Source organism: Tiliqua scincoides, chromosome 1 (assembly GCF_035046505.1).
Source record: "Tiliqua scincoides isolate rTilSci1 chromosome 1, rTilSci1.hap2, whole genome shotgun sequence".
In the NCBI taxonomy this organism is placed as follows: domain Eukaryota; kingdom Metazoa; phylum Chordata; class Lepidosauria; order Squamata; family Scincidae; genus Tiliqua; species Tiliqua scincoides.
Window position 1 is genome coordinate 74,746,138 of NC_089821.1, and position 288,358 is coordinate 75,034,495.

The following is a 288,358-nucleotide window of genomic DNA, read 5'->3' on the forward strand; positions in this document are numbered from 1 at the left end:
ACTGGGAAAGGCCATGCTACACAGCCTGCCTCCAAGCAGGCTGCTCAGAGGCCAGGGTTTCCCACTTGTTGAGGTCCATTCCTAAGGCCTTCAGATCCCTCTTGCAGATGTCCTTGTATCGCAGCTGTGGTCTACCTGTAGGGCGCTTTCCTTACACGAGTTCTCAAATAAGTACCCTTAATAGGTACTTTAATAATAAAAATAATACCATTAATAGTACCTTAATAGGGCCATTAAGGGATGTGAACCTGCCACCAGCAGCATGGTGTGCCTTGTCAATTGTCAAAAGACTGATGGTGTGCCTTGGCAACTTTAGTGCCTTGTCAGTGTGCCGTGAGACGAGAAAGGTTGAAAATTGCTGCTTGGAGATGATTTTCCTGCCACAGGCAGGGGGTTGGACTAGATGACCTTTGAGGTCCCTTCCAGCCAGTGTGACCAGATGCCATGACTGGTATAGGTCAGCCGGTGTTGCTGGGGTTGCTTTTCCTTGGCTGGCATTCCCAGCCACACACATCCCATTTCACAGATGGGAAACCTCCCAGGCTGCAGGGAAGCGGAGCTGTGCCTTTAAGACGCGGCGGTGCGTGCCTGGCTCGTCCTGTCTCTTTAAAAGGCTGTATCCTCCCGGCGCCTGGCTCTTGAAGAGGGCTATGGCCATTGTTTCGCTGCTGCTCTCCCTCCCCTTCCGATTCATTTAACCCCCAGCGCACGGTTCCCCCCCAGGACTGCAAGATGGCTGAGATGGGCAAGGGGGTCTCTGCAGGGAAGATCGCCAGCAACGTGCAGAAGAAGCTCACCAGGGCCCAGGAGAAGGTAGAGACCAGGGGGGAGGAAATGGGGCATTGCATTGGGTGGAACCCCTGCCAGGCGATGGGGGTTGCGAGGTCTCTGCGCTGTGCAGCGGGGGTGCGGGCACGTCTGGGGCCCCCGAGTGGTGCAGCCCAGGGGCATCTGCTGTCCAGGTCTCCCTCCACCCTCCTGGGGGGCTCCTCCACAGGCCCTGACAGCTCAGCCACATCGTCTCCTTTGGGTGCCATGTAGGGAGGACGGAGGGAGAGAAACAGCTGCGGGCAGGGGAAGAGGGACAGCGGCCCCAATCCTGGGCATGTTGGGTGGGGAGTCAGGCTGCAAGCCTAGCCGCACTTCCCGGGAGCAAGCCCCATGGATGTAACGGGGCTTACTTCTGAGTAGACATGCATAGGCTTGGGCTGTCAGTGCGCACGCACGCACGATTGCAGGCGCGCAACTGGGCTTGACCCACACGACGCCGGGATGGTTCTGTTCCGATCCTGGTTCGATCCCAGTGTAAAAGGGCAGAATGGGAGTGGGGACGGTTCAGGGGGGCGGGGGGGCTGCTGTGCTTTCTGGTGTGCGGATCCAAAGAGAAGCTGGAACTCCTCAGCCCATTTCTCCCCATCCCTATTTTTAGCCTGCGGGGGGGGGGGGGGTTGGAGGGAAGGCTGCGAAGAGATGCGCCCCCCCTTGCATTGAGACCCCCTTGCAGGGATCCCGGAGAGGGAAACCGGAGCGTCCTGGGCGTGCGGAGGGCGGCTATTTATAGCAGGAAAGGTCAGCCTGAGCGAGCCCCCCTCTTCAGACCGGTTTTGGTCTGAAGCTCCAGCCGGGAGGCAGGCCTGGGGATGGGATTAGGCGAGATCAGCCCTAGAGGGAGGGAGGCTGAGTATGCTTGGCTATGGCCCCCTGGCCTGCTGGGTGCCTGCAGCTGCCTGGGCTTGGAAGCCTGGATTGATGGGGGGGGGGGGGCTTGATTGATTGATGCCTGGGGCCGGATGCCTGCAAGAAGAGAGGCGCGCGCAGGGCTAGCTGTGGACACAGACCAGGAGCAGAAGGAGGGGTGGGTGGGTTGGTGGAGAGTGACACCAATCCGCTTGGCCTCCGCCAACGCAGCTCCAGCTGAGATGTGGGCCAGATTTCCCCTCCCCCCGCCTTCCCCCCCCCGTCCATGCCCTGCAACGCGTGAGGCTCCCCCAGCCCCAAGGCCAGAGGTGGCAAGCCCGTTACCCGGGGAGCTCCACCTGCGACTGGGAACACCGCTAGGACCGATCTGCGAGCAAAACATGGAGCTTGGCGCCCCGATTCCTCAAACCCCCGGGAGGCTCTGCCTAGCTCTCGGCTCCGCAGCCAACCACGGGGCGCTCCATTGCAGCGCATGCGGGAGAAGCCCGGCAGACATTCGCCCTGTGGCAGTCCCTGGATCTGGCTGGTGTGCTGCCCCTCGCCTCCCCCCCCCCCATCGCTGCCACTTCTTCTTCCCCGGCCTGCAGGACGTGCAGAGGTCAGCAAGCTCCACAAGGGTGGTGGAAAGCGGCTTTCTGGAGCGCCTCTGCTGCTGGGGATTAGGCTTGTCTGTCTGCAGTTGCAGCCAGGCCCTGGTGGTGCCGCTGTCACCAGCTGCCCTTGGTCGTGGCTCTTTGGCCTTGCCACATGACAACTGGCTGCATACCATTTAGAGGGCACAGGGAGGCTGCTGGCAAAGCCCCTTTTAATCTCTCCCGACCCAGAGCGCCTGCTTGGCCTTGAGACCCAAATTGACCAGTTTTTCCCATCTCAGATCTGATGTTACGCAGCCCAAGGATCACAGGCAGGCCAGCCTCTCTGCTCACTGCCTCACACATTCCCACATGGGGAAAAAATGAGTTCCCACATAGGGAAAAAATGTTTAAAATGCCCCACGCAAGGTCAACCAGCCACCACCTGCCATATTCACCATTGAAACCTGGTCCCACCTCATTAGGATTAGGTAATGCAGTTGACGACCTGGTTCTCTTGGGCAAGCTTGAGACCCTTTTTGAAACCAACTTCTGCATCTTCCTCTGTTGCAGTCCAACCTGTTGGATGCAGCATTACATCTGTAAGGCCCAAATGCTTCCACCCTTACTGAAACAGTTCTTTGCGTTATTGCATTAACATATTTGAATGGGGACAGGGAGGGGGGATGAAACATTGTGGCCCAGTGCGTTTACCACAGCCATGCTGTCCTGTCTTGCTTCCCTCCTCATGGAGACAAATGTCATCCTTATTAGAATGTAATGTCAATTCTGAGAACTAGTCTCCAAGTCCAGTCCTGTGCAAGTATGCTTGTTGTTGTTGGTAACCTTCAGTCTTGAAAGACTATGGTATCGCGCTCTGCTTAAGACTTAAAAAAACAACACTATAATTATGCTTCCATTCCCCTCTTCTTCTAAGGCTGATGTACATGGGTCTTTCACCCACTCTTCATTTTATCTTCTCAACAACAAGGTGAGGTAGGTTAGACGGAGAGATCATGTGTCAAGGTCACCAAGTGAACTTCATAGCTGAGCTGAACAGGCATTTGAATTTCTTCCCAGGCCTAGTCCAATGCCTGAATAACTATTCTTTTAGTGCATGGTGGTGTACATTCCTTCTTTTGTCCTCACTACAACCATATGAGGTTGGTGAGGCTGAGAGATAGTGATTGGCCTAAGGTCACCCAGGAAGCTTGATAGCTGAGCAAGGATCTGAACCTAGATCTTCCAGCTCTAAGTTCAACTCCAGAACCACTATACCATCCTGGCTGCAAATATGTGGGGTCTGATCTGTTGTGAGTGAGGTTTCTTAATTTTTTTTTATTTGGGGATCTCTTCTAAACCTAGCCTGCCTTTTGATGTGTCTTCCCACCCCCACCCCCAAGCATCTGTTGTCTGTTTGATATGTGACCATGCAGGGATTCCCATGCACAAAAGCAGCCTTCAAGTACAGACCCATGTAGAGCACATGACAGTAATTTTGATGTAACCAATGCATGGGTAACCATAACCAAGTCTGATAAAACAGGAAAGTATGCAGTTGGTGCACTGCCTTAAGCTGTAGCTGCCACCTGAGCATCCAGGAGCAATGTGTGTCCAGTAGAACTACTAAACTGTGAACCTGTTGTTTAAGGAGTATGCAACCTCTTCCAGAACAGTTGATAACCTGGATTACACATTTCCTGACTATTAGCATCTTTGTTTTTGATGGATTTAGTTTCAGTTTATTAGCCCTCATCCATCCATTACCTGTCCTCAGGCAATGATTCAGAACTTCCCCAGTCTCCCCAGTATCAGAGTGCGATTGGCAAACTGGTGGCACACAACCCCAAACCCTCAACAACCTCTCCCAGTGGTATTATGTATGTTTAACCAGTATGGGGGTGAAACTGAACACTGTGAGACTGAAAGCCAGAGGGCATGGCATCAAGCAGGAGCATGACTACCTTACCGAGTCTGTACTCCAGGAAAGCCCACCATTACACAGTGCTCCTGAACTCCAACATGGTTATGTGCTCCAGGAGAATACCCATGATCAGTGGTGAGGAAGGCAGCAGAACCAATAGGGTTGCATTCTCAGTATCTTGTTCCTAGCGTAGGACATTCACGACTGTCTCTGCTCAAACTCTGACTGAAAGCTAGATTGAAAAGGATTTAGATAATCAGTGTCATCCAGGTATCGCTATGGCTGAACTGCCTCTGCATGCTCAAAGACTGGTCAGTAATTGTTTGATGCCCTGGGATTCGTGTTTCTTCAGGAAAGGGTGAACCTCTGCCCCTAGTTCCATGATGGAACTACACCTTCTTCTGATGTATTAATCAACCTCCCGGTACATGTAGCCAGTTTCCCAGGCAGCTTTTATTGGCCAAGAATGACAAGAGTCAAATTTACATGTAGTTGACTGCATACTCCCAAGAATTCCATCTTATTCTTCAGCTTGTACAACATGAAAAGAACCCATAATAAAAGAATCTGCTTTGAAACTGCCATTAATGCAGAATGCAGTGTTTTGCATGGTCACTGGGGCTCTGTGGTTCAACTCCTATCAGACCACTGCTCCAGCAGCTGTAGTGGCTGCTGATTTGTTTCCGGGCCTAGTTCAAGGTGCTTTAATTTTTAAAACCCTTTATGGCTCGGGACCAGGGTATCTCTATGACTGTTTATTTCTGCATAGTCTGGCCTGTTCCCTAAGGTTGTTGGATAGGGCCCAATGCTGCTGAATTCGGCTGCCAACAGAAATCAGAGCAGTGTTGGACCTCCCCAGCCCTGTACTGCAGGGCAAAGGTCCGCCCCCCCGTGCAATTCCGCCCCCCCCCTTACTTGAAGCACATGGTACCTCGCACAACTCCAGGACGCGTTGGAGAAGCCTCCTGTAGCTTCCCCAGTGCTTTAAACTCTGCTTCCGGAAAAGCGGAAGCACAGTTTCCGACCCCATCAGGAGCCTCAGAGAGGCTTCCGTGGGGTCCTAAAGGCGTGGGAGGCTCCAAGCCCGGGCATTTGCCCCATCAACTGAATGGGAGGTCCGTCACTGAGTCCGAGGGATGATGGCAAGCAGTATCACAGTTGTGAACTCTCTCCTTTATGATTTAAGAACAGTCCCACTTTTAGTGATATTCCAATTGGGATTTTTTATTTGGATTGGCATTTTGAGCGTTGAAAGGTACTGGGAGATAGAATCTTACCCCCTCTCCAACTCTTATTTGTTGCTCATGTTATTGATTACTTTCTGTGCTGTTAGGCTGCTATTATTTGTATTAATGAAGTTATTTTATGCTGCTTCTTATGAGAAAGGGAATATTTTCTGCAATGAGTTTCTGGCTGGGCTATATGTTTGTGTTATGGCATTTTTAGATAAATGTTATTTATTTATTGCTGCTTTATTGCTGTATTTGTAGTATTCGTGCAACCACCTTGAGTTGTTTATGAAAAGGCAGGTAGATAAACTTGTCATAAAATAAATAATTGGATAAGCTGATTCACACAGTGTCTTTGGACATTGGAAACAACATGGAGTCTGAAGTCATGATGAATGTGAGCACTTTTGTCTGCAAAATAACTTGCAGACTGGTAAAAGTGGACCACCAAGATCCTCTGAAGCTCTATGCGGACCTTCAGGATCGAAAAATTCATGGTGGCCATGAATGCCTGAGGGCCCAATCCTATCCAATTTTGAAGTGCTTGTGCAGTTGGGCAACTGGGGTGTGCGCTGCACCCTGTCATGGAGGGGCAGTCACTGGGGCCTTCTCAAGGTATGGGAACATACAAGGGGATGCATTGTGGCTACACCGGAGCTGGGACGTTGGATAGGATTTGGCCCTGAGTTGCCACCAGAGCTACCATGGTTGGAGGAAAGGCTAGAAAGGGGAATACAAGTCAAATTATCAATTCTCTTTTTCCTGTAATGGCCTTTTTTTACCCCATACATCCCAGGCAGTGTAAGGTACTGTCTCTTTTTTCCTCTATCCTAGACAAACATATTCTTCTATGGAAGCTAACATAGTCAAAGTTATTTTGAGCAATAACTGAAAAAAGAACAAAGGAACAATATGTAAGAACCAAAAGCAGCCCATGCCCCAGTCCCACCACAACCAAACCCAGCAGAACCAATACAAAAGTGAGGGAAATAGGAAGCTTTTCTCACACTAAGCAACCACCCTCCCTAGGAGACACACCTTAACCTATCCTGCAGGGGGAAGTAGGCAAGTCTGCTCCAGGTCCTGGGGAGATAAAAATGATTTTATGATTGAAGAGAGAGCATGTGAGAACTCTCGGGAAGACACATTCTCTTCCATAAGTTGCCTCACTTCTGGGCTGGAGGGCTGGGCACTCCCACTGGCCACAAGGGAGCCTGGCCCAGCGCATGATAATCCAGGCATTAGGAAAAGGCCTGGATTTACCTCTCCCAGTCTACATTGGTTAGGGTAGAGTTTCTTTCTTAATGAGGCAGGTCTATTTACAGCAGAACCCTTTGCCTCCAGCAAGCCATTCTATGTACTGCAAAGTGTCGCCTTACTCTTGGGAAGAAAGGCATGACTGCACTGCTCCTTAGCAGTTTGGAGCAAACCCTTCTTGAGTTTGCTCTGGAGGAATTTTACCTGCTTGAGGCTAGGGAGTGGCATCCTCTCTCTGTTATTTGCCCCCTTTTTGCCCTCCCGCACCCCATCCGGCCTCCCCTCTTTCCTTACCTGTTGTCAGAGTACTTTTTGTAACCGCAATAAGGCAGTTGCTGCTGCTGGAATGCTAGTCAATTCCAGTGCTAAGAGCTCAGAGGATTGGGCTATGAGATACTTATGTCACTATCAATCGTAGGACAGAAACAAACCTGGAGACCATTTAACCCAGTCCTTTGTACTAAGGCTCCATCCTCTATCTATACTCCAACAAAGTGGTTCTCAAACTTTTTAGCACTGGGACCCACTTTTTAGAATGACAGTCTGTTGGAACCCACTGGAAGTGATGTCGTTAACCTTGATGTGATGTCATGGCTGGAAGTGACATCGTCAATTTAGGCTTCAAACCTAAGCCATGATCAGCCAAAGGTCCCCTTATAAAGCACGCTCATACTGTTATTTTGCATAGCTTGGAATTGAAACATTCTGGCTCAGAAGTTAAAACAAAGCCCAGACTTGGATCCTTCTCCATCCACACAACCCTCACCCCTTTAAAGAGTTCCATCTTCCCACCCATTCAGGGCAAAGCACCAGTCCTTTCTCCCACCGGAAGCTCACCCTGCCCAGCAGCTCTGCACCTTATATTTTCAGCTCTGTATTTTCAACAGTGGTTGAGCTAGGTGCTATGCGACCCACCTGAAACTGGCTTGCAACCCGCAGTTTAAGAAATGCTGCTGTAACTAGATTGTGCTGTATATTGGAAGAATACAACCTGTCATAGTTTTCCAGAAGACTAATCTTTCAGAATCAGTATGACTATTACAGCAAAATTATATTTTTTATTAATGATTCCACTTTCTTCTGCGAAGTATCCTAGTGGGGGAGAAAAAGAGGGGGAGGGCTATGGATCAGTGGCTCATCTGGCAGCCTTAATTCAAAGAGGAAGCACTGTTGTGATCTGTTTTGTAACTTGCTGCCTTCTTATTGATTCAGCATCTGTTTCCGTGGAATCTGTGGCTTAGATGGTCAAGTGACAAGCTGAAGTGTTCCAAGGGCTGACAGCAGTAGCGAGCAAACCTCCCAGTCAGGAAAATCACAAAATGTGGTAGACTGTTTTAGGCTTGATAGTCCTGAATTTGAACAGTTCATGCTGATGCACAGCCTTGTTTTCCAGTATTCTGTATGCATGCGGAACTGTCCTGATTTTACAGTAGTGATGGTGCAAGGATGCAAGGGAGGGCACTAGGATGCAGGTCTCTTGTTACCTGGTGTGCTCCCTGGGGCATTTGGTGGGCCACTGTGAGATACAGGAAGCTGGACCAGATGGGCCTATGGCCTGATCCAGTGGGGCTGTTCTTATGTTCTTATGTAAGGATACAGTCTTCATGCGAGAGCTTGCAGGACATGATAAATACCTACTACATACTATTATGTATGGCCAGGATGGAGGCCAGATCAGAACGAAACATCTGAATTGTTGTAGTTCTTGAAAGATAGAGCCTTCTTTCAATTGTAAAAATCCCTACGGGGATTTAAATTAGCCTGCCTATGTAAACCGCCTTGAATAAAGTCTGAGGAGAAATCTGAGGACCTAGAAAGGCGGTATATAAATACCTGTATTATTATTATTATTATTATTATTATTATTATTATTATTATTATTATTATTATTATTAATGCTGAGCTTATGTGGAAGCTGTAAAATAGTATTGGAAGCAATTCCAGGCCTTGGCCATCATAAACCATGGCTCAGTTAGTGACCCTTGGGTGCAGCTCTGGGCATCTGAGTAAAGATTGTGAGTAAGGATCATTGACAGGTGGTAGCATGCTTCCTTAGTGATCTATGTAACACATGTTGGATATCTCTGCTATATTTATCCTGTGGACAGGTGTCAACTTCAGCAATTCACAGATAGTAGGTTGGGAGACTTGTGGGAACCCAAGGCTGCCTGCAGTGGATTTGTGTGTGCGGGGGTGGGGGAAGCAATGTGATACAAGGAATGATGGGAGATGAAACCATGACATGTGGCATAGCAAGGATATAGTCCTGCTATTGGTTTCAGTGCATGATGCCTTCTCTCTTCCTTCAAATCCCTTCTTACAACCTACCTTTTCCATGAAGCTTTTGTCACACTGCTTTAGTCCCATTCCTCTACAGTAATTAAGCTTAAAATGCATGTAATTGAACCAATGACATATTTTCCCCTTCCATTTCCCTCCCTTCTTCAGTTGTCTCCCTTGTGTCGACAGCTAACTTGTAATCTCCTTGCGGCAGGGACCTGTCCCATTATGCTTTGTAAAGTGCTATGTACAGGGATGATGGCATGCTTGTTGTTAATAATAATAATAATAATAATAAAATATCTGGTTCCAGTGGTCCACTTGATAAAACTAGGTCTTGAAATTGTACTGGTTTGGTGCAGAGCTGTGGTTCTTTTGAAGCTACTGTCTCAGATCCCATTAATGGCAGATCCATTTTTCTGAAAGACAGCTCCTCCGCCAGATCTTTCTCTGCAATATGCAGTTGAAGGGAGTGTTGAGTGTGTGGAAAACATGCTCTGATCATGTGGGCTGATGGGGTGATCCTGCATGTACAGAATATGTGGCCTAGGATGTTTCCAGAATCTGTGCAATGTGTAGGAAGCACTTTAGCAAACATGCTGATGAAAATATTCCCTGGAACAATCTGTGTAGCAGGAGACAAGCTATGTAGAATAGTGGAGTAGGTCAGGGAGGCCTTGCTTTTGACTTTGACACAGAGCTGGCTTTCCTATGTCCACCAGTCATGGGGCGTGATGTCTAGAAACTATACGTTGCTAGTGTCCAGCTAGTTCTGGAGACCAGAGACTTATTGGAGACTCAATAATCTTTCACTCTATGACAGGGGTCTCCAAACCCTGACCTGGGGGCCAGATGCAGCCTGCAGCGAGCCTCTAGCTGACCTGCAGTCAGCCTCTTGTCCCCTGAAAGCCTCTGACCCACCCAACTGAAAGTGACCAGAGCCGTGCTCTGGTTGTATCTGGAGGGTGTTCTGTGGGCCGTAGAGGCTGAGTGAATGAGCCCACTCTTTCATTTATTAATTCATCTACGTTCCATCTCTAATTTATTTATTTAAATTTTATATTTAAATTTTTTCCAGCGCTCAGCACTGCGCCAGATATTTCATGCAGCCCTCTGGCCAAAAAGTTTGGAGACCCCTGCTCTATGAGATCATTTACTACTTCCCAATGAAGTTCTATATTCATCTTGATTATTTGAGGGAATTATTTCATTATGTTAGAATGAGATGGTGAATTTAATATGTGTTTGTTCAGGCTGATCATATTTGTTCAGGGTAGCTGTTTGTGTCCTTAAATAAACCTTTGGTAATCCCCATGCTTTCTTTGTTTTAAAGCTGTAATACCTTTTGTGTGCTGTTGTGAACTGAAATATCTCTGACCCTTGCACTTGTAGGGCCAAACGCCTTGACATTTTTGTTTTGTTTGTTAGATCAGTGTCCTTCTACAGCTGCCATGTCATTGCAGCTGATGTCTTATTGCTCCCCAGTGCCTTACTTAGTCCAAATGTCTAGTAGCAGCAAAAACGTATTCCCTGATGATGGGGGGAATGTTACTGAGATAGCGTGGTGTGTGTGTGTGTGTGTGTGTGTGTGAATCCTTTTGGCTAATTAGGGTGGTGTCACATCTTATGCAGCAGATGCAATGGCTGCAGCCCACAGACATTGCATTGGTATGTTCCCACATCATACACAACCAGTGTGCAACATAACTACATCTTTAAACAATCCATCAGGGTTCCTGGTGCATCTATACAGGTATTGAAAGATACAGGAAATTCCCCCATATCCACAACTGTTACTTTGACATCTCCCCCAAAGGTGGGCATAGTCTTCTAAATCACCATCAAAAGTATAGATGAATATAATGTTGCGAACAGGTGCATGTGCTCTGACTACATGTAACTCAGCTCTTTTTAAAATTGGGGATTCCCCCACCTGTGTGGAAGAATCAATCTCTTGTATTTAAATATCTCTTTTGAAACAAGAATAAGCTATGCTGGTTGTCAGTCAAATGATTCAGTGGAAGCAATGCACAGGGCAATCCTATGCACACTTACCTGTGAGTATGGTCCACTGAACAAAATTGGCCTTACTTCTGAGCAAATATGCTTAGGATTGCACTGGAAGGCAAGTAAAAGAAATCGGTTGTTATATGGAAATTGCAAAAAATCATGGGAATGATTTGGCCAAAGTACTTTTAAAGGCCTATTTCAGTTCAGTAGGAAAGAGCAGGGCCTAGGAGAGGGAGGTAAAGGGGGTAATTTGTACCTGGGCCCAGGGTCAGAAAGGGGGCCCAGGAGTCAAAGGACGGGGCCCAGAAAGTTCCTGGGATCTTACATTTTCCTATCTCACCCAGACTCACTGCCTGCGCATGATGCTGGGGCTAAACTGTGGGCATGCAGTGGTAACTGCTGCTGCAAGCCATGCACACTGGGCTCAGGAATGCATCCGTGACCCTCCTTTACATCATATCACATCTGGGAGGAAACTGGCATGCTACAGTTGCTCTTTGCCTTGTTGATCCAATAACCATGAAGGACGGTATTGGAGCTCAGGGACACAGTTGCAGGGCTGCAGCTGCTGCAGAAGTTTGTTTTGGTGCACACAGGACACTGTCCATTCTCGTGTGACTCGAACTACAATGATGCTAATTTTCTGTAATGATTTGCTATACTTCAAAGATTTTAGAGAGACTAAGGAGTGTGTTTGGTTTTCCATTTTATTTTATCTAGCTGCCAATCCCGCATGGCTGGGAAGACCTGGGCTCCGCATCAAGAAGCCTGGTAGACCTGGGCTTCAAAGACTATTGTAGCTGTCAGCACCCTCCCCCCCGCCTTATTTTGTCTCCTATTCTACCTGCTCCCATTGCCTTCCTCCCCCTTTGGGAAGGGGCCCAAAAGAAACTTTGTACCTCCTGATAAAATTCCTCTCAGAGGCCCTGGGAAAGAGGAACATGTGCTTAAATCTTTCTAATGATACAAGCAGAATGTAACGATTAAGTTTTTGCTGGGACATATTCCCTGTTTTGTCCCTGAGTTTTCTTCCAGAGGTAAAAGAGAATGGAGAAAATAATAGGTTAGGCATTATTATGCGTCTGAATGTGCTTGTTCATGCTTGAGTGTGTTGGTAGTAATCAGTGTGTGGGCTTGAGTAATCAGTACTTTGGAAGAATCTGAATTCCTTCTGCTTCTGTGAAGTCGGTGGTTATACTAAGTTGGGACCAAATGCATAAGCTCCAGGTAATGACATCAAGCTGAAAAGGTCAATGCTGATTCCCTTGGAGTTTGCACCGTCTTGTTGTTTGACTCCACTCTACCTGTGTAACTGTAACAGTGACTTTTATTTTGCACTTCTTGTAGATGGAAAATGGCATTGCTTGACTTGGGCAATGAATGAGGAATTGCTTATATTGACCTTGCCCCTGCTTTGCTGACCCCTTATTTCTCACCTGTGTCATACTCTTTGTCAGACTTTCCTCTGCTGTGGAGGGCATCTTTAGAAACAACATTGTACCAGGGGATTTAGTGGCTTCTACCCTACATCCATAAAAAGCTTTGCTCTCTTGCAAGAAAACATTGGACAGGACTGAGGGTGGGTGAGTGGAATCCAGATCTGCTTCTCTGATGCAGGAAGATTAGAAGAAAAAGGAGGTCATCTACACTGGCAGGTGGAATTTTTGTAGAGGACCACAATGAATTCAGGTCTGCATCATTAATGAGATGCAAAGTGCCAAGAGTCGGGCATCGATTACCCATGAACATCTATATTCAGTTGTCAGTTGAGGCTTGGTGGTCAATCTGCAGGTTACCAATGGCACAAGTAGTGGTAGCTTTGCAAGTGGTGTTGCTAGGGAGTGTGGGCCACAACAGGTGACACTCGTGGGGGTGGGGGTGGGCTGAAATAACTATTGGCAAAAAATTTTTAAATCTTATTTTCAAATAATACCATCATGTTATATTTCATTCGATGCTTAATTTCATGCAGAATGCAAAGAAACAAACTGCGTTGAAATATCTCTATTCTATCAAAAATTATAGCCAAAAAACCAGCAGGGTTGGGGCAGTGGTGCATCACCATGCCCACCACCTGGGGCGTAGCCATACCCACTGCATGGAAGGAGATTCATCATGGGGATGATGTGCTAGGCTCCTGCACCAGTTGAAGCAAATCCTAGCGATACCACTGTTTGTTGCTTGTTCTCAATACTGTCTTCTTGTTTCTGGAACAATTACATCTTATGTGGCCATTTCATTGCAAATATTCCTTCCTGCTGGTTTTAGATGCTGTCTCACAAAGGGTGATATCTTTGGTTCAGCAAGTAGGAGGTGAGGCTAAAAAATTTTGAAAGTCTGGTCTAGGAACGGCTTTTTCCACTTGATGCTAGTTGTCCTTCTGCTTTAATAGGAGGTGGCAAGTTTTAAGAAGAATCTTTCCATACTCACACTGCACTCTGGTGATCTGAAAGGGAACATTCACGTGTGCCTTGCCTCAGTCCTGAAGGTACGCACACCTGAACGCCTGTCATTTTTAAATGATACAATATATTTTTTATCAAGGGTAGACAAAACCTCTTCTGGCTCCTACTTCTGTGGATTTTGCCAAGGATTGTGGAAAGGTAGACCTGCAGCTCTGATAGGCCTGGTTCTTGCCTCATGGGCAAGCATAGTGAATCTCCTCTCTGGAGCAAAATGAGGTGGTTCTGGGCACTATCAATTCAGTGACTGGAGATCACGGTGAGTTCCGTGCCTCATGTTGAAAGGGGAACCTGGGGAACCTGTCAGTGTATCAGCCCAAAGTCTGAGCAAACTGTGCACGTGTCTCATTCCTGATGTTGAGTTTGAACAGCATAGATTAACCCCCCCTGGGGTTTACAGACAGGGCTGGCCCATTCATATGGTGGTTGCATCAGGTAGCAGGTTGGTGGATTGGGGTGTTCATCTCCTCTGCCCACTTGCCTCCACTGCTGCTCCTCCTCCTCCCACTCCCTGGATTGAGAAGGAAGAATGGGACAGGGAGAAAGAAGAAATTTGGACAGGAGGAGTGTGAAGGGGGGATCAGAGGCTGACATATTACATTGTGTAAGAAGGCAGCATTTGGCATGCAACCTCAAGTGTCAGGATGTGGTCTGGATGGCCCTGTTTGCATACCTCTAGTCACCAGTGCCACCATAACAGGTATTCTCTGATGCAACGTTTGGATTTCCAGTGGCCAGGCATATTTTGTACTGGATGGCACTCTTTGATCATATAAAGGCACATAAAAGGCATAATCTTTGATTATGGAATTTTCATAAGTTTTAAAAACAGCGTGGGGGTGGAAGGGTAGTGTGGGGGAAGAGATTTTCTCTGGTCACACTTAAATACTTGGGACACTCTCATTGCCCCTTGGCATAATGTCTTAGGCCCAAATCCTAACCAACTTTCCAGCAGTGACGTAGCTGTGCCAATGGGGATGCGGTCCATCCTGCAGTTGGGTGGCAGTCATGGAGCCCTCCTCAGAGTAAAGGAAAGTTTGTTCCCTTACCTTGGAGCTACATCGCCCTTATGTTGGAGCTGGAAAGTAGGTTAGGATTGCGCCCTTAGTCATGTTCAGAGATGCATCTGGACAGGGAACAGAAAGAATCAATTAACTCAGTACCTGATGCCCTTTTATTTATATAGCAAAAGCAGGAACTAAAAAATAAGCAGCCCATCTGAGCCCTCAGTTCCCTCCGTTCCAGTGCCATCACAGAACATTTTGGCATACCTGGTTCTTTATGTGGGTGTCATCCAAAGTCACTGCATAATGTGGATACGCATAAAGTGGGTACACTTCATGCAGTGACTTTGGATGCCACCCACATAAAGAACTAGGTATGCTAAAATGTTCTGTGATAGCGCTGGAGCAGAAGGAACTGAGGGCACAGATGGGGCGCTTATTTTTTTATCAGCCTCTCTTGAGATTGAAAAACAACATATTTATTGTGAATTTACACAGTGAGGGGAAAATTTCTGCTTGTGCCAAGAAAGCTCTAATCTTGGTTCTGATCTTCAGTAAGCAAATGGACAACAAAGCCCATTGTAAATGGAAGAGCTGCCTGTTTCATAGGCAAGTGATTTTTTGTTTGAATTGTGCTGCATTACACATAGGTGGAAGGGGACCAACAGAGGCATTACGCATTTCCCAGCCACTCTTGTTTTGAAGAAATACAGGCATGGAATGAGTATTTGCAACAGAAATACATCCATAATGGGGGAACGATGGAACCTTTAGATCTCTCTTGCAAATTACTTGAGTTTGGGAGATATTCATGATCTGCCTGTTGTGGAGAGGAGAAACTTTCCATCTTTTATGGCTGGATCCCATATCCCCTGTGTGGGCCTTCTTATATCAGTAATATAGTGACCAAGACTCTGGGATAGGAATCTGGGCTTCCATGATTAAAATCTTGCTTCTGCCATAAATTCATAGTAATGTTAGACAAGTTGCTCCCCGTCAGCCTTTCAGCTGAAATGTGGGGATGATAATACTTATCTTACAGGGTTGTTGTAAGGATTCTGTCATGTGAAGCACTTTGTGCACTCAGCAAGAGCTAAACAAATGCTGATTGACAGCCCAATCCTATGCATGTCTACTCAGAAGTAAGTCCCATTAGTGTCAGTGGGGCTTACTGCCAGGAAAGTGTGGCTGGGATTGGGCTGTAAATTCTGAATGAGGTGACCATTGTTTCCAGCCTTTATACACACTTGCTATCCTCTAGTTGCCCACAGAATTGCTTTGGAAATGAAGGAACTTAATACAGTATCTGACTTCTGGATTAATTGGCAAGAAGGAGAGTTGAATAGTAACAGATGTGAATGGTAATCCTACAATATTGTATTCATATTTATAATCCTGTTTGAACTTTTGGTTTCATGGTTCCACAACTTTTAGTTGCCTGAGGATCTTGGGGTCTGGTTGACATCCTGCGTTGCACTGCTTCTGACACCTTGAACTCCTTCTCTAGGGCAGAAGATAATCCCCAAGAGTCCACAAATATCTTGGTCTACTAGCCAAGCACTAATCTGTCTAACACCTCCCCACACTCCAGTTTTTAGACTGTAAAACACTTTGAGATTTGCAGAACAGAAGCTTTTCTACTAGGCACAATTCAGTCTTTGTTTTTTCTAAGAAGCTAAATGAGTGTAGGAAGGACTGATACCATTTTAAGTACAGTACTTGTTTACTTTATCTAAAGACTTATCCAGAGCTCTGTCAAACAGTTTGAGAGAACTAGCCAGTCTGACCCTGCATGATTTTCTCTGTCCATCTCCTGCTCTATCTAATGTGCAAGCTTCTTCAACCCAGGACAAGCCCTTTGCCCCTCTTGTTTTAGCCTGCTTGGTTCTGATTGATTCTCCCTCCCCCCAAAACCTCTTCAGAGTGCTTCAGCAGCTTTCTGCCTCTTTAGCATTTGTGCTGAAGATCTGAGCAAATTAACACACTTCAAAGCCTGCCTGCTGAATCTCATTGTTCCCAGTTCAGGGACTGTGATAGAGATTTGTAAGTTGACCCTCTCTGGTAAACCATTTTACAATAATGGGAATAATTTCTTTGGCCATCCTTCTGAATGTTATGCCAGATTTGTTAGCTCATAGCATATAATGGTGCGTAAAATTAAAGCCATAGGAGATGCTGGCATTATTTCCATGCATACCATTAGCACTGTAAAGAGGTACTGATATAACAGTAGGCATTCATTGATGTAGGTAATATTTGAATGTATACTTGTTTCCATATCTGCAAATTACAGTCTAAAATGCTGCAACCAACAGGTGCTTGTGGCAACAATATATCTGTCATTGTGGTGTCCTCTGTCTTTGTGTTGTCTTCCGTCTTTGTTTTTTGGGAGAATTCAATAGGGAATTTGAGTAATCCTGGGGATGGAAGGTGTCAGACTTTCATCTTTGGAGACCTGGATCTCACTAACACTTTGGCTTTGTTTTTGTGTAGTTTCTATGGGCAAATCACCATCTGTAACTGATGGAAATAATAATGACCTGCTTCTGCTTTATAGTGTGAAAATCACATAAGGCAGTGGTTCTCAAACCTTTTAGCCCTGGACCCACTTTCTAGAGACAATCTAGAGACCCACCGGAAGTGATGTCATTAACCTGGAAGTGATGTCAAGGCTGGAAGTGTCATCAAACACAAATTTTTTTTAGCAACCCTAGGCTGCTATCCAGGCTTACCCAGGGGTAAGCCCTGTTGACTATCATTGTTAAAAGCATATACATTGTAGCCTATTAAAAGTAGAGGTCTCCCCAAATGCAGTAACATAATATGTTGGTATCAAGTCTAATATACTGAAAAAAAAAATATTGAAATGGAACCCACCTGAACTTGGCTTGCGACCCAGTTTGTGAGTCCCAACCTACAGTTTGAGTAACAGTGACATAAGGAATAGGTGCTCCAATAGCAATTTTTCATGCAAATCACTCACAGCACAATCCTATGAATAACTACTCAAAAGTAAGCCCCATTAATAATAACAATAACAACAACAACAACTAGGTATTTATATACCGCCTTTCTGGTCATTGGATTACTCCTCTGACTTTATTCAAGGCGGTTTACATAGGCAGGCGTTTCTAAATCTCTCAAGGGGATTTTTACAAACATAGAGGTTCTCTCTTTCAAGAACCAACAACATTTCAGATGGATCTTCCTGGTTTGGTCTCGCTTCTGGCTTCCAGTTCTCCCAGGCAGGCTGACAAGCAGCTCCATCTCTCACATGGAGGGCAGCCAGGACGCTTCTTGCTCACACCAAGAGCAGGTGGAATCACTCAGCTGGACTTGTCAGCTGCTTCAGGGTCTTGCCATTCTCAGCTGTTCAGGGAGCTGCTGTTGTCCTCGAACTGGTGACCTTCTGATGTTATCTTCATCAGATCTTAACATAAGAACAGCCCGACTGGATCAGGCCATAGGCCCATCTAGTCCAGCTTCCTGTATCTCACAGTGGCCCACCAAATGCCCCAAGGAGCACACCAGATAACAAGAGACCTGCATCCTGGTGCCCTCCCTTGCATTGGCATTCTGACATAGCCCATTTCTAAAATCAGGAGGTTGTATATACACATCATGGCTTGTAAACCGTAATGGATTTTTTCTCTAGAAACTTGTCCAATCCCCTTTTAAAGGCATGCAGGCCAGATGCCGTCACCACATCCTGTGGCAAGGAGTTCCACAGACCGACCACACGCTGAGTAAAGAAATATTTTCTTTTGTCTGTCCTAACTCTCCCAACACTCAATTTTAGTGGATGTCCCCTGGTGCTGGTGTTACGTTAGAGTGTAAAGAGCATCTCTCTATCCATTTTATCCTTCCCCTGCATAATTTTGTATGTCTCAATCCTGTCCCCCCTCAGGCATCTCTTTTCTAGGCTGAAGAGGCCCAAACACTGTAGCCTTTCCTCATAAGGAAGGTGCCCCAGCCCCGTAATAATCTTAGTCGCTCTCTTTTGCACCTTTTCCATTTCCACTATGTCCAATAGGGTTGACTCCCAGGATCGTGTGTGTTGGATTGCAGCCTAAGATTGTGGTGTCAAATTTGAGATTCTCTTTTCAGGAGGAGACTAGAAATGGATAATATCAATATTTCAATGCAGGACATTATTTAGAAGAAGCAAGGAGTAAAGGTTACTATTATTAGCTATTTGATGTGTTGGTAACACATTAAACACAGATATGATCTGCAAATGCTTTGCGGCTAAAGGAAATGGCTGACTTATTAACCAGTTCACGCTTCTCTTATACATTTTTATTGTTGCCAAGACCTGAATAGTTATTGAGGAATAACAACCAAGTCACTTGAAAGGACTGTTGATTTTTTCTGCAACAAGCATGGACCAATGGAACACAATGGCATCCATTAATGAGATCACTACTACTCCACTGTACAACACTATATTGACTGCAGTGCCTTCCAGTAATTCAGATAACAGAAAAAAGTTCTGGCTTTGCGTCTTCTGTCCCTGGTATGTTGCTGCTCTCGTTTTCCACCTTGGGAAAGCCTTTTGGAAAAGGTACAGTCACTTGCCAGAGTTGTCCTTTTTCAGGAGTCAGGCCCCTCCTTCGGCACTCTGAAAGTTAAATTCTTGTGCTTACCTTTGTATAGTACGTATGTGTGAACTCTAAAGCACAGGGTAGTGTAATCTGCTTTTTCTCATGCTGCAACACGTGAACTGTACTTTGAACTGATAGGTCTACAATTCTGTAAGAGGTTAGCAGTCAGATATGATGACTGACCAGTGATTTTGTTAAGCTAAGAAGCCAGGAGGCTAGTTAACAGTTCCCTGAAAATCTTGAATGGGTGTCTCTGCTGAGGACCCTGAAGTACATCTACCTGAAAGGATGAGCTAAGGCAGTGGTTCCCAAACTGTGTGCCGAAGCACTGAGAGCACTGTGGTGATCTCACAAAGGCACCACAGGATGTCTACAGCAACTTGTTCTTCCCAGCTCTTCCAGGCATTGCCATTTTGAATCTTGTGTGATCCAAGATGGCAACACCTGGAAGAGGCTGCTGCAAGAAAAGGGCTCCTTGGCCACCGTAAATTTGGGAACCTTGGCTTAAGGTGATTTCTTTGATTCTGAGTAAGACAGGGTGATCTGGCAGAGAGAGATAAGATTTGACTTGGGAAAGACTGCAGTGGAAGCTAAGAGAAAGAACTGGCAGCTTGCAAATGCATACATGTTTAGAATATTGCAAAGATATTGTAAGTCTGTAGTGATCTCTCCTCCAGAGGAAGCCTGACACCAGATAATGCTGTGCCTCTGGAATGTCTTACCAGTCAATGGAGCACAGCCATATAAAAGTACTTATAACACCCTGTGTGTGTTCAAATTAGTGCAAGATAGCCTTTTGAAAAGTAATACAGCAGAGCCCTTAGCAATGAATAAGACACAGGTATATTAAGTGCCTAAAGCATGATACAAAATAATACTAACAGTCACAAGAGCCTGTTCACAGGCTTACAGGTGAGGAAAAGGCAGAGATTGGGGCAAAGGAAAGAAAGTAGAGGGAGAGACACTAAATTACAATCTCAGCAAATTAGGGAAGTCTTGTAAAAACAGATCTGTCTGAAAGTGATTTTTAAAGCATGGGAGGAACTGAGCCATATGGCACCTGGAGCCAGTAAATACCAAAGATAAGATGCTCACGTAGGGGCAAAACTGTGATGGGGAACTACTCAAGTACTGACTTTTGCTGTGTTAACAAGTGTCCCTGTTTTCATTTGTGAACCTCTATGAAGCTTTCTGATACTGAACCGGACCACTGCTCCTAGATGGGAATGTTGTCCACTGGCAGCGACTGGGTTTTTAGATGGGGACTCTATTCCAGCCCTACCTGGAGATACCAGGGGTTGAACCCAAAACCTTCTGTATGCAAAGCATGTGCCTTACCACTGAGCTATGGCTCATTTCCAAATAGTGATGAAATTTTGGAATTCTGTTCACAGGGTGGTGTTCTTCCAGGAAGGCAGTCAGTGGCTGCCCGAAGAGCTACTGAGTGGATGAGGGCAGGTGTCTAGGCCTAGAAAACTGAACTGGGAAGGCAGGCATGGGACAATACCCAGAGTCTTAAGATTGTGTCTCTGTTCCCCAGTTCTACTCTGCTTTTCAAACTCGGCGTATTGTTTTTCCAACAAAGAGCACCCTTGCTTTTTCACATGCTTCTCTGTTTTCATCTCACCTGTTAATTTAACTCTGTGAATGCATGTCTTCCTCTAAAGAAAAAGTGCTGCACGTAGTGCAGCATTTTAAGATGACTATTTTAGAGGGGAATAGAAGGAGAAGAGTGGGCAGGGATATGGAGTCTGTGCAAGTGGCACTATTTTTTGCTCTCGGTGCCTCTTGCTAGGGTTACAGCTAGCTATAGATAGGGTTTAACTAAGCCATGTTAAATGCCTTCCTGAATGCCAAAGACTTACGATGATGTGAAGTTATAGGGCATGGAATGTGACATTGATGCAAGGTGCATTAAGTGATACTATTCTGGCCCTAGTGGCTACCCAGTTACTAGGCAGGGCATATTTTAATTTCTTTTGGGGTATCTGCAGAGCTTACATCTGACAGCATGCAGCATGAAAACCTTCTTTTGAAAGTTTGGACAGAATTTTTGTTAGAAATCATTTTGACACCTGCGACTATACATTCTTAATAACAAATAGATTTTTCACATACTGAGTCGCAGACATTATTTTGCCTGGGGTGTGTGTGTGTGTGTGTGTGTGTGTGTGAGAGAGAGAGAGAGAGAGAGAGAGAGCCCACATCTGCTAATACATTAACCACTTGACTGAGGGGAACCTGTGTTCATGCTTATATAATTATTAGCTCAAGGGTTTGTGATATGTGGAACATATCCCTTGAATGGCATTAAATCCATGCCTTTCTGATTTTTAGTTTCCTGGGAAAAAAATGGAACAAGTCAACGGTTAAATAAAAGCTACATTGTACTTAAAAATTCTCCACAAAGTAGCATCTGTCTGTGTCTCCGAACAAGCAGCAATTTTACATCATTCCCTTCCATTGGCTGATAACAGCCTTTAGGCTTTACACTGCTTTTTGATTCTTCGTTGGACTTACTGTTTTCTTTCCTGAGTGGGCTTTGCTGTGGCTGCTTTGTGGTAGTTATGGATGCCCTGCTTTCTGAAATGGCTGGAACGCGACTGGCATGTTTATCTTTAGCATGGCTTTGAATTACTGTCGCATTCAGTTAAAACATTTTAGCTTTTAAAAATCTCCCTTCACCCAGTGTTTTGAAGTTGTGGTATGGGCAGATAGTTCTAATCTAGTGGTTTTATTTTATCTATTTCTGTGAAGGACATGACCAAATCATTATAGAATTGGGGGTGATATTTTGCATAGTGTGGTCTTCTAATCTAATAGACTTTATCGCTGTAAATTCAATTGAAAAGCCAGTGTGGATAGAGTGTCAGAATGCCAGATGCAGGGGAGGGCACCAGGATGCAGGTTGTGTCTTGCTGTCTTGTGTGCTCCCTGAAGCATTTGATGGCCCACTGTGAGATACTGGAAGTTGGACTAGATGGGCCTTTAGCCTGATCCATGTGGGACTCATGTTATGTTCTTAGAGCGTGGGCTTTAGATCCACATTCAAATTCCTGCTTGGCACTCATGCTTTTTTGGCCATTCAACTCTCTTTTTAACCTAGCCACCTTACAAGGTGGCTGTAAGGAGGAAATAGGAAAATTCATACATCCTACCCTTCTTCCAAGGAGCTCAAGGAGGATACAAACACTGTAACTACTCAAACTTTAAGAGTGTTGTGGATGCTGAAATGCTTCTTGAACTGTTGGTAGGTAACAGTGGAGTGTGCCTCAGAAGAAATGCAATGAAAATGAAATCTACAGGTTTCTACTTGCCTCCAGCATGGGGGAAGTGGAAGGCACATTGAAGAAGCAACATAAGAGAGCAAAAAACTCATTGTTAACCTACATTTTAAATGGTTCCAAAAACAGACTGGTAACCAGTACAGTTGCTGCAGCAGTGGGGTTGGGGGAGGGAGAATTGCATGCTGTGGAAAGCTTGTCTCCATCAGCAGTTGGGCCACTGTATTCTGGACCAGCTGGATTTCCCAATCAGTTTTCAAAGGCAGCGCTGTCCATACAAGGCATATGGCCACATGTACAGATCCAGCCTATTCAAAAATAGCTGAAGCTGAGTATAGGCACCCCTGGCTACAGAGGAGACCTGGGCATCTAGTCTCAAAACTTGGTCTAGGTCAGGATCACTACAAGTCTGTGCTTTAAAGGGAAGTGCCACCCCATCTAACAGTCTGCATCCCCATCTCCGTGCAGTTGGTTCAATGAACTAGAAGCACTTCTAAGTTATCTGCATAGCATTTCAGTTTGTTTGCCCTTTTCAGTCCCTTCACCAACTTCATGATCTCAGTAGCATCTTTGGAATGTGATGGGGAGAGAGAACATGGTTTCATTGGCAGAGTCATGGCTCTCTTACCAATAAAATCTATAGCCAAGTTAATGACGTGCGTTGAGCAAGAAATGGTTTGAGGAGAAAGGAAATGACTTGTATAGACACTAAAATTAGTGGCTATTGCAATTTTTCTGCTGCTGTATCTTGGCTATTTGCAGAATGGCTGTCTTGCACTGTGTTAACGTTAGAAGTTCTGCTTTTAGTTTCTGTTCTCCTAACACTTTTTTTTTGTTCTCCTAGCTTTGTAACACTTTACACATGCAGAAAAAATAAATGCCAACTGAATTGGGAAATGAAAGTCATCAGTTTCTCCCTAGGTTTCAGACAAGTATTCTTTTCTTGTTAGCACTTACAAACATCTGCCCTAATTTTGTAATAAAGGTGCCCCCCCATATCCATGGGGGATACATTCCTTCCCAACCACAGTTACTGAAACTGTGGATAAAGGGGACCCAAACATTTATGTGTCTTCCTTTGCAGCCTGTTATAGAATGCTAGAGATGGGAGACGGCCAGAATGCCAACAGGAAGCTAACATTCTGATATTATTAATTTGCATTATTGCCTGCTGTATATGGTATTGGATGAATGATGGTGACCACTGTACAGTAAAATAATAGATGAGACAGAAACATTCGAACACTCTAAAAATTATTGTTATTGTTGGCAATTAAAAAATGTTTAAGAATTATTTCATTGATGGCCCAGACTTATTTGGGCCTTACACTGGTGGATCTCACAATCTGCCTGTGTAAAGCTGGCACTGCAGACCGTAGTTCTGCAGCCTGCTAACAATGATATAAGAGCCAATAAGCCCTGCACCAGCAGAGGCAGGCTGCAGAATCTCTGCTGGAGCAGATAGGTCTGTGTTGAGGGTGGTTCTGGGTGGGGAGCAGCTGGGTCAGGCATGTTTCAGGGGAGAACCTTGGTGTGTGTGGCTGCACTGAGAACTATCTCTCCCCTTCCCAGACTTGCCCCATGGTGTCTCCTTGGATTTGGTTGGCAACCTTCAGTCTCGAAAGACTATGGTATAAGCCTACAGCACCCGGTATTCCCAGGCAGTCTCCCATCCAAGTCCTAACCAGGCCTGACCCTGCTTAGCTTCCAAGATCAGACGAGATTGGGCATGTGCAGGGTAACAGTTGGATTTACGCCAGCGAAAGAGCTGATGTAGGTCCAAGGTGACCCATTGGAGACCAAGTAGCCTACAAAGAGTTATGAAAAAATGTTTTACTTATCTCTCTTGGGCTGTCTGGTTTCCCACCCCCTCACAGCAAGCAGCACATGCTCCATCGGTGGCACTGCGCTGGCAGGGGATAGGATTGGGCTGTAAGAAAACTTTGATCTTGCTCTTCAGTCAGTAATATTTCGAATGGGTCATCTTCAAAGACCTGCATTGTAGGAAATGACTTCTGCCTCAAGGATGTTGCAGTCCTGAATGATGAAAGAGGAGAGGATGTGAGGTGTGCTGGAATTCAAGCTATGATGAAATTAAGACTTGCAGTGGAGTTTGATGCTAGCATGAATGCAGCTGAGAATGTTGCAGTGAACCGGTTCTCAGTGATAAGAGCTTTGTTTGCCTTCCTGTTGTCAGAGGTTATTCGCATAAAGGGGCTTAGTATGTTTAGAAGGCTTTGGAACTGCATTACTTGCTGAGTCACTCTGCCTCTGTGTGTGTGTGTGTGTGTGTGTGGTTTGCTTTTACCATTTTTATGCTGAATCAATATGTGATTTCCCTGCTATGTATAGTGGGGAAGAGTATAAAAGTAGAAAGACAATTAAGAGAAAATTGGGGCTAGCAATGTTATTTTAAGGGCCACATCGGACAGTAAGTCACTCTGATCTGAACCATATGTAGGATTGGAAGTGATAATCTGCCTGTCAGTGTGTTGGCCTTTCCTTTCCTGGACATCTACATTAGGTCATATGCTAATGTTGTGGCCTGTGCATGCAAGACAATTTTGTATGAATGACTTTCCAGTTAAGAGCTAGAAAAGATAGATAGCGCAGTCTGGGCTTATGAGCATTGGATAGCATAAGTCATAGACATCAGGGACATTAGAGGTAGGACCAGTGCACCAAGTGATTAGGAAAGGAGCAGAAGAGCTGTTGCACTCTTCTGTACATATGGGCTTGATTGGGGTGCGATGTCTCTCCTGTTTGGTCCCATGATCTTCAAAACCAAAAAGCAAGCAGAAATTAAAATAGAAAGTTGATCAAAAAACACTAAGTCCCAAACTTTTTCGACTATGACTCCCTTGAACTACCGGGCCAAATGGCTGCAGCTCCCCATTAGGGCTACAATCTTATGCATTGTACAGGGCAGTGGGGTTTTCATGTGGATTCTGCAGCTGCCCTCACTGATTTCCACAGCACCCCATGGAGCCATGGCTCACAGTTGAGAACCACTGCACTCAGGGCCCAATCCTGTCCAACTTTCCAGAACCGATGCAGCCGCAATATAACCCCCTGAAGTAAGGGAACAAATGTTACCTTACCTTGAAAAGACCTCTGTGACTGCTCTCCACCATAGGATGCAGCTCATGCCTTGTTGGCATAGCTGCATCAGTGCTGGAAAGTTAGATAGGATTGGGCCCTAAGTGTCCTCTATTTGTAGAGAGAGAGAGAGAGAGAGAGAGAGAGAGAGAGAGAGAGAGAGAGAGAGAGAGAGTGTCTATTGGGGTCAGGGAGACTGTCTTCTTTTAGCCATTCCTAAGGCTGGAAGAAGTGTACTGCTTAGCCAATGGGTGGAAATTACACTTAGCCCCTATATTTTAACAGCATTTGCCACCGCTGTGGTTTTAGCTGTAGACAACTTAATTTAGAGATTTGATTGCTGAGAAAAAGCATAATAGAGCCAGGTGGTGTGAGAGTATTGTCGAAGAACCCATGCTCAGCAAATTGGTAACTTCTGCAAAAACTATGTCTAGAATTGCACAGCTAGGACAATCTTCACAAAATTGCTATCGCAATAAGCACAGAGTTGTGTAACTTTATCTTATGGGAGGAAACAGATCTCTTCTGTTGGGCAACATTTACTATTCTTCTGTGTCCTGCACATTCTTTCCTTATGGCTGCAATTCCAAGTCCTTTCCAAAACCTCCTCCCTTTAAAAAGCAACAAGAGAAGTTGTGCTGTCTTGCAGAAAATGGTTTCATGCTCTCTAGTCACCATTACAGGTGGCGCTTTGGTATCCGCAAGGGATCCGTTCTTGAACTCCCCACGGGTACCGAAAACTGCAGATAACCAAAACTGTGGATTTGGCGCCTTTAAACCCTCCAAAGGTGACTGAAGTTGCGCTCTGGTTGCCTCTGGAGAGCTTTCTGAAGTCCGGAGGCAAAAAAACACATCTTCTGGTTTCCTTTGGGAAACTGAAAATAAAGTTTTAATGCCTTTTAAGGCATTGGGAGGCCCAGAGAGTCACTTTTTTTTTGGTGCTTCCGGGGTTCATTCTGAAGCTCGCAGACATGGTGGATGAACACGTACAGCCTCTGTGTGGGCTTCAGAAAGTCCCTTGGAGGCAACTAAACCACAGCTCTGGTCGCCTTTGGAAGGTTCAGGTTTAACCAAGTCTGGCTCCATGCTGGTCTGGTTAACTCGCATTGAGCCAGATCCATGGATATAAAATCCATGGATAAACAGGCTCAACCTGTAGTTGCAGCCAGGGTATGGTATTGTATGCTGCTAATTGTCTGTTCTCAAATCTTTCCTATAGAAGCTTACCCCCGGCTTCCTGCAATGTGTATTTTCCACTTGTTTGCTTCTTGTCTTTTCCAATTTCTCTTTTCAAAATACTCCCCTCCTTTTTGGTTTACCCTGTCTTTCCACTCCTCAATGCCAAAGCCATCTCTCTATCCCAAAGCAGGCCATGACTGTGGCAGTCTACAGGGAAGACCATGCCAATCACTGGTCACAATAGACTCAGTTCAGTTAAATATTGTCTAGTTAAAGAAAGACTTTCCCATTGAATATCTCTTCATTTAATTTGTAGTCTTGCATGCAGGGCCAGCCTGTCCATGAGGTAAGTGAACTTGTTTGCACTGGGCGGTGAATTGGGGCCTGTGTGATCTGCTCCTCTGCAGGACGATTGGGGATGGAAGCAACAGGACTGTGGCCCACCTTTAAGCCTAGGAACTTCTCTTTTTCCTTGAAGGAGAGGTGTGCTGCAATGGGGCCAGGTACTTCACCAAGGCCTCAGAGTCACCAGAAGGGAGAAGGTTAATGCACCCTGTCTTCTCTTCAACTGTACCCTCTGGAGAGTTAGCTTGCCTTAGAAGGGTGGCAACACACACTAGACCTTCCCTCAGCCTCTCATCTGGCTGCCACATCACGGGCCTGTATCCATGTATTCTGGAGCCAGAAGTCTGTGGGAGCTCCTCCTCACCTCGCTTGTGTCTGGAACAGTCATTGGTGGGTTAGGGGCCCATCCCCCCAGAAGGGTTCATCTCCCTGGCAGGGCCAGGTCAATCTCTGCTGTTGCTCTGGGTGACATTTCTGGCTAGGAGTGTTAGCCAGCCCAGTTTGCAAGAGCCAAGACCTTGAGCCTTGGCTGGTCTGCAGCCAGTGCCAGCCTTGCTGCTGTGTGCTCCACTGGGTTTGAAGTCCGTCAGGCCCCTTCTGATGTGCCAAGGCATTTCCAGCTCTGGAGCAGTTCGGGAAGGAGCCAAGCACATCCCTGCTGACTACAGCACCCTCTCCCGTTCTTGCCAAGTCTGAGAACAGACAGTGCCTGAGCAGGGGGATGCCCACACCTTCTAGCCCACTCTGCCATTGCAAATGGAGCCAGCCTCCTCACCTGCCCCTTGTTCTGCACCTGTTCCCCTTGTTCTCTTTAATAATCAAAGCAGGAAATGTGGAACACACTGGGATCACTCCAGTGTGTTCCACATTCCCTTCCTCATGCGTAAGCCTGCACAGAGGGAGGAGTGAGATCTCTGCATTCCGATCTATGGAGTGTAGCAATCTGGCTCCCTTATCTTGCTCCATCCTGGATGAAGGAGCAATGGAAGGAGGTTGGGAACCAGATCGCTGCACTTTGAGGATTGGAACATGACAATCCTGCTCACTTTTATCATTCCTTCTTGTGGGAACTAAGCAAGAAATGCTGAGAGCACTGGGAATGACCCCAGTATATACCTCCTGCATTAATGGAAGGACATAAGGTGTGGGAGGGCTCGGGAACATCTGCACTGGTAACACTGCCAGGGTGGTAGTGGCTTCAGGCAGCCCAATAGCTTTAGCCAGCCCTGCTTGCAAGGCTTTTCAAAGTTTTAGCCTTAAGATAAATAAGCCATGAGCAGGCCAGAACTCAGATTCTGAAAAATGTGGAAGCACTATTGGTCAGGAGATGTCTTCTAACTTCTGACAGTGGGGTGAATAAGCCATGACTTACATGGGGCTTGAGTAAATTTGCAGTCCTTTTTGCTTAGATTGCATTCTATGTCGGAGGCCAGTGTTTGTGACACTTACCTGATGTATTAAAAAGTACTGGCAGTGACAGAGAATAATACTTAACCAAAAAATAAATAAATCAATAACTGTTCTGTGTGTGTGTGTATAGGCCAAAGTAGCATAATGAGTCCTGGGAATTCTTCCACACTCGTTGTTGTCATCTTTGTCCTTGTCTTGGTTTAACTGGCCCTGACCTCTCATGGTGTTCCCAATATCTTACAAAGTGATTCCTCCTGTGTTTTGGAAACATTCTGACAACTGCTCCTTCTTCCCCAGATCCATCTCTTCATTTTAATAATAGTCAGGAGTTGTTGCTCATATAGGGGTTTGGATCTTGAAGAGTATGGTGTGCATCTGCAGAGTTGGAGCGTGGAAGACGGTGTTGAATTAAACCATCATGATGATGGCTAAGGGCCCAATCCTTTCCAATTTTCCAGTGCCAGTGCAACCGTGCCAATGGGGTATGCACTTCCTCCTGTGGTGGGGAGACAGTCACAGAGGCCTGCTCAAGGTATAGGAACATTTGCTCCCTTACTTTAGAGCTGCATCGAGGCTACACTGGTGCTGGAAAGTTGGATAGGATTGAGCCCTAAAATGGCTAGAACAAGCAGGAGAGTGGAAAAATCCTGGCTATTATTAAAATATTGGGACAACAGAGTGGGGAGAATAGACAGGATTTTTCAAGACCAATGCAGAAAAGAGATGTTTAACATCCATTGGTTTTACAAAGCTTTCTCTTCTTAAACTAGTAGTTGGCAACATTCAGTCTCAAAAGACTATGGTATCGTGCTCTGAATAGTGGTTCTGGAATAGCGTCTAGTGTGGCTGAAAAGGCCAATTCGGGAGTGACAATCCCTTCCACACTGGGAGCAAGTGCAGTCTGTCCCTGGTGTGTCTCCCTGGCTATGGGCCTTCCTTCTTTGCCTCAGTCTGTTGGCCAAGTGTCTCTTCAAACTGGGAGAGGCCATGCTGCACAGCCTGCCTCCAAGCGGGCCGCTCAGTGGCCAGGGTTTCCCACTTGTTGAGGTCCACTCCTAAGGCCTTCAGATCCCTCTTGCAGATGTCCTTGTATCGCAGCTGTGGTCTACCTGTAAGGCGCTTTCCTTGCACGAGTTCTCCATAGAGGAGATCCTTTGGGATCTGGCCATCATCCATTCTCATGACATGACCGAGCCAATGCAGGTGTCTGTTTCAGCAGTGCACACATGCTAGGGATTCCAGCATGTTCCAGGACTGTGTTGTTTGGAACTTTGTCCTGCCAGGTGATGCCGAGGATGCGTCGGAGGCAGCGCATGTGGAAAGCGTTCAGTTTCCTCTCCTGTTGTGAGTGAAGAGTACATTTTTATATATGTTTTACTTTTGAATTTATAGGTTTTGTAAAACTGCTTCTGATATTGGGTTATGCTGTGTTTGATAATTTAATTGTACCTTCCTGTGTCTTATATTAGCATAGTGAGCCATTTTTGACTTATTAAGAAAAGTAGGATAAAACTTCCCTAGAAAAAAAATGAAGGAGCTTTGCAAACCAGAAGTAGGATGGAAGGAAAAATTTCTTGACAGATATAATAGTACAGTACTCTATTTTCATTCACATCGGTTCATGGCTCTCTTGCCCTTCTTTGGGAAGTTCTTGATACCATTTCTTTCCCACCTTGGATAACAGAGCATATATCCATTACCCTTGAGTTGGGTGTTTTATCCTAAACACAAATCCACAGGTTTATACCAGGTGTGCACTGCTGCAAAATGTAAATTGCAAGGTCTTCACTGGAGATGGTGGCACAGGAATATTGGGTTGTCTTGTCCCACACTGTGTGTACTTAACATACAGAGAATATCACCACAAGTTGTAGCCACTAGTGGAGATGTAGATATATAGCCTCATAGTGGCCTGTTATCCCTCTGCATTTCAGCATCCATTTCTGTCTCTAGCACAAGTGAGAGTGCTTAGAATTGCTATGTAATGCTGATATACAGAGACATAGTCCAGGTACTTAACTGTTTGTCTCCATTGTTTCTGTCTTATTTTGGTCTAGACAGGAAAGCACCTAATAGTGGACTCAAATGTTTGTGCAAAAGAAGCACATGCTTTTACAGCGGAACTTGGTGGGAAGACCTTACAATTCATTACGTACCTTGATCTTATTTCATGTGGTCTTTAAAGGAAATTCTTAATGAGTGCTAAGAAACGCATAGTGAATTGCCATTTTTATTCTGCATATGACTGGATTGTTTAAAAAAAATCCACATCTTGATTTCTGCAGCTTGGGTGCTTTACAGTATTGTAGAATTTTCTGGCATTTAATTGCGACATGACATACGAGCTGTGATGTCACGTCATACGACATGACATACCCAGCTCGTAAGCTGTGTAGATGGACATAGCTCTCAATGTATTTCTTGAATAATGGAGGTATTACTGATGTGAAGTGGAATTCACTTCCAGGAGTGTATTAAGCTGGGACATTTTATTTCTGTTTAGCTCTTGCACTGCTTCCTTCGAGCTCTTATGGTTTTGTTCAGGACAGTACTTTTGGTGCAGCAGATGGCCAAATGAGCATCCAAGGAGATATGAACTTGATCCTTAAAACTAGGAATGTCTTGGGATGGGATGGCTCTGTGTCAGCACAATTCTTGACCTACAGGTGCTTACGGTAACAACATAAGAACAGCCCCACTGGATCAGGCCATAGGCCCATCTAGTCCAGCTTCCTGTATCTCACAGCAGCCCACCAAATGCCCCAGGGAGCACACCAGATAACAAGAGACCTCATTCTGGTGCCCTCCCTTGCATCTGGCATTCTGACATAGCCCATTTCTAAAATCAGGAGGTTGTACATGCACATCATGGCTTGTAACCCGTAATGGATTTTTCCTCCAGAAACTTGTCCAATCCCCTTTGAAAGGCGTCCAGGCCAGGCACCATCACCACATCCTGTAGCAAGGAGTTCCACAGACCAACCACATGCTGAGTAAAGAAATATTTTCTTTTGTCTGTTCTAACTCTCCCCACACTCAATTTTAGCGGATGTCCCCTGGTTCTGGTGTTATGTGAGAGTGTAAAAAGCATCTCTCTATCCACTCTGTCCATCCCCTGCATAATTTTGTATGTCTCAATCATGTCCCCCCGAGGCGCCTCGTTTCTAGGCTGAAGAGGCCCAAACGCCGTAGCCTTTCCTCATAAGGAAGGTGCCCCATCCCCGTAATCATCTTAGTCGCTCTCTTTTGCACCTTTTCCATTTCCACTATATCCTTTTTGAGATGAACACAATACTCCAGGTGTGGCCTTACCATAGATTTGTACAATGGCATTACAATATTAACCATTTTGTTCTCAATACCTTTTCTAATGATCCCAAGCGTAGAATTGGCCTCCTTTACTGCTGCTGCACATTGAGTCGACACTTTCATCGACCTGTCCACCACCACCCCAAGATCTCTCTCCTGATCTGTCACAGACAGCTCAGAACCCATCAGCCTATATGTGAAGTTTTGATTTTTTGCCCCAATGTGCATGACTTTACACTTACTGACATTGAAGCGCATCTGTCATTTTGCTGCCCATTCTGCCAGTCTGGAGAGATCCTTCTGGAGCTCCTCACAATCACTTCTGGTCTTCACCACTCAGAAAAGTTTGGTGTTGTCTGCAAACTTTGCCACCTCACTGCTCACCCCTGTCTCCAGGTCATTTATGAAGAGATTGAAAAGCACCGGTCCAGGACAGATCCTTGGGGCACACCGCTTTTCACTTCTCTCCATTGTGAAAATTGCCCATTGACACCCACTCTCTGTTTCCTGGCCTACAACCAGTTCTCAATCCATGAGAGGACCTGTCCTCTAATTCCCTGACTGTGGAGTTTTTTCAGTAGCCTTTGATGAGGGACCGTGTCGAACGCCTTCTGAAAGTCCAGGACCAGATACATAATGTCTACAGGTTCTCCCGCATCCACATGCCTGTTGACCTTTTCAAAGAATTCTATAAGGTTCATGAGGCAAGACTTACCCTTACAGAAGCCATGCTGATTCTCCCTCAGCAAGGCCTGTTTGTCTATGTGTTTTGAGATCCTATCTTTGATGAGGCATTCCACCATCTTACCCGGTATAGATGTTAGGCTGACTGGCCTATAGTTTCCCGGGTCCCCCCTCTTTCCCTTTTTAAAGATAGGCGTGACATTTGCTATCCTTCAATCCTCTGGCACCATGGCCGTTTTGAGGGACAAGTTGCATATCTTAGTCAGGAGATCAGCAACTTCATTCTTCAATTCCTTAATAACTCTTGGGTGGATGCCATCAGGGCCCGGTGACTTATTGATCTTTAATTTATCAATGAGGTCTGAAACAACTTCTCTTTTAACCTCTATCTGACTTAATTCCTCAGTCAGGAGGGGCTGTTCAGGCAGCGGTATCTGCCCGAGGTCTTCTGCCGTGAAGGCAGGTGCAAAGAACTCATTTAATTTCTCTGCCATCTCTAAGTCTCCTTTTATCTCCCCTTTCCCTCCTTCACCATCCAGAGGGCCAACCGCTTCTCTGGCGGTTTTCCTGTTTCTAACATATTTGAAGAAGCTTTTATTATTCCCTTTAATGTTGCTGGCCATGCGTTCTTCATAGTCTTGCTTGGCCTCCCATATCACCTTCTTACATTTCTTTTGCCACAGTTTATGTTCCTTTTTATTCTCCTCATTAGGGCAAGACTTCCATTTATGGAAGGAAGCTTCCTTGCCCTTCACAGCCTCTCTAACTTGGCTGGTTAGCCATGCGGGCACTCTCCTGGATTTAATGGAACCCTTCTTTCTTTGTGGTATATAGAAGTGATTCTTCTACAGCTGTGTAGCTTGGTGATAACGATAAGTACAGTTCAAGTATATGTCAGTGTCCCACATATGTGAAACTAGTTTACCATACAACTCTGTCTGCTTATTCAGAAATAAGTTAAGTGAGACTTGCTTTCTAGTAAGTAGGCTTAGCATTGCAGCATGATTTACAGCCCAATCCTAAGCCGGCTCCCACCAGCAGGACGGGTATGTACACTGTTGAAAATGTGTCATAAAGCACACTTTGACTCCAAAAAGGCCAGCGTCACCAGTTGCAGAGGCCTGTACTGGCGTTGGAATGGTGCCTACTGATTGGGGTAAGTCCTGCATCATGGCAGTGGGGAGTTCAGAATGGGGGCATGGAGGGAGAGTTTCAGGGTGGGGGAAGGAGAGCAATTCAGGGCCAGGAGGGGGTGGGGATAGCAAAGGAGGTTGCTGCATCCAAATCACAGACCATGTAGGGTCTGAAAGCCCTACATGGGGCTACTTGGTTCTGCACCAGCAATTTAACTGGCTTGACTCTGAGTAGATCTATAAAGGTTGCTGGGGTTTGACACGGGGTAAGGGAACAAATGTTCTCTTACTCTAGCTGCCTCTTTGCCTGTGCAGGATACAGAGGCGGCTGTTTTGGCTCTACTGTAGCACGTGGGCAGGTCAATTAAAACCTGCCTGTTGGGCTGTTAGTTGAAACACTTGTCGTCAGGTGTGCTCAAAGTGCAGTGCAGATTTATTTTGTCCAAAGAGGGATGAGAGAAGCCAACAGTTCTGCTTTTGTGGGCTTATTTTGTATTGGATAGAATGGCTAAAGCTTCTGTTTCAAATGAACAGAAGTGGAGCATGCTGGGAGTGAAGCATATTTTGTATGAAACAGGAGCAATGCAGACAAGGAAGGCTGCTCACCAAGAGCAACTCCAGGTAAGCTAAAGAAAAGGGAGGCAGGGCTCCTTTCTTGCCTTGTTCATCTGGCAGGCATATGTCTGCTTGCTTGCTTGCTCGCCCTTATCCACTGTGACAGGCAAGCAGACCGAAAGTGCTGCTGCTTGCATTCAAGAGCAGTAAAATTGGGGGAACGACGGGTCATCCCCGAATACTTACAAAGTTCTTTTTTGTTAAATGATATGGTTGGGGAAGAGGAGACTAAATACAGAAGGTTCTCGTTATCTGCATCTTCACTAATTGTTTCTCTGCAGGCACAACTTTTAAGGAACAATGTATAAAACTTCCTTACACTTATGTGGATACTTGATGAGAGCCCAGAGTTTCAGCAGATTTTCAAAATCGCTGTGCTGTTCAGTCTCAATGTTGCAGACATTGTGCAGATGTCTCTCTCACTGCACAGGCCTACTGTGCATCCAGTTCCCGTGCTCACCCCTCCCCCCAGTCTTCCTCCCCTCCTTCCCTGCTTCCCTTCACCCATAGTCCACCAACATCCATCCAGTCAAGCCCAGGTTTACCATATCCTATATTGTGCATAACCTACCAAAGCCTTCTTAAAGGCTCTGGAATAAAAATAATTTGTATAGTATTGTTTTCTAAATGCTTTGATATTTCAAAACAAGCTTTTGGAGGGTTGTTTAAAACCTTTCTGTCTTGTTATTTCTTATGGAAAACAAATTTACACTAATTGCAGATTACTAACGTAGTCAATGATTTGGATGGGAAACCAGTGAATGTGTTTGCGGTTTATTTCTGTACGTGCCAGTGTGCAAATGGGGGAAGCAAGTATAGGTTGTTGCTCTGAGTGGCCTTCTCTGCTTTTCTGATGCTACGCTTCATGCTGCCTGCGTATTCTCCTCTTTTCTGTTTACAGAGAGGGCTCTTCTATGCACATGGAGTGTTGTGCACGGTCATCTTGTTCATCAGTTCTTTGTACAGCTAATACAGATGTAGGCAACAGAAGGACATTTGCTGGTCACCCATCGTGACTCACTTTTATTAAAACCCCACCAGGCCTAAATTAGTGTTTGTAGGAGCTGCCTGTGTGAGGCTAATGTGATGCTAGCTGTGTGGGGAAACACGTGCTCTGTCCACTAACGTTAGCTATGTATGTATGATGGGAAGTGGGGAGGGGAAGGAATGGTTGCAGTTGCTTAATGCTGCACCAATCTGCATGTTTCATGGATTGCTTGGTCTACCTGGGGAGAGGGTGGCTCTCATGTGGCAGATATGCAAAGAACCGATTTCAGTTGGTTTTTAAACAGCACTTTAAACAAAACAGAGTGTTTTTCCCCACTGCATTTTTGCTTGGATGATAACATGCAAACTAATGGCTTAATAATGAGTCATTGTTTGTTGCTGCTTAGAGCACTTGTTTGCTGTATAAGTGGGAGAAGGAAAACGTGTGTGCATTGGATCTTTCTACCACCCTTCCTCCAAGGAGCTCTACATGGTCTTTCCCTCTATCCTATTTGTATTGCATCAACCCTGTGAAATAGGCCAGGCTGAGAAAGAGAGAGAGAAAGAGTCAGTGACTGGCCTGAGTTGCACAGTGCACCTCATGTTTGAGTGTGAATGTGAACCTACATCTCCCTGCTTCAACACTCTGCTGTACTACACTGGCACTCATTGAAAAGTCACTGGTTGTAGATTGAGATGGATAAATAAAACCAGAAAAAACTAAACCAGAAAAGTTTAGGTGTTTGTGTGTACTTCACATGCACAAATATAAAACAGAAGTTTTGTTGGTGCATTTAGAAACTGTTTAATAATTTAGATCAGCGTTTCTCAAACTTTGATGGAGCTTTACTCCCTCAGTAAGTGTTTGCAGGGGCGGGGCTAGGGCAGTGTTGCTAAGGGGGTGGGTGGGAGGTGCATTGCACTTACTTGTAAGTAGGTAGGGCTGCTGGAAGATGCAGGAGGTGCAGGGAGCTCTGCGGAGAGTTGTGCAGGGCTCCCCGCACCTCCTACAGCCTCCAGCAGCCCTACCTACTTGAACTGGTGGGTCATGAGCAAGCAATTTGAGAACCACTGATTTAGATGGTTTTTGAGTCACTGTGATCAGTGACTCAAAGTGATGGTTGCATGTACAGGCGTCCCCCCTCATTCTCAAGGGATAGGTTCCTGCTGCTACTGCGGATATCCCAAAATCTACTCAAATCCGCCCCCCCCGCCCCGTCACACTCATGACTCGCATCTCTTCATTTGCAAAATGCTTTGCAAGAGGGAGGTTTTTCTTCTTTTCACTTTGGAAGAAGAAGTAGACAACAGAAACCTAGGCTCATAGCTGCTAGAAGAACGCTACAGGAGGTGACTGTGAGAAGGCTAACAGGAAGTGGATAGCAGAGGACTTCCGGTTAGCATTTTCACTATTGCCTCCTGTTGCATTCCTCTAGCACAGCGATTTTCAACCTTTTTTGATGCACGGCACACTGACATGGTGCTATAATTTTCAAGACACACCATCAGTCTTTTGACAAGTGGTAAGGCACGCCATGCTGTTGGTGGAGGGCTCACACCCCCCAATGGCCCTACTAATAAATTACCCTTCCTCAAACTCCCGCGGCACACCTGTAGACTATTCGCAGCACACCAGTGTGCCACAGCACAGTGGTTGAAAATGGACCAGATTCTTGCTTGTTGTATGAGTCTAGATGCTTGCTGTTAGCTTTATATTCCTTTCACTCTGGAACAGGAAGCAATCTTTTGCAAATGAAGTGAGTAATGAGTATGATGGGGGGAGGGGGTTTCCATAGATAAATGAAACTGTGAATAAGGGATCTGTGGATATGGGAGGATGTCTGTATACAGCTTATGGTTCTTTTCGTGATCCCAGACTTTCATGCTTTTATTCGCCAGAAAGAAATTTTTCTATTGTTCAAGCTTGAGGCTCAGCCTCTCTTCTTTCAGTTCCTACCAAATAGCTGCCCGTGACATCCAGAGGTGCTTATATCAGGTACAAGGCACCTTCTGCTAGATGCCAACAAGATCCATTCTGTCTAAACTGTCGATTATGGTCTTAAAAAAAGCAGGAACTTTTTGCTTTGCCTGCAAAATCCTTTAGCATTTTTCTCTTCCACTTTTTTGATACAGGATAGCAAGCTTTCTTGTGATAAGCATAGACTTGGCGGGGGCTGTAACTTAATTCTTGCTAGGTCTGCGGCAGAAGTTTGATGCTTTGAATGTTATCAGATTGTAAGCAGTAAGTCTGAATGGCTTCTCTAATGCACACTGTATAGGGTTACCCTATATTATGCATGGGTAACCGAACAGTGAAAGTTCAGTGTTTCTTTCTGTCCAGCCCCACTGTCTACTTGTTGGCTTTTCCTTCCTAATTTCAGCGTTTAACTGTCTTGGATCTGCATAGTTTGCTCCTCCTCCTTTTCAGATGATCACAATAATTCCTTGCTGTTTATCATATGCCAGGGAATGCGTCCAGCACAACTTTACATGACTTCCTTGAGTACATTCAGATGTTAAGTGAAAAGTAACTGTCTGGGTGTACAGTACTTATTATGATGCTTGTCACTGATTTCATTTTGGCCGCTGTTTACTCTTGTGTTGCATGGCTGTCTTGTGGTGTTACAGTTTCATTCTGGAACATTTGGTTTCGATAACATTTTTAGGGATACAGCCAGAAAATCCGCAGCTGTGTATCTTTGTAATTCAAAAGGGGCCAAATGCAAGCCTTGCCATATGTATGCCTCCGAACTTGCATCTTTGATATACCACCATTTCCTGGCTATGTACATTCAGGATGAGAGTAAGGAGCAGTACTGGAAATCGCCACTGGAGGAACATCTCATATAATCTGTGTGAACCACAAAGAGCATTCTTTGCACTGGGACAACGTGACCACCAAAGGGTCAAGACTACTTCATTTGTTGCATTTTTAAGGTGAGCCCATGACATGATCTACATATTTTCTTTCATATTTATGTGCGACCTTTCATTTAAAAAACACACAACATGTTAAGTGATACCTTTTCATACTGCGTTTCATGCTCTGGGAGAGATCTGCTCTCTTCTTTGACTTACTGAGGCTGCAATCCTAACCACACCTTCCTGAGAGTAAGCCCCATTGAACAAAATAGAACTTGCTTCTGAGTAGACCTGGTTAGGCTTGTTCCCTAAATCAATGGCAAGCTTGTTAGTGTTCTTACAAATAGAGGTAGATGTATACAGGATGTACTGTACCATACAAAATAAGATCTCTCTAGACCAAGATGGCCACATTTTGGGGCAAGTGGTGTATGTTTTGTAGCCTGTAATTTTGGGGCTGGTTCATTTGTGTCCATGAGGAAGACTGTTGTAGACTGCTAGAGTCACTTTTCTGCCTCAGGAGGTGATGGACAGTGCTGTCCAATGTCTAACAGGATGTGCAAACTACTTCCATTAACAATATTGTTTGAGGTACTGTGGAATGTCAGCCTCACTTGGGACAGTCACTTTCTGCATGCAATTCATCGCTTGAGTGCTTTGCTTTCCACATGTGCTGCCCCCGATGCATCCTCGGCAGGACAAAGTTCCAAACAACACAGTCCTGGAACGAGCTGGAATCCCTAGCATGTATGCATTGCTGAAACTGAAACGCCATTGTTGGCTTGGTCATGTTGTGAGAATGGGCAATGGTCGGATCCCAAAGGATCTCCTCTATGGAGAACTCGTGCAGAGAAAGCGCCCTACAGGTAGACCACAGCTGTGATACAAGGACATCTGCAAGAGGGATCTGAAGGCCTTTCAACAGATGGGAAACCTTGGTCTCTGAGCATCCCGCTTGGAGGTAGGCTGTGCAGCATGGCCTCTCCCAGTTTGAAGAGGCACTTGCCCAACGTACTGAGGCAAAGAAGGAAGGCCCACAGCCAGGGAGATACACCAGGGACAGACTACATTTGCTCCCAGTGTGGAAGGGATTGTCACTCCCGAATTGGCCTTTTCAGCCACACTAGACGCTGTTCTGGAACCACTTTTCAGAGTGCGATACCATAGTCTCTCAAGACTGAAGGATGCCAATGAAGGCAAGAGTCATCACTGGATGTTGCATCATGCAATTATCAACTTTTTGGTTCAATTTTACACCTGTGTTTTGATGATAGTCTTAACCTGTGTGACAGAAATGGAATTGTGATGCAAGGGTTAACCAGCACCTCATCCTATATTTACAAGTAGCATTGCTCCTCAAATCCTTCTTTCTCTTGTTCTCAGCTGAGAAATCCCCAGCGAGTCACACTGATGTTACATACCACAAATGCTTGACCTTCTGTGCCATACTGCTGAATCTTACTGGCTTTTTTTTTTTTAAATTTTGATTCATGCAGTTGTCATCAAGCAGATCTTCCTGAACTTTCCCAGGCTCCCTTTCATTTCTTGTCTTTCAGCAAACATAGCTTGTATGTTTTCAGTACTTCTGATCAGAAGCATAAAGAACATTAAAAAAAAAAAAAGCACCAACATTATTGGTGCAAACAATAAGCTGAAGTTCAATGGCAAAATAAGAATCCTTGCATTCTGAATGTATGTCTGTTTATTCAGAAGTAGATCCCATTGAGTAGCATGTGTCCCACTGATACTTCAACGGAATGCAGTAGAGCTTAATCCAGAGTAAGCGTATGCAGAATTGCAGTCTTGGGGCCAAAGTCAGTGTCATTTTAGGAGTACAGTATGTTGTAAGCTCCTGACCAAGTCTCCCCACATTTATTTCTTGTACAGAAAATTGCCATGAGGATCTGAAACAGGATCTTGGGATAGGGGTGTCACAGTCCAATCCTGAGCTTTCTGACAGCTGCTGGAGTAGCAGCACCAAAGTAGCAACCATTGTATCCAACGGGTGCCAGGAAGCATCTGGAGGTCTCCTTGGGGGAAGGGAACTTTCATCCCTTCCCCCTGGGGAAGGCCTGAGCCCTACAATGGGGTTTCTAAAGTCTGTGCTGGCTATTTTGCCGGTTCAGACTTGAGAGACTCCATGTTGTGCCTTCTGGCCCAACACAGAGTTCAGGATATGGCAGAGCAGAACTCCACCAGTCCCACTTCCTCCTGCTGGTTCCTCTCTCCACTGCACTCGCCCCCAATCCCCCAGAGGCTGCACTACCACCCGCCAGTCACACTTACCCCCAGCGGCAGCACATCCTCCTTCTGCCTGCTCTGGGCCTGGCACTTGACTGGTGCGGGCCCAGCACTGGCACTCCCTACTCTGAGGGTGCCCTAAATGTGCTTTATGGCACCCTGTGCCAGCGCTGGGCCACTTTAGGATTGGGCCCTAACTCTTCCCATTGTACCATTTTTCCTGTTGAAAATTGCAGCCCTGTGTCCTCATTGTTACTTGTCTATGTTTTGCCAATCTGGACACACAGCAGCTGCCAGGGAGGGAAGGGAGAAATTGTCAGGGGGAAAACTCTTCCCTCACACCCACTGTTGTGATTCGGAATCAGGTCGCTATGAGTGCTTTCTATAAAAGGAAAAAAAAAGTGCCAGTGATGGAATTCCAACAAACCTAAAATACCTAGTTTGGCCCTTCTTGTGCTAGGGGATGCCTTCTTGGCCCTTCAAGCACATATAGCTGCTTTCTGTAGACACTAGTTCACAATCCTCCACCCTGGCATATATTTTAAGCACCTCTAGGTTTGTAATATGAGTTGTGGTGAGAGCAGGAGCAGCATCTGAGAGCGGGCATGGCAATGGCTGCTAGCAGTCCTGTTATTAATGACAGCAGGAACCAGGACAGCTGAGAATAGACACTTGGCTTTAAAGGGGACAGCTGACAATGGTGTCTAACAGAGTGACACTTCTTCGTTGGGCATTTGAATGACAGCGACACATCTTCACTGTCCTAGTGGTTGCCTAGATCTCATGACATTTTCAGTCAGAGCTACTGTCTACAGCACAGTTTGACGTGCTGATGGTGTGTGTTTAATGGCGAAGAGAAATGTGTGACAGGAAATCCAGAAGTTCATTTGGAGCAGAACCAAATTTTAACATCCAGGATCCGTTTTGGAATACTCTGAAGTAGCTTAGGAACTTTGATTTCAATAGTTTTGTCACCTAGTTTTCCCAATGACATTCAAATTCCGGTTGGAATACATGGAGTTGTATCAATGTCGTGTCTCTTAGGCCAGTAAGTGAACATAAGGTAGCAATAATAATTTGGTCACATGATTTGGTTTTGGAGCAATGACCTAAACATGGAAGCCTTCTTGTTCCATTACTGAACTATTCAGATGCACTCAAATGTTTCACTTATGTTTTCATTTTATAATAGCTTCCTGTAGATAAACACAGTCAACAGAAAGCCAGTTTTATGTCACTTTCAGCAGTGTGCATCCTGACACTAGTAAAGCAAAGCCTACTTGTCCAAGAACAGATGATGCAATGTAAGACCTGCAAAACCACATGGAGAAAGAGAGAGATCAAACAAGTGAGGCTACAGTCTTATGCACACTTGCCTGGGAGTAAGCCCCATTGAACATAATGGGACTTACTTTTGAGTAGAACCGCTTAGGCTTGGGTTGTAAATCACTTGTAGGGTCAGTCCTAATGGAGGAAGTTTGTGAGCTATATTGGGGATAGATGGTAACATTTAAATAGCATTGTGTTCTTCGTCAGATTTTTCCATGTCATTGAGCCATTGGGAAATGTCTATTGCACGTCCTCTTCTGGATGCATAAAGGATTTACACCTGGTACTGGAAGGGAGCATATACCAGAGTGACTGCCAAAGAACATCAAATGTATATTTGCTTGATCTATGGCTTTTTGTCTGGGACTTTAAAAGGACATTCTGATGGAGCAGTATTTAGAGATGACTTTATGTGCCACCTGTTTCAAAATAACAGTAGGGTTTATAAAAAGTAGTTCCTGTACTAGATGATATTAAAGGAACCCTTCCATTTTCTTCCTCCGCAGAGGTCTATAGGTCTTTGGTGGGTTGCTTGTATTATTGGGGGGGGGGGGAGAGAGAGGTCTATTGTCCAGTTGTATTTATGCTTCCCCAGCACATATAGATGACTTGTTCTGATAAGACTATGAGCTGGACCTAACTTTGGAAGTAGAAAAGGTACATTTCTTTGTGGAAGACAGGGGAGGACTCATGGTTCAGTGACCAACAGTGGCCTAGCAAAGGGGGACAGGGGGGTAAATTTCCTCAGGTAGCACGCCTTGAGGGAGTGTCTTAGATGCTTTTGAAAGGAACTTCCGGTTTTTGGCAAAAAAATGGGAGGGCTTTTCAGAGACCTCTAAGACACCCTCTTAAGGCCTGGTACCCAGGGCCTCAGAAAGTACCTAGTTCCCCTTAAGTCTCAGAAGGCTTCCTGGAGGCCTCTGAAGGTGCTTCCAGTTTTAGGCAAAAACCAGATATGCCTTTTGGAGACCTTGAAGATGTTGTGTGGGGGGATGTTAAAATTGGGGGGGGGGTTATGAGGGTATGGGAGGTGTAAATTTTTTTGTGCCCCCAGATGCCTTAGCTTTGTCACTGGTGACCAAGGACATGCTTTGTATCTAAAGGTCCTGGGCTCAACTCACTGTATTTCCACCTAAAAATCTCTTATGGCAGGGTTGGAAGACCGTGAAGCACACCTGCTATCCAGAGTAGGCCTAGTCTATGTAAGGTTAGATGGACTTGTAGTCTGAGTCATGAGGCAGCGTCATATTTCAAGGGCATTTTAGCTTCATCCAAAAGGGTTCATAGCTGTATAGCAGTGAGAAAGTTGGAATGAACTGGTCACTTATGTGATGGAGCAAAATTTAATGAAGTGTTTCTCAAAGAGGTTGGTGAACAGCATATGGAGCAAATCCAAGAATGAGTTTGTTTGTTGCTGTATCAAGGAAAGACCGTTTCCTATCACACTTGCCTAGCTTTTTGACTGGAGGCAACCGTTTAGCTAACATCACGATAATGTGAAGAGAACTACAATATATCTTGCACGTAATCAGAACAAGTTGGAGATAAAGGGATAAATGGAAGTTATTCAAGTGTAGGTGCTGCTTGTATGTAATTAGGATGACAGTAAATGACAGCCAGAAGTAAACATTGATAAACTTGCCTTTCCAAAAATGCAATATCAGATCTTTTTCTGAAGCAGCAAAGATCATGAGTGCCTTTTGATCAAGGCCCCAAAAAACATTTTGGGCCCGATCCAGTCCAACTTTCCAGCGCTGATGCAGCTGCAATGCAGTCCCAAGATAAGGGAACAAATGCATCAGAGCAGGAAAGTTGGACAGGACTGGGCCTAAAATGTTCTCTTGGGCTTTGATCAAAAGGCATTCACAGCCTTGGGAAAAGATCCCCTATTTCACCCTAGGGAGTTACGTAAGCCTAACATTTTTATATTGTATTGTGGGTATTCCTTCCAAGTGATTTATCCTTCCTTTCCTATCACTTAAATTTCTTATGCAAGCACAGCTAAGGACATTCTGTGCTGTCAGATGATGTCCATCAAGATACTGTAGCATCTCTTGTTTATGAGATTATGCTAAGACTTGGAGGAAGATCCAGGTTCATTTCAGGGGAGCGCAATGCAACGTCACTGTGTAGTCATCTTGGCACATTCATGAGCTGAGATTCTTCAGCCAACATGCTTTTGATTATGCTAATTGGCTCTGATGCCAAGTTATGTGACTGCCCCATAGGGATAATGTATAATGTTCTTGTTACAGCGAGAAGTTGGAAAATTCTTGTTTTTCTTTCTCTGCTATTGGATCTGGGCATTTCCTAGAACTACACCAGGAAGTGCTATAATCTCTCCTAATCCAGAATAAGGCCAGGGTGCATTCCTGGTGGCTCTAAATCTAGCACAACATTTTTGGCATGCTATCAAAGAGGTATGTTTTCTTTCATTCGGATGAATGAGAGATGGGGGGGGGCATAAGGACTCAATGGCTGAATTATGAGGGTGAGCATGCATGAGTTTTGGGTTTGCATTCTTTAACCACAAACCAGGATCTCAGACTTTGCCATTAACTAGAAATGAAAACTCTTCCCTTTCAGGGAACAGTGAAGAAGTAGCACAGTGACTTTCAACCTTGTTCATCTCTTGGCACTCTGACAAGGCGCTAAAATTGTCACCATCAGTTTTTTTTTTTACAATTGACAAAGCATGCCACGCTGCTGGTGGAGGGGCTCACATCCCCCTTTAGCTCTACTAATAAATTACCCTCGCCCAAACTCTCGCACCACACCTGCAGACCATTCACAGTGCACCAATGAGCTGTAGCACACTGGTGGAAAATTGTTGAGATAACACGTTTGTCGTTCACATTTGATTTTAGGCATTAAGTTGCTGGTCAAATATTTGCTGTATCTCTCCTGTACAATGATGGGGTTCAGATGCAATTCTAAGACACAGTTCTGTGCTATGGGAATGACCTGCAGGCCTCCTTATACTGTATATGCTCAGAGGAGAGAATATACTGTTTATTCCTTATACTGTATATGCTCAGAGGAGCAGAGATGTGTTGAGGCTTGTGTGATTAACCCTTGTGTTATTGAAAGCTGATTGGAACACACTACTTAAAAACATTGGATTTACCTTAATAAATGCGAAATCTCTTTTATTTCTTAGATAGGGATGGGGGGGGATATCCCCTCTCTTTCAAAACCCCCCATGTGTTCAACATTCTTGTTAAGGAGAGATTGCAGGATGAGCATGAAGCTTCTCATAGTTTTTGTTGACACTTCTGTTGCGTGAATTTAAATAATCCTTTTTCTATTGTTTCCATGGCATGCCTTTAAAAAAAACACAACTCTAATGAATGTGCCTAATGAAGTGGCAGGGATAAAGAGAAGCTATACTGGGGATATCTCAACAGAGCTCCTATTGAGTTGCAGTGGCAAAAGCTGTCCATTGTGCCTCACTCCAGCCCATCCGGCAATGACAGTTCTTGTCCATTTCTGTGTAATATATTCAGCATCTGTCGCCACCCTTTGAACCCAGAACTGAGCAAACAAGGTTTCATATCCAAGCTTGGTAATCGAGCCCTTTCCCAGTGTTGTCAAAAATAAAACCTGCTGAGCTTTAAATCGAGCCTCTGTTATCTGAGAACTCGAAACATTTTCTGGAGAGCAGAAGAGAGGGAATTGGTAAGTGGGCCTGCTAAAGGATAGGAAAAATTGGCACGAGACTGGACTTCTCATATCTGCCTTCTGGGTTCTTAATAAGAAATGGGAATGAATGAAAATGAATGAATACAGTGCTACAGTGTGTGCTACGGTTCTTTCAGCAATTTTCTTGGAAATATTAGATTTGTTGTGGCAAGTTCTCAGCATCAAAAACAATGCAACATCCTCTACGTGAGCGCCATATCTATATGGGTGGGATGCAGCAAATTTTGACCACATCATGCTCTTAACAGGAAAAAAACAACACCATGGGTCATGTTTCTATTCCCTGCTTACTTTTGACATTTCAAACTGGGACAAGCCCTCCTACAGCACAGCCGTCAACAATGTATTCAGTTGGGTGTGTATCCAATGCCTTTGGGAGAAGGTGTATCTTAAAATGAAAAATTGTAATGAGAGGAGGGATTTTCAAAGTAATTAAACATTTTAAAATGTGGAAGTGTGGCATCCTTGCTGCCTCTTTTCATGGAGGCAGGTCTACCTCATATGGTTGAACATTTTTTTTATGTTATTCTTGGAATGCTTTCAAGGTGCTTTGCAGAGATTTATTTACATATTCCAGAAAAGGGGGGGGGAGTTACAGATACAGTCTCTGGATTTCCTCTTACCCTTGTGCTGCAGGTGGTATGCCAACCTGTTGTTGTTTCATGTAGGTGGGCTGTAGCCCCTTTAAATAGAATTCCTGTGCCATTCCCTAGCAAATTACTGCAAGGAAGCTCTTCTCCTACCAAGGGACCCATTGGATGTTGCTTAACTACACCCATGTAGCTGAGGTCTCCAGCCCTCTGGCTGAGCCCCTTTCCTTCCTCTTCTCCTTTCCCCAGCATTCTCCAGCCCAGTTGGACTCCCCCCGCAGCCTCCATCTCCATTTTTCTTACTGTCTTTCTCATCCTCTTTCCCCTTCCCTGGGCTCTAACTCTCTCCCTGTTGCCAGTCCATGTTACCCATCTCTGACTCTTCCTGTCTGAAGGTGCTTCTCCTTGTCTCTTCACCTCTGCCTTCTCTCCCACCTTGCTCCATCTTTATCTCCTTTCTGTCTGCTCCTTCCCAGTGTCTCCTTAATTCTCCAACCACCCTTGGCCCTACTTCTGCTCAAAGTATCCGCCAGTGTGCTGGTCTTGGCTTCTCAAGTAGCTGCAATCTCCAGTGACAGCGATATCGCTTGGCTTCAGAACCAGCCGCACGCCATGGCTCCAATCATTGGAGCTCCCATGAAGTTACACAGCTTCCATGTTTCAGGGATACTCAGGTGGTGCTTCAGGCTAGGGAGCTTGCTTTCTACACAAGCTTGAATCCTGGTCCATCTCTTTACAAATTGGGTCCTCAAAGCATGCAAGAAAACTGACTAGATAACAGCAAGCCAGCCTGTAATTTATTTCTGTCCAATCCCTCCATGGTTAAAAACTATAATTAGAGGCAGTGTGAACAACCCTAGTAACTGAGGCTTCCCTGAGGGACTGTTCAGGGAAATGTCAGTGCCTAATTTAGAAACCCAGTTTCACGCAAGACCACAGACTTGAGAACAATCTTTTGCTTGATGCCTTTCTGCACTCGAAAGTAGGGATTTAGACCCCATCTTCCACTTTTCCGCAATAAGGAACAGACTGATTTGAGAGGTTGTAGATAATAAAGGAACTCACTTGGATTCCAAATGAAATGTAGAGGTTTTTCTTAGAAATAATGACCCCTGGTCTATCAGATGGATCCTAAAGCAGAAAAAGCAGAAATTCTTTTTCTTACGAAGCCTAATTTCTGCTCCATTCATTGCTCCTCTATAAACATTCTCATATTAATTACATCCTAACTGTATTTACTCAGAAGTCCCACTGAGCTCACTGTGACTTTCTAGTACATTTATTAGGATTGCAGCTATGACCTTGTGTTCAGTATTCCATGTGAACCAAAGAGATCTCTGCATGTTTGCTGGCCCGTAAATACTCCACTGAAGAAAGCAATTCTGAAATACCACCACAATTGCTCTTTGTAATTTTCTCTATATTTTTGCAAGTTTCTTTACAAGTTTCTCTGTATTTTGCAAACTCTTAAAACCCATTACCTATGACAGTGGGTAAAGTAGCCTTCCACCTTTGACACTTACAGCCCAGTCCTAACTAGCTTTCCAATGCTGATGCAGCCATGCCAATGGGGCACACACTGCGTTCTGCAGTGGGAGAAGGGCAGTCAACAAAAAATTGTTTGTTCCCTTACCTTGGGGCTCCATTGCAGCTGCATTGGTGCTGGAAAGTTGGTTAGTATTTGGTTGGAAAGTTGGTTAGTAGAGAAGTATCAAACCCTTCTCTTCTTCTACTTGCAGTTATCTTTTTCCTTCCTTTCATCTCTCTCTCTTACCCCTGACCACCCATCAATCCACCCATGCTGTGAGCTGTTGCTGCTGTGGAGGGCAGGGAGGAGAATGTGCTTGAGGCATTTTCTCAGTGGTCTTGATCAATCATTCAAGGGGGGGGGGAAGTATGTGTATAAAAATGGTTTTTATTTCTCTGTTTTGAACAGTAGCTAAATGGATGTTGAAAATTACAGCTTGCCTATCCCTTGTAAATCTTTGATGGAGGCTGTGTTGGATTTTAATTAATAGCAATATAATGACTGAATAACACAAGTTGATGAATGTTTAATGCTCATCAGGTTCAGCCTTCTCCCTCTAGCAGTTCACTGGCTAGAAAATCAGTTATGTAACATTCTGTCCAGATAGATGCCTTTGAAATTCACTTCTGAAAATTAAGCCTTGTACTGTACTCAATTTAGAAGAATACAGAGCGTGAGGCTCACCTTCATCTGTAAAGAACAGAGTGTTAGCTGCACTTGGATAATCAAGAACCAGATTGGTGCCAGAGTCTGCAGGGGTTCACACGTGCCTGCTGCACCCCCACTTTGTTTGCCTCACCCGCACCTCACCCTTTCCCACACCATTTTCCTCTTACTCCCCCATTTCCTTTCCCACTGTGTCTTCCTTCCTACTCCTCTCTTCCTGCCCCATTTTCCTCTTTACTTCATCCTCCTTGCCTCTCTTCTGCTCATTTCAGCTTCTCCTTCTTCCCTGCCTTACCTGAGAGCTAGCTGGGCAGCAGGCACTCTGCAAGTGGGTGAGCAGAGGTAGTCTTCCCCCCCTTTCTATCCTTCAGTGCTCACAGATGGCAGAATTGTAACCTGGGAGCTTTTGCTTCTGTGGACGGGAGGGAGGAGAATGTGCTTGAGACATTTTCTCAGTGGTCTCAAGCCTGATTCATTCTAAAAATCAAAGGAGAGTAATTGCTTGCTGACTGCTCTGTGACATGCTAGTTAGTCCTAAACAAGGTATTGCCCTATCTACTGTAGATGGTACCTACCTCCAGACAGAATTCTGGAGAAAAGTACATATGAAAATTCAAAATATTTTTAAATGTGTTATACCTTTTGAACCAGAGATATTCCTATTGAATATTTTTCCTGAAAGTTGTAATAATGATACAAGACATACAGGTGGAGCCTATTTATCCACGTTAGTTCTGTTCCGTGACTCGGCGCGATTAACAAAAAACGCATTGTGCTAAATTCCATAGAGTTACGCAAATACACTGCTGCCTGACACTTCCGGATGGAAGGAAACTAAGTCAGCTGTTATCAATCCCCTCCCCTTTGCTCTGTACTCAGCCCTCCCCGTTGCCAGCTGCCCAGCTTCTTTCACAGTTAGGATGCTGATCTTTTAAGAGTCCAGTCCTATGTGTTTCTACTCAGAAGTAAGCCCCATTCTAGTCAATGGGGCTTACTCCCAGGAAAGTGTGGAGAGGATTGTAGGCTAAATCTCATGCTTTGCTTGGTGGGAAGGCTTGCTTGTGTCGGTGATTGCCTGCACCATCTCAATGGGGGGGGGGATTTGGCAAACACTCCCTGGGTTTTTTAAAGCAATCCCCTCTGTTACTACTATACCTGCCCCTGTGTGAGTAAGAGTGTGTGTGAGAGAGAGCTCTACCTTGCTGCATGTGTTCTGGCCACAGAGATTTTCGGCAACCCCTTCAGCCTCTTTGCTGGCTCAGGGGCGCCAGGAGTGTTACTGTTCCTTTGCAAGGGGAACCTCTTCCAGGGCTCCAGGGCTATTTCCCTGCCTGGGCAAGGCAGAGCCTTTTTGCCGTGTTTTGGGCTGCCTGGAAATGGATCGAGATGTCAGTGCAGGGCAAAAGAAGCAAAGGTGTGTGTGACTTTCAGTTTCCCCACCGCATTCATGGTGAGACAAATCTGCAGATAAAAAATCCATGGATAAATAGGCTGCACCTGTATTTTGTTGCATACAATTATTGCAGCAAGATTAATCTATGCTCAGATGTGGAAGAGCTCAGAAATTCCCATTATAGATATGTGGATTAAGAAATTATGAGATTATTGAAATAGATGTCTTAACTGAAGGATGGTAAGATAGAAACAATACAGCAGTTATAGAATCTGTTTTACAGATGAATAGATAAATGATTAAGAGTCAATTAAGTAAAATCGAAATCGACGAAAGTAAACGTATCAATGTTTATGACAATTATAGATAAGATTAGATGGAATTTTTGTTAAATTGGTATTGACATCGTGCTGGAATCCCTAGCATGTATGCACTACTGAAACAGAGATGCCTGCGTTGGCTCGGTCATGTCGTGAGAATGGATGATGGCCGGATCCCAAAGGATCTCCTCTATGGAGAACTCGTGCAAGGAAAGCGCCCTACAGGTAGACCACAGCTGCGATACAAGGACATCTGCAAGAGGGATCTGAAGGCCTTAGGAGTGGACCTCAACAAGTGGGAAACCCTGGCCTCTGAGCGGCCTGCTTGGAGGCAGGCTGTGCAGCATGGCCTTTCCCAGTTTGAAGAGACACTTGGCCAACAGTCTGAGGCTAAGAGGCAAAGAAGGAAGGCCCATAGCCAGGGAGACAGGCCAGGGACAGACTGCACTTGCTCCCAGTGTGGAAGGGATTGTCACTCCCGAATCGGCCTTTTCAGCCACACTAGACGCTGTTCCAGAACCACCTTTCAGAGCGCGATACCATAGTCTTTCGAGACTGAAGGTTGCCAACTATTATAGAATGGAGGAAAGCAGTAACTATTTTGATGGTGAGTTAAAATGGTAATAACTACAGTTCTGCGAATTCCTAATGTTTTTCCCTTTGTATTACCTTCAACCCATGTATATTAGGTTCCTTTACCCATATGTTTACTCAATAAAAAAAGAAAAGACAGATTTAAAAACCCACTTCCAGGTTTCTTGCCCCTCCATTGCTCCTAACCAGGTCATATCTTGACATTCACAGGGGTTTGATTTTGGGACTCTCTGCTGGTGCCATAAAATGTGTTAAATAAAAAGCAATTTTTAAAAAATTAAAAAGTGTCTCTCTTTACAATTGTGGTTTATAAACAGCTTTTCTTACGGTCTTTTTCTTACAGGCAGTCAGCAGTTAGAAATGCAAAGGACCCCTTGCCTTTGCCTAGGTCAGCTAAAGAATGGAACGATCACTTGCATGACTCTCTGTACAACAGTAAGAAAAGCAGTTTGTTAAACTGTGATTTTAAAGAGATGCATTTTCCCCTTCTCCAGGAAACAGCACATTCCTTCTCATTTGCAGAGGCCATTCGTGTTGAGTTAAATCTGTGTATAAAAAAACCTGTGTATAACAAGGTTGGACCTGTAGTGGCCCCTCAAGGGTTAAAAATGACCAGCAGTGATAGTTTAGCCTCTCTGATGGGGGTATACAGGGACTTTTCTGCCTACTTTCTTCTATGACTATTATAAACTACTATAACTTTCTTATATTCTCCATTCAGAGTAGCAGCACATGTTGCTGATTTTGCTCTTCTTTTAAGGGAGGGGAACCCTCACCTTGGTGCTGTCTTGAAGTAACTATGTTGAGATGCGAGAGGGTGAAAGCTTTGTTGCTAGCTGCAGCTGGCACATGCCACGTGATGGTGTGTTCAAATTGCTGGTCAGCTTTTACAAATAAAGCTCTTTTTGCCAAGGGGCAGGAATCCCATTGTCTGGTGCATTTAATATAGGTGCAGTGATGGAGAACAGTTATTTTTCCAATGTCACTGCTGTGTTAAATGCTCTTAAGAGGCAAAGCTACAACTTTTGCATTTATATAGGAAAGTAGCTGGCTTTCTGGGAGCAAGATTAAATTATATCTCTAGGCTTCCCCATTCCATACCATAAGCAGGATCTACTGAAATTCCACTCTTTTTCTTGATTCAGAGAGGATACGCTGCTATATTGCAGCTCACATTCAGAGTTCTGTGTTAAGCATGCTCATGCCGGCTGTGTCTGCCAGAAGAACAGCTGACCCTCTTCTGTGCTTTGGGAAAGATGTGCATAGCTTGTCATGGTTTGGGTATCTTAACAACTAAGAATGCGGAGCTGCCAAGATTTCCCATGAATTTTGTGTGTAAGGTATTTTATCCCTCCTTTCAACAGTTTCCAGTTTTACGTTCTGTCAATAAGAAACTAGAGACCAAAGAATAAGACCAAAGAAGAGACCTCTCTGGCAGAAAGAACATAAGAAGAACCTGCAGGATCAGGGTTCTTTCCCACAGGGATGCCCACAAGCAGGAGATAAAGGCTACCCTGTCCCTTTGCTCCCCTGCAAGAGTCCAGTTGAAGTGTGTAGCCATCATGCCTTGTAGCCATTGAGATACTTGTCCTCCATGAATGTGTCTAAACCCCCTTTAAAGCCATCTAAGCTAGTGGCCATAATTAATTATGCACTGTGTGAAGACATATTTGCTTTAGTCTATTCTGAATGTTTTGTCAACTGCTTTCATTGGATGCCCCCTGGTTCTAGTTTGTGGGAGAGAAAAGAAGACTCTCTCTTTTTATTTCATGTTGTTCGATTTTACGAGCCTCATTGCCCAATCCTATCCAAAGCTGGTGCAGCAAGGCCACTGGGCCCACTCCGTATCCAGTGATGGAATACAACCGGTGGGAGGTCTCCTTGGGGTAAGGGGACATTTGTTCCTTTCCCCATGTAGCACCCTAGCCTGCTCAATGGGGCTACTTGCATCTGGTTCAGAACTGAGTAGCCCCTTATAACGCTAGCAGGTCCAGGGTGTGGGATAGGATGCAGCAGAGGCCTCCTGGATCTGAACCACAGCGCTGGTCCTCTCATTCCATAGGATTGGGCTGCTAGTCATTTCTTCTCTGCAGCCACCTTTTTTTCTAAACTAAAAGATATTCTGGTGTTCCATTGGTAGTGACCTACAAGGTAGCTTTTTCTGTAATGGCCCCCCACTGTATGGAATTTTCTGTTCTCTGAGTTATAGCTGGTTCCTTCGCTCCTAGTTTTCCATCACCAGTTGAAAACTTCACTTTTTCATCAGACTTTAGCTGGTCTAATAGGAATACTTTGTTTTTGTCTCTGTTTCGAGTCTGTGTTTCCTTCTCTTTTAATTTCATTTTTAATTGCCTGAGTAATTTGAATGATGTTGGTTGTTTTTACATAGATTGTAAACCACCCTTGATCTGTAAGAAGGAAGGCATATAAATATATTAATAACAGCCCCTAATGTTGTAGCTAGTGCTTGTGGCAGGTTGCTGGGAGGCCCCCATGATGTCCCTCATAGCAAACCAGATGCTATCGCTACCTCTGCTACTGAGAGTTCAGCCTGGCCACATGGACCATTTGCTGGGTAGTGCCTGACTTCACTGACTCCTGTTGCAGTTTTTCCTTGTAAGGGATGCCCGTGGCTTCTAAGTTTACTCAAGAGCCTTTGGTGTTTACTCAAAAGTTTTTGGAAAGTGCAAGCACAGTGTCAGTTGGATTGCCCACTTGCCACATGGCTGTTGAGACTCTCAAAGATGAATGAGGCAGGACTTACCTTTGAGAAGCCAGGTTGATTCTCTTTCAGCAAGGCTTTTTCTTCTATATAATTCATAATTTTATCTTTAATTCTGCTGTCATCCAGTTTACCCAGAACAGACATCAAGCTAACTAGCCCGTAATTCCCCAGATCACCTGGATCATTTTAAGTATCTGTGTCACTCTGGTCTCAATGGCAGCTTTTCTGCTTTTGATGTATTTAATGAAGGTTTTATTGTTCATGATATTTTTAGTCTTGCTCTCCTCAGTCTTTTTATTTCCTGCACCCCTTATTTTCAACCTTATTTCTTTTGCTAGAAGTTTATGTTCCTTTTTGCGCTGTTCAATTGTGCAAGACTTCTGTTTTAGAATGAAACCCTATTTTCTTTGTATGGTTTCCGGGAATCCACTTGGCTATTCTGGCTTCCTCTTGGATTTGGTTGTACCTTTCCCACTTTGTAGTCTGCATTCTAGCTGAGCTTCTGTTGTAGTTTTAAAAAACTTTCATGCATTCTGGTTTGAAGCACCACTGGTTGGGTAGTTAGCTTGATGAAAACTTACACAGAACAAAGCTTTAGAGTCACTGTCCGCAAAACTCTTTATTGTGGTTGTTGCTGTTTGTTGTAGTAACAGATGAACATGATCATCCCTCTAGAACTTGAGACAGAGTGGTTATGCTCATAATATTTTCAGAAGTTTTTGATTTGCTCAAAACATAGCTAATGAAGAAGATCTCATAGAATAGGACAAGAGAAATATTTTCTGAAGTTTTTGATTTACTCAGAATGAAATGACTTACTCAGAATGATTTACTTTTTCAATGAAAAAGATCTCATAGGACAAGATAAATATTTTTTATTGTCAAGACAGCTAAAATGCTACCAGAAACTTTCTTGTACGCCAGTTATTCAAAAAATATAGGGTCTCTGGAAATATATATGGACTCTGGAAGTTGCAAGGATTTGCTTTCACTCTTACCTATGATGTAATAAGGCTCTTAAATGAAAGAGCAGGAACATAACGAGGAGTTTAAGAGCTTTCACCTGGCATTCATATACTTTGAGTTGCTCATTTAAACTCCATTTCAGAAAATGTGAATAAAAATCACAAGAGCAAAAATATTAGTGTGGTGTTACCTGTGACTCAGACAGGGAAAAATATCTAACAGTTCAATCGTAACTAAATTTAATTCTAATCTAATGGCAGTTGACCTTTCATAGTCTCTCTCTGCTACAATGGGTACTCACCACTGAAGACTTAGACTTCCAAAAGAAGTTTGCAATAAAACATGAGAACTAGTATTGAAAAAGGTTGGGGGGGGAGGGGAATTCAAACATTCACATGTGGGATGTTTTGGACACACCTAACAGAGCTCTCTGTGAAAGATGTACAAAGATTATCTTGCATAAAGTAGGCAGCCTCTTTTCTAGATTGCAGGAAGATCATGTTTAGTGCTGCATGTTTAGTGATGGGGGCAGAGAGCATGTTTTGTGGCTGACTGCACTCTTCTGTTTACCCATTCACTCTCTCCAGAATTAATGATATTTCCATAGGGCTCTTGACCAGTTTAGTATGAGGAGTGGTGGACAGAATCCCCTGTGCTATTGAAACTACTGTTTTTCTTTTGGTTTGCCAACTGCAGAAGTTGAATTCACATGTAACTGCACCTGAGGGGTGACTGTACTTGTGATCATCACAATCCCGAAGTGTTAAAATATATATACCTATGTCCTCTCTTGGCCCGTATGGCTGTCTTGAACTGTGCAGGTTTCCTCAGCTACAATGAAAGATCTTAAGAGCAGGTAGTACAGTGTGGTGCCTTTTTAAGGAGGAAGCACACCAAGATATTCTCTACAAAGTGGTGTATCCCCATATCGGTTGCTACCTTATCTAGACAACTTTGAAGGAGGGTCAGCTTTGCAGCCAGATAGTCCCATCATCCTACCCCAAATGCTCCAACTTACCAAGGCATAGCCTGATTATAGTCTCTGTCTTTGTAAACAATGGACGCAATCCTAGAAATGATTGGGCTGGCACAAGTCTCTTGTGCCGGCCCAGGAGGCTCGCAAACATACCATAAGGCACATTTGCGTCTCCTCAAGAGGAAGCCAGTCAGGCGCTTCAAGAAGCAGTGGAAGTCTGAGGAGACCCATAGGGGCCAGCAGCCCTTACCCAGAGGTAAAGGGAAAAGTTTCCCCTTGCCTCTGGCTAAGCCACTTCTGGCCACTATCCTGCACTGGATACAATGCAAGCCTCTTGGCTTGCCTGTTCCATCGCAGGATAGGATTGCACCCAATGTGTGGTGCTGCTTCAATGTAGAGGGTCTTCACTTTAAGACAGGTTGGCCTCCTGGAAATCCTTCACAACCTGTCTGACAGGTTGGCCTCCTGGAAATCCTTGGATGAATGTGAGGTGGATTTTCTACTTATTGGATTCAGGTTTTAATACTATGAGTGCTAGTTTTAGATGGAGAATCCTGCAAAGTCAGTCCCTTATCCAGAAGTCTGTTCCAAAATTCACATTTAAAAAATGTGATTCAGCATTTAGCGCATTGGACGTAGAACTGGGGAATAGAAATTCAAAGTCCACTTTAGCCACAAATGTGTACTTGGATATAACTGACTTGATTTTGTTTATTATGTGGCCGATATGGGAGCCATTCTCAGTTCATCTTATTCCTGATCTCTGAACTTAAAAAAAAAAAAAAGATATATTGAGTACTATCTGGCTAGATCTCTGGGAAAAGGAGCTTGGGGAGCAGTACAAGATTTCTGGTTATGGAATAGATTGAATGTTCCTAGTTTAGGCTGCTGTTGCTGCACGTATGATTTTTCTTTTTCCTTCCCTTTCTTTTACTTCCTAGAAAGTAAATCTTTTCCATCTTCTGTTTTCTGCTAGAACCAACCCTGGGAGTTACTTTGACTTGTGTTGGGTTCCTTCTAACAACCATCTTTGCATGGGCAAATCTGTTCCATTAATAGCTGTAAAGGGCCTGAAGTTTCCATCCTACCTAACTTTATCTGGCTTTGCAGTGATTCTGTGGATTAAGCCAGATGGTGTTATGCAGGGGAGAGAGCAAGATTGCAGTACGCCGGCCAATAGCCATCTGAGTACAGTCTAATCTGTCACCACTTGCACTTCTCTAGGGGATGGGTGTCCTCCTATGAGCTCACAGTTGTGAACCACTGAAAAGGACACATTGGGTTTTGCACACATCCATCTGCTGCTTCTGCAAATGTGTTTTGTGCTGAAGGATTCATACTAAGGATCTGTCTGGCTCTAATTTGGATGTACATATTTATGTGGCAAGGCTGGCTGAACTATTCTGCTGGGTCTTGGACTGACTCCCATTCAAACCCCTGAGGGATGGGAGCTGCCTCTTGTTAATGACCAACTTCCCCTTCCCATTTGTGATGGTGTCTGCACACATCTCCTCCCTCAGTCTGAATCAGAACCACAAGGCAAATCCTACTGTTGTGAAAGAGAGGGAATGACCGGCTTCACTGTATTGTATGATTCTTCCATAAGAACATAAGAAGAGCCCTGCTAGATCAGGCCAAAGGCCCATCTAGTCCAGCTTCCTGTATCTCACAGTGGCCCACCAAGTGCTTCAGGGAACACACAAGACAACAACCTGCATCCTGGTGCCTTCCTCTGCATCTGGCAATCAGAGGCAGCCTACCTCTAAAACCAAGAGCTTGCACATACATGCTGTGACTTGTAACCTGTAATGAACTTTCCTCCAGAAATTTGTCCAATTCCCTCTTAAAAGCATCTAGGCAAGTTGCCATCACTACTTCCTGTGGCGAGGAGTTCCACAGACTGGGTAAAGAAATATTTTCTTCTGTTTGTCCTAACTCTCCCAACACTTAACTTTAGTGGATGTCCCCTGCTTCTGGTGTAATGTGAGAGGGAAAAGAGTGTCTCTCTATCCACTCTGTCCATCCCCTGCATAATTTTGCATTTCTTAATCATTTCCCCCCTCAGGCGCTTGTTTTCTAGACTGAAAAGCCCCAAATGCTGTAGCCTTTCCTCATAAGGTAGTTACCCCAGCGCAGTAATAATTTTGGATGCTCTCTTTTGCACCTTTTCCATTTGCACTATATCCTTTTTGAGATGTGGTGACCAGAACTGGATGCAATACTTCAGGTGTTGCTTTACCATTGTCTTGTACAACAGCATTACAATATTAGCCGTCTTATTTTCAATGCCTTTTCTAATGATCCCAAGCATGGGATCCTTTTCAATCTGGTTTCAGGCCGGGTTTCAGAACGGAAACTGCCTTGGTCGCCTTGGTGGATGACCTACGCCGGGGACTGGACAGGGGGAGTGCATCCCTGTTGGTCCTGCTGGACCTCTCGGCGGCTTTCGATACCATCGACCATGGTATCCTTCTGGGCCGACTGGCCGAGTTGGGAGTTGGAGGCACTGTTTTGCGGTGGTTCCGCTCCTACTTGGAGGGTCGGTCCCAGATGGTGGTGCTGGGGGATGCCTGTTCGACACCCTGGCCTTTGAGGTGCGGGGTGCCGCAGGGTTCAATTCTGTCCCCCATGCTATTTAATATCTACGTGAAACCGCTGGGAGAGGTCATCCGGGGGTTTGGAGTGAGGTGCCATCAATATGCTGATGACACCCGGCTCTATCTCTCCTTTCCTCCAGATTCCAGGGTGGCGGTTGAGGGCCTGGAGCGCTGTCTGGAAGCAGTAAGGATTTGGATGGGGGCTAACAAGCTGAAATTAAATCCGGATAAGACAGAGGCTCTCCTGGTTCGGAAATCCTCGATGCAGGTGCTGGATTATCAGCTTGCTCTGAATGGGGTTGCACTCCCTCTGAAGGAGCAGGTTCGCAGCTTGGGGGTCCTCCTGGACTCGCAGCTGCTCCTGGATTCCCAGGTGGCGGCTGTGGCTAGGGGGGGCCTTCGCTCAGCTTCGGCTGGTGCGCCAGCTGTGGCCGTACTTGGATCGTGCAGACCTGGCCACGGTGACATCGAGGTTAGATTATTGTAACGCGCTCTATGTGGGGCTGCCCCTGAAGACAGTTCGGAAACTGCAATTAGTACAGAATGCGGCAGCCCGTGTGGTCACTGGAGCTAGGCGGTTTGACTCTGTCAGTCCGCTTCTCCAGGGGCTGCATCGGCTGCCCATTCGTTTCCGGGCCCAATTCAAGGTGCCGGTTTTGACCTTTAAAGCCCTATACTGCTCTGGGCCAGGATATCTTAGAGACCGCCTACTCCCGTGCAGTGCCTTTGGAACTGCAACAGAAGGCATCTATCTCCGGACCAGATCAGACGGAAAGCTCTTCAACCTCTCCAGACTGAGAGCAAAATCCAAAGTCCAGCTGAAATGTCTGCGTGACTTCCTCTTTGCCGACGATGCAGCTGTCACTACCCACTCTGCCAAAGATCTCCAGCAGCTCATGGATCGTTTTAGCAAGGCCTGCCAAGATTTTGGACTGACAATCAGCCTGAAGAAAACACAGGTCATGGTTCAGGATGTGGACTCACCTCCCTGCATTACAATCTCTGAGCATGAACTGGGGGTTGTCCATGACTTTGTGTACCTTGGCTCAACGATCTCCGACACTCATTCTCTCGATACCGAGCTAAACAAGCACATCGGTAAAGCAGCTACCACGTTTTCCAGACTCACAAAGAGAGTCTGGTCCAACAAGAAGCTGACGGAACATACCAAGATCCAGGTCTACAGAGCTTGCGTCCTGAGTACACTTCTGTACTGCAGCGAGTCATGGACTCCTCGCTCACAACAGGAGAGGAAACTGAGCGCTTTCCACATGCGCTGCCTCCGACGCATCCTCGGCATCACCTGGCAGGACAAAGTTCCAAACAACACAGTCCTGGAACGTGCTGGAATCCCTAGCATGTATTCACTGCTGAAACAGAAACGCCTGCGTTGGCTTGGTCATGTCGTGAGAATGGATGATGGCCGGATCCCAAAGGATCTCCTCTATGGAGAACTCGTGCAAGGAAAGCGCCCTACAGGTAGACCACAGCTGCGATACAAGGACATCTGCAAGAGGGATCTGAAGGCCTTAGGGATGGACCTCAACAAGTGGGAAACCCTGGCCTCTGAGCGGCCCGCTTGGAGGCAGGCTGTGCAGCATGGCCTTTCCCAGTTTGAAGAGACACTTTGCCAACAGTCTGAGGCTAAGAGGCAAAGAAGGAAGGCCCATAGCCAGGGAGACAGACCAGGGACAGACTGCACTTGCTCCCGGTGTGGAAGAGATTGTCACTCCCGGATTGGCCTTTTCAGCCACACTAGACGCTGTGCCAGAACCACCTTTCAGAGCGCGATACCATAGTCTTTCGAGACTGAAGGTTGCCAATACTCCCGTACAATCCGGCTCGTTCTCTCAGGTCATCAGAGAAGGCCTTTTTACAAGTGCCGCCACCCAAGGAGGTCCGGGGGGCGTCTGCAAGAAATAGGGCCTTCTCGGTAGTGGCACCAACATTATGGAACTCCCTTCCCCTTGACTTGAGAATGGCTCCCTCTCTTGAGAGTTTCCGGCGAGGCCTGAAGACATTGCTGTTTACACAAGCCTTCTGATTCTTTGGCCTTTTAAACATTTTTTTACACATTTTGTAGTTTTTACAGGCCTGATTCCTCTGTAACTTGCTCTTTTGTACTCTTTTTATTCTGTCTTTTAATCTGACTACTGTTTTTTAAGGTCGCTGTTAATGTGTTTTTAATGTTTTTATCTGCTATTTGTCTTAATGTTTTTAAATGTGTTTTTTACATGTTGTTAGCCGCCCTGGGTCCCTTTAGGGAGAAGGGCAGGGTATAAATAAAGTTTATTATTATTATTATTATGGAATTTAGCCTTCTTCACTGCCACCACACATTGGGTCAACACTTTCATTGAACTGTCCACAACCACCCCAAGATCTCTCTCCTGATCTGTCACAGACAGCTCAGAACCCATTAGCCTGTTTGTAAAGTTTTGATTCTTTGCCCCAATATGCATGACTTTACACTTACTTACATTGAAATGCAGTGAGTCATTTTTTTTAAGGGGTTTTGATTATTGTCTCTGTATTTTAGGTGCAGCTTCTGCCTAGGAAACCCTCCCTCATCTGAAATATAGCAGTAGTAATAATTAGGAGCTTCAGCATGCTATAGTGCAAAAATGTTTATAAAGGAAGATTTGACATGATCCTCCAGTAGTGAAATTTGAAATAGCAATTTTTGTATCACTGATGACTGCTAGCATATTGTAGGGATTAACTTTCCATTCTTAGAAATTGAGCAATTGTGGGCCATTTCATATGCTTCTGATCTATGCTTCTAATTAGTATGAAGCTCTTTAGTACATGTGCACAATGATTTCCAATACATGTGCATTATATAACTTTTTTTAATTTTAAATGAACCCAGTAGCGATGAAACTGCCTTGTAGGAATCTTGTAATGAGTAAAACATCCTGGATTCTGTCTTGCAGAAGAGCCCAGAGAACTCATATAAAACGTGCAGCTCAAACTGATACAAGATGTGCAAATTGGATTCAGACGTTAATTGTCTGGAAGAAAAGGAAGTGATACACATATTTTGGAGAAGCTCTGATTTTGAATTGATTAAAATCAAGTATGGATATACTGGGAATTTAAAGTATCTATTTCAAATATGTAATAAATTACTGTATTGGTTAGCTAGACAATATGTATTTCAAACAAATATTCCTTAAGTATTCAACCTTTTTCATGTCAGAGCACACTGACAAGGCACTAAAATGGTCAAGGCACAGCATCAGGTTTTTGACCATTGACAAGGCACACCAGGCTGCCAGTGAGGGGCTCACATCCCCCATTGGCCCTACTAGTACATGACCTTCTCCCAAATTCCTGTAGCACACCTGTGGACCACTCACGGCACACCAGTGTGCCATGGCACAGTGGTTGAAAATGGCTGGCTCAGAGTGTTTTGTTCTGAGACACAAAGTAAAGGTAGTTTAGTAGACTGTTCCATGACATGACCATTCCATGTCACTCTACATTAGCTACTTTTTCTGTGTCAAACATTGAATTCTTGATTAAATGGTTTTAAACTGAAAAAAGAGGTCAGTTATTTTATCTGATCAGCAAGTGAGCACAAACTGTCAGATGGCTTTGTATAATTATCAATTCCCCTTTTCTTGCTGAAAAGAGTAGCTGGGATCTAAAAAAGCATAAACTAGTTCACCCTCAAACTGGGTTTTAGGTTCTCAAACAGCAGCCTCCCTGTGATGCCCACCCCCTAGAACATGGCAATCTGCTTTGGAACTGAGAAGATTTTGAATTACAGACCTCCATTTCATTCACAAACTTCCTTTTCAAAGAAAAAAAGTGAAATAAAAAAAACCACTCTGTAGCTTTCTGATTCCAAAATATATATAGGGAGGGTTCTGAGCTGTCTGTGACAGATCAGGAGAGGGATCTTGGGGTGGTGGTGGACAGGTCGATGAAAGTGTCGACCCAATTTGCGGCGGCAGTGAAGAAGGCCAATTCTATGCTTGGGATCATTAGGAAAGGTATTGAGAACAAAACAGCTAATATTATAATGCCGTTGTACAAATCGATGGTAAGACTACACCTGAAGTATTGTGTCCTGGTCGCCACATGTCAAAAAAGACATCGTGGAAATGGAAAAAGTGCAAAAGAGAGCGACTAAGATGATTATGAGGCTGGGGCACCTTCCTTATGAGGAAAGGCTACGGCGTTTGGGCCTCTTCAGCCTAGAAAAGAGACGCCTGAGTGGGGACATGATTGAGACATACAGAATTATGCAGGGGATGGACCGAGTGGATAGGGAGATGCTCTTTACGCTCTCACATAACACCAGAACCAGGGGACATCCACTAAAATTGAGTGTTGGGAGAGTTAGAACAGACAAGAGAAAACATTTCTTTACTCAGCGTGTGGTTGGTCTGTGGAACTCCTTGCCGCAGGATGTGGTGACGGCATCTGGCCTGCATGCCTTTAAAAGGGGATTGGACACGTTTCTGGAGGAAAAATCCATTATGGGTTACAAGCCATGATGCGTATGTGCAACCTCCCGATTTTAGAAATGGGCTATGTCAGAAGGCCAGATGCAAGGGAGGGCACCAGGATGAGGTCTCTTGTTATCTGGTGTGCTCCCTGGGGCATTTGGTGGGCCGCTGTGAGATGCAGGAAGCTGGACTAGATGGGCGTATGGCCTGATCCAGTGGGGCTGTTCTTATGTTCTTATGATTAACATGGTTTCATGGGGTGCTAGATTGTTCTGTAAATTTCTCTGAGAGATCCAGTTCAGTCAAGGAGTTTCTTCAGACGGAGTACTGAAGAGTCAAGAAGCACAAAAATCCTCTACCCCCCCCCCCCTTTTACTAAATGTTGTGCCTATACTTGAATTGGCTATAATGGGCACTGTTGATATATCTCCATACTTTCCTCTTTAACAATGGGGGTTAACATGGAGGCTAAAATGTAACTATTTGTAACCATGATATGCAAACATTATATTTACAGGACTTTGGATGAAGCTACTAGAACTTGCTCCGGGAGTTAGATTTAGCTTTTTTATTCTGACAGCAGAGAACATGTAGATTTCTAGACTCCTAAGGGTGATCTCTGACTGAGGAGCAGACCAGTACCCTGCTTGGTTAGTATTATACATACCTTGCACATTAAAATTAGAGTGCTCCTCAGGTGACATAATCATGGTATTTGATCATGTATGTTTTCAGGGGAATCGTCCCTGAACACAAATTCTGTTGATTATTTACAGAGAGCCAACACATGATTCATTGTATTGTTCATAAAGTGCAAGCAGTGTGCATGGTGCTTTATGCAGAATGGAAAGACAGGTCCCTGCCCCAGGAGGCTTGCAGATGAGAAGATGTAATGAAAGTCAACAGTGGGAGAAAAAGAGATGGAGGCAGGGCAAATGGAGGAAGTATATGTGATTGGTTCAATTGCCTATACCAGTGGTTCTTTAAGTGTCTTTGTCTGGTGGCTCCCTTGACCTACTGGGCGTATCAGAGTTACAGTCTTATACATTGTATAGGGTGATGGGTGTTTTGCAAGGATTCTGTGGCTCCCCTGACTGGTTTCCACCATTTCCTGGGTTTCCATGGTTTCCTGGGGAGCCACAGCTCACAGTTTGGGAACCGCTGCCCTATAGCGCAATCCTATGCATGTTTCCTCAGAAGTGACCTCCATTGAGTTCCAAAGTAAGTTTGTATAGGATTGCAGCCTTAGGGCCCAATCCTAAGCCAGGGCAGCGCTGGTAGCTAGCATGCTGCCATGGCAACTGCTGTCATGCGAGTAAGGCATTTCACAGCTGGCAGTGAGGACGCTGCGCCAGTGGTGGGGCCAGCACCAGTGGGCCTCTTTACTGGGAAAGCACCTCTAAGAAGTGCTGGGCAGTAAGTGTCCCTGCCAAGCAGTGGGGAGGCTTTTGGGGCTGGGGAAAGGCTTAGAACTGGGTGGAGGGAGGGTGGCCTTGAGGGAGGGTTGGGCCTGGGAGAGGGTGGGTGGGAATGGCAGCAGAATCTGCCACTGAATCCAGTGTCCCCTCCAGAGCCACTCTGCCTGAGATGGGCCTCCTGTGCTCTGTGCCTGCTAAATAGCAGGCACAGATCCAAGGAGACCCATTCCTGCCAGCGGAACTTGACACGGGGTAAGGAAGACTGGTTCCCTTAAGCTGAGGAGGCTTTGGCAACTGGTCTGGACCCACAGGATAAAGCAGTGGCCATTTCAGTGCTGTTGTTCCTCGCGGTGGTGCCAGAGCATAGGATTGGGCTGCCCATTACAGTAGGAAGTGGGAACTAGAGTTTGCTGGCAAGAACTTCATGGAAAAAATGGTTTTAAGAAGGGATTTGAAGGAAGTGAGCAAGGAAGCTTCCTGCAGGTGTTCTGGGAGGCAGTTTCAGTTATTGGGGCAGCAAAGAGAATCAGCAGAGTCATTTGAGAGCTCTGGATGGAAGTAATGGGACTAAGAGGTGCCACTGGAAGACCAATGAAGAGGCAGTTGCAGCAGCCAAGGCAAGAAATGAAATAGCGTTGCGTTTTTGCTGAAGGGCCAGAAAGGAGTGTCCCAGTTCTTGCAATACTAAAGGGACAAGCAACATGATTTGCTGACTGACTGGATATATGGATTGATGAGGGAGACAAGTCCATGGTAAAGCCAAAATTGTGCACATGTTCTATGGAGGGATGATGACAATGTCAGTGGATAGAGAGGATTTGGTGTTGGAAATAAGCAGTTCAGTCTTGGACATCTTGAGCTTGGGATGAAGATGATGATGAAACATTTAGATTGAAGTGTCAGGTGGAGATGTGGGACTGGATGGAGAAAGTAAGTTCTGGAGTAGAGGCAGAGCTGAGGATTGTATGCATATAGACATGTATGTCTTTCTCCATGTGGCCTGGACCCCCCCCCTTCTGTTTTCATCTTTCAATCAAGCAAAAGTCACCAATATGTACAAAATGTGGTATTATTAAAGTAGACGCCAATACATTCCATGCAGGCATATATATGCTTTGTGTGTAAGTGTATAAAAACTTTAAAAGTCAGTATCCGACAAAATTCTCTTGTATATCCTGGTTTGATTGTTCATTCCAAAATCTTAATAATTTATTTCATTCTGAGTAGAAACTATTTAACTTTCCCCTTTCTTCTTGATACCTTACTAGATGGATAATTTTTATTAAATACAGTATCCCCCAGGTTCTTTGTAGCCAATGCTCTATACTAGGTCTAATTTTGCCCTTCTATTCCCAAGCCAGTTCAGTTTTTGCTGTAATGAAATTGGACCAGTTCTGAATTATGCTTGGGTATTATGGCTTCAATACAGGGGGATAGCAACTCTTCCTTTTCACCCCAGCATGGTGTCTTTTCCAGTGGCTGTTGCTGTTATCTCTCTGCATCTCTTTTAGACTCTGAGCCCTTTGGAAGACAGGGAACCATTTATTGATGTATTTGGTTGGTCAACTACTTTGTGAACTACTCTCTGCTGAAAAGTGGTATAACAACCACCACCACCAGAACAAAAAACCATGACAAACAACAACATACAGCTGCCAGTAGACATCTTAAGGGTACTAGGGCTGAGATCTTAATACACACATTCCTGGGAGAAAGACATACTGAACATAATGGGATTTGCCTTTGAATAGACAAGCATGGGATTGCTCTGTAAAGATATCTCCAAGAGGTTATCTCTTTTATAATCAGTACCATTTGTTTCGAAAAGGTTTGGAAAGCATCTACCACAGATGCTTTTCATTAGGACTTATCATATAACATTGCCAGCAGCCATTGTCTATTAAAGAATCAATTTTACCAAGCTTTACTGGCGTAAGGTACCAATTATACCAGATCTTGAAATGATTTTCTCTCAGGCCTTTAGAAATTGCTGGTGGTGTTGTTTTTGTGGATGAAAATTTTTTCCCATATTTCCTCTGATCTTAAGTCTCTGCAATATAGACTCCATGCTTCTCTCAGTTTACTATTCTTACTCTCCTTATCAGTTTGCTCTGTATCAATAAATACTTTTATGCTAATAAAAACCCTTGTTGAAGCTCAGTTAAAGTTCTGACAATTCTGTAATGCAGTGTTTCTCAGACTGTGGGTTGGGACCCACCAGATGGGTCGTGAGCCAATTTCAGGTGTGTCCCCATTCATTTCAATGTCTTATTTTTAATATATTAGACTTGATGCTCCCATGGCATGTGACTGCATTTGGGGAAATGCTACAGACTTGTACTTTTAACAAGCTACTATGTATATTCTTTGAATAATGAGAGTAAATAGGACTTACTCCTGGATAAGTGTGGGTAGGATTGCAGCCTAATATTCCTTAAAATTTTCCTGCCTGATGATGTCACTTCCGGTCATGACATCACTTCCTGTGGGTCCTCACAGATTCTCATTCTAAAAAGTGGGTCTCGATGCTAAAAGTGTGAGAACTTCTGCTCTACAATATAGACTCCATGCTTATCTCCGTTGTACTATTCTTAGCCCCCTTATCAATTTACTCGGTATCAATAAATATGTTTACGCTAATAAAAACCCTTGTTGAAGCGCAGTTAAAGTTCTGACAATTCTGAGTAATGTCTTTAAAAAAAATGAGCTGTCGATTAAAAGGCTTGCTTCAAGCAGTGAACTGGGGGATGGGGAGTGATGAAATGATGAGGGATGTCCTATTGCCTGCACCCACCACCCACCAAACTGCTTCAATCAGCCCTCTGATTCTCTTTCCACTTGCTAAGAGTTGAAAGAGAACTGGGGTAGTGGCAGTTCACCTCTTCCTCTGGACTACTGGAGGCAAAAGGGGGGGGGGAAGCAGACTTCTCTTCTTTGCTCACAGAATAACCAGGGTGGCCAAGGAGAGGTGAAGCTGTCAATCCCTCTCCTGCTCATGTGCAGCCCTGGCTCCAGAAATGGCTCCATTTGGAGAGGTGAAGCCCACCCCACCCTCTTACACTGAAGCTCTGGTGGTGCCTTCTTCCTCTGCTCCGTCCTGTTTGAAATAAGCAGGATGGCATGGATGGAGAAAGTGGCTGGTACCTAAGTTCAAGTTAAGAGGACTGCACTGTGTCCCCCTTTCCTGCCTACCCTGGCTATTTAGCAGGCAATGTGGAGGAGGCCTCGGTGGTGGCATTAGCACAAATTGGTGGAGGGGAGGGGTCAGCAGAATTTGTATGACTCTTCAGGTGGCAAGTTAGCTCAGACCAGGCCTGTATGCAGTCTTCATTCATAGGATTTGTTTGCTGCTTGAGTTTATATTCAAGCACAGTGAATTAACTGTGCAATCTTAAATTCAAGCCAAACTGCTGCTCCTCCCCCAATTGCCGTCTCTGCTTGAAGCTATTCCTGGAGATTTTTTTCATCCAATGTGATGTTACATCATTAACACGCTAGCCTATGCATGTATACTTGGTAGGAAGTTCCAATATGTATTATGCATAGATACATGTATAGGATTCCAGTTTCAGTTAGGGAGGCCCTGTTAAAATCTGCAGGATGACTTCAGGACTTGGAGAGTGGTGCTGATTCCTTCAGGCCAATCCTGAAAGTAGGCAACCCTATCTATCCCCATCCCCAGTTTTGTTTGGGAAAACCCCTGTTTCAGGCCTGCATTCAGACCCTTGCAAGAGGCTATACTGAATCTTGTTATTACTTAAGTCCCCATAAAGGTGCGGTGTCTGAATTCAGTAGTCAAAATTCAACAGACAACATATCCCCTTTCTGCTGTAAACAGCCGTAAAGGTGGCTAATAAGCTCCAGCTGAAGCAATAAAATAAACGATTAGTACAAATGTTAACAGTACTAGTAGGAGTAAGGCTCCCCCCAACCTATGGAGTGATTTGATGCCACAGCACGGACCTGTTAAACGTGCAGACATGCTGTGTATGTATAGTTCCTGGAATAATAATTGAAATCTTCTTATTTTTATCTCTCTACTTGCCAAAACCTGGATGTAGCTGGTAGGGAAAAACACTTCCTCTCTTTTTCTCTCTCTGCTTCTTTCCTTCCTTCCTTCCTCCAAAGGCTAGACTGGTTTATAACAGGCGTGGTGGAAACACAAGTTGATGGCCAAGTACATATCGCTTTCCCTGCTAACAGAGCCTCCTGTTTCTCCAAAGGGGCTGTGCTCTGAGAGCTCCAATTTCTACAGAGGATGGTGCTTAGCTAGCCACCCACGCAGTTATCAAATACTGTCCTTCAGTCGTGTGTCTGTGCACCACTTGGGCATAATGATTCTCTAAAATAGAGAACCTTATGCTGCATTTTGCTGTGTTTCCGAGAATCTGCTATTTGTGTAGGACTACGTTAGAAACTCTTGGATGAATTGAGCTAAAGGTTTGATCTGCCCTGAATTCCAGTGCTGTGAATCAAGGATTCTTAAAGCACAAGGCAGGCATCTCTATGCAAGACCTAGATAATGGATGATAGAGGAGGTATGAGTTATGCCTGGAGTTCTTTCATTCAGAAGTTGTGATCCCATCCTTTGTGAGTTCATTGTCAGTGTTGGGGGTGGTGGTGAATGAGTACATTGTTCTCTTCATATGCATAAAGTTTGCCTATCTCTTCCAGGGTCTTAAAATTTTTTTATTTAGTGTTTTTAATATCCCGTACTTTCAGTTCCAAGGAGTCCCTGTGTCAGCTTGCAAGAAATATGTTATAAACAAAGATGCTGAACAAAAAAAACCCATTGTTTTAATTGAAACACTCTGTTGGCCCATGTTGTCACTGCTCAGATCTCTGTCTCTGTCATCAGTCTCTGTCGCACTGTAGGAAGCATGGGGTTCTTTTATTGACTAGGGTGGCTTCCCATGAACAAGCTGGAGAACTTTTGCTTTGAACAGCAGGGGTGCTAAAGAACCTTAAAGAAGTATTTGAATTATGGGATGGGGCATGATGTGGCTAAAATCAGGAGGGGGTGCGTGGTTTTTACATAGGCCATAGCTACATAGGCCTTGCTATTTTTTCCTCCATTTTTGGGGCCCTGCTAAAGAGATCAACTTCATACATTTCTTGGTATAAAAACTGGGTTTGCTACTGAGTGTAAACTTAACATGCAGCTGCAGTCAATTCAAACTCCCTGATGAGTAGATTGCAGAAAGCATACTTTTGTGTGTGTTGCCGAATAGGCAACTTTTTTTTTTTTGGTGTACATGCAAAATGTCTTCTGTGGACAGCAAAATAACTCAAAGCATGTGTGTAATGGCGCTCTGTGAACTTGGCGGTAGTGAAAGCAATCAACACGCTTCCATTTAGTGTCCCTGCAGCTTCACTCATGCATTTGCGCAAGTCAGCGTGGCCCTGAGTTAGCTATGGCGGAAACGGGATTGTGTTATCGACATCCCCCTTGTTCACCCACTTGATTCAGTGCATGGTTGTTGAAAGAGAGTGGCTGATAAATGAAGTGTCTTGATTAGACCTTATTCTTCCTGAATGGCAGGTCAACGTCCTTTGAAGGACACAGTGCAGACAGGCCTGGCTGATTGGCATGGTTATTTTAGGCCTTCTTGGTGACACAATTTTGACAATATACTGTAATTGAAGCTACATAGGCTATTTCTCATCCTAGCTGAACCTCTATTCAGTTTTTGCTGAAGCTGAAGAGAATTTTTTGTTTGGAAATCAGTATGAGATTTCCCCCTTTTCCTAAAATATATTCTTGGGGGGGGGGGGAGTGCTTTCAGGATTTTGTTGTGGTACCTTTTGCTGCTTTTGATTTTTCAGTGTAATGCCTCACTGCTTTCATCCCAGCATCCAGTCAAGGGCTGGACTGATGAGTTTAATCTGAGAAATTAAAGTATGTTTGCTTTCTTGTTTGTTTTGATCCCAGCTTCTCAGACAGAGGTGCTCAAGGCAGCTTACAAGAAATTGAACATGAATAAGCAATAATCACATTAAACAAATCAGCAAAGGGACCAAATCAAAATAGGCAAATCAGAGCTAAATTGAGTAGACCAAGGAGAAGAAATACAGGTGGGGCTTGTATCACTATCAATGGATTTTCTTTCTATGGATCTGGCTCAATACCCCATGTTGGCCCAACCTGAACCACTGATGGGTTCAGACTTGGCCCAACTTGAACCTTCCAGAGGGCTTTCTGAAGCTCGCACATGTCTTCCCTTGGCCTTTGCGGGCTTCAGAATGGTTGTTGCAAGTCCAAAAACATTACTTCCATTTTCCCTCACCAATCTCTCTACCTAAGCCTCAGAATGCCTTAAGAGGCATAAAAATGTCACTTCCCAAGGGAAACTGGAAGTGATATTTTTTGACCTGAAACCGCCATTCTGAAGCCTGCAGAGGTCGCGGGCAGGCGCTCATGGCCTCTGAAGGTTTCATAAAGCCCCCTGGAGGCAGAAGGGACCGAAACCGTGAATTTGCTTATTCGTAGTTTTCTGTATCTGTGGGGTGTATGTGTCCAAGAACAGATCCCCCGTGGATACCAAGGTCCCACCTGTATATTTGGAGCTGCTGCTAAAATACTAGCAGAGAGGAGGCAAGCTTGATATTGATAGGCAGGGAGTTCTCAAAACCAGATGCCACCATAGAGAAGATCCTCTTCCACATTGTCTGCCTTGGTTTGGCTAGAGGCACCAGCTAGCTTTGAGGAAAGGACTATTTTATGCAGGGGGAGATGGTCTTTCAGATACCCTAACTTGTTTAGGGCTTGAAAGTTAATAATAAGTACTGATTATAATCAGTAACCTGAAATGAACAGCACAGTTGATTTAACGGCAGTGTGACAAGGTGCAGCAAAAGTCCCTCATGCTATTTAACATCTATATGAAACCGCTGAGAGCTCACCCGGGAATTTGGAGTTGGGTGCCACCAATATGCTAATAACCTCCAGCTCTATCTGTCCTTTCCACAATACTGAGGTGGCTGTTAAATTTCCAGAGCGCTGCCTGAAGCAATGAAGAACTGGGTATGTGTTAATAAACTGTAATTAAATTTGGATAAAACAGATATTCTTTTGGTCTAGATATATGTAGTGCAGATACTAGAGTACTGGTGTGTTCTGAATGGGATTGCACTGCCTCTACAGGAACAGGTGCACAGCTTGGGCATCCTCTTGGACACATAACTCCCAGATTGCCAGGTGGAGACTGTGGCAATCTGGCTGGTGCGCCAGCTGCAGCCATAACAGGGATAGTCGGACCCAGTGAATGTGGTCCATGCTTTGGTGACATCTCAGTTAGATTACTGCAATGTGCTATATGTAGGGTTGCCCTTGAAGACTGTATGGAAACTCTAGTTAGTGCAGAATAGGGCAGCCCATAACACTAAAATTTTAGAGGGTCTTCTTGTGAGTACCATCCCTGGAAGGCTGGGGGGGGGGAACGGGACGGGACGGCAGCAAGAAGAACCACAATTGTGGAAGAAGATTCCACAATTGTGGAACTTGCTCCTTGATTTATTATTATTATTATTATCCTTTATTTTTACTCCGCCTTTCTCCCTGTAGGAACTCAAGGCGGCTTGATTTATTTAAGAACTGTCTGCTCGTTAATGTTCTTGCACAAGCTAAAAACCTTTTTATTTATAATGGCTTTTGAGTTTTGGTGTGGATGGGATAAAGGCTGGGCATTTGGGGATTCAGCTTAATCCCCAGCTTTATCTCTGGTTTTGTTTTTGACTTTATTTTTTGTGTTAAATCTTTTGCACTGTGCAGGGACATTCTGCATTTTATAGGTTTTGGTATATTGACATATTTTAATAATGACGTTAGTCACCTTGAGTGTCATTTGGAGAAATGTGGAATAGCAAATTCTTAAGTGAAACGTCTGATGCTGATCAAAACTCATGCAGCCACATTCTGCACTAGTAAAGTTTTTGAGGTGTTTTCAACGGCAGTCCCATAGAAAATGTGCTAGAGCAGTGGTACTCAAACTGGTGAGTTGTGACCCAGTAGTTAGTGCAAAGGTTCCCTGTTCCTTTAAGAGGTGAGGGAGGGGGCAAGGGCAGCAACATGATCCCCAGAACTGCATCGCTAAGGGGGGGGTGAGGGGGATGCTTGTACTTGATGCAGTTAGGGCTGCAGCAGGCTCCAGGAAGTGCGGACAGCCCTGCGCAGCTCTCTGCAGGGCTCCCCAATGCTTGAAATGTTAAAAAAGTAAGCACAAACCACTTCCTGGTTGCAACACATAACTGGAAGTGATTTGCACTCATTTGTTTTTCACATTCCAAGCATCGGGGAGCCCTGCAGAGGCCTGTGCAGGGCTTCCCACACCTCCTGGAACCTGCTTCAGCCCTGAGTAAGTGCAAGCACCCCCCTCAGCGAAGCGATCCTGGGGATTGCGTCGCTGCCCTTGCCCCTCCCTCACAAAGATTTACTTTGAGAGTAAATCTTCCAAAAAGTTTGAGAACCACTGTGCTAGAGTGATCCAGTCTTGATGTAACCAACATGCAGATTACCATAGCCATCAAGGAAAGGATGCAGTTGGCACACCAACTACAGTGGACAAAAGCATTCTGCCACCTGGGTATCCAGGACCAATTCCCAACCTGCAAGCTTGATGCTTCAAGAAGAGTGCTTATTTCATCCATAATATAGGTCACAGGTCACCTAGCAGATAGGACTCCTGTCTGGGTTTAACTTAATAATAATAATAATAATAACTTTATTTCTACCCCGCCTTTCTCCCCGAAGGGACTCAAGGCGGCTTACAACATATTAAAAACAATTTAAAAACAAATAAAAACATATTAACACATACTAAAAACAGCAGTCAGAGTAAAAATAGGTAAAAAGAGCATAGAGCAGCAGCAAGTCATAAAAGAATCAGGCCTGTAAAAAAAAAATATTAAAAGATGTTAAAAAATGTTAAAAGGCCAAGAACTCAGAAGGCCTGTTTAAACAGAAGGGTCTTCAGGCCTTGCCGAAAGGTCTCAAGAGAGGGAGCCATTCTTAAGTCAAGGGGAAGGGAGTTCCATAGCGTTGGTGCCACTACTGAGAAGGCCCTATTTCTTGCAGCCGCCCCACGTACCTCCCTAGGTGGCGGCACTTGTAAAAAGGCCTTCTCTGATGACCTGAGAGGGCGAGCCGGATTGTACGGGAGCAGGTGATCTCTAAGATACCCTGGTCCAGAGCAGTATAGGGCTTTAAAGGTCAATACCAGCATCTTGAATTGGGCCCGGAAACGAATGGGCAGCCAGTGCAGCCGCTGGAGAAGCGGACTGACAGAGTCGAACCGCCTACCTCCAGTAACCACACGGGCCGCCGCATTCTGCACTAGTTGCAGTTTCCGAACCGTCTTCAAGGGCAGCCCCACATAGAGTGCGTTACAGTAATCTAATCTGGATGTCACCGAGGCATGGATCACCGTGGCCAGGTCTGCACGATCCAAGTACGGCCGCAGCTGGCGCACCAGCCGAAGCTGAGCGAAGGCCCCCCTAGCCACAGCCGCCACCTGGGAATCCAGGAGCAGCTGCGAGTCCAGGTGGACCCCCAAGCTGCGGACCTGCTCCTTCAGAGGGAGTGCAACCCCATTCAGGGCAAGCCGATAGTCCAGCACCTGCATCGAGGATTTCCTAACCAGGAGAGCCTCTGTCTTCAGTTTGTTAGCCCTCATCCAGCCTATTGCTGATTTCAGACAATAATTCCAGACAAGCACAGATGGAATCAGATCAGCTTCAGCATCAGATGGAATACTAGATAATATCTGCATGGTATCCATGCTCCTTCCCCTTTCCCCACAGTGTAGAATTAAGTGGATGAGGAGCAGCTGAAAAGTTCTCATTTAATATCACTTTCCTCAGAGATTTTTCAATTATTACTTTAATACATTCTCTTCATGGTGGCAAAAGAGAGAAAAACTTTCATTGTGTATTACTTGGAAAGAAGTCCCACTGTATTCAATAGGCCTACTCCTCACTAAATTGGATTGTAGGCTTAGGGCGCAATCCTAACCAACTTTCCAGCACTGACATAGCTATGCCAATGTGGTGTGTACTGCGTCCTGCAGTGGGGAGGTAGTCAAGGGGGCCTCCTCAAGCTAAGGGCATATTCATTAGCTTAACTTGGGGGCTGGATTGCGGCTAAGTCAGTGTTGGAAAGTTGGTTAGGATTGCGCCCCTGCTCTTGTACATTCCAGAGTGATGCAATGAACATGTCATGGTATGAAGCTGCCTTGGCTCACCTTGTGCAGTGTTGGCTGGCAGTCTCCAAAATCTGGGGCAGAGGTCTTTTCCAGCTGTGGTGCCTGAGAGCTTTGTAACAGGCGGTGTCTGAAACGGCACCTAGCGCCTCCTGCACGTGAACCTTGTTCTGCCACTGGGTGGTGCTTAAATGTCAGCTCTTTCTCCTCCTCGTCTTCTGTGTTCTTCTCATTTTAAAACCTGGCCATTCTGTAGTCTTAAAGACTGTTTGTTCTCTGTTTGCACAGGTCCTCCAGAAACTTGGCAAAGCCGATGAAACAAAAGATGAGCAATTTGAACAATGTGTGCAAAACTTCAGCAAACAGCTGGTAAGTGACTGAAGATACACAGTGAACAATTTCAGAAAGTCCTCGATGTTCTCTAGTGGTTGTTTCTTTGAAAGGGTGGTGGGAAAAAAGTATAGGCAGCCCCCCCCCCGTCTTTGTGGCTCCTTGGATTTGTGTATAATTGAATCCTTGGATACTGGATTTGTGGATATGGGGGCCCACCTGTAGTTTGGTGCAGAGACAGAGTTAGAGGACTGGAAGAAGACCTGGTAATGCAAGTTCTGTGTGAGAAAGTAGTTTTGTGAATACAAATCCCTCAAAATTGCAGCATCCAAAGGCAAGCTTTTATTTAGAAACATGTCTAGGCTTTGCTCCATGCGTTTGCATGTCGTGTGACATTTGCCCCACAAAGTTCTGGAGTGACAGGCAGTGTGGGAGGGAGTTCGCCTTGCTGCTGCTTAGATTTCTAATAGGGGAGCACTTTTTTTTTTTTTAAAGGCCCTTTGAGCTATGGATGTGACATGAGGAGAAATGCTGCCCCAGCTGGTATACTTGTATTAATACTTCAATATGGCACTTGCAATAGTGACAGAGATGCTCAATGAGATAAGAAATATCATTTCTCATGGAGGGGGAGAGACCATTAATACTAATTTTGAAGTAAACTGAGGACCCTGATCTGATAGGACCCTCTTTGGGAACCCAGTATGAGTAAAAATTTCTACTAGGGCTTGAGCAACACTTGGCGCAGAAATGGAACACAGTGCCACAGTCTGGGCATAACAGGAAGCTCTATCCACAGCCACCAACACAAAAAACTTCCCAGACCTGGTTTTAGTCAGAGGGCCAAGAATGTCAATGCACCATTCCTCAAATGGTGAAGCTACCAGGCAGAGGCAACAACCCTGAAACAGAAGCACTCCCATCTTGCTCTTTTGCAACAAATGAACAATAACTGTGACTGAATAGCTCTAAACAGATGGTCTGGAAAAGTTTTACATGAAAAGGCAAATAACCAACTTCTGTTAGAATGCCTTGTAGCTTCTCATAAAATTCACACACCCGATGTCGACCTACAGTAAATCTGTCAGCTGGTGAAAACTGAGATGCAGTTTTCCGAAAGGGTTTCCTCACCCACCCCCCAATCTTCTTGAATTCAGGGTGTAGTTAGGGAGCCAGGAATACTGCTTAGCAGGGCTTTTTTTTTTAATGGAATGCCTTCTGGCACCTTTTTTCCCCCTCCTCTCTGCCCCCTGCTGGAGGCTAAGCTCCTGGAGTGAGCCCCCTGCTGGAGGCTGTGGGTTAAGTCCTACCTGGGACTTAAAAAAAAAAAGGTAAAAAAAAAGCCTGCCTGGGACTGAACTTTGAGGAGTTTTGCAGCCTCAACTGGCCCCCCTTTTGGCAACTGGCAACCAACCTTTATATTTTTCAGCCATGGAGCACCTCCCCACCTAAAAAAAAAACAATTTCTTCCTCATAGGAGGTTTGAACCCCTAGCCTCTGGCTCCACAGACCAGCACTTTAGCAGTTGAGCCACAAGAGCTCTTAGGCTCACAGTGTTTGGAACTAATACTTGAGGCGCTGATGGCCACCATCTGGGCTCAAGACCTTATATATTAGTTCTGAACACTTTAACTATAGGCTTTCCTATAGCCCAATGGAGAGAGTTTCCTATAGCCCAATGGAGCACCTCCCCACCTAAAAAAAAGGGGGTGTTTCACTCCAGCTGTGGCAGGAGTGCTTTTGCTATCAGGGAGCTCACACGGGATAGGTGTGTGTGTGTGTGTGTGTGTGTGTAGTTATTGACTACGTCTAGTTGTATCTTATTACTTATTTCTCCAATAAAAAATGGTTTATAAATAAATAAATAAATAAATAAATAAAAGATTAACAAGTTGCGAGTTCCTGCACCTTTTTTTTTTTTTAAACAATAAAGCACTGCTGCTTAGTACTGGGATTGATGTACTGTACACCACTTGATGTGGTCCCTCTGCCCCAAATGCTCTGTAACTACAAAGGGCACAGTTCCTTCTTCACAAATTCAGGATGTGCATTTCTGCAAAGTTAAACTTTTTTGTTAACGTCTTTGAACTTTCTGAAGCCGGTATAAGAATTACACTGCCTAGTATATCCATTGACCTGGCAGCCTGATGCTAATTCCTAGTTGGGTCATCTCTGCCAAAGCAGGCCCATAGCAATTCATTCCTGGAATTACAGTGAGGAAACCCAAGCACCCAAAAAAGTTGGTCCTGTGCACCTGGAGATGTTCTGCATTCAAGCTGGGATCCAGGGAAGCCTGGAAACAACTTCTGGGCATGCAGAGGCCTTTTGAAAAATTGCCTGATTGTTTGCTGTTTTACTGGGAAGACAGGAAGCGGTTTTTGACTTACCCTGAACCGAGTCTCTTTTTGTAAAGTCACTCTGGGCACAAGGTCTGCTGTGAAAGTGGACGGGATATAAAATTATCTGTCTCTTTCATTGCATAGCACTGTCATCTTTTCTTATTCCTGAAGGAGGAGAGGGGGGATCTTGTTCTAAATACCTTGTATGTCCATTGAGAGAATTGTGAGCATGCTTCCTTTCACACTGTCAGTGGCACGAGATCTCTCTTCCACTTTGCCTGGAGACTAATTCTGCTACGTGACACACAAGCTGAGCATGGCTTGTTTCTTGGCAGAGGCTCTAGCGTTCCGCTAGTCCCAGGCGCCTGTGAGGTTTGATGAACAGCACAACTGGGGATGTGGGTGGATGGAAGAAGGATCCTGCCTTACTCCTGAGATGACCTGTATTAAGTTACTATCCTTTGAACTACTTATACTGTTGGACCAAAATTGCAAGTAGTTCTGATATCCACAAACTACAGCGGCAGAATAACTTTCTTGTAGGATCAGCTAAAACTACAAAGTCATGAGCAAGAACTCTGACTAGTTCTCAGAACTCTCACTAGGTGTTCAGTAAAAACCACAAAGTGGGAAGAAGAAAGATGTTTCAAGGCATGACAGAAAAGCCCTGCAGGCTACAGTTTGTAACACAAGGTGATATGCTGATGTAGCTCGGCTAGGCCATGCTAGGTGCTGCTACCAGTATTTGAATTGCACCGAAGAGTATTCTGCTACTGTTTGGAAGTTTATACCATGACAGTGGCACTTAGTAAACACAACAGGCTTCCTTTTAAAATCATAGGCAGAGAAACACGCCATGAAATTCTCGCCCTCATCTCTTTCCTTGGTTACATTGGTTGTTAACTGTTATTTCTTGGATGCAATGAGCTGTTTGTTTTCTGGATATCAGAAGCTCAGATCCGATTGCAGCTGCTTTATTTGTAATTAACTGTGGAAGGCTGATGTAACATAGTGGCCTATCCCAGAATGCATGGGTAATGTTTAGATATTCTTCCTACATGTCTGATAGTTATGCTGCGTGGAATGTTTCATATATGTTACCTTTGGTAATCCTTGCAATAACTTTGATGAAACAGAAGCAGTCCATCCAACCAGTCCATGGCCAACTTTTTTTTTTTTGGGGGGGGGGGGTCACCTCATACAGTAAATTAGCAGGGGGTACCTCTCTCCATTGCTCCTTCTGCCTAGACTTGAGAAAGAAGATTGAATAAAGTATGGAGGAGAATAATGGTAGGCTAGAGTATCTCCAACACTCTGTAATCCATTCCCAATCTCTTTTGGCTATAGCCTCTTAGGAACTCTTCTCGGGCTCTAGGGCCTGCTGCATATTCTACTCTGCTTACCCCATCACCAAATAAAGTTTCCAACACTTCATGGCTTGACAAGGATTTGAACTCAGGCCTTGGGCTATGTCCATTAAAACACAGAGATATTCTCACTTGAAGGGTCACCTTGAATATACTCAAAGTATATCCAGTGAAGTAACTTGGTCACTATATTCTTGGGACAAATAGAAACGCACTTGCCTGAGGGTGTGTATCAAGAATTAACCCTGGTATTGTACATAGCGCTTTTGCTAATGTATCTAGCAGTTGCTTCACCACCACAAGTATGCACTGGCATCTGGAGCTGCTTGAAAACCCAGCTTGTAGCGGGAGGCCTTCTGGGTCTGCAGCTCACAGAAAACAGGTGTGTTGCGTATGCAGACTTCTCCACTTGCACAAGGTGGTTGGGAGAAGTCTTGGTGCTAAAAATAATTCTGAGGGTATTCTTCTGACATCTGAGGAGATGTGATTGAGCACAGAGCCATCTGCACCAGTTAGGGTCTAAGGTGGAGGAGAAAATGAACAAAATGCTGCAGATGATTCTGGATGTAGCCTTCTGATGGTTAGAGAAGTTGGGATGTAACAGTTAAACTTGGATGGAACACAGGCTTTTCTGCTCTCCAAGATTTCACAAGAAGACTCTCTTCCTCCTCCTCCTCCTCCTTGCTTTCATTTGTGTCACTCATCAAATCCCAGAGATATTTGGGTGTGCAGTTTTGAGACTGATAGGTGGAAGATTTCCAGAAAGAATACATCTTCCTCGAAACAGCAAGAGCTGAGACTCCATTTTCATGTCCTCTCTAAAGAGCAAACTTCCCCCTTTATTCCTAAGAAAAAGAGGCATTGCTGGGTTTGATTAAACAACCTTCTCCTTCCTGCTCCTTTCCTGTCTTTGTAAATACTAGAGTACTAGCCAAGTGACTGAGGCAGCCGGCTTAATCTGCATCAGTCAGCCAGCTATGGGTGATGGCTGCCTAATGAGAAAATGATGGCAGTGGTTTTGCTGTCAGCCCTCCCTTCATTCTTATGTGCATGTGTGTGTCAACTTCCATCCCAAGCTGTTTATGGTCTGTCAGACTAAGATGTTATTATTTGGGTACTTCTCTGGCTTTCAGAGCAATGCAAACAGAACAGATCTGGTTATTTGTGTACTCCCAACAAAACTCTGGTTACAATTTCTTACCTGCCAAAATACAGTGATGAGGATGCAATCCTAATTTGTGCTGGAACAGGCAGGCTGAATTCAGGGCAAGGCAGCTGTGGGTTGGGGTGCAACTTGGAGTAAGGAGATTTTATTCTCCTTAAATTGTGTGCCAGTCAGCCCTATGGGGCTACTTGGATCTGCGCTCATGGATCTGTGTGGCCCATGTAATGCTGGTTAGGCTGGGGTCAGGGGTTAAGATCCAGAGCTGTGCTGCCACGACAGGTTCCACCCCATCCTGGGCCCAGTCCACCAAGCATTCCATCCTCCCCTGCCCAAATACACCCCCTCCCTGGCTCCATTACACCCTCTCGCCATCCTCTTCTATCCCCTGTGCAGGTCTCCCCAGGCCGTGTCCATGCCCTGTCCATGCTCAGGTCCAGTGCTGCTAGGCCAGCGTACATCCTCGTACTGGCCTAGCCTGCTCCTGAGTGGTTGCAAATATACTTCATGGCACATTTGTGACACTCGAGAGCCAGTGCAAGGGACTTGTGCTGGCTTGGAGGGTGGTTGGGATTGTGCTGCCCATGAGTTTGGACCCTGAAACCAGTTTCCACAGACCACTATTTCCAACTTAAAAAAAAATAAATTGGGTGGCCTCTGCCTGAAATGGTGAAACACAAGTGTCTGCAGTGACTTGGAAGGGAAGTCTGCATAGTAACATGATTATCTTGCGATTATATGGCGATAGCTGCAGTGACTTGATAAGCTTGAGTATATGTCTGCAATCCCAACGATTGCCCTGTTCCCGAGAATATGTCTCTTTCTTTGGGCCATTGCCCTTGGAAAGTAGGAGACTGACAGGGAAGGACCATGAGGATGTGTTGAGATTTGCCATGAAGTGACTGATGTGTCACAATTTGAACGTGTGAACTTACCCCGTTTGGTTTAAGACTGAAGGTGGGCAATAGTTCTTTTAAGAGACCTGAAAATGGTGTGAGAGCTCTATCGCCTCTTCACATGATGGAAGCACATTTTTTTGTGTTTGACTGTTGCCTGCAAAGCCTGTTTACCAGAGGCAAAACTGGAATGAGTGTACACTTACACTCATGGCCCCAATACCTCTTCCAATGGTTTGAACAGTCTGAAAAACTGAACATTCACTTTGCAAGTGCCTTGTTGCAATCGTCCAAAGATCCTTTTTGCTTCCTTCAGTGGCCTGCATGAGTAACCCTCTCCCACTGTTGCTCCAAGGCAGCTAGTATTGAGTGAGTGTACAGTACTGCCTCCATCTGGAAGTTCTACATACCCATCGTGGCTAATAGACATATCCTCCTCCATGAATTTGTCTACTCATCTTTTAAAGTTACTAGTAGAATGAAAAATGAAACATCCAGTCCAAGTGGTTTGTCTTAGAATTTATATAAATTTTTCCTTTGTGTGCTTGTATCTGTTCCTGCTGCAGCTACTCTGTCATGCAGCTCAATCCTCACGCAGGTTTCCTTGGAAGTAGGTCTCAGTATGGTTGATATCCCCTTAAGTGTGCATAGGAGTGCATCTCCAATTCCATAAGCAACACAGGTTAGGCTTTTGACTGACATTTGCTCCTTCCCAAGTTCATCTTTGATTCCATGAACTGTTACTTGACTGAAATATGACACAAATAATTCCTTAACCAACTTCCTTCTTGCTGAAGTTTTGCTACCTCAGCAACTAGGATGGGCGACCACATACCAGAGGAACTGTCTGTTTAGCACAAAGCACAGCTCCTGGAATGGAGCGTAACAGCAGCAGCTGTGAGGCTTCTGTTTAGTTTAGAAAATACAGTTAAGGATGGACACTTTTTGGATGAATGTATGCAATGAGAGGGAGACAATGATGGAAGCTTTCTGCTCTCAATTCAGCAGATGTCTTTTGGGTTCCCTCTCTTTAAAGCCATGAGAGGAAAAGAAAATGGAAATATGGTATCACATGTGAGTCTGCTCTCAGACATGATGAGCTCCCTTTTCAGCATCCTCCCTTTGAAGATTCACAGCTGTTTCTAGAATTTCAACCAGCCTTTGTGTATGTGAAGGGGGAACAGTATGTGTCCATGAGATAAAGTGATCGTTCCACCTTGATAATGTGCATCTCCAAAGAGAGTGCAAAAGAAAAGTTCTCTTTTATCAGAATGGTGTTGGAAATGTTGGCATTGGTCTTCAAAAGTATCTTGCAGCCAGAGCCCATGCTCCAGTTTCGAATGAGGGCTTGTCCTTGACTGCTCAGCACTTAATGATGGAACAGATATTGAAGCTCAAGTTGTACTCAGATGTCTTACTCTGAAGTGGTGCCATTGGATTTGAAGGAAGTATTCTGGTGTGGCGAGATCTGATCAGCGGTGTCACTCAGGGGGTGTGGGGAGTGCACGCTGCATTGGGTGACATGCTCAGGGGGGTGACACCACTACTGGCTTAAATTTTTTTTTTAATTTTGGTACTTTCAAATAATACTATCATGTTATATATCATTCGATGTTTAATTTTCATGCAGGATACAAAGAAACAAACAGCATTAAAATACCTCTATTCTATCAAATAGCCAAAAAACCAGTGGGGAGGAGCAATGATGCATCAAGCCCACCACCTGGGGCATTGCCCTGCCCACTATATGGAAGGAGGTCCATCATATGGGTGCTACATTGGCCTCCCACATTTGGTGGTGCAAAACCTAGGGATGCCACTGGGTCTGATAAAGTGTTCTTTACTGATTCTGGCTTCCTTTCTGCTGTAGGAAGAAATTCCACTAAAAGCTTTGGAAAATAATGGAGGTGCCTAAAAGAGAATAATGGAGGTGCCTCATGAATCTGCTTGGAGTGAGAGTTCCACAAGCAAGGCACCACCACCAAAAAGGGCCTCTCTCTGGTTGCTGGTGGTGGTACCTGGAGAAAAGCCTCAGAAGTTGGTTTCTATAACAGAAAGTGATCTCTTCAGCGGCCTGTCTCAAAGTCCTTTAGGGCTTTAAACATCCATGTCAGCATTTGAATTGTGCCTGGGGGAAAAATAATAAACTCCTGCCTTCTTGTCACAATTACCACAATTCAGCACTTTGAATTGTGCCGGGGGGGGGGGGGAGGAAGGGGAGAAATTCCTACCCTTTTTGTTGCTGTACACTCTAGTCACTAGTTCTGTTCACTTCCTTTTCAGTCAGAAGGCACCAAGCTGCAGAAGGATCTCCGGACATACCTGGCTTCAGTTAAAGGTAATGCCTGGAGAAATAGCTGTGGCAGCATTTTTAGAATCTTCTGCTGTAAGGTAAATGTCAGCAGGCACTAAGTGTTCCTCTTGTTTTGCCAATAAAGGGGAAGTGTCAATATGATCTTTAGGAAGCTGCAACTAAGTATTTAATAAATTGTAGGAGATTAGTGGAGGTCAGAGGAAGCCACCTTCTGAAGAGAGAGCCTACACAGTTTAATATGGTCAGCACTGACTGGCAGTGGCTCCCCAAGGCTACAGACAGAAATTGTTCCCCTGCCTACCTGGTGATACTGCTCGGGATTGGACCCAAGATGTCTGAATGCAAAGTTGGTGCCCTGCCACTGAGGTACAGCCCCTCCCTATCAAGTATTTAGCAAGAGCAACTTCTGTTTATTTGCAAGATAGCATGGAAATTGCTTTTCCCTTGGGCATATGTTACAGGAACACAATGTGCCCAACAGGGCTTCGAGCAATTGCTGTTACAGGTTTTGGGCACTGGGGCTTTCATGTGACCTGGTGATGGATCTATTTGATAACCCTGAATTCCTATGTCAAGAGAGAGAGTCTTGGTAATCAAAATGGGGACTCCGGATCTCTGGTACCCACTGTCCTGCTTTTGAATCACTTTGTTATTGTATTTAAATGAGTTCAGCTTAATTGTGTTGGTCAAAAGATTCTTTCAATGAGCTAAAAAAGAAGGAAATGTTCAATCTACTTCTAAGATTTCAGCCAGGCAACGTGTTTTGAAAATTACAACTTTGTAAAAAAATACCTTTTGTTAAAAACTGCAAATTGACCACATCCAAAAGATTCTGCTTGCTTGAACAATAATGACTAACAAAATAAACCACTATTTTGAAACAGAGATGTCCTATTTTCTATTATGCTTTCACAATGCTTAATTGCTGGCTGGTCAACAGCAATTGTTATATGAATGTGGATGTGTCCTTGTGCTTAACATCTGCTTTACATGCCTGCAAAATAACTCATATGTGCCACAATCTTTTACGTTTACTTAAAGAAATCCTACTGTGTTCAGTGGGACTTATTTCTGGGTAGTAGTGCATAGGATTAAAGACTTGTGATGCAATCCTAACCGTAGCTTGGGCCGGCGTGGCCATCCCAGCACCAGGGATGCAAAGGTGTCATAAGGCATGTTTGCAGCTACTTGAGAGCAGGCTGGGCCAGCACGGAGGCCTGCACTGGCTCAGCAGTGCCGGATCTGTCCTCTGAGCCAGCCGGCACAGGTACGTTCGCACCAGGTGGTGCGGTGGGTGGTGGGAGAGGTTGATGGTAGGGCTGTTTGGAGGCAGGGAGGGAGCATTTTTGGGCAGAGAGAGGGCGAAATGGGGAGGAAGATTGGACCTGAGAGGGGGATGAGATTGGCGGAGCAGGCCTCTGTTGTATCCTAATCTCCTTCCCTGCCAGCCTGTTATTAGGTCTATATAGCTGGTGCGGATCCAAGAAGCCCCGTGGGGTGTCTGGTGTGTTACTCGGGGTAAGGGAAAATATATCCCCTTACGTCCAGTTTCCTAAGCTGCTTTGCATTCAGCATAAGCCATGCAGCCTAGCTGCGCCAGCACAGTTTAGGAATGGGCTGTCTAAGTATTGTCTTGGGTTTGGGGTGAACCTTTGGTCAAGAAAATGGAGTAATTCCTCCCTTCTTTACTCTTTGGGAAAGGTTCTTGGTGAGACACTGCTGGGTCACTAAAATTCCTGGTCTGTCTTTTGTCTCCAAGCAATGCACGAGGCCTCCAAGAAACTGACAGAATGTTTGCAAGAAGTGTATGAACCGGAGTGGCCGGGCAGGGACGATACTAACAAAATAGCAGAGGTGAGATGCTATTTCATTACCAAGAATGATTATTGCTTATGTGTTATAAAGTTTCCCTCCTTTGTGGGAGTCATAATTGTTCAGGTGAAAAGAGTTGCACTGGTTGAAGCTTTATAATGCAGTGTGTTCTTTGTGGTCTGTCATTTGATTTTAATCCCCATTAGAACAACAAAAAACCTAACACAGCCAAGACAACAGTAATTGGTTTCAGTCCCCAGAAGGACGGTATAGATTGCATTAAAAAAAACACAACAAAAACTCTTCCATATCCTAATTTGCAACTATTCCTATTGTGTGGACAAAAGGCACTTGCTGATGACATGGCTACGTAGATCAGCATTGTAATGGAAGGCCAAATTCTACCAAAAGCTATAGCATTTGCTGAACTAAATCAGGTAGAGTCCAATCCTGAGCTTTGTTACTTCTGGCGCTGCTGCTCGGCTTTGGCTCTGGGTGTCATAAATGTGCTGTAAAGCACATTTACAGCACCCAGGGAGTAGGGAACACTGGACTAGTGCCAGTGGGCATTGTGCCTCAGCACCGAGAGGATGGCCAGCTGGTGCTCCAGCAGCAACAGCCAGCGGTGAGTGTTATTGAGGCAAGGGAGGAGGCACGGAATGGGCAGAATGGGGTGGAGGGAGGGAGGATTAGACCAGCGAGGAGAGTGGGAACAGTGGCAGCCTCTGCCATTGAATCCTAATCCCCCTCCCAAGCCAAACAACCCAACACGGGCTTCCTTGACTCTACACCTGTTCAAACATGAACACAAAGCCAAGGAGACCTATTGCTGCCTGTTGCTTTCTGCCCAGGGGAAGAGAGAGAACAGTCCCTTCCCCTGAGGAGACCCTGGCAGTAGCCACAGCACCCACAGGACCCGGCATTTGCCATTTTGGTGCTGCTTAAGCCTTGGTTGCCGCCAGATTCAGGATTGGGCTGTTAGTCCTTAAGGTGCCATAGGACTCTTTGTGGTCATCAGTGTTTGTGATGAAAAAGCCTCTAAAAATTCTGAACTATGTGAGATGCTATGGTGAAAATTACCAATTTCACACCATTCCATGATTGTTTTGAATCGTTCCATTTCTTGGGGTGGTTCCTGTTTGTAGCTTAGCATCCTGAAGTGACTGCTGAACCAGACCGAGATAGACCATTATTGTTCTATCATTGTTTGTTGACTTCTTCTTGTTCCCTCCCCCCCCCCAACTGACCAGTATGCAAAATCCTTGAGCCAGCTCATTGGTCTGTGAAGCCCACTTGATTCCCAAGAGTGGGATATTTAGGTATCTCAGGTGATCCCAAGTATCCAGTCCCACAGGTAAAGCCTAGTTAGCACCTAGAGGGTATAAGATGCGGAGTCATGCACTTGTCTTCATGCATTTGCTCTGGCTCTACATTGGGAGCACTTGCTGTTTTATGGGGGCCAACTTGCCTGCCCAGCTAGGTGTGAGTGCAAGGACTGACAAGAGTACTCAAAGAAATCAAGTTAATGGCTTGTTTTATTTTTAGGTTTTTTTTTTTATAACCTCCATGACATCCTTTGCTCAACTCCTCTCTAAACCTTGCTTTGCCTTTTCATGTTTCCTCAGATGCTTTGTTTTTGCCTTTTTATGTTACCCCTTGTTGCCTTGGTGCTTTTATTCCTTACTGTTACCATTTAATGCTGTTTGGTCTTGATGCACTTGAGTGGAAGCTGGTTTGCCCAGTCTTCCAATACTTCCTGCCTTCGCTACTATCTGGCTTTGAAAGCCAGACCTTTAGGAATTTGGGTACTAAGTTTCCCAAGGCAACATCCTCCTGCCTAGTTTTGCCTGAACTTGGGCAATGGTAGTAAGAACTTCAGATCCAATTTCAGGACAAGTTAGAAGTGAATGTTTGTTGATAGGCACTGTTCCCTGTTCATCTACTATAGAGGGAGAATGAGGCATAGTTAGGCCTGTTTTTAAGTGGAAGGTATTTTGTGCCTTTGACCACTGTTTGAGTGACAAAAATTTAACAAACACTGCTTCTCCTGCCTCTTAGAGGTGTAATGCAGGGTGAGAGGGTGGTGGTTGTGGAACCTTTCTGTATCAAATTTCTGTTAGCACTGCTGCTTTTAAAGGTGCAGGAACCCTAGGCATAGCTCCCAGCAGGAACCAGTAATGATATCACTGCGTTCCTCAGACTTGTCATGGCATAGATCATCTGAGGCTGGATTAGTTCCTGCTCCATATAGTTTTTCTTAGCTTTCAGTTTCGAGCTTTGTAACCCATTTTATCCTTTCAAAACTGCTGTGAGAAGCTGTGTGATGCTGACTAGTCCAGGACCACACATTCAATAACAATGTATAAGCAGAAATGTTTGAAGATCTGAACAGTCTGGCTAGTGAACTGTGTGCGCTACTCATTGTAAATGACATTCTCTAGTTCTACCACCTTCCATTGGTTTGTCCCATGCACTAGCCAAATATTTATCAGATGTTGGGAATCATACTTACTTTACTGTAATTCCTGTTTACTTTTTGAGATGTTTCATTTCATCTAAAGAACTTTAAGGACTTTCTTGAAAGGTAAGTGTCCATTGGTGCAAAGAAGGGCAATGAATAAATTGTACAGTGAGTCTAGACTTCACACATACTAGGCACGATCCAGTCTGGAAAAGTTCAGCATTTGTGAGTCATGTTGGTTTCAATGAGAACTTTTTCAGTAGGAGCTTGAACCTTTCCATTTTTAACCGAGAGGATTAAAAGTGCTGACCTTTGACTGGATCCTGTCTTATGTTTGTTAAGGTTAATTTTTGTATGGGATGGTTGGTGTTGGTCCCTGCTTTGTCCTAATGTAAGCAGGTTGCAAGAAAAACAGCAAATACAGCAGAGTACTTTCAGCAGATGTATTTGAGCAAGGGATATCACATAGAGTTGTCAGTAAACAGTCCAAGAGTCAACACAAAGAGCAGTCAGTCCAAGTATAACAAATCCAAATCAGTTTCCAACAATACACAGTCAAAGGTTCAGTCCATAAGTCAGTAATAACATATACATACAGTATCCAGCCTCCTCAGTCACTGGCAGCAGTTCCTCAGTTATCTCCATCAACTCCCCTACTGCTGCACTGGAAGCTCCAGCAGACTAACCTTATGTAGTCAGCTTAGCCAATCAGTGCTGGCTTGGTCACACCCAGGGTGTGTCAGTCCCAGGTGCCTGCTGATTCTGCTGACTCAGCAATCTACACCTGCTCCCTGAACCAACTTGTAAGCTGTGGTTCTGCTTCCCTCAGAACTCAAAGCTAACAATGTTTTCACATGTGCTCATCTAAAAGTATAAACTGTAAGGTTGTTTTTTTTCTCTTCTAGAACAATGACCTGCTGTGGACAGACTTCCATCAGAAGCTGGTAGACCAGGCACTGCTAACTATGGACACCTACCTCGGGCAGTTTCCAGACATAAAAGTATGGAGCTTTCTTTAGTGTCATCTTACTTCTTTTTGAAAAATGAGACCAAGCAGTCAGAGTGTCAAGGAAGAGTTTTTTTTTTTTGTAAGACTCTTGCATAAGTCCTATCCCTTGGAATCTTGCCTTGTCCTCTCACCATTGAAGACTTATTTCCCTACTGAAGCCCAAATAGACATTAGTCCTAGTGTCATTGTTGGGCAAAGTGGGTTTAATTGATGAGTGGTGAGGCAAAAGTCTTGGATCCACCCATAGTGCCCTTTGATCAAAGTTACCTTCTTGGATATAATGTGCCACTAACTTGTATGAGTGTTGAAAACTATTTGTGCAGGCCAGAAAACATGAGGTCTTAAACTCATCAATACTGGTATAGACTGGGCTAAAGATAATATATAATTTGCAATAGCATGCATTTCCCTGGTGTGTGCATTGGATGAGTGTTTCTTATAATACTTAACAACATGGGAATGCATTTAATGTCAGAAAGCTAATGTTCATTCAGTAGGATGAAAAAGCTTCTCTCTTGTCCAGTTTCCCTGCAAATGTCAATTGTTGTGTTTGCTGGCCATTGAGTTTCTCTCCTACTTTTTCTTTTACTGTACTTTTCCTTTTGCATTCTTATGAATTCATTTTTCAACATCAAATTCTGGCCTCTGGCTGTAGAACAAAACAGTGGAATCTTTGTTATCTGATGGCTTTAAGTTTATAAAAAATTAGTCTAGATAAAAGATTGATTCATGTCTTCACTCCCATTTCATATCCTGGAGCTCTCAAAGGAAGACATGAAGTGGTATTTTTTCTAATGCTCTTTAAAGACAAGTGGATTAGGAGGCCATGCAAAAACGCACATTCTCCCTCCAAAGAACTGAGCGTGCTGGCCAGTTTGTGCAAATAAAAATCAAGACAGATCTTAATCTCTGCAGTTTCTTTCCTTCTGAAAACTATCCTCGTTTTCTAAAGGAGGTGGGAATTCTTAAATTATTTCAAAAATTGAGTACAAGAACATTTTGTGAATTTGCTTTTGTGGCTGGATTATCATCTTTGTCACTGTATGAGGCTTTCCTTTGTCTTTAGGGTAAAAAGCTTTTTGTTTTTTCCCATCCTTCCCTCACCACTCCCTTTTTTCCCCAAGGAAGCGTAATAATCAAGGAGCTGTTGCTCGCAATGCACTGAGTTGGTTGGTTACATCTAGTAAAGTTCCTTGTTTAATATAGACATACCGTTGCTAGGGAGGACTGCAGTCCTATCCTGAGAACAATCTTCTCCCTAGTGTCAGATCCTGTCCTGTGTGATTTTTCTCTCCCAAGCAGCAAATGGCTTTGAGAAGTTGAAAAGGAAATGTACTTGCAATATGGCAGTCCTTGTAACTGTGTTTCCACATGGAAAAAGTTAGCTTGGCTCTGTACCAGTGAAATCAAATACCTCATTTAATCCTCGTGTACTGCATGCCAGAAGAGCGACAAAACCAAGTTTCCCTCCTTTTCTCTTCAGGGTGGGGGAAGGGCAGGGAGGGGCGGTTCAGGCTCAGGAGGGAGCAGGAATGGCAGAGGAGTCTTCTACCATATCTTAACCCCCTTCCTGGGCCTGAAAGCCCTTGGACTACTTGGACTTGTACAAATGATTTTGATTATGCAGATCCAAGTAGCCCCATTGGGCATACAGGGGCTGTACATGGGGTAAGGGAACAAATGTTCCCCTACCCCAAGGAGATCTCTGGCCTGCTCAGTTTCAGCACTGGATATGGTGTGGGCTGTGTAGCTGTACTGTGCCAGAGCTGAATAGGATTGGGCTGTTATGTACTGCATTTTGATTGGTAGTAAATCTTATTTTTCTTATTGAACAAGTTCATTGTTTTAAGTTTCTTTGAATGTCTGAATTATAAAAAGAGTGAATTGCTTGGATGCCCACATAGTGGAATTTAGCTTTCTAACTTCTATCTTTGAATTGTCAAGATTGGTTGAATAAAGGTGACTGAGAGGAGAGAGCTGTATTTTCAATCTCCCGATGAATATCTGCACTCAATTTTGAGTTCACTGGAAGTTGGCTTCAACAGTAAAGTTGGCTCTTACAATCCTTACAGCCCAGTCTTATCCTTCCTTGGCACTCAGTGGTACAGTGGTGCTGAAATAGCCACTGTGTTATCCTGTTGGACCAGGAAAACTGCCGGAGTTCTCCATGGGGCAAGGGAACATCTCTAGATAGGCCACGATGCCCTGCAATCTGGCATGTTGCCTTTTGCAACATCCAGGAAGTGCCCTCTGCTGCAGGAATGCTCATTCCAGTGACACTAGGTATTTTTAGGATTGTGCCCTTTGTCATTGTTTAGAGAAGCTCTGAGACGTTTCCTCCTCTACATTTCAAGACCCCTTTGGAGGGTCAAGAAATTAATGTCGCTTCTCTATTTCCTTAATTACCTTTATTTATTAGTAGGATTTAATTAAAGGATTTAATTTCACCTTACTAATTAATATCAAAGTGGTTTACAACACAAAAACACCATCATACCAAAACATCAATCAATTTTAAGATGCTAGAAGAATTCTCCATTTGCGTATCTGCTGAGTGAAACTTTAAAAAAACAAACCAAAACCGCAAAGAATATGTCTCAATAAGAGATTAAAAAGACACAATAAATTACAGGTAACTTTTTAAAACAGGGTTAGCTACACCCCATTTGTCCAATTTAAAAACAACTGACCCTGAAACTGACTGTGATAGATTTAAAAGTTCCCCAGGCCTCAGAATGCCTTAAAAGGCATAAAAATGAGAGGAACCAGGAGTAGTGTTTGTTTTGTTTTTGTTTTTTTGCCTTACTTTGCTTATTCTGAAGCCTGTAGAGGCCACAGCATTGAGTCTCTCCTGCTGGCGGGAAAGTGCCTTACAGAAAACCTTCAGGAGGCGACCAAAGCACAGCTCCAGTCGCTTTCACAGAGTTCAAGTTGGGCAACACAGGGAGACCCGTGTTGAGCCACATCCATGGATGTAAAATCTGCAGATAAACAAGCTCCACCTGTATACTTTATTCCCCACTGAAAATCACCCACCAAAGCTGCCACATGATTTATCTTTATCACATTTGCTCACATGGGTATATACTGGGTCATTTCATTGTTATCCTCACAACACCCCTGTGAAATAGGCTAGGCTGACTTTGGTCACTTTTTACGCCTCATGATCTAAGCAGGGATTTGAACCCAGGGCTCCTCAGTCCAAATCCAGCACTGTCTTTGGCATCATACTGGCTCCCTATTCATTGTACTTGGGTTTGAAAGGAATGCCTTCCTTCAGAGAGTAGAGATGAAGTAATCTCAGGTGTTTTGCAGGGGCCTTTCCCAAAGAAACCTTTACATGTGTACATGAGCCCTTTTGTTAGCTTTAATGGTCTTGGGCCAAAGTCTTAATAGGAAATGGCTTTCTTAGCATTAAAATCTGACTGGCTTTTAATGTAACTGAAATCTTGAAAAATGCCCAGCAGCTCCAATCAGAGCTGCATGGAAAACCTAAATGAACCAAAGTATAAAACAAATGCAGTTGGTCTGGCGGGGCAGGAAAGGAAGGGCAAGAGAGTACAATGTTCAGACTGGGGCACAGATGCAACAGAAGGCATGCATGTTTGAGAGGACACTGCATAATGTCACAAACTATTTATGTGCTGGGTTGTTGGACCTGGCAAATGCAGTTGTTCTGCTCCTGAAATGTCATCTGTGATTCCAAAAGAACGACAGTCGCTAACTATGCAATGTGATGTTTTGGTCTATTCCATCTTAACTGTGTTCAAGCAGTTCTTGGAATTAGCATGAGCCGCTTCATGCTATAGGGAAGGTTAGAAAATTTTGGAAAGGTGGCAGAAATTAGGGGAGGGAATTTCTTCTGTGTGGCATCTTGCAACTACTGTGGCCCTTTGGCCTCCTGTCTCTGGTCTCAAGGGTGTCTCTGCAACACAAGGGTGTATCCCTCACAGCCAATCCTAACTGGGCCCAGTGCCACTAGGTGCAAAGTAAAGGATCGAAGTAAAAATGACACATTATGTTCTTGTTAGTTTAAAACGGTTTTGTTAAGTAGAGAGCCATGATCTGAAAGTGTGCAATTTGATATTTTTTTCCGTCTCAGTGATCAGCAAAGCTGTTTGGTGAATTTTCTTTACCACATGGCCTGATGGCTGCTGATATTTTACCCAGCCACAACTCTGTCCCTCTTTCTGCACAGCTCTGGGAGTGTGCAGTGCACCAGGGATCTGAGCATGTGGTAAAGCAGGTCACATATGCACTTAACCATATTCACAGAAAAAAAGGAAATTTAAACTTCCTCAGTCCATTGTCTGCAGCCTTAAACATGTTTCTGTAAACTTGTTTGGAGTGAGTTGCAAAGCGTTGCAAACACTTTGAGTTGCAAACCCTTCAGAGATTATTTGTCCATTAAATTACATTACCCTAGAATTCAGTAATTCATGCAAGGAAAGTGCCCTACAGGTAGACCTCAGCTGCGATACAAGGACATCTGCAAGAGGGATCTGAAGGCCTTAGGAGTGGACCTCAACAAGTGGGAAACCCTGGCCTCTGAGCGGCCCGCTTGGAGGCAGGCTGTGCAGCATGGCCTTTCCCAGTTTGAAGAGACACTTGGCCAACAGTCTGAGGCAAAGAAGCAAAGAAGGAAGGCCCATAGCCAGGGAGACAGACCAGGGACACACTATACTTGCTCCCAGTGTGGAAGGGATTGTCACTCCCGAATCGGCCTTTTCAGCCACACTAGACGCTGAACCACCATTCAGAGCGCAATACCGTAGTCTTTCGAGACTGAAGGTTGCTTACAGTAGAATTCAGTAATAATTGTATTAATTTTTCTTTCTTTCCTCCCCCACCCCATCCCTTCAGTCTCGCATTGCTAAGCGGGGAAGGAAACTTGTGGATTATGATAGTGCCAGGCATCACTACGAATCTCTACAGACTGCGAAGAAGAAAGATGAAACCAAAATTGCCAAGGTAAGGAACCTTAGTTGAGTCGGGTATGGTAGGCCTCTCTCTCCTTTTAATGGGTGATTTAGCACATCTTTTTAAAATCAACTTATTCAACTTATTGCTAGTTCTTCTCAATTTAAAGAAAATACTGTAATTTTTCTAGTGTATCCTTTTATAGTATTCTGTAAACAAATGGAATGGAAAATGGCATAGAATCTCATATTTCCAGTTTTTGTGGCAAGACATCAGGTGACTGTAGTGATGTTAAGGAATCAAGGAAAGGAGGGAGGTCCGTGAAGGATACAGGCCTCTCCTCTTCTATCCTTGGTAGGGACAACTAATATGGGAGCCAGTCTTTTCCGATGTGCTCCTTTTCTTCTAAATTGCCAAAGCATTTGCACCTTTTATACTGTGACTAATCTCACTTCTGATAGGATAAGCTTTATTACCTGGAGTGGGAATGGCTTTGCAGCACCAACCTAAAGTAGTTTGTTTCCAAGCCCTGAGAAGCATTTTTGTGTTGTGCCTACTGAAAAATGTAGCTGCTCTTCCCCACATGCCCCAATCCACCTGAAGCTCTGCTAGGACTTTACCCTGGCTTGCTCCATCAGTGACTTCATAAGTATGAGATTCCAGGATTTTAATAGCTTCTGAATTAACCTTCTAATGTACTTAATTAGCAGTGCTCTTTTCCTCTGAAAGAAAAACAACAACACAAGAACTTTGAATTCTTGGCTGTCAGTTCTCCAGTATTCATGTCCATGACATTCCAGATTGTTAACTTGCTTTCATCTTTATTCTAAACATTTCCATTACAGATTTATGGGAAAGGCACAATACATATGGGAAAATGGAGAAAAGTATCTGTAGGACAAGCGTTTCTTCTCGGGGGAGGGTGACACAGGTTAAGCATGTCAAATGTGGTGGCTGTTAACCCTGCTTCTGAATATCATGAACCTAAGTAACTTTTCTGTCATACTGCCGTGACATACCATCATAACAATTCACCTTAGTGCACAACAGGGTGTAGATCCCCTTCCACTTTTTGCTAATTTACCAAAGGTTCCAGTTTTGCAGAGTCATAGCCTTCCCTCAAATGGTTTCTGGTAGAAGTTACAATAATTTTGTATTCTTGGGAGCTAGCTCATGATATAATCTGCCTTCTGAAGAACTGGAGCTTGATGGTGAGTTGATAGAACTTAATTTTAAGTACACTGGGAATGAAAGTCCAATAATTCTGGTTTGGAATTTCAAAATAGTTGGGTAATTATTTGAAATCAGAATGTAATATTTAATATTTTTTTTTTTTTGGTCCAGTGAGCCCTAGTAAAACGAAACAAAATGTAAAGTTAGAGTTTAGGGCTTTCTCTGTATAAATTGTATAATAGTTGCATGTTTATAAAACAAAACCCTCACATGATACAACTATTTCAATTAAAGTCAGATGCCTTAGTGCCAAAGTATTCCTCAGTGCCAGTTATTGAAAGAAACATTGTCAAGTGCAAAGAATAAAGTATAACTAAGAATGGATATGGGGAAATGATTCTTCTTCAGTCCTTTGAGACATGCGTCTCCCTCTTTCTGCAATAAGTGGGTCCCTTAAGAATGCATTATATACCTTATTTTACTGTTTATGTGGTTATGTTTTCAGTATCTGATCCCAAACGAATTCCAGCCTTCCCACTGCTGGTGTGGCAGGGAGAAGTATGGCTAGCGTGATTTCTTTTTTAATTCAGCAGCAGGAGAGCCAGCAGCTGATCTGTGTTGCTTCCCTCCAATTCAGCTGTTGAAAGCACAGGAACTGCTTGAAAGAGCAGTTGCATTATCATAGAATGTTTAAAGAAAGTGCTGAAAATTCTGAATAATCTGCATGCCTGCAATAATTATGTTCTCTCTTAATCCTGGCTTTTCTTAAACGTTGCTGGTGCCTCATGGAGTCGGACCTCTCCTCCTCTTCCTGGTGGAATTGGTTGTCTTCTAATGACTAATTTTCTTCTCTGTTGCTCTCTGCAGCTGGAGTCTTCATAAGCTCTGTTGGCCTTGGTACTCCCTGAGCACACTGTGGAGCCTTAATTACTGCTAGACTCGGCATGTTGCATAGGATTCACCCTTGACTTGTCTCTTAATGCTTCATGGTCTCCTGTTTGTCAGGGGTTGTTGCTCAGACCAGCCCTGTAACACACTTACTTACTTGTTTGTGTTTTGTTTCTTCTTTAAAGAAATTCTCAGAAGATGTCCATCTGTTTTCTTGTTTTTTGTTTTGAAAATGCTCTCACCAGCCTGTCTCATTGCTTGAGAAAGCTGCGCCTCAGTGGTGCCAAGGGAAGCTCCAAGCGCATCTCGTAGCTCAGACTAATCTGCTGCGGAACCAGGTGACAGCCAGCCTATCCTGCACTCTCTAACCCTGCATGCGCTATTTCTGTGTTGTGCTCTTAATCCCAAGGCAGCGTTCACTCTAACCACCCTCTGTAGGCACTATTTACTCTCTGAAGTAATGACTTTGGTTTTCTGCTTACTGGAATTTGTGGGAGACTCATGTAGGCCTCAGGCTGATGGACCTTCTTTTAACCTAACCAAGCCATGTATGAATTTCTTGTGGTCATCTGCTTGGAATTCAAAACATGTTTTTAAAAGCTGTCTGGTCTTCAACTTTTTTGTACTGATTTTGCTGTTAATAAATTTTGTCCCCAGCATTCCAGTGTAATGCTGGTCAGTAACTGGATTAAGGACAGTACCAATTGGCTGATCAGGATCTCTTGATAGATTGGTAGATGGTCGGCAAGAGTTCCTGACTCCTAAGAGTTTAACAGTAACAACAACAAAAAGGTTTTTAAAAAGTCAAAAGGCTGTTACAAACTGTGATATGTATTAATTCATGGGAGACGACTTCTATTGATGTAAGCTGGTCATTGTTGTGTCATAGGATGTAGTAGGTAAATGACTTTGCTCCCTCTGAGTCACTATTTTGCATTCAACACCACCATCCACTACTTTGCAGCTGGTTCTGCTTGGTGGTCTTTAGCTCCAGTAAAAGTTTGAAGAGATTCTGCAGGCTTGAAGTCTGTTCATGCCTGAATTGAATAATGAGAGCTCCACCCCTGTCCTTCCAATTAAATGTGTGAAATGGCTTAAGTGTGAAGCCAATTAAATTCCAAATTGTCTCCACTATTTCCTCAACTTGTCTCTGGGAAAAGGGAACTTGTGGTTCTTCTGGAGTGGCACCTACTGTGTCCTGCCTCAGTAGCTTAGGATAGCTTCTTCCCTGCCAGAGTTCTATGCTTGTTTTTAAACAATTTTGTTCTGTTCCAGATAACTTTTAAGTTTTATTCTCTATCAGCTCTCTTTCGAGGTTCTCTCCAAATGTTTTACAATTTTAGCTTTATGTTATATTGTTTTATGTTTTGCTAGCTGGGGCCCAATCCTATCCAACTTTTCAGCTTCGGTGCAGCCAAAATGTAGAACCAAGATAAGGGAACACACATTCCCATACCTTGAGGGGGCCTCTGTGACTGCCTTCCCCTCACAGAAAGCAGTGCATACCCCATTGGCACAGCAGCACTGGAACTGGACAATTGGATAGGATTGGGCCCTTAATCACTGAGAGGTTTGGGGTAAAAACACAGGGCACAGAGATTAATAATAATTGCTGGAGGTCATAGGAATTTGTCCTGGGGCCTTGGTTGCCAATCCCTGGAAGAGTAATTTCTGAGATACTTTGTGGGGGAAAGTGTTAGTATTAAGGTGACTGAGGATGCAAACATAATTAATTCCCACGGAATAAGCCAATGTGAATACAACGAGACTTGCGTATGCATGTAAAATCTTAACAGCAATATCTCCTTTGCCTGTTGGTTTTCCCATCCTCAGCAGCAGCACTCGCAAAGTGGCCGCCAACAGAGGACTGCACTCTCCATCGGCAGGCATTTTGTGACAGTAGAAGTGTCTTCTGCTACTGCAGTGGTTCTCAAACTGGGGCATCGCGACGCCCCAACCTGAGGGCCCCTTGGACTCTTTCCCCTTAAGGGGTGGGGGTCAGGCAGGAATGCAATCCCCAGGATCATGTCGCTAAGCGGGGTGCAGGGGCTGGCATGTACTTACTAGTACCTGGAGCAGATTCCCAGGGGTGTGGGGACCCCTGCGCGACTCTCTGCAGGGCTCCCTGAGCTTTAGAAATTGAAAATGGAGTGATCGTGCCCTACTTCTGGTTTGGGATCGCAGACCAGAGGGGGGGGGCGCAATTGCTCCACTTTTGTTTTCAGAAGGTTGGGAAACCCTGAGGAGGGTCTTGCAGGGCTCCCTGCACCCCCCTGGGAGGCTGCTGCAGGGACTGGTAAGTACATGACAGCTCCTGCGCCCCCCTTAGCCACCTGACCCTGGGGATCATGTCGCTGCCTTCCCCCCTCTGCCTTCCCTGCTCTCCCCCCCCCCCCACACACACACTTACAGTGGTTCTCAACTTCCCTGGGCATTTTAGAACCGCTGTGCTACTGAAAACCACTCTGCGCAGTGGCCCAATCCTGCACAGGATTGGGCTGTAGATGCACTTTCTGTGGATACTTTGTGGATGATGCACTTTATGTACATACACTGGACAAAGCAACTGTCAGATAATGAGGAACTAGTGGAGAAAGAGAAACAAATGCCTTTAATGACTGGAGGACAATCATTCACTGTCTTGGCTGGAAAGAACCACATTTCTTGTATGTTTCTGAGGAACTCATTGACTTTCCTGAATTAGTGAATGAATTGCTGCTTACAGGGTGAGAGTTTTGCTCATGTATGCCCTTGGATACTTTAGAGACTGATATTTGTCTATTAAGACCTTTATAGGGGATGCTGCAATGTCTGAGTTGATCCCAGCTTCTGTCCTTATGGCTTGAATCTTAAAAGTGTCTTTGAATAGCAAAGACTCTGTATACGTTTGTTAATTTGGGGATTTTACTTCATTTGGTGTACAAAAAAGGCATAAAATGTACCCTCTGACTTCAGGGGAAAGAAGGGAAGAAACAGGAAGGGAGATTATTGAATTTCTAATGGAGTTGCTAGCTTCTTTGAGTTCTAGAGAACTTGCTTTTTGTGAGAACCAATCCATTAAATCTGCTTCAAAATTTTCATTTTGCTTCTTTTGTCCTAGAGCATAGGTTCCCAAACTCTACAAGAGAATAGGGACCTCCCTAAGTACTTGAAGGGGAGAGCGTGATGGTGGGTTCAGGACCATGCTGCCGCAAAATAAAGGGGTTTTTGAACATACCTGAGGTGGTCCTCCTGCACCTCAGAGAGGCTCCAAAATGCAATCACAACCCTCTTCTGGTTTTCATTGTGAAACTAGAAGTGGGTTGCAGTCGCTTCAGAATGTGGCAAGCCCTCTGCGGGCCTCCCTGCACTTTGGAATGTAATTCTTGGGTCCCTTTTAGGGAGAAGGGTGGGATATAAATAAAGTTTATTATTATTATTATTATTATTGTTGTTGTTGTTGTTGTTGTTCTGAAGTGCAGGGAGGCCCGCAGAGGGCTTGCCACGCCTTCTTGAGGGCCATAGCGACCCCCAGGTATGTTGTGAAACACCTTTTCGCAGTGACAGCAAGATTCTGGAAGCAATGTAGTGACGTTGCCAACCCCCTTAAGGGAGTAGCAGCCTTTCTGCCCCATTGGGGCATTGCAACACCCCATTTTGGGAAAAGCTGCCCTAATGCACAGTATGGCTTGCTTCATCAACTCACCTTAAGATTTAGCATACTGTTGGCAGGATTCAAGATTGATGCCTCATGGGCAGATTTCCTCAGACTGTGCTGCTAACCCAAGGCCAATCCTATCCAATTTTCCAGTGCCGATATAGCCGAGCCAATGGGACATGTACTGCATCCTGTGGTGGAGAAGCAGTCACAGAGGCCCCCTCAAGATATGGGAATACTTGTTCCCTTACCTTGGGGCTGTGTTGTCGTTGCACCAATGCTGGAAAGTTGGATAGGATTGGACCCTCAGACTTCAATACTATGCACAGTTATCTGGCAGTAAGCATCGCTGAAAGTCAGTGGGACTTTTCTTGTAGACATGCATATGCTTGCGCTGTCATGGTCTGTTTCTTAGGCCTATTTCCTACCCTGTTCTTATGCCACAAGGGCTCTTCCATACTTAAAAAACATCACTTAGGGAAAGTCAGCAATGTTCCTTGTACTATCTCATGACTACCAAATGAACTAGTGTCTGTTCAGATTAATGTACCAAATTCAGAGACATGGTAAAATGGTTAGTCTGGTTGCATTGTAAAAGTCTGGACTAAAACCATGGCAAATACCATAGATTTGCTGCAGAGGATGACCCTCTAGAGATGGTTTAATAGCCATAAATTATTATGGCTTTGCTCAGAGAATTCTGGGGACTGTAATATCTCAAGGCCTGAGATTTTTTATCCTGTTGTTTGAAGGAATCCTTCCCAGGATTCCTTGCTTGCAAGCCATTACTTGAATGGACATGGAAGAGATTAAATGTGTAGGTTAGATATGACCCTTGAGAAGGTAGTAGCTCAGTACTTATGCCCAGCCCAAAGTCAGGCCCTGAGAGTCAGGATGGTGTAATGGTTCAGGAGTTGGACTTAGAGCTGGAAGATCCAGGTTCAAATCCTTGCTCAGCCCTGAAGCTTCCTGGGTGCCCTTGGGCCACTCACGTATCTCTCAGCCTCACAGGGTTATTGTGAGGACAAAAAGGAGGGAAGGAACCATGTGCATTACCCAAAGGAGGAAAGGTGGTATAAAAATGTTCAAAAATAAAGTGACCTGTTACCAAATGTCTTTCCCCCATTTCTCCATCTCCTGTGTCACAACAGCTGTTTCTCTTGTTCTTTCCATTCCTGGCTGGCAGATTAGAAGGGCAAGAAGGTCAAATCTGGGTAAAAATCTAACCTCTGAATTGGCGAATGGATCTATAAAAGACAACGTGGATGAGTGGGTAGTGTTCGTTCCTGGAATGTGAACTTGTATTTTCCTGTTTCAGCTGTGAAGTCTCCCACAATAGACTGTCTTTAGGCACAGAATTCAGGCAGCTTCTGGAAACATTCTTGTGGTGTAGAGAGTAGACTGAAGGCATGGGCATTGAGTAAACAATTTGTATATGAAGCCAAAGGGCCATTCCATTCAATCTGCTTCCATTCAGATTGTTCCTGTTTCTTTACCTTTCTACCTTTGTCCATTGCATTGTGAGTCTCTAGGAGAGTGTCTTGAATTTTTGTATAATGTCTGAGACCATTTTGTGCAGTTTGGAAGAAAAAGCATTATTGAAATGAAGTGGTGGCATGGTTGGGTAGTGTTATCTGGTTGGTTCAGCATTGACTGTGGAGTCTCCATTAAGAAAACTATAGAATCTTGTTTGGACCTAAGAGCCCCACCTTGCCTTGTACCTAAAGTGAACGTTGCCTTGGGTGCTTCTTTGTTATCATGTTGGGATGTCACGATACGCACACCCTCACATAGCTTGCTTTTGGGGTTCCTAAACTTCAGATTTATGAATAGTTATAAGAGCACAGAAACAGTTTAGTAATACAAGAAAAAGTGATTTGACAGGTAGATAATTTGCTCAAGCCATAACCTTACTTCTTATTTAATTGGCCATTGATTGTCAATTATCTCTCTAAATATAGTTTAATTTTGTTGTGTTTTTTTTTACATAAAGATATTTTTCTTTTAACTGTCCAGAACCGAAGTGAATTCAAAACATTTACTCATACTTCTAAAAAAAGCTATCAAGGTAGTATAATAATAAAATGCCTTCTTTATGGTGGCTTAAAAATGTATGCTGTGCCAACAAACCTGACTCTGTATTCAACAGTGTTGCTGATTTAGGCATCCTACTCTGACAGGTTGGAAATTCCAAAGAACATGAAACCTGGAACACAGGTCGCCTTTGACAATAGAGGCATTCAGAGGCCTAGTCTGAGACAGTGGAGCATTCTGTAAGCAGTGCAGAGAGGCTTGCGGCATTGTGACATTCTTGATGTTATTCATTGGTGGTGTTAAAGCAAGTTGCTTAAAGGTGTTTTTTGCCCATTACAACAAGCTACTGGATTTCCAAGCAGTTGTGGGCCTGTGGTAACCACCCCAGACTCTTTCATTTGTCTTCCCTGCCATCCTTATGCAATTGGGAGCCATAGGATCAAAGGGGCTGTTTGCTTATATGGCTCACACTGGGTGTTCCTAAGAATATGTGAACTAGAGTGAGGTGTGGATTAGTTGATTGTGTCATCTAGGAAGCCCAGAGTTTGCTTCTGAAGCAGCCAGTTCTTTTGATCTTATTATTGCATGCTGGAATTCTTACCAATTGGGGAAGAGGGACATGGAAGATGTGTGTCTGGGAAGAAAAGGCTGGTAAGTAATGAAGGGAACTATTGAGTGTAGTTGAAGACTGGAGTTACCTGAGATTTGGGATACTAATTAGAAAATTATTGGTTTATCACAGAAAATGGAGATTCATTTCCATTTTATATCTATAACTCCTAATTATAGGTTGCTCTTCAAGAGATGTGATTGTATTATCTCGGTCATTGTCCTCAAACTCTGAGGGAAGGAAAGCACCATAGGTCTCCCACTCTATCCTGGGACCTATATCACTCCCCACTTTGGTCTGGGTCGGTCCCCCACTTGGACTGCAATATACCCTATATTTTACAGGATGGATTGTTAAAACATGATGGATCTCATCTATGCCAGAAGATACCTTATAATTTTAAAATACTAAGCCTGGCAACTCACAGTTGCTGTGTGTGTGTGTGATGTTCTACAAAGTACGAAAGCAAGATTCTGGAATTCTGCAGTGGTAGCTTGTGGAAAATCCACTTCCTGCTGTGATGATTTAGATTATGCAGCTACAGTGTGCATTAGGCTTTCATCATCTTTAATATAACTGGGAATTTCTTCCACTGTGGTCGTAAGGGCTGTTCTACGTCAGCAGTAGGCCATCCACCATGACCACATTCCTCTACGTTAGAGAGGTAGCTCAGAGGTGGCTCAGGGGCAAGGTACCTAGAATAAGTGGTCAACAAGGTTTGAATGTCGACTCACTCATTGAACAGGCAATGAGCTCATGTGAGCCCTCTCAAATTGTTCAGCGGTACTGCAGCCTGCCAGGTGGCTTATGATTGTCCTATGTCTCTTCTGCAGGCTGAAGAAGAATTAGTAAAAGCCCAGAAAGTGTTTGAGGAGATGAACATTGATCTTCAGGAAGAACTGCCTTCACTATGGAATAGGTGAGCATAAAAGGCAGCTCTGTGACTTGCGGCTTTGGCCAATTTAAAGAGATCTTTGACTCAGGCCCTGAAAAAGCACAACTACAACATTTAATCCATAGGTCTTCTCCTAAGCAGAAGCATTATGGTTTAGTCTTGCCTACCACTATGGCTGGGCATGTGTACAGCTGAGGAAATGGGAGTCTGTTAGCAAATGCATACAGTGGTGGTGGTATCATCATGTGCCTCCATTAACTTGAATTGTTGTTTCATTTTCCAGTCGTGTTGGTTTCTACGTCAACACATTCCAGAGTATTGCAGGCTTAGAAGAGAACTTTCATAAGGAAATGAGCAAGGTAAAGAGAGATGATATGCTTGTTTCTACTGAGAACCATCAGTGTGGCACCTAGCTCTTCCCTCATATCTTTTCTCAGTCACTGTAATAAGAATAACTGTGTTGGTTGATGGTACACAAATATAATGGCACTATTTCAACTTATTTTAGAATCTTTCATTGCATCGATGTCCTCAGTTAGGGCACCTTTTTAAAAGCAAGTTCTAGGGTATTGTTAGAAGGCACATGATGCTTGAAGCTAAGCAGGTCTGCATCTGGTCAGTGCCAGAAAGGGAGACTTAAATGCTCTATTGAGTTTCATCATGGAAGAAAAATGAGATAAAATAATAGTAGACTCATTATTTCATGTACCACTCTTCTCTCCCTAAATTTCCCATAGATCTGATTTATCTTGCACCTGCTGGGTTCTGTCATCCAGTTCATATTTGTTGCACTTTGAAAGGTTCAAGTTGTTCTCATTTTACTTATGGAAGCTGAAATATGAATCCTTTGATACAGTGCACGGCTCACCCTAGCACACTCCTAATGGGTACCAGTCCATGAAAGATGTTTGCTCTAATGCACTGATTCCCAGACTTTTAGAGGCCCTAGAGGCTGCTACCTGATATATAAATGCCAAGGGGTGTGGCTATAATGGTGATTGGGCAACAGTGCTCCCCCCAAGTTGCAGCTTGTTTAACCCTTGATGCACATAGCCTCATCTGCTCTGTCAGTTTCGTGAACCACCAAAAATTGGGTCATGACCCACTGGTGGGTCCCAGACCCACAGTTTGGGAACTGCTGCTCTAATGTATTGAATACATTACATATATTTTGGTAGTAACAGAGTTGTATTAGAAAACTAAATGTCTGAATATGCAGGTTTTCAAATTGCCTCTACCCCAATTCTTTCCATTAGCATGGGGTGGGATGCAGCAGCGGAGGAGAATCATCTGCTTTATATCCTGAGTGTAGAATGAGTGACCTCTTTGTGTCTTCCTCTGAATTCTGCAGAAATTCCACATTTAGGGATCAAAATACTAGCTGCAGAATAAGGAAATTATGCACACCTATTTGAATAGCATAGATTTGCAAGGGTTTGTTTTTAGTGGTGCAAAGTAGTACTAAGATGCAGTAGGTAGTAGATCCGATGGTACAAGGATCGTAAATGATTTGGATCCTCCAGAGGGTGAGGAAGAATATGACTATGGAGCCTAGCAGTTATTAATTTTATATCAGACCTTTCCTCCATGAAGTTTTAGGCAGCATATATAGTGTTTTGAGGTGGTCTTCCATCCACTAGGCACTGACACTATCCAGAGATGCAGAGTTGTTGCACTATATGCCTTCAAAACATGTCCTCATTCTGAAGGCTTGATCTTCTGATGTGGCAGAGCCTCTTGGTTAGTCAGTCTTCTGCATTCAACAATGGCCACTAGATACAGTGCAAACTTGTGGAAAGGGAAAACCCCAAATCTGATGCAACTCTCACTGAACCCTGTAGTGCAAGAAACTATTGTCTCCACTCACAATAAGATTGGTGCACTGCTGTTCTGGAATAATTACTAGACAGAAATTCAGCGAATAGAAGCATTTTCTTTTCAGAACGAATCTATTGAATATTGGTCTGTTATGCAGCAATTAATGCTTCTGTCAGAAAGGAAAAAAATAGAATAATGTGGACTATGCACAGTTGTCATAGGAGTTACAAGGGGCAGAAAGAGCCTACTTTGGTCTTGGCAAAAGCCATGTATGGAAGCCTCTTCAAAATCCTTCACATAATTAATTGCAACTCTTTAATAAAAGACAACCATGTCCACAACACTCTGGCAACCATGTTACTACCAGACCACATATTAACGTTGTTTAGCATTTTTCCTACACTGTTGCATTTTGTGAGGTAAGAACTTAGACAGCCTGTTACATCCTGTAACAGGATTTTTGTATTACTAATTCTCCCTCTTTTTCCCTTGGCAAAAATTATATATGTGAAAGATCTTTTTTCCTTAGGGTAGATATGCATTTTATTATAGTTGGGAGTTGAGGAGGTCAACTAAACTGCTGTCGTAGCAGCAATGAAATCCCCTTCTCCTGCAGTGAAAATGCTAGGTTTGGCCTAAAATCTTGTTTTGTGACAAACCGTGGTTCCATGGCAACCAAGGCTGCAGTTGCAGGCAAGGTTTGTAGCTGCAGATGGGAAAAGAGAGCAGAAGGAAGGCATTAAATCCCAATGGGGAACAAAGACCCTGTGTTGACACAAGGGCCCACAGCAGTACAAGTCTTCATTTGTAGGGGCAAAAGGGGGGGGGGTGAAAGGCAGGGAACAGAAGAAGCATGACCAGAATTTGTTTTGTAAATGTGATACAGACTTTACTCATGTGGCACCTGTTTTCTAGAAATCAAATGATGTCCATAGCAGTTGGTGCTTTTAGATTATGTGTCCATGAAGGAGGGGCAATTTGAATGAATACAAATCATTTCCTTCAGTGGGGTGCCCCCATCCTGAGATTTGTGATGCTTTGGTGTGTTTCTGACAGAGACTGACTTCTCAGTATCTTTCAATGTATATTGACGTTTCAAGTGTCCCTCCTGTGGAGCTGATATACATTTTACAAACTGTGTTTCAGCTGAACCAAAACTTGAATGATGTCCTTGTGAGTCTAGAGAAAGAGCATGCAACTGGCACCTATCCTATTAAAGCTCAGCCAAGGTTAGTAATAACCGATTTCTGTTTCTCAAGGAATATGAGAGAATCTTATAGCATTATGGGAAGATGGGACAACTTTGCATTTATGTGAGAGTGTGTATATCATATTATCTTCACTAGAGCCTTATGTTTTGCACAGGTCATTACCGCACCTTCCGTTTCTCTGCTTCCACCTTGCCAACTCAAAAATGGACTTACCCAGTGCTTTTCTTCCTTTGACATATTGTAGACATGTCTTTCACTGTAAGGGTGCATCTCCCCTATGCCCCAAACAATATATATTTCTTAAAATGCACAGGGTATGGTGAAATATGAATCAATTTTGGAAAAAGTTGGTGGTTGTTTTTTTTTTTTTTAATAAACTATTAGGTTAGAAGTGGGATGGAGAGAAAAAGCTATTAAAGAAAAAAGAAGTGGGATGGAGAGAAACTATTAGGTTAGAAGTGGGATGGAGAGAGAAAGCAAATGGGGGGGAAGAGAATTGAGGTAGGAGGCAACATGTTTTATGGATGGAATTTTCAGTTACAAATGCCATTTCACTTTTTTCCTTTTCTGGCCCTGCCACTATGCCATTAATATCAGGTGGCCACCCAGAGGTATAGCAGCAGAAGCTTTTCTTGCCATTTATTAATTTTATTAAATGTTCTGTATACTTGCTTCCTGCCTTCCAAAAGGCAAGTAAAGCACTACACAATATAAAATACGCAGACATACTCCTAGGTAAAATCAATTTGCACGTGCCCGGTTGTTTTAAAGGCACTGGAGCAGGCCTTATTAAAAGAGGTGACAAGCTTGTTCTCGCTTTTGTGGGGCTGAAGGCTGGTTCTTTGAGCCTCTTGACTGTTGGTTATGACTCACATGATTCAGGGTTGGGGTCCATATCAGATACATTTAACACACTTGTAAATAGATGAGATTTAACTCATGCATTTAGGAACTGAGCCATGAGGGCTTAATATAGTTAAACAGGAATAGGTATATAAGGACAATCTTTATGAGAGCTGCTGTGTTAAACATTCCACACACACACACACATCTTCCTCCCTTGCCATTCCACCCAAGTCTCCATGCAGCTGTTCCATACAATTGCATGTTTTTTGGCACCCTCTACTCTTTTTTCAGAACTAGTCTTGAGCACCATCCATACCTAACACACCACAGCAGTAGGCAATTCTGTTCATGATTGTCCCACAGTGAAAGAGATATACAGGATGCATATTTTATAGATTCTTACATTATGGTCAATAATAGATCAAAATATCATGCATCTTGACCATGAAAATCCATCACAAAATTGCAAACTATAGTTTTTAGTTAGAATAAATAATATGAAGTAGTCCTCTTTTACCTGCCTCTAGTACAGGGCAGTTTGGGATGCCTAGACTGACCCCATATGATTAAAGATATACATACACATCCTGTTCCTCTTTGCATTCAAGAACTACAGCTGGGAGAGGAATGGTTCCCCTGAACTACCCATCTACAGATAGCTTAACCGTGAGTCTGTCATCCACGGATTTAACTTATCTGTGGATGTCATGGATGTTGGGGTCTGCTTTTTAAAGTGTTTTAAAAAGTTAAAATAAGTCAGAAAATAGCAGTTTCTACCCTAGCACTGCAAAACCATGCTATTTGCAGGCTGCAGGGCACTTTATGGTGCTCTGAAAGCCACTTCTGGGTCGTATGGGGTGAGCCAGGGTCGAGAGGGGGGGTTGCACGAACTGGTCGTACTGCATAGTTTTGCAGCGCTAGAGTAGAGAAGGCTATTTTCTCATTTATTTTGTCATTAAAAAACTTTTAAAAGCAGACCCCAGTATCCACAAATACTGGGGGAACAAAACTGAACTCCTGTGAATACGGAAGACTGACTCTGCTAGAGGGGCAATTTGGACAAACCACTGCTCCTTGTTACAAATAGACTGGAGCATTGACCATGAGGACAAAGGTCAGGACACATACACTTACATGGCACGCATGTCTTTAATTGTGTGCGGCTGATCCAAGCAATACAATATTGTCTGAACCAAGTCTAATATAGAATCAAATTATCAGTCTAATAAAAAAACAAAATTAAATTATATGAGTAACTTATTTACATTTATTTTTTTCAGGTTATAGGAACATCAGATTTGCTTCTCCACGGCCACAACTTTATCCATTTAACATAAGACATCCTTTCCCTTTCATAATTAGTCAACTTTTTCAGTTCCATTAAAATGAAATAAACCAGACCTTTAACATCACACTGTGTTTTCCTTTTTAATTTGTTTCCTTGGGTAGACCTATTAACACTAGTAAATTTAGCATTCTGGCTGTAGACCACAAATCACAATAATTTTCTCCTTTTTTCCCCCAGCTTTGAGCAATGGATTTTCCAAACACTTTTTGGAATTGCACCCAAAAATACTGACAGCCTTTAGGTATTTTTAATGGTTCCTTTGGGTTCCTTGCCAGAGAAAATGGTTTCCCAATTTTGTTTAGCTATATCAGGCCAGGAGAGTCCTTTACTTAACCTGTTCTATGCTTTCCTTGCTGCTGGACACTCCATTATAAAACGCTCTCTTTTCCTCACCGTCTCTTAGTGATTTTTGTTGACATGCCAGTCTAAGACAACACAATCTAGGAGCAAGAAGAGGGAAGAATCTTATATGAAGGGTGGTGGTGTAGATGTATACGTCCTCCCTCCTAAGCTCTCACTGTTAAGGGGAAGGTAGGCCTCACTCTTTGGATGAGATTGCCTCTGGCTCTCTCCCAAATGCATGAGTGATGAAGCAATTTGGGAACTTGGACTCCCAGCTGCTCCCAGTCCCACATGCTGTGTGAGCAGTAATGAGATGTATGTGCCAAAACAGCATTAGGGAAAGGATAACTGTGGCCTGACTGCACTGCTGTAGGAAAGAAAATGGAGGTTAGTGTGGTACGTTATCTGTGTTAACTTTGCTGCTTGACATCCACTCTCACTCTCTCTGTCTCTCAAATGTGAAGCCTAAGGAAAAAGATCAAACTGACAATGATCAAGCTTAGTGGTCTGGCAGTTATTCTATGCTTATTTGTGATTCTGGCACTGAGCTAAGCTATATCAAAGATACAGAGTGACTGTTAAAGAATAAAATGCAAGGAGAAGAGACCCAAGAGGCAAAACTAAGTGTGAGTTAAATAATCAAGAAGCCAAATCTGTTGTGCCACAATCAAAGAGGAATCTGGGACTGATCCATCCCAGGAGACAACAGTTTTGCCTGACCTTTTAATTTAAGCTTGGTTTGCTCATTTGGCTTTGATTCAATATAAATGTAGCTCAATGGTAATAGCACTACAGATTTCTCTTGAGCTCTGTCCTACTCGAAGCAACTCTTTATTCTGAAGAATAGGTTGTCCTGTCCTTGCTGTGAAGCCTGCCAGCATGACATTGGTTTACACCTAATAATAGGTGAGAAGCCAAAAGAGGGAATGTGTGGGGTGATGAAAAGGGCAGGATTAAAGGCATGGAGGCCTCTAGATGATATTGTGCCAGTTATATGTGCAGGAAGATGAAGGTGCATATAAAAAATGAGGGTAAAGAAGCTTCAGTAGTCATCAGGAAAAGGAAGTGAAAATTTCTCAAGTCTGTCATTTGACTGTATAGCAGTTAAAGTTCATCTTAAGAAAGATGTTACATGTTGGGGTGAGAAAGACTTGAGCACCCTAACAGAAAGTATGTTTCAGGAGGTTCCTAGTCAGGAGGTTCCTGACTTTGTCTGGCATGTAAGTCAATATCCACAGGTCATTCAGATCCCCTGTAAATATTTCATTAGATACATAGGAGCTCCTTTTCCGTGGTTCATCCTATGGTATTAATGCAACATTCAAAGGCCTCAATCCTGTGAGTCCTTAACACAAAACTCTTGCCCAGCTGTCAGAGGTGATTTCATGATTAGGACCTGTGTAGTTTGTCCTGCCCATGCAATTGTGGGGTTTTCAGTGTTACATCAATACTATGGGATGAATCCATAGGAATGTGGCTTTCTTCAAGGTGCTCTTATAATTATTATTAATTATTATTAACAGTATTTATATACCGCTTTTCAACGAAAAGTTCACAAAGCGGTTTACAGAGAAAATCAAACAAACAACTAATGGCTCCCTGTCCCAAAGGGGCTCACAATCTAAAAAGATACAAAAGAACACCAGCAGACAGCCACTAGAAGACAATGCTGGGGTGAGGAGGGCCAGTTACTCTCCCCCTGCTAAAAAGAGGACACCCACTTGAAAAAGTGCCTCTTACCCAATTAGCAGATTTCAGCAGTGAAAGTTTATTCTTTGTAAAGTTCACCCTCCTTACTGTATTGTGCTAGGAAACTGGTGCCCCTAGGCTACTTAGGCCTCGGAGGGCTACGTGGCTTCTTAGCATTCAACCATCTTCCATTACCATCTGTGTCTTTCTCCGTTACGCTTCCTGATATAACTTGGAGGGAACTGGAGGAATGAATAGTGAAAAGTAGCATGCAAATGAAAACAAGGATTTTTTTTTTTCCCCTCTTCCTCTTTCCACTGCCCATCCTCTGAGCATTTATACTGGACTTAGTGGATGTTTCTTTACTGGAAATACCCAATGTGCATTTTCTGGAATCAAGACCAAACTTATTTTGACATTGGGAGATGGTCCTATAGGTCCTCTTTGGATGAATCTCTTCATGGGAACTGTGATAGCTCGTGCACGAAATCTTCTTTTCTTTCTCATTGGTTGAGCCATGTTGCAATGGAGATCACTTACATGTGCCGTCCTCAACAGAAAGAAAACTAAACTGTTCTCCAGGCTGAGGAAAAAGCTGAGCAGGTATCAGTACAGCAAGATGCGTTCACTGTATCTGTATGTTCTGAACTGAATGCAGAATCCCAAAGCCAAGATGTATGCTAACACCATAGCACATTGCTAGCTTGGTGACGGGAACAGTGTTTTTTGCATGATTCATTCTGCTCTGCCTTTGGATTGTTTGGGTTTCTATCTGTGCGTGAATAATCCCAAAATCTTTTTTTCTTATTTTAATTACTTTTGTCAAGTTGCAAAAGTGGTACTAGTTTTTACTGGTATTGGTAGATCTCAAAATGCAAACTCTTTATGCTTCCCAAACTATGAATGGGGGATCCCTTTCTTCATTTGTGTACGTTCAAGAGATAGATGCTTAAAGTAGCAGTTATTTGCCATAAGGAGTCATGATTTAGGGCTCTCCCAGATAAGGGGGGGGGGTGAGAGAGAATTCTTGCTTTTTCTGTAATACTTGCATCTATGCTGGTCTCATCGAGAGCCAGTAGCAATATATTTTGAGGTTTGAACTGGGCTCTTCCTAGTTCATGTCCTTAACTACTCTGTTATGCAAGCTCTTGGGAATATAATTCCTTGTTGATTTTCTCTAGTAGTCCTAAGGCCTCTGCAATAGCTTGTTTGATGCAGCAATGGACAACCACGTTGTACTGAAGAATGCTGGTAGTCATTGGCAGCTGGTGAGAGTGACTAAGGGTGCAATCCTAACCCACTTTCCAGCACCGACGTAAGGGCAATGCAACTCCAAGGTAAGGGAACAAACATTCCCTTACTTTGAGGAAGCCTCCGTGAGTGCACCCCAAGTGCAGGATGCAGCACATGCCCCCCGGCACAGCTATGCCAGTGCTGGAAAGGTGGTTAGGATTGCGCTCTAAGGAGACCACTAAAGTTTGTTCAGTGTACAATTGCATCTCTCTCTCTCTCTCTCTCTCTCTCTCTCTCTCTCTCTCTCTCTCTGTGAAAACTATTTATGTAGCCAGACATTTTGCTGGACACTTTGCACTTTTTATTCTGTAAAAGGTTGATGAAAACCTCCTGCCACCATGTCTTTCTGAGACATTGAGCCAGGTTGAGAAATTAGGAAGACAAAACTGGCTGCCATATTTTTGCCTTATGATTTAATTTTCATTTCTGTGCCAGAAAATTCTGGGATGGTGATGCGTGAAGGGAAGTAAGAGCAAGGAGAAAACAGTGTCCTCTAGAAGATTATCTTTAGATTTCCTTTTTTTTGTTAATGAAAGCTGATGGGGAAGTAAATACCTTAATAAATTCTTAAATATCTTCCCCGCATCTTTCCTTCCTTTACACTATTCACATGCAATCTTATATCCATGTATCTGGAAGTAAATTCCATTGTAATAAGAAAAAATTCTTTCTGAGTAAGCATTCAAAGGATTGTGTATGTGTCTTTCTAAGCTTCATACTTTGTTTTCCAGTCTGAGCAAAGCTTCATTTGTGAGCAAATAATGTACCCCTCAAAGGGAGATTCACTGCTTGTGTTTTATTACATGTGTGTTTTTACTATGTGTAGATATACTAACTAGCTTGCTGAATAAAATACGCATGATGGCTGATATTCTTGAGTTTCTGAGAGCGTTTGATTGCTCCCTTCCCTTGGCGGCTTGTGTTTAGCCTTGGATTGCTTCTAGAATCTTAAAAGCCAAGGACCAGTTTATTGAATGAGGTCCCTGTTGGGCAAAATAAAAGTCAGGAGTGGATAATCTTGGTTGGGTTTTGTTGGTGGCCCAACTTGGCATCTTCACCTTTCATGCAATTAGCACCAGCCAATAGGTGCCCTTGGGCAGCCCAATCCTGAACTTCCCGTTGCCCACTGGAGTGGCAGTGCAAAAGCGGCTACCACTGTATTCCACAGTTGCTGGGAAGCAGCTGGAAGTCTCCTTGGGGGGAAAGTCCCAAGCCCTGCACTGGGGCTTCACAAGTCTGTGCTGGCTGTTTTGCTGGTGCAGACTTGAGAGACTCCATGTTGAGCCTTTCAGTCCAACTCGTAATTCAGGATCCGGCAGAGCAGACCTCTGCCAGTCCCTCCCCTTCCCGCCCTGGTTCCTGCTTCCTGCCTCTCGCTCAGAGGCTGCACCATCACCCAGCGGTTGCACTCGCCCCTCGATGTTGTCATGTCCTCTGTCTGCTGGTGCTGGGCTTTATGGCACATTTATGGTACCCAGTGCTGGTGCTGGCCCAGGTTAGGTTTGGACCCCAAGTGCTTATTTTTGCAGTCGTAGACTGGAACTTTGCTGCTGTATCTTCTTCTGATGCTGATGTGAGAAGGCTTCTGAAAATGTGCAAATCGTGAAATCACAAACCAGTGTGTGGGAAGTACACTCTGGTGATTGCTTCCCAAGAACAACATGGTTCTTGAGAACAGCTACATTCTTGAGTCCACTATTCTGTGTGCTTTGAATCTGTCACCCCATCACTTGGTATGTGCCTGTAAACATTGTGGCTAGCTCACCACTTTTGAGATTTGGAGATTTTGGTTATTTCTTGTGCAGTGTGAGAGGATTAAAGACCCCAAATCAGGAGGTCTAAAGTTTGGATCTCTGCTTGGAGGCATTGCTTAACTTCTTGCAGTACTGACTCAAAGGCAAATTGCCTATTGTCAAACTCCTACCATATTTCAATTCCCTGTATTTAAGATATCGTGATATAATTGTGACCAGGTAGTCATCTGCACACTTTGATTCCTGCAAAAAGGACACCTTGTCTGTATGCCTTGTGGTTTTGGAATTTGGATATTTATGATGGTTTATGCTATGTTTGTCCCTTTTGGGGGGCAAGTGCACATGCATATACACACACTGTAGCACCATAAAATATCTCAGGCAACACAGGAGGAAACAGCATTTCAGCAGCATGTCTACATTTCTGTCTCCAGGAATGAATGAATGAATGGACTCATTGAAGTTCTAATTCTGAATCTATTTTTCCCTTTCCTTTCTCTGCAGTGACAGTACCCCTGCAAAAGCAAACAAAACCCCCTCATCTCCACCTGATGGGACTCCAATCACCAGCCCAGAGATCAAGGTCATCAACCATGAGCCAGAGCCACCCACTTTGGAAGCACCTGGGGGAGGCATCCCTAAGTCTCCATCTCAGGTAGTGAGGGTTGCTGCTGTGACTCTGTCTTCCTTAGGGATATGCCAGAAAACCACCTTTCCTGATAGGGGTTCTCTGATTACTAATGTATGCAGATAAATGATGTTCTCTCTGCTCTTGTTCTTCACTGACTCTGGACACCTGTAGCATCCAACCTCTCTCCGTTCTTGCTTAATTTAATTTCTTCTTCATCTAGAAACAGACAACAATTATTCCTCTTAATCAGTTGTATGTATGTATCCTGGGAAATTAATTAGGTCTTACGAGGTAATGCGTCTGGCTCATGATTGTTTACAAAAGCAAGAAAGGGATGTGGCTAAGGTAAGAAGACTGGTCTTGTTATGCACAACCTCTAAATGATCCAGGCTAGTGACCAGGGCATTAATGCAGAAAGCCCTTTTCAGGCACTTTGCAGAATAAGGAAGAAAGGTGTAAAGGCTAATGGTGTTTAAAAAATGTAACCTTGTGAGTTCTGGGTGGACAAGAAACAGATAAATGCATTACACTAGGTATAAGGTAAGAATGAAAAAAATACAAAAGTTTTGAGTGTTTTCATCCTGATGGCATTTGAACTTGTTGCTGTTTGAATATGGTATGTGAGCTGCAGCCCTGAACTTAATAAGCAGCATAAAACTGTTTTTTGGGGGATGGTCAACTATGTGATCACAACTACAGCCAACCACAAAGCTATAGCAATCATGCAGAGCAGAGCTGTGAATGACAATTACTTGTCTATAATCATGTGAGTGTCTAACCCGAAAACAAGGTGAGTCCTCTGTATGGCTGTGCAAACTCTGTATGTCAATCTAGCAGCCAAAGGTTTTGGGAATGTCAAACTGCAGAGACAGTAGCACCTACTCTTTCATGATAGTTACTGCAGGAAAATTAGAGGTGTGTCAACTGGGTCATGGGTGCATTCCAGGAAAAAATTATTTTATTTCTGCTGGCCTGTTACCTTTTCTCAGATGTCTGGTGTGAATGGTTTTTTGTTGTTTTTTTTGTTATTTCCGTATTCATGCTGGCCAGGCAAAGGTAGGTTTGTTCTAGTATTTAAAGCACCAAATGATCTCTTTATTGGGCTTCACTGTTCATGAGATTTTGCCATTTATTCTTATGCTTTCAGCCCCTCCAGAGAGGTATCAGAGAGGTCTGATAATTATGTAGTGCTAGCCATGTGACTCTTGTATGTTCAGTGAAGGCTAGAAACTGACATTCCCTTCTGTGCTGGGAAGTTGGTCTTTATGTATAAGAAACTTCTGAGTGAGGGAGAATTGTTAGCTTGATTTTGCTATGTGTTCTTTCTCTCTAGTGGAGAGAGGTTACTTGTGCCTCTGTAGCTTTGCAAGGGCTTTTTCTCTTGCTTGTGAGCTGGTGCACCTGACTCTTTTTAGTTTAAGACAAATGATTGTTTTTAAGCAAACAAAAGTTGCTGTCCGGCAGCATCATGGCTTATCGTGTAAATTTCTTCTCTACATTATTATCTTGGTTCAAGCAGGTTTTTGAATCACTGAAAATCCATGTTATATCCATGAACAAAAGTTATAGGGAGGTGAATAAGGATGTCTAGATGAAACTACCTTCAGCTCTTTTTCCACTTGACTCCAGCCTTTTAAATAATAGAAGGGATAATAATGTAATCATATCTAAGCCACATCCTGCTATCATATCTGGAAGGACTGTACAGGGCATGGCAAATACAGAATACGTGGCAAACACTGCTACCTGCTGGTGATTCTCTTTCAATGCAAATTTAATCAAGCCACTGCAACAAATCTTGGTCACACAGGTTTCTTTAGACTTGCAATACACAGTCAGATTCAAAACACTAGATACTTAAAGCAGCACAAGGGAAGACAACTAAATCTTCTCCTAATAGTGTTGTATAGAATATAAAGAGACAATGACAAAGGCAGGAAGCCTAGGACTGTTTAGGACTACTTTTTAATGTACACTCTCTGGCAGAGTTCACTGGTTCATACGAGCAGGTAACTTACTAAACTGGGTGTGTTCAAGAAGGAACAAAACCTGGAAGACTTCAGTGTGGGCTTGTTTGAAAAGATTTAGCAATATTGACAGACTGGAGTTCAGCTAAGCCCTGCTTGCTGCAGTGATTGGTTGCTCTGACTTGCCCCTTTCTCTCCTCCCTGAAAAGCAGGATAAACAATTTGAACAAGGCAGACAACTTCCTGTTCTGCACCTAGGTGTATACTTTGGTATATTATTACGAAATGGGAGATGGGTTTATTTTTTTGTCTGTCCTGAAAACATTCTGCAGTCTCATCTGCCTCTGGTTCTGGAGGCATTAAATGACTAAATGACAGCCCATTTAAGCTGGATGTGAACAGCAAGGAGTTATGGTGTTTCCATGTGAATAAATGTTATAGCTCAGTCCTCTGCTCATTTGTAGGAAGAATTCATCATTAATTTATAAAGTAACACCAAATGTAAAAGAAAAAAAAACCTTGTAAAAAGGAAGCCAGATTAATTTCATCCTGAGAGTTTTATTTTCTACATAAGAAGAAAATATACTTAATGAAAGAATACAGTCTAACACTGACAACACAAGCCTATGTATATCTACTCAGTTGTAAGCCCCAGTGAGTTCAATAGGACTTACTCCAATGTAAGTATGTTTAGGATTGCCACCTTAACCCTTTTCTGCCTGGCCCACAGGTGTACACATTTGGTCCCTGTTGCCTGGGCTTAAATGGCTTAATCAATTTTCTAATTGCAACATTATAAACAAAAGTGTAGCAACACCAGGCAGAGGTCAGGGGAGTAAATATATGACATGCTCTGAGTTAGGAGAACATAGGAAAAGGTTCCTTCCCTTTTCCTTTCCCAGAATATTCAAGGTGCTTTCCTGCCATATTAGAACTCAGTTGGCAGCTATACTGTATGAATACTGCATAATCTGCCTGTAGTGACAACAATGTGTGGATCACCTACATGCGAAAATGCCTAAGGTGTGTTCTTGGCTTCCTCCCTAGAGTTCTAGAGTGGCTTTACAGTGAAAAGAGCATTGACTGACACTAAAATTGTTTATTTGCTTAACAGCCTGATCCTAATATGTGCTTGAACAGGCAGGCCACAGTGGCCTACTCTGAATCCAGGGCAGGTTAGGAGATGGCTGTAGGTCACCTCAGGGTAAGGAGATACTTCCTTCCTTACTCCGTGTCAAGCCCCAGCCACCTTTATGGGGCTACTCGAATCTGAGTAGCCAGTGTAAGGCTGCTTAGCCCGTGCCACCTGTGCTGCCGCAGCTGATCCCACCCCCAATCTGGTCCCAATCCGCCTCCCATTCCGCCTTCCCCTAATCAAAACACCCCCTCCCCACCTCTGTTCCACCCTCCTGCCACCCTCTCCCACCTTCTGTGCCAGCCGGCCTGGGCCAGCACAAACTCACCACGTCCAGGGCTTTGAGTTGGTCTGGGCCTTTGCTCTGGCCCAGCTGACTCCCGAGTCGGCACGAACATGCTTTACAGCACGTTCGCCACACTAGGGTGATGGTGCAGGGGACCTGCCCCGGCACAGTGCACCTTCAGAATTGCACTGTAAATCTCTAAACAAATGCAAAAGCATCTGAGGAGGTTGACAGTTGAGACGCAAGTTGTCAGTTGAATAGTGAGACACAACTATTTTAAATAAGTGAAAATGCTGATTTTTTTTTTTTTTTTTTGCCAGTAGTGCTGGCACGTTTAACAGCAGTAGTGCTTTTACCACACCATTAATAGGATATTAAATTTTGCTTAAGAAATTGCATTTGCATTTGCTTGAGGAGGAAGGGTTTTTAGGAAAGGTATTTTAACTAGAAAACTATTTTAACTATTAATATACATGGAAAATAGCAATGCCATTTTATGTGCTATGTAAAGGATTGTAGTCAAAGAGATTTTTAATCAGCTTGATATGTTTACAGAAAGTTTTAGCAAATTAGGTTCCTGTCCTTTCCAACTTTCCAGTGCTGGTGTAGCCACAGTGCAGTCTTGAGGAAAGGGAACAAATGTTCCCTTACCTGGAGAAGGCCTCCACGACTGCCCACCCACCACAGGATGCAGCGCATGCCCCATTGGCATGGCTGCACTGGTGCTGGAAAATCAGGTAGGATTTAGCCCTTAGTGTTCACCTGGAGTCATTCTCTGACATTTCTTTGACATCCCCAGTGTATTAGCTTGTCTTTACTCAGGACCTTTAAATGCTTTGGGAAACTTGGCCTGTTTTCCTAGGCAGGGTGAAGTATTGAGATGCTTAGTGTTTTGTATGTATATTGACTGGGAAATATATTTGGACTGGTCCAGCATTGTAGTACCATTGAAAATCCACTAGCTACTCTGAATACCTAAAAACAAGATTCACCCACCTAATTTTAAAATTCCTGGATGCGTTCAGTTGGAGGCATATTGTGAAGATCTTAGAAGATCTGAAGGAGCAGGTTCGCAGCTTGGGGGTCCTCCTGGACTCGCAGCTGCTCCTGGATTCCCAGGTGGCGGCTGTGGCTAGGGGGGCCTTTGCTCAGCTTCGGCTGGTGCTCCAGCTGCGACCGTACTTGGATCGTGCAGACCTGGCCACGGTGATCCATGCCACGGTGACATCGAGGTTAGATTACTGTAACGCGCTCTATGTGGGGCTGCCCCTGAAGATGGTTCGGAAACTACAATTAGTACAGAATGCGGCGGCCTGTGCGGTCACCGGAGCCAGGCGGTTTGACTCTGTCAGCCCGCTTCTCCGGGGGCTACATTGGCTGCCCATTCGTTTCCGGGCCCAATTCAAGGTGCTGGTTTTGACCTTTAAAGCCCTATACTGCTCTGGGCCAGGATATCTTAGAGACCGCCTACTCCCGTACAATCCGGCTCGCCATCTCAGGTCATCAGAGAAGGCCTTTTTGCAAGTGCCGCCACCCAAGGAGGTCCGGGGGGCGGCTGCAAGAAATAGGGCCTTCTCGGTAGTGGCACCAACATTATGGAACTCCCTTCCCCTTGACTTGAGAATGGCTCCCTCTCTTGAGAGCTTTCGGCGAGGCCTGAAAACACTGTTGTTTAAACAAGCCTTCTGATTTCTGGCCTTCTTAACTTTTTTATACATCTTTTAGTTTTACAGGCTTGATTCCTCGGTGATCTGCTCTTTTACTCTTTTAATCTGACTACTGTTTTTATGGCCCTGTAGTGTGTTTTTAAATGTTTTTATCTGCTTGTATTAATGTTTTTAAAATCTATTGTTTTTTTAATATGTTGTTAGCCGCCCTGGGTCCCGTTAGGGAGAAGGGCGGGATATAAATAAAGTTTTTTTTATTATTATTATTATTATTATTATTATTATTATTATTATTATTATAAGAAAAGAGGAGAAACAGACGTTTCTGAAGTGGTCAGTATGATTTCCCCACCCCCACCCTTCACTTGTCATATGATGTTAAATGAAAACCAGATTTTCAGTGTGTGGTAGGAGAATTGGGATGCCCAGATCAGCAAAATTTTTATTTGTGTAACACAGGAATACTGTGACCCTCAAAACTGGTGAACCCAATTTCTGTTTGTTCTTGTCCCAGCGTTGCTTAGGCTGCAGAAGCCCATTGCACATGGTGAAGCTGACCCAGTTTCACGTATCACGACTAGGCTTGGGATTGTTGGGAACATCCCTTTTGTAGGAATAGGCCAAGCCAGCTTGGGTATCTCCTTTCTCTACATGCAAATAGATACTGCTAGCAGGAGTAGCTCTGCTGCCTTCTGTGGCTCCTCAGCACTTTCTACTGTAGTACGTACGTTCCCTCCTTGTTCTCCAGAAGGTTGCATAGCCTCTAATTACGTATGCATGACATATTCTATGCATATTAATTGTGTTACGCTTCTCCTCTGCAGAAGGGAGACCTACCCACGACTGAAGTGTAACTAATGATGCGAAGCCTTCTTTTGGAAGTGTGCAATTGTTCCCCTTCCTCCTCCCATGCTTGTGTGTTTGTTTTTGACCTCCTTCTAGGTCCTCAACTTGTGTGTGTTTTTTTTTTTTAATTTTTTTAGTTTTTGCTAACCTGGTTCCTGTCTCTGGTTTTTTGGGTGTTGCTGTCTGTGCCGTCGCCATGTGCTCGCTTGCATGCAGTTGAGGAAAGGCCCTCCCGTGCCGCCACCTCCAAAACTCACTCCGTCCAAGGAGATGAAGCAGGAGAACATCATCAACCTGTTTGATGACAATTTTGTCCCAGAGATCAGTGTGACAACCCCCTCACAGGTTAGCTTCTCCTTCTCCCCTGCCCTTTCTTACCGTTTCCTTTATCCTCTTCACCTTCATTGTTTGTCCCTTCCTTATTAGAGGTGTCAAGCCATGAAAACTGTTCAGTGATGGGGGATGTGAATATAAGGAGTCAGCTGGATTTGAAGTAGGTAAAAGGGGCAGTGAATTTTAACCCCACATTGTTGGGCTGGAATCCATCTGTGACTGAGGTAGAATGAAGAGGGAGGCAGAGAGCTTCCTACCACAATCTGGCTATAGTACTACAATCTGGTCATACTACTTCTTGTCTCCATTAAAGCAACCAATTGGCATGGAGATGAAACCCGTTTCTCCCCCAGTTAAGAGAGTTATGGTTATGGAACATAACCTGTATCCTGTTCATATACCTAAACATTCCTTGCACAAAGTGGTTCTGTCACCATAGGCACTTGAGAGAAGTGATGCATAAGTTGGGGTATTTATGCTAATGCCCTTTCCTCTGGAAGTCTTGCTCACATGTTTTATCTTCCTCAGAAAGTGAGGGGAGAACCATGCGAGTGTGACCCAGTAATCCGGCACCAGAATGGATTGTCTGACTCATTCATTACTTCCTTCATAAGAACATAAGAACAGCCCCACTGGATCAGGCCATAGGCCCATCTAGTCCAGCTTCCTGTATCTCACAGCAGTAATGGGTGGAGGTGTGGGCCCCTTTTTTGTTTGGGGCTATGTCTTGAAGGCACTTGCAGTAGCTCTCTGAACCACCTGTGTGGTTTTAACAATTCCTACTGATTTATAACACTAGCCCTTTCCCCAAGACTGGGAAAGGACGGCTTACTCTTGTGGGTAATAAATCTGCAAGATAAATGGTTATTTTTGTTGGTGGTGGTGATTTTAGATCTTTTATCACCCTTTTGAGTGACAATCTCCAGATAGGTCATTCCTGATCCTGTGGTCTGCACTTAAAGTGTTTTTGAAAAGTAACTAGCACCCACCAGCTTTTCAGGATCCCATGATTTTTCAAGCTAGCCTTGTGCAGTTTAATAAGAAATTAAAGAAAACAAAATATTCTATTGTATCATATTGCCTGGGGAAGTAACTGGGCAATTGACTGGAATCCAAAACACTGACTTTTCTCAGGGCTGACTTAATTCTTATCCCTGGGGGAAAGACAACTGACCAGTTTTCTGGCTACATTCCTACAATTCATACCATCATCATCATAATTGTGATTTATGATTTGTAAAACATTTCATTATTCATAAAAGGCATTGAGTGACACCTCTAACAGTTCTATTGCCTGACTCCGCTCTTCCTTCCCTACCTCAGCACGGTGGCCTGCGGCTTTTGCCTCTTCCTCCTGTTCGACGGCTGAAACGTTGCACCAGGGGCCTGGAGTTGGGAGAAAAGGCAAGTTTAGGCCACAGGTTATAAGGGTTGTGGGACAGCCTAACAGAGTCATGTGGAGCGTTTGTAAAGACCTAAAGATTAGGATTGCCTATTGTGGGTGGGCACCAAGGAAGAGTTACAGCTGTTTTTTTAAAATTGGTTTTTTGAATCTATAGACCTTAATTAGTGCTAGTCACACAGCAGTTTCAAATTTGACTATACTGAAATAAATCAACATAGACAAATGAGCATCAAGCATGGCTTCTCATCCAGCTTGGCCCATAGAGACATGAGCCAGCACCAGCAGAGGAAAAAAAATATGGCGGAGCCCTGTTTTGTTAGATAAAGAAATTCACAAATGTACTTGTTCCTTAGCTGGTGACTGAAGAGAAGAGGCAGAAACAGATATGGCCCCCTGTGGATATGGCCCCCACACCCTGTGTACCGATCAGTACGATTGTCAGACTTATACCAGGTGAAAATTCTTCCTTAAACCAGATTGCCATAAGCTTAGAAGCAGAAGTTAACCACTTCCTGCTGAGATTGATCTAGCTATTTTCAAGCAACCAGACTGCTGGGAGGCAGCCTGAAGGTCACTATGAAATTCTAAGCATATAGTGACCTGGTTTAAGGAAGAATTTTCACCTTGGGTAAGTCTAACAATCAGACTAATGGGTGCAGGGGAGAGCATGGAGACAGGTGTGCCCCATAACTGTGGTTTCCGGTTTCCATGGGGGGGGAGGAGGAACCTATCCCCCATGGATACCAGGGCATGCCTTTATCCTGACTAGGCCTATAAGAAGGCATGCCCAGGTTTCTAGTCTTCTTGCAGTTCTTTGCTACAGAATCATCACTGGTTTGTGTTTAGACTTTCTGACATAAACTCTGCCTGAGGACTAGTTTTCACTGAGATGGTTAATCTACATCAGAACGGTACAATATTACAGATACGCAAATGCTAGTGGGTGTACACATAATGGAATTTAAGTCTATGGGGTGGGGAATCCCTCATCTTGGAAAACCACATCAAAGATAAAGATAATAGTAAGTCGTTATTTGAGTGCAGGGAATATTTTTGAATGGAGAATCATTTGCAGTTTGAATGTGGAACAGCCCATGTATGGGTTGCTCACCTCAGAAAGAACTAGGTCTTTGGACCAAACAAATGCATTATGTCAGAGATCTGTGATCAGGATCTCCGATGAAGCATCCCACATAGCTGCATTGAAGATGAGGAAAGTGGGAGGTCTAACCCTTTGTCTTTTCCTGATCTAAAGTATCACCTGAAGCAGCTGTAAAATATGGTTATTTTCCTCTCCTACAGATCTAATAATTTTAGGGTTGGTTTCAGTCAGGAAGGGGTTGCATTCTAGAGCACCATTTTCATGATCTTTAAAGTAGTTGTGTGGGGTGCTCATTAGTTTTAAACAACAACAACAAAAAATACCTGGGAGATTTCAAAGCAACTGAGGGCCCAATTCTATCCAACTTCCAGCACCGGTGCAGTCGCAATGCAGCCCCAAGGAAAGGGAACAAATGTGCCATACCTTGAGGAGGCGTCTGTGACTGACTCCCTACCACAGGATGCAGCGCACGCCCCATTGGCACTGCTGCACCGGCCCTGGAAAATTGGATAGGATTGAGTCCTGAGTGGGGTTGCTAACTAATACCTCCCCACGGGAAATCATAATTGTGGATCTCCTACATCATGTCTGTTTTTGGACCTTTGTGACAGGCAGACTTTATGGCTGTAAATTAAACGCCTTCAAAGCAGTGTTGCCTTCCTGTTCACACCCCACCCTGTGAAAAAGACATGGCAGCCCTAGACAAGAGTGCAGAGATACCAGGAAATATTTTTGAGAGCTGGAAAGCAACAGAGATAATACAAGAGCTACAGTATTTGCAGTAACAGGGAAGCAATGGAAGCAATAGAGCCTTTTTTACAAGAGAACCCAAGAGGTGCCTACAGTGCAGGAATTCTGACTGTATATCCTATGTGCACTTTGTTATCTCAGAAAGCCGTGGGCCACTGAGCAACCTTCCATCCTTGTCCACACCCATTCTTTACCTTGTAGCATGCTTCAACAACTCTGACACCATATTTCGTATTGTAAATTTCTGTGTAAAAAAATTTGTGTAAATGAAACGTTCAGCATGGAACCAGTTCAGAGCACAGGACGCCTGAATTGGGCAGCATCGTTCTAAAGGAGTCTGGGTTTCCAAAAGATATGAGTCTGGTTCCACTTCAAAACCACTGGAAAAAAATAAGTGGCCATTGGCCTGCATACTCCCTATTTCGGTTTGTTGCTGGGCTAATCATTTGGAAGGAGGGGAGGGAATACTAACTAAAAAGAGGACTCTTGGACCCTGGGACCCTGTGCAGGGGGCTCCCAGTACAGGGGACAGGTAAGAATCCAGCATGACTATACTGTTTAATCTCAATTTTTTTTAGACAAGCATGGATGATGCCTAGAAGTCTTCTTCCAATAGAAATGTATGTAAGAATTCTTTAGGTGGTAAATTGTGGTTATGAGTGAAGGGAATAGTAACGCATAGATCTCTCTCCAATGATAGATTATTCTTCTTTCCATGAAAGCAAATGAAAGACATGAGGAAAAGTGCGTTTAAAATGTGATGTTTATAGGAAAAGATAATTTTATGGAGAGTAACTGTGGATGAGATCTCTTGAAATAAAGAGTGTGTGCCTGATTTTTGTATTGAAAGACTGAAGGCTTTGGTTTGAAAGCACCAGTTGTCTAGTATTTCTCAGTTCATATTTTTATATTTTCATGGGATGTCATCATGCTTCAGGAATCTGTTCAGTGTTTTGCCCTAGTCTAGTGCAGAAGTGTTACATTTGGGCCAGAAGAGTAATGAAATGTTAGGGCCAAGGTACGGCTTGAATAGGAAAACCTTGGTGAAACCTCTGGATGGAGTGCCTTTCAGAAAGAACAAGCTGGGAGAAAAGGCGTATAAATCAGGGATGCTTTTCCAAGTCACTGTGGTGCTTCCATAAACTTTCATACTGTTGCTACCAAAGTTATATCTAGTGTATCTGACTCTAGATTACACCCCCTCCCTGACTGGTGTAGCTTTGATGAAAAGGCACATGTTGAATCCAGCGGGGCGATGGTGGAGGAGAAGCAGACCTCGATTTGTCTCTTGATTAGACTGGGAGAGTTGGAAGATGTACCCTGGAAGTTGCATTGTTCTTGCAATTGGAAATAGAATCTTGGTACTGCAAGTGTTTAAACTTGGAACGGACCAACATAGAAGTGGCAAGATCTAAGCTTTTCAGCATTATTCCTGACCACAGTAATACAGATGAGTGTGAGGCTAAAAGATGGAAGAGGCTAAAAGAAATGGAAGTGCACTCATATATATTTACAAACACACATACACAGCCCCCTTCAGGTTGCATGTGTTGAGATCAATAGCGTAGATGCCACAATTTTGCTGAATATTGCAGACTCAAATTTTTCTGTAGAAAGAGAAAGTGAATTCTACCCCATGTTTAGGAATGAGCTGATCCTAGTTTAGGAATGTAGGAGATGACTGGCCTGGGAGAGAACCTCTTATGTATTTATTCTTTGAGGCTGTAGCATGGCAGATATGATGGCTTATGACGTGGCAATTGCTCAGACTAGATAAATGTTGTGTGAAATGCAGGCGCTTTGTTTTCAATGGCTGCATTTTTGTAAAAAGATGTTAAATACACTGTGGTTAGGTAGGCATGTGTGACCACTCATTGTACCATATGATTTTTATGCATCACTTTTATACCTTCAGCTCCTGGATGACAACTTCCTCATATCCACACCATCCTATATGTGACTAATGCTCGTACTGCTTTTCTTCCTTAATGCTGCCAAGTTTGATGCCCCTGGGCCCTTCCAGGAGGGAGCCAGCCTGTTGGACCTGGATTTTGATCCCATTAAACCAGATAACAGTACTATAGGGAAGTCGCCCACACCTGTGGCCCAGGTTGGTTAACCATTGCCATTATTTCATTCCATGACATGCCAGGTGAAAGGGACCTTCTCAGCATTATTGGGAAGTGCTATGTGTATGTTCATAGTAACAGAGGGACTCCTGGAGGCTTAAAAATAAACCAACAGACATTTTCAAATGAATCTCCTAGATCTGCATACCCGAAAACTGTACTTAGTGCTTCACCTAACTTTATAGCACTTTAAGACTGTTTCATATACATCCAATCCAATTATGTACAGTGGTTTAGTATTCTCCTCAAGTTGCAGATGGGAAAGGAGTTGAGGTAGGGTAAGAGTGGGCTTTTTAAGGCCACTTAGGGAGTTTGCAGGGGAGTTGGGGTTTGTATTGGTCACTTCCAAGCCACTACATGATGAAAATTATGTACATCACTACATGATCAAATTATGCCACTCTCAATTGTGAAAGCATGTGGCAAATTTTGAAATGCTTCCCTTTTGACCTTTTCTGGCAACAGTAACAAAACATTAATCTCTGAATTTTTCTTGTATCACCATGTTGTCAAGAATGACTGTCACTTTTTTTTTTCTTTCCTTGACACCTTATTATTATTATTTTTTTGGTGCTACTTTGTAATGGAGGATATTTTCGTAGAACTGATGTGCCTAAATATGTGCTCTGCACAAGGTGCTCTGGAACCATCACTACATGGTGGGCTATCATGGTGTCCTCAAGATGCCACTTGTCCAGGTTCTTTTAGGTGGCCCAGCTGCACAGAAAATTGCCTCCCCTTCTTTATACAAAAGTTGCAGAAATGGCTACCTGATGAGATGAAAACTGGTTATCTGGTACTCTATTAAGCTATTTATCAGCAAACTAATATTTTAAAGAAGCTCAACACTTAAATGAAAACTTCAAAATAACCCATACCAAATCTACCTTAAGGTCCATTACAGTGCCAGCCTATGCTTGTTTCCTTGGAAGCGAGTCACACTGTGTTCATTGGGCTTTACTGCCTATCAGTGTGTTTAGAATTGTTGCCTTCATACCTTACCTTTGCCATGCATTCAGTAGGAAGCCTTGGGCAAAACACCCCTCTCAGTCTTAACTCTCCAGCTGCAACAAGAGGGCAACATGTTATAGTAATACCTCTCCTAACACCACTTCCTTTAGTGCTGTTTTGCTACAGCACTCTTCATCCCGTCTGACAGCTATTGTAGCCAATGGAAGCTGGTCATTCTGTGTAGTGCTGGGCCAAATCAATGCCAGTTTCCTGCCTCATAGTTATGTTTCCTATAGCGCTGTCTCACACAGCGCCTTTTGGAAATGTGCATCTGCACTGTTGGAGGTAATGCTGTAATACTTGTGAAGCACTTTGCACACTCAGAAAGTGGTATACAAATGTTAAGTATCAGTTTTATGGAAACTTGCACATTTGTTTATACTTTGCATGTTGGCTAAAATACTAAAATCTTAACATGTTTGTATTCCTCTTGCTCTTTACTATGCTTAGTCTTTGCCTTGGGATTTATGGGAGGTAAGATTTCTATTAATATCACTTTCAATGCAATAAACTCTACCATGTGGCATTTGGCATGGTGCAAGTACTGTCTTTTTGTGTTAGTGTCCTGTAAACCTTGTAATGCCTGCTTGACCTTTCAACCCTACCTTCTTCTGTGCATTGTGCTCTAAGGTGATACAAGAGTAGAAGCCTTCATACCCTCTGTCTTCACATTTGTATGTTATGACTGCATGTCCTTTCCTGCCACAGTGTAGCATCCATCTTGTTATCTGGTGTGCTCCCTGGGACATTTGGTGGGCCGCTGTGAGATACAGGAAGCTGGACTAGATGGGCCTATGGCCTGATCCAGTGGGGCTGTTCTTATGTTCTTATGTTCATATTTCTCAGCTGTCACTCAGTTTAATTCTTATGCAATATGCCAATTCTTTGTATAGATTTTTTTTAAACTGCTGTGGTTTACTAAAAAAAGAAATGGAAGTTTTCTTCATTACCGCTAGACAAAGGAAACTTGCATCCTTTTACTTTTATGTTCCCAGACGTTCAACTGGGGTGGATCAGTTACAAAAAATCTGTAAGAATAAGAGGCCTGCTGGATCAGACCAAAGGCTGATCTGGTCAAGCATCTTATTTCCGTCAGCGACCCGCCAGTTGCCTCTGGGTAACCTACAAGTAGGAGATGAAGAAAAACTGCTCTTCCATCCTTGCACTCCTAAAACTAGTTTTCAGTTGATACTGATATAGCATGCAGCCATCATGGATAGTAGCTATTGATAGATTTGTTACCCATGCATTTGTCTAATCCCCTTTTAAAGCCATCTAAGCTAGTGGGCAACACCACAGCTTGTGGTTGAATTCTATAATTCCACACTATGTGAAGAAGTACTTTTTTTTGCCTGCCCTAAACCTTCCACCAAATAATTTCTGTAGTTTTAGTGTTGTGAGCAGAAGAACTCTCTTTAGACATCATGTATCAGCATTAGTCATATTGTTCATTACACTTTTCCCTAAACTAAAAGCCGCACATATTGTAGCTGTTCCTCGTAACTAAGATACCCATGTTCATTTTGGCTTGCCATTTTGGTACCTTTCCCAGCCCTTCAATACCCTTTTTGAGCTGTGGCAGCCAGAACTGTACACAGTATTCAGGATGTGACCAGGCCATAGATTCTTATAAGGGCACTGTAATATTAGCAGTTTTATTTTCAATCCCTTTTCTAATGACTCTTGGCATGGAAATTGCTTTTTTCACACTTGCCGCATAGTGGGTCAATATTTTCAGTGAGCTATCCACCATGACTGCCAAGATGTTTTCCTCATTAAATGAGTCCATCCAATTGTGTGTACATAGGGTCACAGCTCTGTGATGGAACCACTACAAACTTGGTGTAGATAATGCTGAGTTAAATGGACGACAGGTCTTACTCCATATTGTGCAGCTTGAGCTTCTTTGGTGTAGCTGCCATGCTTTCTGCATAACATTTGAGTGTGCTAAGATGTGTGTTTTGCTTGTTGTGTTGCCTACTAACATTGTATTTGTGAATTCTCTGTGGTCTTTATTAATTCTATGTCTTCACAGGATGATAATCCATACCTTTTACATGCACACATCTGGGTTATTTATCTCAGGTGCCTGTGAGAATTGGGTCTGCTTTTGCCCTGTTCCTCCTTCAAAATGGCCTTGTCTCAAGCAGCTAAATGTGCCTTCCTCAACCTAGTTTTGCTGTTTGTCTTAGCACTGTCTTCATGATTTTTTTTTCTAGCCCCCTCCTCTTCCTCACTTGCAACATTTTAGTAAATGGATACTTCTGTTTGTGTCTTCACACAATGCATGGAATTGCACTTCATTCCTAATCACTAGGTATAGGTTGAGATATATAGGAATCTTCCTCCCTGGCTTTAGTTCACTCAGTTTCTTAAACACATTTTACGAGTTGAACAGTTGGTTTTTCATATGCAGAAGCAAGTTTAAAGTGTGCTGAAACCGAGGGCCTGCACCAGTGGAATGTGCATTCCGCCAATTTGCATTGTCACACAAGAACCATAAAAGCGGATTGTGATAGCACAAGGCTCTGGCAAGGTGGTAGGAAGGCAGGCGCCTTCCTGCACATGCCAATGGAGGCCCATCAGAGCAGGTGTGTCCAATACAGGGGCAGGGAGAGAGTGAGGGAGGACAGGAAGTGATTGAATTGAGTCAAGGTAGGGTGGAACGGGGCAATGCAGAGAGCAGGGGTGGGCGGATTGGGCCTGGAAGGGGGTGCATATCATATCCAAATCCCTTTCCCGGGCCTGATCCTCCTGCATGAATCAACATGGACTTGTGCCAGCAATATTGCTGGTACAGGTTTGAGCTGACCCACTGCAGTTGCTGTGGTTTACCCCACGGCAGTCCCCTTACCCTGGGGAGATTTCTAGCTGCCCCAAATCCCCCACGGGATATAGCAGAAGCTGCACCAGCACTGCTGTATTGCCTCATTGGGATTTAGGTAGGATTGGGCTGTGACACTGTCCACTGACTTAAAACACGTATTAATTGAACAGTCAGTGAAGCAGTGATTTAAATATATTGGGAGATTATAAAAACCACTATGGGTGCCTTTTTGAGATATTAAAGGGAGTGCAAAATTTAAGTTCGAGGCCATTTTTAATATTTTCATTCACTTTTTTCTAGTGACATACAGAAGCAAAACAGGGTTAAAAAGTAAATTCTTAAGCCCTATAAGATGTTTATCCCCCTGTGGTGATGGGCACACTTGGGTTTCCTGGGAGTGTGCTGGTGACATGCTTGCTTAGCCCTTCCTCTCTGGATTAGTAATTTCTGTAGTGAGAAAAGCTGATCATGGGGGTGAGATCGTCTCTGTGATTGCCTCCCTGGAATGTTCCACCTTGGAACATTTGTTGCTGCAGACAGGTCTCCCATGGCTTGCAGTAGAGTGTCTGTTTAAACAACAAAGAGGCTCTTAATGCAATCAGTGGTTGGCAACCTTCAGTCTCGAAAGACTATGGTATAAGCCTACAGCACCAGGTATTCCCAGGCGGTCTCCCATCCAGGTACTAACCAGGCCTGACCTGGCTTAGCTTCCGAGATCAACGAGACCGGGCATGTGCAAGGAGGCGATCTATCTCCAGTAGCCTGTCCAGCCAGCTAGTATCTGGCAGAGAGTGTCTGTTTACATAACAAAGGCACTAGATTGGGCTGAGTGTTTGCTTAACAACCTAATTGCATAACAACATGGATAGAAGAACATATTCCTGTCATTAAGTGATGCACACCTGTAGTGGAAAGGTTGCAGATCAGAGTACCCTTCTGTCCTCTGTGCAGATTGCAGCAGCCCTATCAGATGAGAAAGTGCCATGGACTGCTGTGAACTGAGGCAGGCCAATACCACAGTCTCAGCTACTGTGATACTGGTCTGCCTCATATCCTGCAATACACTGCATTACCATGCAGTAGTTGGAAAGTGTTTGTGTAACTACTACAGAAAAATAGTGCAGTGTGGAGATCAGCGCCCAGTATTTATTCACACATGTCATCAATTGTCCCAGTTTTAATCTTGGTCCGATGGTTTATTTCATATTTTTCTATTGTGCTATACAATACAGTAGGTGTTTTATAATGATATAAGCAACCAGTGTTTTACTTCTGTCTCATATCTAATTGTTTATCCAGTGTAACTTCTGACATTTATTACTCTCCTTTATAGTGTCCTACTTTGTTTTGCTTGTTTATTTAGGTCTTTGTGAAATGCTGAATGGAACACTAGCTTATATGGTTAAGGTTATAGTAATAGTATAACACTAATATTAAAATTGAAACCATTATTAGCCAAATGAATCATTAATTTCAGATGTTGAAAGTGGAGCCATTCTCAGCAAAAGGATGTTAAGTTAGATTGATGTTACTGTAGTTTGCTTAATTTTAGGTAGTACCTTTAAAACTGTTTCTAACCCATTTCTTGTTAAGAAGAATTTGCCTTTTTAAAATATCCCTGGCATTGAAATAATAGATATTGGATTCAATCAAAATCTAGTTATGTGCAACTCATTGCAGACAACTATTAGCAGACCTGAATGAGAATACAAACTCCATCTGTATCAAAAGACTTATACTTCCAAGTGGGAGCTCAGTAAACATTGTGGTGTGGGTGGTGGTGATGGGAAGTGCATTTGCATCCACTGTGAACAGAAAAATTTGACATTTCGTGTGATTCTTCCATGTTGGCTCAGAGTGGCCTCCTCCTCCTAGAGCAGCAATTTTCAACCTTTTTCATCTCCGGGCACACTGACAAGGTGCTAAAATTGCCAAGGCACACCATCAGTTGTGTGATCATTGTCAAGGCACACCATGCTGCTGGTAGGGGGCTCAAATCCCCCAATTGCCCTACTAATAAATGTCCCTCTCCCAAGTCCTGCGGCACACCTGCAGATCATCTGCAGCACACCAGTGTGCCATGGCACAGTGGTTGAAAATCACTGTCCTAGAGAGAGAGAAGTTGACATAATAAGTTGGTTAATGATGACATCAAGGATCTGGATATTTGGGGAAAAATAATATTTAGGGATATATTTAATATATTTATATTATATTATAAAATTATAATAAAATTATAATATAAAATATAATATTTAATATATCTAGTCATCTGTAAAAATACATGATGATCAAATAACAATGATACAGAGTGTTCCGGAACCCTGATCTCATGGAGAGTCTGACATGAATGAGGTTGACTTAATCCAAGATGAACCTTATCCAAAGATTCAAAGATATTGTGGCTTAGAATAATAGAATCATAGAGTTGGAAGTAACCTAATAGGTTATCTAGTCCAACTCCCTATATTCACCCCATATAAAATAGTATAGCCCAAAATAAGTAGGTAAGCTTGAAAGGCCAAATTCAAATCCTGTTGCAGTTTCAAGTTTAACCTTGTTCACTTTTGGTATATAGTCCATGCCTGGAAACCACAGCTCATATAATTTAGTAGCTATTTGGTAGTTATTTCCAAAGTTATACTAGTTACCACCTCTCACAACAGCACAATTTTGTCAACCTCATTTCCTTTTAATAATGATACTTTTAGAACGAAAAACCTAGATGTGAGCAAACATAATTCCTGTAGCTTGCAATGCTGCCAAGGCAGTGGGTCGTTTTGTGTTTAGGCAGTATGTAAAAGCTCTGCTGCAGAAAGCATAGCTATTTACCAGTGCAGGGAAGATATCTAGAAGCTTTCCCTTGATTAGGCTAAACCAGGATAGAGGTGCTAAGCCAGGGCAGGATCACTTATTCTGTCTGAAACCAGTGAAGTTCCATTTCTCACCCCAGCAATGCATCCTAAGTTGAACATCCCAGGTCAAAGAATGACTACCTGGATGCAAATAATGTTGTAGCAACCTTTTCTCCCGCTACCCATCAAGGAGTAATAAAACTTTTGACTCTTACTTGTCCTGCAAAACTATTCATCATGGAACTGTTTCATTGTCTCCTGTCTCACTTTTCACTGCACTCTTCTCATTTTTGTGTCTTCCTGTATCTTCCCACGCCCACCACTATCACCTCCCATCTCTGTTTTCTCTCCCTCTCTGAAATTTCATTTATCAGCCTGAAAAGACTCCCTCTAGCAGCATGCCATCTATGGATCAGTTTCCTGCTGATAATACTAGCAATAGTGCGTTTGCGGTGGACTGGCCCGACCAGCCCACAGAGACTGAGATCAGCCAAGTAAGTGCAAGTGTTTGAAATTTGTTACGTTTAGAATTATCCTACCAACCCTATGTGGCTATTGTGCTCTGGACACAGGGCTTTCTCAATTGCTGGTATATGGAATGTGCTGGCCAGGCCGAAATCTATTATCACCTGTCCCCTCTAGCCTTCTTTTCCAGTGGAATTAGAGCTTAGCTCCCATCTTTGGACAAGAGGATGCCTGTACTATTTCCCTGGAAAAAAGCTGGTGAGGCCTCCATAATTATTCATCGCTGGGCCTGGAACATCTAGCAGTCTTTGATCATTAGTTTTCTGTTGTCTCCCTCCCAAGGTTGCAAGGATTGATGGTGGCTGTATATTGTTGCTGTACTGTCTACTTCTCTACTTTCTATGGTGAAACTAGCTGTCTCAATATTAAAATTACCGATAGTACCATTTGCCTTCTACTATCCTGCTATAATTTGTTTTAGAGTGATTTTACCAATTGAAGTAAAGTAGAAGAGATACAATAAGGGGTGTTATGGTCCATTCCATAGGAGCTCAGGAGAATTTATTGAGTATCCTAATACTTTCCTGTGTTGCTTAGTTTTCCCCATTTCAAAAAGTGCATTGGGGTATCAGAGTACATGGTCTGAGGACATGTGATACAACCAGCTTGTGGAAATGAAGCAGATCTAGGTCTGATCAGTGCTTGCACCCTTGACATGCATGCCATCTCCAGGTCCATGAAGAATGGGAACAAATCAAATACAGTTGCCTTTGCCCCTCCTTTTTATAGAGGAGGCACAAAACTGTTGAATACGAGTATACTAATAAGAGATTTATTGTTTATTTAGCTACAGTTCTCCTCTATAGCAATGTTTATATATCATATTTTTGCTAGGTTACATTACTGACAAATGTGCCGTGTGACTCCACATATGTATATATTCACTGGATAGCATATAGCTTGTAAGCAATTGGTCCTCATTACTTTTTCCTGATGCCAGAATCCAAAACTTAGAAAGCTCTAATACATGGGAAAGAAAAGCAAAATATGATGGCTGGAGGACATACCAGCCTGCCAAATAAGCATCTGGAGCAACTCTCTTTTGTACCCCTAAACAAGAAAAGCAACAAGGATGTTTGAAGGAACCAGCTTGTGAGCCCGACTCAGATACATGAAAAGTAACTTACTGCACTGTTGTTCTGTCGTTAACCTGCTGTCACTCAAAAGAGAATGGTACCCTCCATCCAGGCCACAAGCAAATAGATGCAGGGAATAGTTTAATTGAACAGTGCATGTTTCAGTGCGTTTCAACATAATAGCTTCATACGGCAATATTTAAACATCTCTCTCTTATGCTTGCTTTAAAAGGAGCTGCTAGCCTAGTTCCTACAATGACTTTGCTATATTAAGCTGATGACATCTCACTTCCCCCTAAAGCTCTCTCTGTGTATTCGTCTATTTTATGTTCTCTGTTCTAATACGTCTATAAAATGAAGTTTTATAGAATACCTGGAATTCAATCAAGTTCCTGTATTCCATGCTACAATAACATGATTTGAAAGTATAAAGTGCTGTTCCGCTAAATAAATCACTGGATTTTGAAGTCAATGATAAGAAAAACCAAATTCAGTGATTGGAGAAATTATGTAACTTCCTCATAGCGTCCCAACTTGGGAGCTTTCCTAGAAATATACGTATTGAAAGTCAGGTTACATGTGTGCATGTACACAAATTACTTCCATTCGAGCAGCCATGTGGGGTTAGAGTGGAAGATGAGGAGGGCAAATAGGCTCCTGAGACCCAGGGAAATATGAGTGTAGACAAATGGGGACTGTAATCATCTGGATAGTAGGAAGGATAAAACTAAGGAATAAAGATTCAGTTCCTGGAGTTTCCACATTGACTCATATATTTATACTGTTATATATAGCTATTAAAATATAAACACTTTTTTTTAACTGGGCTATATAGTTAATGTGATTAATAGCAGTTTTTTAAGAAGTTTTGGAATGTCTTCTGAGACTCCAAGCTTTTCCTTTGGCAGCAGGCTCATTTACTTGCATTGTATACTCTCTCTCTCTCTCTCTCTCTCTCTCTCTCTCTCTCTCTCTCTCTCTCTCTCTCTCTCTCTCTCTCTTTTAATTGCTGGGTAAGGCAAGTAGTCCTACAATGAGGCTACTCGAGTCTAGGATGACCCAAATGTTGGCGTAGAATTGGGCTATTGGGCGGGTGGCCTGACACAGAGGTTCAGGATCCTGCCTCCCTCCCGCCCTGCTCCCTCCCCCCAGCATGCCTCCTTCCCTGCCCTACCGTCTCCTACCCCAGTCCCGGAACGCCCCCACCCCACCTCCCCTGCGTCCCACCTACATCTCCGCTTCCCGGCGGTCCATACGAACTCTGAGCAGTAGAGTTCCGGTGTAGCTAGCCCAGTGCTGGCCTCCTCTGTTTCAGTCAGTGCCATAATCAGTTTCTGCTTGTGTAAATCTTCTGTAGGCCTTACATTGCTTGAGAAGTGACCCCTGTAGAATAGATAAGAGAATACATGAGTCTTCCCCTCTCAGTGACCAGATAATGGCACTCTTTGGTAGCATAGATATTTTTTCTGGGGAGAGGTGAACTCTTTTTCTTTCTCTATTTGTAACTTTCTCCATTAGCTCTGGGACTCATCTGTGATGCAGTTATGAATCAGCTCAGGCTTCAGTGGTATGATTGATCAGTAGGTCTTGAACCATCTTAATTCTTTATTGCTGCAGAGGCTAGAGCAGTGAACTGCATACTTGCTCATCATTCGATTATCTCATATCCAAAAGAGGTTCTGTTGTAAGCAAGTTTAAGTTTAATAATGTGAGACTAGATGTTTATAGCTTTGTTTTCTTCCTTAATCCTACTGGCAGGAGTTTCATGTGTTAGTTACCCATGTTTGGAATACATCACTGACAGGGAAATGTACAGTACAATTGTACAGATACTGCAGATTTACTCAATGGTAAAGGAGATGGTAACAGTGCTCATTCACCTACAGTATTGTAGAAAACTGGTGTCTTCTGGGCCCTCTGATTTTTTTATGCAGGGCCAGAAGTGGAAAAAGTAGGGGTGAATGCTAGGAGTGGGTTTCATAGATGAAGTTTCCAAGCAGCTCTTGTTTTAAGTAGCTTGTGATGTGAATTCAAATCTTCATTGGTTAGAATATTTGCATTACTCTGCTTCTTTTCTGCATTGATAGAGAGTGGATCAAAGGTGGGCAGTCTTTAAGTGTTATACATGCAAGTGCTTCAAAACCGATGAGGTTGATCCATGCATGGCAACCATGAGGATATAATGAAGGACTAATTTAATGAACTTCTAGTTTTACTTTCTCTCTGGCATTGGCTGTTCAGCAAATCGATGCAATGTGAACTGTGCCAAAATAGGCACTGAGATTGCTTGGCACTGATACCCAAAAGGTTGCAGTGTAGATGTTGCATTTCAGCTGAGTGGTTAACTAGACCCTGCTCAGCAATGCCTGCAATAAATTCAATAGCTTGGACAAGCCCTGAAAACAGGGCAGGTCTGTCTAACAGACATATGATCTCTGTGGCCCATTGGGGTTCCCGGAGTTTAACTGGCTTTTGTGTTACAGTCCACAGAAGCTACTCCTGCTGGTGCTGAGGCAGCCGGCAAAGAAGCAGCAGCTGGAGCTGGAGCAGCTAAAACCGAAACTGACTCAGGATCTGCCTCAGTAAGAACACAGGCAAGGGATGGGGAGGGAGGGTCCTGTCCTCCCCTAAGTCTGGCACCAACCAAAAAGGGGCACACTATGCTGTCAGATGTAACTCAGTTTAAGCTGGACTGTATTAGTCTCTGCTCTTCAAGTAATGCCATGTGAATCTTAGAATCCCTGGTGAAGAAGGCAGCCTTGCTTGTGACTCTTCTGTGGGGACTGTTCAAGTCCCTTAATTATTGTCCATGCATCACCTTCCACAAAAGAACTTCTCCCTTGTCACAAACAACTGTATGCAGCAGTATGCAGCAGCAGCTGTAGAATGAATTAGAAAGGCTATCTGCACTGATCCCTCCAACCCCTGTTAATCACCTCAGCTTTTCATGTGGCCCAGAGACAGAAGGCAAGAGCCATGCTTGCTCTGACAGATTTCTCCACGCAAGGTATGAAGGCTGGGCTTTTTTCTTGACAAAACACACACAACTGAAGCTGACAGGACCTTTTCCCCCACTTCACTTCCTGACTGGCTTCCATTTTCTTACCATGTTTGGTTTTGCTAAGAAATCTGGCCAGAGGCAACAATTTTATTTCTCGCATGACGAAGGTCACTTCATGAGCTGTTAGTTGCTGTGAATTAGAATGATGCCGAGGACATGGAAATTTAGAGGAGTGAAAGAAGAATTCAAATACCAGTGTTAGATTGGGGGGGGGGGTGGAGTTGGGACAGGACGAAATGGGTCACAAAGAAGAGCTTCTGCCTGCCTTTGTGCACCTCTACTTGTTCAATCCCTTGTGGCAAATCCTGACATCTGCTCCACTAATCTTTAAAACACCCTAATTTCCCTCTAATATTTGCCACTTTCTGTTTTTCCCTTTTATCCCCATCTTGTCATGAATGGTTATCCTCACTTCCGTGGTTACCCTGGGCCATGAGCCATGACCTCCATGGCAGGGGCAAAGGAAAACACTGGCACCTAACTAATTTTTGAGTCAAGGACCCATGTCTGGCTGGGATTCTTAAAAATAACAGAGTCAGATTCTCAGTAGATCCTTGTTTTGTTTCTTTCCTTCAGCAGGGGCTCCTTTTTCAAATGTTCCTTTTTTAAAAAACCTTGGTCCTTTGTCTCCTTCCTTTGTACTCCCTAGAGCTCTCTGCCTGCTGTAGTTGTGGAGACTTTTTCAGCCACAGTCAATGGTACGGTTGAGGGTGCAGCCCCATCTGAGAGGGCTGACATGCCACCCGGCTTCCTGTTTAAGGTAAGTGTGTACGGCGAGTGTGCATCTGAACATTTTTATGAGCCAGGCTTGTATCCAACAGTGCATTCCATGAGAAATGAATTTGAGCTTGCTACCAGTAAAATGATAGCTGAAAGAGCAAGCAGTGGTATTTGCTATCAACAAATTGGGGCAAGCTCATCTGAGCAGGTTCAGGACAAGTTCCCTTCTGTGTAACTTCATGTAGTGCAGTAAAAAGGGGGGGGGGATTAGGTATAGATGTGGGAACCCAATCTCTGTATGCTGTAACAGTGGCTTCTGACAAATTAGTTCATCTATCAGCCTAACTGTATTTTAGATAATTTTACCCCTCTTTTCTACATTCATATGCACTCAGAGTGGTCACAAGCTTTGTTTACAAGACAAAATCTGTTAGAAGAAAATGACTGTTAAGAGATAGCCAGCCTAAATTCACACTAAATATATCCATGGGGGAAGGATCTTAAAATGGTTGAGTAAAAAAAAAGAAGATTCCTGCCCCCCCCCCCCAAAAAAAAAAAAAAAAACTTAAATAGCAGCATATCTCACTCAAGGTTGTCACTCTCTGAGCCCTCATCTGGGACTACCCAGAAAAAGTCCTCTGCTTTATGGAGAAGATAAGAATTGTAAAGTACTCCTTCACATGATCATACATCATTATGATATATGTCATCTAGTATTGTTTTTTTCTGACTGCAAGAAGTAACTTGGATGCATCACCTTGGTACTCAGCTCTGCTGGGTTGGGCACTGTTAGTTTCCCCATGTAATGGATGGAAGGTCTTCTTTTGATTACATTTTCTTAAAAGGATATCAGAGTGTTAACAGGGGATATAAAAATTATTTAAATAGCAAGTCTGCTTTGCAATACTATAATGAGGTCTTTCTTAATTTTTGCACTCTAGGCTAGTCTTCTATTTAACCTAGGTAAAGAACCAAAATAAAACACTACCTATCCCTCCTCTTTTATATCACTCAAAGGCGATCATCCTATTATAGAGCATCTCTGGTTCAAATATCTGGTTCCAAGGTAGGGAGAGATGGAATGGCTTGGTATTTAGCAGGACTGCAGCTCTATAAAGATGGAGAAGCACCTATATATGAGATAGGGCAAAGTCTGCCAGTATCTCCCTTAACCCCACCCAACTGAAGTCCTTGTGTTCTTTTACAGGTACAAGCAATGCATGACTATGCAGCCACTGACACTGATGAGCTACAGTTGAAGGCTGGGGATGTTGTCCTGGTAATTCCATTTGACAACCCTGAAGAACAGGTACGGGAAGGATATGAGATCTAGGGGGCTTTTCATATCCAGAGTAGCTTTATAGATCCCTGTGAAGCTTTATGGTGACCTTAGCCCAGTCTGCTGGCACCTGTGAAGATAAAATAACTCCATATGAGCTCCTTGGGGAATACAAATGTAGCACATTAGTAAGTCGTAATTTGTTGGAATGCTTGAGAAAGCCATGCTTTCCCTGTAGCATTAACTGGCCTTAGGTCAGAAGAAAATTACAGGGTCTGAACTGGTATTCTTTGGTCCTTCAGAAGAGAAGAGATGCCAACAGTATCTTTCCCAATTTTTTTACTACTTCCAAATTCTGTTAGATCCAGCTTCCTCTTAGCTTTCTTCTTATTAGTTTTGCCTCACCTCCTACAGGAAGCTTGAGGTTCCCCTCTTAGAACTATGCCCATTCTTTCACATACATGAATAGGAGGTAACTGAACGGTATTCCCCAGTTACCTCCTCCTCCTTATTTTAAAATATTTAAATAAACACATACAAACCCAGTAGATGGCATTGTGTTCCTTTGTCTAGAGAAAATCCTAATAGCATTTTTTCCTACGGCAAACTCTCTTCTCAGTGTGAGCAAGCTGAAGTTGCATCTCTTCTTAGAGGATACCACCATTGTTAAAATGTATCTCTGCACATTAAATTAGACTGCACTTTTGTTCTAAATGCATTTTGTCACTCTTCCATGTGATGGCAAACAATCATGGGTCTAAATGCAAAAGTAGTTCTGGCTGGTGATGGATGGATGTCTTGTCTTCTCTACAGCTCTCAAATGTCCACATAGTGATGATAGGGTCTGAACTGGCAAATCAACACCACTGAAAAATACACTTGTGAGAATCGGGGTTGAATCCATATGTGGGAGCCAACCACCTGTTGAATAAAGGACATTTTTGTTAGTAAGAACTGTAGGGAGTTCTTTTAAAATGCAAGCAAGGATTGGGGAATAATTTAGAGTGAAATCCTAAATTACGCTTAAGCCGCACATGTCCTTAGTGACGGCTTCCAGGTGTCACAAATGTGCTGTAAAGCATGTTTGTGCCACCGTAGGAGTTGGGGAGGATGGCTCAAGGACATGCACTAGCCTCTCCATGCCAGAGCAAGCCCTGGCAAAGGTAAGTTCGTGCTGCCAGTGGGTCTCTAGCTCGGGGGTTTGGGAGGGTGGAGGAGCGTGTTTTGGGGGTGTTCCATGGTGAGGAGAGGGCAAGAGGAATAGTGGGTGAGCCAGATCTGGGAGGGAGTGGGACCAGTTTCCGGCACTTAAGCCAGATCCTGACCTCCCACCTAAGCAACCCGGCCTAACACCAGTCTGTTCTGATCTGCACCAGTGATTTAGCTAGTACAGGTCCAAGTAGCCCCATTGCAGTGGCTGGGGCAATGCTCAGAGTAAGGGGAAAAATATCCCCCAACACTGAGTTGCCACCTTCAACCTTGCACTGGATACAGCTCAGACCAGTTGGCCTGCCTGTTCCAGTGTAGGTTTAGATTGAGCAGCCCTTTGCTTTCAGTAGACTTTCAGTAAAACATTTGAAACTGAATTGTGAATCATAAGCTTTATATGCATGTGTGCATTTATGTTGGTATGTTGTATCTATATGACCTAGCTGTGTTATGATGATGTCACACAGCAAACACAAACCGTCAGTTTGACTGAAGCCTACTATGGTCTATGAATTGCAGCTTTGGATACCCTACAGACTTTGGGTGCAATCCTAACCAATTTTCCAGCACCGAGGTAAGGGCAATACAACTCTAAGTTAAGGGAACAAACATCGACTTACCTTGAGGAGGCCTTTGTGATTGCCCCCAATGGCAGGATGCAGCAGATGCCCCACTGGCACAGCTATGCCAATGCTGGAAAGTTGGTTAGGATTGTGCCCTTTGCTGCCTTTCCATCTGCCAGTCACACTAGATACAAACTCTTGCCCTCTTTTTCTCTCTGGCAGGATGAAGGATGGCTCATGGGTGTGAAAGAGGCTGATTGGCTCCAGCACAAAGAACTTGACCAATGCCGAGGAGTTTTCCCAGAGAATTTTACAGAGCGGGTGCAGTGAGGTCTTGAGGCTACTAGGTGGGCTACTCTCCATCAAGAAAAACAAGAAGCTTTTTTTCCCCCTTCCTGGAAAAAAAAATCTATTAAAAAACAACAACAAAATGTTAAAGGAACAAAAGCGTAAAGGTTGGGTTCTTCACAGAAAACAAGGTTTTAGAAGTACATTGAATTCAAAGTGTTGTTATCAAATATATAGGTAATAAAGACAGGTTGAAAACATCCTTTTTTCCTTTTGATTTGAGCTTTGTTGGTGTTCAGGAGGTTGTCACCAAAATGGCTGAGCAGTCTTGTGTGAAGTGGAATTAAGGTGTACGCCATGAACGGTCCCATTGTTCTGAAGCTACACACTCAAGTTTCCCTTGTTGAAAAGGTACAGTCAACCTGTCTTGTGACTGAGGTTGCTTATGTGGCGTTCCCTGGATTTCAGCCCCTGCGACTATTCAAAACCTGCTGCCATAAGCCCGATGCCTGTCATGCTATTGAAAGAAAAATTAGTGTACAGTGTTCACAAATTATGATTATATATGTGTGTGCGTGCGTGCGTTTGTGTTCTTCCTTTGGCAAATGTATCAAAAAAAACCCAGTGATTTTTATACAGTTGAAACGCAAATGACGTTACCTGTGAGTGCGTATCTGAAAGAAAAATGAGGAAGCTCGACCTGTTCTGTAACAGCTTGAAACATGTGGTCTGAGACGGTACATTGGAATTGGCTTGTTTTGTCCTTTCAAAACACTAAAAGCAGAAAACATGCCTTTATTAGATTTTTTTTAAAAAGGGTCTTTCACTGTTATGCTAAGATGAACTTGGAGTGGGGAGGAACTAGCTCTGAATTCTGTTGCGCCTTAAAGATGAAAAGACATTTGCGGAGCAGTAGCATGGGAAAAAGAAAAACAGCTTCTAATTTCTACTTTGGTACCTTGCAAGTGGAACCTTATTCATCAGTTTCATCCCTTCCATGTGAACATGCTTGTAGGTTCTGAGCAGCTGCAACAGTTCACGGTGACTTGTACTGATGTAGCTATAGGGAAAACCATTCTGCTGGGATATTGGCTAGTTGATAAGAAGTTGGTGCCAAACTTCAAGTCCATAAGGTTGCACCAGTGTAGCATTGCTGTGAAAGAGATACTAGGAAGCGGTATAGGTGAATTGATCCTAGTGCATCCCCCTCCATTCTTCTTTTCTCTGTCCTGCGCAACAGCAGTCAGGAAGTGGTGGCTGTTCCCTGTGTAACAGGAACACCTTCCCATTCAGTCTCCTGGCTCTGCTCTTGGTGTTGCTATTTGTGGAAAAACTTGCTGGGTCAGCAGTCCTACTTACTACATCCTACATGCTTTTTTGCCGCTGTAAATGGCTGAAAGGATCAAAGGGAGAGAAAGGAATTGTATTAGTACCTTATTCAAAAACGACAGTTGATTGACATTGAAAGTTGTCCCTTTTGCATCACTGCAGTGAAAAATGTCACTCTGGATTGGTATTCCTTTAAGACCATGGGTTTCAAACTGTTTTTCAGGGAATCCTGGGATTACTCAGAAGATTATCAGGGATTTCTCAGTGTGAAGATCAGTAACAGAGGGCCAGCTTTCCCGGCAGACAGGTTGCTCACAATAGCACAGGTTGCTACATGTAGCTGGTTATATTCTAGGGTACCCTTATGCAGGGCAACAATAAAGCCTAACTGACCTGATATGAGCAGAATGTGCACCCTAGAACAGTGGTTCTCAAACTGTGGGTTGGGACCCACTTGGTGGGTCGCAATCCAATTTCTGGTGGGTTGCAAAAAGCTGGTGGCAGCCATCTTGGAAGATGGCAAAAGACCTAGGCAGTGCCATTTTGGAAGTGGGCAAATCCTGGGCGTCGCCATTGTAAGCTTCCTGGCATTGAGACGTAACTAAGAGTGGCTTGCACGTGTACAAAGAAAGCAGCGTGCCGCTTTTCCCCAGAAAGCGTGCTGCTGCCTTCCAACTGGACCTCCTTCTGCACTTGCAGGCTTCCCTCAGGGGGGCCAATCGCGGAGTGCGGGCTTGGATTGCAGGCAAAGGACTGGGAGTGACATGGACGAGGCAGCCAGGGTTCTCCCCACCAACCTTTGTCAGCTTGGCTGCCTTGACGGGATGGGCTGCCTCGGGGTTGCAAGACAGAGCAGCTCCCCCGCTCCCTGCAGCTGGACTGGGTTGGAGAGTGTAGGCAGAGACCTGAACACAGGGCTTGGGTGAGTAGAGGCAGACCCCCACAATCTCCCCTCTTGTGAGCCTGCCTTGAAAGTAGCATTGTTGCTGCTACCACCCCACTCCCGTTCTTGTCCTCTGCATCACAACCTCTCTCCCTCTCTGAAATTGCCTGGAAGCCACAATCCTTTCCTGCCCTGGTTAGCACGTCCTTTCTTTATATCTTTGCTGGGGTGAGGGGGGATCCCTGGTTGCCTGGCTGCCAAGAGAGCAGCCAGGAGGGGGTGGAGAGGGGAGGGCAAGCCTGGCATTTGGGAGGGGAAAGCACCCAGGGAGAGTGCTGCTCCCCCAGCCGCTTCTCTGATGTGCACCCTTCCCCTTCTTACTTCTCTCTAGGCTGCAATTCTGTCTACAATTACCTGGGAGCAAGTGCCATTGCCAATAATGGGAGTCAATTCTGAGTAGACGTGCTTGGGCTTGGGGGAGATGAGAGGAAGCGTCCCTGCTTATCTTCCTTCTGAGGGGGATACTACTGTTTTTATTTCCAAAAGCTCAAGCTACTTCTTGTATTGAGGTGCATGAGTAGGGTGCACTTGTTTCTGGCTAGTGCTGAGCACAGTATCAATAGCCACATCAATGTTTGTTAGTTTCAAGCACAATACAAGAAGTAGCTTAAGATTTTGTAAATAAAGACAGAAATAAAAACAGTAGTAAATAAATACACAAATATTTTGTTCCAGATGTAGTTTTATTTTTTGCTTGATAGCAATGGTAGCGAGGGCAGGAAGAATTGGAAGAAGCTTCTGAGCTGGAATACTGTCTCTTGTCATTTACAGTTCGAGTTTCTAGGCAAGAACTTCTTGCTTGATGACACCACTTCCGGCTCTGACACCACAGTGATGTCACTTCCTGTTTGATGATGTCATTTCTGGCAATGACATCACTTCCAGGTTGCTGACATCACTTCTGGTGGGCCCCAGACAGATTGTCATTCTCAGAAGTGGGTCCCGGGCTAAAAAGGGTGAGAACCACTGCCCTAGAATATGCCTTTGCCATATCCAGGACTTGCATAAGGGTTCCCTGTACAAAACTTGAGCCGGAAATAGTGAAACATTTGCAAAACAACTGATCAATTATATATTTGGATTAATATTGTCTCCATCCTTCCATTGCTCCTGTTCATATATTGTTTTTTATTTTTTGTACCACTATAAGCAAGCAAGTTGCTAGACAGTTTTCAGTACTCCTGTCAACAGCAACAGGTTAATTTTGTTCCAACATCACCAAAGCCCATAGTGCTTTCAGACTTGTTTACTGATGGAACCAGCATGTTCTTCAGTTCCTTTTATGGCTGGGTTTTATTTCTTTAAATTTCTCTTAAGCTTTTTTAATTGTATTTGTCTTGAAGGGATTCCTCTAGAACAGGCTACCTCCTGTAGCACCTGAACACATAGGATTGCTGTACTGAAATATTACATCTCATAAAACATTAACTGTGGTTAGCCAAAATATGGCTTATATCCTTAAAAGATATCCAGCTCAGCTCCTCTCTTAGAAAGGCTTGTATGATCTCTCTCTCTCTCTCTCTCTCTCTCTCTCTCTCTCTCTCTCTGTCTCTGTCTCTGTGAGTGAGTGATTGAGAGATTGCAACAGCCCTTTTGCATAGATCAGAAAGCAGGACAGTTGTTTTCTGATCCAGTTTTGTATTACAGATGCAAAGCACCACATGCAGTTGTTGGATGGCCAATAATGCACACATAGAAGGTGTTAAGGAAAAGTGTGTGTTGTAGATTGGTAATGAACTAATGACGAGATCATCTGCCTGTCATGAAATGACTCCTGTCTTTCTGACAATGTGATGAAGATAAGAATCCAATTCAGGGCAAAATCCTAACCCCTTAAGTCAGTGCTTTCCAGCACTGACATAAGAGCATTGCGGCTCTGAGGTAAGGGAACAAACACTCCCTTACTTTGAGAAGGCCTCCATGAGTGACACCCAACTGCAGGATGCAGTACATGTCCCACTGGCACCGCTATGCCAGTGCTGGAAAGCACTGACGTAAGGGGTTAGGATTGCGCCCTCAGTGTGTCTTTTCTTAGAATTGGAACACTAGATCTGTGATATTTCCTTCCTTTGCTTAATTTACTGTTGAAATTCCTTTGCGTTCTGGAGCTACCAACTCCCCAAACCTGCCTGGCACAAAATTGTAAATTACTACATTATTGATGTTGATGGTTGCAATGACATATCCTTAGCTGTGCTTCATTCACAGCCTATTGTAAAAACTCTCTTTTTATGTATTTGTAAACCCAGTTTGCCTTCCTCCTAAGGGTATTGTTGGGAGGCATCTATAGAGAAATATAAACTTACCCAATAAGGAAGGTCTCAGTGTAATTCTATTTTTATGGAAAAACCCTCTGGATTTTTTTAAAACAAAGATGATATAATTATCATTACCAGATTAATGGTGTGACATCTAACTGCTTCTTTAGCTCTTAGTGCATTAGGAAGTTGAGGCTTCTATCATCTTTTGGGGGACAGTGTCTGTTTTTTCAGGCAAGTGTTACAAAAATGTTTCTGATCAGTTTTTTGTGTTCTTGGATGTGGGAAATCAGCTATCCAGTACTGTATCCCAATGCTGTACTGTATTCAAAAACTAGTGTAGCTTTTAGCCTTTAAAAGAGCAGTAAGCTTGTCGTTTTCAGGTTTCTCATTAAGCTGTCTTCACTTGTTGCCACAGGGTAAAGTTGCCTTCCCATAAATAAATAAATAAATAAATAAATAAATAATCTCTGTGAAGGGAGAATTATTCCATTTGAAATAACTAGAAAAATGGAGCAAAACCCAATGGTCTGGATCTTCTACAAGATGTGAGGTGAAAGCTCAGGGAGGTTATTGAATGGGCATAACATGTAGGACTAAAACCATGATGGGACAGGAAGATCGCCATATCCAGTGCAAACAGGCAACCAGCCTTTGATCCATTTATTTTCAAGATTGGGAAAAACTTGGCACACTTATTCAAAAATACACATAGGTTACACAGGTTTTCTACCAGTTGAACAGTCAGCCCCCCCTCCCATCCCCAAGAATTAAATAATCCTGGGAACTGTAGTTTGGAAGGGTGCTACAAATTCTCTGTGAGGTCTGTAGTCTTCCCTTACAATAAGGTTCTGTTCCCTGGAGGAACAGAATTATTATTAAACGAGTTTGTTGCACAAATATTTGCCCTTGGCAGACAGAAACCAAGGGGTTGTTTTCAAACCTGGTGTAACTGTTGCTGGAGTTGAACATGCCTTATCAGAAACTCAAGGAGATGGAAGTAGAGGAATGTCTCTTGTATCTATTTTAATTCTTAAAATTAGCAGGTTGAATTCAAAAACCTTTCCTTCAGTACTTGTACAATGTACAGAAACCTTCGTGCTTCTCCAGTAATTAAACTGTTGTTCTTTCTCTGTCCATCAGTAGCTTTCAGTCTCCTTGGTTAAATTATACAGTCACATGCTGTTGTAGAAGCTTGGCCTTCTGTGTAAGGATTTCCCAAACTGATGTCTCTTCCAAGTAGGAAATTGTGCGTACACTGTTATGTCACTTGTGATAAACAGTACGTGCCTGTTTTGCTCTGTGTGTACTTTTTGGGCAGTCTCAGTTGGCATAAGTTTCCTGTGGAGAATGACACATGTTGGTGTATGTACGTTCTGCTGTGTGGTGTGAGACGTTTCATTTGTCCTGTATGAAGCAGGTTTTGGTTTCTGCTCAAGTTGGAGGCATCATTAGAAGATACCACAGTTCATAGGCAAACAGAAGACCTGAATCTCCATGATCTTTGCATGAAACCATAGCTGCAGTTTATTATGATCGAAGTAGTTGTTAGAGTGGCCATACCCTCAGTAGAATATGCTGCTAGCTAAATGCACTGGCTTTTGTCTTAGAAGCCAAATGCTTACTGACAGTTTGGTTGGTCTTTAAGCACTTAAGCAGGAATCATGTTGCTTTTCTTTCAAGCAGGATGAAATATACCAACCTACAGTAGGTACCCTGACTAGTGAGACTTCACTCTCTTCTGGTACTATTCTGCTTACCTCCTCTCCTATGATGTGCTGTGCAAGAGTTACTTCTTACAGAAGTAGGTGGTGAGTAGCTCCCTTTGTTGTATACTATACAACTGCATCCCAGAGGTGGTCACTTGCAGATACTGGCATTCTGCACATTGGAAGTGGTTATATTCCCACCATGTCCTGTTCAGATGTTATCAAGAAGACCAGAGGTAATATATCTCTGTTTTCCTGTGAACTAGGCAGATAATTCAGCTTGGCTTTCCAATACTGACTATGTGTTTCCGATTAGCCTCTTTAAAGTATTAATTAGCTTTCATATGCCATTGAACAAATGGGTACAAGAGGAATTCGATATCACACAGTGATAGGTATCAAGCTCAGTGTTATATATTTTGTACATCCTGATGGAAAAGAAAGTAAAGGTAGGAAGCTGTAGGTGCTCTTTTGACTCTTTAATGTTGTGGATCTGAGTGAAGACTACTTTCTGAAACAGTTTACCCTGCACATCCCATCTGATCTCGAAAGTTAAGCAGGGTCAGGCCTGGTTGGTACTTGGATGGGAGACCGCCTGGGAATACTGGGTGCTGTAGGCTTATACCATAGTCTTTCGAGACTGAAGGTTGCCAACCATTGTTAAAAGAAGGTAAATGACAAACTGCCCAATCCTCTGCTCAAGTTTGGGGAGTCCTTTCATGGAGGTCACGTGGTCTCCTGACTTGCAATGAAATTAGCATATTTTGGGTATGGTGACTTCATTTTGCTAACCTATTCAGGTATCCTCTGCAAAGTGTTAACTACCCTTGGTACTCCACTGAATTCTGAAGAACCTCAGACATCTTTGAGTTCTCAAAAAACAATAAATGTTTCCTTGAAAGAGTAGAGCCTACATTTGTTTTTGGTATGACTTTGTTCCATATAATTCAGTTGGCCCTCAGAGTTTTAAAAAATGAGAGCAGGGTTGTGAACGTCAAATGGAATTGTGAGAAGCGAATGTGGCAAGTGTCAGCAGTGACTACAAAGATATCCAACTGTGGGAGATGTCTCATAAAGGAATGAGTTTGTAGAAGTGAGGAAGGATGGTCTTTCGCTGACTTAAAAAAAATCAGACAACGCTAAAACTTAAAAGCCACACTAAAAAGATGATTGGAAGAGTCAGTGCTCAAATTACAGGGGAGTTGGAGTGGGTCTTTCCCTTTAACTTTTGTGGCAGCTTTCTTACTACTTTGTTAGCAGGCTCCCCGGGGAGTGGCATAATTTGGGTAAAATTGGAAAAAGTCAGGATGTGAGCTTGTGGGTTTAGTAAGGCCCTCCCCTTTCCTACCATAGTTCAAGCACTGGGAAAACCAGCACAGAAACTATCAGGAACTTCCTCACACTATTAAAGCTGGTTTACATGCTCAGCAGCCATCTAAATTGGCCTACGTCTTTATAGGGAACCGCTAAATTTTATTAAACGGTTGGTAGAAAAAACCAGCTGAAGAGCTACTGTTGTGTCTTCTTTTTTTTTTTAACTAACTTTCTGGGTGGATTCACTGCATTGGTCCAGTGCAGACTTTTGTTATCTCTAGGAAGAACTACCTTTCACTATTTCATTGTCTGAGGAGTTTGGGGTAACGAGGTTGTTAACTTGAACCACACTAACTACTGGCAATCAGCCACAAATTACACTAATAGCAGGTAACTAACGAACAACCATTGAGGTAGAACCTACAGGATAGTGGATCCCTACATTTAATAATAGCACAAGCTTTTAGGCATGGTTAGGTCCTACCAAACTGCTCCAGGTGAGCTGTTCAGTGATGAAAAACCCACTAATGCATTCCTCACTGTCCAAAAAACTCTGCTGGACAGAGTTCAGTCTCACACAGTTCTAGTCTGAGCAGTGTTCGGGGGATTGCAAAACTTCTTTAAATGCAGTACATCACAAAATGGGTTTTCATATTCCTCCATGATGTTCTGGAGTTGTTGCTTCCCAATTCCTTGGAAATGACTTTTTCCTCCAAGAGGCTTCCTAGTTGCCTTTAAAAAGGAGAAACTTATTCAGCGTAGTGGTACAATTTAGGGATGGGCAGTAAATTGGTTGGGCCTGCTCAACTGGACAAAAACAGAAAGATGGTGGGGAGCTACAGATGTGTCTTCACTAACTTGAAGCATATCTGCTGTGCTCCAACACATCTCTAGCATGGCTGCTGTAGCAAACTGGGCAGGAAGTGGGGGAAAGGAGAGCATTCCAATAGACTCATCATGTGTAAGCATTTTATGGGCTTCCTAGCACGTGGCTGGCTCACAACAAATGCATGGTTATATTCAGATAAGTTGTCCCCCCCCCCATCATGAGGGTTTGGAGTACACAAAGGCACTACATACCAGAAGTTCTTCCCATGAAAAGAATGAGATACTGAACTAAAAGAAGGATTCAGACTAAATGTGGGGTGACAGTGATTGGAGTGGTGATATAGGAAGTGTGTTACTAGGTAAAGCTAGTCAAGCTAGAGATTGGTTTGTGCCATAGACTAATCTAGGTATATTGCGACGTGGCTTGGGTGTTGGCATGGTCTGAATGTTGCTCTGCTCGACAAATTAGCCATTTATTCTTCCATGGGTATTCAAGTGTTTTTACCCAACACATTTGTGGTTAGGTTTTGATGACAATGTATACAAACTCTGCCCTGAAAAGGACATAGCCTTAGACCTCTAGCATATCCTATCTGAATCTTCCATGTCCCTCCTATTTCGCTGTTGGTGTGGAGGTCACCTCTATTCCACTGAGAAACCAAACTATTCTGCATTGTTAGAGGTATTGTCATGGAAGCCTGGGAAGAAGTAATACCTACAAAGCCTATTTTGACATCTTCTGCCTATTTAATTCTCTCTCACCTTGCTGATGCAGCTAACTTGTACTCTATTCCTAATTGACAATTGTCTTACCCAAGGCTTGACGAATGCTGTCTCTGCTTTCCAATACTCCTCTATAAACTCAATGACTTTTATTACCTGTACTTTCAAAAGTTATTTCTGTAATTTCAACCACTTAGTTTGACCCTGTAATTCACAAAATACTTGACATTTTGGGTGACTTTACTCTGTTTTGCAAAAAAGAAAATAAAAAGGATCCTGGTGTATCTGAGAGCTTTTGACTTCCACTTTGAGTGACATGTACCATGTGAATTTATTTATCCCAACTGTTTTTTCTCTTGGAAATGTTCAGAAATATAATTTGTGTCATCCTGTCTCCTTGTGTGCTGTTCTTTTCTCTTTCAGTCTTTTGAATATTCAGACATGCCTGTTCCTCCTTATACATAAGTACCCACACATATCTTCACATAATATGGAACACTGAAAAAGTAGGGTTCTTAATCATAGGGAGAATGCCCTCCATGTACAATTGTATGCATAGATGTACCGTGTACATCAGCGATTTCCAAATTTTTTATCTCATGGCACATTGACTAAAATTTCAAGGCACATCATCAGTTTTTTTACCATCGACAAGGCACACCGCACTGCCAACTGGGGGCTCACATCACCCAATGACCCTACTAATATCTGACCCTCCCCCAAACTCCCGCAGCACACTTTCAGACCATTCACAGCACACCAATGTGCTATGGCAAATGGTTGAAAATCACTGATGTAGATGTTCAATTCAGTGCATGTACCCCTCTTTGCATGTGATCACTCACCTCTGGAGATTCATGAGAACAGAGCTAGTGTTACAAAATGTCCTTTATTTTAAAAGATTTGTATCCTCTTTTTCTCACCAAGGAGAACCAATGCAGATTACAGTTGCCGAACAACAAAACAAAATTAGAAACTGTCATGTCCGTGGTGGACCCCACTTAGAGGACTGAGGGAGAGGAGTTACTGCTGGGGAGAGTTGGGGGTGCCTGGACTTACCCCATTCTAGATGCAGTTGCAGAGGCTTAGGAAGGGATCTGTACCAACTGTTTAGTCACATTAAGTTCTTGACACTTATCTGACCTCTGGCTTGCCACCTCCATCCGCCATGTTGTACCGGTCTTTGCTTCTCTCTCCAGTGTTCTAGGTCAGCATGCTCCTCCCCTCCACATTTCCTCTGCCCCCCTCTTCTGTTTCAATCCAGGGAGTGGAAGGAAAAGGAGGAGCTGTGGGGGCAAGTATGCAGCAGAGATGGGTGCCCACCACCAACCTGCTCCCAGAGGCAGCTGCTTCAGTTGACCTCCTGAAGGGGCTGCCCCTGATCACTGCAGCAGGCATGTAAACCTTCACAAATATGTTGGATGTGCTGTTTTGGCTCTTGTTGGAGTTGAAGCCTCCTATCGCTCACCATACCTTGAACCATATTTGATTTGCACACTATAAAGTTATACCGGAAGGACCAAAACTCAGTGGTAGAGGACCACTGGTGCATGCCTGAACCACCACCTGCGTCACACACAGCTCTTGCTTTCAAGTTCCCAGAGTTCTCTGCAGCAAGTCTGCCAAGTGGCTAGGGGAAAAGCCTGCCCTCGTGTCCTTAATAGCAGCTTGATGTGGAGGAATAAACAGATGAAAATAAAGATTATCACTTGCTAATTGTGGAAGGCAAAATCCAATTCATGTACAAGTTCAAATTGGGCAGCCTTACCTGCATCACCATTGGGGTCGATTGGAACTAGGGCCAACGAAAACATGTTTATTGTAGTTATGTTAATATTTAAATAAAACGTCCCCACAAAAACATTCTCAAAGCAATTGACATGGCAAAATAAATGAATACACAGGTACTGACTCTGGAAAGGACAAGATGCTGGGATGACTAGGGACATTTGCTCTCCTTTTGCTGTGTGCAAGAGAATCACGTTTAAAAGATGCCTTCCCCCCCGCCCCCCGTTTCTGGGTCAATTCACAAAGATGTACAGCAATTTTATTGCAGGTCTCAGTTCATATGTCACCTGCTCAGCATGTTCACAGCCTTAAATCCAATACTGTACATAGTTTTCATTTACACAGGCTAGGTAAAACTCAGAGAAATGGGGAACGTTCTTATTTCAATGAATGAAGGTAAGAAGGTTCTTTCAACCACCAGCTAATTATGATTTTGTCCTGGATAAATGAACATGGAATGATTTCTCAAATCACTGATTTAAATGGCCATACCACTTAGAACAGGGATATCAAACTTGTTTCATACAGAGGGCTGAAGTTAGCACTCATGTGCCTGTTGAGGGCCAGAAGTAACATCATTAAGCAGAAAGGAACGTCTTTAGGCAGATGATGGCCAGAAATGAGCACTTTGTTCTCGCAAAGAAACTCATTAGCTGTAAATGATGGAAGAGAAAAAGGTGCAAATCTTGTTCATATTTTCAGTATGTGAGAGAACCCAATTATCAAGCTGGGAGAGCCCAATTACAATAGGGGCCATATAAATCGCTTCCACATTCGACCCACAGGCCTTATGTTTAATACCCCTGACTTAGAAGAAATATGGAAGAGGTCCATTGTAATATGATCCCCCTGCCACACTTTTAACCACTCAGGCTTTATGGATAAAAGGGAATTATTAAAATATATTAATCCCCATCTCTGAGTTTGTCTTATACACTGCCATCATACAGGAGAAAATGCACAAATGTTACAGCAGCGGAGATAAAACAGAGAATGAGAGGTACAACATAAATTGAACATTTTATTGACAGAAGAACTAGCAAAGAAACTTACTTTTGCTAGGCAAAACTTTTTTGAAAATGCCAATAAAACTGGAAAATGGTTGGCTTATAAATTAGAGAGAAAATGAAATCCTATATAGACACAATAAAGAACGAAGATGGAAAAAAGACTATGAATGTAAAAGACATGATTGATATTGCTAAAAACTTTCATGAAAAATTATACATGGAAGAAGGGATCTCAAGCATTATTCAAAGAAATTATTTACAAAAAAATAATGAATTAAAGATGTCGCGGCAACAAAAAGAAAGTTTAAATCAACCAATATCAGTTAGTGAGATTTCAGAAGCAATCGCTAAACAAAAAAATCAGAAATCGCCGGGTAGCAATGGATTACCAGCTGAATTTTATAAATTTTTTGAAGAAGAGTTGATGTTACCATTTAAAAAATTGATAGAAGAAATACAGCAAAAGGATAAAATTCCTGATACTTGGAAGGAAGCAATTATTACAGTTATACATAAAGAAGGGCTTGACCAAGAAGAGATTCAAAATTATAGACCAATTTCACTACTTAATGTGGATTATAAAATTTTTGCTACAATATTAGCTTCAAGATTAAAAAGAGTTTTGATAAACATTATTCATCAAGACCAAGCAGGGTTCTTACCAAGAAGACAAATTAGAAATAATATGAGAAAGATATTGAACTTTTTAGAATATTATGAAATGCACCCTGATAAGCAAATGTTGATGTTTTTTATAGATTTTCAAAAAGCATTTGATAATGTGAACTGAAATTTGATGTTTTTACAATTTGAAATGATGGATGTAGGAACTCAGTTTATTGCTATGATTAAAGCTATATATAAGAATCAAACTGCTAGAATTAGAATAAATGGAGAGCTTTCAGAGGAGATAAAAATTGAAAACGAGACAGGGATGTCCACTTTCTCCACTATTATTTATACTGATTATGGAAATACTTTTGAATCAAGTGAGAAAGACAGAAGAGATTAAAGGATTAAAAATAAGAGGTGAATAATTTAAAATCAGGCATTTGCGGATGACCTTATGGCGATTATAGAAGAACCATTAGAATCTGCCAAAAGTTTGTTAGATGAGTTGCGAGAATATACTGAAGTGACAGGACTGAAAATAAATGTCAAGAAAACGAAAATCTTAACAAAGACTATGCAAATAAAGAAAATACAGGAATTGGTGGAATTAACAGATTTCAAAGAAGAAAAAAGATTAAATATTTAGGGATTCAATTAACAAAGAAAACAAGCACATTAGTGAAAGATAATTATTTGAAATTGATTGAAGAAATAAGAGATTTAACAAAATGGAAAGAATTGCAACTTTCATTGATAGGAAGAGTTGCTGCAATGAAAATGAATGTTTTGTCTAAAATAAACTTTTCTTTTCCAAACAATTCCTGTAATTTTGAAGCAAGATATATTTAAAGAAACTAATCAAATTATCTCAAAATTCATCTGGCAGGGAAAGAAACCAAGAATTAAAATGAAGGCCTTGCAAAATGTGAAACTAAGAGGAGGCATGGGGCTTCCTCATTGGTATTTATATTATAAGGCCGCAGTGCTACTATGGATTAAAGAGTGGATTATATTAGAAGATCAAAGAATACTTAAACTGGCGGGACATGATCTTGAATGGGGATGGCATGCATTTGTTTGGTATGGAAAAGCAAACAAATATAAGTGATTCAATGATCATATATTAAGGAAATCTTTATTATGGATCTGGGCTAAAATACAAAGACAGATGTATACCAAAATCCCCCGATGGGTGGCACCACTAGAAGCATGTACCTGGTCGAATTTACTAGAACAACAAAAATGCTTAAATATGAAAGTTTATTGAAGAAAGATGGGTAATTAAAAACAAAAGAACTGTTAAGACAGGGTGTGGAGATGGACTGGTGGACTCGCTTGCAACTTGATTCAAAATTTGGGAAAGATAAACAAGAAGGATTCTATTCAGAACAGACGCCATTTGATAGAATATTCTTAGAAACAAAAGAAAAATATATCAAAAGAATGTATATGTTCCTATTGGATTTTGAGATGTATGAAGAAGCAATAAAAGAATGTATGATAAAACGGGCGCAAAATATAGGCCATAATATTACATTAGAACAATGGGAACAGATTTGGAAATATAATATAAAATTTCTAGAGCAACACATTTTAAAGAAAATGTATATAAAATGTTTTATAGATGGTAAATGACACCAGTAAAACTGGTAAAAATGAATCAGAACATATCAAAAATGGTTGGAAGTGTAAATGTGAAGAAGGGACGTTTTATCATATGTGGTGGACATGTAAAAAAATGCAAGCATACTGGAAAATGGTAAGGAATCTAATACAAGAGATTGTTGGATTTACGATACAGCTGAAACCAGGGTTATTTTTGCTTAATATCACCTTAGATATTATAAAGAAAATGATGTGTAATTAGTTATTATGATATTAACTGCTGCAAGGATTTTATATGATAGATACTAGAAAGATATTAAAATTCCAACAAAAGATGAATTAATAGAGAAAATAATGAATGTGGTGGAAATGGATAGGCTTACAGAGATTTTGGATCAGCAGCGTAAACCAGCACAGATAGAGCAATGGAGACCATTTTATGCTTGGTTGAAAATGAAGTTGTAGATCAGGGGTGCTCAATAGGTGGATCGCGATCTACCGGTAGATCGAGAGGCAAAATGAGTAGATCACGGAGTGCCGACCCCCCCCTTCAGGTGCCTCTGGGAGGAAACGCCGGGAGTAAGGCCCATTGTACTCAATGGGGCTTACTCCCAGGTAAGTGTGGCTAGGATTGCAGCCTCACAGCCTAATCCTAGGCATGTCTACTCAGGAGTAAGTCCTGTTATACTCAGTGGGGCTCAAGGTACACCAACATACATTGTACACATAAATGTTATATGTTATGATGGCGCGAACATTGTAAAAAACCTCTGGTAGATCTCCGGGCCTTGCTGGGTTTCAAAGTAGCTCTCGAGCCAAAAAAGTGTGAGCACCCCTGTTGTAGATGTATAAGATAGGGCATGTAGATGAAAATATTGTATACATGATGTATTAGACAGGATATGATATGATAGATAAATGATATTAAGAGGCTAAACTAGAAGAGGAACAAGATTAGAAGATATGTATTGATTGATTAGATATATTGATATGTGATCTCCGGCACCCTTCAATGGTATGTTTTTGTGTGTTTTTTGTGTTGTGTATTGAGTTTGTGTTTGTTATGTGTTTGTTTATATTTTGGAAAATAATTTAAAAAATTAATTTTTCAAAAAAGGAAATGTTAGGAGTCTGACAACCCAAACCTATTCCCCACCATTACCAACACACTGATGGCACGCACACTGCAGCCAATGGGGGGGGGGGGTTATGTAGGGAGGGGGCATTCTGGCAGGGATAAGTAAAAATATTTTCTACTAACCTCTGCATAGGCCTACAAAACTGGCAAGAAGAGAAAAGGTGTGGGTGGGGTGGGTTGGGAAAGAGGGGAAAGGATCCTGCTGCATGCTAGTGCCACCGAGAACCATACCTTTTCTCCCCCTGCCCTCCCCTGTTTGTCTATAGAACTTCCCCACCTCCAACTTACCATCGCTGATGGAGAATCAGGAGCTGCTGCTTCCCACATTCCACCTCTCGATGTTTGTTGCAGCATCCCAAAAGTGTGCAACAGCATCCTGGCTTTTGTGTCACCATATAGAGTCTTGGGAGTTCCGGTAGCACAAGGCCCAGTTAGGATTGGATTCTCAGGCTCATTACTCTATAGTGCAATATAGTGACAGCTGGGTTAAGTTGATCAGCATTGAAGCTGGGTGAAGCAATCATTAGATTGCTTGTCAGCCTCTGATTTGCTGAGAGCATTCAATCTGCACCTCAAGGTCACAAAAATGTACCTACACAGGCTTAAAGTTGGACTGGTTTGACTATTTGCAAGTTCAGTGTATGACTCAAATCAGTGATTCATTCATCACCTTTTCATAGTTGATTGATATCAGGCGCCTGGTTTTGTGGTCTTGCTGTAGGCAGTCCGGGACCTTCTGATGGGAAAGACTATCAGCAGCTGCTCCTCTGTAAGCCTTGAGCAGGAAGCTGTGGCCTAATCTCTCTGTCTTTGCAACCTGGCTTTCGTTTATGTCAGTGTAATGTCCGGTTTGTACCCAAGAAAAGTCACACTGTTTGCCCAGTCAATGATTCTTGCACCTGCATTGTTATGATGATGGTGCTGTCTTCTCTAAATCTGTCCCTGGCAGGAATCACTTGTTGGCATCCTTCAGTCTCGGAAGACTATGGTGTCACGCTCTGAATGGTGGCTCTGGAACAGAGTGTCCTCTCCAGTGCGTGAAGCCTGGGTAAAGTAGGTATGGAGGATAGACTGTTACCCATGCAGCAAATCCCCCCTCTCCACGTCGCTGAAATGGTCCAATGGAAAGGCAGAGGCCAATACGGTCGGTTCCAGCGGCGTCGCAGGAGTTGCCAGAATGTGACTGTGTTCAGCCATGAACTGCCTCAGGGACTCTGGCTCTGGATTTTGCCTCGAGGTTGACTCCTGAAGCCTTTTCCATAACTGGATGTAGCCACAAGGCAGTGGAGGTTTGGGATCAGAGTTTTCTTTCTCTCAGATGAGCTGCCTTCCCAGGCTGACGAGTCCCATCTACCGGGTGGCTGTTTAGTCGCCTCTTACGACAAGTACAGCCAAATTGGCAGGAATCACAATAGCACATTCAGTAGGGCCATAAATTACTGGTATTGCAGATGTGGGGCTGGTAGCTTTGTCTCAGGATGACTTGTGCCTGCAGCCAAAGACATCACAGCACACTGTCCCTTTCTTCTTCATTAGCAGGTTGAATTAAAACCCAAGTGTGTTTGGCAATCGGTTTATCTAGAATCCTGTCCTGTATGCTCCATTTTCAAGGTTATAAATAAAGATTCTCCCCAAGATTGGATGTCCACCCAGGCTCCTCAGCATCATCAGGTTTTTCCACAAGGACATGAAGAGCACTGTTGTCTTTGATGGCTCCACATCAGACCCCTTTGACATCTGAAGCAGAGTGAAGCAGGGCTGTGTTCTTGCACCAACCTTGTTTGGGATTTTCTTTGCTGTCCTGCTGAAGCATGCCTTTAGAACTGCAACAGAAGGCATCTATCTCCGGACCAGATCAGACGGAAAGCTCTTCAACCTCTTCAGACTGAGAGCAAAGTCCAAAGTCCAGTTGAAATGTCTGCGTGACTTCCTCTTTGCCAACGATGCAGCTGTCACTACCCACTCTGCCAAAGATCTCCAGCAGTTCATGATTCGTTTTAGCAAGGCCTACCAAGATTTTGGACTGACGATCAACCTTAAGAAAACACAAGTTATGGTTCAGGATGTGGTCTCACCTCTCTGCATTACAATCTCTGCACATGAACTGGAGGTTGTCCATGACTTTGTGTACCTTGGCTCAACGATCTCCGACACTCTTTTTCTCGATACCGAACTAAACAAACGCATCAGTAAAGCAGCTACCACATTTTCCAGACTCACAAAGAGAGTCTGGTCCAACAAGAAGCTGACGGAACATACCAAGATCCAGCTTGCATCCTGAGTACACTTCTGTACTGCAGCGAGTCATGGACTCTTCGCTCACAACAGGAGAGGAAACTGAACACTTTCCACATGTGCTGCCTCCGACGCATTCTCGGCATCACCTGGCAGGACAAAGTTCCAAACAACACAGTCCTGGAACGTGCTGGAATCCCTGCTGAAGCAGAGATGCCTGCATTGGCTTGGTCATGTCGTGAGAATGGACGATGGTCGGATCCCAAAGGATCTCCTCTATGAAGAACTTGTGCAGGGAAAGCGCCCTACAGGTAGACCACAGCTGTGATACAAGGACATCTGCAAGAGGGATCTGAAGGCCTTAGGAGTGGACCTCAACAAGTGGGAAACCCTGGCCTCTGAGCGGCATGTTTGGAGGCAGGCTGTGCAGCATGGCCTCTTCCAGTTTGAAGAGACACTTGGCCAACAGACTGCGGCTCCCAGTCTTTCAAGACTGAAGGTTGCCAACTAAATAAAGAATGCAGGAGTAGCAAGTTAGCAAAGCGACTGTGATTCATTTACTTGTTGCTAACACTTAAAGATCAGGCTTTTCTTCTCCTTGAACTGTTTTTGTAACAAGAAACCAGTCACATTGTGATAGGAAGGAATATGCTAGGCCAGTGAGCTGGTAGAGCTGCTGACTTATGGCTAGACAAAGTTTAGAGTTTGATTTTTCCCTGCTTGTATATCAGCATAGGAGAAGGAAGCAATGCCATGTACAATCATTCAGAATGATCAGACCCCCTGAAACTGGTGGGTTGTACCTTGCAGTGAAGCAATCAAGAATTGATGGTGCATGACATCGCTCACTCTGTTCATTTATCCACTCTGCCAATGAAGGAATAGACCCCAAAACTGATTAGTCAACTGTTTCTCGTACCTGATGAACAGGGAGATTTTGCTTGCCTCAACAGGGTGCCATAGACAACCAGGACGAGAGAGAGAGAGAGAGAGAGAGAGCATAGTCTGGTCATTTGTGTGGTCTCTGGCCCTTGAGACAGTCATGAAGCCATCTCTCCCACATGGTACCCCCGAGCATCTCTTCAAGTTAGTGCTGCTAAGGAAATTTGCCAAGCAGCAAACATTTAACAGGAGAAACTTGCAAGACCCTTTGGAGGGTACTCACCTATCAGTATGGAGGGGGAGGTGAAGAGAATCAGTGTTCTCCTGTGAGGGGCTGTTTCCCAAACCACCGCCATTTTCCTGGTCTCTGTAGCCTGGGATGGGAGCAGTACTTAAAAACAGGAAAAGTCCTCCCTGTTAGGTTGCTGGGGCAGTGTAAGGAAAGCAGGGAGCAGGAAGGAGTGTACACATGCTAACCACTAGGCATGGTTTCCTTTGATCAGCCTGCCTTCTCCTAGGTCCTTTTCTCTGGCAGGTTTTAGGTAGAACCAGGGGAGAGCACCGGGAACAACTGAAAAAAACACAGAGGACATTAGGGGTAAAATAAGGTTTAAAATGCCGACTGTATGCTTTCCTAGGTTATAATCAGCATGCCTGAATGTTCAAAGGGGAAAAAAAGTTTCTGTGCCAGAGGGTCTGCCTTTTCCTATCTCTGCAGGGCCTTGGGTATGTGAATCCCAGCCTAATTCCAGGACGGTTGTGAGGCCAAAGTGAGATAACCCCACACAGGACCAACCCATCCATTCACAAAGCCTGCTTGAAGCTGTCACTTCAGGCAGGAGATTGGTGGGGTTGCCCATCTCTGTCTTCCTACTTGCCTCCACAGCTCCACCACCTCCTTTTATTCCCTGAATTGGAAAAAGGAAGAGGGGTGCAGAGATGAAATAAGGAGGGGAAGAGAGTGTTGAGCTAGAAAATCAGAAAGTGGGAGGAGCAGAGGCTAGCACACTGTCCAGACAGCATTTGTCATGCTGCCACAAGCATCAGGAGATCTGAGGCCAGCCTGGACTCCACATATTCTGCCCTTGAAGGGTGTGAAAAAGAGAACTGGTATATCCCCTCAGAGATGGAGCTTGGAAAGTCCCCAGTTAGACATTCAACTCTCTTTAAAATCACCAAACAACCTGAAGCAATCCTCTCTCTCTCCACCACTGCTCCCCACCACTCCATCTGCAATATGGAGATAACAAAACTGACCTACTCTGCAGCACTGTTGTGGGGAACATGTGGTGCTTTGAGTACACTCAGTGTAAGTGCTGGGTATTATTAAATATGATGCGATAAAACATCAGCTGTGTTGGAGAACAGGCATTTTCCCATGTGTTACCATGAGTGCAGTTTGGAGATCGGTTTTCACCAAGACATAAATTACTCCAATCCTGCGACTTTTTAATTAACCACTTTGCTCTGCACATTGAAGGAAACCAGAAGAGGGGATGCTAATTAAATGTTTATTGTTAAGGACTTTATATATTATACACTAGAAGCCATTCTATCCATTAAACAAACCATTTAGCTCCCATAAAGCTGCATTCCTATCTGTTATTAGGTTAATCAGCATTCATATCCAGCCATAGTGCATCTCCATCTAATTGCCCTTACTTAAACTTGCTGCACATTTTTATTTAATTATGCCCAGCCACCAGAATGGAATTAATTGTGATTCAATTGGAGGATATGATACCAAACCTTCTAGTTCACAGGCAAGGCACCAAAGTCTTTTCCCCCCTTAAAAGTGTTTACAGTTTTCTTTTCTGTACATAAACTTGATTTTAGCACCGAAGACTTAAGATAATTTGGTACGACAGAGATGGCAGCAACAGAGGATATGGCCTAGAGACAATATATTTGCTCTTCTGATTATCTCTGTAAGGAAGTTGTGCCATTCCACCACTGCAACGGAAAACAGCTTTGACATCCTGCTAATTGGGTAAGAGGCACTTTTTCAAGTGGGTGCTCCTTTTTTTTAGCTGGGGGAGAGTAAATGGCCCACCTCACCCCAGCACTGTCTGTTTTAGTGGCTGTCTGCTGGCATCTTTTCCTTGGCATCTTTTTAGATTGTGAGCCTTTTTGGGACAGGGAGCCATTTAGTTATTTGATTTTTCTCTGTAAACCGCTTTGTGAACTTTTAGTTGAAAAGCGGTATATAAATACTGTTAATAATTAATTAATAATAGGAATTGTGAGTCATAGGGGCCATTGCATTTAGGACTGTTTTGAGAATGGGGCTAAGAGCACGTTTGAAGGCAACAGTCTACAGCAGGGTTGTTGAAAGCAAGTCAACAGCAGTGGGTGAGGTCCAGATCAGTTTTTCTCTGAACCCCCCTCTGATGTTCACGTCTGATTGAGATCTGGATTACACAGGCCTCGATATGAGATGCTTGAGGGGCTAGAGTGGATTTTATTACTTCTGCAGAGTGGGTGCCATTTTTAAACATTCCATTCTTTATACACTTTTAAACAATGTAAAGATTTCCTGCAAATTCTCTCTCTCTCACACACACAGTAGCAAATCAGGAAGAAAGCTTTAATCCCCAGTCTACTTCCTGTTGGGCTTGTATGTGTGTGTGTGTGTGTGTGTGTGTGTGTGTGAGAGAGAGATATTTTATATGTGCAGTCATATTTTTTGCAATGGGTTAACATTCAAAATGCGAGACACACACACACCCTGTCCACAGTCTGAAATGACTAACAGCCCAATCCTATACATGTCTACTCAGAAGTAAAGTCCCATTAGAGTCAATGGGGCTTACTCCCAGGAAAGTGTGGATAGGATTGGGCTGACAGTCTGGTTTGCCACCTGAAGGCTCTTCCATTTAATGATCACCTCATTCTGCTGCAAGGTAGACCGGGTCCAAATCTCAGAAAGGACTGGAAACATGATAGACAGCTATGTGCCCTGTCAGAGGAAAGCATACAGTGTGGCTTGCCCCACCAGTTGGCCAATGTCATCAGATTTTTGGCAAGGTGATGTGGGTTTCATCTGCTGCAGGTGGGGGGGGGGGGAGAGAGGCCAGCGGATTTGGGGCGCCCTTCACTCTGAGTATATATTGCTGCTGCTGCCTCCTTCTAGCCAGCTGTGGATGCAACCCACACTGATCTGCTTTCTGCTCACTAAAAGCAAGTGGAAAGTGGATCACCCACCTCCTTACCTTGTTCCAGGTGTGGTTTCTTCAAATATGGAAGTGCAGGACTTCCAGTTTGATTTACAGGGACTGCGAGACCAATCCTATCCAACTATCCAGCACTGGTGCAGCTGCAATGCAGCCCCAAAGTAAGGAAAACAATGTTCCTATATCTTCTCTGTGATTGGCTCCCCACCACGGGACACAGTGCATGCCCCATTGGCACAGTTGCACTGGAAAATTGGATAGGATTGAGCTCTGCATTAGCAAAGGTGCTCGTTCATTGGCATGGTCCCGTTAAATAAAACTGGGATCCTGAACTTCTGCAATTCAGGAAATCATGTGAGGAGTATGGTAAGTGACTGCTTTTGGGAAAGAGTAATTGTGCAGAGGCAGTGGACTTAAGGCAGCATCAGCTGTTCTTGGCAGTGCCACCACTGTATATTACTCTTTTAGTTGAATTTATCGGTCCAGGCAATCCTTATAAATGAACTCTGTCTGACCAAAGTTGGCGATAATCAGGAATAGATACTGGATAAAGAAGAGAAAACTAGATGGATCTAAGGTTGCTTTGTTTTTGTCGTCTGTTTTGACAACAAAAGCAGTCTCTACCTTGCCCATTTTTGTAACACAAATTACAGCCGCCCTGCACCTGAGGCAGTGGCGTCACTAGGATTTGCATCTCCCGGTGCAGGAGGCCTGCGCATCACCCCATGTAGTGGGCAGGGCAACACCCCGGGTGGGCGGGGTGATGTAACATCACCCCGCCCCCACCGTTTTTTTGGCTGTACCTTTTGTTAGAACACAGATATTTCAATGTGGATTGTTTCATTGCATTCTGCATGAAATTACGCATTGATTGATATATAACATGATGGTATTATTCCTCCGAATTCTGATTTTAGTGATTTTGAAAACTTGTAGCGTCTCTCTCTCTCTCACACACACCCGTGTCAACTTACTAACAACTTATTGCAGCAGTTCTCAAACGTTTAGCACTGGGACCCACTTTTTAGAATGACAATCTGTCCAGGACTCATTGGAAGTGATGTCATGGCCAGAAGTGACATCATCAAGCAAATTAAAATAAATAAATATAAATAATTAAATTAAAATAAAATAATTGCATAAGGGGGAGCCAGTCCTTTTCCACCAAGTGAATCTACTCTGAAGTAAGTCATATTGTGGTCAATGGGGCTTACTCTCAGGAAAGTGTGGGTAGAATTGCAGCCTGTGAGCCCAATCCTATCCATGTCTACTCTGAAGTAAGTCCCATAGTGGTCAATGGAGCTTACTCTGTAATCTGCCTGCAATAACACCCCCCCCCCCAAGAAACAGTGAGATTTCCAGCCCTCCCAGTGCCGAGTTTAAAGTTCTTCTATTTCAAGCATATCAAGATAAAGATCCTCCTGGCTTCACAAGTGCAAAATAGCAAACTTCCCCCTTACCATTCAAGCCTCTTCTTTGTTCTTTTTTTTTGGGGGGGGGGCTGCCTTCTGGAGCAGCTCCATCGGATCAGGACCCTTCTGTTGTCCTCACATTCCCCTTTGCCTGGCTTGACCACCAGCCAAGGCATGTCTGCCTACTCGCGAGTAAATGCGACTGTGAGGCTGCTTTGCTTTCCATAAGGCTCCATAGACTGGGAGGGAGGCAACTGGGAGGGAGGAACCTCCTTTTCTGGTGTTTTTGGGGGCTGCACTCTTTGGATGAGGACCATTCTGATGTCCTTGGAGCCTCTCAGCCTGCCTCGACTAAGGCAAGTCCGCCTACTTGCCAGTAAATGCGACCAAGGCTTCGTTTCTGGCTCAGACTCGCAGCTGGGAGAGGGGAGCTTCTTGGGTTTTTTGGGGGGCTGCACTTCATTGGATTGGGACCATTGTGATGTCGTTGGATTCCTCTCAGCCTACCCTTTCCGACGGACTATGGCAAGTACACCTATTTGCAAGTAAACGTGTGATACGGCTCACTTTCACTTTCCATAGGGCTCCGTGCATTTTTTCCTTCCGGTTTTTGGGCCATAACCTTTGAACGAAAGGAGCGATTTCAATTCTGCTTTTTTTGCACTGCACTCCACTGGCCATTCCACATCCAACAGTGTATGGCATGATGTGGTGGCTCTTAACGCCGCGATGTTAGCGCGTCCTCCCCCCAGGGCGTGTCACTCCCGGTGCATCACCTGGTATGGCCCGCACCCCCCTAGTGACGCCAGTGACCTGAGGGGACCTTCGGCTGCTTCCCTAGCCCTGCAGGATACAGAGGCAGCTGTACGTTGGGCAGAGACCTGGATTCGATTGGGCTGTGAGTCTGCTCCTAGAACAGACCCAGAAAGCCTCTGCAATACACGAGGATTCCATGGCAGATGTGTCAGGGCCCAATCCTATCCAATTTTCCAGTGCCAGTGCAGCCGTGCCAATGGGGCATGCACTGCATCCTGTGTTGGGGAGGGAGGATCAGAGGCCTCCTCAAGGTATGGGAACATTTGTTCCCTTACCTTGCGGCTGCATTGCAGCTGCACCGGTACTAGAAAGTTGGATAGGATTGGGCTCTTAGTGTGGTAAACATTCCCTAAAAGCAGAAAGTTGAAAGCATACTGAGGTAGAATGTATGTTTGATATCTAAGTGGCTCTCCTGTTTTCTGCCCCATGATAACAGCCGTAACATGAGTACACAAACAGAACAAGAAAGTTTCAATGTGCTTTTAATATTCTATGCAAAACTAGCCTAAGCAGACAATAGTTAAGCACTGGTTTACTATTCATTTCAGTGAGTCTACATACATAGTGTTCCTATATTTTTCTGGGCAGCACCCAGAGGGAAAGGCCATGATTCCTAACTTATTACCCTCAACCCAGCAACCATGAACAATTGAGCTTCCATGTTTGGCAGAGGTCATCTGATTATTGCAAACAGCTTCCAAACAACCTGCTCTTCCTAAATGGACTCATATTTGTTTCTAGTATGCTACGACCAATCTCCACAACGGAGCACACTGCTATGGCAGTACAGTTGTATTGGCAACCTTCAGTCTCGAAAGACTATGGTATCGTGCTCTGAAAGGTGGTTCTGGCACAGAGTCTATTGTGGCTGAAAAGGCCAATCCGGGAGTGACAATCCCTTCCACACCGGGAGCAAGTGCAGTCTGTCCCTGGTCTGTCTCCCTGGCTATGGGCCTTCCTTCTTTGCCTCAGACTGTTGGCCAAGTGTCTCTTCAAACTGGCAAAGGCCATGCTGCACAGCCTGCCTCCAAGCGGGCTGCTCAGAGGCCAGGGTTTCCCACTTGTTGAGGTCCATCCCTAAGGCCTTCAGATCCCTCTTGCAGATGTCCTTGTATCGCAGCTGTGGTCTACCTGTAGGGCACTTTCCTTGCACGAGTTCTCCATAGAGGAGATCCTTTGGGATCCGGCCATCATCCATTCTCACAACATGACCGAGCCAACGCAGGTGTCTCTGTTTCAGCAGTGCATACATGCTAGGGATTCCAGCATGTTCCAGGACTGTGTTGTTAGGAACTTTGTCCTGCCAGGTGATGCCGAGAATGCGCCGGAGGCAGCGCATGTGGAAAGCGTACATCATTTGGTACAATATGTACAATATGGTACATCATTTGGCAGGTTTGCCCAATTTGAGGACAATGGTAGACGTCCTGGTTTTCAGGAGTCTCCAACCTGGCCACAACACCATACCAGTGATGTTAGGTCCAGTAAACATCAAATACCTTGCCAGGGGAAAACTGGCAGTTTCGCATGCACCATTGTTCCATAATCAGGTCCTTGAATACAGTTGGGAAGGGAGGGGATCCTTCCTGTTTAAGCCTCAGATTTTGTCCTCATTTCCATACCTAGTTCAGAATGAAGGTTAGTACAACCTTCATAAAGGTCATGCTGCTGCTCCTTCTCAAAGACAGCATGAAACTGCCACAGCAGCGTGAGGGGCGGCCTCCCTCCCAGCCACCCTCCTTAGCCTCTGCTCCGCCAACCAGTATTTTGTTTCACTACTGCAGAAGCCCACCCTACCCGTGGAGAGAGTCCTCTTATGAACTTTACATGCAGAGGCTAGCCCAGCCACGAGAATAAAACCAATTTACGAGGCAATTAGCAGTGCGAAAACATTTCGTTCTCCCCTGAGCAGTCATCTGAAAAAGAGCATCGGATGTACTCCATTTGAGCAGCTTCTTTCCATTGCTGCATTTATGGCACACTTCACTCCTCATAAATAACAGTACTCTAAAAGCGAATAGCTTCCCATTGCTTCGGGGGGACAGGGAAAAAAAGACTTTCTGTGTCTAGTGTGGCATACATTGGATTGCTTTTCTTCTTTACTACATTTGCAGGGCAAGACCTTGCCTAGCTTCTCATGCCTTGCAGATCTGTTCCTTTGTGTGTATCCTCTTGGCAACTGACAACTTATTCATTCCCCTTAGCAGCTGTAATGAAAATGCTCAAGACCCCTTGAGGAGATGGGGTGTGGGGTCAACAGTGGCCCCTTGCTCTGGCAGATCTGGGAAACATGGGGTTAAAACCAGGGCCTTAGAGTGGCAGCCACTTGGAGGCAACAAGGCCCTCGGAGTTAAAAGCAGCATCTGGAGGAAGGAAAGGGTGTGAATGGAGAAGAAAGGAGGTTGGGGAGACTGGAATGAAGTTGGAGAGAGAAGTTGGAATGAAGAAGGAAAGAGCTTGAAGGAAAGAGGATGGGCTGACTGAATGAATGGAGACTACTGGAGATTGCTGGAACAGAGATTGATGTGTGGCAGCCATACCCAGGAACTGCTGTAAACCAAGGCATCATGGGAATGGTCACTCTATAATTTGGATGCATTGTTAAATGGAAGAATAAAATGTAGTGTGTTTAACATAGTCCCTCACCAAAGGCTCCTGAGACAACTCCACAGTCAGAGAATCAGAGGGTAGGTCCTCTTACCGATTAGGAACTAGTTGAAGAACAGGAAACAGAAGAAATTGTGTATCAATGGACAATTTTCACAATGAGGTGAAATAGAGGTGAGCAGCAGTGTGTCCTAAGGACCTGTCTTGGGGACCAGTGTTTCTCAACTTGTTCATAAATGACCAGGAATCAAAGATAAGCAGCGAGGTGGCCAAGTTTGTGGGTGACACTAAACGTTTCCGGGTGGTGATGACCAGAAGGGATTGTGAAGAGCTCCAGAAAGATCTCTCCAAACTGGGAGAATGGGCTGCAAAATGATAGATGCAATTTATTGTAAGTAAGTGTAAAGCAATGCACATTTGGGGCAAAAAAAAAATCAAAATCAAAACTTCACATATACACTGATGGGTTCTGAGTTGTCTGTGATGAATGAAGAGAGGGATCTTGGGATGGTGGTGGACAGCTTGATAGAAACTTGAGTTGACCACCAGCAACCCTGGCCAAAACATGGGATATAGCAAGCACCGTGTTAGTGCTGCATGGGGAGTTATGGTGAATGGGGCTGTAACGATACAATGAGCCTCCTGAACTAGGAGCACCATTCCAGGATTAAATTATTCTCATTCATTGTCACTGTATGTAAAGCCACTTTTTCATTTATGTCCAACTGACAGTCAGCTCTCTTACTGTTGGACTCTTCTGATTAATCACTGGGATTTGTAGCTACTGAAACAATGTTATCAATAACACAAGTTCATCAGGATCTTTTCTGCTCCCCGTGCCTTATTTTTCTTCTTCTGTTATTCTAGCTAAAGACCTTGTTAACATCCATGTTTGACTTATTTTGCCTTTAAATTTTGATGACTCAATGAGTCTGTCTGAAGGCTTTTAAAAGCTTTTAATTCTAAGTGTTTGGGCTTTAACACAGCTGGTTTAATTTGTAATGACTCTTTGCTGCTTTCCTTCTTCCTTGAACTTTCTACCTCTCTGGCAAGTGTAGATCTCCTGCTATGCAACAATTAAATCCCATCCAGGAAGCTCACATTCATTAAGAAAATTGCTCTCTGTCTTAATGTGTGTGTATAAGTGGCACTAACTTTAATAGGCTGATCATATACCTGCAGGGGGTGGGGTGGCAGAAGGCCACCTACTTCTTCTGTGAGCAAAACATTTGCTTGGGAAAAAAACCTATTGATCTGAATTAATACATTGTCAAAAACACAACACTTAATATTAGCATGATTAATCTTGACCTTCCTTCTAATTCCCAGGCAAAATATATGGAATCTTTCCCTCCTTTTAGGCCTGATCACATGTGCCCATCACATGCTCAGGGAACATGTAACAGGAATTGAAATTGCACCCAATAGTTTCATGCAGTGGATGTTAGCGAAGGAAATACATGGAGGAGGCATACATGAGTACAGCCCTTGAACACCAACACATGCAAATCCCATCCTGGAGTGGCATAAACAGCAGGCATAGTCTCATTTTTGCGCTGTTAACCCTCTGTGGACCCTTGCTGTGGACCCTCCCGCTCGCCCTCAGAGCCAGGCAACCATGGCAATGTGCAGAAGATGCCATTTGGTTCAGCGAGCGCTTACATGTTGCTGCACGGAACGGCTCATACAGTGAGTGGAAGAAGCCACTTACACAGCATATTGTGGATTCTGCAGCGCTTATTGTTTTGCACCCCTCTAGCTATGCTACTGGTGGGGACAACATTTAGCAAGGTTTGGGACATACCCATGTGGATGCCAAAAACTGCATGAAAGGAAATCCATTTAAAAAACAAAGTCCCTTTGCTCAGTGATTTAAAAACAGCCTTGCTTACCTTTTCAATGCAGGACAGAGGCACTAAATTAACCAATCATTCTCTCTCCAGATGCTTAGAAAGATTTCACTCCAAGGCAGTGACCCCTCCCTTCACTGGAGTGCAGTGCTAAGAAAGAATGAAAAGAGGAGGTGATAATTACTCTTTGTATTGTATTGAGATAAAACCGTGGGTGAGAAATCCATGGATAATTAGGTTATATCGGTATTACAGTTATTATGAAAAAGCAGCTCATTTTACAGCCCAATCCTAACCCTGTCTATTCAGGTATAAATCCAACAGTTTTCAGTGAGACCATGCTTAGAATCTTATTTATTTTCCAGATATATTTTTATCCCACATCATCAAGCATTTTTTGGAGGTGACTGACACTAAAATTAGCAATTAAGACAGCAAATAAAAACAATGTTGTGGCAATCGGAAGGAGCCCATGTTGTCTGAGGTACGTCTCTGGGTGAGATTCCTCTGTTCTACTTAATGACAGTGCAGGGATGACAGCTGAGAGTGACAGGAGTGTGTGCAGCATCTCCCGTCCCTCTTTGAAATGTCACGGCTACTGCAATTTTATGAAATCAAGCTACTTGCTTCCCTTTGCTGCCAAATAGCAGCAAAGCAAGTAAAATTACGGGAGCTGCCTTTCACTGACCCCTTTGGCATGGCATTTCCTGCATTTAAATGGGAAATATTACATCAGTCTGCCGATGTTAACTGCTGAGAGGGGCAAATGTCAATGACAATATTGCTGGCATTGTACATATTAAGAAAACAAGCGGATATGTGCTTTCCAAATAGAGGTTTCAAGCTCATGATGGGCTTAAAATATGGGGTTTTGGTGTATTCTAGGTCAGGTGTGCGATGTCTTAGCAATATTAAAGTTGGATGGCACCTAACACAGCCAAGCTTAGGTTGTTTCTGAGCACAGTTCCCTTGGATGGTCACAGGTGAGCAAACATAGAAATCTTAACATGTATTTCTATGTATTTCTTAATTTGATCTATCGAATTTGGAATTATGACAGAATGTCCAAAAAATATGCAGGGGCATTCAGGGTTTTTATTGTATAGGTCAGGGGTGGCCAAACTTGTTTTAATGTAAGAGCCATGTACAATAAACTTCAGAAGTTTGAGAGATGTTTGAAAGCTGCAGTATTGAAGAAGCATTTAAATTCTTACATATATTTACTCGCCATGAACATTAAAGTTATGTTTTAATCCAGTGGACTGAGTTTATACCCGGTAAATAATTATAAAGCTTGAAAATTTATTATTTACCTTTTATATAAATTGTGATGCAAAATGGAGCTCTGGCAACATTTCTGAGGGCAGCATATGTCAAAGAGCCACATGTGACTCACGAGCCGTGGTTTGGCCACCTTTGGTACAGGCAAAATAAAGAAGGATTCAGTAAATTGACATAGGCTTAGTAGCACAAAGGAGATAAGCTACCTGCAATTCTCCCAATCCCTTTACCCACCCACCTGTTCCCAACTACCCCTTCTCTCTGGGGAAACAGGCCACTTACTTCTGCACCATCTGGAGCTTCAGGTCTCATTGGAGATATCTGCCATCTCTACCAGTGCTTTCTGGTGGAACTGATCCAGAAGTGGAAGATGTATTACATAAGCTCATTGATTGGGTGTGACCTGGAACTTAAACCAGATCAATGAGGTTTACTAGTCATATCTTTTCCACCTCTTGTAGATTGGTCCCATTGTTGACTGGAAAAGCAGTGGTGCTGGCAGGTATCAAACTCACTGAATGTAAATGTTGCCACGGCATAAAGCGATCATTGTCAGGATAAAATCGGAAAAGACCCTATCTAAGAAAAGCCAGAATGGATCAGGCCAATAGCCCATCAGTCCAGCCTCCTGTATCTCACAGCGGCCCACCAGATGCCCCAAGGAGCACACTAGACAACAGGAGACCTGCATCCTGGACCTTAAGTTTGACTTGGCAGAAATGTGTCTCTCTAAAAAGAATACACTAGTTCACACAACACAACTTTTACAGAACTAGTTAACAAAACAGAACTGCCTTGGGGGTGGAAAGGCAGGGTATAAATCTCTTAAATAAATAAAAAACTTTTTAATGAGTGGGGAATAGTGAAATGGTGGTAAATTTTAGAGTGGAGGAGATCATCATGACCCTCCCCCCACAACCCATTAAGAAAATAACAAAAGAAAAATTGAGTGTTGGGAGAGTTAGAACAGGCAAAAGAAAATATTTCTTTACTCAGCGTGTGGTTGGTCTGTGGAACTCCTTGCCACAGGATATGGTGATGGTGTCTGGCCTGGATGCCTTTTAAAGGGGATGGACAAGTTTCTGGAGGAAAAATCCATTACGGGTTACAAGCCATGATGTGTATGTGCAACCTCCTGATTTTAGGAATGGGTTAAGTCAGAATGCCAGATGCAAGGGAGGGCACCAGGATGAGGTCTCTTGTTATCAGGTGTGCTCCCTGGGGCATTTGGTGGGGCCGTTGTGAAATACAGGAAGCTGGACTAGATGTGCCTATGGCCTGATCCAATGGGGCTGTTCTTATGTATGTTCTTATGTTCTTATGTAAAAATCCTTTTTTTCTTTACATTTCTTCAACAAACTGTGGGCACAAGCCTAACCAGGTCTACTCAGAAGTAAGTCCTATTTTGTTCAATGGGGCATACTCCCAGGAAAGTGTGGTTAGGACTGCAACCTGTGTTTTCTTCTCCTGTTAATTATTTTTGCTTTGAAACTTATTGTACTTCATTTAAAGATTCTAGTTCATTTCACCCCATACTCTTGGACTGAGCTTCAATAGTTTAAAACAATTGTATAAAAATTGGAAAATGAGGTTGTGAAAAATCTGAAATATAAAAGATATATTGGAGTACTAGCCAATGCACATTTACTCACACCTAAGTCCCATTGTGTTTAATAGAATTTACTCCCAAGTAAATTGGTGGCCTTAATATTACATGAGTAGGCCTGGCTGGCGCTAGCAGGCCACCAGAGTTAACTCCAAAAGGCAGCCTTTCTTCCCCTAAAATAAGAAAAAAAACCTGGTGCACATGTTGGCATGCATGTGGCCACCCACCCCTTCCCCCGTGGCTGGTGGTGGGGGAGCTAAGCTTAGCGGTGGAGCCCTCCCTCTCTCCCTTAATTCCAACTTTGGCTGCTCTGGATGAAACCTCCTTGTTCCACCTGAGCTCTGTTTGAAATGATCTGCTCCACTGTCTAGATCATTTTAGGCAGGACCTGAATGGAGCTAGGAGCTTGTGCCCAGGGCAGCCAAAGCTGGAGGTAAATGAAAGAGGCAAGAGGGCTCCACCTCTATATCACTTGGCCCATTTGGCTGCTCTCTGAAGCAGCTGGATGGAGAGGTGTAGGCACACATGGAAGGGCTTTTTCTCCCCTTCCTGAGTTAAGAAGAGGGCTGCTGCTTCCTCAGCCCCCTTGCTCACTCACTTGGAACGAGCAGGAACCAGAATGCAGACTGGAGTGCCACTGTTGGTGACAGGCCAGAGGGGACAGTGGAAGAAGGGTGCTCCCTCGACTCATTTTGCCACTCCCAAGGCAGCGGTTCTGTACTATGGACTCAGGAAGAGTCCTGAGATGACATCACTACTCCTCCTGTAGGAGAAATCCTGAAGCTCTGCTACTTCTCCTCTACACCCTGGTGGGGAGACAACTAAATGGGCACAATTAGTAGTTAAAGGAATGAAATAACTACCAAGAAAGAAGATAATGGTTCTGTTTGCTTTTTGACTCTTTCACCATTTTTTGGCCCTGCAGCACCTGAAACGTGAAGGTTAGAATCCTACGCAAGCTAACATGGCAGTAAACCTCATTGAACACAGTGGGATTATTCTGGAGTAACCCTGCATAGGATTTCATTCAAAGTGTCCCAGTCTGTGCGCGACCCGGAGCCCTCTGACTCCATATCTTAGTTAGAAGTGAAGCTTCAGATTCCTCGGATACGTTTTTGTCCCCTGAGACATTCAGCCACTGTCTGAATCCTGTCCACATGCTCAGCTCCAAATGACCTCAGGGTATACAGTACTTATTGTTTACCTGAGCAGTCCCAAGTTCCCAACTGTCCCCAGGTGTGTCAGGCAAGAAAATTCACATATGCTGCTTCTCTTGAAAAACAAGAAGTATCCTCCTGGGGTGATAAAAAGTTGCTTTTTCAGCAAAGCGCCTTAAGGTGGCACTGTTGCTTCGTGGTTAGACTAGTTCATTGGCTGCCTTACATTCATCTCCAAGCTTCTCAGGAATTTTCTGTGAGTGTTACACTAGGTTAACAATGTAATGGAACCACAGGACACTGAGGATGAAGACAGACGAAGTAGGAATCGGAGCAAAGTGAATTCTCTCGCTGCAGTGAAAACCCGGCTTCTTTGCTGCTTCACAACTGTAGTGTCAGTTGTGCACACCAGCAAATCAACAACGGGCTCAGCTGTTAGTCATGCTTCTGTGTCCCTCATGCTTTTGGTGGGTTTTCCACCACTGTTTGTAAATGAACCATATTAATGGTGACCATCCATCCATCCATTGATGTGTTGATGAAAAAAATAATAATGAGGGAAGCAGTTTTTTAAACATGCAAGAGTTCTAGTGATTGAAATGGGGGTAGGAGTGTCTGCAGTGAGATCACAAAGGCCACCCGTTAGAAAAACCTCAGGAATAATTTTGTTTTGCTAGGCCCAGGAGAGAATGAGCTATGTTTGGAAAGAACACAGAAAGGACTCTTCTAGTGTGGCCTCTCTGCAGTCAAAATGTTACATGTTTCTTTAACTGCAGACTCAGCATGTCCAACTAATTTAAGAAGATTGTATTTTCAAACCAAAACCCTCATGTTACAAAAAAGAGAATATATTTAAGTTCCCCATGTCAGCATATATTTTGGAAAAGGCGTAAACAAATGGAGCAGAGAAGGGAGCAGTGCTTTCTCAGCATCTATTTTCATTTTTGTCTTCTGAACCCCCCCCCCCCCCGAAAGACAGAAAGAAAAAGGAAGAAACTAACATAAGGAAGAGGAAAGAGATGCATTTATAGTTCATTTGTTGTGGGGGATCGAGATTCTGTTTTCTCATGGAAGGAAGCACTTTTTGTTGTGGTGCCTCTGGTTCAGTGGCTTTAAAACAGGACTAATTAGGCAATTTCCTGGAGGAAGGTCCCATCTATTGATGACTACTAGCCACAGGTCAAATGTCATGTATGCAGAAATAAAACACCTCTGACTACCAGATGCTGAAGACATAAGAACATAAGACATAAGACCAGCAACAGGGGGTGGCCAACTCCATCTTGCTTTGTTCCCTCCTCAGGTTTCTGTCTGGCTGCCTTTTGAAACAGAATGCCGGCCTAGAGGGACCCTTGATCTGATGCAGTAGGTCAGTTCTCACAGTTCTTTTTCCTAATCAAATTGCAACCTGTTGAAATTGGGGAAATGTGATTTCCCCTTGCATTGCCCTTGAGTCTTCTTTATGCCATCTCCTCTCCTTACACCCTAGATCAAATCCCTTCTCTATTTATAAACATCAGTCCTAGGATATGGGGGGGGGACCCCAGAAAGTCCTCCAGAGTACCTTTCTGAATGGCAGACAAGAGCAAGAAACCATAGCAGAGTTTAAATCGACTAACTTGGAAAAAGGCAGGCTCCTAGCACCACAAGGGCAGGCTGTAATACAGTACAGAACTGTTAACCACAAAATGAAATAAATGTTCCTTGGGGAAAGATCTTACACTAATGCCTATTAGCTTAATAGCCTTGTGGTTACATTCAAGGGGTATGGGTTCCTTGTTCAGCTGCATTAGTCTTGAAGGGGTATTCTTCTGTTTAAGCCACTGCAAGAGCAGATCGTTAAAGGGACCGAGAGTGGCTGCTGAACACGACACAACTCTTGTAAGGATGAGTATGTAGCACCTCCAGCCAATAGATAGTGCTGTATTCTTGCCCACTCTTGTCAACCAAGAGACAGTGCTGTTCTGTGGATCATCTTATTGTTCTGTTCTAAGAAGAATCTGGACAGTCAGGCTGCAATCCTAACCACACATTCCTGAGAGTAAGCCACATTGAACAAAATAGGACTTACTTCTAAGTAAACCTGGTTAGGATTGTGCCCTCAGTTACGTTGTATCATACATGCTTCTGGGTGCACCGGCTTATTCAGAGATGGTATCATGATGGTTCTAAGAACCATGGTTCTAAGCTCACTCTTCAGGAAATGCAAATGAAGTAGCACCTGGCCTCAGAAAAAGGAGACAGTTTGCCTCAAAGACAGGTTGCAGGGGAGAAATGGTGGGAGAGAAGAATGTTTTGTCTTTGAATTTGGGTTCTGAATTTGTGCTGAATTAGCATTGCTTAAAAGGGGAGCTCTTTAATGCAAGGTGGCTGCAATTCACAAAAGGAATGCAATGGCAGCAACAAATGACTATGCAGACTGCTGTTGACATGGCTAAGCATTTGGAGAAGGCCCAAGTAGAATTAATTCACAAGCAGCCAAAGGATCTATAGGAGGTGGAAGTTTTTCAAGGACTTCCCAGGGCCAGGTGACTCCACTGTTGCAACTGGAGGCAGGGTTGCCAAATTAGGGGTAAGACGTGCTGCTGATATCATTTGCTCCCTTCTCAGCCTTGATGTGCCTCCTTTGGACCCACTAGGATTGGTGCAGCAGAGTAAGTAGATAAAAATCTGGTGTGCCCCCTGGGGCATTTGGGGGGCTGCTGTGAGATACAGGAAGCTGGACTAGATGGGCCTATGGCCTGATCCAGTGGGGCTGTTCTTATGTAAAATATCTTTTACTTTCCTTTCTGCTGCACCATGGTCCTTGGCATGCAGCAGAGTCTGTGCCAGCACCACTACAAGCGATAGGTCTGCCAAGGATACAATTGGACTATTTGTTTTGCTGCTGCTTTTTAAAAATCCTACATTGTTCTTGGTAACAGTCAAGGATTTCCTGCAATGCATGATTGGAATTAGTGCTTCAAGTCATATTGGGATCATTATCTTCTACTATCTTGCACATCCGATTAGCCAAGCTGAATAAACTCAGGCAATGTTTCTTTCTTAAATGACTTGATTTCTGTGCCATCTTCTTCCCCCTCCTTGAAACCCCCTTGTATCAGCTGCATGGGTCCTTCATTTGTCAATTCCTCTCTGTGTGAAGTCAAGACTTCCTCAACACCTTTATTATCATCCTCATGGAAGCCTGCTTGATTTGCAAATGACACAATTGTCTTGTCCATGTCTATATGCATGTCCTGGAAACCAATGCATTGATGAACCACTCCAGGCAACAGTTTCCTCCCCCCCCCCCAAAAAAAAAACCTCAACAATTGATGTTGTTTGCCATTTTAATGTTGCAGTTCTTGTGCAAGTTTGTGATTGTTGCGGTTTTGTCATTATCCAACCCTGTGACAATGAACTGCATCACTTGCTGCGCATGAGAGGGCTTGAAAGTAGCAATGATACCTTGATCCATGGGTTAGGAGATGGAGATGCTATTAGGATCTTTGCCTTTGATATGGATGCCTTTGATATGGATGACCTTTGATGATTTGATGCCTTTGATATGGATGACCAAGTGCATTGTCCAACACCAATACTGCCATGTTATCTAGGTTATTCTTGGCAGTGTTCAGTGGAGTGATATATTCTGTGATGTAATATTGGAAAATTTCCATGGTTACCAAGCCTTCTCTCAATATCAAAGGATTAGGGCCCAATCCTGTCCAACTTTCCAGCACTGATGCAGCTGTGCCAATGGGCTTTATCCTGTGTGCTTTATCCTGTGGTAGGGAAGCAGTCAGGGAAGCCCCTAAGCGTAAGGAAGCAGTTCTTCCCTTACCTTGGGATTGCATTATGTCTGCAGCAGTGCTGGCAAGTTGGATAGGATTGGGCCCTTAGCTTTCAAAATGCCTTTGAGTGCTTGGGGTTTTGTGAATGGTGCATTAAGAGTGGTTTTCAACTTCAGACGTCCTTTGGGAATGAGTGAGCTTAGAGGCTGTGCTTCTCTTTTTTTCTTGGGTTTTTTTTTTGTGATGGGGGTGCAGCAGTGGCTATGGCAGCAGATCAGAGGCAATGTCAGATGCCAGGTGTGATTGGGCTGCCCCTGTTTGGAGGACAGGGCAATTCTGAGCTGATATCAGCCAGAGAAAAAAGGGTCAAGCAACTCCTTCTTCACTGTTCTTGAAGAGGCTTTAGGTGAAGAAAATAAGTCTGGAGATGTCACACACAGATGCCTAAGTGTCTCATTTGACCTTGTGACAGATGTAGGCATGAAGTAAATTGTGTTACAATTTGGTCAACCAACATACTTGTAGTGATCAAGGAAACTAGATTAAATAATTAGTCCTGTGCAGATGTTATTAATTTGAGGCATGGCCAGCATGTAAGAAATGGCTAGCCACTTTCCACCCCCAAACTCTCTCGCTCGCCATGTTCCCTAAGACACTCCCATGTTCAGCACTTGTCTGCAGAAGGCAGACAGTGAAATGGGGTAATTTGAAACTCTGATAAATCAGAAATCTACAGCAGTGGGAGGATCTCTGCCTGTGGTTAGCATTACCCTCTGCAGGTAAGTGCTGAACACTTGGGAAAAAAAAAAGATCTGTCATTTTTAGTCACACAAACGCATTTTGTGGGAAAATAGAAAAAAAAAATGTATAGGTACTTTTCTAGACATCAAAGCATGACACAACAGTTTCTGTTAAAATTGGGGTCATGCAGAATTTTTTTCCCTATCGAAACCAAAGTCCAGAGAGTGAGAGCAAGATTGGTTAAATGACATAACTAATCCAGTTAAGACCTGGAAGATGTGACTCTGCCAAAAATAAAGTGAATTAAAGAAGTCCTGAGAGACAAGATAAAGGAACCTGCTCCAGCTGACTTTATTTTGTAGAGCTTGGCTTTATATTCCTGCGGTGACGTTTGTTTCCTCCTTAAGGATTTTCTTTTCAGTGTAAAAGCTTAATGGAATTGGTGGAATAGCTGCACTATGAATTAATCATTGAAGGTGATACTTCTGGATAAGAGAGGACTGGGGCTTGACTTGTTCCCAGGCTTGTCAGTTCAGTGAGATTATGCAGCCTTTTATATTCCAGTTTTCCTTGATTCTGAAGCCCACTCTTCAGAATGCAATAAGTGAAGATCCCCTGGAGGATCCCCTGTGGGTTTGCACCCCCCCTCCACTTCATTTCAGTGGGACTGGCAAAGACAGCAATGTGGGTTTTCTGGAAAAATTATCTGATGCCCTAAAATCAACTGATAACTATTTTAACAAGATGGGCATATATTTTGTTAGGAAAACCAGACAAGTTCACTGACTACCTGTAGTATGGGGGGAGGCATCACATAAATGTATATATTATTTTTGTAATAACAAATTTTGAGAGCCCCTACCTTAACTATAAAACAGTATTTCCCTTCCCTCCTCATAGAGTGGAACAAAGCCTTAAAAAAAATAAAAGGACCTTCCTGCAAACTGGAAGAGAACTGGAGGGAAGAACAAGAAATGAAAGCAAGTTGATTTCAGAAAGGGGAGAACCAAGGAAATGACTCCAAAAGGCTGCCTTTCGTTGTAAAGAGAAGAAAGTTTTAAAAGAGAAAAGTGGGGAACAAACAGGGAGTGGAAAGAAGATCAGGATGCAAACAAGAGGCAATAGAAGGAGAACCTCAAATGTAAAGAAATGAGAGTGAGAGTTTTTGCGCTTAGGTCAGTAATTGAAGATTTTTTAACAGGCTCTTAGGAAGGAGAGATATAGCTACTGTCTTTTTGATTTTGAATGAAATGGAGGATAGTGGGAAGGGGAGGGGCATCACTTCTCGTTTGTATTTTTTGAAAGATGTGCCTGAATGGTCTAGCCCTCTGCCTGCTTAGTTAAAATTAGGGTAACTGGCTGGCATGAACCTTTTGTTTAAAGCAAGGTTTCCTTGAGACTGAAATTTAATGAGCTCAATAGGATTTACAGTCCAGTAAACCTGCCACAGGCTTTGCTCCTGCATTCCTATACACACTTACTTGAAGGTAAGTGCTGTTGTACTCAGTGGGCTGGCTTTAGAGCAGATATGCACAAGATTTTTTTTTTTTTTTTAAACCAAATGATGTTTACCAATAATCTGTGTATTGGAGGCAGGTATCTATACATGACAAGCACCCAGCACTCAAGCACCCAGATCTTGAGGATTCAAGTTTATAAACAGTCTTCACACAAGGAGAAAGGGGTGGGGAGAGAGACTACAACAGCAAGACTTGGGCCTAGGAAGCTGGGGCCTCGAAGGGTGTACTAGGCAGCCACTATACTAGCTTGACTTGCTAACTCCAGATTGGTGGTGCCATTCTCCTTTGCCGCACATATTTAAATCATGCGGTGCTGGGCCATTACTTCTGCCCACTCCATATGATTAAGCAGTAGTGAGATAACATGCTGAGGAATGATCTGTGCACTGGCAGCAGCCTTGTTGTGGGCCAGTTGGGAGGTATCTTTTGAATACATTACACAACCTGATCCAAGGCATGCCTACGCAGACATCCCATTATATGTCAATGGGGCTTAAGTGTAAGTGGAGCTAGGATTGCAGCCACATTTCTGTAACTGAGGGCCCAATCCTATCCAACTTTCCAGCGCTGATGCAGCCATGCCAACTGGGTGTGTGCTGCATCCTCCAGTGGAGGGTGCAGTCACAGATGCCTCCTCAAGGTAAGGAAATGCTTGTTCCATTACCTTGGGGCTCCATTGTGACTGCGTCAGTACTGGAAAGTTGGATAGGATTGGGCCCTAACTTATATTTTTGTAACTAACCAACAGTTCCTGGGTAATCACAGAATTGACTTGAAGCGTTGTACTGCTTTCTAGGGCCTAGGAGAAGGGGGTAAATTGTACCCGGGCCCAGGGTCAAAAGGGGGGCCCAGGAGCCAAAGGAGGGGGCCCAGAAATTTCCCGAAACCTTATGTTTCCCTATCTACTTAGACTTGTTGCCTGCACAGAATGCTGGAGACACTACCATGACTGGTGATGCTGGGGACCCTACTGATGCCATATGGGTTAGAAGTGTTGCAAGGTCAGCAGCAAAGTTCAAAAGCAAACTCAGTAGGCAAGAGTGGTGATCATTTGCAAGCTTTATTCGTTGCCAGCAACGGGCTTCTCAGGGACTCTTGTCCAAAATGGAGAGCAATGAGAGCTATGTGGGAACTCTCAAAGCCCTCAGAGAAAAAACAATGTTCCAGTGTGTGCCTCTGTTTATATAGCATTTTGGCTTCTTTGTGTGAAAATCTCACACTGTCATTGGCTGGGGTTATGACATCAGAAATGGCGGCTTTCTGAGGATTGGTCACATATTTACAAGCATCTGATTGGTCAGTTTCAAGTTATAGATTCCATATAAGGCAAATACTTATACAAAAACACTGTTTTCAACAACCACTAGGTGGCGTTGTTTACTCATTTATTACAGAACTTGTCTAAATTCCCTTCTGTTTGATCTTATTTGTGGGCTTTCAACTTCTGTTTAAACTAAACCTCTGGTTTTCTGTAATTCTTAATATGTATATAAACTTATTTTTTATACAAGGCAAACTGAATTCTTATTGTAAATAAGGATTTTAAAAGACTTTCCTCTTTATTTTAATCAATTCTAGCCCCTTCTACCAGGGTTTACCTCTTGACAGAGATTCTTAGGAATGTTTGCTAATTAGGGCTTTCTCATATTATCTTGTTCCTGTCCATTTGATTTGCAAGTGTCTGTATTTCAGTAAACCCCATCTCTGCTTGTCCCACAAGATAAACTGTCTCTTCATTAAAATGGTAGGGCTATCTCTTAACCTGTGTATAACCTATATCTCTTTCCCAATTAATTGGTGCAGCTGCTTCCTGGCTACTTATAAATCTGTCTTTCCTGTATGTTATATCTTATCTCTCTTTGAGTGTACCTCTCTAGTTCCAATTAAAATTAACAAGCTGGACTAAAAGTCCTTTGAAGAAGGAAGAGAAGTCTTATCTGTGGGGAGTTGTTTTCCTCACATTCCAGGTCTATGAGCTTGTCTGTGAGGCTTCTGCTAAGGTTGCAATTTGAATTACATCTGAGACTTAAGCAGCCTTAATGGTCTAGTTTAATGGCTTTTTACTATTTTGTGTATTTCTTTACTATTATTAACAGTTAAACTCTTTACTATGCCTTTATACATATATTTTGATTATAATTCTAAGCAATAACTATTAAGCATTAAAATATTTGGCTTGCGTGCTAACTGTGTGATCCTTTGACATCTCCATGATGCTTTGGTGTGTTGCCTTTGTGTAATTAGCCTTAAACAGCTCTCCCAGTGCATATTTTGGAAAGCCTGTTGAGTTATATTTTAAAATTCAGCATGTTCTCTGTTCAAAAGCCTGAATGTTTCAAAATACAAAAATCTCCTTCTTTTAATGTGCTTTCTCTGTTCAGAAGCAGGCATTCAAGCTTGGAAGTGTATTTTTAAATGAAACTAATCTGTCCAGCCTAGCTTCATTTATCATACCAATTAAACTTGACAGCTGGGAAATTCCAACTTCTTTGCTTTGAAGCTTGTACCTTATCTATCCTTGACAGTTTGAGTCTGATTTACAACCTGCTTGTCTAACAGTTCCAAAAAAGCCTCAGAGCTAAATGGATTTTTTTGCAAATTTCTTTGTGGGCTTGCTAAACATAGCATTTTCATATAAACTTAACTAATTCACCCATAGCATTGCATTAACATTAGTTAATTGGTTACATACACTCATAGCGTAGCATGGTTATTTTAACATGTTGCACCCATGTAGCATAATGGCTTGTGGCTTTCACTAGCCTGTATCATTAAACCTGGGTTCCATAGACTTTTCCAGTGTCTCTACCCTCCCCTCATCCTATTTCGCCCCTCCCTGCCCCCATTCTGCTCACCCATCAACACCCTCCCCCACTGTTTCACCCCTCCCCCTTTGCAAAAGGGCCCAAAAGAAACTTTGTACCCCCTGATAAAATTCCTCTCAGAGGCCCTGCTGTCTTCACAACACTGTAGTGAGATTAGTGCTTGTCACTCCCAGAGCCATGATCTTTTGCATTTGTCACAGTTTTCGCACTGAGAACCATTTCCGTATTGTTCTGCCATCCAGTTCCTAAATTCAGAATCTGCTGAATCAGTCCTGGGATTCTAGTAGAATGGATGATATTCAACAAACACCTTCCTGAGTTATCCCAAGTAGGCTGCCAATTTGAAACTCTCCTTTGTATCAGACCCCAAATAATGTATTTTCCAAGCTTGGTGGTGAGCTTTTGGGTATAAGAACTTCCAAAATGCCCACCCAGAGTAATCCCTGCAGCTTCAGATAACCCAACAGCTTCTGATAACTCATGGACTATTCTTCTTGAATCGAAAGAAACACTGCAGTTCATTCTACAAGCCATGTGAATCAAAGCTCTGACAAGTGAACCAACTGCCTGTCCCTGACTAAACATCGCAATTTCATGTTTTAGCATTCAGCAAAAACCAACAAAAGACAAGGATTTGCATTTAAGTCTAAACCAATCCCTGGCTGCTGATGAAGAGAGGGAGTTAGTGTGGTAAGGGACTCTCACGCACATAGAAAAAAGATGGGAGAATGCCGCAGGGGATTATATCATCCACAACATTTAGGGAAAAAAAAACAACACACACATACTAATCAAATTTTCATGAAGTCAATATTTTTGTGAACAACTCCCAAGTTGCTCAATATTTCTCAAGATATTTTAAATAAAATCATGCCATTCATCAATTTCCCGCTAACCTTTTCTGTGTGTGTGTGTGTGTGTGTGTGTGTGTGTGTGTTTTAAAAATACCTCTCTTATATAGATTGAACCAAATTACTTTTCCAGGATCCTTTCTTCTGCTTCAAGGATTGCTTAAGATCCGTTGGCAGGGCTTTAGCCACTCTGCTCAGACGGCTACTCCAACCATGGACCACCCTCAGTCTGGAAATATGTCATACTCATTAGGAATGGATATTGTCTACGATCATATAATCCATCAGTGGGTTTGCTTTAAAGAAGCATGAAGATGCTGAGTGCAGCTGCAAACAAGATAAGCACAGAGAAGTACAGTAAATTCAGCAAAGGTGTGAAAAAGAGACAGCCACTTCCCAACTCTTTGTCATTAATCAGATGGTGCAACCAGGTTCTTTTCAAGAAAGCCAGATAGCCATTGTAGGGTGTAATGCTTTCCAAGGAAATTCAGTTAGAATATCTCCCTTGGTTTTAAGTGTCCTTTTTGAGGCTTGAGGTTTTAAGTGTCCTCTTTGAGTGGGTTATGGTTTTCTAAGAAACCGCCTTCCCCAAACAAAACACACTTGGCATTTAAAAGCACATGAAATTGGGAGAGAGAGAGAGAGAAAAAAAAAAGCTACCCTCCCTACCTGAGCACTTTTCCTGTTCTACTTTCTTTCTGATCTGTCCAGTGCTTTTCAAGTGAGCAGGAACACACAGGCGAATGCATTCCGAAGAAAATCTCATTTCAACCTTAAATGGTGCTTCAGAATTTTCAATTCACACTGTTGCCATTTTTACAGAAATTGATGGCTGCCTTTGTTATCAAAGCTGACAGGCCTCTAGTAAGGCTGCATAATCGGCTCGAGCTGCCCGTGCCTTTCATTATTCCCAAATGGCAGATTCTCATGATATCTCTCTTTTATAGGCATCGCTCATTTTTATTTCTTATTTGACATGGCTTCTCCACCATTCCGCTGCTGGGGTGTGGAGATAAAACAACTCCTTGAAAGCTAACGGAACAACAGCTCCGATCTACTATAGATACAGCTGGCAATGCCTTTTCCTCCTCATACCTTGAGAATCCAAGTACTCTCAAGTTCACAGAGCTTAAGCAGTGGATGCAGGGCAGGAAAATGAGGACACATTTTAAAGGTATCAAAACCAATGTTTTAGGAGTGCGAGCACAGGATTGGCACAGCAACTTGGTGGGGAGAAAAAGTGACCCTGTTGGTTGTCTGGGTGGTAGCACATGAGGCCCTGCCAGTCAGCTGAATAATGGCTTGTGCATCGCCACCAGTCAGTTGGGCAGTGGAGTGATGACCAGTTCCATCAGCCATCATTAACCCTTGATAATGGTTAACCCTCTCCAGAGTGGAGAGCAAACTGGCAGCAACTGGGCAGCCTGGGTGGAGACTGGCCCTTTAAAGGGAGTGGGCTGCGCAACCCAGAGAAGGAGGAAGCGAGGAGACAAGTGGAAGGAGAGCCAGAGATATGGGGGAAGGAACTTTAGAAGCGGGTAAGGCAGAAGAAGAAGTCCAAGACACATGTAAAAGTCCAAGTGGGAAGAACTAAGAGTTGGCAGCCCAGAACTGGCCTAGGGAGAAAGTTGGAGATCAGAGTGGAAAGGAATGAGGAGAGAAGAAAGCAACCTGATTTTCTGCTGCCTCGTAGGGTGCCTTGAGGGTGTAGAAGAACATAGACCACAGAAATCTTTGGGAGAGGAAGGGATAGGATGCTCTGGGGCCGAAAGCTCATCCCTTTTAGGAACCTAGGAATCCTGATCAGTCAACAAGTGGCCTGGAATTCTGTAATACCCCTGAAGAACTTAACCTGGGCTTCATGATAGAAGGAGGGCTTTCACCTAAGTGGCCCAGCAGGCACTTAAATGAGCAGGGCAGAAAAAGGGTGAAGTCAAGCTGGAGAGGAGCGGCAGCCCCATTTTTGTAAGCACCCCCATGTCTGTGGTGATATATCACAGGCATTGTCAGAACCCCTGGAGGTGGAGCTCCTCTCCAGGAAGAGGAAACGAAGATGATGGAAATGAGGTAGAATGACATTTTCGGGCAGTGGTCCTGTGCAGGGATGAACAAATGTTTCAGGCTGCCAGTCATCAACTACAACTTTCTGGTTGCCTGAGACTTTCCTCGCTCTGGTGGTGCTGTACTTTTCTGAGTCTTGGAAATAATTCTCCTCTTAATTGCATTGACCTTTTGTGCTACAGCATCATGCTGCTGACTCATGTTTAGATTTCTCTAACAAAAGTAGCTGCAGACCCTTCCAATTGTGCATCAGACTTCAGATTGTGTGCATCAGATTCTAGCCTGCTCTCCTTCATCCTTCAAGACAATAATGAACCACTGGACCCAGTGGTTGGCAACCTTCAGTCTTGAAAGACTATGGTATAAGCAGCACCCAGTATTTCCAGGCAGTCTCCCATCCAAGTACTAACCAGGTCTGACCCTGCTTAGCTTCCGAGATCAGACGAGATCAGGCATGTGCAGGGTAACAACCCAATCCCTGCTCTCTACTGCTAAGGATGCGGCATACATCCTTACATGGATTACAAAGCATATGTATCTTTCAAAGCATGTATCTAATCAGTGCTGAATCCTCTTTCTGCTTAAACCAGCACTTCTCAAACTTACAGCTGTTGCACAACCCCTGTTCAGCAGTGCCCTGGTGCACTACTGCATGAAGTCTTGCACACTAGAGTGAGAATCACATGTGATTGCACAAGATCGAGTGAGGCTTGTGCAAACTCTTGTGAGATCTCACGAGATCTTGGCCTGGTGAGCCAGGAAGAGGCTGTGTAGTGCCCATGAAGTGCACCATGACCCCTGGGATACTGCAGTGCACAGTTTTGGAACTGCTAGTTTAAACTGATAACTGTTTACCTGTACCACCTGGGAGTATTGTATGTATTGCAAAGAATCGCTTAGCCAAGATGACCACGTCTCTGTGCACATGTACCAACTCATAATTGACTAAATATTTACATATTCAGCACGAGGTAAACATCTTCAGCACTTTTAATGTTCTACCCATAGGTAAGAACCCACACTGTTCTTATGGCATGTTTATGACACTTGGGAGCTAGCTAGGCCAACGCAGAGACGCGTGCTGGCCTGCTGGTGCCGGATCCTGCCTTGGAGAGAGTGAGTTTGTGCCAGCCAAGGGGCTGGGAGAGGATGGCGAGAGAGCGGAATGGAGGTGGGGAAGGGGCATTTTGGGTAGGGATGGACCAGGAGGTGGATTGGGTCCAGGAAGGGGGTGGAACTGACTGCAGCAGCTCAGGCCAAATCCCAATCCCCATCACTGAGCGACATTATACAGGCTGCTTGGATTTGTGGCAGTGAAGTTGCTGTGCAGATCCAAGTAGCCCCATGGGGTGGCTGGTGCATGATACAGGGTAAAGGGAAATATGTCTCTTGCACTCCAGCCAGTACCTAACCTGTGCTGGACACAGTACAGATAACTTGGCCTGCCTGTTCCAGTGCAAATTAGGATTGCACCCTGTCAGAGCAGCCAGAAAGGAGACACTTAGATACACGATCCAGTAAAAATGGAAGGGCAAATGTCTTATCTTGCTTCTGGCTGAGGTTGCACATATTCCCATTAGACAATGTTAGACAAGCAGCAAATGGCTCCTTTGGAGGATACCAAATGACATACAGTGCTTTAGTGAATCAAATCTTGATTGTAGTGTCCACATTTTGGTCCTTTATAACCATCGTCTTCAGGAACAACTGATCACTGCAGCATGGACGCATTTACATTTGGAGCTCCTTCCCTCATGATTCTGTGTTTGAAGAAAGATGATCCCCTCCCCTCCTTTTCTCCAAACTCCTTTAATTATTTTCAGTTCAGCTTGACTTGCCTTCTTCTTGTAGATAATGAAAGTCAGATGGCAAATTGTGAAACTTTAGCCTGAAGTCAATGAACTTGTTAAGTCAAAAAACATTGAACGCCACATGCACTTTTGCGGTTCATTCTCCCCTTCTGAGGAAACTGGGGTGGGAGATCAGGGTGATCCTTGCTAAAAAGCACTGAGAAGAAATGAAAAGGGATCATTAAGGCAATATCGACACCATCTGAAGAAGAGCAAAGGCAATAAAAACAACTATGGTTTTGAAGTGTGTGAACCTCACATCACAATATTGGAGTGAGAAATTCAAAGCAAAAGCAGATTATGAAACTGTGAAATGTACTTGGAGACTAGAATGAACATTGATAATGTCATAGTGGTGCTTGTGGAATACTAGACATTAACTGGTCTCTCTCCTCCCCGGTTTGAAATTGAATGTCCTTGACTGTGTCTTTAGCAGTCATCTTCACTGGTATTTTAGTAAACAATGGAGTTAAAAATCAGTGACATAGTGGCCATGTTACCGGGAGAGATTTCTGGATATTTGTAATTAGCCAAGAGCTAGCTGATGTTTCTGTTATATACAGGTGGCTTTTCAGTCTAGTACGTCTCCTTTGAATGTAACATTTTATATGTATTATTTATTTTATTTTTATTTTTCACATGTTTGTACTGCCCTTCCTCCAAGGAGCTCAGCATAGTGTACATAATTCCGTTCCTCTGTTTGTCCTCACAACGAACCTGTGTGGTAGGTGAGGCTGAGAGAAAGTGACTGGCTCAAGGTTACCCAGGAAGCTTCATGACTGAGTGGGGATTTGAACCTGGATCTTCCTGGTCTAAATCCAATTCCTGAACCATCCTGACTCTCAACTGCATTGCATTATATATGCTGCATGGAAAATATCCCAGTAGTCAGGTCAGATACAGCATTTGGCAGTATCTGAAAAACCAAGAGGTAACGAACCAATGAACAATAACAAAAAATGTATTCAGGAAAATGTAATTTCAAGTACATCAAAAGAAGCTGAAAATGGCACCCAAAACTGCATTAATTCTGGGCAGATGGTAAACTGGAATGAGGGTTCCCACCACACAGGTTACAGAATCTAGAGTTACACAGATCAGAGAATGAAAAAAAAAATTGGTTTTAGGCAGTTTTGTGACTATTGCTACCAGGAGCATGTATTCATGAGCAGCTTCTCTATTACCAAGGGAAGTCTTTTTTTTTTTTTTAATGTGTGGAGTGTGACCTCTCAAATCTATGAAAATGGTGGGGAAAGGAAGTGGATGAAAATTTCTGCAGTGAACATAAACTTTAAACACTGAGGTTGTCCCAGGAAATGTCATAAAAAGAATCTTGTTAACATAATCCTACAATGTCATCAGGATTTCCAACTCAGATGTTTCTAAGGAAAGGTTAAATTGAGTTTAAAGGAAACAAAGCACAAACATGGGATCCTTTCCAGTGTACATACATGAACAGAAGATGGCAGGGTCTAGAACAGTGGTTCTCAGACTTTTAGCACCGGGACCCACTTTTTAGATTGAGAATCTGTCAGGACCCACCAGAAGTGGTCATGACCTGAAGTAACGTCATCCAGCAGGAAAATTTTTAACAATCCTAGGCTGCAATCCTACCCACACTTAGCCAGGAATAAGTCCCATTTACTATCATGGTTCAAAGCATAGACACAATAACCTGTTAAAAGTATAGATGTGTAACCTTTCTCCCAATGCAGTCACATCCCATGGTAGCATCAAGTCTAATAAATTAAAAATAAAATATTGAAATGAATGGGGACCCACCTGAAATTGGCTCGCTACCCACCTAATGGGTCCCGACCCATGGTTTGAGAAACACTGGTCTAGAAGTTTATCATGTATTTGCATTCCCAGTGGATTTTAGGAACAGAACTAAGAAATGTTCATATGGAAATTACAAAGCATCATGCTGACATTAAGGGAAACTGCCAAACCTGAGTAACTCATACATAAGTACTTGCAAGCAGGTCTTAGCAATACCTAGCTCATTGGTCAGAAAGCTAAGCAGGAGATGCCTAGGCCAGAATTTAAGAAGTGGAAAAATAAGACAGTCTTTACTATTCTCCTTAAAGCAAACCATGAAGCAGCTGGATATTTTTGCTTTTTACACAGGCATTTAGGAATATAATTTGAATGAATGCAAACATTAAGATATTCAATACTGTGGTCTGCAAATCTTTACTATACTGTGTGAAAATATTAAATACTTGTATATTTCCTTGGCTGTCCTGGGTATTGTTGTGGTATTGACCTTGCTCATTAAAGTTCTCACAAAATTTCAGAGGAGTAACTATCATTTCTATTGCCACCTCCTTTCTTCATTTGCAGGTGCTGGGTTTACTGTCAGCTGCAGCCCCATTAATGGGAATGAATGTTAATGACTTCATGTTGCTTGGCTGGGAAGAACATGTGAATAAATTCAACATGTGTGCCTGAAAAAAAACGGATTAAAGATTCAAAACAATTTCACTTTGGGAGCAAAAGTTAATGGGATGCAATATAGTATACAAACAGCACAGCAGGCTCTCCCAGCGTCTCTGACCCAGAAGGAATCTCTTTTGGAAATGTAAAGAACTACAAAGGTTGGAACTCTCTGTGATCGTGCAAAAATTTCTCAGTGGCAGACAGCATCAAAAGAGAGAATGTGTGCTTAGGAGATACGCAGAAATGGAGACTGGATTTAACATCATTAATTGGGCTGACATCACTGTGCACTGTCGATGGCCTCCTGCGGTTTTGACTGTGTAGCCTGGCAGGTTGGAATACACAGCCTCAGTAGTCCCTTCCAGATTGCAGGTTCTATTGTAAAATTCTAACTTCCTCTGAGTGTAAAATCTGCATTGCACCTGGCTACTGGCATTCTCAGGTCTCTTTTAATGGAGCAATTCACAACAGTTCCACACACGCACGTGTAAAGGCACACATGGGACTTTTTCAGGAGCACCTGCATCATCCCTCTCCCCCCACCTCAGTTGCCAAAAGAAAGGAAGGGGGAAATGGAGCAGCCCAGATTTGCTCAGAGCCAAGCAGCTGCATGGAATGGCCCAGAATTACCTTAAAGCAGAATCAGGAGAGAGTTTAAGAAGGGTGTGGCAGAACTTCCTGGGTGTAACTTCAGGGGTGCAACTACCCCTGATCTGGGCTCAGAATTTTGGTGTTTCCTTCCCACTGAAGGGATCCATGCTGCCTCTGTTGGTAGTTATGTACTCCATAAATAATACAACTCTGTCCATTTTTCTTAAGGTCTTGGAGAACCTCTTCCTTAGTAGCTACCCTCACCTCTGGAGGAGCTATTTCCCCTGCCTGCCATGGGGCACCTTTTTGGCTGTGTTTTTCCTTTTCCCCTGGAACCTAAAGCCTTGCAGCCTGGTCTTGCTTTGCAGAAGGACATTGTACCGCAGACTACCCAGCAGATTTAGGTAGTTTCCTTCTCTCTCCGTCTAACCCTTGTGATAACTCCTCTTTTCTAAAATCCTTCATTCCTCAGTGCTTGTTTTAAAACTCCTACTGATTTTCTCCTTCTCTCCCACTGAATGATCTCTGATAGAGGAAACCCAGCCCAGCTGGCAGCCCACCCTCTCCCCTTTCCTCCTTCACATAACCCGTGCCTGTCAAAATGGAACTATGAGTATTTACAAATATTCTGTCACCCACAGCCACTAAACCTCTGTTTAACTGATTAACAAGCAAACATGGCCCTTTCCTTGTTTTTCTATATCTCTTCATTGAATCTACCTTCTTTTGGAAAACTCTGTCATTTGGTTACTTAGAGGAACTGTGAGGTTTTCTCTGCTATCCTGTCAGTGATCCCAAAACAGCCATTCACTGCATTTTGAGATCTTGCATAATAATTCCCCAATTTGGTTTAAATTCTGGGCTGGGCAGACCTGTACCCCAAATTCTTTGTGTGTACATGTGTATCAGTAGACACATGTGCATGTGTATGAAAGCAGTGTTGACAACAATGGACACTTTTCATGTTTAACATTTTATATAGGGACAATGGGTAGGTGGAGCTACAGAGTGCATCAATGCCAAGGGCTTGCCAGCACACTTCAGGCTGTAAATGTGGACAGTGTCCACATTTTTGTAGTGCCTAAAGATTCCATGATTCTATGATAGCCAAGGGATAAACAGTGGGTATGCCAAGCATAGGTTGGTATAACTGGAGGATAGGATTGGGCCATAATTCTAGTGGGAGACATCAGTTCCTTTCATTTTTGAATCTTCTAAAAATAAAATTTTAAGGGAAGACTTTCTTAGAAACCCTGGAAAACTGGCAGTAAAATAGGCAATATTTGAGCTAAACAGACCAATTGCCTTGCTCCAGGGGTTCTTAACATGTGGGTTGCAGCTAGCTGTAATATGGGAGTAGGGTATCACATAAATGTATACATTATTTTGGGAGGGTTGAAAAAGTTTGAGAACCCCTGCTTTAATGTAATACTTGGAATAAACCTTGGAAGAGGATTGGTTTCTGTGGGTCTGTCTTCAAGGGCTCACAAGTGTGCATTTTTCAAAAAAGTCAGCTGCAGCTCAGTTCCACATAGCACCTGTATGTAGAACAAAACAAAAGCTACAATTGTGAAAGTTTGCCGAAAGTACAGAAAGCCTGTATTTGCAACCTATTAAGAAGCTGAACAATGATTGATGAGAAGCAACAGAATGGCTTCATATGCGAAAAGGGCATGTTGAATGCCATCACAGAGCTGAACTTCAGTATTGAAAAGGACCCACTGAAATGAGAAAACTGTATATTTATGTTCTGTCAACTGAAAAAGCATTAGATGGCATCTAACACCACAAACTGTTTTGACACATTTAGATCCACCGGAATTCATGATGGACTCAACAACTCTGGGTAATAACACAACCCTATTAGAATATAAAGGCAAACAAATAGATTAAAAGAGAGCTGGGATAATGTCAACAACTTGATTCAGCATCTTCAGTAAGTGTGTGATGGTGGCAATTTAAGAAACAAATTAAGAATAAATGGATATGAACAGCCCATGAACACCAAAAGCCAACCTAAAGAGGAGTTTCTGTCAACATTTTTGGAAAAAAGTTCAGAATTGGATGGAGGTAGTTTCCAAGAAGGAAGAAGTTGAGTTACATAATTCTGGGGAAAAATAAAAAGGAAAAACCACATAGCTCAGAGGTATGATACTGCTTATTTCTTTGTATGTGCAAGATACCAAGTGGAGCCTCCCTCCCAGCAACTCCAGTTAAAAGATTTCAAGGTCAAACTACACATGACTGCAAATGCATAGGTTGTTCTTGTGTGTGTGTTCCTTTAAAAATAGCAGTCCTGGGAAGGACCCAATTAGGGTCAGGATGGTGGTGCACAGGTAAGGGATTAAGCCAAGGTCCCAACAAAAATGTCCACTCAAAGTGCAGTTGCATTGGGAGAGAAGCTGCCATTGGCACCAGAGACCTTTGCCTATGGGCTTGGAGTGCAGCTGGCAGAATGAGCAATGCTGGTGAAAGAGACCAGTGGCCTGAACTGTAGTAAGGGCTAGAGAACGGCACATAGCGCAAGCACAGTTCTGCTACTGTGAGGAAAGCTGGTTGGAGCCCTTTGCAATTGCCACAGATTTTGTCGTGCGAAAAACAATCATCTAAAAGAGCTCTTAGAATGACCATGACTTAGAATGTCCTAGTCATGGGCAACGTCTCATACGAAGTGCATTCATTTGACATGTCCAGAAAAGCAAGTGACAGAGCCCTTCATGGATTTGTCACTTCAGAAGGCAGATGAATGAATGTCTGAATGCTTTCCACATGTTAAAAATTGCCTGTACCTAGAAAACTAGTATATCAGGCAGAGGGGTCTGCCAAAAAACATATGCCTGATAGGATAGCTTTCCCCAGGAAGGGTGGTTAGTTTATGTTTTTTCCTGGAGAGGAGTATTCAATCATATGATCCTCCACCTGCATTTTGTTTAGACCCAGAACTGTGTACCATCTTTCATCTGGGCTAGCCCTCAGTCTATTCAGCGTTCATGCATACAGATCATTTGGCCTGGTGCAATCTATATGGACAGAGTTTCGTTTTACGTGATTGTAATAAATATCTTTTTCCTCTTGGTCATTGGCTGGATCTGTCTGGTATCAGGCTGTACCCTTCACTGCTCAATGAAACCCCCCTGGGAGGAGATGGAGAGTGAGGCGGCAGCGCTCATCACAGAACTGCAACGGTTCTCTGGGGTCTCATATTCCCTGCTAAGTGGGATCCTTTTGGTTAGGGATGCCAAAGACTGCTGATAGCACAATGTAAGCAGCAAGATCGGGGTTTGTTTAGCCCAGCCTGGAACACGAAAGTCTCCTCCCCTGTGGGGGGATTGGAGGAGGGCTGGAGCTGGTGGTCTCAGAGGGCTCTTAAGCAACCAGCACCTAGCCCTCTTCCTCCTTTTGCACGTGGGCACAGTCTTGACACCCGCCCGCCCGCCCCAGAGCAGTCTGAGTTCTACTGGTTGCCGTTTGGGGCCGGGTAGGAATTTTTTGCTGCTTGCCAGGATTGGCCGATGGCAGGTCGTTTTTTTGCCTGCACCAGACTGTCAGGGTTTGGGGGGGGGGTTCCACTGCTGACTAACATCGATCACTTTATGATGGCTGGTGGTGCAGGTTAGAAGACATGAGATTGGCGTGCACCTTCAGGCAGCATAGGAAGGGCAGAACCCACTTGCAGTCCTCGAGGGCTCAGCGGCACGAGGACATAGACGAGGCCCTGGCCAGGACCGTGGGGTCCGCCTCAGAGGCTCAGCAGCTTGAGGTGGCATGGCCCTCCGGTCTAGCTGCCTCCCCCTTATGGGATAGACCTGGATGAGCTGCGCTGTCTGAGAAAGGGACAAGGCTTGGAGTCGGGTGCATGCCCAGCCTGGGGGACAGATGTGATTCTGGTGCCTTCCAATGGTCCAGCCTCTACACCGCAGGTGCTTCACTGCCACAGCAACTGCAGGTCTCAGCCTCTCCTTCTGTATAACTACTAACTACTATAACTACTAACAAAGTGGCCCTTTCTCCCAGGTCTGTTGTCTTGAGTGTTCATAGGGGGTGAACAAACAATGAACCTGGAATCTTTTACTCAAAAGATGTGCCATCTGTCCTTGCACTACTGTCAGCCTTCCTCTTAATATAGTGAAATGAAAACTGCACAGATGATACAGGTGAGTATTCCGACATCACGGGATTTGTGCATGGGAACAAGTATATTTCCCAGGAATAAAGGTGCTGCTTATCCTTTTTGAAAGAAGACTATTTGTTTCCCACTGATGGCTTAAAATGACAGCTATAATAATTCCTATCAGTTGTAACACATTGCAGGAAATAAAGATTTAAATGTCACCCTTTGCCTTTTTCTTTTCTTTTTTACAATACATCCTTGGGTATTCTTTTAACAGCTCCTTTTTGATCACATTCCCCTGCAGCGTCATGTTCATATACATTTTTGTCACCCCTCTGCTTTCCATCTTTTTCCATCACATCAGTGACTACATGCCTGACAACTGCACTTCTGTCATAAAGCAACCCAGAACAAGAATTTTAAAAAGCAACATTTAGTCAGGGGGGTTGTGAATTTTGTTTTCTTTAGACTACCCAAAAGAAATGATGATCAGACTTAATGAAGAAAAATAGCTTGCTTCTCCAGGCAACCCAAAATGTGGATTCATGAAGAAAAGGGTGGAGGAAACCAAAGGATACAGACAGGGGATAAAATATGTGCTGGGCAGCCTGGAGCAGGCAGGCAGGCTGGCTGGCTGGCTTGTGCTGCATCTAGAGCAGGGCTGGACTGGGTTGCAGCATAACTTGGAATAAGGGGAATTCATTCCCCTTGCTCAGGGGTCGGCAACCTGCAGCTCTAGAGCCGCATGTGGCTCTTTCAGCTGTCTGCTGTGGCTCCTCCCGGTGAAAGTGGCAAAGGGGTTAACAAGAGGCACCTGTATTGGGAGGGCAGGCTGCTTCCCTCCGCCCCCTGAGCTCACTGCCCTCCTCTCCCTTCAGCCCCACCTGCCCCACATTGGTTTCCCTTTTCAATTTTGCCCGCTCTGCAGGCTTAAGCTCCCTGTTTTTCTCTTCCCCAACTCTCCAGCAGGATGCCCTCCTCCTCAGCCATTGCAAGCCCTTGCAGCCCGCCTTTCCTTGAGCAGGTCCCCACTCAGTGCAAGGAGAGGCTTTTCCTCCACAGCAGAGGAGACATCCTGTGTGTCTACTCAGTAGTAAGCCCCATTACAGCAGATGAAGCTTACTCCCAGGAAAGGGTGCCTGGGATGGCAGCCTTGGAGCTGCTCAAGGTCAAGCCCAAGGACGGGTGAGTGGGAGCATGCACAGGTCTGTTTGAGAGTAAGCCCCGATGTAGACCTTGGGCTACTCCCAGGAAGGTGTGGAGGGCTGTAGCCTCAGCCTCCTCCTGTGTGGGTCTACTCACAAGTAAGCCCCACTGTAGTCAGTGAGGCTTCCTCCCAGGAAGGTGTGGAGGGCTGCAGCCTCAGCCCCCTCCTATGCAGGTCTACTCACAAGTAGTCAGTGAGGCTTCCTCCCAGGAAGGTGTGGAGAGGACTGCAACCTGAGAGCTCCAACCAACTTGTCTGCTCAGAAGTCCTATTGTAGCCAATGGGGCTTACTCCCAGGATAGTGTGGAGAGGGTTGCAACCTGAGTGAGGGAGGGCAGGCAAGGCAGGGCAGAAGCTGGCCTGTGGCTGCCCCCCCCCTTCTTCTCTTCCCCACCTCTGGAGTCTGTGTCCTTCTTTCCTTCCAGCAGGGTGCCTCTGGAAGGTGGGGGGAGTTTTTTAGTATCCATGTAAGATAAGCAGATGTCATAACAGCCATATGTATTGGAATCCTGGAAGATCGGGTGAGGAGGTAGATGTGGTGTCAGCAGTGGCCCCTTTAAGGGTAAGGCCTGGGCATCCAGCAGAGTGTGCTGCACAGCTGCAGACACTTGAAGGCAATAGGGCCCTCAGGGATATAAGGAGCACTTGAGGCAGGAAGGGGGTGTGGGTTGGAGAAGGAGTGCAGGTAGGAGAGGAGACTGACTTGCCTTATTGACTTTGATACTCTGACTGGTTTGACTGACTTACTTTGGAATCTGATCTTGGACTGTGACTTGGCTTATTGACTTTGGACTCTGCCCTGGATACTCTGACTGACTTTGTGACTAACGGATTGCTGGAGACACTGGAGTTTGAAGTGTGGCTGCTGTGCCCAAGACCTGCCGATGACCCAGGGTCTGCTGTAGTAGTGGGAGGCTGCTGGCAGGAGAGAGGACCTCTGCAGGTTGAACAGGCAAGCTACCCTGGAGGTGGGGTCCAGCAGGAGTGCAGGGTAGAACCAGGGTCATTTGTTGGGGGAAAGAAGGGGAGCTAATTTGCTTAAAGTAGGCATAATTCTCCAGGCAGAGAATGGCCTTGGAATCAGGCAAAACACCATAGAGGACCAGGTGTCTGAAAACACAGGACAAGAATGTATGACAAAACTAAAAACTACAAGAGGGGGCTACACTATAAAAATGGGACCTATAAGGGCATAAAGGAAACAAACAAACTATATATGCAGTGCTATCTTCATTTTAGATGTCAAAAGGGTTTTGTGGCTCCTGAGGTTTTTTTTCCTCTGGAAAATGGGTCCAAATGGCTCTTTGAGTGTTTAAGGTTGCCGACCCCTGCCCTTGCCCCATGTCACGTTGCAGCTGCCCCTATTGGGCTACTTGAATATGTGCCATCTAAATAGGTTTAAGCCTGGACTGCCCAGGAGGGGGATTAGGATCAAGCCTAAGTGCTGAATCCTGGTCCTGTCCCCTCCTGGGCCTGGTCTTCGTACCAGCCTACACTCTCCCGATCCTGGAATGCCCCCATTCCACCCTCCTCAGACCCCTGCACTGGCCTGACTCAGTCAGTGTGTACCCGTCTGCTAGTGCAGTGGGATTGGATTCAGCCTCTGGAGGCCGGTGCACATCTATGCACCAGCCTCCCAACTCCCGTGGTGTCCAGTCTGAATTACACTCAGTCTCCCAATGCCTGCTTTTTGGCTAATTAACATCCTCTTTTATCTCTAGAAACAATAGCTGTGGTGTGCAAAGAAATGAACACAACTCATCAGTTTGAGCAATTAACAAGAATTTATTGCTACAAACACAGAAACTCCCTGCACTTCCTCTTGTCCAGAGGTTTTCCCTCCCCAAAACTCCACTTAACTCAGTGGGTAAAGGTCCAAAGCCTCCAGTCCAAGTCCAATTCAATCCCCAAAGCACGGTCCAGTCTTCCCAGTCCAGTCTTCTGCAGCAGAGTCCCTCCTCTGTATCCTCTCCAGCAGAGTTCTGGGTTCCCTTCTCCCATAGGTCCTGGTCTATCCATGTCCTGTGGGTCTGGGTCAGGTGGTCCCTGGGTCTTCTTCTGAAGCTGCCTTTTATCGGGCACGTCCTGTTATCCAAAATGCAGCTTAGCTGTGAGCTACCGTTAGCCCATGATCATTCAAAGTCCCATCAAAGTCAAATGAAGCTCAGGTGTCCATCAGAGTCTCCATTGGCCTCGATTGATTACAGCTGTGGAGCCAGCCCTGCCCTTCCCAGAGCTGTCAAACAGCTGTCAAAACATGGGAATCTTTGTCAACACCACATCATCCACCTGATGATCTTCTGATCTTCCATTACACGCGGTAGTGCAAAATGCCTCATGGCACTTTTCAAGAAACAAGTCAAGTCACTGAAGCGGTAAAAAAAAAAAGCTAGCAAGCAAACACACAAAACAGAGTTGCAAGTGCACATGAAAATGAGTCTGACTTGAGTCTGTTGAAGTCTTTCACTTTTAGGGTAGAACCTCCAAGTCTGAGTCAGTGCCCAAGTTTTTGACACACGTGACTTGAGTCTGTACTAGTCGCGAAAAACACGTGTTTTCATGACTTGAGTCCGAGTCATCTCATGGCCCATCCCTGTTACCATTTCACCATGGAAATGAAGTGGATGTTTGGGTTTCAATGTCACTTGTAATAGGAAGCTCCACCTTCAGCTTTGCAGTAGCAGCAAATAACAACTTCAAACGAGTTTGTAAACTACAACACCAGCATAAATGTTTAAGAGCGGAGCATTGGGGAGCAATTCTTAGCAATATACATTTGAGGACTATGGTCTAGGTCAGCTCAATTCTGTTAAAAGTCAATTAGTGAAATTAGTTTGGATCTAAGTACTGTACTCTGGTACAACAGGCCCTTCTATAAGAATGAGAAAATGAAAGGGGAGTGACCTTGTATGGCTTAAAATGTCCCTAAAGGCTAAGTTGGGAATTTGTTTGGCTTCAGATTTCATTCCTTCTTCAACTTTAAAAGAATCTTTTCTGCCTCAATCACACAGAGCGCTCCAATGTTGTGATTTTCAACTTGTCACAAGCAGGGATTCACCTCAAACCCCAGTATGCAACATGGAACCTGCTTTGAAAGGCCCAGTGGGCCACAAAGGTGAGTGAGCCTCTTCTTTGGCCACCTGGTGGTGGCCAATCTATTTTACTGCTACTTCATCTTTTCATGCCAATTTGGAAAGAGAGGAGAGGCAGAGTGGTGTGTCAACATGGTGCATGCATTTTTGAAAGATGGAGAGCACAGTGTCATCTTGACATAGCCTGTATGACTGTTCAGATAGCCAGGTACTTGTCATCTGATGAAAAGCGAGCAGAGAGGAGAAGCCAGGCAGGCCTCTTTAGGGAAGGCGTTTCACTATCTAGTGCCACAACAGAAAATGGCCTGTCCCATGTTTCTCTTGCACCTCAGAAGATGGCGGTGGTGGTAGCACAGAGCTTCTGATGTTGATCTAAGTGTATCTAGTGATGTTGAACTAAGATTTGCGTGGAAGGAGATGGTCTTCCTGCTAACTGGTTAAGAGGCGCTTTTCCAAGTGGGTGTTCCTCTTTTATTTAGCAGGGGGAGAGTAACTGGCCCACCTCACCCCAGCAGTGTCTTTTCTAGTGGCTGTCTGCTGGTGTTGCATCTTTTTAGATTGTGAGCCCTTTTGGGACAGGGAACCATTAGATATTTGATTTTCTCTGTAAACCGCTTTGTGAACTTTTTGTTGAAAAGCGGTATATAAATACTGTTGTTGTTGTCTTTGATATATCCTCTTCTAGGGCTGGCCCATCCATGAAGTCAGCTGAAGCAGTCACCTCAAGCAGCAGATTGGCAGGAAGAGCTCACTTCTGCCCTCTCCACTTTCCCCCACTGGAGGAAGAAAGGCTGCATCACCTGCTAAGGCTGGGGGCAGCATTTGGCAGAATGCCTTAGAGGCTACAAGGTCTCAGGCAGGTCCTGCACTCAACCTAAACCATTTGTTGATTAAGGCTGTAATCCCATTCACACTTACAAGGAAGTAAGTCCCATTGAACTCAGCAGGGCTTACTCCTGAGTAAATATGAATATGATTGCACTATAAATACTGTATATTTATATTGCACCTTTCCATAAAAAAAATGTACAAGGAATTTGAGGGGAAAAAAGGTCATGTCAATAAATGTTAGAGTTTTCAAGGATGAAACTAGAATATTGACCCTAGAAATTACTCATTGCACACAGTGGATCAGCCGAGAGTCCAGTTTAGCTCATATACCTCAGTTTACCTCCCTTTTCTATAGTCTGAGTGGTGTGATACATATTGTAAATGTGCTGAATGAAGTTGTAATTCCATGCAGCAAATTCTAGAGCTCATCAACACACACAGCCAGTCTTGCATACTACAGTACTCTTCGTTATGGAGCGTTTTAAATGAACGAAAAGCCTTCTCAAATGCTATACTTCACAGGGGACTGATTAGCCAATGTACCAAAAGGGGGGGAAAAGGTAATTAAACTTTAAACTCACTAAATACTGCATTCCTTTGGGAAAGTATTTCAATTTTTAAAAGAAAAAAAAAACACCTTAATAACTGTTTGCGTTTATTCTATGTCTAGTTAGTGTCAAATTCTGGCTTTTGCCTCAAGTGCAAAGCAGGCTGCAACCCCCAAGTTATTGTAGTGGATTTACAGTCTTGGAGAGTTAATTGACTATTGATGACAGGGTAGCTCATTACTGGCAGGCTATGTAAAATGCTTCACTGGACCCATAAACATTAGCCTTCAACAACCAGGTTCTTTTTTTCCACTGTTTGATGCCACAGAGTGCAAATGCCAGTGGTAGTATAGGACTTTTAACAAATGTGTAGGAGAGATAGAGAGAGAAAGAGAGAGAGAGATGGGGGGACATCCATTATTAGCCTAACTTTGTTGGTGTAACTACAATCATGAAACATAAGGGAAACAAAGCCAGGAGAGGGAAGTGGAGGCAGAGTAAATAAGGGAAGAAGTTTCAACTATATGTACTTAGATTAATTGGACACTTGCTTAATGTGATTCACACTCCTAATACCTCATCACTATAAGGGAACACTATCATCAACACCAATCAAAAAACCTAATTGTTTTAAGAGGCCTCAAACTGGTATGCTTTTCTTATACACAGATTCTTCTGATTGTTCATAGCAACAGCTCTTCAACATGTAGAATCAATAAACCAGAAATACAGGCGCTCCTGAAGAATAATCACATCACATTTGATCTGTCCTAACTCTCCCAACACTTAATTTTAGCGGATGTCACATAACACCAGAACCAGGAGACATCTGCTAAAATTGAGCATTGGAAGAGTTAGGACTGACAAAAGAAAATATTTCTACTTAGCATGTAGTTAGTCTGTGGAACTCCTTGACACAGGATGTGGTGATGGCCAGTTGCGTGCTTACCATAGACTTCCCTGGGGCAAATGCCCTAGGCACCAGTCGCTAGGACCCCATGGAAGCCTCTCTGAGGCTCCCAACGGGGACAGAAACTGTGTTTCCAGTTTGCCAGAAACATAGTTTATAGCGCCGGGAAACCTCACAGAGGTTTCTCCAGTGTGGGCTGTGGTCATGCAAAGCTCTGTGAGCCTCTGGTGAGTAGGGGGGGCAGATATCTGTGTGGGAGGGCGGTGATAGTCCGCGGGAGGGGCGCCATCGCGGAGCTTTGCCCTGGGCTCGGGGCTGCAGAGGTCCGCGGCTGGTGATGGTATTGGCCAAGATGCCTTTAAAAGGGAATTGGACAAATTTCTGGAGGAAAAGTCCACCACAGGTTACAAGCCGTGATGAGTATGTGCAATCTCCTGATTTTAGAAGTGGGTTACTTCAGAATGCCAGATGCAAGGAATGGCACCAGGATGCAGGTCTTTTGTTGTCTTGTGTGCTTCCTGAGGTGTCTAGTGGGCCACTGTGAGATATAGGAACCTGGACTAGATGGGCCTTTGGCCTGATCCAGCGTGGCTGTTCTTATGATCTGAAGCACAAAGGGGGAGACACTCCTCCTCATCCAATGGCAATCTTTGAAGCAGAATTTACTTGTTGTCAAGTTCCCTCACATGTGGATGAAAAGAAATGTGGCTGTAGCAGATGTGTGTGTCTTTAAACTCAATCACAGAGAAAATGGGTGTGGTTGGTGGGAATCCAACTTTAAGAGGAACAAAAGAAGGCAAAGAGGTGCTAAACCTTCCCTGACCCCATCCCTCACAATGACTTATTTCCCTAGAGTCTCTTGGTCTCAGCTGGATTCTGGAAGTGAGCCTATCTGGGATAAAATTGCCTTAGGGAGAGCCTGCTAGAAGCTAGCTGTTGATGGGAAGTGTATTATGTACTCCTCACCCACTTATGCTCTTTTGGTTCTTTAAAACTGGACCTTCATGTCCCCCACTTTCTATATCAGCATTTCTCAAAATGTTTGTAGTTTTACTTTAATTTGATTGACAAGCATGCTTTCCCTGTTGCTATCTCTTTGTTCCTTTATGCTATAAGAACTGTTTGCATTCTGAACTTGGGGCAAGATGCATTCAATCTCCAATCCAGCACTGATTTAATAAATCCAGAACCAATTTATAATCTCCAGCTTTGTCTTGAGTAATTAATTTCTCCGACAAAGGGAGAATTTTCCACAGGAAAACAGTGTGGCAGTAAAGTCTTCAATACCTTACCTCAATAGTGCAGTCCTGATTCGCATCGTGGCTTGTATTATAGGAAAAGTCAAGCTTCTAACTACTTGACAACTCATTTAATATCACATGTAGTTTGGCCCTTAGTTTAAACATGTGGATCTGTCACCATCACATCCAGTTTAGGGCTCAGACTCTGAAGGTGGACACTTTTGCACATGGAACGGTGTTAGGCTGCTGCAGAAAATACATTATCTTTGAAAGCTGATGACTTTTCTGCTTGAAGTCCTTGGGAATCTGGCAAAAGGAAACTTCCTTCAAGATAGATCCTCCCTGAGCTCTTTAGTCAGCTGAAAGGAAAGACTTCCCCCGCTTATTCAGTGCAGGGAGGCAAGACTGATATTAACTAAGACAAAAGTTAAATAAAAATCTCATGCAAGTCTTAGCTGAAAAAGAAAAGATGTGGGGGACACACATCAGTTTCCTCCTTAATAAGGTAGTAGATGACAGCCTCATTAGTGGCAGGCCTTTAAAAGGGGATTGGACACATTTCTGGAGGAAAAATCCATTACGGGGTACAAGCCATGATGTGTATGCGCAACCTCCTGATTTTAGAAATGGGCTATGTCAGAATGCCAGATGCAAGGGAGGGCACCAGGATGAGGTCTCTTGTTATCTGGTGTGCTCCTTGGGGCATTTGGTGGGCCGCTGTGAGATACAGGAAGCTGGACTAGATGGGCCTATGGCCTGATCCAGTGGTGCTGTTCTTATGTTCTTAACAGAAACCTATTTGACTACAGTATTTCTTTCACATCACAGTCAGGTAAAACAGAGAAGGATTAAAAATCAACCTGAAGATGTTCAAATAACATGTTTTGTTTCCTCAGCAAAATAAGCTTGGGGTTTTTTTAGGGGTTTGCAGTTGACAGCAAAACAAGAGAGTTGTCATTCAAGAGAAAAAATATAGGGGTTTAACAAGAGCCTTGGATGCCTGAGAAATTAGTAACCAATCATCCACATTAGAGTCTTCAGGAGGAAAAGTGTGGTGCAGATGAAAATACATGGCTCGTCCGTCTGTGAACTGCTGCCAAGCAATCGTACCAACAGTCGCTTCAATAAGCAGCCAGCCACTGCAGAATCAACTAAGATTTTTCAGCTGATAAGCAAAGAACAGCTGGAGGAATGTCCAGCTTCAAGAGCAAGACTTGGGAGAGTAACAAGCATTCAGCCATTGAGATTTCTGAACCTTGGGATTTTACCAAAAGACAAACCAAAGAAGCAGCTTCTGGAGAAAACAGTCTGATTGGGAATGCCATTCTGGGAACAGTGCTTCGTAAAAGAACACAGTGCACAGCGGTGAAGTGAAATAGATGATTGCGGACTCCAACAAGGAAGTGACAGCTTCAGAGGTAGAGAAAATCAAAGTGAGCAAAAGCTCAAGGGATAAAAGGATCAGCCAATGATGTAACTTGCAGGACTCACAGCCAGTGGCATAGCAATGGGAGTGAGGGGGTGCAGTCCGCCGCAGGTATCGCAAGAGGGTGCTAAAGGGGTGCCAGTATCACTCCCACCCTGGCTGCACCAGCCTCAGGTATGCCACAGCCTGGCTGACAGGAGGCTCAGTTGTTGTCGAAGAGCAGCGGGCACAAGAGCCAGTGGCACTTGTTGCAGTCAGAGCCGATGTGCCCCTGCACGCTTACCCAGCACACCAAGGCCGGCTTCTCCTCCTTTTGGCAAGGAAAGTTCAGGAACCTAGAAGTGATGTGTGACGTGATGATGTCATCACGTCATGGCCAAACTTCTGGGTTGTCAAGCTCTGCACTGGGTGATACCACCCCAGCAACACCACTGCTCACAGCATCAGATAGTCTGATAGCAGGTAGAAAACCCTCTAAGAAAATGTTAGGAGCAGAAATTCAAAGGCCAATTTATGAGGCTGAGCTATGCTCCTTATACCGCACAGAGGCTTCTGGGGGATAAAGCTCATCACATATCACGTGGTGAAAATCCCTTGGCTTCACTAAAAGCATTCCTGAAACAAAATTTGGCACACATCTGAAATTAAACAAATCTACATTCCTGTTTCTTTGCTAGGAAAAGTGACATCAATGGGACATTCCCGTCTGAAATAGCTAATGGTATCTCAACACTTCACTCCTGAGCAACAATATACCAAGGAACTGACCAATCCAGTCTGAAAATATAAGGTGCTAGATCTTCCCTTGTTCAAAACATGGTACGTTCCTGTCTGTGGAACAATTATTTCCAGCCTGCCTCTTTCTTTAAAATCTTACTTGTGATGTATGGTATAGACACAACTCTGGAAGATGTGACGGGGCACTAGTGTTTTCAGCTGTGATCTGTCACGGTCATATTGAGGAAAGAAAGGAAAAATCTTACAGCAAGACTGACAGTCGCAAAAGCTTCTCATCTTCCTTCCATTAGCTCTTTGACATGGTGCAGATAAGTAGCCTACCCAGACTCTTACCAAGCCTGCCTATGTCAATTTTCGAAACACATGTGTTTTTCTCACTCATCATGTTCCTGGTAAGCCTTGGAATGATGCAGCTTTCCCCAAAGACTCTGGTGCAGTGTGACCAAAGAAAAATCACTCTTGTGCAAATAAATGAGAGGCCGCATTTTCAAAAAAATGTACACAGGTGTATAAGCATACACTATCATTTATTTATTGTTTCGTATTTCTATACCAGCAACTGTTACCCTGCACATGCCTGATCTTGTCTGATCTCGGAAGCTAAGCAGGGTCAGGCCTGGTTAGTACACGGATGGGAGACCGCTTGGGAATACCGGGTGCTGTAGGCTTCTACCAGAGTCTTTCGAGACTGAAGGTTGCCAACCATTTCTATACCACCCTTTCTTCAAGGTGCTCAGAGCAGTGTAAATGGCTCCCCCATCTCCTTCTATCCTCACAACAACCCTGCGAGATAGGTTATTTGTCACACTGAGAGATAGTGCCTGGCTCATGGTCACTCACTAAGTCTAGTGGGAAGTTGAACCTGGGTTCAAGCCGAGCAGGCTAGCCACTACAACTGGTTTTCATGCTGCTTTTATCTGCTATTTTTTTTATTGTGTATTCTCTTTAAATATATCTCCCTAAGTGTTGTCTTTCATTTTGTTAAGCCAGCCTGGAAAATGTTTATATGAAGGGCAAGTCAGAAGTCTATTAAATAATAATAAAAAAGAATGAAATGCCTTACGGGCAGTGCTGGCCTTACATAGTGTTATGCCTGAATAGAAAATCAAAATAACAGCTCCTGAAGCTGGACTAGAGGTCATGTTTAAAACCACTCGTGTAAGTGGAGGATGGAAGCAAGAAAACAGTTTCTCCTCTTCAATCCGCAACCTAAAGGGTTTTATTTGATAGGCCAGTTTTGTTCAATAAACCTTCAGCAAAAAAGGAGGTCCAACTGTCATGCAGATGGCAAGGTTTTAATGGCAAGGTTGAAACATACATCTGGAGCAGAGATTATGTCAGAGGTCTGCCAGGCCTACCACTGTAGAGCTAAGTGCCAGCAGGGGACCAGGCTGGCCAAGTGAGGCAAGGAAAGAAAAATGTTACCTCTCTGGCAGTTGCCTGGTCCCCTATGGGCCTACACAGATCTATGCCAGCTGTTTTGCTAGCACAGATCTGTACCACTGGGCATGTCAGGCCCACATCAGGGATATAGAATTTGGCAGGCACCAATGCCACGGAGACCTACCCCCCCCCCAATCTGCCCCCATCCTGGCCCCAATCTACCCTTCTCCCCACAAGCAAACCACACTGGTGACAGGTCTGCAGGGTGCCACTGGTGGTGCGGGGCGTACTAGCCTTTGCACCTGCAGCAGCAGACTGGTGGAGAGGCTGCCACAATGGCATACAGCGCAGATAGGATTAGGCCACAAAGCAGTCCCACATACTGCAAAACTAACTTTTGCTAAGAGCTTTACTATAACAAGGAAAGAACTGTAGCTATCGTTGCAAAAGCTGAAACAGCAAAATAATCCAAAGAGAGGCTAATCAGATGCAGAGAGAGAATAATTCCCTTTCAAAAAAGCAGCAAACCCCCGTAGGAAGGCCAACATTTAAACAATATCTGATAATTTATATCTGTATAATGGCTGCTAAAGCAAAGTTACTGGATTCAGGGCTGGCTTTAGGAACTGCGGGGCCCAATTGGAACGCTTTTGTGGGGCCCGCTCTATTTTTACAGGGTCCCCTTTACTAAATTTTTTTAGCTCTTGAATGGAGTCAGAGCAAGAAAAAAAATCTGTTACTTCTGTGCAGGTGGAGAGGACTCCTGTACCTTTGAGATTGTGCAGAATAGGTACCTGGGAGGTCAACCGGAGGGAGGGAAGGGGGAGGGAGTGCACACCCAGCCCGCAGTGCTCCCCAACTCTCATCTGTGGCCACCCTGTCTGTTATCAACTTGCTCTGGAGTGAGATGGGTAGAGGATGGTGCTGGGAGATGCGAGGGCAAGGAAAGAGCGAGACATGCATATTACTGCCTGCATGGCACCAATTTCAGACCAATTGGATGCAGCGGTGGGCAGGAGCTGCTTCCGAAGTGACCCAATTTCTGGCCAATTGGAAGCAGTGGTGGGCGGAAGGACAGTGTGGGGCCCCCATCACATGCGGGGGCCCAATTGGGCAAAATTGCCCCAATTGCCTAAACGCCGGCCCTGACTGGATGATCGTTCAGGATCTACCACGATCTATGTTAGGAGACAGAAGCATACGAGTAATCCAGCACACAAGTTCTAGGCATGCACAGTTCATTTATTTGCACCTGGGGAAATGTGTTGTTTTGCGATATTTAGTTTACATAGCTAAACAGCAACCTTTGTTAACTGATAGTTCGTAAATTGCCCAAGGAAATAACAGCGGCCTGAAATATATTAGAAAAAGTGACCCAGGGTGAGGCACAGTAATGATTGCATGTCAGAGTAGGGCTCTTAGCAATCATGTCCGTTTATTAATCCACAAAGACCTGGGAATCACTGCAAATCAAATGCAAACAAAGGCATGATAAATTAATCAATAAAGCCATAGACAAACCAAACAGGCACTCCCCTCTCCACTATTTTTTTTTTTTTAAAGCAAAACTGCCTTCACTTGCTTGGCTTTTGCAAATGCCCAATGCTGGGTACCGCTGGTGCTGAATAAAATATTTTCAAAGAATCCATGTTGTCATTGAAATCCCTGTGAGAAACATGCCACTTCCCAGAAAGATTTGGGATGATAATCCTACATTACACTGGCATCTCTGCAACAGCTGCATGGATTTTGTACAGACATGGCTAATGGTTTTGGAATAGGGAACACTTCATCATGTGGGTAGAGATGAGCAGGCTAATAAATGGAGGGAGTCAGGGATGGAGCTCAGTGACAGGGTATGTGTGAAGGACTGGATTCAGTCCCTGCTTCTTCAGTTCAGGGGAAGACCCATAGTTCTATGGTGAACAAGGAGGCAAGGAAGGTGGATGTGAGGTGCCCCTTGGCACTTGCCTCCTGGCACTGGGTGTACATGATTTGCATGTAGAAGGTTCAGGTTCAGGCTCAAGCTGTCATTTTTATCTAAAGAATGTCAGGTAGCAGGAACACAAAGAACTTTCTTCACCTTGAATGCTGGAGAGCCATTGCCACTACTAGACAATGCTAGAAGCTCCAAGTCAGTACAGTACAAGGCAGGGGTGTCCAAACATTTTGGCAGGAGGGCCACATCATCTTTCTGACACTGTGTCAGGGGCTGGGAGGGGGAAGAATTAATTTACAGCTAAAATTTGAATAAATTTACATAAATTTACATAAATGAATATATTAGAGATGGAACATATAAATGAATAAAGGTCTTGCAATAGCTCAAGGCCTATAAAAGGCCTTGCACAAAGCAAGGCTGGCCTTTCCTTTGATGCCGCTGCTGCATCACAGGCATGAAACAGAGAGCAGTGGAGGGAGCCCTCGTCCTACAGCTCACGTGAGAGGTCAAACAGTCACCCTCAAACTGAGAGAAGCTGCATTGGGCCAGCATGGGCTCCAGCAAGTCTCCAGAGGGCCAGAGACATTGACAACTTGGGGCTCCCCGCGGGCCGGATTGGGAGTCCCTGAGGGCCACAAGTGGCCCCCGGGCCGGGGTTTGGGCACCCCTGGTATAAGGCATTGTGTATCATGTTCATTCATGTATCTTTAACCACATCTAGACCAAAAACTCCAGTGGCAAATCAGTGGCTATTCCAGTCCTCCAAGGTGAGATGGGTGGAACTGTATGCAAGTGCAGCTATTATTGCAAGATCTCACTGTCTTATAACCTGAGGGCCAAATCCTATCCAGTGACCCAACGCTGGTGCAGCTGTGCCAACAGGGCATGCGCTTCATCCTGCAGTAGAGAGGCAGTCACAGAGACCTCCTCAGAGTAAGGGAATGTTTGTTCCCTTTCCTTGGGGCTGCACTGCGGTTGTACAGGCGTTGGAAAGTTGGATAGGATTAAGAACATAAGAACATAAGAACATAAGAACAGCCCCACTGGATCAGGCCATAGGCCCATCTAGTCCAGCTTCCTGTATCTCACAGTGGCCCACCCAATGCCCCAATGCTCTTAACAGGGCTCAGGCTTGCTTTCAACTATGTAAACTGAAGCTTGGTTAGGCCCCCATAGATTAGGACAGGGAGGCACTGGGGGTCTATCACTTGCCATGGTCCTCATCCCAAGGATATGTGCTCTATGAGTGCAGGACATTAGGCCAGACAGGTGTAGTTCCATGCCACCTGCCCTTTCCCCTGAGTTCTGGTCTTCCTGGCAGGAGTTTTAGTACTGCAGCTGCTGTGTTGTGATTGACTGTACAGTTCAGCCGATATCCTATACTTCATCACAGAGAAGTGGTTGGGGAGTTAGGATTTTCTGGTGTTTTCCTTTTCTCCATTCCTTCTTTTGTAAAGTCCTACATCACCTCTGACATCAACACAGGCTTCTAGTGACATTTGGGGTGCGTCTGTCATTTGGGGGAGGATTTGGATAGAATGTATGTCTCCTCATCCTGTCCCATCCCACATCTCTGCCCTATGGGGGGTTGCACTGGCAGGAGTTATGCTGACACCAGGGGTATGTTGCCGTGGCATTGTGCTGGTGCCTGTGGCTCCTCCGCTGGCAGGCCTATGACTTAAGAGTGGGTGCTGTACTTGTGGAGCTGTCATTGCCCCAGCATCTGAGGGCACACATCATATCCTATGTTGCTCAGCGTGGCATTTCAGATGTATAGGATTGCACCATCAGAAAAGCAGAACCGATGGCTAACTAACCATCTCACTATTCTCCTCATTGCTCATACATATAATGTAATTCTGAAAAAAGCAAAAGGTTTTTAGATTGCAGTGAAGTGAGAATCTTTCCTCAAAAGTAATGGCTTCTAACCTGTCTTTTGCACTGCCTTTGCATTCACTCAAATTGCAGTCCAAATAAATGGGGACTTCGTGGTCGCTGAGCTGTAAGAAAAAAGAAATGTGTTTAAGGATAAACGTAGTACTCCTTCCCAGGAACAAGAGCTGTCATGCACTGCTGCATGAGGTTTCTCTGTTAGGCCAAACTAGAATTGCCTGCCTTCTCACCTAATTTTTGAAGTTGGTTACTCCACCAAACTAGGCAGAACAAATAAGGGCACAGGTTGAGGAGGGAGCCCTAATTTCTCGTCACCATTGGTGCCTCAGGGCTCTGGGTAGTTGCCAGATACATTTTTACAAGCAAAGGCCAATTTTGCAACAGGAAATATGGCTGCCCTTGGAAATCTGGAAACAAACCCAGGTTGGGCCTCCCTTATCCTAAGCGCTTGGGACCTCCAAACCGGCTTCCTCCGCAAGTCTTGCGTCGGCCTCACTGGGCCGACGCAACGCTCTGGGGAGGCATTTCTGGGCAGGGGGAGGGAGGGCAGTGGGTGGCCCCGGGGGCAGGTGGGTGGGGAGCGGGAGGTGGGGCTGGAATCCAGCAGTTATGCTTGATCCCAACCTCCGTTCCCAGGGAGAACGGAGTGGCTTCAAGCCGCTCCACACTCTTCGGACTTGCACCACCTGAAGAGGTGGCACAAGTCTGAAAAGACCCATTGGGCCAAAGGCGCTTTACCCAGGAGTAAGGGGGAAAGTTTCCTCTTGCCTCTGGCTGAGCCTCCTTGAGCCCCTATCCTGCACTGGATACAGCATAAGCCTCTTGACTTGCCTATTTCAGCGCAGGATAAGATTGCGCCCTTATACACATAGTCTGAAGGAAATTTATACAATATTTTTAATAATTTTGTGCATGAAGCAAGGTTTGTGATTTTGTTTCTTTAGACAAAAAAAGAAAAAAAGAAAAAAAATCATGTTTGCAGTCAAAAAAGTTCTGTATTTTGGAATACTCCATGTTTTGGAATTCAGGATAAGGGATGCCCAACCTGTACTACCAAATGTGTATGGCGGTGAATGGAAAGATCAGTGGCCTATCTCTGGCCATTATATCTCTGACCATTATAACTCAAGATGCCTTTACTGTTTGGACTGTTCATAGTTTCATGATTAGTTTCCTATCAGTCATTTGATTGATGACATGAAACAGCAACATGGCCAATTCCATGGGAGTGGCAGCAAGGAAACATCCTGTGCATAGATGCACCTTAGGACTAGTGCAGAAGGGAAGGAGATGACACCCCCCCCCCCGGCAGGTTTGTATATTTCCATATTTTCCAAAACGGATATGGATATTATTTAACTTGAGGAAAGATTTCATGAGATGTAAAATGCCCTCCAATCCCCAAGGGCGGGATTGATACATCTTGTTCTAACATTCCGTGATTACCCCTGCTGCTTAAGCTGTTGTTTATAACTGCGGCTTCAGGTTCTTAGGCTTTGCAATTAAGAAGGTATTTACTTCAAGTGTCTTGGAAGTATTTGCATTGTTAATGAACTATACAGAGGCTCAGAATGAAGGAAGCCTGTGTTTTCGTTCTGTCTAGGAGTAGGGTTCCCAACCCAAGGTCCACGGACCACTGGTGGTCTGCAGCGTCCCCCCAGGTGGTCCGCGACGTCTCTGGTGAAAAAAGAAAAAAATGCCCTTAAAGGCAGAAAAAAAGCCTCTGCAGCGCCAGCAGCCAATCAAAGCAGCTCAGAGCCAATCAGAGCATAGCCTTTCTCCATCTCCTGCCTCCCCCCTCCACAGTACAGCAGGTGTAACCCCTGACTCTTCCACCTCAGAGAGCAGCAGCAGCTTTGTCCATGGGGAGCCCTCCCCCACCCCACACTTGGCCAGTTCCCCTATCTCCTCAGATTGCAATCCTATGCATGCTTACCTTGGAGTAAGCCCCATTGACTATAATGGGATTTACTTCTGAGTAGACATACCTAGACGGGGCTGTTAGTCACACTGTGGCTGTGATGGACTTCTCCAGAAATTTCTCCAGTCCCCTTTTAAAGGCATCTAGTCTAGACACCATCATCACATCTTGGGGCAAGGAGTTTCACAGACTAATGGCAGAGTAGGCAGCTGTTGTTTTGTGGCTGCAGCCTACCTATAGGCTTGCTCACACTCTCTTAGCTCCAACCAAAGTAGTCCACAGCTAGAGCATGACAGCAATTAGAACAGGAAGTGAAGAGATGCTTTTTTTCTCCCTAAAGACCTTGCAGTGCACACCAAAAGGACTTTTCTTCCTGAGACATGCAGCAGCCATTCTGAGATGTTGCTCTGAGCTGGTGCTTCTTCTTCTGGACCGACCTGCCTAAATTGTGTTGAACACTTTCCTAAGGACTCTGGACTCACAAGTGGGGGGAGCAGGGCCAGGGCTGTGTAACAAAAGGAACTGTGGAGGGATGTGTGTGCTTTTGTTGGCTCATTTAACTACCTTGCATGACTTGTCTATAATCCCCTTGTGCTTACCCTCTCCCTTTTTGAGGTGTTTTTCCACACTTAAAAGAGGCAAGGGCTGTGTGCAATGTGGTCTGGTGTGGGGGAAAAGAGACTGGATTGAATTGGATGGGTATGAAAACCTCCGAGTAGGGGAGGAATTATTTTGTGTTCCATGTATTCCATGTAAACCCAAGACTTTCACAGCTAGTGAATCAAATGCAAGCACAACCATCACATTAATTATTAAATAATCTTCTTATGTATTACAAATTTAACTGTATTTTTTGTGTGCGGAGTGGGGAGGTTGCATGTGGTCCCCGCCGTCTCCAAATTTTGCTTTAGTGGTCCCTGAGCTCCTAAAGGTTGGGAACCACTGGTCTAGGAGAAGAGGTATGCAAACTTCAAAAGTTTGCAGTTGCTTTCATGGACAAAGTTGCATTCTCAGATCTGTTCCAGCAAAATCACTGGTGTAAGACTGAGCAGCCTCGTACTTTATGGCACATTTGCAACAGCATGGGCTGGTGCTGTGGTTGCTGCACTGACTTATGTCATGAATAGCATTGTGCCACTGGTTTTTTAAAACACATATTTAACAACACTGAGTGCCTGCCTGTGTTGGAGGAGCTTGACAGTGAGCCAACCCTAGAAGAACTTAACGTGGCCCTGGACGGGCAAGGCACCTGGACGGGCAAGGCACCTGGGAAATCCCTGCTGTAGTCCTAAAGTGTTGCAAAGAGATAATCACTACTGAGCTGCATGAAATCCTCTGTCTCTGCTGGAGAGAAGGTGGAGTACCCCAGGACATGAGGGATGCAAACATTGTCATGCTGTACAAGAACAAAGGCGACAGGAGTGACTACAATAACTACCGTGGCATCTCTCTCCTTAGTGTTGTAGGAAAGCTGTTTGCCTGAGTTGCACTAAAGAGGCTCCAGGTACTTACAGAGAGCGTCTATCCAGAATCGCAGTGCGGATTCCGAGCCAACAGGTCCACCACTGATATGATATTCTCCCTTAGACAGCTGCAGGAGAAATGTAGGGAACAATGACAGCCACTCTTTATAGCCTTCATAGATCTCACAAAGGCTTTCGACCTGGTCAGCAGGGATGGCCTCTTCAAGATTCTTCCCAAGATTGGATGTCCACCCAGGCTCTTCAGCATCATCAGGTCTTTCCACAAGGACATGAAGGGCACTGTAGTCTTTGATGGCTCCACATCAGACCCCTTTGACATCCAAAGCGGAGTGAAGCAGGGCTGTGCTCTTGCGCCAACCTTGTTTGGGATTTTCTTCGCTGTCCTGCTGAAGCATGCCTTTGGAACTGCAACAGAAGGCATCTATCTCCGGACCAGACGGAAAGCTCTTCAACCTCTGCAGACTGAGAGCAAAGTCCAAAGTCCAGCTGAAATGTCTGCGTGACTTCCTCTTTGCCTACGATGCAGCTGTCACCGCCCACTCTGCCAAAGATCTTCAGCAGCTCATGAATCGTTTTAGCAAGGCCTGCCTAGACTGGACTGACAATCAGCCTGAAGAAAACAAAGGTCATGGTTCAGGATGAGGACTCACCTCCCTGCATTACAATCTCTGCGCATGAACTGGAGGTTGTCCATGACTTTGTGTACCTTGGCTCAATGATCTCCGACACTCTTTCTTTTGATACCAAGCTAAACAAATGCATCAGTAAAGCAGCTACCATGATTTCCAGACTCACAAAGAGAGTCTGGTCCAACAAGAAGCTGACGGAACATACCAAGATCCAGGTCTACAGAGCTTGTGTCCTGAATACACTTCTGTACTGCAGCGAGTCATGGACTCTTTGCTCACAACAGGAGAGGAAACTGAACGCTTTCCACATGCGCTGCCTCCGACACATTCTCGGCATCACCTGGCAGGACAAAGTTCCAAACAACACAGTCCTGGAACAAGCTGGAATCCCTAGCATATATGCACTGCTGAAACAGAGACACCTGCTTTGGCTTGGTCATGTCGTGAGAATGGGTGATGGCCAGATCCCAAAGGATCTCCTCTATGGAGAACTCATGCAGGGAAAGTGCCCTACAGGTAGACCACAGCTGAGATACAAGGATATCTGCAAGAGGGATCTGAAGACCTTAGGAATGGACCTTAACAGGTGGGAAACCTTGGACTCTGAGCGTCCCTCTTGGAGGCAGGCTGTGCAGCATGGCCTTTCCCAGTTTGAAGAGACACTTGCCCAACAGACTGAGGCAAAGAGGCAAAGAAGGAAGGCCCGTAGCCAGGGAGACACACCAGGGACAGACTACATGTGCTCCCAGAGTGGAAGGGATTTTCACTCCCGAATTGGCCTTTTCAACCACACTAGATGCCATTCCAGAACCACTTTTCAGAGCACGATATCATAGCCTTCCGAGACTGAAGGATGCTAATGATGATATCCCATTCCTTGTTTTGCATGTGTGAAATATCCTAATGTTCATTTTAAGAAATTGTTAATTTTGTACTCTGTAAGTGCAATCTGTATTCAATGAAATCCAGGAAGATCTCTGTGCAGTATGAGATCCAGGGGCATTCCCCCCCCCCTGCCCACTGGACAAGTCATTCTAAAAGTCATTCCAGCCAATCAGAGTGGAATGCTACTTGTACAAGTCATTCCAGCCAATCAGGGATCATGTAGGTAATGCAATACTATCATAGCACCATGTAGCAATTAATTATTGGCTAGGTGATAATGCAAGTAAGGACAAATGATGGCAGCCTCATTCTGAATTTACATGGGGGCGTGTGTGGATGGAATGATTCCTTGTAATTGAAGCAGCAGGGCTGAAGGTCTAGTGCTCTGCTGTGCTGTGAGACTGAGTAACTAAACTACCACAGTACATTGTGGACTTGTCCTGTAAATTTTTACAAATCTAGAAATGGCAATATAAGGATTCCCTTTTACAGCGTGTGAAAAAGATGCTCACAAATATTTAATTCCCATTTCAGTTTAGCTCGAAAACATTTTGCTCTTTTTTAAAAAAAACCCTTTTTTATTTTTATTTCTTTGCAAATCAGATTTACTTATTTGAAATGTTGATTATGGCTCTTTTTGTTCATAAAAAGGAAAATACAGTGTTTGAATCCAGTAAGAACTGCCTGTAGGGAAAACAGAAAACCAACCAGTTATTATTATTTTTTTTATGACAATGTTTTCATGACATTTCCTTCTGAATTTGGTGGGAAGTGAGAAATAAATGTCCCATTCACAGCTTGCTGCTGATTATCCTGCTGAGTTAATTAAACAAGAGAATTCTCACTAGGTTTTTGAATTAAATTTGCTGAAATGAAAGCATATAATCATGTCAATTCAGAGAATTGGTCAACAGTCCATTTCAACGCAAATTGATACATGAATCCCAGCATAGCTGACTCCGACTGCATTATTAAACTAATAGGGCCAATTGCTAATTCTTAAAGAGAGAGGTGGTGGGACTCAAACCTTTCCCGATTTCATTCTCTCTTACCGGGAAGCCTTGCAGTTTAATTCCTGAAGCATTGGGGACGTAGGGTCCAATCCTATACTTACCTAGCACTGGCACTGAGTCCTTGTGCTGAAAATGGGTGCCGTAAACATTTACGTCACCCTCTGAGTAGGTGACCGCTGGGGCTGGGCCTAGCGCCGACAGTAGAAGGATGCACCGTCACTGGGAAGAAGTGAAACAGCTGGGTGGTGGTGTAGCATCTGGGGAACGGGTGGGTCGGTGGGGAAGGAAATGCGGCAGGAGGAGGGTGGGACTGGTGGAGCCCTGCTGTGCCAGATCCTGAACTCCATGTCAGGCCAGAAGGCCCGACACTGAGGCTCTTAGCGCTGGCAAAATAGCAGGCGCAGACATGAGATGACCCATTGCCAGGCCTTTCCTCAGGGAGAGGGGATGAAAGTCCCCTTCCCTTGAGGAGACTCACGGCAGGTTCCTGGCGCCTGCTGGATAAAGCAGTAGCTGCTTTGGCACCGCTGCTACAGGGGGTGCTGGAAAGCATAGGATTGGGCTGTTACTCAGCAGTGGGAAGAAAATGCTATCTGCACATGTTCAGAGACATTTGTTTTATTGTTACAGCAATACGTTGACTTTCATCGCTAATGTCTCTTTCAATCATTTTCAGTTAGTCGACCATTTTTAATTTCAATTATCACATTTCAGATTTCCTCTTTTGTTCAATTTTATCCAACCTTCCACAACATTCTTTGATGTTTTTGTTTCTTTTTTAAATTTCTGTTTTATTTAAATGGCGCATACATTCTCATGTTTTGTACCGTTACAGTAGTTACTGATGGGCAAAATTAATTTGCAAACTCAATAAGGCTCTGTTTTGACACTCACCCATTTTTGCCTTTCATCTATGCTCTGGTCCCCAACCAGCTGAAGATACGAGGTATTGCTGTACATTGTGTGTTCTAGGAATTTTGCATCCAGGATGGAGGTTGGGGCTGAGTCATAGTGAGTTCCTGTTCAAAGTATGTTTTGCTGCCTCCTCACTTAGAATTTTCTGAGTGATGTGTAACATATTAACATGCCTGAGTAAATATTTAGTAAGCATTGATTCTGTGTCAAAAGTGTGGAGCATGAAAAGAGAAGGGGTCTGCTTAATCTTACTGTGCTACAAAATGGTGTCTAGATGGAAACTGTCAACTGGACATTGCAACTGTTGTTCCTGGGTGTTTTATTCTTATCTTCCTCGTCCCTCTTTCCTCATCCATTTCCCTGACTCAAAACATGCAAGAAGTAACTACTTCCTCATTTGATCAGGTCCATCTATTACAACATTCTATCTTCCATAGTGGCCAGTCATATCCTTCTGGAGTGACAGCCAATAAGCAGTTGTATGTACCCAGTATATAGTACTCACAGATCAACACTCCTTGAATATGGAAGTTCTATTTAGCTATCCTAGCTAATAGCTATTATCCATGAATGTGTCCACCCCCCTTTCCTTAAAGAAAGTGTAACTGCACATCTTCTGCAATTTTTCTGGTAATCATGCATTGTGTACTGGTGGAGCCTGTTTATCTGCGGATTTTTCATCCAGGAATCTGGCTCAACACAGAGCCCCCAGACCCGCACTGAGTCAAACTGGGCTCTACCTGAGTTGTGCTCCGATTCCCTCCGGAGGGATTTCTAAAGCCTGCAAAGACAGCGGCATCTGCATCAGCACACCTGCTGACTCTGCGGGCTTCAGAATGGCCCAGAGAGACAAAAAAAATGCCACTTCCACTTCCCCTGGAGGGCTTCCTTGGGCCTCAGAATGCCTAATATGGTGAAAAAATGTCACTTCTGGTTTCCCTTGGGAAACCAAAAGTGGCATTTTTTTGCCTCTCTAGGCTTTCTGAAGCCCACAGAGGCAGACATGTGCTGCCTCTGCGGGCTTCAGAAAGCCCTCCGGCGGGAATTGGAGCACAGCTCCAGTACTCTTTGAGGTGAGAAAAGGGCGGAAAATCATGGATTTGATTATGATCAAAATCAAATCCGGAGAACAAAGGGGAGAACAAAGGCGGAGAACAAAGGGGGCAAGGTCCTCATTTGCACAGGCACCACAGGGGGAGGGTAGGTGGAGAACAAAGGGGGCAAGGTCCGCACCGGGGGCAAGGTCCTCATTTGCGCAGGCGCCACAGGGGGAGGGTAGGCTTACTTTAAAAGTAAGTTTTCCTCCTCTAAAAACTAGGTGCATCTTATGGTCAGGTGCGTCTTATGGAGCGAAAAATACAGTATATCCATGGATTTGGAAACACCTGTGTGCACAGGATCGCACAAAGGTTTCTAGAAACATGTTCACAATTGTTCAAACTTTTGGAGGAGGAACAGGTAAGCTGAGACACCAAGTGTTTATATTCAGCAAGTGTGTTAATGTTGGCCCCCACTAGTAGGGGAACTTTATTTCTTGTTTAAAGGCTTATGGCAATGGTTCTCAAACTTACTGAGGTCATGGCGCCCCAAGCCTCTTCTTCCTGGCTCAATTGGGCACTGCCATCCTGGATCATGTGAAATTCATAGAAGTCAAGATGGTGGTGCCCAAATCTCATGAGATCTTGCACAGTTCATGATGGCAGCACCCAAATTTTGTAAAATCTAGCACAATGTTTCTCAACTAGTAGTACATGTACCACAACTGTTACTTGAGGTGGTATCTGATGGTACTTGCTGGACTCCTGCTACCTAGCAGCGAGACCAGGAATGCGATGCAACAAGCAGTGGTAGGAGACTCGGCTCAGTGGGCAGAGATCCAAAGCATGCTTTTCCACACTCAAAAAAGCCCTTCCATCCACCCTGAGCCTCTCAACGGTGTTTATCATGTCACATCTGGCCTCCTAACCCAGAAGTAATTGGCGATGCTGTTGTTGTTTAATTCCGGTGGTACTTTGAATAGGTGGACCATGTGAAGTGGTATGGTGGAGGACAAACATTGAGAAACACTCATCTAGCAGCATTAGATAGCGGCATTATAGAGCCAGTAGGAAAGGCCACCAGCAACACTGCCCCTGTGAATGTGCGGTGGTGCCATAAGATGCACAGTTTGGGAACTATTGTCTTAAGGGTTTGCTCTCCTACTTTTCCTAGACCTCTTGCTTGACTTTTTCATGTCTTACTTTTTTGTTTCTACTTTTGTAAAAATGGCTGCAGATCTGTCTTTGTCCCAGTAAAGTTCTTGACAAAAGTCAGTTTGCTGTGGGACTGCTTTATTAACAAACCAATAACAATACTTAGCAATTTAAAACATCGTTTTATAGCATTCAAAGTGCTCCACAAGCTTTATCTCATAACCACATTGTTGGGTTGGTCAGTATTATTATACGCATATTGCAATGGGAGGCTGAAGAGGATCACTCTCCTAAATCTTATCCTTTTGTGTTCAATGGTGCTTACTCCCAGGAAAGTGTGTATAGGGTTGAAGCCTTAGGGCCCAATCCTATCCAATGTGTTCTGGCCTAGCATTGGTGCGCAGTGTCACAAACCTGCTATAAGTCATGCCTGCGACACTTACTGCTGGGCCAGAACCTGGCAGAGGTTGGGTGGCCGTTACCTGGATCTCTAGATGAGAGCCAGGCAGTAGAGGGGGGAGGTATTCAGGGACAGGGGAAGGTGATGGGGAGGGAATGGGGTGGGAAGGGGAGGGATCTGAAGCCCTGCATCAGGCCTCCCGGCCCAACATGAGACTACTTTACTCTACGCCAACTAAACAGCCAGGCAGACTTGGGCGCCGGGCAGCTCAGGATTGGGCTGTTAGTAATTTTATGGCAGAGGTGGGATCTGAGCCATGGACTTCCTAGTGCTCAATTCAGTTATTTGTTTGTTCAAAGTCACTGACTCTTTGCTGTCTCTTTACAAAGCCTAATTCTATGGCCCTCTGTGTGACCTGGGAGGATGGGGGAGAAACAAATTCAAGGCCGCTAGTATGTTACCTTTCCAACAAAAGCAGCCACTAGGATCAACTGGAATAATTAGAAAATCCCCAGTGTAAATCACCCATGCTTCATTAATTTTCATGCCCGTCAGAGGAAATTAACTGCCCTAATCGCATTACATGTTCTCCAGTACAAAATGAAGAAAGCATTGACTGCTAGGGCCTGAGGCGATCCCATTCTGCCGGACAGCTTAGACATTGCAGAGCTGAGTATGCAATTAAGATTTCCTTTTTATTAACCAGTTCTTACATTGCATTCAACAGCTCCTTTGCACAATTAAATGTCCCGTTTAACAAGCATGATAAAATTCTCATTAGCTTCTATTATAGGCTTTTTGTAGAAGCTTCTTGCTTTGCTAAGGCACCAATGTAATCTAATTAACTCTGCTGCTTAAAATGTTTCTCCCTGCCTCTTGTTCGCTCCCCTCTTCATTGCCACCAATTTTCTTGATGTTGATTGGGCCTCTTGTGGAAAACAAATCTAGGGAACGCAATTAATGTCATTTATTGTAGAAAACACCCAAACATCAGGAAGACCTATACCTGGTAATTGGAAAAAGCAGGTCTTGCAGAGGTCAAACATTGTTGGCAATTTCTACAAAAGCACGATAAGGACTAATCATACAGTGATACTTGTTATCACAAATGCACACTCTACTCAAACCAAGTGGAAAAAAGACGTTGGCTAATCATGTATCAGGGTCAGCTTTGTTCTGGAAAAGTTTGTTAAACCAAGGGGCAAATGTGCACCTTTGAAGAGGATAGTTCTTGACAGCATGGACTGAGTCACAATCTGCTTTGGGGCAGAGGTAGAAATCTAGTGAGTGGAAAAATATAGTGATATAGTGAAAAGTGTTCTTTAATGGCTTGGGCCCTTGACTTTTCCTTGTTCTGGCTGTCTACCTCCTATTGCTGTCCTTGAGTACAACTATAGCTAGTTTAGGAAACTACATAATTAATTCCAGATTCTACTATTCAGGAACTCTACCACCTTGTCTTGTAGCCCAATCCTATCCAGAGCCGTTGTAGCAGGGCCAGCAAAGCTGCGCTGCATCCTGCATGGGAATTGAGCAGGCTGGTGGTCTTCTTGAGGTAAGTGGACATTTGTCCCCTTGCCCTGCGGAAAGCCCCTGCAATAGCAACGGGTCTACTTGGACCTGTGCCTACTACTTCGCCGGTGCAAGTCTAAGTTTAGCTGTGCCAGCAGATCTGTCCTGGGGAGGAAGTAGGATACACCAGTGCCACTGATTCCACCCTCTCCCAGGCCTGATCCACCCACCCTCCGCCCCTTCCTCTGCCCTCCCTCTGTCCTGTTACATCTTCTCCCCACCCTTCCCTCCACCCCTCTGCTGCTGGGTAAGGAGCTTAGCTGCTCTGGCCAAACCCCTTTGGTTGCTGCATAGTGGTCTGGTGACTTCCTAGCCAACTTCCAGTCCAGCCAACCACTGAGCTTTGCAGAGCCACATGGTCACACTGCTTACCAGGAACTCTGGTGGCAAGTTGAGATGACTACCTGGTTACCTGGTGTCTTGAGCACCCTGAACAGTCCATGCAGAAGGACTGCAGAAATTGTCAGAACTGGAGAGAGCACTCAAAGCTGTTGATGAGATGTATTCTCCCTGAATGTGTCTAATTCTGTTTTAAATACGTCTGAACTCACCTATCTCCACTTTGTGTTACAGTGAATTCCATAAATATCATCCATTGACTGTGCATACCTGTGCTGCAGCTAGCTATGGCCACTGAGCATGCCCTTCACAAAATATGCAATGTCTTTGTGGAGTGCAAACACCTGGCAATTTGTCTTTAAATTACCATTGATTTTCACATACAAATAATTACCCAATAATCGCATGAAGAGGAATTGCATATGCATCGTAAACAAGGCACAGAGTGGAAAGCCTTGCCTGATCCCCAGACAAGACAACAATACTGTATATTGGGGAACAAAACCTTAAAGACTTTGGTGACAGTACTGGGCTGATGGAGACATGTTCTTAATGATGAGGACTGCATGTTGACCCTTCTGGACTGGAGAAGGCAAAAAGGCAGAACCATCACCTGAGTATGTCAGCTAGTGCTCTCCTGTCGAGGATTAAAGGCTATTTTTATAGCTGCTGATAATCCTTCTGAAGAAGTTGGTTCCAGCCTTCCCACGTTCCATTTCCTTTGAAAACGACTGAACAATGAGAAATAGAAGTCCTTGTGAAAAGACTCTGAAGTCCAAAAGTAGAAGACAGTTTCTCTAGAATAATTCTCCACTATTTTACAACAATACAAAGAAAAGACCATAAGAGAAACCCCCAATTACTCTCTGGATGATTCTTCCTTGTCCCAGACCTTACTGTACTGACCCTGGAGACAGCCATGAAAGCTGTGGTTTTATAGTTTCACAGCCCTTTCCTTTTTCTGGGTCTGCAGGGAAGACTCACATGCTACATTAATGCCTCCACACAGCACGCAAGCTCCAATCTGTAAAATGCTTCCCTGTACAATCCAGTATCCTGTCTCCCCTCAACTGATATGTAATCTGGTGCAACGGTCAGCCATTTCTTTGTTAGGAAGTTTTGTGATACTATGCTTATTATTAGGAGTATTTATATGCAGCCTTTTAGCAAAAAATAGTTCACAGATCAGTTTGCACAATAAATAAATGGTTTCCTATTTCCAAAGGGCTCACAATCTAAAAAGAATGGAAAAGAGACACCAGCAACAGCCACTGGAAAAGGTGCTATTGGGGTGAGGAGGGACAGTTGGTGAAATATAAGAAGGCACCACTTTAAAAGGTGCATTTTTCTCCAGTGGTAACAGTCCAGGGTGCCTGTGGTGACGTTCCAAAATGGTCAACTGGGGTATCTAAAATGGGAGCTAGTGGTTAGAAGATATGCAGAGATAGCTCTGAAATATCTCAAATGTGGAAAAGTCATTGGAGTCATTTGTCCCCTGGGGGCTGGGGATAAGAACAGGCCCTCAGTTTGGCTGTATTTGTCGTAAGAGGCGACTAAACAGCCACTGGGTAGATGGGACTCGTCAGCCTGGGAAGGCAGCTCATCTGAGAGAAGGAAAACTCTGATCCCAAACCTCCACTGCCTTGTGGCTACATCCAGTTATGGAAAAGGCTTCAGGAGTCAACCTCGAGGCAAAATCCGGAGCCGGAGTCCCTGAGGCAGTTCATGGCTGAACACAGTCACGTTCTGGCAACTCCTGCGATGCCGCTGGAACCAACCGTATTGGCTTCTGCCTTTCCATTGGACCATTTCAGCGATGTGGAGAGGGGGGATTTGCTGCATGGGAAACAGTCTATCCCCCATATCTACTTTACCCAGGCTTCGCGCACTGGAGAGGACACTGTTCCAGAACACTATTCAGTGCGCGATACCATAGTCTTCTGAGACTGAAGGATGCCAACATTGGAGCTTGTACAGTGACACACTGGATTCCCTCAGCTGAGTGGAAGGGTCAATGTTGTGTGTGCGTATAAAAGAAACAGATGGCAGATTCTGGGTGAGATAGAAACATGGAATGAGAGACTAAGAAAAAGCAGAAGCAACGGTGTTCAGGGCATCTTTCTAGCTAGCTGACATAGAGTAGCAGGCTTGCAGCCTTGAAGGAATGTACATGGTCCTTGTCTTTTCTTGTAAATTTGTAAATAAACCAAATATTTAAAAAAAATCCACAAGGCTGTAGTGACCTTCCTCCAAAGGATACCACAATTCAGGTAGGACTGCCCCCCAGAGTGTCCCACAGCTTTGGGAAGCAGGAAGTGTGAAACAACACAACCTTTTAAAGAATGGAGTGTTATCAGCCCATTTAGTATTGGCAACCTTCAGTCTCGAAAGACTATGGTATCGTGCTCTGAAAGGTGGTTCTGGCACTGCGTCTAGTGTGGCTGAAAAGGCCAATCCAGGAGTGACAATCCCTTCCACACCAGGAGCAAGTGCAGTCTGTCCCTGGTCTGTCTCCCTGGCTATGGGCCTTCCTTCTTTGCCTCTTTGCCTCAGACTGTTGGCCAAGTGTCTCTTCAAACTGGGAAAGGCCATGCTGCACAGCCTGCCTCCAAGCAGGCCGCTCAGAGGCCAGGGTTTCCCACCTGTTGAGGTCCACTCCTAAGGCCTTCAGATCCCTCTTGCAGATGTCCTTGTATCGCAGCTGTGGTCTACCTGTAGGATGCTTTCCTTGCACGAGTTCTCCATAGAGGAGATCCTTTGGGATCCGGCCATCATCCATTCTCACGACATGACTGAGCCAACGCAGGCGTCTCTGTTTCAGCAGTGCATACATGCTAGGGATTCCAGCACGTTCCAGGACTGTGTTGTTAGGAACTTTGTTCTGCCAGGTGATGCCGAGAATGCGTCGGAGGGCAGTTGAATCAGGTGATGGACTGGGGGGCTGACCATGGGCACTTGGCCAACACCCCATGAGAGGACCCACCATGGCATCTCACAAGAACAGTCTCCACTGATGTACCCAGATACAATGTGAGAAATTCTTCCTCAGCCTTCTCCTGTCTTCCCTTCCACAATAGATTTGAATAGAAGGGAGGGAATGGAAGAGGATGGGAGGGGGAGAGAGGAGAGAGGAAGTAGGAGGAGACTCTGGCTAGACTATTTCCCCACTGTTCTCTTTCACTTCCTCTTCTGCTCCCTTCTTTTCAAGTTCAGTGCTGAAAAGGAGAGAGCAAGGAAGGTGGATGACAGTAGACAATCATGGGCACATCTACTCAAAAGTAAGTCCCATTTTATTCAGTGGGACTTACTCCTAAGAAAGTGTGGATAGGATTGCACCCCAAGTGAAGTGAACCTTTGCACCTTGTTTCCTGATGCTGGGTGCAGCACCACATAACACATGCGCAATAAGGGGGCAGGCTTAGGGCCAGAGGGACATTTGGCACCCAATGCTGCTGGGGAACCAGAAGAGCGACATCTCGAATCCCTGCCTAAGACATCAGAAAACCTTTGATCATCACAGTTCTATCTTTTGGAGGTGTCTTTTGTGGCAAAATGTAAATCAAAACGCAAAAGCGCTATATTCAATTGTGGAATGTCCTTTTCCTGGTTCATTCTCCATTGGCCCGTGAAAATGGGCCCCGGGTCTCCAGGGAAAGAGACCCTTGACTATATTTTTCCTGTGCACTTTTTTAGTTTCAGTTTGTCATGCAGATGACAAACTCAGAGGACACTCTTCAGTGGCCATTCTGTCCCACTTCTCTAAAAATGTGACACTTGCCTTCACTCTGAATGCTTTTAGATTGCAATTAGTACCCTGAATTCTGCTCAAAGCGCTAACAGATATCCAGTATGTATGTTGAGGCACTAATGCAATGTCGTCCTAGCAAACTGTTTCTGCCAGGAGACAAAGAGGCACACAGAATAGTCTTTTAAATATTAAATGTCTACCTTCTGTCTACCCCTTCCTATGGACTTTCTCTTCTTCATTACATCATCATCTCACATGGAATTTGTCATCCCCAAATCTGGTATTTTCTCAGGTCAGGAAGATTATTTCAGCTTCTGTGGAGGAGATCATTTGATTAAGGCCATTGGCAGAGATGCCTCTAAATGCCACCTTTCACAAACAGCATGCAATGAGTTGATTCTTCTTTTGATCAGCGTAAATGTTTTTCAGGATTAAAAAGAGAGAAGCTCAACATTTTCTCACACTGAATTGCATGTGCTGTATAAAAATTAGTCATCACGGATATTAAATATTTGGGCTTGAAGTGAGCAGATGTTCGGTGAAATACCCAGTTGGAAAATGTGTTTCAATATTATTTCACTTCAGTTCTACCTGTACTCCAATTTTGGACCGGGAACTATATAAGGGCCAAATCAGATGTGATATGAGACCTCCTTGTTTAGAAAACATGACTTTGTCTTATTTTGGCCCCAAAGCTGGGAAGTTCAGACTGAGCAATGGCAGGGAATGAAATGGTCAGACTCGACCCCCCCCCCCCGCAATGCCATAGCCTTGATGTAAATCATCCCCCCAACTGCTTCAAGGAAAAAAAAATTACCTTCAGATTCCAAACATGGAGTTCTCACATCATGCAATTTAGCTTTTACAGAGGGATATAAACATTTTTTTTTTTAATTTACTGCTTCTAGACCCTGGGTTGGTTTCCCATCCTGGCACTAGCCAGGCCCAGACTTGCTTAGCTTCCACAAAGTCAATGCCTTATTTACCTTCAGATTAAGCTCAAGGCCCAACCCAACTTGGACCGTATGCTGTTATAACTAGTGTTCCAGCAGCACAAGGCCTCTATCACAGTGTGAAAGCTGGGCTGCTATTGTGTACTTATGGCTTCTGCCACAAGCAAGAGGCACAGAGTGCACTGCAGTGGCTCCTGGAAGCTCAGCAACCCTGGGTAAGTTGGTGGCAGGGGCCGGGAGGCAGGAGAGAGGGGGTGGATCCTTATGGCACCAGTGTGCACCAAGACTCTTTCCAACCACCCTGCCCCCTTTCCTCACATTGGATTTATGCCAGCTATATATAGCTGGCATGCATCCAAGGAGACCCATAGGCCACCAGGAGGCCTATGCAAAGGTAAGTAGAAAATATTTTTACTTACCTCTCTCAGGCCACCTGATCCTCCTCCCCCATCATAGGATGCCGCACAAGTTTCATCAGCATGGTTGTACTTTAGGAAGTGGGGGAGGGGGTAGGATTGGGCAATTTTATCCCCAAGGGCCTGATCAGAGGGCATGTGAGACCTTTGTTAAGGCTGCAGTCCTAAGCATACTCAAGTAAGTAAGTCCCACTGTATTTAATGGGGTTTACTTTTGAGTAGGCACACACATATTGTGCTGTAAGTCATCTCGTCTCATGTTCCACCTGTTCACATTCTTAGCTTCAAGCAGATATGCACTTCCGAGTTAACTGCTTCTCTTCCTGATCTTCTTTCTGCTTAATCAGTGTCTGTGGATCAGCTGTTGCTTGCCCAAGCCATGTCTGTTTCCTGGCATCCTGCTCTTTTGCAGGCAGCAGTACCTAATGACTTGGGCATTGGGAAGCTGGAAAAGTAATGATTGGCTTCCCAGGGCAGGCAAATATAATAAATTAATAGATCATAGATTGCCTGATTGTAAGCTTGAGACAGTATTTGGCCCCTGTTTTGTCAAGGGTCTTTTGCTACAGACTAACAAACTTTACAATGAATCCAGGCCAGAGCTCCGTTTGTATATTTGCCATGGCAGCTTTGTCCATATTGTCATAATGTTAATTTTAACCCGATTAAAGTGGTTTTCATTCCAAATCAATCAGAGAAGCTTCCTTTGCTTATTATTCATCAGCACAACTGTATTCAACAAAGTGGTCTGCCATCTCAGTGACACACACAGATGCTTATGTGATGTACACAACATGGCATTCAGCGATACTGAATATGACATCAAGCCTCAGTTTAACACATTCTCACTGGTGAGTTTTGTTTTGTTTTCAGATTTGCTGTTAAGAGAGTTTAGATTCAGCCAGAATGTGCTGGGAGAGAATCCAAATCTTTGTTCAGAATCCGATGGCACTGAATGGTGGATTGCCCGAGTGCAGTTTCAAAAAGAGAAAACAGAAATGATAATTAGATGTATGGAAGGCAGCTCCTCCTGAAGGGAATCTAGCCACAGAGGAAGTCAATTAGCCCTTTCAAATGAAGTTCTTTGGATTGGCAAAAAGGAAAGGAGCCTTGATAATGCCTACTGGCTTTTTACTTTTTCATCATTTCCCAAACTTCTATTATATTGGGGAGGGGAGGTTTTGCTTAGAAAAGGAGGAAAAGCAGATTGGAATACATCTGGATAGACTGACTGCCATATTTCAAGGGATGTTTCAGTGTGAACAAAGTCTAACTTCTACCTCTAATGGGAAAACAATTTACCTCCTTTCCAAATGGAAGCGGCTGACCTACCTGCCGTGATAGCCACGTCCCCAAAGCAGGGACATAACCGCCTTGGCCTCAGTTCCATGAACATATTGTGGCTGCCCTGTCACTTGAAAGCCGACCTTGCAGTGCTATGTGAATAAGTGAAGCGGCCTGGTACAAAATCAGTCCATTGGTTCATCCAGGTCAGTACTGTCAACACAGACTGGTAGTGGCTGTCCAGGGGTTCAGAGAAGAGCTTTGCTCTGCCCTACCTGGAACACTAGTGATTGAAATGGGACCCTTCTGCAGGCAAAGCAGGTACTCCACCACTTGGTCTCTGCCCCAAAAGTGTCATCAAAGTTCTGCTGTTATTAATCAAGCAATTCTGGTTCAGAACTCTGATACAGAAAATAATTCCATAGGGTTTTAACATGTTGCATTCTCAAATCAATTTATGACCATGATTATGAGCTTGCATATGAAGTCCATGTAGTGCTGTGGTTCCCAAACAGTGCGCCACGACACCTTAGGTCACCGCAGTACGCTCACAGGGGCACTGTGGGATGCCGCTGGTTGCCCCTCTTACTGGCTCTCCTGGGCACCACCATCCTGGATCTCACAAGATCTCACAAGATTCAAGATAGTGGCACCTGGCTGAGCTGAGAAGAAGAGGCTGCAGAGCGCCATGACACCAGCAAGTTTGGTAACCACTGATATAGGGAAACCTTGAACAAACAATGACAAGTTGTGCTTCCACGTGTTCATGTACTGCAAGAGGTAAGGAAAATACTTTGGGCGAACAGAGTAGGAAGAATATAGGTGCAGGGCCAAAGCATGAAGATGTGGCACTACAGAAGGTCTGGGTACAAATCCCCCATCAGTACAGTACTTGTCTTGGCAAATGCAGAAACTCAACCCCACATTTGCTGAGACAACAGAGAATGCAGGGGCAGGATGGATCAGCAGGACCAGGCTGAGAAGTGCTTCACCCTTCGCCTCCTGCTGATTCTTCCCCTGCATATGTTCCCTTCCTTGAATGCTGCGGGAGACGGGGCTGGGATCTGGCAGTGATGTCAGATCCCAGCCTCCGTTCCCAGGGAGAACAGAGCGGCTTCAAGCCTCTCCTCAAGGGGTGGCACAAGTACGAGGAGACCCATAGTTGCCAGCAGCCCTTACCCAGAGGTAAGGGGAAATGTTTCCCCTTGCCTCTGGCTGAACTGCTTGTAGCCACAATCCAGCGCTGGATACAGCAAGCCTCTTGGCTTGCCTGTTCCAGCGCAGGATAGGATTGCGCCCTTACAGTCCTCCCCTCTCTAATTTGGCTCTCAGGCATGAAAGTTCAGTGGGTGATGATACTGAATTACAACCTCTCGGCTTAACTGACTTCCTTCCCTGAGTTCTATGTGGCAAAGATGACAATATGACAGCAGTTTGTAATTATGCCACTCAGCCTGACAAAAGCTCAAGTTCCTGTGCATAGATAATCTTTATAGTGCCCGTTGGCCCTGAGGGGCTGGTACAGCAGCCGGGGGGTCTGTACTTAACATCAGTGGATGTCAGTTTGAACAGGAGCCAGCAGAAGTTATGTAGTGTTGCTTGTCCTATTTTGGGAGCGAGGTGGGGGGGGGGAGAGATTTCAGAAATGAGACTACAGCTGTGGTTCCTGATGGTGATGTCCCTTAGGGACTTCTCATTTCTTCTCTGCTGGTTGAGTCAAAAATGTGCATCTGGTGCTGTGGAAAGGGAGCCACGGGACTGAATTTGAGCCTGAAGATGTATACATCCCAGCAGTTCCTTGCAAAGTCAACACCTGCTGTGAGACATTGATGTATTGATTCAGAGCCTGATGTTATCAGGACTCATGCGAAATAAAGCTAAATCTTTTACTATCTCTCAGGGCCATCTGGGGAACCTCTTGATGCATTTCCTGGCCTCATCATAATCTATGACATTATGTATGACTGTCAATAACCAAAGCTGGAGGAGCGGAGGAGTCAAATGACATTTTCTTCTTTCAGTATGCTTTTAAATGCTCTTCTCCCTTTTTGTGAACTTTTTTGGCATGCACTGAAAGCCGCATTTAATTTCCTCCCCCCATAACCATGAGGGTTAGAAGATAATGAGATAATGGGAAGAGCTTTTGAAGTGCATTATATTAATGCTAAATAATTCAAAATATGCTACCAATGAGTTTGAGTGATGGTGCACACTGATGAAATGATATGCAAAAAGCAATGTTTTGTGTACCATTGCTGTGAACAACACAATTAAGAACTCAGAAACCATAAGAATGGCAGATTGTAATGCATTTGGTATTGATGTACAAACCCCATTTTGTGCAAGCCCATTTTGTACGAACCCCGTTGGGTCATTCGAAACCTTAGAACCAGGGGAGAAATTTGAAAGGAAAAGCACAAAGAAAGCATCCCTAGGGGGGAAAAAAGTGTATCATGAAGTGTTGTGGAAAATGATACCCCCTTTTCTCATAGAATCTAATTCTGTCCATTTAATGAGGCAGTGCTAAATCAGAGATTTTCAACCTTTTTCATCTCACAGCACACTGATACTAAAATTGTCAAGCATGCCATCAGTTTTTTGACAATCGATAATGCATAGAGCACTGCTGGCGGGGTGGGGGTTCACATCCCCCAATGGCCCTACTAATAAAAGGCCTTCCCCCAAACTCCCAGAGCACATTTGTGGACAAATCAAGGCACACCAATGTGCCACAGCAGAGATTTGCCATGGGTGGCTTCTGTGCCATCCGCTGTGCTGCTCAGGTGTCCACTCTAAAATGTAGTAAGGTTAGATACTCCTTATCCACATGGAGTGGCCATTTTGACTGAATTTTATCACCAGATATACGTGTTACTACTTTATTCTGTTGGTACAAGGACTGATTACGTTCTGGCTGTAAAATACAAATTTGTTTGAAATTTTTTTGGCACTGAGATGCTGTAGGTGGCAGCTCCTAATCAAGTGGAAAGTGGATGCTTAGCAAATGGTCTCTTCAAAAGTTTTCTTACAGTATTTCCAAACCTCAATCAGTATCTTGTTTTCCACGTCAAGCAGGTGGAGTGATTGCAGATGGGGAGAAACTTCAGGTTGGTGGAAACCCATGAAGAAGCTGGCTACGGTTCTGGAATGAGACTGCATGGAGGGGGTCAAATGTTGACTTGCACTTCCACACAGCTGCTTCCTTTGCAACACTGCTACCTAACCCCTTGAGGACTCTCTGGTGTGAGGGGATGGAAAAAATTGTCAATCAACAGAAAAGATTCCCTTGGGTGAGCAAATAAGGAGCAATTTTCTAGCCTCTGCTGTTTTAATTGCATGGCAAGTTCAGAAGTTTTGCTGTGCAGTGTTTAGGAATAGAATATGGAGTGGGCAGAAAGGTTTGGAAATAAGGGACTAATTCTACAACTTGAAAATATAAAGAAAGTTCTGAGTGACTGTTTTGTTGTGGAGGGGTGGCAAGTCAAGCCTAGAACTCACATCTTGCTCCTTGTTCCTTAAATATAATGACTTTTAAAGCAGAACTTCAGAAAGATCTACATAATCACTGCTGATCTGTAGCATGGTAAGAGCCAAACTACACATTACTTGTAGTTAACAGACAGGGTTAAAGCAAGTAGTGGATCAGGAGAGGTTCCTTTAAGCCGTCAAACAGACTTGCTTCTGAGTTAAGATGCAAGGGGATCAAGATAATATCTTTTAACTGATTTTAAAAATAAGAGACAAATGCATTTAAAACTGCATTTCTGTTTTTCATAAAAATGCACCAACAATAGCAGGTGAATGGTTTGTGGCAGTAGTTTGGAAGTAGTTTGTGTGTGAAATTGGTGCATGTTTTTAACAAGCCGCATTACCAATAAATTCAACTCTGCAGTATTTTTTCACCTCTCTATACTTTTGCTGTGAACATTGTTATATGTGACCAAACAGAGCCTTGTGGCTTTGGAGGAGTCCAAGAGGCTCCCACGTAACATCAGTCTGGACAGCAGGGTGGCAGAGTGACAATTTTTTTTTAACAAATGACACTGCTTCTGTGCTTTTTAAATCAAAATTTTCCACAGGGAAGGCTTTTTTTCCCCCATGCAGATGCAACTATGAGGAAAATTTCACTTGCTGTATTTTATGCTTGTCAGATACTTCTTAAAAGTACCGGAGCTGTATCAGAAAAAAAGAGTTATGATTCTCCTATTAAGTTCAGTTTCATGATATCCACTATGCACCTAAAACCTGCCTTGTGTTTAACTGCATCTCCTAAAGAACACAGGCATTTGCTGACTCAAAGGATACTGTTCCTTGTTTTCTTGCTTTTTTTGTTGGCTTTTTTTGTTGTGCCTTCCATACCTGCCTGTCCCTTAGAAATTCAAGGGAGAACCTTTTCCAGCAGAAGCAATTCAGTAACCTTTGAAATCTGTTATTCAAATTTATGTGAAAAGTGCCAGGGGAAAGTTGACCATTCTGCTGACCAAAAAATTGCCTTTTGTTTATAGATTTTGCTAGGATTGCTTAGCCCAAAGATTGTGACAGACCATTTCAAAGCTCCAGGAGCTATGAGGGTACGTGGCTTCTAGACCCCTCTCCCTTTTCTTCACTATGGCTGCAATCCTAAACATATCTACCTGGGACTAACTGCCCAATCCTTTCCTAGCCAGCTTTCCAGGATCAATGCAGCTGTGCCAATTTTGTACATTTGTGCTATTGCATTTTGCGTTGGGGGGGGGGGCATCGTGGAGATCTCCTCAAGGCAAGGAAATGTTTGTTCACTTAACTTGTGGCTGCATTGCGGTTGCATCAGCACTAGAAAGTGGATTAGGACTGGACTGTAAATCACATTTAACTCAATGAGGATACTTCTGAGTAGAGGTGTATAGGATTGCAGTGTAGGTTCCTTAGGTGCAATCCTATGTACACTTTTCTAGAAGCAAGTCCCACTGAACATAATGGCACTTAGGGCCCAATCCTTTATCATCGCAGCCCCTGTGCTAGGTGTTGCTAACGTGCCATAAGGTATGTCTGTGGCACCCGGAGAGGAGGTGCTGGCTGGTGCTCCAGCAGCACCAGATGGCAGTAAGTAGTATCGGGGTGGGGGAAGGTGTTCTGGGGCAGGGGGAGGGTGGGGTGGGGAGAAGAGCTAGGGTAGGAGGGAGGTGGGACCAGCGGAGCTCTGCTCCACCGGATCCTGAACTCTGTGTCAGGCCGGAAGGCCCAATATGGAGTCTCCCACGCTTATGTGGGCAAATTAGCCAGCACAGACTTGAGAAGCCCCATTGTGGGGCTTGGAGCTTTCCCAGGGAAGACCTCTGGTGGCCTCGGTGGTGCAGCTGGATGCAGCTCTACTTTTGATGCTGCTGCACCTGGCAGAGCCACCGGTTTTAGGATTGGGCCGCCCCTCCTGAGTACTCCTGTATCGGCATGTGCTGTGAATCTCTCTTCTCTTGTCTGCTGTGAGATCAGATCTGGCTTCAGATGGAGCGGGGTGGGGGGGGGGGTGTCTTGCAACCATCATGAAGAAAAGGGGTGGGAAATCTAGAAGCTGGTACCCTCATACCTCCTTGAAGCTTTCAAATGGTCTTGGTGGGTTCTCGTGAGGTGGGTTCTCACTCTTAATGTTGTTGTTGGTATTGTTATAATATTGTCACATGTCATTTCCCTGTCCATTAAAAGGGAGAGGACTTGTGAACAGGAGGCAACAGGTACTGCACTTGTATCCATCACTGCCCTTCCTGATAACAGAGCAATGGCTGCTGCCAGCCTGCATCCTTTGAGCAGCAGAGGGCAATTATCTCTAAGGGACCCAGTGGCCTAGGGGACCCACTCTAGGTCGTGAGAAGGCAAACAGCAGTGATTTTAGCAGTGATCTTGAATGGCAGTGGATCAGTGTTCAGCAGTGCCTCCCATCTGGGGTGGGGGGGGAATTTCAACTCAGCCATCTGAGGATAAAAGTGTGGAATCTCACAGCAAACAACTTGAGAAACATTCACACCCTTACAACTAAAACTGTACACAAACTTTTTAGTACTCCTTGACTGAGATTCGGGAGAGATGTCAGGATGCAGAGAAGCTGCTTTGAGAACCACATTCAGCCTCAGATCATTGACTTGCATCCACAGCTTTTTTTCCAGTCTGGATTACCAGCTGCTCTGCATATTTCGGATTCATCCAAGCTTTTGGGCTCTAGATGGCAGGATTACAACTTCTTTGTTACCTCTCTTCCCTCTCCTGTGGCTTAATGAACACTTTGCCAGTGCAGGTGGACAATACTTTTTGGGGGCAAAAACGTGAAAAAGGAAAGGAAAGCATATTCATTTTGGAAACTGGTGGGTTGCCGCCATTATGTTCTTTGGCTCCCAAAGTCTTTGTCAGTTTATAGACTAAAAAGAAAGACATTCTGTGTTTTGCTCAGTTGCTTGCTGCCTTTTTCTCCTTATGCTGAAGCTCCATCTAGCTGATTTGGTTTAATTATAGCATAATTGAGCAGCACAAAGAAGTTCATTGTGAATGCATCTTCAGGAGAAAAGGAAGTCAAGATACCCCTCTTCTTCTTATGCTCTGATGAAGGACCCCTGTTGCTTTGGGGACTCTAAATGGCCTGTTAAAATCAACAGGACTGCAGATCATTTGAGCTGTATCCAGAAGTACTTTGTATTTTGCTCTTCTCTCTTCCCATTCTTTCTTTTTCAGTCACCTCTCTCTCTCTCTCTCTCTCTCTCTCTCTCACACACACACACACACACACACACACACACACACACACACACACACACACAGAGAGAGAGAGAGAGAGAGAGAGAGAGAGAGAGTGTAGGCATTTGTGTGTGCACACATTCATGGATTGTGAATCTTTATTAAACTTGAAGTAGTCTTACAAAGCACTGAGTGGGAAATAGAATGCCTATTGGCGTTAGTGACTAATGTTATATAATATTATTTCTTAGAAATAGGAAAGACTTTGGATGTGATCAAAGGATAAATCCAGACTGACACTTTTCTGCACGTTTTCACAAATATTCACAGGCAGAGGGAATGAGGCCCATACTGAATCCTTTGATGTGCCCAGGAATGTTGGGCTGCAACTCAGAGATTGCACAATGCTGCAAATGCATCAGGAGAGGTTGATGCAGCTGTGCCTCTCACCCATTCCTTTTCTGATCCCATTGCTTGCCTTTCTCCCCACCTGCTATATGGCAATATTGAAGTTCTTCTTGCATCATCAGATGACAGAGGATGAGCAACTGGAGGCTGTTCTTGGAAAGAAATAGGATGGGGGCAGTCTCCCACTGGCAACCTTATAAATGCCATTTGTGTGCTTTGTGGGACATTATGCTATTGTTGGTTATCTTCATTGGTATGAAGTCTCATGTTGCCCCATTTCCCTGCCAATGCTTAACTTTCTCATTCTTATAAGACAAATTTGTGCTGTTGCATCCATACACTCAATTGCAATGTTCATTTTGCCCGTCAATTTCTTCTAAGTAGAGGCAAGAGCCACTAGCTTCATGATCCTCTCTCATGGTCATGTTTCTCCTCCCCCCCCCCCCCCAGGTTTTCTCCAAGATAAATAGCTGTTGAGAAGATTTAGACTGGGTGGTAGGTAGGTAGGTTAGCCTACCTCCTTTCTAGCAGTATAATCCTGATTCAATCCTCCCTCAGCTGCTTTCAAAACAGACAGAAAATCTGATTGTGGATTTTTGTCTTGCTTGGTGCTGAAGTCAGTGAATGCAGCTCTGCTGGTCCGCTCTCCACTCTGCTTCCTTTGCCATCTTCTTCACTCTTGAGGTGTGTAGACTGTAAACTTCCTATGTCTTTTTTGCTTAAGGGTTTAATTTTTTGGCTTAAAAAGAAACCTGTCTCCTTTTTTGCTTAATGACATGCATGGTGATGGCAAATAAATAAATAAATAAATAATATTCCAAGTGAATTGTGGGCTGTAGTGAATGAGAAGAGAATCAATAACTCCAGGGTTTTGGAGTCACTGCCTTCCCATTTTATACAGAGTTGTGTTATTTCTGGTTTCCATTTGAGACCTGGTCCTGCTCCTTGTAGGGCAGTACGACTTCACTGTTTTCCAGCCAAGATGTACGTAGGGCAGAGCACACAAATGTTCTTGTATGCTTTCTTTCATATTCATGCTGCAATAGAAATAGTTGGTGAATGGCGGTAGAAAGTGACAAGAGGGGAAAAAAAAACAATGAGAGGAGATGGAACAGAGAAATAAGAGAGCAGGAGAAATGTGCTATGAAGGAAATTAGATTCCTAGCATCGTTACTAATAGCAAAGAGCACATGCTGTACATGAAGCATGCCTTGCAACCAAAATGTGCACAGGAATTGAAAGATGCGCATGCTGTGACAGGAGATGAACTGTGCATGCTTCGGTTCCTTAGAGAGATGCCTGAAAGATTCAACATGTGGCATATTTTTTTTCCTTCACATTTTTTCCTTGCTGGCATAGCAAGAATTGATCGGCAGAATACAGCGAGAGGCTCCCTAGAGCCTTAAATCTGATGGCCTTAAATAAATAAATATGTCAGATTATGCCAACATAAGAAGAGTCCTCCTGAAGCAGGCCAAGGGGATCTAATCTAGCATCCCCACAGAGACCCACAAACAGGAGATAATGGTTCTCTCCCACCATTACTCCACTGCAACTGCATACTGCCAGTGAACCAGATGTAGGACACAGTCGTCATGACTGGTAGCCATTGATAGACAGGTTAGTGACCATCCCCACATCTTGTGGCAATGAATTCCACAGACCAGAAATGCACTTTGCCCCTTCTGTACCCACTGAATATTCTTGTCTGGAGCTGCCACTCCCCAGGGCACAAAGCATTTTGCTGGACGAATTCCCAAACTGTAACTAGGAAGCAAATAAGCTCAACCATAGCAACTAGTTTTTGCATTCTTGATCAAAGAAAGAATCAGGACCAAGAGGTGTGGTCAGAGATTCCTGCAGTCTTAAAGCTAAAATATGTACTTATTTGTTTAGGATGCTACGTGGCCTCAAAATTGCTCATTGTGTATGCAGCTATTCTTAAAAAGGCAATGAATGGAAGCATATGCCTTTGCTTTGGGAAAAGACCTACATTCTTTATCTATAACTTTTAGCCAAAATGTAATACACCTTATATCTGTGTCTGACAGCAGAAAGCTGAGATGAGCAGAAACAAAGGTTGTGGCTGCAATCCTATCCCCACTTACCTGGGAGTAAGCCCCATTGACTGTAATGGGAATTACTTCTGAGCAGACACGCATAGGATTGGGGCTGTGCTTATTAGAGCCACGTTAAGATGCTCAAGCAGTTGAGCCATGCCATATGCTACACAGAGTATCAAAAAAGTCTATTTGGCCCATGTGATTCCTTCCCAAGAATGAGCTAAGGTTACTTCAAGCAGTCACAGAATTTTGTCATGAGGCTGTATCTTGGTTTTCAAGAGCAAAATTACTTGTTTAAAAGCTCCCCAGCAGGAGTGTCACAGACAGCTTCAAAACAAGTCACCTCCAACATCTCCAAAAACTTGATAAGTTATTGCAACAATTTCTATAGCATTACAATATCATACTTTTAGGTTGCAAACTTATGCCCACTTATGTAAGAGTGTGCCTCTTTGAACACATCAGAACATAAGAAGAACCCTGCTGGATCAGGCCAAAGGCCCATCTAGTCCGGCTTCCTGTATCTCACAGTGGCTCACCAGATGCCTCAGGGAGCACACAAGACAACAAGATTTAGATCCTGGTGCCCATCCTTGCATCAGGCATTCTGAGGCAGCCTACTTCTAAAATAGGAGGTTGCGCACACACATCATGACTTGTAACCTGTGATGGTCTTCAGAAATTTGCCCTGTCCCCTTTTAAAGGCATCTAGACCAGAAGCCATCACTTTATCCTGTGGCAAGGAGTTCCAAAGTAATTCCACACTGGGTAAAGTAATATTTTCTTTTGTCTGTCCTAACCCGCCCAACACTCAATTTTAGTGGATGTCCCCTGGTTCTGGTATTATGTGAGAGTGTAAAGAGCATCTCCCTATCCACTCTGTCCATCCCCTGCATAATTTTGTATGTCTCAATCATGTCCCCCCTCAGGTGCCTTTTTTCTAGACTGAAGAGTCCCAAATGCTGTAGCCTTTCTTTTAAGGGAAGTGCCCCAGCCCAGTAATCATTTTGGTCACTCTCTTCTGCACCTTTTCCATTTCCACTATATCCTTTTTGAAACGTGGAAACCAGAACTGGACATAATACTCCAGGTGTGGCCTTGCTATCAATTTGTACAATGGCATTAATATTAGCTGTTTTATTCTCAATACCTAATGATCCCAAGCATGGAAACAGCCTTCTTTATGGCCGCCACACATTAGGTTGACACTTTCATCAAGCTGTCTGCCAGCACTCAATGGAGTTTACTTCTGAGTAAGCACATATCAGATTGTGCCGCCCTTGACATCTTGAACCACAAAGGGCAGCTGGGCTTCCTGACTCAAAAGTTCACTTCCTCTGTCTTATCAAGTTTCCTTTTACCAACTTATATCAATATCATTACAGATATATGTGAGATGCACCCAGAAGGGGCTATTGAGTACAGCATGGTGAATACAGCATTGCCCAGCAGCTACAATGCCAGCAGTTTCTGGTTATGAATTTTGTCCAATTAGTGGCTTTGACAAGCCAGAGGTACTCAGCAGGCTGCATTGTTTGGTGAACAAAGAAGTTCTTGGTTCTCTTGAGTTTGTTGAAAGGGATAGCTATTTCTTTAGTTTTGGGGCTGAAGCCAGCTAGTCAGGTAGGACCTTTTGACCCATATCACTTCCTGCAGAGATTATTTTATCTGAAATACAGATACTGGATGTTAATGGTTGAATTTAATTGCTTGTTATCTAAAGATTTAAGAAACACTCGGCAAGAGGATTTGTACCCTTGACTATTTAAATTTACAGTCAGCCATGTTTTGGGAGCCACTAATATACAGTAGTTGTCAATTCCTGTGGCAATGTGTTTCACTGATCAATTGAACTTGGGTACTATATGTTTTTGGAACTGAAACATTCCAATCTTTGTTTAGTTTCCCCTTGAATAGAGGAAAGAGCAGAGTTCTAGCTTTCTGATTTGAGCTGCTCTTTCCTCTACTTTTTCCAAATCTATGGAAGACATTAATTTCCAGTGATTAGAACTGTGCACGGTATGCATAGTACTATATAAATACTTCAGGATGTTTTTAATTTTGCTTTTCAGGTTTCAAAAATCAGAGTGCAATTTGGAAAGGAGTCTGCTAAGTAAAGAGAGGGCCATAATGTGGATGGAGAATTGTGGCAAAACCTTTCCTTCCCTGCTGCAGATGGGGATCAGTTAAGCCCAAAGTATGATGAAAAGGCCAATCATTGATCTTCTCAAAAGATCAATGTGTATGGTATTGGTACACAAATAAATCCATTCATCACATGTGAGACATCCAGAGCTAAGACAAGAGTCAGGGCCTAAGTTAAAGTAACCCTAAGCAAAAGATTTAAATAAGAAAACTAGGAAACAGAAACCCAAATAAGGGCCCAGTCCTATCCAACTTTCCATTGCTGATGCAGCCATGCCAATAGGGCATGTGCTGCTTCCTGTGGTGGTGGGGCAGTCACAGAGGCCTCTTCAATCTAAGGGAATGCTCCTTTCTCTCGGGGCTGCCTTGCAGCTGTATCAGCACTGGAAAGTTGGATACGATTGGGTCCTAAGTAGGCAGAAGTAGCAGAGAATCAAAATCCACAACACTTGGGTCAAAATCTGAAAAAAAACAACAACTTCAAAAAGCAGGCATGGGCAAATCCAGCACAGCATGACTTGAGTCAAGTCATGAGTCTCTGCCTCCCCGTAACTCGACTCAAAATCGAATCCTAATGGGGGCACTTTCCAAGTTGCTGAGTTGCCTTTTTGTGACTCTAAAGGACTCGAGTCAAGCTGCCCCCTTTAAAAAGCCAGCCATGGGAAAAAATGGGGCTACTGCCGCTGTGTGTGTGTGTGTGCGTGTGTGTGTCAGAGTTATCTTTAAACACTCCCCTACTGTCCCATCCCATCTGTAAACAGGGCGGGGGGTGGGTGGGCCAGACTGCGAGAGAGCAGAGACAGAAATGGCAAGAGAGAGGAGGATCATGTTCAGCAGCTGAGAGGCTTACCTAGACAACCCAATCCTTGGCAGCTCTACTTAGAAGTAGTTCCATTGCACCCAGGCATTCAGTGAGGGTTCCTTCCCCCAAGTAACAATGGAACTCACAGGAGCCATACTGTAGACAGTGTGATCACTATGAACTGCCTCCTCCCGACTTCCCTACCTCCTTCTCTCCCTGGGTTTCTCCAGCCAATCGTAAGGTAAGAACCCCCTCAGGCTCCTCCTCCTGCCCTACCTCAGCCAAAGAAAATATCAAACCTCCCATCCCACGTCTAATGGTTCTTTCAGAGATGGGCAAAAGAGCCTGCTCCTGCCTCCCTTCCCCTCCCTGGGCTTCTCCAGCCAATTGTAAGACAAGAACCCCTGGTTCCTCCTCCTGCCCTACCTCAGCCAAAGAAAATATCAGGGCACCCATCCTTTGTCCAATGACCATCAGTTCATTCTTTCCTATCAAAGACAGGCAAGAGAGCCTGCTCCCGTCTCCCCCCTCCTGCTCGGTTGCAAAATTAACATTAACCCTTGCCTCATGGCTGGAACTTCCCTGCTGCTCACCTGGTCTGAATGATGGCCCCATGAGGTTTTTCATGCCACAAAATAGTAAGCAACCACATCTAGACACAGACAGACTCGAGTCTGCATGTGTGGGAATGAGTGCTGAGTCAAGGAGCCCTTGACTTGAGTATTTTTCCGAGTCTTCTACATGCGTGACTTGAATATAAACAGGTCTGCAAAAACGTGCATTCTCATGACTCCAAGTTGAGTCTCCTGACATGAGTTCCCATCCCTGTCAGTAAGCAATATATAAAAAACAGACAAATGTCTGATGGTGACTTGACTATAAACAAGTCTGCAAAAAACGTGCATTCTTGTGACTCCAAGTTGAGTCTCCTGACATGAGTTCCCATCCCCATCAATAAGCGATACATAAAAAACAGACAAATGTCTGATGGTGAAATGCACTCAAAGTGGGTGATCTGATTTTTAAAGATGCATGGCTTTCTTAATCAAATTGTTGTATATTTTAAATGTTGGTTGGCTTTACCCTAGCACTAAAAGAGACATCAACATTTCACACAGTTGGAAATCCATATCCTGTAATAATGTAGTGTTAATAACACAGAAGGCTAAATCAACGGCACATTGATTTTTTGACGCTGAATAGACTATTGACTTTAGTAGAGATGTGGCTTTTGTCGATGAAGGGATGGCCCTTCCAATTTGTTCTGCTACTGTCGATGTAAATAAAATTGCCCACGAAGCAAATTGCAGCTCCTTGTTGTGTGTACTTGAAACCGTCCAAGCCTCTGAAAATAGTTGCTTTATCTTAGTGGGAAGATGAAGCGACTGTGGGAGTGTGTCAACCAAACATGGAGTGCGGTTTACTTTGAAGGTCAGCTGCGGCACAGGCAAGAGTGATCCAGGAACACACAATGAGGAAGAAAAAAGAATGTGCCCGTAGGAGGATCCAAAAGCCTCCACACATTATTTCTAAATCCAAAGCAAGGGGGAAAGGTCAAGGTGGCTTCTTAAAATAATGTCACAGTGCAGAGTTGCTGCTGTAGTGCTGCCCTCTTCATTTGTGTGACTTGTGTGTAAAACGACTGCACTACTACAGTGCAATTAAATTCATCTGCAGAATGTTCTTGGACAGACCATGGGCGGCACCGAGGCAAGAATTTTGAACCGGAACAACGTCCTCCCTATTTTGATGACAGGGGAGGTAAGCAACGTGGGCCACTACAAGATAGGTCTTATTTGAAATAGGCAAAGAGCTGCTGATGCTCGAGATGAAGGTGGCTTGCCCAAAGACATCAGTTCTGCACCATGAGTCGGGAATGTGGTGGGAGGGTAGCTGCGCTGACCTAGAGTATCTGTCAGCACTACAGACAGGGCTGAAGTCAGCAGGGGTTTTTGAACTGCATCATTTAAAGGGGGATAATAAGGAACCCTGTGGAGCGATCCTCCTCAACATTGGTTGTGCCTGTAGGTGGAAGAATTCATCTGTAAATAGCAACTCTTCATCAAATATGAGAGGCAGTAGTTGGCTTTTCAGGTGTAGTCAGCTACCATGGTTTCCCTCTTATCAGAATGATGGAGAAAATGGACTTTCAACATGCAACATTCACTGGGAACTTTTACGTCTTTCAACTTTCTTAATATACACCAGATATTCATCAAACAAGGGAAGACAACACCCCTGAAACTTTCCTGTAGATGTGGGAGAATTTAAACTGGCAAAAACAGTCACTAGAGGTTTAACATACCTCTAGTCCATCCGTCCCGTCCCCCCCCCCCAAAAAAATCATAATGAGAAGATGAAAACTTTGCTTAAAGTGAAACTTGATAAACTGTTACGCCTTCAGTCATTGTTATGTGATTCCTGCCCCCTCCCCCCAAAAAAAATCTGTCTTACAGCTCTCTTGGCACATGAAGTCTGCAAAATGTCAATGTTGGGACAAATTGCCATTGAAGTCTTAATGGATGTTTTATATCAACAAAATATTCATTCTTTGACCAACAACCTGATCCTAACCTGTGTTGGAATAGGCAGGCCAACTACTTGGCCATATCCAGCACAGGTTAGAAGGTCAAAGGAGCGCAACTTGAACTAAGGGGACTTATGTTCCCTGACCACAAATAATGCCCCAGCCACCACAATAGGGCTACTTGTATCTGTGGCAGTGAAATTGGGCTGGGCTGCTTGGGAGGGGGGTTAGGATCCAGCCTAAGTGTCAAAAACTGGTCCCAGTCCCCCTCCCAGGCCTGGTCCACCTACGGGCCCACCTGCCACCTTTTCTCCTCTGCCCCCAAACACCCTGTTTTTCCCTCCTGTTTTTCCCTCTGTTTTTCCCTCTGTTTTTCCCTCTGCACCGACCTCCCCAAGCTGGTGCAACCTTACTTGCTTGGGCTGGTGCGGAGGTTGGATGTGGTCTCTGCGAACCGGCATGCGTTTATGCACCGGCCAAGCCGATTCTCCCAGAGGCACAAACATACCTTATGACATGTTTGTGACACTCCCATGCCAGCGCAAGGGACTTGTGTAGGCCAAAGAGCACATCAGGATTGCGCTCCAAGGCTACAAACCTATACACACTTTCCTGGGAGTTAAGCCCCAATGAACACTTCTGAGTAGACATGCATGGAATTGTGCTGCAAAAATACCCCCACTTAAATGTTGCAAACACCTTCCTGGCAATGCACTCCTAGGCATGTCTACTTGCATGTCTAAGATTACCGTCTTAGGGCCCAATCCTATCCAACTTTCCAGCGCTGGTGTAGCTGTGCATGTAGGCATGTGCTGCATCCTGTGATGGTGGAATAGTCATAAAGCCTTCCTCACAGGTAAGGGAACATTCCCTTACCTCAGGGCTACTTTGTGGCTGCGTCAGTGTTGAAAAGTCAGTGCGTCAGTGCTGAAAAGACTGGACCCTTAAACATGTGTAAGGGAATGTGTAATACATGTGTAAGGGAACATGTACTACTAATACTCTGGTGGTCATCTTGCATTTTTCGCATAGAAAAAGTTCCTCAAATGTTTGTGAAAGTCACCCTGGCTCCATCCTTTTGTGGTATTTAGACAATGGTCAGACGTTTGTCTCCATACAATGGTCTTGGTATCCTATTATTTTGCCTCTGCTCTCTGGACATCCGTGAATTCCCTGTAAATGTTGACTTGCTAATGAGAAACATTTGGAAAATAAGAACATAAGAACAGCCCCACTGGATCAGGCCATAGGCCCATCTAGTCCAGCTTCCTGTATCTCACAGCGGCCCACCAAATGCCCCAGGGAGCACACCAGATAACAAGAGACCTCATCCTGGTGCCCTCCCTTGCATCTGGCATTCTGACATAACCCATTTCTAAAATCAGGAGGTTGCGCATACACATCATGGCTTGTACCCCGTAATGGATTTTTCCTCCAGAAACTTGTCCAATCCCCTTTTATAGGCGTCTAGGGTAGACGCCAGCACCACATCCTGTGGCAAGGAGTTCCACAGACCAACCACACGCTGAGTAAAGAAATATTTTCTTTTGTCTGTCCTAACCTGCCCAACACTCAATTTTAGTGGATGTCCCCTGGTTCTGGTATTATGTGAGAGTGTAAAGAGCATCTCCCTATCCACTCTGTCCATCCCCTGCATAATTTTGTATGTCTCAATCATGTCCCCCCTGAGGCATCTCTTTTCTAGGCTGAAGAGGCCCAAATGCCGTAGCCTTTCCTCTTAAGGAAGGTGCCCCAGCCCCGTAATCATCTTAGTCCCTCTCTTTTGCACCTTTTCCATTTCCACTATGTCTTTTTTGAGATGCGGCGACCAGAACTGGACACAATACTCCAGGTGTGGCCTTACCATCGATTTGTACAACGGCATTATAATACTAGCCGTTTTGTTCTCAATACCCTTCCTAATGATCCCAAGCATAGAATTGGCCTTCTTCACTGCCGCCGCACATTGGGTCGACACTTTCATCGACCTGTCCACCACCACCCCAAGATCTCTCTCCTGATCTGTCACAGACAGCTCAGAACCCATCAGCCTATATCTAAAGTTTTGATTTTTTGCCCCAATGTGCATGACTTTACACTTACTGACATTGAAGCGCATCTGCCATTTTGCTGCCCATTCTGCCAGTCTGGAGAGATCCTTCTGGAGCTCCTCACAATCACTTCTGGTCTTCACCACTCGGAAAAGTTTGGTGTCGTCTGCAAACTTAGCCACTTCACTGCTCAACCCTGTCTCCAGGTCATTTATGAAGAGGTTGAAAAGCACCGGTCCCAGGACAGATCCTTGGGGCACACCGCTTTTCACCTCTCTCCATTGTGAAAATTGCCCATTGACACCCACTCTCTGCTTCCTGGCCTCCAACTAGTTCTCAATCCATGAGAGGACCTGTCCTCTAATTCCCTGACTGTGGAGTTTTTTCAGTAGCCTTTGGTGAGGGATCGTGTCAAACGCCTTCTGAAAGTCCAGATATAAAATGTCCACGGGTTCTCCGACATCCACATGCCTGTTGACCTTTTCAAAGAATTCTAAAAGGTTTGTGAGGCAAGACTTACCCTTACGGAAGCCATACTGATTCTCCCTCAGCAAGGCCTGTTCATCTATGTGTTTTGAGATCTATCTTTGATTTGTTCCTCCCCTATTTGTGATGTGACATCAGTCAATCAATGAATGATGAAACATCAAAAGGAACAACTTCTAGACAACAAAGCACAAAGTGAATGAGGTATGAAGTAAACAAATTATTGCCAAATGCTAAACATCTGGTTCTCTAAGCATCAAAACACTTCCAGTCCAATTTTAGGGTGGAACAGATATAATAATATATATTATTAACAGATAATAATAATATATAACAGATATAATAATATAATGACACCCACTCTCTGCTTCCTGGCCTCCAACTAGTTCTCAATCCATGAGAGGACCTGTCCTCTAATTCCCTGACTGTGGAGGTTTTTCAGTAGCCTTTGGTGAGGGACCGTGTCAAACGCCTTCTGAAAGTCCAGATATATAATGTCCACGGGTTCTCCCGCATCCACATGCCTGTTGACCTTTTCCCTCTGGGTCTGGCAGTAACAGAAAGTGATAATCCTGAATACAACAGTGCAAAAGTTATGAGCATGACAGATCATCATACATAAGATTACCTACATACATGTTTGCCCAAAATTCTCTGCTTAGATCAGATCAAGGCACATATAGCATAATCCTCTGCATGTTTAATGGGAGTTTAATGGGACTTGCTTCCAGAAAAGTGTGTACAGGGTTGCAGCTTTATGGCTCAATCCTATGCTGGCCCTAGCCTGGCGGATGTTGTGATCTACCAGCATAAAGGTAGGACTGCTGGCACCGTAGCCACTCCCTTGTTCTGTGTCTCATTATCAGTGACACAGGAGCCGGTAAGCCTTGAGCTGGCAGTGGCAGGCTGCAGAACCTCCACTGGATCGGGCAGGTCAGTGGCAGGGGCGGTCTGGGGGAGGATTGGGGCAGATTGGGACAGGGAGTTGGCCAGGCCAGAGGCAGTTAAGGGGTGGGAAGGGGAGGATTTCAGTGGCAGCTGCGCATGCAAGATCCTATCTGCCCCCCTTACTGGGTCAGACCTGCCCCCAAGAATCTTCTTGGACTTACACCAGGATTCCATTGGTAATCCTGTATGCTTTGGGCTGGTGGTGGATAGGATCGACTGTTAGGGCAAAATCCTAACCGACTTTCCGGCACTGAATAACTGTGCCAATGTGATGTGCACTACATCTTGCAGTGGGGAGGCAGTCAAGGGTGCCTCCTCAAGGTAAGAACATGCTTGTTACCCTACCTTGGGGGTTGCATTACGGCTAAGTCAGTGCTGGAAAGCTGGTTAAGATTACGCCCTTAACTTGGATAAGTTCCCATTGAAGCTGGGATTCTGTTTTGAGGATGTGAATTGAAAAACCTGATTGCAAAAGCGTATGCTGCTGTGCAACCTCATTAAGCATAAGAACATAAGAAGAGCCCTGCTGGATCAGGCCAAAGGCCTATCTAGTCCAGCTTCCTATATCTCACAGTGGCCCACCAGATGCCTCAGGACAAAACAAGACAGCAAGAGACCTGCATCCTGGTGCCACTCCCTTACATCTGGCATTCTGAGGTAGCCCACTTCTAAAACCAGGAGCTTGCACATACCCAGCATGGCTTGTAATCTGTGATAGACTTTTCCTCCAGAAATCTGTCCAGTCCCCTTTTAAAGACATCTAGGCCAGATGACATCTAGGGCAGGAGGTCTGGTCTAGAGGGTAGAGCCTCCGTCTGCCTGAAGATAACATCCACAAGGTCGCCAGTTTGTGGCCACCGGCACCGTGCGACCTTGAAGCAGCTGACAAGCTGAAGCCAAGCTATTCCATCTGCTCTGAGCATGGGAGGATGGAGGCCAGAATGTGAAGCCAGATCAGAATGAAACACCTTGAATGTAGTGGTTCTTGAAAGAAATAACCTTCTTTGAAATTGTAAAAATCCCTATTTAATAAGGGATTTAAATAAAAGCCTGCCTATGTAAACTGCCTTGAATAAAGTCTTGAATAAAGACCAAGAAAGGCGGTATATAAATACCTGTTGTTATTATTATTATTATTATTACATTACTACATCCGGTGGCAAGGAGTTCCATAGACTAATTACACGCAGGGTAAAGAAATATTTTCCTTTATTTTAAAAAATAAAGAATATAAAAAAATGACAAAAATGCTTAAAAATAAAAATACAATAAATAAAATATTTTTTAAAAATATCTTTTTAAGCAAGGTGTTTTTGGTTGGGGTACGATGTCACCTGCTGCTATTTGACGAGACCATCACACACACAAAACGTGCCTGACTTCTCCATTAAAACATTTAAGTGACGTGTGGGACTTAGAGCATGTTATGGGAACACATGATGTGGCAAAACTGATGATACTAAACAGGTATGCATCTGATCAGTCTCTTGGATGAAAAATCACTGGGAGCTCCATGTAAGAACCGGGCAGTATAGCGGAGCACAGTGTCAGGCACCATTGGACAGCTGCTGGGACCCCAGTGCCCCTGGATAAAAAGAAACCCAGCATCAACTGCTGAGTTGATGGCCTCATGGGCCATGATCTGATCATGGCTGAGTAGGGCAGCCATGCTGACCTTCAGTACTGGCCTTAGAGCCTCCAGCAATCAGCATCAGTCTCCATGACTATAAAATTGTGGGGTTTTTAACAAAGCTTCCCTGACTTTAACATTTGGATGGAACTGTTGGTGTATGAATGGACTCCAGCTGAGGGCTGATATGCTCATATCTGGTGTGGATCAAGGGAATCCTTTCTAATCAGGATGTAGGTAAGCAGGGGATATTGCCCACATAATCGCTTCAAAGGCTTCAGATAAAATGTAGATGCTCAACCGTCACCATGTAGTGGTACCAGGGGAATGTCTGGTGTCTTGAAATGAGGTTTACACAAGCTTTGTGCAGAATGCAGGTAGAATGCAGATGTTTTGAAACAAAATACAGAGATTACTAAAGTTGCACTCACTGAAAGTTTCTGGACCCGACCTAGACTCTCCTTGGAAAAAACCTCTGGCATCACAAAGAGCCTAGCCCTGTTTGGCTCAGGAGACCTTTGTGATGAAAACACAGAAAAAAAATGTTTCCCTCTGCACCATTCATATTGCCTTATGGACCATTCTTCTGCTCTCTAGCCCTGGTCTGGCTGGTCAACTGTAGCTCAGCAAGTGTCATCTAGCATCTAGAAAATCAATGCAAGGCAACGCTGGAGAAAGGGCAGAAGTGAGAAAGAGTTCAGCCTTGTAGTGGTTGATAAAAGTACCCTTGGAAAAGAGATAAAATACAAAAAAGGAAAATCAATTGCGATTCCTGAAAGCCTCTGTAGAAATAGTACAGAGAGAGGAGGAGGAGATGGTGGCTCTGATGTGGATTTGGTGCAGTATTTTTAGTGATGGGTGGGCTCCACTTGCCTCAAATTAGCTCAGAAATTATTTGACTTCTCAGGAAAAGCAGGACAAAATGGAATCATTTCCCAAGACAATTCCCGGTTGAGGGCATTATGGCCTCCTCTTGCCAGCATTCCCTGTCAGCCCTCCCAAATAGCACTCCCCATAGACTACTCACCTGTCAATAGGTGGGAGCAGCAGCAAAGGTGGCAAGATTTTTGTTCTCACCTACTCCACAGTGCACCAGAAAACACTATAATGGTGGTGGCCCAGGATTTTTACACTCTCCATAGCCCAATGGAGCTATGGAGGATTTTTACACTCTCCATTAATGGCCCAATTCTATCCTTGGCTGGCCTGCAGAGTGCAGCAGTGCCTGGGGGGCCCAGGAACCAAAGGAGAGGGCCAAAAAATTTCCTGGGATCTTTCTTTTTTCTGTTTCACTAGGGTCCATGAGAGGGATGTGCAAGGGGTATATCGTACCCAGGTCAAAAAGGGGCCCAGTAGCCAATGAAGGGGAGCTGGAAATTTCCTGGTGTCTCTGAAGTGGCAGGGCCTAGGAGAAGGGGGTGAAGGGGGTAATTTGTACCCGGGCCCAGGGTCAGAAAGGGGGCCCAGGAGCCAAAGGATGGGGCCCAGACATTTCCTGGGATCTTACATTTTGCAATCTCACCACTGCCCACATGGGATGCTGGGTGCATTACCATGGGCATGTGGCGGCAACTGCTGCCACAAACCAAACACACCAGGCTCAGGAATGCATACATTCCTTAACAGTGTCACATCTGGGAGGAAACTGACCTGTTACAGTAGCTCTTTGGCTGGTAGATCTGCTAACCATGAAGGAGTGTAGAGATGCTCAGGGACACAGCTGTGGGACTGCAGCTGCTACAGAAGTCAGTTTTGGTGTACACAGGACACTTTCCATTCTAGTGTGAGCCTAAGTACAATAATACTAATATCCTGCAATGATTTTCTATATTTGAAAGATTTTAAAGAGACTTAGGAGTGTGTTTGGTTTTCCGTATTACTATATCTAGTTGCCAACGCCAGACAGCAGATAGACCTGAACTCTGCATTGGGAAGAGTGGTAGACCTGGGCTTCAAAGACTATTCCGGCTGCTGCCACCCTCCCTCTACACTGTTTTGTCCTCTCCCTGCCCCTGTTCTGCAAATCCCCATCACCATCCTTTCCCCACTCTGTTTCAGCCCTTCCCACTTTGGGAAGGGGTCCAGAAGAAACTTTGTACCCCCTGATAAAATTCTTCTCAGAGACCCTGTTGTTTGGATATGTTGTGTGAAGACTACCATTCACATTTTGGATTAGCTCACATTGTTTAAAATATTGTGATTTGTAGAAGTTATGATCCAATTATTGTATGAAATTATGATCCAACAGAGAAGGGAAAGGGCCCAAAAGAATCTTTGTACACCCAAAAGGAGCCCCCAAATCCTTAATATCCCCTGATAAAATTTCTCTCAGAGGCTCTATGTCTTGCTGTCTGTGCTACGCCCCCCCCCATCCCATACATCATCAACATTTTATTCTCTGTGTTGGTCCCATCTTCCTTAATACAGGATACTCATAACTGTCTTTCCTGACCAAGTCATCACAATAATGCTATAATAGGTGGATGGGAAAAGCTTTGGTAAGAAATGGTGTTTACTACAACATCAGGGAAACCACACAGGTGAAAAGCCATCTCAGTGCAGTCATTGTAACAAAAGCTTCACAGTACACTTGTCTCTTTACCAACCTTGGGGAGATCACACAGAAGAGAAGCTGCATTCCTGTCATAGATGCAGGAAAATTTCCACAAGAAAGAACATTTTAAAAATTCCACAAGGAGGCCATAACCAGGGTCACAACCTCTTGAAAAGCCTCATATATGTATTGAATGTGGGAAAAGGTTCATTTTTTAAATTTTAAAATCACAAACTGGTCCAGCTTAAGAGATGCATATGGGAGAGAGGCCTATCAGTATTCTCAGAGTGGCAAAAGCTTCACTATCTGTTCCTGTCATGAAGGAAAGGAACCTTATTGGTGCCTTAAATATGGAAGAGTTTTCACTAAAATGCTAAATAATAATAATAATAATAATAATAATAATAATAATAATAATAATAATATTCAAGAAATGTCTGTCAATGCACATGGAAGAGAGGCTATACAGTATGTTCTCAGTGAAGAGAGGCTATACAGTATGTTCTCAGTATGATAAAAAAAACTTCTTTAACCCTTTATTGCTGAAGAGACATTGGAGAGCCCAGTCTGCTGCCTTTGGTGTGAAAGAAGATACAAACTTTGATTATTACTTAAATGGCACAGGAAAATCCACAGGATGAGGCATGTTTTCATGACAAACCAGCACTTAAACAATATTTAATGCCTCGCTAGTGGAAGTAAGTAATATGAGCATCCCAAATGTTGGGAAATCCATGGAAGGACCGATGAATAGCAGTGAAAAGATCTGGGTGGATTTGGTCAGGGAGATGGGATTTGCTGATGAAATGCTTTTTCCAGTGAGCTAGGTGAAATGTACCGCTCCTTGGGAATAACAGTAGGATCAAGAGAATTTTCGAGGGTTGGAAAGAGCAGAGGTTCATGATGGACTGGGCCTCTTGCCAGCTCATGGACTATCACTGTGGGAATGCTGTTTTCCAGCAGTTCTCCCTCCTTTATTTAGGCCAGGTTGTGCCAATCACAATGATTGAAGGGCAAACCTGTCCCAGAGAGTTTTATCTGTCCGCTATGCTAGCAAGAGCTGCTTTCAACCTTCATGGAAAATTCAACTTTCATTATAACGTTAAACAAATTCCTTTAGGTATTGCTAAGCCAGCAGTGTCATCTTGAAATAGCTGATATTTTTCCCCCTGTTGCTTCATCATAATCATTATAATTGTTCCACTGGCTGGACGTTCCAAAAGACCCATTTTCTATATCCCTCTCTGCATAATGGAACTCCGGTTTGTGTTAATAAAAGCAATCTATCTCCTTTGGCCCAGCAGCTACCTATGAAGTCATAATAGATTATCATGCATTACTTCATGCTCTTTCTCAAGGGCATTAGAGTGGTCACACAGCCCAATCCTAGCCATACTTTCCCTGGGAGTAAGCCCCATTATCTCTAATGGGACTTACTTCTGAGTAGACATGCATAGGATTGGGCTGACAACCAGGAACAAAAAAAAAACAACTATGGGGGGGGGGGAAAGAGATCTATTGGTGCAGTGATCTGATCAGATAAAACTTAGAAAGTTGGGAAGTTAGAGGCAATGAGAGATTTAATGCTCCAAATATCTAACTGGTCTAAAACAGATTAGATCAAGTACAATTTACAGTACCCACAGAAATAGCTATAAAATAGGAACATCAATGGTTATTTTGAACCTAGTTGTGCTGTAATTTCACCCTTGAAATTTTCCAAGGCAGAAATGTGCTTTTGAGAGGTGTGAGAAAATCACCCAAACCTTACCTTCCACTTTTTGGGGGCATGTATTCATAGCCATGGTCCCCACCCCCTCCATCTGCTGTGCTCCTTCAGCACCACTTAACATTTTTTCACAGGTTTCTTCTTCCTCCTCCACTGTGTGATGCCAGCTAGTTTGGGCTCATATATCGAGTATGAAAACAATCAGTTTGGGCTATGTGGTGATGTCAGATAAAGCTGCAGCTGTACCAATTCAACTTGAGTCACGTCAGAATGTGCGTTGCAGTGCTAGTGTTGGTTGCACAAGGGGATGCCCTGTAATGGAAGATCAGAAGATCATCAGGTGGATGCTGTGGTGTTGACAGCGATTCCATGTTTTGACAGCTTGTTGACAGCTCTGGGAAGGGCAGGGCTGGGTCCACAGCTGTAATCAATCAAGGCCAATGGAGACCTGGTTGGACACCTGAGCTTCATTTTGACCTTGATGGGGCTTTGAATGAGCTAAGGAGGTAGCTCACAGCTGAGCTGCATTTGCACTTAATGGGACACAAAGGATAAAAGGCAGCTTCAGAAGGAGCCAGGAGAGCAGGATGCTGACCCAGAGGGAGATGCTACCTGACCTGGAAGGAATCAGACCAAGAGGGCTACCTGACCCAGACCTACAGGAGAAGGGGACTGCCAGGACTCTGCTGGAGGATACAGAAGACTGGGAAGACTGGACTGTGCTTTGGAGACCAGATTGGACTTGAATTGGAGGCTTCAGACCTTTACCCACTGAATTAAGTGGAGCTTTGGGGAGGGAAAGCCTCTGGACAAGAGAACTTGCAGGGTGTGTCTGTGTTCATAGCAATAAATTTGGGCAGTTGCTATAGATAAGGAGTTCTGTGTCTATTCCTTTGCACACCACAGCGGTTCTAGCAATAAAGAGGGTGTTAATTAGCCAAAAAGCAGGCATTAGAAGGGAGTTGAGATATTTGGATGGGACAAATTGGTGTCATGAACAGGATTTGAAAATTAGGATAGGACATGCCCTTTGAAGCACTGAGAACATGCACAGTATTCAGTAATGGGCAAGTTCAGGTCTGCATAACTTACCATTTGCTGAACTGAATACAGTCTATTGTGTATCTGTACATGTGCCTGAACCCTCCTCTTCCTCCCCCACCCCAAATTTTGCAGTCACAGGCAGGCAGAACAAGAATTTTAGCATGCACCTGCTGGGCTGGAAGGCTGTGTTCTGCTTTTTGGATCAAAAGTTGTGCAGACCTGGATTAGCATAGAAGTGTTAGGAGACAGTGGGAAATTAAAAAGGAGTTCAGGCATTGTTTCAGACTTCATATTAGAGCATTTATGTGCCCTTACCTTTTCCCATTAGTAGTTCTCTTCCCCAACAGATAACCCTCATGTCTTACTTATTGTTAGAGTTACGTTTGCTGTTCATACAACAGTTATCACCTGGTGATAACTGCAACAGAAAAATACAGTACAACATTAATCAGTAGAGAGCTGATGTAGCATCCTCAACTCAAATCTCACCTCATGAACTCATTCAGTGGCCTTAGACACACCACTCTCAGCCTCAGTGTCCCAGCTGCAATATGGAAATACCTTATAGCAGTGGTTCCCAAACTTCTACAGAGAAGTTGAACAAGGTAAGTATTTGGGGGGGGGGGGGAATGAGGACAGCAACAAAACGGCAGCAAACTGTCTGCCATGGGGCTTATTTCTTACCTTGGGGGCAGAGCTGGCCTCCTGCAAGCTCCTGGAGGCTTGCAGTTCCCTGTAATGTCCTCCAAGAGCTTGTGTAAATAATCCTTCTCTCTGATTAGCAGCTACTTCCATTTAAACTGGAAACCAGAAGTAGCTGCTGTTCGGAGATAAGGATTATTTACAAAAGCTCTTGGAGGACATCAAAGGGGGCTTTGAGTCTCCAGGACCTTGCAGGAGGCCAGCTCTGCCCCCAAGGAAAGAAATAAGCCCCTTGGAAGTGACTGAGCTGCAATCTTTGTAGCACTGTTGCTGCCACTGGATCAGGGACACTTCCCTTAAGGCAGAATACCCTGCTTCCAGTTTCCCTGGTGGGCCGTGACCCACCAGTTTGGAGACCACTGCCTTACAGGGTATGTTGCCAGAAGGTCAAAGGTCTTTTCAGATACAGAGACAAAAAGCAGACAAGTAGAAGTCAGGACTTATTATCCTGCGTGAAAAACATTTTCCCTCAAACAGATAAAGCAGTGTTTTTACATCCCTACAAATAGCTCTTCCTTCTATTGGACATATCCTGCTCAGCTCAGCTGCACTTGCTGCCTCCCTACTTGCTGCTTTCTGCTGCTGTGAATGATTTGGGTGGGGCAGTGTGAGGTGGGGAGGGTGTGTGAAACATGATGTGGGGAGGTGGTGGAGCCTCCCTGCCAAATGGAGAGAAGGCTGGCTGGGCAGCTGCGGAGGTGCTGCATCTCATCAGCACAGGGCATGTTCCTGGCAGGCTTCAAACTGGGAGGGAAGCAGCACTTTCCTCTGCTTGGGAAGGAGGGAGCCCAGACTGCTCCTAGTGGTGTGTGTGTGTGTGCGCGCGCGCGCACATGCGCACACGTCCAAATGCCACAGCCTGCATTCCTCTGTCTTGCCTGGGGGGGGGAACAGGGGTGGCATCTGCATGTTGGGATGTATGTGTGTGAGCATGCCCCCATCTACTCTGGGGGTGAGTTGTAATCTTGCTCTGTGTGACTGCAATCCTATCCACACTTTCCTGGGAGTAAGCCCCATTGACTCAAATGGGACTTACTTCTGAGTAGACCTGCATAGGCTTGGGCTCTGTGTCAGCTTAACCAAGGACCTTCACCTTTCTCTTTTTCCTCCCCCTTCAAAAAAGGGAAAAAAGCCGCTCTTGATCAGTCAAGCTTTGTCTCCCAAAATTGATTAAAAAATAAAAATACCCATTCCTTTCCAGCCATCCCCCTTTTTTCTCCTGCCTCCTTTGGGGGGGTGGGGGTACTTCCCATGTTGGCTGCAATTATAAGACAAAAGGCACAAGCCTAGCTAGGTCTACTCAGAAGTAAGTCCTATTGGATTCAATGGGACTTACTCTCAGGAAAGTGAGGATTGCAGCCAAACAGTCTCTGGATCTCAGTGTCACATCAGTTTGCAATTAGCAGATACACACAAAACAAAGTCTTCCCCCCTCCCAGCAAATTCATCATTCCCCCCCCCCCTTACAAGAAAGAAAAAAACGTCCCTTTCCAAATTCCTCCAGGTGTGCTGCTGGTAAAGCATTGGTGTGCATCGGTAAAGCTACCACGTTTTCCAGACTCACAAAGAGAGTCTGGTCCAACAAGAAGCTGACAGAACATACCAAGATCCAGGTCTACAGAGCTTGTGTCCTGAGTACACTTCTGTACTGCAGTGAGTCATGGACTCTACACTTACAACACGAGAGAAAACTGAATGCTTTCCACATGCGCTGCCTCCGATGCATCCTCAGCATCACCTGGCAGGACAAAGTTCCAAACAACACAGTCCTGGAATGTGCTGGAATCCCTAGCACATATGCACTGCTGAAACAGAGACGCCTGCGTTGGCTCGGTCATGTCGTGAGAATGGATGATGGCTGGATCCCAAAGGATCTCCTCTATGGAGAACTCGTGCAAGGAAAGCGCCCTACAGGTAGACCACAGCTGCGATACAAGGACATCTGCAAGAGGGATCTGAAGGCCTTAGGGATGGACCTCAACAGGTGGGAAACCCTGGCCTCTGAGCGGCCCGCTTGGAGGCAGGCTGTGCAGCATGGCCTTTCCCAGTTTGAAGAGACACTTGGCCAACAGTCTGAGGCAAAGAGGCAAAGAAGGAAGGCCCATAGCTAGGGAGACAGACCAGGGACAGACTGCACTTGCTCCCAGTGTGGAAGGGATTGTCACTCCCGAATTGGCCTTTTCAGCCACACTAGACACTGTTCCAGAACCTCCTTTCAGAGCGCGATACCATAGTCTTTCGAGACTGAAGGTTGCCAACATGGCTGCTAACAAACTCAGGACACAATCCTAACCAGGTCTACTCAGAAGTAAGTCCTATTTAGTTCAATGGGGCTTACTCTCAAGTAAGTGTGGTTAGGATTGCAGTCTCAGAGTGCTGGCAGCTGTTTTTTTTGTTTTGTTTCTAGTGTACAATTATAACACCTTCACCCCCATTTTGGGGGTAACTGAGGTGAGGTGATGTAATGGGGAGCCGCGGCCAATGGCCACAAGGATCAGGGGAGCCGTGGGCCAGAAAAGTTCGAGAACCACTGCCCTAGCCTATTCAAGGCCTGTGGTGGTGAAATGCACGTTCTGCCACACAGTCTGCTGCAAAAATGCAGTAAAGTGCTTTATGGCAATGTGGGGAGCAGGTGCACTGGTGGGAAGGCCAGAGACTACCTGAGCATGCTGCAAAGTGATGGAGGCTCACTGGAGCGGGTAAGCCCTGCGCAAGGGGCCAAATGGTGCAGGGGGAGGGCGGAATGAGGAGGAGAGGGGTTGGGCTGGGTGGATGGATCAGGCCCAGGGTGGATTCCACAGCATGCACCAAAGCCAAACCCCTTCCCGGGCTTGATCCGCCTGCAACTTGGAAATGCTCCAGTGATATTGCTGGTGCAGGTCTGAGTTGACCCATAGTGGCTGCTGGAGCTTACCACAGGGCAAGGAGACAAATGTTCTCTTACTCTGAAGAGACCTCCAGCAGCTGAAAATCCCTCATGGTATGCTGCATAAACCATGCTGGTACCGCTGCATCGCTGGGTGGGAATTTAGTTAAGATTGAGCTGTTAGTCTACCCTCTCAGGCATGACATAGATTCATTCACACCCATCTCTTATATTTTCATAATAAGATTTGGTTCTGCGCTAAGTACACCGCTAGTTACCTTAAGGCATGTTGTACATCTGGCGAGTAAACATTTTGAGCTAAATTAGAGAACATTAAAATCTATATCTTGTTCCCTTACAAGCAACTCAGGAGCTGGTTGCATCTCCCGGCTGTCCTCTGTTCCTGAAAGGTGTAAGCTGCTGAACCAAGAAATGCTAGAATTTGACCTTTTGTTTCTCACATTCTCAACAAGTTTCCAATTCTCAGAGAAACCTGCTGAGATTGACACAGCGGGAAGTCGGTTTGAACCATTGGGGGGTCAGTTTGCGCCTGCCTGGCAGGTGAAGGCCAGCCAGTGGGTGTCTGGATATGCTCCTTAGCATCCAGTCATGGTTTGATCAGCCTGAGCCTGATGAATGTCTTGGATGCCCTGACAGTTTCAATCTGGCTTCTCAGGACCTTTCTTCTTAGAATTCATTTACCTCTCTGTGGGTGGTGGCAAAGGGGGAAAGGAAAGGAGACATAAACTGAGAGTGTGTGAATTTGCTGGTTTCCAAAATGAAAGTGAAGAAAATGATCTGCCAAGCCCCCCCATGGATGGGTGTGAGTTGCATCCCGAGGTCTGAATATGCTGGACCTTCAAAGCAATTTGGATCTAAGCAATGGTGTAGTTACAAGGGGTGCAAAGCAAAGCACTAAGTTTTTCAGGGAGCCTCACTGCGGCTTGCAAGCGGCCCCTCCCTCTCCCCTTTGGAGCCATTCCAGGCAGGGGAGCAAAACAGAGGTGAATGCTTGAGGGGGTGCTAGGGGTCAAGCACCTCTGTTTTGCTCCCCTTCCTGGAATGGCTCTGAAGGGGAGAGGGAGGGACCGATGTGCACACTGCAGTGAGGCTCCCTGCAAACCTTAGTGCTTTGCATTCCCTCTAGCTAAGCAGCTGGATCTGAGACTAAAGGGTAGAAGGTTAATCTAGTGTGACTACCCACAGGCCCTCGTCCCATTTATCCAAGCTCAAATTTGAGTACCTCTTTATTGTTCCTTTCTTTCAGTAAGAGTATTCTCCAGTGCACCCTTTCTTGGGAATATGCCCCATTGAAAGTGGGGTTTGGTTATTTCTTAGTAGTTGACATGAGAATATACTGCATGGGTGAGTTCATACCATCATGGTTTGTAATGGACTTTACCTCTGTCCGATCTCTTTTAAAAGGCATCTAGCCCAGGTGCCTTCACCACCTTCTGTTATCAGAGTTGCCTCCATTCAGGGCCAACTTTTACTCATACAGCACTAATGCACCTTTGCCCCTTGCAATATCTCAGCTCACTGCAATATCTTAGCTCAGCTCAGTGCAATATCTCAGTGCCTTGACTGCTTCCTTCATCATCTTCCTCCCTTCTGTCCCCTGGAATATTCAGATTTTCAATCTTATCCAATGTTATTGAGCTTGTTTTTCCCCATTGGCACAGTAAGGGGAGGGTCACTATTTTCAAAATTATTAAGCTGGTTGGCTTGTTCTCAAGCAGCTGTCTTTTTTCCCCCCTCCAAAATCTTCACAGCTGTGCCTGCTTCAAAGCCCTGATCAGGCCCATTTGTAAGTTGGATGTTTGTAACTTGGATATCTGCAAGTTGAGAATTTTATGACAAGTCATAATGTTTGGAAACAGGATTCTGGATCTGATGGACCTTTGTTCTGATTCAGCAGAGCTTTTCCTGTGGATTTCTTTCTTTTTTAAAAAAATCAATGTTACATTGGCTACTTTCTAAATTTCCATTAAGGAGACCAATTTTGGTGATGCTGCATGATTTTTTAGAGCTTTAGCATTTTTACAATGGAGTTCTTTAAGAATTTTTGAGCGTCTACCATTTGAGACTGGTGACTTGTAAATTTTTTCAGCGGTGCTTATGCACAGTAGAGATACTCAGTCTGTTCTCTCAAGCTGGTTGGGTGTGGCTTGTGGGGTTCCAGATTAGGCCCTAAAACCAAAAGCTTCCCTAGAATAGCAGTTTGTGTCTCCCTGAATTTTTGAAATACCTACACACAGATGTTTGATATCCATTTTCTCTGTGATTCTGCCTTCTTGAATGGTAGACGGGCACAAGAAAAATTTCACAGAATACCATTTTCACTGTTGCCTGAGACTGACCTAATGATGAAGTTGGTCTTAGGATAAGGCTGCCTAGAAGGTACTGAGCAGTGGTTTGGGGGGAGTAACAAACTGAAAAGGAATACAGTGCCCTGTGTTTGTCTGTCTGTCTGCCCACTAGGGCAGACAGTGCCTACTAGGCACTCTGATCTTCTTCCCACTTGCTGAGAGTGAGGGGGGGGGGAAAGATTGGGCCAACTGCAGTCCACTTTTTCCTGGATGGAAAAAGATGGAGGAGGAAAAAAGCAGCTGCTGCTGCCCACTGTTGCCTCATTGCCCACACCTTGCTACTCTGTCCTGGGCAGCTCTTCCTGCTATTTCAAACAGGATGGATGTGGAGGAAGGAAGTGGAGCTGGAGCGCCGTCTTGGGGAAAAAATAATAATAATAACTTTATTTTTACCCAGTCTTTCTCCCCGAAGGGACTCAAGGCGGCTTACAACAGGTTAAAACAGATTAAAAACGTAATTTAAAAACAGATAAAAGCATATTATCATAAAAACAGTAGTCAGATAAAAAGTAGTAAAAAGGTAAAAAGAGCATAGAGCAGCAAGTCATAAAAGAATCAGGCCTGAAAAAATTAAAAGATGTTAAAAGGGCCAAGAACTCAGAAGGCTTGTTTAAACAGAAGGGTCTTTAGGCCTCGCCGAAAAGTCTCAAGAGAGGGAGCCATTCTTAAGTCAAGTATTTTTTTTAAGAAAAAAAAAACAAAACTTTTTTCTCACCCTGAATGTCCCCCTGTCTCCCTCTCATTTTCTCCTTCAGTCTATCCGGTGAATTGAACAGAGGTTTTTTGCAACCTTCTGTCAACTGGAGGACATTTTAGATCCTGCCTAATTAGTGTTTTGTGTCACTGCACAGTTCTTGTATTGTCTGCATAATGTGCTTTAACTAGACACATACCAATTCTAAAAAACATGGCTGTTGAGAGTTCATTGACAAAGTTAATGTCGCATTTTTTTTCTTTTTTAAAATTAAACACACACACACACACAAACTAAGCCAACAAGCTTCAGTGCAGACATTGAACTCTGCAGCAGCATTCAAAATGAAAATATGTGTCAGGTAATGAGATGGAAAATGGAGGATTTTCCCCCCCAAGGTGCATCAATAAAGATTTATAATCCCTCTTCAGTAATTAAAGTAGAAAGCCGCTTTCTAATTAGCTTATTTGGGGAATTATTGCTTTGTACATTTTCTTGTGGCAAGATATATTTTTGCGCCATCCAATTCCTTACTTGACTGTTGTTTCAGATTTCTTTCTTTCCTTGAAGAACCAAATGCAAGCTCAGTTTCATCACTAGGGGTTAAAAGGTGCCTCTATCACATAGCTTTTAATTTAATATTGCTACGATGGCATGCCATTTCAAAGGCAACAATAGTGGAGGCCATTGGAGTGTTGAGTATTGTGGCTGAGATCCATCCTTCCTCTCAGAGGTTTTGTTCTAGAGTTCTATGTAGCTTGGCATTTGTAAGGACACCCCGTTGAAGTCAGACACATTTTAATTGCTCATTATTAAGAAGTCATGCAAAGAACAAAAACCAGGCTTGTACAGATGGTGTGTTGAAAACAAATACACAGATCAGGCCTGCACAACTTATGCCTCTCCAAAGTGCCTCTGCTCCTAGCCCTGTGTGTTGGCCCACCAGTGACTTGATGCCATTGTTTTGCTGACAATAAAATGAGCAAAAGGATTAGAAAATGAAATATTTTTAGGGAAAAAATATGTTTTCTGGAAGAAATGATCAGATGTGATTCTTTCTGAAATGCAAGGCCTTCTTGTACATGGGTGAATAGCTCAGAGCTGGATGTCATGTGAATATCATAGAACTGAGTTGGTGCAGCTGAATTGATTCATTAGAAAAACTACTACCCAAGACATAACCCAATAACACCTTTATTAGGATCCAGCAGAATGACTTAGGGCACAATCCTAAACATCACTTGGGCCGACGCAAGTCCCTTGCACAAGTCCCTTGCACTACCCCAGAAGTTTTGCAAAAGTGTCATAAGGCACTTTTGCGCCACTTTCTAGGAGACAGGCTGGCACACAGACATGCGCTGGCCTCATCAGCTGGGCTCTGGGGGGTGTGGGGAGGGCAGGGAGGAGGTGGGAGGGAGGTGTTTTGGGGTGGGGGAGGGTGGGCATCCCTGGGGTGCGTGGGGAACAGGAGGCGGGGCCAGGATCCAGTGGTCATTCTGGATCCTGACCCCGTTCCCAGGAAGCACGGCATGGCTTCAAGCTGCTTGGATCTACCTTGGATCCAAGTGGACCCATTGGGGCCACTGCAGCGTGACACGGGGTAAGGGGAAAGTCTTCCCCTTGCCTTGGGCTGCACTGCTCTTGACCTGAAACTTTCATCAGGTTGAATATTAAGCATTTGACTGAAGCAATATTCAGACAATTGTTTAATATCCAATCTGATGAAGGGTTATTTATAACTTGAGAGTCTTCTGCCAGAGACTTTGAGAGTCATTTTGGTTGATCCTGATAAAGGTATTACTAGACCTCTGTTCAATGCAGCAGATAGACTTATGGAGAAAATGAGAGGTGGAGGAAGTTGGCCATGGTGGAATAACCCCCAATTTTGCAGTTTGCAACAGTCTGCAACAAAACTGAACTAGATAGGCCAGTAATCGGACACAGTAGAAAGCAGCTTCTTATGTACTTATGTCATATCTAACTCAGTTTTGTTGACACTCACCTGATGAAGAAGCCTGGGATCTGTTTCCTGTGTTGCATCACAAGCAGAAACCAACCAACCTTGGGGCCAGGGGAAAGAATTCAAAGGGAAGAACTGAATATACCAGTTGTTGTTTTGAGTAGTGGTTCTTTTGGCTTATAGTGGTGAGGTTTTCAGAGCAGACATTTTCCTTTGTGTTGCTGTTCTTGAGTTTTCTGTTCCTTTTGGTCACAGAGGCCTGAGCTGCCACTCCTCCATGAGAACAGCAATGTGTTGAAAAGCCAGGACCCTCAGTCAACACAAATCAATCCATTTGTCTGTCTCCCATATGATTCTCTTTTTTTCTTGACCTGCCACAGAATTCTATATATATAATTCTATATATATAAATTCTCTCTCTCTCTCTCTCTCTCTACGTGTGTGTGTGTGTGTGTGTGTGTGTGTGTGTGTATAAATAAAGGAAAAAGAGGATCGTATGGGAGACAAATTTTATATAATATAAATAATATTTATATATTTATATATAATATAAAATAGGAATAAAAAATGCTCTGCAATGCCAAGGAAAGTAATTCACAGCACAGAACAATGAAATAGCATTGGACAATGCAGGGAATTGAGTTTAATGTAAAATGAATAAGACATTTGGAAAGGTAACATGACCAGAAGAGAAATGGTGAGTAAAACCATCAAAAATACTAGAGTGACAAAGCTGAATGCAGCTAAGCTTCACTCAGTGAACAACATAATAAACTGCTGTTGTTGCTTTTGAGCTTTACATACTTTACTCTGCAATTCTGAATTTTGCTTCTCCATAATAATCCGAGGAATGTCCTACTGTGGAAGTGATTCACTCTCACCTGTGCCACACACTGCTCTGTGATGAGCTGCAGAAATGATAAATTGGGCAGCCATCTTTAATCTGCCCCTAAAATATAAGTAAGGTCTTTAAAAATAGAATAAAAGTATTTGCTTATGGAATGCAGCTTGCATCTCAGTGCTGAAAGATCCAAGTATCGGCTCAATATTCTTGGATTTTCTCCCTCCCTCCCTGTCCCTTGCATTGCCAAGTCTCTTTGGCTGGTTCAATAGCTGCTTCAGCTTTGCCTTTTACAGTTAAAACAGTCCCCTTGGAGAATAAAGTGTGTTTCTGAATCATCTCTCTCCCTCCTCACTAGTAGTTGTAACCTTCCCTCTAGTCAGTTTTACACTACCTGAAATACATCAAGTTCAAACCTTCATGGAAGGAGAGGACAATGGTGCAATGGGAAGGAAGAAAGAGAAGAAATTTGTGGGGGGGACGGACGGACAAGAAAATGTAATCATGGCCTGTGTGATGGGACCTGTATTAGGAGCAAATTAAATTGTGCTCTGGTCCCTTTTATTGCAAGCTGTGGCTACTGGAGCAGCTTTTCATTACAGTCCCTTCGTAAACAGTGGAGAGCATATGAACCTACTCTTGCCTGTCACTGAATGATAAGGAAACGGAGAAGCTGTGGTCTGCCGTGAGCAGTCAACCTACAGAACAGCTGACATGTTTGCCCAAATCCCTAATTGGCAAACATTGGCAAATTTCAGAGTGGCAAATAAGGTCCAGAACAGCAATTTGCATTTGGTGATTTGGGGCTAGCACAGGGAGAATTCCTTGCTATTTGTTTCCCTAGCTTCTCTAGCCATCTCCCTACACTTGTCATTCATTCTCTTTTCCATTTAAATGAAGGGTCCAGTGATGACTGCAGACCTAAAACAGTATTGCTGAGACATTAGTGCAAGGCATTAAAAAAAATTCAGCTTACAGAATTATATTAAACAATTAACAACAATAAACAAAAAGGAAACATCTGCAGGGATGAGAATTAATATCAGTTTACAGAAACCTCAAAGTCATCTACTGCTAACCTCCAATATTACATAAAATCAGCATAGTCTGGGATTCTTCTGAAGGTCCCACCACAATAAACACAGAGATTTATGCCTGAAGATGGACAGCCCAATCCTATCCACACTTTCCTGGGAGTAAGCTCCATTGACTCTAATGGGATTTACTTCTGATTAGACATGCATAGGATTGGGCTGTCAGTCGTTTAGTGGTATTATTTGCTTTTAAATGAAGACAAATACCAAGTTCTTGGTAATGATTTTGGGATCATTAGAAAAGGTACTGAGAATAAAACAGCTAATATTATAATGCCATTGTACAAATCGATGGTAAGGCCACACCTGGAGTATTGTGTCCAGTTGTGGTCGCTGCATCTCAAAAAAGACATAGTGGAAATGGAAAAGGCACAAAAGAGAACGACTAAGATGATTATTGGGTTGGAGCACCTTCCTTATGAGGAAAGGCTACGGCGTTTGGGCCTCTTCAGCCTAGAAAACAGACGCCTGAGGGGGGGCATGATTGAGACATACAAAATTATGCAGGGGAAGGATAAAGTGGATAGAGAGATGATCTTTACACTCTCACATAACACCAGAACCAGGGGACACAGTGGATAGAGAGATGATCTTTACACTCTCACATAACACCAGAACCAGGGGGACACCCACTAAAATGGAGTGTTGAGAGAGTTAGGACAAAAGAAAATATTTCTTTGCCCAGCATTAATTAGTCTGCAGAACTCCTTGCCACAGGATGTGGTATGGCATCTGGCCTGGATACTTTTAAAAGGGGATTGAACAAATTTCTGGAGGAAAAGTCCATCACAGGTTACAAGCCATGACTGTATGTGCAACCTTCTATTTTAGCAGTAGGCTACCTCAGAATGCCAGATGCGAGAGATGGCACTAGGATGTAGGTCTCTTGTTACCTTGTGTGCTTCCTGAGGCATCTGGTGAGCCACTGTGAGATACAGGAGGCTAAACTAGATGGGTTTTTGGTCTAATCCAGCCAGGCTTTTCTTATGTTCTTAAGTTGTTGGTTTCCATTAGGGCTAAACAAACAGTTCCCTTAAAAATAACCGCAGTCAAAAATTGTTGAATGAGAAATGCTGGCATGTTCAGTGTCAGGAAAAATCTAGAATACAGTATAATTAAATAGACATTCATGCAGTTAATGTTTGATTGTTTTAAGACAGGAAAAATGGATTTGTCTCAGGTTAGAGCCCAAATAAATGTGCCTTTAACAATCTCAGCATATTTTAATGCTGCACTGAATCAGTCTCATTAAAACAATTGAGGATATTGAACTTGAGCAAAACTTGAGGAGGATAAAATGAATAATTGAGGTTTATTAGAGTTCAGATTAAACTGTATTAAAATAAACCTGCATTTTACACTGTTACTCTTGTAAGGTGCTCAGAATTATGGCAAGTTATATTTCAGTGCAAATGGTTCAGGGAATAACTGCTCTGGAAAGGAAGTTTTGACAAGCTGGTGGTTTCCAATAGGTCATGTGCTCCCACTATTGCTCAGCGCTCTCTGCTCTCTATCCTTTGCAAAAATTCTGTTTGCGTGTTTGTCGGGGGGGGGGGAATTGACTCCGCATTCCCTTCCACTCCCTGAGATGTTATCAGTGCCTATGTGTTAGCCTTGGGCCACTAGAAGACCACTTATTAGCTAAGGCTAGGGTGCATCTGCTCATCAGTGGATGGCTGAGAGTAGAACAGCAACAGCCTCATGTGGCAGGAAACACATGGTCTGCCTGCCTGTCTGTTCTGTGGAGCTGGGGAGAAGGAGGACTCCTCACTTGGCTTTTCATGCATCTTGTGAAATCTTAGATTACAGCAGCAGCAACTTCACAGTAAGCTGCAAATGTTGGGTAGTCTTGTCAATGTGCCCCATGGAGAAAGCGTGCAAATATTTGAGACTTTTCCAGTGCTCAAAACTTTTTGGTCTACATGTGTATTAAATTTCAGCTTCTGGTGTACCCAGTTTCCATCTGGGTTAGCCTTTGCCTTTGTTTGCCCTGGGGTTCCCTGACGTGTCTCTGGTCAAGAGTCCATGCTGGAAATGCACTGAACCCAAGCCAGATTTATGTGTCTTTGTCCAAGGTTGATGCTAGGAAAAGATCCAATCCTAGCGATATTCAAAAGGACACCTTTCCCCCTTTGTACTAATCCCTGCCCCCAACTCTTGGATGAAGAATCCTTATGGGAAATTCTTAAAAGTGGGTGCACTTGCTTGACTACTACCTTATCTGGACTTTCAGGGCATGACACAAAACCTGGGACATCCTGCCACTAAAAAACAAACAAACAAACAAGGCCATCTAGATCAGGTGTGTCAAACATAAGGCCCGAGGAAGCTTTTTATCCAGTCCTTGGGCTCTCACTGAGCAGAGCTGAGGTGTCACTGGTAAAAGGGCAGCCGTCATGATAAACTGGGCTCTCCCACATCTTGAAATATGATCAAGATTTAGGTATTTTCTGTCATTTGCAGCAAATGAATTCCTAAGTGAGAAAAAGGTTATCACCTTTTCTGGTTATCACCTTATTTCTGATTATCACCTGCTTAATGACATCACTTCCGGCCCTCAGCAGTCATCATGAATGCTATTTGGCCTGCTGTATGAAAAGGGTTTGACACCCCTGATCTAGATAATCAAAGAAACAATATCTGAACTTCTGAGCTCTTCCACCACTCCTGTGTTAATTCCTTTCTTGAATATATTTGTCCATTGTGACAGACTGAACACATCCACCAATTCTCCAGTCTTAATTCAATTATCGGTCTCCAGCTCAGGGCCGGCCTTGCCGTGAAGCAACCTGAAACTGTTGTGGGAAAAGGCACCCTTGAAGGTGCAGCAAATGGACAAGCCCCTAGCCCAACATTTACCAACATGTGGATTGCAACCCACAAGTGGTTTGCATCACAATTTTTGGTGGGTCGTGGACCCATTGATGCCAGAACACTACAAGATAAAATGGTATGCTCATTGGAAGTGTCAAGCCATGTTTCCCAAAGTGTATGTTGCGTTAGTGGGTTGAGATACACTGTTTGGGAAACAAGGCGTAATGCAGTGGTTCAAACATACACTTTGGGAAACATGGCGTGATGTGGCCAATGACTCCCCACTCAGATCTGCCCCACTACTCACATTACAGGTAGTAACAGAGGTTCTGTTGGCTGCTGTTGCCTGCATGTGGCCTCCAGGGCTTTGCACTGACAGCAGAAGCCTGCCAAACAGTGGAGCACTTGCTACGCCAGCTGCCCAGTTCTTATGGTGGTGAATCACAAGAATCCCCAGAATAAGGCTGTGATAGGATTGGGCCCTAAGTAACTTCCTACCCCTTTCTTCCTTTTCTCATGAATCAGTGCTTGTTAGGTTTATTGCCATGTTATATAGGTTCCAACTTAAATAGGATACAAGTGAGAACTTACCTGCTGACATACGTACTCACCTTTCAGACAGCAATACGTACAGTGCAGGAGTGCCCAAATCAATTTGGAAGTCCTTATTTGATGGTAGAGCTTATAAAAGGGGATTAAGCATTCAACTCTAATACATGCGACAGGACAGATCAATGCTGCCGAAAGGCAGATGAAACGAATTGTAAATCCTAAAGCAGCATCAGGTTGTGCCACACTGGAGGGGTCCCATGTGTGTCCAAAGTCCCCTAGCTTACCTGGCTGTCAGGCAAGCAGGTGGGCAGGTGCAGGGCTTGTTCCCAAGGGAAGAGGCACAGAAGGTGTTATGTGCAGAAAACATAAGTGATCTAGGGTGGGGTGGGAGAAAGAAGGGCCACCAACCACACTGAGAGTCACTCTGGTCCTCCTTCCTTTTCAAAAGCCTTCCCCCACCCCACTGCCAGTTATGCTTGGAAGGCAGTGACAGAACACGTTCAACCCCAGTTGCTGTTGCTCAATCCAGCCTGTTGCTGGATTCTCCCTTTTGCCCAGTAAGGTTCAGGAACGGGGCTGTGCTTTCTGGGCAACAGAGATTCTTAGCATCCTGGGGTTCACTTCTGGAATTCTTATGGATCTGCCGTTTGCTGTACTGGGGAAATCCCAGTAAGTCCATCTACCTTGGGATACATTAACTGAGGAGCAGGGAAGAAAAAGATGAACACTGCATGAACTTACTTACTCTGTGGGCACTGAATGGAGGTGTTACTCTGTGGGCACTGAATGGAGGTGTATGTAACACAGTGGCTACTCTGCAAGGCACACAGCCCTCTCACAGCACACAGTTTGGAAAACATACTAGGGAGCCATCCCTAAGCCATCCCTGCTATCACCCCTTGTTTAAAACCAGGAACAGTTCTTGCAGCCTGCTACTAAAGTGATGTAGAGTTAGTCATCTGGAATCAGGGTCTGCCACAGAATGCATTTGGACAGGGGAAATCAGTCCTGTGTACAGAATGATAAAGCAAGCAAAGGGGGAAAAAGAGATGATCCTTACATCCTTGGCTGCTTTGGGGTCAGAAACACAGGCGAAAGTGATGTCACAGGTGGAGACCACTTCAGCAGGGGTTCTTCCCAACCATGCCCCCTCTTGGATGAACAAATCACACTTCTCGGCAGTCCGATGGTGGTCCTTCCACAAGGACATGAAGGGCACTGTTGTCTTCGATGGCTCCACATCAGACCCTTTTGACATCCGAAGCGGAGTGAAGCAGGGCTGTGTTCTTGCACCAACCTTGTTTGGGATTTTCTTCGCTGTCCTGCTGAAGCAGGCCTTTGGAACTGCAACAGAAGGCATCTATCTCCGGACCAGATCAGACGGAAAGCTCTTCAACCTCTCCAGACTGAGAGCAAAATCCAAAGTCCAGCTGAAATGTCTGCGTGACTTCCTCTTTGCCGACGATGCAGCTGTCACTACCCACTCTGCCAAAGATCTCCAGCAGCTCATGGATCATTTTAGCAAGGCCTGCCAAGATTTTGGACTGACAATCAGCCTGAAGAAAACACAGGTCATGGTTCAGGATGTGGACTCACCTCCCTGCATTACAATCTCTGAGCATGAACTGGAGGTTGTCCATGACTTTGTGTACCTTGGCTCAACGATCTCCGACACTCATTCTCTCGATGCCGAGCTAAACAGGCGCATCGGTAAAGCAGCTACCACGTTTTCCAGACTCACAAAGAGAGTCTGGTCCAACAAGAAGCTGACGGAACATACCAAGATCCAGGTCTACAGAGCTTGCGTCCTGAGTACACTTCTGTACTGCAGCGAGTCATGGACTCTTCGCCCACAACAGGAGAGGAAACTGAGCGCTTTCCACATGCGCTGCCTCCGACGCATCCTCGGCATCACCTGGCAGGACAAAGTTCCAAACAACACAGTCCTGGAACGTGCTGGAATCCCTAGCATGTATTCACTGCTGAAACAGAGACGCCTGCGTTGGCTTGGTCATGTCGTGAGAATGGATGATGGCCGGATCCCAGAGGATCTCCTCTATGGAGAACTCGTGCAAGGAAAGCGCCCTACAGGTAGACCACAGCTGCGATACAAGGACATCTGCAAGAGGGATCTGAAGGCCTTAGGGATGGACCTCAACAAGTGGGAAACCCTGGCCTCTGAGCGGCCCGCTTGGAGGCAGGCTGTGCAGCATGGCCTTTCCCAGTTTGAAGAGACACTTTGCCAACAGTCTGAGGCTAAGAGGCAAAGAAGGAAGGCCCATAGCCAGGGAGACAGACCAGGGACAGACTGCACTTGCTCCTGGTGTGGAAGGGATTGTCACTCCCGGATTGGCCTTTTCAGCCACACTAGACGCTGTGCCAGAACCACCTTTCAGAGCGCGATACCATAGTCTTTCGAGACTGAAGGTTGCCAATACAATATAGGTTCCTTTGCTTACCTATAACCAGTTGAATTGCTGCTCGCCTAGTAGATTCTCATTCTTGATTCCCCCTGCCTCTGATTGTAAGGGTATTCCCTCTAATAAATGATACTGTGTTTACACCTACGGTATATCTGACCTTCTGCAGATGCCAATCTTCATCAACCAATGATCTAAGGATCCTTAGAGCTCAATCTAGAAGACACACTTGGCTGACGCAAGTCCTCTGTGCCAGCCTGGGAGTAGTGCAAACTCCCATAAAGCATGTACATGACTACTCTTGAGCTGACTAGGCCAGGATCAGGCCCAGGATCAGGGTGGTGACAGGATCTGGCAGATAGGCCAAATCCTAAACCACCTCTCAGGTGGCCGGGCCTAATGCCAGGCTGCTCAGATCTGCGCCACATATTTAGGTGACACAGATCAGAGTTGTCCCATTTGGCCTGCTCCTGCATTACTAGGAGTAAAGGGAATTACCTCCCCTTGCCCTTTGTTGTGCTGCAGCCAGCCCCAACCCTGCTCAGGATGCAGTGTAGGCTAGCCAGCCTGCCTGCTCCAGGGCAGGTTAGGATTGCATTGCTCGTCTTTTTTGTCAGGATTTTAGTGTTATTTTCATCCCACTGAGTTGTGTTGATTGACTCTTGATTATGGCTTTGTCCCTAAAGAGTAGGTTTTTCCTTAATTGTAACTTGTTTTGGTTTTTCCTTAATTGTAACTTGTTTCTGTATGGGTTTGTGGGTGATGTTAAAATGTTTTATTATGTGAACCGCTGTGGGAGCCCTATTGGAGATGTAAAGGTGGGATATGGATATAAATGTCTAAACAAACCAACAATCTACACATTTGTTGCATTCATGTTGGCAGTTTGTGTTTGCAGTAGGTGACTCACATGCGACAACTATTCTGTATTCTGTAGGATGTAACTGGGTCCAACCATCTGGAGTAAACATTTCATTGTGCAGAGACAGAAGCTGCTATTATTACCACACCATGAAACATGCCCCTTATTAGTTGTCATAAGTATGAAATGCCAATTTCCATTCTAATTTTTTTTGCCTTTGTTCTGTTCATGTGCGTATTGTGTAATTACTTTATGTAATTGAAATCACAATGGTTAAGTCTGTATAGAATCCATTCCCATTACACTGAGCAATAACTCCAATTCATAAAGCCTATCCTTGGTTAAGAGCAGGCCTTGCTGGCACTTTAAGTGCCATTTTAAATACCTTCTCTGGATCAAGAGGACTAAATGGTGTCGTCCAACCCAGAGAAAGGCTATGTATTGTACTGCAGCAATTGTATGAACGTTGCTAGGATAATTTGTATAGACAGAGGTAGAGAGTTTTCAAACCTGCAGGTGCCAGGATGTTGTTTTCAGAGAGGCTTTCAAAGGTAAGTCGTTCCCTCAGAAACCCGGGTTTGTCCGTCTTTAGTCATACACACCTACTATGACAGCATCAATGCCAGAAACAGCAGAACTTCCAGATTGTAGATTTTGGGTAACAAATACAAGATAACTTGTTGAGGTTACTGTGTGAATTTGTTCCGCTGCCATGTTACTCAGGGTAACATGTTACTCCATGCTCCCACATAATAATAATAATAATAATAATAATAATAATAATAATAATAATAATAATAATAATAACAACAACAACAACAACAGGTATTTATATACTGCCTTTCTTGGTCTTTATTCAAGACTTTATTCAAGGCGGTTTACATAGGCAGGCTTTTATTTAAATCCCTTATTAAATAGGGATTTTTACAATTTGAAAGAAGGTTCTTTCTTTCTTTCAAGAACCACTACATTCAAGGTGTTTCGTTCCGATCTGGCTTCACATTCTGGCCTCCATCCTCCCACGCTCAGAGCAGATGGAATAGCTCGGCTTCAGCTTGTCAGCTGCTTCAAGGTCGCACGGTGCCGGTGGCCTCGAACTGGCGACCTTATGGATGTTATCTTCAGGCAGACGGAGGCTCTACCCTCTAGACCAGACCTCCTGCCATGATCATGATAGTGATAATGGCGTGTTCTTCATTCTATTTGTCAAGTGTTGTGAGTCATATGCTGTCCTGCATGGGGACAAGCTACACATTACACGTTCCTGATTTTAATTTTTTTTATATTTATATGACAAGCAGGCATGATGGGCAAGTGGGAAAATGATGGGTGAGGAGAAAGGTGCTTAACCCTTTCCTTGTGAGCTATTTATTCTGAAGACTCATGCGGAACTGAGGAATTGCCTGCACTGTGTCTATGCTCTTTCTCTGCCCTGTCTCTACCGCTGTAAACAAACACTTCCCCTCTCCCAAGCCAGTCTGTAGGACTCTCTCCTCACCGGGGAACCAACTCTGTAAAAAGCTGTCTGTGTAACTGCCTCCTGCTTGAGGAAGCAGGGAACACTTATTTTCTCCATGGCTAAGAAATGATGCTGCACTGTCATTTCAGCCCCTTCATTGTGGGACCCCCCAAGACCTCTGATCACATGGTGGAACCAACACGCAGGTGCCTGCAGTCTGGCTTGTAAGCTGCTTAACTTGTGAAGAACACACCCGAGAGAAAGGGTTAGGCCTGCCTGGAGGCTTTGTCTCATCTGATGCCTACTCACACAGCTTCTCTAGAAGGAAATGAACCGGGGCCACGGCTATAATTGGACATCTCTTCCTCCTGGATTGGCCCTGCTTGATGGAAAGGAAGGAACCGAGCCATGCAATTAAAATGAGCAGGAAGATTACTATGCGCCAAGGTACTTTGTTAGCTCTTTTAGTTGCAAGCCGGCATCCACAGGCCCTGCACACCTCATTCCGCTATGAAGTCCCCGTGTTTTCTTTTATTAGCTGAGTTAGAAATCTTTGAACTTGAACGACCCAGTTCCCTCTTGGGTAGCGTCAATGCATTTAAATTAGCCTGAGACGGGGAACGAAAATGGAACCTTTTGCTCTGCTATTCTCTTTGGTATTTTTAGCATTTAATTTCTTAGCATGTGTTGCTACTTATGGAGGTAGAAAAGGACCTGTCGTCATGGAAACGCAAGCCTTCCATTTATTTACCGGGAGGCAGGCAGCTGGAGCCTCTTTGGAACTGTTGCCAAGACTCTTAACCTGTGGGTGAAACGAGTGACTACCTGCTGGAGAGGTGGACGCCTCAGAGCAATCGCCTGTTACATCTTTTCCTTGGCTGGCTCAAGGTTGTCGCTGCCCTGATTCTTGGAGATTGGAGGAGGAATACATTGCCAACTGTGTTGTACTGATCTATAAAAATATCTCACACTGCCACTATATAGCTCGCTGGATCGCAAACATATGTCTGTCTGGGAAGATTTAGGCTGCAGTCCTGTACACATACCTGGGGTTAAGTCCCACTGAACTCAAGAGGGCTTACTTCTGAGAAGACGTGCACAGGATTGTATGCCTCTGGATAACGTCCTCATGCTCGAGACGTTATCCATGCTCCATCCTTATGGTACGACTGCAAAATACACTGCAGTATGCCCCCCCCCACTCCATTCCAACTAAGTCTGGCACAACCCTGTGCCAGACTTAGCTGGTCTGCCAGGCCTCCATTGCTCCTCCAGCACCTTCTGGCCACGCACCAGTACTGCCACAAAGCACTTTACAGCTGTTTTGCAGCAGCCTGAGTCAGAAGAATGCATTTTTTGCTGGCGCAGGCCTTATATAGGATTAGATTGTAAAATATCCATCCAGAGCTGGTAAGTGCTTCTAAGCATTCTGTGTGCATTATCTCATTAACTGTTGCAACAAGGTGGGCTTTCTCTAGAGCAGGGGTGCCCAAACCCCGGCCCTGGGGCCACTTGCGGCCCTCGAGGCCTCTCAATGCAGCCCTCAGGGAGCCTCCAGTCTCCAATGAGGCTCTGGCCCTCCAGAGATTTGTTGGAGCCCACACTGGCCCGATGCAACTGCTTTCAGGGTGAGGGCAACTGTTTGACTTCTCGCATGAGCTGTGGGATGAGGGCTCCCTCCACTGCTTGTTGTTTCATGTCTGTGATGCAGTAGCGGCAGCAAAGGAAAGGCCAGTCTTGCTTTATGCAAGGCTTTTTATAGGCCTTGAGCTATTGCAAGACCTTCATTCATTCTTATAAGTTAATCTTTAATATATTCATTTATGTAAATTTATTCAAATTTTAAATGTAAATTAATTATTTCCCCCATCCCCGGCCCCTGACACAGTATCAGAGAGATGATGTGGCCCTCCTGCCAAAAACTTTGGACACCCCTGCTCTAGAGTAATGGGCAGGAGGTCTGGTCTAGAGGGTAGAGCCTCCGTTTGCCTGAAGATAACATCCAAAGGTCGCCAGTTTGAGGCCACCGGCACCCTGAACGGCGAGACCTTGAAGCAGCTGACAAGTCCAGCTGAGTTATGCTGAGTTATTCCACCTGCTCTTTGGCCGCTGTCAGCCTGTGTGGGAGGAAAATGGAGGCCAGAATGTGATACCAGATCATAAAAGATCCATCTGAAATGTTGTGGTTCTTGAAAGACAGAACCTTCTTCAATTGTAAAAATCCCTATTGGGATTTAGTATTGCCTGCCTATGTAAACCGCCTTGAATTAAAGTCTGAGGAGAAATCTGTCAACCAAGAAAGGCGGTATATAAATACCTGTAAAAAAATAAAAATAAAGTAGGTGATGCAGCTATAATTGGGTTGCAATCCTATATATGTTTACATGGGAGCAAGTCTCACTGAACTTAATGAAGCACACTTCTGAGATCCATAGGATTGCACTGTAAGACTACTAAAATCTCAGTTTGTGAACCCTTAATTCTCTTTTGGTATCAGTTCAGATGATACAGGAGCATCATTTAAGAGGGTATCAAACTCTGGTAACTTTTCTCAATGCTCCAGTTTGCAAAAATCTCAGTCTATGTGTATCACCCAGGAAACAGAGAACAACAAAGGAGGACACTCTAAGCTGTCCAGGGTTTTAAAACACCTTTCCTTCGTCCCACATTCAATCTGGGTTGTCCATGAAGAAAAAACAATACCTTGCAGTTCCATCAGCAGTGTGAGCAAAAATGAAACTAGAAGAAAGTGTCTTGAGCATGTGCACACTCCCAGGGAACACACACACACACACACGCACAAACAGAGCCTTCCCTTGCTCCTGGTGGTGTCTTCAAGTGCACAAATTCTGTGGATTGGAAGAAATTCTTCCAATTTCTTCCAGAAATTGGTGTAGAAGAAACTACACCAGGAGCAAGGGAAGGAGACCGATTATTTGCTTTCCACTCACTTTTAGCGGCAGAAGGCAGATCAATGTGGATCACATCTGTAGAGGGTTGGAGGAAGATGGCAGGGGAAGATTCTGGGTGAAGGGCACACTGAATCCACTGCCCTCTCACCTCCCTGCCAATTTTTCCACGAACACAACCCACATCATCTAGCCTCATGGATGGGCTGCCCATGACCAGGATCTTCAAACTCCAATCACACATCGAATACAGGTTGGTCCACCTCATACGTGGGTTTGCGATCCATGGAGTTGACTCATCACGGTTAGCAAGCCCATTATGGTGAACCTCAGAAGTCCTGCTGGATTAAAAGGCACTTCCAGTTTTTCACTAAACCAAAAGTGCCTTTCAGAAGGCTCTGGCAGGCCTTCTGAAGTGTGGAGAGGATGCATGTGACCTCCTTGTGCTTCATAAGTCTTGCTGGAGCCTTCAAAAAGGTACTGCCAGTTTAGCAGAAAACTGGAAGCATGCAACCTCCTCCCGCCTCAGAACACCTCCGGACGCGATATGAAGGCACTTCTGGTCCTGTGAGGTCTAACCGCAGAATTCATTTTCCATGGATTTCAGTATCTGTAGTATCTGTAGGTGTGTGTCCAGGAACGAATCCCCCATAGATACCAAGGACCATCTGTATTGTTTTATTCTATTAGAGGAATCACATGTCTTTAGATAAAAATATCTCTTTGTAGGATACCACAGCAACATACCGCAGCTACTGCATTTTTCCCCCCTGCCATTCATTCTCCCCCTGCTGCATAGTGCTATGTCAGGATAAATTGCCATTGTGAAGATATTGTCCTTTCTTTACTAATTTTTGAAGCAGCAGTCCTGCAGTGAATGCTAGCTAAGACCGGAATTGTGAAGTGCAGTTTCTGGGGGATCAGAAACCAAGATATGTGTCTGAGACAGAAATACATGCCATACTCAATCCCGTCTTCTGCTTTCCCCTGCCACCCACCCAGACTTCTTGAATTGGTTACCAGCGGCCAATTTTCTCCTGCTTCCTGATATTGCCTTCACAGTTGTCCTTCCATCTCCCTGCTTTATTTATTTCGTTTTGCTATTTTCTCAGCAGAGCTCTTTGTTTTCTTTTCTCTATTTCGGAAAATGATCTGCCTCCCCCCCCACCCATTCTCCCTTATCCTCTGTAGAGATATTTCAAGGGGTGACAAAATAACATTTTACTCTAGTGAAACAGCAACCTGAAATGCTTGACAAAAAAGCCGATTTTCTAAAAAATGCATTTATCTTAAGCTACATAACTTTGCAAATGCAAGTTGACATTTGTCTCCAGTTTGGGTCAAGTATATTGAAGATAAGGAAAACAGGATTTCCAGACTTGTGGGCCCTTGGCTTTGTTCTTTGACAGCCAGGCACCAAGATTGTTATAGGAAGCCCGAGCCAGTCAGATAGAATTAATCATCTCCCACCAGGTAATCTGACATTTCAGATTCAGGTGAAGTGTACAATTCTGTGTTTGACTTTTAAACTCTATGAATTCTTGTGGAAACCAAGCACTGCTCATATTCTTTATTATTTTTATTTATGAAAGCATAAAGCTATATTGCTGTATATGCCAGAACTCATTTCATAAGATACAATAGATAAGGCACGGAATTTGATATACTAGTTCCAATATCTAGAACACTAGCAATTGTCTACAAACCTCATCTTGCTGTTTTGTTATAGTTGCTGCTGCTGCTGCAACCTCAGATTCTGGTAAATTAGAGATACTTTAGATAATTAGATAATTTAGATAATTAGAGATTGTATTAATTTCCATTAAGGTTCAAGTTTTTGATAGCCAAACATCTACAGGCAGACCATTAGGAGTGTAAACTGAGAACCAGTGCTCTGTACAATACTAGCTTGGGTGTTAGATAGGGTTACCAGATACAAAGGGGGACAGAGTGCCTATACCTTTAACCATTGTACAGTATAGAGGTGGAAACTTCGGCAGTTGCAGCTCAACATGGAAGGATTTAAAAAGCTGCTCCTGCCAACACTCCCTTTTCTGCACAGTGGTTAAAAGTATAAGCACTCTTTCCCACTTTGTATTATCTGGTAACCCTAGTGTTAATTGGAGACTCTGGAGACCACGACCTTGCCTTGGGAAGGTTACTATGTCCGGGTTTATTTAAACTGCCTCACTGGATCATTGTGAAGTTACAGTGAGAAAGCCTTGTATAAGCTTCCCTGATGCTCCACTGGTGCTAGCCTAGTGCTGGCCAGGTCCACTAGTGATTGCCAGAGCTCCACTGTTCAGCAGCAGCATGGACCGATGAGCAGCAGAGAGGTCAGTGGAGGTGTGGGGGGAGATGGGGAGCAAGCAGTCCAGGATAAGGGGAAGTGGGGGGAAGGCGGGGAGGAGGCGTGCCGGGAGAGGGAGCAGGGTGGGTGGAAGGCGGGATGAGTGGAGCTTAGCTCCACCAGATCCAGAGCCTCCGTGTCTGGTTGCCCGACACGGAGGCTCTTGATTCTATGCCAATGTTTGGGTCGCCATAGAATCGCATAGGCCCATTGCAGGCATATTTCTGAGGAAACTCCTGTGAGCCAGTCCGGGTCAGGAAAGGGGGATAGGCTCTGGGGCATGCTGCTGCCAAGATCTATGCCCTTGGAGTTCTGCCCTCATAACTGCCCTATTGGATTGGGCCATAAATCTAGGGAACAGCCCAATGGCTCAGTGTTTGATGGTCTGACCCTGATCCCCATAGATTTGCTTCCTGGGAGACTATGAGCCCAATTCTATGCATGTCTACTCAGAAGTAAGTCCCATTATAGTCAATGGGGCTTACTCCCAGATAAGTGTGGTTAGGAGGATTATAGCCTATGCTACAATTGAGGTGATTAATTGTATGGAATGGGCATTTTGGATGGGAGGTTGTGCTGAGGTCTAAGGCCCAAACTACACGTTAGGCAGAGTTCTGTAGTTCTTTTCACCCTTTCTTTCTAACTCAAAACAGCCTGGACAGGTTCTGAATCTGAATCTGAGCTACAGGTGAAAAAGCAGCTTCAGGAAAATGAGCAGAAAGTTAAAAGAAAAAGAACCTGCGGGGAAAAAATTAAGCTCTCTTTCCCCCTCACCCTGTCTCCATTCAGATTTATTACCTGTTCAAGATTGCTTTGGGTTAAAATACACCTACACAGAAGAACCATAGAACTCTGTATAATAAATATTTTGATTTTGAGATTGTAGATGAGGGGCAGCCCAATCCTGAGCTGCCCGCAGATCCCGGACCCGGCAGCTCCACGGAGGGCTCCTGCTAGATCCTGTGGCTCCCGCGCTACCGCAGGAGGCTCCTAGGGAGAAGGGGATGTTCGTCCCTTCCCCTGAGTAAGGGAAGCAGCCTTTACAATAAAGCCTTTACAATAAAGTAAAGGCGCTCATGTAGGGCAAGCAGCCCTGCCCAAGTGCCTTGGATCCTACAGAGCTCAGCTCTGCTGACCCGCCTCCCCCCTCCCCTGACACGCCTCCCTCACGCCCCCAGCCACACCTCCTGTTGGCTTCCCGCCTCCCCGGAACACCTCCACCCACACCCTCGCCACGCCCCACCTGCTGTTCCGTAGCCCGGCGGTCCAGGAGACCACCAAGCCGCGGAACCCAGGTGCCCACTGCATGCTGGGCTAGCTCTGGCCAGCGCCGGGCTAGCTGCTTCGGGAGCCCAGCAGTAAGCCCCACAAACATGCCTTATGGCACATTTGCGACTGAGGTCTGCGGAGCTGTGCCACACCATAGACCTCAGGATTGGGCTCTCAGGCTGCAATCCTAACCACACTTTCCTGAGAGTAAGCCCCATTGAACAAAATAGGACTTACTTCTGAGTAGATCTGGTTAGGATTGTGCCCTCAGAAAAACAACTTACTGTACACTGAAGACGCTGATTTGTTTCAGTGGGATGAATGGATATAGGTGGTGCTTGAATGTTTTTTTTTAATTGCAGGTTATAATTTTAATCTCTGTTTGAGATGTATCAGCGTATGTACAAGGGCAGATGCCACCCATTCTGTTTCATGAATGCCTTTTCTTGCTCTTCCACCCTGTTTTTCTTTTTTTGTATTTTGCCTTCTTTTTTGAGTCTATAAAATGATGATCAAACTTTGCCTGCAAAACATTGTGGTTGGCTTTTCTATTTTATTTTTTTAAAGGAATGGAAACACAAAAGAATACATATAACAAAAAGCAAAGACGTGATGTGGTGAAATTTTTTCCGTACACTTAGTGGTGAAGGCTCATCAAAATTGAAAACTTGAAATTTACAGAATATCTGATCATCTCTGCTTGTCAATGTGAGACACAGTGTGCAAGTTAAAACAGAATTCTTGGGCTTTATGAATTTTCAGTCTGGAGCGCAGATAAGAAATGATAAAAGGAGTAAATGAACGAAAGGAAGAGCTGGTTAGAATTTAGATTAAAAGATAAATAACCCATCTGATAAATTATGTCTGATTTCCAGGGAGGACTCTTTCATAAGTGATGACATGGTACTCAAACTTTTCTGAAGTCACTTTACCTAAATAATTATGAGCTAACTAATTTTGCAGCTCTGGGATGATGGGAATGCTAACGAGCTGTGCGTGTGCGTAGTGCTGCTTCTCTCACTACTGTGCTTGTCAATCAGGGCCCTGGTGTTATTAGCATCTATTCCTAATTAATGTCGAAGACATAAGAAGTATGAGATCATGCTCCATAGGAGACCAGCAAAGAATAGGTACAGACTGCCAAGGAGCCATGGGCACTGGAGTGGTGCTAAAACGTGAATGGATTTGCTCCTGAATGGAGAGGTTTGGTTTGCTCTGCCAGGGTCTAAACCTTGATTTGCTGAGACCAAACCCACGCTGACTGTTTCAGGGGATTTTGTAATGTGGATCCTTTATACATGTTTAACTAGCACCTCATCACATCTTGGTCCACTAGACATTTCCAAGGGCTTTCATGATGTCTGAGTCATCATCACTGCAGTGAAGGTCACAAAGTATTAAAGTTTAAAAGTTTCTTTGCTCCATCCTTAAGTCTCCTGTGGCATCATTTTATAAAATTTGCAGCAATAAATTTGCTACACATATTTACCTTAATCCAGTGGTTCCCAAACTTTTTTGCATCGGGATCCACCTAAAATCAAATACCAGATGCTCAAGCCTCTGTGGCTATAATAGTGATTGGGCAGAAGTGCTCCCTGCAAATAGCAGGTTGTTTAACCCTTGATGCACATAGTGTAATCTGCCTTCTCAGTTTTGCAACCCACTCAAAATTGGGTCTTGATCCACAGATGGGCCAGGAACCCCATAGTTTGGGAACTGCTGCCTTACAGCGCTGAGCTGTGCGGTGTGCAGGACTGCCGCAGCATCCTACCTGCTTTCAGGAAGCTGTTGGTGGTTCCCAACACCTCCTCCGGCAAAGGGAACATTCATCCCCTACCGCCAAGTAAGGGCTAAAGCCCCTCAATGGGGCTACTCGACTCTGCCTTGGCTATTTGGCAGAGTAAAGATGCCTTGTATCAGGCCAGGAGGCCTAACACGGGGCTCTGGATCTGGCAGAACTGAGTTCCGCCGGTCCCACTCCCACCCCCTCCCTCCCCCACCATGCCTTCCTCTGCCCTCCACCTGCCCTGGAGCGCCTCCTCCCCACCTCCCCCTGTCCCAACTTATCTCTCAGCGCCCGGCATTCCGAGTGACCACCAGGTGGTGGACTGCTGGCCTCCAACTGGCTCTGTCCCAGTAAGGCCTCGCACTAAGCCAGTTCCAGTGCTGGGGCAGTGCTAATGCCCATGTGCCTTATGGCACGTTTGTGACAGTGCGTCCTGTTGGTGAGCTGGCACTTACTCAAGAGGATTGAGCCCTTAATCATTCACTGTTCTGAAGATATTTAAGTGCAAAATAGTCTTGCTTGGGTGGTATGCAATTTGTTGTGGGGAAAGAATGTGCACCAGATCAACTGAACTGGATTTAAATAAAAATAAAGATGAGTGATGCGTAATATTTGACTGACTCCATTTCTCTTCCCATACCGGAATAACTTCAGCTGAAGTGAGTGGCAGAAGTTTGCCTCCTTCAGCTTTAGCTGACATTTAGTTTTCCTTGCAGACAAAATAGGACTAATTAACAATTCTAGCAGAAAGGACTTTGAAGTTGTCTTCCTGTTATTTTATTTAGTCTTAAAAGCCAGGGCACCACACTGATATCTGCTACAATGTAAGTTTTAATAAGCGTGCTGAAACCAGCAGTAAATTAGGTAGGATAGATCATTCAAGCGAGACTAACCCCGCCCCTTGGAAAAATTCACTATCATTTCCATGCTCATTTCACAAGCCTTTTATTTAGCCTTTTCAGCTGTTTTCTTCCCCTAATGAGATTTTATACAATCAAGAATACAAGGAAGATGGGAAGAATGCAGAAATGTTTTCATTTCTTGTTTGCTCTCACACAATGGGATTGCGATATTACATGAAAGGAATTGACAGCGTCCTCTTTTATTCAACGGCAGCACTTCTGAAAATGGGCAGTCCAATCCAAAGGGCATGTTGTGCTGGTGCAGGCCCTCTATGGTGGCTCAGGAGTGTTGCAAATGTGCTGTAAGGCACTGACTCGTGCGCTGGCCACACTAGCACAACGACATGCACTGGCCTACTGGCGCTGGCTCTGATTCCTGCACAGGCCAGTGCAAGCGAGTGTTGCGATGGGTGGTGCAGGGGGTGGGAGGAGTTGTTTCTGGGCCGGGGAGGGCCATGTCTGGGGGCAGTTGTGGACCTAGACCTTGTGCCAGGTCCCAGGGCACAGGACCATAACCTCCTGCTCCCCCTCGAGGGGAGATGTACCTACAGTACAGAATCTCGTACAATGTTCTTGGGCATTCTGAAAGCCTTTTGAGACCTCCGGAGGACCATTAAACAGTGCTTCTGGTTTTCTGGAAACAGTAAGTACTTTTTAATGGCCCTCTGGAGGCCTCAGAAGTTTTTGGAGTGCCCATGGATGCAGTGCGGGCCTCCCCATCTCGTGGAAGGGCTTTGGAGGGTGGGCAGAGCTGGCAGTGGAGGTGCAGTGAGCGTGGTGGTACTGTTCCCACAGGCCCCACAGGTGTGGCACCCTAGGGTTTTGGCTCCCCTGGTCCCACCTCCCTAGGACCTCCACTAACTGGGAGGGGGGTGGGATCGGTGGTGGCAGCACACGGTATATCCGAACTCCCCACTCCTGGTCCTCAGAGCCCTGTTGGTTAAGGGGGAAATATCCCCTTACCCGTAGGTGAATTCCAGCCTACTCCTACCCTGTGTAGGATGTAGCACAGGCAATGCGATCTGCCTGGCTGTGTCCGGTACAGGTTAGGATTGCGCTCTGAAGGTATGCTTTGGGGCCCCTGTAAAAATGGATGGGCCCTGGACAAGCCCAATGCAACTGCATAATGAGAAAACACAGCCCAGATGCATCATGGCCTCTTGACATTTGTCAGCTCTGAAGAAAGCCCCTTGGAGAGAAATTAGGGGACGCAGCTTCAGTAACAGGCTGGAACTTCAAAGCAGCAGTGAAAGACTGTTCCATGTCGGAAACGAAACTTATCCCTTCTTGAAGAAGAGGAGACAAACCTGAGTTGTGCGTTTAAAGGAAAAACATAATAAGAATAAGATCCTCGGGATTATACGCAGCAGGAGATAGTTCAGCTTCTTTTTACAAAGAATGAGACAACATTTAAAGGCTTTCAGCTGGGATGTGTTTTGCTGCCCAGAAGCCTGCATTATGCTTGTGTATGATTAACATATAAGAGGAAAGAGTGGAATTTAGGCTCACAGTGTGTTTTGGCATCCCAGGCAGTCCTCTCGCCAGTTTCCTTGCCAGCATACCAGGATTACACACTAAAGGGACCTGGCGAGTTTGCTGAATCTACCTGAATGCTACTCTCTGGGCTGCTACTAGCAAATATATGCACAGCTTCAGTTTCTATAAAGAGAAGTGACAGGCTCTAGGCTCCTAGGCAGCCATTTGCCATCTGCTCTAGAAGCCCTGTTCTTTCATCCTGGGTGTGCTGAGACAGGCTGCAGGTACTCATTCATGAAGTAAAATCTCTCTGCACATGCCCAGATGCGCTTTTCTTTATTTCATCTCTTTTATTATTTCAAGGCACACTTCTGGCACTTAAAGCAAACTTAGGGTAATAGCCTGAACCTACCAATGAGAATTCTTGATCCAGTCCAATTGTTGGAACAGAAGCTTAGATTCAAGCATGACAGGTGGTTAAGAAGAAAAAGTGATTCAGACCATCCATGACATTTAAATTAGGCTGAAGGCAAGCATATGCTGAAAATTTTGGATCTGTATAAGAGAAAGGCATGGCACCTTGCCTCTCTTCTGGGTTCTCCTGACACATACTGTGTTGTCTGCAGTTGTTACAGAGGTGTAGTTTAACATTCCAGGATTCCTCTATAATGGCCTTTTGCCTCAGCTAAGAAGGAAGGGTGCAGGGCCCCTTCAATTTGCATTCCTGATCTGACCCAGGTTTCTTAGGTGATCTGAACCTAAGATGTGTTCGAATGCCAGGCAGTCAAATGTTTGTCCCTTCCCTGAAGAAAGCCCCAAGCCCTGCAATGGGGCTACTTGCATCTGTGCCATCTATTTTGCTGGGCTTTGCAGCCTGACACAGGGGATAGGATCTGGCAGAGGAGGCCTCCACCAGTCCCGCCCCCCCCTCCTGGGCCGGTCCATCCCCCACCCCGTTCTCCCCCACCCAAAAAGCCACACTGCCACCTGCCGGTGCTACTTACTGGCAGTGGTTCCTCATTGTCCTCCTAAAGTGCTGAGGCCCAGTGTGGGTACTATGTCCTCTCCAGGTGCTGTAAATGGGCTTTGACACCCAGCACCAGCAGTTCGAGTCTACTGCCAGCGCTAGGGCCTTTAGGATTGGGCTCTTAATCATACGGAATCCTGACTTTGCTTGTGTAGTAGATAAATTACTGAAATGTACAGGAGCACAGCCATCACTATGAATAGTGATAATAATGCATTCACTAGGGACCCAATCCAACTTTTCAATGTTGATGCAGTTGCAATACAGCCCCGAGGTAAAGGAACTAACATTTCCTTACCTTGAGGAGACCTCCGTGACCACCCCCCCCCCCCCCACACACACACACTGCAGGATGCAGTGCCCACCTCTGTGGGCATCAGCACTGGAAAGTTGGAAAGGATTGGGCCCTAATATCATCAAGATACATTTATATGTCTAGAATTAAACCACTGTTACTCTAAAGCTGCAGTTCTAACCACAATGACTTGGGAGTCAGCCCTATTGAACTTAGTGGGACTTGCATTTGAATAGACATGCACAGGATGGAATGCCATGTGATCCCACTTCTCTGTTGAATTTGTTCCTTACACTAAGCATTCCATTCTTTGTCGTACTAATATCTACCAAACTGTTAATCTTTGAGCAGACTTCCCAAAATTTTAATCCCTCTCCCAGTCATTTAGCTAGCTCAAAATGTGTTTAAGCCATTTTTGCCTATATATAAAAGAGGGATTAAATGTGTATACCTGTGGGCTGGGCAGTGATGAGTTAAAATAGCTCTCTCAACATGCACTTAATACCTATACACAGCCCAATCCTATCCACATTTTCCTGGGAGTAAGCCCTATTTTCTAATGGGACTTACTTCTGAGTAAGCATGCATCGGATTGGGCTGTATGTCTTTTGTGTTCATTTTCCTTTTTTTTAAAGAAACACACAGCATCTTCCTCAACAACCACCCTCAAGTTTCCAATTACTTCCTGCTGTTTTTGAGTAGGTCCGTGCTCCTTATAAGAATACTGTATGCGCCTTATAGAGACCCGATATAATCTATGCCCAGATTGAATCGAGAGCTCTCTGTTACTCATAACTCCAATTTTTAATATCAAGCAATTTTTTTAAGCCAGTCACCTTTCACCTCTCTTTCTTCCCACTCTTTATTAAACATCTAGTCAAGTGTTCTCTGTTGAGTACTGTAGAAAACTTGAACCCCAGCACACCCCAATTCATTCCCTGTCCACTTCAAACCGTTAAGCAGAAAACTGTGCTATTATTTAAGAAAGCACAAACTCTTTAACTACACAATTAAACTACAGTTAACTACACTTTTGTTGGTCTATGCCAGGGGTGCCCAAACCCCGGCCTGGGGGCCACATGTGGCCCTTGGGGGCTTCCAATCAGGCCCGTGGGGAGCCCCCAGTCTCCAATGAGCCTCTGGCCCTCCAGAGACTTGCTGGAGCCTGTGCTGGCCCAACACAACTGCTTTTAGCATGAGGACAACTGTTCAACCTTTCACCTGAGCTGTGGGATGAGGGCTCCCTCCACTACTTGCTGTTTCACGTCTGTGATGCAGCAGTGGCAGCAAAGGAAAGGCTGGCCTTGTTTTGTGCAAGGCCTTTTAAAGGCCTTGAGCTACTGCAAGACTTTCATTCATTCATATAAGTTCCATCTCTAATAAATTCATTTATGTAAATTTATTCAAATTTTAAATGTTAATTAATTCTTTTTCACCCCGGCCCCCGACAGTGTCAGAGAGATGATGTGGCCCTCCTGCCCTAATGTTTGAACACCCCTGGTCTATGTGATGCAAATTTACCACACAAATGCCACTGACATCTGTGTCTCCATTGCCCTCTTGTCATATAGTTGAGCAGACAGATATCTAGAGATGCTATGGAGTTTTGAGAATCCCTGGTATAGCCCTTTTCTGAATCTAGTTATATTACTGGCCATTAATGCAGTTCAGGCCAGTCAGTCTAAAGATCAATTATGCACTTGTTTTAAAGATGCCACATGCTGACTGATACCCTCTACCAATCCTAGCATTATACTAAGTAGTGTGTACATTTTCCAAGTCCTCAGAGTTGTAGAAGGCTTTCAAGAGCCTCGTACATCTGATTACTTATGAAGGAGTGACATCAGCGAAAGCATTTGAACCTATGATCCAGTAGGTAGTAATAGAAGAGACAATAACCATCCATTATAGGAGAAAGCATTCATCAGCTATGTGTGAAATTATCCAGGGAAAAATTGGTCCACGAAAAGAAAGGATAGGAAACATGTCAATCAAGTGGACATGGCTTGATAACTTAAGCATCCTATTGATCTCTTCAGAATTCATGCTGGGCAATGACACCTCATCATAAAACATTCAGCAGTCAAAATCAATACAAGATATGGAGCATTGTATTTTGTACCTTCAAAGTCATCACTGGCCTGGACGAATAAGTGTTGCAAAACAGATATGACCGGGGCATTCATTTCTATTGGGCCCAGCTTGGCAGTTTTGACAGTGAGTGTCTATTTCTTGGGTTTTTTGTTTTGTCACAGTGATTGGCACAGCTATAAAGAGTTGCGGATTGGGTTCAGCTGGTTGACAGGGAATCTATATTATCTCTTTGTACACTAAACGTGAGAACCTAAGTAGAGGAAATGAAGCCAGCCATGAAACTTGGCCTGAGACTGGAGGTGCCATTTGTGGCATGGACAAGATAAACTCAGCAACACTTCCTTCCTCTGTCAATAAAAGCTGTCCTGAGCTGTGGGGAAAGCTCTCAAAGAAAAACACTAAAACAAGCTGAAGGTCACAGGATCTGCAGGGTTGGTGATGGAGCTATTTGAAAGAATGTGTCCTTGCTTTCACATTTGCTGCTCGAAACAGACACATTCACAGGTTGCATTTAGGGGGGAAACAATACCTTTGGTAAAGTATTATTAAGCCATTATGCGGGCTTAATGGGTGCTCTGTGTAGTTAAAGTGTTTGTGCTTTCTTAAATAACAGCACGGTTTTCTGCTTAATGGTTTGGATTGGAGAGGGAATGAATTGGGGTGTGCGGGGGCTCAAACTCAATGTACATGAATTACAAAGCAGCCAGCACAGTGAATAATGGATTCCGGTGGTTCCAGTGGCTTTGTGTAGGCTACTTTGCAAATACATTGCAAGAGGTGCTGTGTACAGTTGAAACGGTCATGTTCTGTTCAAACGCAGCGGATGGAAAACATTTCTATCCAGGCACCATGAATGAACAATCTTCTGACTGTCCCTTTAAGTATAGCCCAAGTTCTTCTAAGATGTCCAGGTTGCTCCTCTGGAGTGTGCTTGGGGTGGAGTGGATTGGGAGGTTCCATCCCCACTAAACACGTTCACTGGCACTGCAAAGTGGTTTGTGATGCGTTCCATGCATACACACCACTCCACGTGACTGAGAACCCTGCATAGACAGAGATCCTGATTATGGGTAGAGGTGCAAGGCAGATATATCAACTAAATGCATGTGTATGTGTGGGGGGGGGGGGAATGGAGCCTGACCCTGTGATGCTCCTCCCATCATAATTTTGTGCATGCATTGAAAACACAGAAGAGTGTAGAAACTTGTGAAAAGGTGTCTAGACCATGGGAACCTTTACAGCACCATCACCTGAAAACAAGATACAGGTTGAGTATCCCTTATCCAGAATGCCTGGGACCAGAGCTAGGAATCATAGCAGGGATAAAGGGTTAAAGCTCCTTCCTTCTATGTCTTGGTCCTGATTCAGGCCAGAAATCCCACAGCTCCTATATAGGGGAAAAAACAAATCCAAGCATGCCAGTCCTAACGGTACACTTTATACTGTAGATTAGAATAGAGGTGGCACCTTGGTATCCATGAGGGAACTGTTCTCAGTCCCCTCCCCCCCCATGGATACTGAAAACCATGGATAACCAAATCTGTGGTTTCTTCACCTTTAAACCCTCCAAGGGTGACTGGAGCTGTGCTGTGGCTGCCTCTGGAGGGCTTTCTGAAGTCTGCAGAAGCTGTTGTGGCTTCAGAATGAAGCTGGGAGGCAAAAAAATCATGATTATTGGTTTCCCTTGGGAAACTGGAAGTGACATTTTTATGCCTTTTTTATGCCTTTTAAGGCACCCTGAGGCCCAGGGAGGGCCTTTCCCGAGGGAAATCTGAAGTCCCTTTTTTTTACTTCCTGGCTTAAACCTGCAGATGGATGTGCACGGCCTCTGGATGCTTCAGAAAGCCCTTGGAAGGTAACCAGAGCACAGTTCCAGACAACCTTTGGAAGGATCAGGTTGAGTCAAGTCTGGCTCAATGTAGGTTCAGGGGGGCCCACGTTGAGCCAGATCCATGAATATAAAATCCAGGCTTAATCTGTACTATATTGAGCTTCAGTCATAATGATGCAGCAGAAAGCTACTAAGTATTGATGGCTTAAGAGTGGATTAGAAATGTTTGTCAGGTCTATGATCTGGATAAGGCAGAAACACAGCCAACAAGATGGTTCAGGAACAGGTACAGATTGCTGGAGTCTGCAGGATCAGCAAACACCTGTGACTGCCTCACCCTGGGTGTAGCTTAGCCTACACTGATTGGTCACTCCAAATACTTAATGTTTGGTCTGTTGAGCTTCTAGTGCAGCAGTAGGAGACTACTGAACTGCTGCCAGTAACTTGGGAGGCTGGATGGGAGTATATACGTGTTGTTACTGACCATGGAATGAACTTTGACTGTGTATCTTGGAAAACTGATTTGGATTTGTTGTTTATGGACTGACTGCTCATTGTGCTGACTAGGACTGTTTACTGATTACTCTACCTGTGATAACCCTTGCTCTGAAATATAACCACTGCATTCAAAGAACTCTGCTGGTGTATGCTGTTTTGTGTGCCTGCTCATCCAAGGTTCCATACAACTCTTTACCAGACAAAGGGTTGCAACTCTAACAATGTTCATGTAGGATTGATCTATTAGCTTTGAGTTCTAGATGGAACCTTCATATACCAAGTTCTTGGAACAACCAGAGACGGGCTGTTGCCTTCATGTGTTACTTGGCAGCATGGATGACTATCATTGGAAACATAACACCAAACCAAATGTGGCCTGATCCAGCAAAATTTGTCTTAAGTTCACATGCAAATGGTCAAAACTTCCATACTTCTATGAGGGTAGCTCAGCTTTTAAAAGCTAAATCCATGTGGTCTTTATAGTGGATCAACTGAACTTTACCAAGGGGGTGCCACTTTGCTGTGGGCATGTTATACATTGACCTACAGCACAATCCTATGCATGTCTACTCAGAACCAAGCCCCATTATTTCAGTGGAACTTGTTCCCAGGTAAGTGTGAATCAGATTGCAACCCTTTCAAGGCAGTCCTCCGATCTGTTTCCCATAGTACTGCAGTTCATTATCTCCTCCTTATGTCTTTACACCTCTCCCTACATTTAACAGAAAAAAACACTGGCAATACGGACACTCCTTTCTTTAAATTTGCACCAGGCAAACTAGCTCGCTAGCCAAATCCATTCCCCGCTGCAAGTACAGCGATTTAGCTAGGGACAGGAAAATTTGACACCCATCAAATGGATTGTCACCTTAAAGATGACAAAAAAAGGTAAAGCCTTCTTCTTCTTTCTCGTATTTCCTGTCAGCAACAGAGGAGATGGGGAATTGCTCAGGTTTCAAGGTCAGGCAGAAAGCATTATTTATCTTATCTAAGGCTGTGCGTTGGTGAACTGCTTGTGCATCTTGCATATATATAAGGGGCCAGGGGTGGCACACTGCCTGAATTGGCTGCCACTGCTGCCCCAGCAGTGGGCAGCCCATGTGCACCCCTCCCATAGAGGGAGGGTGGGCAAATGAGTGGGCATGCTTCTGTCCCCCTCTTCCCTTTACTTACAAAGTGCATGCTGTGCAGCTGTCTTGGTCTGCACCTCTTCTGTTTGAAATGAATGGATGCTGGGGATCCTGAAAACCCAGCACTTGCTCATACTCATTGTAAGCAGAGCAGGGAGGCTGTATTGCTCTTGGTAAATGCAGGCATGTGCCGCTTAACAACCATTTGTTTAACAATGGACCACATTTATGACGGTGGTCAAAGCACAATAAAGATGCTCTTAATGAGGCAATTGTGCCTCCCATAGCCTGCAGCAGAGTGTCTGTTTACACAGCAGAAAGGTTCTTAATGCAAAGAAAAGGCAATGTATCTCCAGTAGCCGGTGCAGCCAGCTAGTGTCTTGTAGAGAGTGTCTGTTTACACAACAAAGGCAATAGATTGGACTGAATGTTCACTTAATGACCTAATTGCATGACAAAGGGGATTAGAGAATGTATCCCCATTATTTAAGTGGTACACATGGACACCTGTACAGGGAAGGGGGGCAGTCAGGCCAGCTCCAAATTGCCTGTCCCTGCTGCCTATGTTGCGCTTCATAAGCGGCAGGTAGGCAGGGTGATCTGGAGCTGTGGCAGCTTTAATCTATTCCTTCTCCCTCAGGCAGCGTTGGAGGGATAAGGAGCCTGCTGTGATCCTCTTCTAAACTGCTCTCAGCAAAAGAGATTGGAGCGCCCAATAGAGCAGTGGGCTGGAGAGGGCAGCAAAAAGACAAGCTGCCCTCTCCAATCCAGTAAGGGTCGCTCCATGGTGGGGGCCCCCCATGCAAACATTTCAGGTGGCCTCATGGATAGGCTGGCCCAGCAGCCCCGTGGGTGTACTGAAAAAAGTCTCCCATCCTTCAGAGGCTGATCTAAGTAATCATACCACTTTTTTTAGTGCTTTGAGTGTGCAAAGTGCTTCATATCTTGATGTAATCTTTACAACAACCCTGTAAGGAATGTAAGTTATCACTGTATTGCAGCAGAGTGTGAGAGAACGCAACTTGCCTAATGCCACCTAGTGAGTTCTTGGCAGATTCAAAATTGCAGCAGTCCTGGTTTGCAGCTCCTTCTTAGCTGTTATATTAGCTCCATCAAAACCTCCTAATCCTATCTCTCCCATCTCTCTGTATACAAGCAGTTGATAGAGGAAGGGTTACATTTCCCTGTTTCAAATGGCCCCCTTTTGAAGTGGCTAGGGAAAAATCTCCTATCAGGACTTCATTTTATGCATTAGAATGTGTGGGCTGTGAGGTAATAACTCCCCTTCCTCTGACAAATTGTTTAGCGCAATAAGTAAAGTGAGGAATATTCATAGTCACAGGGAGCCCTGATTCCTGTCCACCCAAATTGTCCCATTTCGTCTTGCCGTCAAAACTCCCAGTTCTGTGCTTAGTGCCAGTCACACACATTGCAATATTTAACTTGCTTTGAGTACCTTTTGGCCAAACAGAAATACTGCTCAAGCATAGAATAAAATACCAATCAAAATGTTCCTGTTCACATCATTTATTTTGACTGCGAACAACCCAATCTTGAAGAATTCAGCTGGGTTTTGCTCCAGGTATGAATAGAGCGACTTAAAGG

The 288,358-nt window shown here is 44.2% G+C and overlaps 1 protein-coding gene across 3 annotated transcripts; it reads left to right on the forward strand.

Moving 5' to 3' along the window:
* The first annotated feature begins 647 nt into the window (after nt 1-647).
* Nucleotides 648-139,721, forward strand: BIN1 (bridging integrator 1). 3 transcript variants are annotated; one of them, XM_066632130.1, is made up of 18 exons: nt 648-813; nt 73,937-74,017; nt 82,026-82,080; nt 83,816-83,910; nt 87,235-87,330; nt 92,202-92,309; nt 101,434-101,519; nt 101,779-101,854; nt 104,460-104,542; nt 112,301-112,451; nt 118,545-118,673; nt 123,918-124,028; nt 125,509-125,532; nt 131,115-131,234; nt 134,825-134,923; nt 136,052-136,162; nt 137,330-137,431; nt 139,396-139,721. In XM_066632130.1, the coding sequence occupies exons 1-18, from the start codon at nt 733-735 to the stop codon at nt 139,501-139,503; spliced, it is 1,716 nt and encodes a 571-aa protein (XP_066488227.1). In that variant the 5' UTR covers nt 648-732; the 3' UTR covers nt 139,504-139,721. The 3 variants fall into 3 exon arrangements, with proteins under 3 accessions (XP_066488227.1, XP_066488209.1, XP_066488218.1); XM_066632112.1 differs by lacking the exons at nt 123,918-124,028; nt 125,509-125,532; nt 131,115-131,234; XM_066632121.1 differs by lacking the exons at nt 118,545-118,673; nt 123,918-124,028; nt 125,509-125,532; nt 131,115-131,234.
* The last annotated feature ends 148,637 nt before the right edge of the window (nt 139,722-288,358 follow it).

Bases quoted from the DNA above. Each gene is read 5' to 3' on its own strand.
- BIN1 (XM_066632130.1), top strand. From the start codon at position 733: ATGGCTGAGATGGGCAAGGGGGTCTCTGCAGGGAAGATCGCCAGCAAC. The intron at 83,911-87,234 runs GTGAGATGCTAT...TTTCTCTTCTAG, and splicing joins ATACTAACAAAATAGCAGAG to AACAATGACCTGCTGTGGAC. The intron at 104,543-112,300 runs GTTAGTAATAAC...CTTTCTCTGCAG, and splicing joins CCTATTAAAGCTCAGCCAAG to TGACAGTACCCCTGCAAAAG.